Source organism: Scomber japonicus, chromosome 10 (assembly GCF_027409825.1).
Source record: "Scomber japonicus isolate fScoJap1 chromosome 10, fScoJap1.pri, whole genome shotgun sequence".
Lineage (NCBI taxonomy): Eukaryota > Metazoa > Chordata > Actinopteri > Scombriformes > Scombridae > Scomber > Scomber japonicus.
In genome coordinates, this window is record NC_070587.1 from 6294219 (window position 1) to 6582576 (window position 288358).

Consider the following 288358-nt stretch of genomic DNA (forward strand, 5'->3'; position numbering starts at 1 on the left):
TATCTGCTGAACAGAGCGCCATGAATGAGATGGACCTGCACTGTACAATATTTTATTCAAATATTTTACTCCCTTTAGACTATTGTAATGAAATTCACACAAAAAAACATAAAACTTTTAGTCTCCTGGCTATTTGACTTGCATTTACCAAAGAAAAAAAAAAGTAGGATTTTTTTTCCAGTTTTTTTCTGCTATACCTATTTGAACAGAATCCAGAAAAATCCCAAATGAAGGCTTGAATTCGGTATGGGTTATGGAATTCGCTGTCTGTCCACACAAATGTGAGTGCAAGGAGATCTGGTATTCATGTGCTTGCTCACCTCGAGGCTAGTTCTTCACTTATATATGACTGTGTATAGTATCCATTCCACAGCTCGCCATGCGAATCTCTGTCTCTCCCTCGCTCATCCAGGCAGGTCATAGGGGCTGCCAGATAAGCAGGGCTATATTGAAATATTCAACAGCAGTCAGAGACCAGACCAGGGTGTTAATGCTCGGTGTCTTGGTGTGCAGGATGGAGAGGAGGATGAGGATGAGGATGAGGGTGAAGGAAGAGGAGGATGAGGGAAGAAGAAAATGAAGAAAACTAGGGGTGGAGGGTGGGGTGGGGGGGGTGTGATGGCAAGCCCGACTAATCATCTCTCTGAAGCCTAACATTTTCCACTATGCATCCTTGTTAGTTTCCTGACATCCAGAGCCCTCTCCTGGCCAGATGGATTCCCTGTTTGCTGTTTTACTGCCCTCACCACTCATTCATCAGATCTGCTCCAGCAGACCCCTATACCACTGCCCTGTCATTACAGATCAGTACAGCTGATTGTTATCACAGGGCTCCCTCAACACTATAAAGCAGTATTGTGGGAGCTAACGTGACTGAGTTGGTGAGAGTGTATTTTCCAGCCTTACATGATGATCTTTTTTTGGGGCTTTTAAGGTTAAGGAAAAATGGCAGGCATCCACTCAAACCACTGTAGACTAAAACATGATTTCTGTTAGACACAGGTGCGCTTTCTGTGAAAGAAATGAAAAATGTCACCAAAACACAAAATATGAAACTATAGAAAATATACAGTGATCAAATCATACCTCCAAATAAGTGTTTTCTTCATATGTGATTCATTTTGTAATCACCCTCAAAACATTTATTCAGGAAGAGCACATAATCACCCTGCTCTTTTACCAACTGGAACATGGTGTATGGCTTATCCGGTGAATAATGTCCTTACATCCGACAATCCATCGTCAAAGTCAGATAGTGAGGATGAAGGGGGACAAGAGGAAAGAGATGTTAAGGTTAGAACATTGGTGTTTTTGGACATCAGTGACTTTGCTTATTGCAATTGACCTCATGAAGTACACTTTTGCGATTAAAATCACTCGGAAAAACTATTTTGAGGTTGTATCCTGCAAGTTTTTTTCTCTCCACAGCCTGAAGACATTTACACAGCTCTATTAGGGAGTATTTCAGGGATTTTTTGCAGCAAAAATGCACCTTAATATCTTTGCTATTCAAAGAACAGGGCTTGTTTAGTCCCTTTGTGGAGAAAAGTCTTAATACTGTCATTTATTTTTTATTGAATTGGGATTTATGTTCCTTGGGTAGTACAGCCTGGCATGCATCACACACAATTTAAATATTATTTTGAGGAGTTTTGCTTATATGCCTAATATATGCAATCACATGTAATACGATTAATAATTTTACATCTGACCTAAAATACAAATCAGCAGGCACGAATGTGCTACGTTGTGTTCATCATGACTACACTAACCTCAAGTAGTATTAACTAGTATCATCAACTTGCATTTGCACTAGTTTTGATTTTGTCTTTTCTGTTTAAACATGTTTCATGAATTATTTCTTCACAGGTGGAAAATCTCTGAATATATGTTCCACAGCACCTATATAGTGCTTTTAACTTGAGGGCAGAACAAAGCCATTTACAATGCCTCTCACCCATGCACACACATATCCAGTGCATGCTGAGATAGACCCCAACACCCTGTGACACTCAACAGGATATGCGGGCATAGAAAATGGATGTAAGGATGAGTGCTTTTCCAGTACTACATGCCAATTTGTCAAATGAAAATATTCACTATTAATTTCAACAATATTGCAATGGAAACCAGCAACTATGATATTTAGATTTTCTGGTACTTTCACTCAAATTACATCATTTGCAACTCTCTCACTCAGGCAACACATCCCTCTTTCTAAAAGTATGGAACATTCCATGTTTGTTGCTTTTTTGAAGTCCTCCTTTCACCATCGACGTTGTCAGTGAGCCCAGCAGTGTGCATTAGACATTAAAAGCTCCCTATATCTAAAATAGGCCTCTGAGCATTAGAAGGAGCTGTGCTGCTTTTAACTTGCTCTGGAAAATGGGAGCTTATGCTCCCTGAGTCCTTTGTTTCCTGATGGTTCCAACCCTACACTGCATCAGCTCTGAGGAGCGCAGGACTTCAGAGGACCCTCTTGAAGCCATAACATCAACCATGCAGAGAGTAACACAGAAAGTGTTACAAAAGTGTCCTGGGAATTTGACTGTTTTCAGGATAATAAGTAGAAAGAGCTTGTGTTAACTTAGGAAAAAGTCACTTGAGAAACCCACCACATGTCACCTCTCCTGCCTGTTGTATAAGACCACTGAATGAAAATCTTAGATCAACTAGCTGTGGGGAGGGTCATGGACAGCCTAATTATGTTCAATGCCCTTTGATGCCCCTTTTTAAAGCATAATTTGTAACTGCTGTTATTTGGAGACAGGTTGAAGATGAACTGCAGAAGATGACTGACCCGTTGTGCAAAGAAAAGTCAGACGTGAGAAAAATAATTAGCTAAACAAATCTCAGTTGCGTCGCTGCTTCATATTGTGCTGTTGTTCCTATCAAAAACACGGGACAGAAATATATAAATATATCAAATTAACTTAAAGGGAAACTTCAATATTTTTCAACCTTTCAGCCCTATTTTCCCATCTTTTTGTGCCTAAATGACTAATGGGGGCAATAATTTTGGTAACTGGTCCAATATTGGGCAAGAGCACTGCAGCCTGCAGCTGCAAAATGGGCTGCAATGTAATCTGATGGGGCAATTGCACACTATCAATGTACGTCCACTAAACTTTTTTTTTTTTGCCACTTACAGGTTCAAATTGTTATTACTAGTTTCTGACAACATTATGGAAAAGACCATACAGATAAATAAAACATTTTTCTATACCTTTTGCTTGATCTGATCTGTTTGTTATTGTGTCTTAGTCTTGTTCAAGGAGAAGTCTTCCTCTGAGACACAAAAGTTGAGTTGTTGTCAAAATCAGCTGAATATTCAGCTGGAGAGAGGAGTGCCAGTTTGTTGTGTTAGAGTACAGTAAGTGTAGCCTAGTCTTATCTAAAAGGTTTTGGAAGTCATGGCTAAATATTTAGCTGAACAACTCAACTCTCGTGAGATTTCAGAGCAAGACTTCTCCTTGAGCAAGATTTGGTTATACACAATAAGAAACAGACTGGATCAAGCGAAGGGCAATGAAAACATTTTGTGTCTCTGTGGATGTCCGTTGCCCTGAAATCACCCCATCAAATTATATGGTAGCCCATTTTGCAGTTGCCAGCTGCCAACTACAGTTTCCCTTTAAGGTTGAGTGTCCATATAGCATTTCTTTCTAAGCGCCAGCATCTTTTTCTCAATTGTTCTCAATGAGAACATACTGTATTGCATGCAGCCACATGTGAATACAGAAAAAGCGCTGCACCCAGTGTCTTTTTTCAGAGTGATCTGCCTTTTTTGTGTGACTGTTTGTTGTTGAAAGGCTCAGAACTTTTCTGGTGTCTTCCCTGTTACTCATTTTCAGACAACCAATCACATATTGGATGGGGTGGGTCTTGTCACCCTGGTAACCAAGAAAATGAAGGAGAAGCTTGTTCTGGCCGTGTCTGTATCCTGAGCGTTATATGTTTGACAGAAACTATCATGACAAAGACAGAAAAGCCCATTTGTAGGAGCAGATTGGCCAGACACTTAATGTTTCAGGTGTGTTGTCATAGAAATTGTCAAGATATTGTTGTCATAGAAACAAAATCCACATGCAGTTTTTTTTTTCTCATACTATACAAAGGCTTCATCCCAGCGCTCCCCAGCACCCTTCCAGTGCTTTTCTGTGAGAGAAAAAATGCTACATGGACACACGCCCTAAGAAAACCCCACATATACTCCCTGGATGTGCCCACCTGGAAGATAAATTATGTATGCTGCTTGAGGAGGATGCTTCTCAGTCCCTCTTCTGGAGGTCTGCTGAGCCCACAACTCAAGGATACTCATAGTCTGGGAGAAAGATGTGACGGGGTCAAAGGGTTAGGAGCATGGGGGGACTATGATGACTGTCAAACTGAGGGGAAGACACACTAGGCCTAGCTCTGCACTCAGCTAGCAGCCATGGTCTGTTGACTGAAGTGTTTTGCTCCTTCTCCCGTGTCTACAGCAAAGTGCAAACAGGTCAGATTGACATTGACCATGCAACGTATTCTGGAGCAAATACCATAATATCACAGAGGATAATGTGTGAAGGCTTCTAAAACAGCAGTGACTTGTCTATCCTTACAGCTATGTTTCTGATTATCAATAATACTTAACATTATTTGAGATGTTTGGAGCAGGACTGATTAATGACTGGACGCCTGTTAATGACAGGGTTAATAGTGCATACAGAAGGAGACTTCAGGAAGTCTCACCCAGAGTGTGCACTGTGTGATTGTGTATGTGTGTGTACTTGAACACACTGTTGGTTTACCAGATATAAACTCAGTAGCCGTCCTTCTGTGAACAATAATGGACAGAAAGGCCACTGCACCAAATGGAGAGCAATAACGTAAGTGCATTCAGCTGTCCCCAGGTGCTCTGTGGACAACAGCACATGTGAACTACTCTTTCTGACTCAAATATCTAATCAGATGGTCAAGGACATTGCTGACACTGTTTCCCTGCATGTAACCATGAAAAGACTAGATGAAATACAAAAACTAGTATTATTTAATAATGTGTGCGATGCTACATAAAAATATTGTGTAAAGTGCGATATCTGTATCTGTTGTACCATATCTCTCTGGTTTACTATCTTGAAATGCTGTTGTTCTCTTTATAAGCATTGATTTATATGACATTTATCATTTTTGATAAGCAAAACTGTCTTCCTAGAAGCTGTGCAGGAGATGAAAAAAGAAACAAATAGTCAGAGATGAGCAATGCTTACAACAATCTGTTCAGATTGCATCAACTGTTATTATGTGATGACTGCATTCTTACTCTAACATGCTTATATTTGGTTAGTTCTATCTCTGACAAAGATCAGCTTAAGATTCAATTTACAAATAAAAATAACTCTACAATTAAGGTAGAAAGTAAAACATGCAAAAAGAAATTCATTGCATGATTGTTATGAGCCAGACAGCATCCATTGTACTGAAGATTCACAATACTGACTCATAGTTCTTGATTTTTAGTTAGAGGACAATATCAGCCAGACATTGTTTTGATTGTGCCATTTTAACCTGAGATTGTTCTCAGTTATAAAAAAAAACATTTCACACCAGAATAACTTTTGAAAATCTTTTGTCAATGTTTATCTGGGTTCATACATATGTGGCGTGTTAAGCTGGTAAGCTTTTGAAGGATTCATGCACTTAATGTACAAAGATTTTGCTTTTTCCTTTTCTTCACTTTCAAATACATCCATACACGTTTGAGCTTAAGCAGTGGATACAAACAACCAGTGGAACAACCTTAGCAACAAAGGCTATATACTGTAACAGTTAGCTGTTTGTGAGTATGTGCAAATGATCAGATACCAGTTTGATGGGGAAGTAGACGTAACATTGCAAATGGAGAATTCAAACCTGGGCTTTGAACTTGAAGGCGGCATTTTTACATACATTCACATCAAGTTTTGGAACTTTAACATGGACATCCCACATTATAAAAATGTATAAATGAAAAAAGAAATCACAAAAAACATGTTACATCCCCTTTATAGCTTACAGCAATCCAATCAAAAGAGTTTGCTTGACTTGAAGGCTTATCACATTTGCATGTATATATGTTGTTAATAAAAAAAAAGTTTCTATACCTTTTAAACATCTATTCAAGAAGCAATTTAAGAGGCAATTAAAGCTCACTACAGTTGACTAGATATGATTCTGTTTTTAAAAATAAAAGGAAGCAAATAAAGAATGAACAAACAAACATAACCTCTATTAACTTTTCATCAGCAGCAAATTGGTTGATTTGGTTCAAATAAAACAGTCATTTAGTTTGATTTAATCCATTCTATAAAAAAATCTTGAAAAGGTGCCTTTGCCATTTACTGTACTTTAATTATTATTATTATCATCTATTACTGTAAGGATATGAATCTCCAAAGCTGTGCATCATCATCAGGCCTTTCATAAACCGTAAAAATCTGTTTATTTTAATTATTTAATTATTTATTATTATTGAATCAGTACCTTTAATCAAGGAACATGTCAGGGACAGAACTCTCTATTATTATTAAAAATGTTACTGTATCTTTTTACCCAAATTATGTCTTTCTTATATCCTTTAAAAAAAACTAAGTGTAAACAAATGTAAAGTTAGCTGTTTGAAAATGTGAAAGACCAAAGATTTTTTTTAAATTAACAAATATACATTCTCCAACTCCAACGATTTATATTTAGCAACCAAACACAAATGCAAATCTTCAACCTTGTTTTGTCTAAGGACTCAGTGTCTAATTGATTGGATGCTTATGAACAGTTTGTACTCCTCTTCTTTTTTTAAAACTGATGGACACGTGTTCTTAAGAGAAAACTTTAAGGATGTGAAGGTGAAACTTTCCTTATTTCTGAATGGGAAACAGAGGTTGATATAAATTACCACAGCAACTGCTCATTAACACCATTGATGGGCTGATTAGCTGGTCATGAAGTCATTGTGCACATTGTGTGCATAGCAATCAGCTCCATATTTTTATCTGCAGCCGTCCTCATCCCACACGGATGCCAGGAAGGGGGAGAGGAGAGGAAGGAGGTTTGATCAACTTAATTAAAGCTTATTGTACATTCTGTGAGGTGGATTGGATCAGCACTGTATAGAATAGAAATTAATAGAAGACAATGATTAATGAAAGTGGGCCAACGTATAGCGTACAAACCAACCAAAAGTGTGTACAGGGCTATCAAACAGAGAAACAATCAAGTTTTCTCACTTCCAAGTTAAAAAATCGAAACATTAGTCGGGAAAGAATTGTCTGAATACACCCTGTTGGGTCAATGCAGCCATTAGCAGAGCTCACATTTCTACATAAAATCCCTGCTGTTCAGCCCATCAGCTTGTATATAACTATCATTAGTCTGTCAGTGGCAGCCTCAGAGCATGCAGCAATACTTGAAGCTATAAAGAGATTGAGAGGATTCGAATCCTTATTGACTCTATTATCTGCCTAATAAATGAGGTTATAAGCCAATATTTCCTTTGGGTATGAATGAAATCCTCTGGTTTTATATGCATAATGCTTTAGACTGCGACAGGCACCTGTGATAGGGGCCTTGGAAATCCAGGAAAATGACAACTGCAATTACTCTGTAAACCAAGAATTTACATCATTCAAAAGATGAAAAATGAGCAGGTTTAGGGAATGAAATAACGATTCATGTTCATATCCTCAAAGTGAGTATTCAAACAGAGGGAGGAATGACATTAGAGCAATGCCTCAGCATTGATAGGGGTGCTGAAACACCTTCAGACCTGTCATTACTGTTCCTCATGAAATGAGCATCAAAAGAACGGAAGATCCCCCACGGTGACATTTAGAAAGTTGCCATACCACAGCTTTGATATTTCAAACAGTTTGAGGTTTAAACATGCCGTCTTTGAAGATTCACAGTTTCTAGAGAATGTCAAAAATAATACAGGCACTTTGCAGAGGGGAGGATTTGCTTAAGTTTTATCAAACAGTTTTCTTGATGAATTCTGAAGCTGCCCAACATACAGTACAAGCTGCCACAAGCTGAAGGATAATGATTCAGTTTTCTTCTTGTAGCCTCTGTATGTATTTGTCAGACTATCACTGAAATACCAAACAGAGATGAAAATATGCACGCTGTAAGGTTGGCTGTCTTTTCTCATGCTGTAGATAAAATGCCTAACAGTGTAGTAGGAGATTCCTGAGATGACTGTGAGTAATTACAGTTTAAAATACAACAGTGAATGTGCTATTTTACATCAATGTTGCAATTTCATGTATATAGATTCCCTGCATAACACTTGTCAGAAATCTGTTGATGACATAAGGAAGTGTTGCATAAATATCTCTCCCAACATAGGCAGACTGACAGTTTCTAATTCTAAACATATTTTGTATTTTTGTCTAGGCCTTCTATGATTTTTACATATGTTGATTGGTGTAGAACTTTTACTCCCCTGTCAGAGCAAAGCATTTTTTGGTACTGTTGTGAGCAGCATGGAATGAGAGGCTGGAAGCAGCTCTCAACAGTGTCAAATCACTGTTGACATGCAATCAACTCAAAAGCAAAGGAGTAAAATACAGCTAGGGTCAAAAACAAGTTAACAGCAACCACACAGGTAAATAAATAAAAACTCAATAAATCATTAACATAGAGCTCTTTTACACATACAGATACTAACATATTCATTTTGAAACAGTTAGAAAACAGGAAACTTAAACTATTCAAACTACTCAATGCATCACTCGGCATGATGGGAAATGTGGGCCATCACTACAAAACATTAAAAATAACTGAAAGATTAATAGAAAGATTAATATGACAACAATGAAATTACAATACAATAATCAATCAATACAAACAATCAATACAAGACTGCCACAACCCATTCCCAGCAGACAATTAGATTGATTGTATTGTGATAAGAAACAAGACAATACAAAGTTAAGGATACCTTGTGAAGTTTCTGACCACTAGTAGCGCTATGGAGCAATGTTTTTTATGAAGTTCGTCTGTTCACGTGCACACAAGGATGCACGCCAGCAATGATTTACACACTCAAAGTAAAGCAGATAGCAACACTGCCGAACGTACACAGATGTAAACAGTGATTTAATTAATTCAACGAATCCACTTTGCATAGGTTTTATGAGGTTGGAAATGCAACATGGACCTGCAATGCCTTTAGGTGATAGATAGAGTAAAGAGTATAGAGTATAAGAAACAAGTTAAATGCTTAAAAAACATGTAAAAACACAACAAACAGAACAGACATACTGTATGATTGACAATTTACAGTAAAAAGTTCAAAATCCCTCTCAGTCTGCTGGAAAACTGCTTCAAAGAACTTTAGCGGTATAAAAAATGTACACTTGCTCAGAAGACTACTCTCTAAAAAGTTGAGCGCCTTTGCAAAATTTCTGCAAAAACTGCTAAGACTGAAGTAGTTGGTGAAGTAACTGGGAGCTTCAATTGAGCAGTGACTTACAACTTGATTATTCTTCTTTTTTTATTCCTTTTGTAAAATATTCTGTTTTAATACAAAGGGAGTTAGCCATCCTCGCTGTCCATGACAAGCGGCCCTGTTAAGATTGGTGCTCCTCCCCTCACCACCCCAAGCAGCCCAATAATGGTTTGTTATGGCCATGCCTGGAAAAGTGATGATACACCGCTTTGGCCATCCATGCTTACACACCGTTAAATAGGGATATCTCTTTTTTTTTCCTGAACACCTTGCACCACTGCTCTGTCCATCATAATAAGAGCTCTTGTATCACATCCCTGCCTGTGAGAGAGTAATCGGTGTGAAGCAGGGAATAACATATCACTTGGTATGCCTGGAAGCCCCTGCAAAGCCACAATCCTAATGAAATATTAATCTGCGGCTTCCCACTAATGATAATGCACTATCAAGCATGAGTTGGTCCAACTGAGGCAGGCAGCTCCCTGTCACACTTGTGTTATGACAGGATATCCCTGCTATTACAGCCCACAAATGAGATTTGAATCTGTGAATTACAAAATGGTTAAAGGGGTGGACCACTGCCTTTATTAATTCTTTACACCCCCTGATTTCCTCAGACAGTTGCACTATAGACCTTTCACCCAGTAGCTTGTTATATAGAGCATGTGCCAATTAAACTGAGAGGTTATACTGATGGCCTGTGGATTTCCTCTCTGTGTCTGTGCCTCTGACTTTTTTTTTTTTTTACATTTTAAATAAATCTACTTTTGAATGTCCACGTTTCCTATAAAGTATGCAGCTTCTGTGCAACACCACTGCCCCATCTAATGCTAATAATCACATTTCACATGTTTTAACCATATCCACCATCTTTCATGACTTTAAGGAAGTAGTCATGGTTCCTTAAAAAGTGCAAACTACAGAGCCCACATGGGGACATGGGGAGCAAAAACTTTTCTTTCCACAAGTTTCTGATGTGCAACTGTTCCCTGTCAACACAAGAGGGTCTCTGGTGCAGAAACTTAGGGGGAAACTTTTTTTTTAATGTAACCCTTACTGGTCATCGAGAAAATCCCAAACTTTTTGCATGTTGTTAGTCAGTTAGTAGAGTTCATTTCAGTGATCGGAGTACAACAGAAAACTACTGAGCATCCAAGATCACACATGTGATGTTGCTTAGCTGAATGAAATGTCCTTAAACAACAAACTAATGGCTTCAATATGATGAGATTACACAATTGCATTGGATGATGTTGATTTTGTGATATACATTTATTTTCAATGAATTCCGAAGAAATATTCCAACAATAGTGAAATACCACAAAAACATACTTCATCTGAATATTTGGTCATCACATACAGAAGCCTAAATATAACAGCTTTATGAAACCAGATTACCAACTTGCAGTAACACAGGTTTGTTCACATATTTGTTTTATTCAACAATATCCACACTATTTATGGAAACTATTTAGATGAGTGTCTTTATAGAAAGCAGAAGAATATTTAATACTCCATTGTCCTCAAAGCTCTTAAATTAACTGTACCATGCTGAAGTGACAATTCAGTACAGTACAGCACTGCACCTGTATCTTGATATTTTACACATGGAGCTAAACACAGAGGTATCAACCCACACAGCATGTGCTTTTGAAATGCAAGAGATCAAATCTACGGAGAAGTTATACTGATTGACATGCGAGTTCAAAAGAAGCATTTTATCACTTAGCTTCAAAAGGGAATGTGTGGCACTATCCTACATTGAGGCAACACATGTCTCTTTTAACTTAATTTCAGTCTGGTGAGGCAGGAAACATTTTAGTGTAAAATAATAAGCCACCTTCTATCAATTCTGTGGGAGATGCTATCAGGGCCATCGTAATGAAACTGGAGATCTAATCCAGGGAGAAACTCTGTTGTCAACAGTGATTTAAAACTCACAGCAGAGGCACCTCGCTGAGACAAATCCTCTTAGCCATTAAAGATGAGACTGAAACGCTGTTCCCTCCACAAGAGATGACAAACAGAGTTTCGCATGTCATCTTTGAATAGTCTCAACCTTGCTTGTGTGGGTGAATTAGTAGTGAGCACCATGGAAAAGCTGCATCAAAAGCAGATGGTTGTTTCCTTGTCTGTTGAAAGGCTGAATGTTGCCTCCAGTGCAGAGTCACTGCAGTACTGCTGGTGCTGAGGTCAGGAGGTCAAGGACGAGACGAAGATGGAGCCAGAGAAAAATGACTTCTTACATTCCCTGACAAGCCACATCCTAAGTGCAATTTTCAATTACAGCTGTAGAGTGTTTGTGTGTGTGCTGTGCATCTGTGTTTATGTTTGTTTGAGTCTCTGTCACTGTGTACAGCGTACGTGTATTAGTGTGCATTTCCAGTAGAGGCAACCAGCAGGATCCTGGCATGGGGACTCCTGCCCATCAGGACTTGACGAAGTGAACAGATGGACCTCTCTGAGGTGTGCTCTCAGCTCGGAGTCCCCTGCTTCAAGCCTGCCACTTCAACACCCCCTCACTCCCACCCTCACCCCTCTGTCCACTTCATCCACCAGTGCCAGCTGTGCACAACCTCCGCAATTTCATCAAAGCAAATGGTCATTCTTTTATGGTAAAGCCACAGTTTGTGATCTCTTGAGAATCTGCTTTTCTTCATACCCATGGCCTCCTGTTATGGTAATACAATATGCAGCAATAAATACTGAGTGGATCATCTGAGTAATATACAATATTGGTAGTCAGCCAGACACTGTCCCTATGGATACAGTTGCTCTAATTGTGCTTAATTAAATGAGAGTTGTTAAATGATACGTGTTATGTCCAGCCTTGAAATGAGTGAGTGCCAGTTTGACTCAGTATTGTTTCATGCTTGTTTTATTATCCACACAGTATTATTTATTCCACCATACATTCAATTATAAACATTTTAGATTCAGATTAATATGATTTTTAAGTGTTTTATGATATTATATGTAATATATTTTGCTTAAAGCTGATGATCAAATGACATCACATGTATAATCAACATTTTCATATTAACAATTGATCAAATATGATACTTATCAGCTGACTCTGCAGTTCCCCTCAGCTCTATGGAGAGTTTTAATATCTTTTAACTCTCTGAATTTACAGCCCACAACTTGTTTGGTTCTGTTTTCATTAGCCTCATTTCCAGCCGCAGCAGGTAGGCTTTTTTCAGTGAAAACACTTTAAAGTCCCGCAGCACATTACCTTGCCAGCACCAGGCAGCCAGGAGATGCTGGCCTCAAACAACATGGTGGATCTCAAACACAATTCTCAGCTTTCTAGGTGGAGTAACCTTCAACTATGGAGCAGAAGTCTTCTTTTTTCTTATATTTTCCCTCCAAATCTTGAAAAATGAAACTATAAAACTGTTTATAAGTTCTTTTTCAATTATTCTTTTAAATTCACACAAACCATTACACCATAGATACCACACAATGTTAGCTTTGTACTGTGTGGCTTCTTGTAACAAATAAATGGTGATGAACAGTTTGTATAATCTGTGAAAAAACCATATGCATTATTTCTCATTAGCTAATGATAGTTGATTGTTATGGAGCAAGTTGGTGGAAAGCCAAACAGAACTAAAAGGAAAGTGAATATTGGTTGTAGCCTATACAGCTATGGTTGTGCAGCTCCAACCTGACATGTTAGATGGTTTGTTACACAGAAACAAACAAGTCGTCCTTGGAAACTGTTTTGGGGCAAAAAGGTAGGCAATTTTCTGTCTATCATTGTCTTACTTTGTGTGGCAATCTTTATGAATTACCACACAATACAATCTACACATTTTGATTGACTTGTCTGAATATTGTTCCTTTTTTCAGTTCGGTTTGGGGGGTTTTGGGGCTGACAGGATGTTTTGACAATCAAATTGGTATGAGCAACATCACATTTTTGTCCAGCTCACACTGTGGTAAACAGAAAACATACATCCACTAATCGCTGGTGTATCCCAATCCACACCTTCCCTCAAAGCTGCTTCATGAGAATTAACTTCTTTTTTTGTTTTTCTAGCTATCTCTGTTTTCACTTGTTAAATAACTCTGTTTGTTGTTGTCAACACATGAGAATCTTCTAGAAAAGCATCCAGTGCCTGTTTGTTTTTCTCACAATATGCTGATCAATATGCTATGAAATTTTAATTAGACAGCAGACCGCTTCTGTATGTTTTCTTCAAGATAAAGAAAGAGTCCTTTGTGTTTATGATTGCATTTCTACAAACCAATGCTGGAGCATTTTTGACAAATTTTCAAATTTATCACATAAGAACTCAATAATATTGTGGGTGCTGTTATTTTCTTGAAATGTACTTACACATAAAAGCCTGCACACTGTTATACACACAATGCACACTTACACTTGGGAGAAGCTCCATACGGTGCACTGGAGCAGCTGGAGGTTGAGGACTTTGCTCAAGGGCACCTAATTAGTAGTTGGGGGCAGGAGATTATTTGCTCCCTTCCTGCACTCAGAGAAGTTCAATCCGGTGACCTTCGGCTCATAATCTTGCTTCGCTAGCCTTGAGGCTACAGCCACCCTCTATTGTATGAAAAGAGGCAGGGAACAACCTACAGCAAATGAAATCCAACATTACCACATTTAGGTGTTTTCCATGTCTCCCATTGTACTCCTGTGTGAATTTAAAGGATAAGGCCAATCTTTTTTTTCCACATCCTAATAACCTCTATAATCTTCCCAGTTGTTTCTCATTTATTATTCTTTATCGTTTTTCATCATCATTCCTAAACCTCCCTCCAGCCCTTTCCCCCAATGAATCATTCTCCTCTCCCTCTCTCTCCCTCTCTCGCTCTCTCTCTCTCTCTCTCTCTCTCTCTCTCTCTCTCTCTCTCTTTCTCACACACACACACACACACACACACGCACACACGCACACGCATACATGCACACATACTCCAGCTGATGTTGCAACTCCCAATCGATTCGGTGCCCCGAGCATGTGAAGTATGGCACTATTTTATTTTCAGTATAATACATTGCAATCATGCATGCTAATGGTTTATTGTTTGTGGACTGAGCTTATACAGAATGCATTGTTTGGAGCTTCATTGTCAAAACTATTAATTGCTGTTTGCTGTGCTGAGATAACTCACATTGGTTTGACAGCTACAGTAAACTAAGACAATATGGGAATAGAGAAAAAAAAAACATTTCATATATCTGGGCAAGCATGCTAATTTTACATAGATAGAAAGACATATACATTATATAACTGTCCCATAAGGTTTATAAATGTGTTTAAGACATAGAGATTAAACTTATTTTCATTCTATTTTGAATAATTATGGGGTCTATAAAATGTCAGAGCCCCAGGTGACACTTTAAAATATTGTATATGTCATGCCCCACCAACAGTAACACCAAAACCTAAAGATATTCATTTTATGTTGATAAAAAATAGAAGTTCAGTAAATCATCACATTTGAGAGACTGAGAAAAAAAAAGTATGACACATTTTTCCTTATTCAATGACTAAAAAACTGCATTCATTCATTTTTTATCCACTGAGCGACAGCACAACAAGCTATAAGTACAACAGTGACATACTTTCACTTTGTAAAGAATGCTCTACTATGTTCACCAGCTAATTGCTAACTTTGACTGTCTTCTTTTTCATACTAGACAGGTACTGTACAGTCGGTTTATCAGAGCTTTCTTTGCTGAAAATAGCTGCCTGCTGTTGCTGAGTGAACCAAAACAGTAAAATTGCAGCCGGTAAAAAAAATGAAACAATGAGGTGAAACATGATAAAACATGTTGTAGAGCTGAAGGGAATGATGTCTGTCATGGTTTTAAAAAACACACATCTGTCAGGTGAAACATACTGCAGTTATGTTATGAACTATCCAACCTGACATCTTTCAGACTTTGTGGCTCTAATAACCTCACAATACTTCCTCCTTTGCTCTTGGACATCATTTATTATACCTGTGGCCTTTGTTATTTGAACATATAAATAAATGTTGTTTAGGATAATTTGCTGAAATGACTGATGGTGTTGTCTTTCGTGGATGGACAGTCTCCAGTTCTTTCTTCAGTCAATCAAGTTAAGTATTGATCGACTAAACATTTCAGCTATATTCAGACAACCACTGTGTGATCTGAAGAAGAAGAAAAAAGCTTAAAAACCATAAAATGTTCTTTTCTTCAGTTGATTTTAAGCCAGTGTCACTACTTCTTTTATCCATGACACATATATACAGAAATATTTACTTTCAATGCTGATAAATAACACGTGTCACAGAATCTGACTTATCAGTTTTCATATAGCGGTGATCTTGCACCAATGGGTCAGATCCACTCACTGAACTTTCCACCACTGTGTCTTTTCTAATTTCCTTTGACCAGACTCTTGTGTCATCTTGATTTCTATCTGTGGAAACAATGCCTTAAGGGATTAATAACTTGGGAGATGGAGGTGGTGATAAATGATGCCTTGATGGTCCCCTGTCTGAGACTGTACAAATTAACTCCAGTTCACTTGCCATCATTTCTCTCGCCTCTCTACGCTGCACTTAGCTGCTCCATTATCTTACCGTACCCTCCGTTGTGTTTGATGTTCATTGTGAAAAATACACATTTTAAAACAGCACGTATCCTGAAACTCTAATTATGGTGCTGACTGACCTGCCAACAAAAAGAAAAGGAATTAAAGTTTCTTCGCTGCTGGGGTTTGCCGACAGCTGATGATCGCTATTGATGCTCCGAGGCACTCAAGAGTGAAGTATTTTAATATGATAATAGGAAGTTATGACTTGGAACAAATTCAGTGCTTTAAAATGCCTTTCACGGTTGTAGAAAAATGTGTGGGAAACAGTCTGTGTCTCTGCCAGAAACAATATCTTGATGGCATAGAAAGCCCTGGAACAATGAAGTTTTCTTAATGACATTCTCTTTGGTGTTGCTCCCCTGGGCAGGAAGGACTACCTGTTTGTGTTTCTCCAGTTGCACATATCCATTTCAATGGGTCATAGCCTACCTTGAGGTGATTTTATCATAGTGGCTGTCAGGCTGGGCCCATGATGTGAACCCTCACATTGTGTCTCAGGGTGAAAAGGGAGTTATACTGTATCTATCAGCTACTTTGTAAATTTTCCAGTTGGCAGAACTTTAATTCTCCTGTGCCTCGTGTTATTTATCTGTCATATACAGAAAGTATTCAGACCCCTTCATTTTTTCATACTTTATTATGTTGCAGCCTTATGCTAAAATCATTTAAATTATTTTTTTTCCTCATCAGTCTACACCTATAATGACAAAGCAGAATTTTGTAAATACTGTGTTTCAGAAGTTCTGACATACAGTACGTATTCAACCCTTTCATATGACACGTGAAATTTAGCTCAGATGCCTCACATTTCTCTTGATCATCTTTGAGAAGTGTCTATACTTTTATTGAAGTGCCAGCTGTAGTAAATTCAATTGATTGGACATGATTTGGAAAGGCACATACCTATCTGTATTAGGTCTCATGGCTGATAATGCATATCAAAGGGAAAACCAAGCCTCGAGGTCAAAGGAACTGCCTGCAGAGCTCAGAGACAGGATTGTGTCGAGGCACAGATGTGGTGAAGGCTACGAAAAAAAATTCTACTGCATTGAAGGTTCCCAAAAGCACAGTGGCCTCCATAATTCTTGAATGAAAGAAGGTTGGAACAACCAGGACTCTTTCTACAGCTGGGTGCCCAGAAAAACTTAGCAATTAGGAGAGAAGACGATTGGTGTCATTCTAATATAATCTGAAAATTTGTTTGTATTTTCATGAAGTGTTTTTTAAATTTTGTACTTTTAAGTCAGGAATAAAGGCTGTTAAAATGAGGACTGATGTGTTTGGCTGGGTTGCTAGAGTGTAAACCTCCCCGTGATACCTGCAGATATGGATTTTTCTGTGAATATCAGATTGTGCGAGTGGGGTTTTTTTTCTTTTGTCTTTTTAGACATGTGAGCATGCATCCCAGGATCAAGCCATAATGGACAGAGACTGTGTGGAAGAGAGACTGCAAAAGCAGGGGAAAGGTTCACCATACAAATTAGCCTGCATGTATGTTTCTACAATATAGTTGCCCTGACCCTTCTTACTATAGACATGTTTCAGGATGACTAAAGCACATAACAAACACATTGCTTTAGACTGAATATCTGTGGCAAAGAAAACAGGGCTTAATGCAGCCAAAACCAATTGCTGTATCTATAGCCTGATTAGATGACATATTACATTAAAGGTGTCCTGTGGAGCTTTTGTGAAACAAAAGTGATGTTTACATTCAGATTTCTAGCCAAAATTGACTGTGTGTGTGCCATCTATGAAGATATTATTTGCATTTCCTCCCTTATAAAATGTGTGAAAAGCTCATTTTTAAAATAATATTTAACCCTTCATTGTTTACCTCTGCAAGCTGGCAGTCTTCTTTTCTGTTTTTCTGATCTATGTTTCCTGGCAAGAGACTGATATCCACTGACTGTGTGGAATAATGTGAAACTGGCAGCAGGACATCACTGCATTGCTCAGGCATGTGTGTGTGACTCCTCATGTGTGTGCAATATACAAATAAAACTGAGACTCACTCATTGACATATTACTGCATATTGTTTAAAAGGGGTCCAAAACTACACAGGATAACATATATGAATCAGTGGAGGCCATGTCAGGAACTTTCTCATTTGAAATCCTTCTTTCTTGGTGTAATATTTACTTTAAACAATCATAATGTTCAATGCACATATTGTAGCCGCTCTGCTGTTCTTTGGATAGCATCCATTGTTAGACTTTAAATTTGTTGAGTTAGACTGTAAGCTCACTGAACCTTTCATGACTACCACTACACATATACATGATTTATCAGAAATCAAATAATGATATTTAACCAGGAGTAGTACGCAGGTTAGGTAGACTGAAAGTGTTGGAATGACTCATGATGGGTCTGTAAAACTGCAGCAGAGTACTTCCTCGCCACACAGGTTAGTGCATTAAGGAGGACCACACTCACACTGGCTTTGATGACTGTGTCAATGAGAAAAGTATCTCCCAAGTCATTGGCTCAATCAATGCACTACACGCTCTCTGAGATGCTTTAGAGGTTATGCAAATTAACAAGGCTGGTCTGTGACATTTTGAAAGCCCTAGATGGATCACCTCTATTAGCAAAGGCTTTGACAGATCTTAAAAAGTACTTCCTCCTCACATGATGGGGGAGGTTTACTCTACTCTCTCACTCCTCTGCCAACATGATTTGTGGTCAGCAGGATCAGTGGTGAGTTCATATAAAACAAACACAGCCCCGGCTGAACAGGAGCCCACCTGTGAAATAGAAGCACAGAGCAAAGAAACTGTCAGGATCCAGAGAGAACTGATTCTGTGTTGCATCAGGCTGAGTAAGTGTGGTAAAGATACCGGGGCTTACTAAAACTGCATTCTTGTCAGTCTGTTGTTGCACAGCAGCTATTCATGGAAGTGAAACCTGTAGCACAGCCTTGCTGTCCAGAACCACAGAGTTGATTGCGGAGCATTCCCACAACAGCGATTAGAGGCATAATCACTCCATTCAAAATGATCACAATGGAAACACGCATCGTAAAATGAAAACAAAATGTCATATTCACTGTCCCCATTAAAGAGTGAATATTGTTTGCACAGCACCCAAGTGACACGCTAACCTTCATATAAATTGGTTGCAGCACTTAACTGATGAAATGACAATACCCAGAAAAGCGCATTATTGTAGACGAGGCAGCAATTATCTGGTTAAAAGTCCTTAAAGGGAGTGATTGAGAGAAGAATAGGGAGGTTGATTAAATTCTGACGCACACCAGCACTCAATTAGGGGTGGACTGTAAAATCACTGATGTTACCTGGAATTACCACTTTGGATTCCTCCAATTTATATATTCATTTTTTTATTTATATGTTAAAAACAGACCACAGTGGCAGTTTATCACATGATAAGTCTGCTTTTGTTCACCATGAGATACTTGACTTCATTGGCAGTGTTATTGCACCAAACAGTAGCCAAGGCACAATTAGACAGGGGGAGAGTAACAATAGCAAATCCTTTACCGAAAACTGCATTACATATTAAGTCTGACTCCAGCTCTTATATTGCATGAAATGTTATATTTTTCCACCAGGCATCAGCTACTCTGACAACCTAAACCATTAAAGGAAAGTGAATCCAAATTAAAACTTTTCTATTATACAGGCAAGACACCAGTCCTTAAAGGATGGGTTCACAATTTGTCAAGTCGGTCTTAACACAACAGTCAAAAATAATACTTTTTAAAAGGTTTTATTTGCTGTTATAATTCTTCCTGTTTACACTGGCCATGTAAAGATCCCTTCCGAATGTGCTTTCACTATAAGTAATGTAGGACAAAATCCACAGCCTTCCGTCTGTTTAAAGATGTATTCAAGGGATGCCCTGATGGCCTAATGATTAAGGCACATACTAAATAATGACAATGTCTACAATTCGAATCCCAGGTGGGGGACTCATTTTTCATGTCATGCCTCTCTCTCCTTCTCGCCATGTTTAACTGTCTCACTACAAGGCCAAAAAATGTCAAATCAAGAGGATATCTTTACACTTTAAGTTACAGTATAAATCACTGTCTGTTCTTTCCCCGGACTATGTGTTCCTATTAGGCTGCAGTAGAAGAAAAGTAACTAAGATCCAGTGATGCCAATACTGAAGAAAACAAAAGTTTAAGTGTTTAGGTGGGCTTTAATTGCTGAATGAATAGCATGAATGGTCATCAACTCTGATAGCACGGTACAAACATGATTATTCCAACTGCAAAATGAACAGAGGCCCATGTAATGCATATTTATTTTTCACATGCCCTTTTTTTAATCATTATGAATACTTAATTAGCAATTAGAATAAAACTCAATTGCTAAACTTTAAATTGAGCCATTCACTAATTAATAATTAAATCTTTAAACCGTTATAACACATGAATAATTTCTTAATGTGTTTTTAATAATAAAGTAATGTACGTGATATCATCTGTCAGTAATACATAAATAATGTAGCCTATAACATGTAATTTCAGGCAAACACCTCACGTTCTGTGGCTCTGATTGCAACCACTGTTCTTACAATTACTGTATGTGTTGCTGCATTCCAGCATATAATCAGAGCTGAAGAGCAATGATAATAAATTATAAATGCTAAACAAGTCATTGTGCACTGGTGAAGACTTTCACAGATGCCCAAGCCTTCATTATGCTGTAGCTTCTGGTTTCAGTATGAAAGATGGGAAAATGATAGTACCAGGAGCAGAAAGATCAGCGTCAAAAACATGCAGTCATTCATAAATACCAAGGGACATGAATAGTCTCTGCACACAGAACAAAAACAGAGGAATCACTAGGGATTTCCTGATGTTTGTGACAAAGGACCAGAGTCATGAATATTTAAAGTAGTGCCACTAGATGAAAAGTTTAAAGGTGTGGCAGGAAACATCAAAGTTAGATGAGCAAAGTTTCTGTTAATTCTGGGGTACTGCTCTGTGTCTCTCACTCAGATGCCTGTGTACCTTCTTTTTCATTTAAAAGGCAAATCCCGGCATATCACAGGTGTCAAAATTCCCAGTGCAAGCTTCTCAACACCTATTTTTTGGATTTTAACATACTATATATACTGTAGGATCATACAGCAAATAAGGTACCAAAACTAACAGACTACAGTCATGTACTGTAGAAGTTCATTGAGACTGCACTTATTCTCACTGCTGTTTTAAACAAAATGATAAAAATCAGCATGCTAACATGCTCACAGTTTTAAACCATCTTAGTTTAGCATGTTAACATGCTAACACTTGTTTATTAGCACTAGCAGTTTATTAGCAGGTATTTAATCAATGCATTACACATAGTGAAATGTTGATCTGATGGTGGTGCCTGATGCAAAGTCAGAGGATCATCATTATTACAATTCAACCAGTGAATAATATGAACTAATTGTTGGTGGCTCTGGAGGAAGGGTTACAGTAGTAGGAATCATCATCATTACATTAATGACATTTGAATTCATCCTCTGAGGACCTTTAATACAGTATATGTGCCAACTGTTATGGAAACCCATCCAATAGTAATAATGTCACTCTTGGAACAAAATGTGATTGTTGAGGTGGAGAGAGAGACAGGGCATCATCAAAAGGAGATCACCAAATTTCCATGGCAGTCCAACACATGTTTACTGAGATATTTCAGTCTCAGCCATCATATTGTCATCCTGGAGCCCCTTCCCTAGCATGACTAAAACAATCTTTACTAACCAGCTTCACCTTTTGTTTATCTCTATAAGTTTGGCCACTTGTGCTGCTCCACAGTGAAGGTGATTAAAACTGTATAAACCATTATATGTGAAATCCAGCCTAATAGAACTTATACATTCTCATATGCAGGGAGTTAAGTTGAGGTAAAAGGTGAGTGAAAACATTACAGTCATAGTCCAACTTATTCAATCTAGCACCATGCACAGTACAACAAATTCAGCACAATGGATAGTATCACACTAAGTTACATCTCTGCTGGACTTTGTACATAGTTTTAGTTCAAAGTTGAGTTGTGTAGTGTTAATCCTGACCTAAATATCTACAACAGCAGATTCAGGTTGATTCAAGAGATTCAAGAGTTGCACTTTCACCTTACAGCTACCCAGTCAATTACAGTGTTGAATAATGGGAAAGCTCAAATGAAAGGACTATTTTTTGATCAAGGGCACTCAAGAGGCAGTTGTTGAATGAGCTGAGAACACGTTTTTCTTATACTCCCATAACCAGAATTTTTTTCAAACTTCAAACTAGTGACCTTTTCAAATGACCACTTTTATATCCATTAGGCTTTTGCTGTGCCAAAAAAAATTGATGACTACAACAACCACTCCACTTAGTATTTTTACATTATGTGCTTATGATATGAAAGACTGTATTTTGGTTTATCAGCAGCCATTCATAAATAGGTCCTTGTGTCCCCATTGCATATTTCACTCGAGGACAATGGAGTCATATTGAGGCATGTCACACAAATCTCCATTGGCAATGTCTGACATCTAATCTAATCTTTCCTCCCTCCATTTCTTTTCACCGCTAGTTTAACAGACTATTATGTTTTTAGCATTTGTGGCTTCCGGTCTAAGCTCTTCCCGCAACTCACTGAGTGACTTCTCATCTAGACAGTATAATTGGTTTGTCACGGCTATAGATGACAGGATGCCTCATAAACCTTCAATGAGTCATTTATTTTGTGGCACCAGCTTCTCCACCAGATCATGGCTCTCTAAGGGCTCCAGTGGGTCCAGTTGCAACAGGTTTTTGAATGCCATAAAAAAAAGATCAGAGAGAAGTCAAGGCAAATTTTCAATTAATTCATTATAGTTTAGAAACTGATATCTTATGACAAGAGTGTAACCATGCAGATAGCATATAAAGTAGATTTATCTGCATGTGAATGGTTCCCCTTTTTTCTATGTGGTTTATGTACCAGCCTTGAACCAAAAAAAAAAAAAAATGTTTTGAATCTTTTTTTCCGATATTCTCATCTCTTGCTTCAGGCGAAGACAGCAATACACCAAATGTACACCCACATGCAACATTTCAACAGCATCCCCTTTGGTGACAAGTCCATTCCCACTAGCATTATCCAACACAGCATCACACTCCTAAAAACGATAGAAGTAAAATAAAAATGTTAGAGGACAAATTTTAATTTCTCATTATCAGAATTTATTAATCACAGAATCTTCATATTTACAAATCACTTCCTCTTCTTTATTGCTTGTTCACACACAGCCTGTTTGAGAGTCTTTCGTTTTGTTTTTCATAAATGGCTTAATTATTAATATTACACAGCAATGTAGTCTATAATTTTAAGATTATTTATTGATTTCAGCCAAGGGCCTTTGGTTCTTGGTGACATATGAGTCAGAGCAACCTGCGCTACAATTCAATACCTGTAGTACACAGATGATGAAGTCATGCATTCAGAATCACATTAGCATGGCTCTGACCAGTTTTACATAACGTATCCCTGGATAGAGTAGATCCCACAGGGACGTGAATAAAGCATAAGGCCTTATGCAGTATCTTCCTGTGTTCTAAATATCCCCTCTCAACTTTTTATAAATGTGCAGTATTTATCATTTGGAATTCTACCACAAAAAGCCTCTGTGTATCACTGGGGAAGGAGAGGGAAATGGCAAAGGGAGTACTGGAATAAATTATTCGCAGACAAATCTTTTATTCCAACACAGAGCACAGAAAACAAGTGTGTCAGCTCCCCCAGTAATTCAAGAGGTACTTTTCTTTTGTTCTTCCCTTTGTTTTCAGTGCGAATGTGGAAATAGAAGTTGCTAAATAAGGCCCCTCCCATTTCCCAACTCCCTTACGCGCATCGTCTGTCTTTCTCTTTCACTTTGGCAGCCTCTATTAAGCAATAGATCATTACCTGTTGTCTGTTTTCAGTAACTTGTACTTCCAAGTCATGTCCATAATGTAAATTGCAAGTGACAAAGTCCACATACAGAGCTGGCAGGAGCATCCCCTCCAGTGTTTATTAAGTTTGCCAATTGAATAAATTACCTGTGGTGACCACATAATTGAGTTGACCTTATAAAATAACAAGAGGGGTGGCTCTGATGTGGCACACTGGGTGTCACACCTTCCTCTGCTTCACAATGACCCTCTCTTTCATTGTTTGGACTGGATCCTTCTTATTAAGACTTAATTACTGCCACGCTATCGATATTTCATCCTCATTCTCTCCAGCTGCTTTTGGTTGTGGCATGATGAGGAGGAAAGACTTGGTCAAAGGAATGAGATAGTGGAATAGAAGAAGGAGAGCTCTTTCATCAGACATCACTGAATGGACTTCTTGAAGCAAACATGGCTCCAGGATGAGGTAGCTGATGATGTGTGTATTCTCATTAGATCATATTTAAAGGTTTTGCATGATGAGGGGAGCTTCCAAACAAGACATTCTGCTTTCAAGCCCTTAGATGTATTGGAAGCCCAAAGGATCAAATTTACACCCTTGAACAGTCCACACATCACTTCATACTGTAGAAAACCTTTCATAGAGTGGATAACATCAGCTCACTGTGAAATGTGTTTTTCAGCTTGCTTTGTATTCATACTGCAATATACACAACTTTGTATTTGTTTGATACGTGGCTGTTAAGCATACTGTTAAAGAACACCCTCACAGTGTTAGGAAGTTAACAAACCAGTAGTCAAGAGATTGAAACTGAAGCCTTTCACTCACAAACCCTTGTCAAACCTTGTCCAACCTTTAGCTTGTTACCTCCCCTCCTGTGAATGCTAAGGCTCAAAATTATTGGTTTATTGCAATAGCAGAGGCTTGCGCTGTGAGCACGTTCTGGGTAAAGCTCTACATGTCTTAGAATAACATTCTGTTGTTCTTTAGTAAAGCGTGTTCGCTCTGCCAGCTCAGTCTCTTGATCATGTTGAGTGTTGTGTCAATCTTAGAAGTGCTGCAGTTTCTCCAGGAATGTTTCAAGGCCTACCTTGTTTTCTACACCTGGGGTTCAAGTACATACTTGAATTATTAATGCCCCACAGATGTGTACAGTCAGTAAATGATGCATAACCCACATCTACTCATCCATACTGAGTTAGAGACTGTATTTATGAAGTAATATTCACTGGTAGAACCTTTTAATAATTCTAAATGGCAACTGAATGTTGTAAATGACCACTATAGATTATTTAATCATAACATTAGTGGTAAAATAATCTGCCACTTTTGGTGTAAAAAGGGTGAAGAATTGCACCATTTCTCAGCTTCTACCAGCCAAAGTACTGCAATGATGCAGATATTTTATACAGCATCAAAATCTGTTTGGTTATGTGGTTGTATGTGTGCGTGTGTGTGTGTGTGTGCCTGTATTTTCCCTGTGCTGTACTGTGTGTGCTGTGTGTATCTCCCATACTGCTTGTATGTATTGCATATGTGTGTGTGAGAGAGAGCGAGAGAAAAAGAGAGAGAGATCTTGAGATACCTGGCATCGCTGCTGCCTCTGTTTGTTTGGCTCCAGGCTTTCAGACTGTCAGCGCGAGGGCTGTGTAGTGAAACAAAACATGCTGTCATCTCCGTAACAAGTCTAGCCGCCGGGACTCAACACACACACCTCAGTGAGACAAGATGCTGTGGCACAGCCTCTAACTCTCCACATTCTGACTCCAGCAATTGACACTTAGGACCACAGCCGCTGTGGGGATATGGGAAGGCACGGCATGTTTTATCTTGGTATTTCTGTTATTTTGGATAAGTACATTAGGTGAGGTAAATGTGACAAGATGTTCATGATGTATATCTACCTCCTCATTGGTGTGAGAGACAAGGCATTGTATATATTGATAAGTGGAAACAAATGTGATCATCTGAGAGGAGATTAAAATGCATTTTTTCTGTGAATAGTTTTTTTCTTCCTCCGCAATTCTGAGCCAACTTTCATGTTGTTTGTCTTTGCCCATCTGTTGTCTAAACGCCATGCTCCTAGAGGCACATCAGCCCTGGTCTGTAAGCTGTTACAGACGGGAAGTCAAGCGCCTCTTTCAATTACTCTCTTATTGGCTTAGACCTCCCTCTGGACAGGCCAGGCCCAGTGTCAATCCTGCTCGTAATGAGAGGAGATCTCTCCCCACGGAGGAAGCGTCTCTTTGGCTTTACGTTATGTGTCCTCCTGCTCTAACCCGACAAATAGCAAGTGTAGGGGGCGGGGGTTGTGTGTTTGGCCACACTGTATGTGTGAGTGTGGGTGCATTTTGTGTCTTCTTTACTCCACTTTTAACATTTTCTGTGGTTCAAATCACTACACACACATATAATCTTTACCAAACCCCCAGCATCTATCAGAATCAAATCTGTGACAGACTAAGAACCAATTTCTGGAGCCATTTTTGACATTTTTGGCACTTTTCCATTATACAGTTCTGGCACTACTCAGCTCGACTCGACTCAACTCAACTGTACTCAGTTTGGTACCAGGTGCGTCGTTTTCCATTACATCATAGTACCTCCTCAACATGGGCGGGGTCATCATAGCACGGCTCTCCTTGAATCCTCTTGTCTGCCACCACACACAGGAACGTCTACACCTCGTCAAAAGACCACGGTGTAGTTTAGCCGCATAGGAGCCATGTTAACTATTGTTGCTGGTATTTAAAAATGGTGGGGTTTGATTCTTGTGTTGGATGTCGCACTCATGACTCTTCCAGTGATGACACTCTCTGACCAATCAGTGGCCGGCAGTCTGTTGACGTCACATTTTATTATTGGCTCGGCTCGCTTGGAACCTCGCCAGAGCAGGTACTAAAAAAGTACCAGCAAGTAGAGTCGAGTCGAGCCGAGTAGTGCTAGAACTGTGTAATGGAAAAGCCCCATTTGTTCAACAGAGCACGCTGCTCTTTTGCCTACAAGCTAGTCTACTGTAGCCAGCCAGCGCTATAACACATAACACCAAAATCTCTCCCCCAACTAAACTTTTTGCTCTTCCCCGGGGATTGTAAGTGTGTGTGTGTATGTGTGTGCGTGTGCATGTGCGTGCATGTGCGTGTGCGTGTGTGTGTGTGTGTGCGTGTGCATGTGTGTGTGTTGGGGTGTATGTGTATGTTTCTGTCCCCAGCCAGACAGCTGTACACCAGCCCAGTGTGAAGGTCAGGGTACAGCCCGACTAGCAGCAGGAGATGTCACACCAGGACAGGCCATGGCAGCCATGCACAAAATTGCCTCAACAGATCACAGACCTCCACCCATCTGCTGTGACGCCAGATTGGGGGGTTGCAGAAGGTTGAATTCAGTGGTCGAGCTAATAGCCCTCAGTGAGATTCACCACAGTTGCATGGACCAATTTGTAAATTAAGTGTTTGATCCCTTAGAGATTTGAAAATTAATGAAATACTGATGAAATAATCTGTTGTGTTTTGTTTTTCATTGAGGTTGTACAACCAAATCAGAGTGACCTGAGCATAGTGGTGTGATCAGTAATAATCCTTCATTCAGTCTTAAATATTATTTTCTGTGTCTGCAAGTCTGCTGGGGCACACAAACACACCTTTAAAGCACAAGATGAACTCCACTCATGAAGTGTTACAATACTAGCAGCATGAAAATATAATTCAGTAGCACGTCATCTGCTTTCTAGGAACCTGACAGTCAGAAACGTGTAAACACCAACATTATCCAGCACATGCATCACAAAAATACTGAATACAAAGAGCGTAAGCTGACAAGTGCAGTGCAGGGACTAAGTTTCTGCGTCAAAGTTTAATTACATTCTCATAGTGTGGAAATTATTTTAAAAAGTGCTGACCTCTGGGAGAATTTGATGGCTTGCAGTCACACTGCATAGAATATGTATTATTATTATATACAGCTTTGAGATTGGTTGGGGGACTGAACAGAAAGTCTGTGAGCAAGCGCCTTTCTGTCGGCAGTTTCTATTTCTGTTTCCGTTCCTTGTGGCTGATGTGCCCCATCTTGGTGGAGTCAATCTTCCTCACAAAGGAGGAGCCTGCCTTCCCCGGAGACATCGTTTATTCATGTATCAAATTTATTTTTTGCTGCCATGGCCTCCCAGGATTCACACCGCATTTATTACAGGGGGGTAATGAAAATTGAATTCATATGGCGAAGCCCCACATGCATTGTGTGACTTGGGTGCAATGTGAAGGTCTCCTCCTTCCAGTATGGCCGGATGTAACCGCAGCGCCAGAGTTGAGATACGAATCTGCAGTTGAAATAAAAACAAAAAGTTTCAATTTGGAGTTAAAAAATAATAATTTTAAGGATGGAAAGTTTGTTTTCGTTTCTTTTCGTCTTTTTCCTGCAGTTGCAGATTGTTGAGGGGAGAAATTCAGCTGCTGGTAGAACTGAAGGAAAAATCTCAGATGTATAAATGGGGAACACATCAACATGAAACAATTGATTGTGGAGATGAGAAGTATAAAGCCCCACAACTTTATGTTATTACAAACAGCACAACAACAAGACTGTCCATCCTCTAAAAGAGAATAACATATATATATTTATAAATGAATTAACAAACTGTAAATTGAACAGTTTTCATTCACATGTCTTTACCTGGATCCCAATTCCATCCAACATTCTAATTCTTGAAGGATCTTGAGTTTGTACACAGTGATACTGGAAAAATGAAGTATACTTAAAGATGTCAATTCTTAATTTGGCTGATTTCCAAGTGTGCTCATGATGGACACATTGTTCCACAACACAATGCACAAAAGAAACAGGAGTTGCGCACAGCTGAAATAAAAAAACAAATTATCTAAAGTGAGGGAATGTGTCTAAAAGCAAATATAAATTATTACATGTGAGGAAAAATATTTAGCTCTGTCTTTGTTCATTTTAATTGGAGCTTTCTAAATCCACAGTTTGATTGATGTCTTTTAATGATTGTCCTTCTGTTAGTACAAAACAATGAACTACAATAATTTCCTGTAAACTAACTGGAGAAACAGAATACTATTATATGAAGATAGACAGCAAGAAAACTTATGTTGTATAACTATTCTGCCTTCATTATGCGAATGGGTGCACACACATAATGAACTAACACACTTCCAATAAATGTTGAAGATAAGGAGTTTTTACTGGAGGCAATTGTAAAATTGTAAATTGTGTTGCCAATACTGCTTACTGGTCAACACATTCAGTGATAGTGAACATACAGTAAATGATAAAATAATTCTAGCTATATTCTAAGACTGGATTAGTTGAGTAACAAAGAAACTGGATTCACAATAGTATAAACTAGCTAACTGTCAAATTAGTTCCATTGTGCTTCATCTCAGAAAGAAATAAAGTATCACCAGTGAAAGATCTACAGGATGTACAATGCAGTAATTGATCTATTAGGGCTTGTGTCCACATATTGTTTTGTTTTTTCTAATTACAACAGTCACTTCTACAAATCTACAAAGTTGTCATTTTCAGCCCTAACTGTCACTTTTAAAGATATATAGTTAAACACAGTGGTCTGACCTCTGTTGTTCTTGTCTGTTTTGCTTATTTTATGTGCTGTATTGCTTTGCTAGCATCTTTGATTAACCAAATGTACCCAACCTAACAACAGTCAGACTAACTGGTGGCTGCCTTCGTCATAGTGGGAAGCTGCCTTACAACTGCTTTACTCAATAACACTTAATAATGCTTACTTTTAATTACTTTTACAACTTACTGCTTATACTTATTTAGATATGTGTCTTCATTTACTTCTATATTTGCTTAGACTGACATTTATGTTTGCTCTGCACCATGCATGACAGTTTTCTACACGGAAATTATTTGCTGTATCCAAAATCACATAGCCAACTGTGTACTGCATACTGAATATGTGTACTGTTGTTTAACTTTTGTGTCATTACAGTTGTATGTATCTTTTCAGATGCACTGAACTGTAATTATTATGTCACTTCTTGAGACCCTTAGTGCTGAACTACTTTAAAAAAATATATTATACCAAGCAAAGTGAAACCGTACTTGAATTTAAGCATTGCTGACAATATGCCAGAGCTGCCTTGGTCGTTGTCCAACATTGTGCATTATGTTATCGTCACTACTGCATTGAATTGTGGGATATTTATGCCGGTGTAGTTTCCAGTGCTTGCTTATTGCAATATTGCAACCAATAGTACATCACACTAAGGTTTAAGACATACTAAAGAAATTTCACATACTGTTTTAGTGTGCTAAATAGCATGTTAGTATAATGTTTCGGATGCTGTCATTGTGATTGGTTAAAGGCATATTTGAATATCTTAGTATTGAATGCACAATAACATTTATACATTGCACTAGAGGACCAATTTAATATATAACACAATTTTATACAATATATATAAGTAGGGGGTCCCTGCTCCATCTCTCCATCAGTTTGGGGGTCCTTGGCCTGGAAAACGCTGAAGACCCCTGATTTAGTACATAGTATACTGGAGCAAGAGACTGAAAAGACTTAATTTGTTCATTCAACCGAGAATCGGTTTTGAGTCAAGAATAGTTTCTGACAGCCAAGGATTGTACAGTAGTTGAATCACATTGAGTTTCCCAAAGACTCACACCCCTATGGACCATGAAGATGAGGAGAACCAAAGAGCAGCACAGGTGGGATGCAAACTCTTATAACACTGAAAATGTCAGACAGCATACTGTTGGGAAACAAATCAGATAATTTCAGATGGCAATAAATAGAGTTATTCATATACCTTTGTTTGACTAGTTTATACAGAACCAACCCGTCACACATCACGTCGTCACACACTGCAGCACCCACCACCACAAGTAAATTCTCAACCTGTGGGAAACACTGTGATTATTTATAGTGACATTCCAGCACCATCAAATTCACAGAGGACTGGCATGCTCATCTTGAACCTTTTCAAATATAAAGTGGATGCATGCAGACTTGCTGATATGAAGTCAGCGGCATGCATAGATTAAATTAAACTGACTCAAAATATAGAGAGGCTTCACACTGGGACAGGGAGTCAGCAACCTTCAGTCTATTCCCTCCAATGAGTCTTCATCTCCTCCTGCTTCATCTTGGTCTTTTCCTGTTCAACTCACCCTGATCGTTTGTCTCCTTTACCTTGAGTATATTTTTCCTTCATCTGTCTCTGCAACGCCTTCTCCATGCTGTGTGCCTGACAGGTTGGCCTTTTTAAATGACCGTTTGTCATTGTGGGAGGCTTCGAGTTACTTTGGTGGGTTGTTTGCTCTCACGTATGAGGCAGAAAAAGGAAGGAGGAAGGAAATAGGGGAGTGGTAGAATGAATAGAGAGGAGGACATGAATGGATCAAGGAACAGGGTGAAGGACAGAGGGAGAAGGTGAGAAAGGAACAGTGATTTAAAGAGAAAATACATTTTTTGCACCTGATACAACACCAAATTATGAAAGGTAATCTCTAGTGTGAGTCTGTGACACAGTGATAACTTGGGCAGGTGGAGAGGAATCCTATATCCTTAAGACCAGGAGTAGAGCCAGTTGATGTTATCAAAAATGGCTGATGAGGCCTTTGCTGTCGGTGGTTTTCTCTGTCTCCCTCTGTCTGCTCCTCTCTCTATCATTCTCTCATTTCTGTCTTACAAGCTTACAAGCCTGTCTGTCTTACAAGCCTGCTGACACGCTTCAGCACGACCACTAAGCACATCCCCACTGTTGGGTCTAGAGTTCACACTGCTGACAGTGCCAATTCATTAGTGTCCACTGACGCACAGCCTAACTCTAAGTCATAATGCCACAAGGCATTACATTTAACTTTTTTCCCCCCAACATCCTTTCTCTTTTTTCCCCCCCGGTTAGGTCTGCAGGAAGGAGTGATTAAAAAACGATGTGTCCCATTCCTCAACACCAAGAACTTAAATCAATTAGGTGGAGAATGAATGAAAATGACAGGAAATGCGCACGAGCATCTGAAGCCACCACCAGGAAGAAAAAAAAAACAGGCTCAGTTATGTGTGGCTGGCTTCCACTGAGCCTTTTCAACACTTTAATTAAATTGGATCTGCCTCCTAATTATTCTAATTGATAAATTATAACTTGATTATGTCACATTATGGCTGTGTAAATCTAAAGTGCTCATTTGCTTGACAAATACAGCAACGACTACTGTGTATTTGAAGTGAACATGGGATGGCCTCCATCCTACCGAGGGGAATGCGCAGAGCATTGAAGATCCCCATTTATTTTCGGATACCGCTCAGGGTTGACTGATTATTTGTCTCCTCTAATCACAAGAAGCCCAGTCAATTAGAGCTCTTTTCATTTTATTTCAATAACTAATCTGGGAATTGGGGGTCCAGACTTTATAACGCACATTCTGTAATTATATCCAAACTATATTACTGCACTTATTTTCCTTTGTGTTCACTACTGGCAGGGAAATAACAGAACCCAAGGGCTATATTTCTGGAATGGCTCCTCTTTGAACCACATCCGCTGGAGCTTGATGATGTTAGATTTGCTGAATTGAAAACTCCTAGGCTCTTAGAGAGGAAAATGTTTAATGTGATGAAAATATCAGTACATGTGAGAATATAGCCATGTTAGGAGTGTCACTGCTCACCTACTACAGGAGTAAGCAAGCCAGGAGTAAACAGGACAATGATCGGCTGAACTGTGAGCCAGTCACCAGTTAAGCAAAAAACTGTGAGTGAGAGTCATCCACAAACAACACCAATTTAAAATAAGAACTGATGTCCCAAGATGCCTGCTCATCTTGCAGCCACCTTTGACCCACAACATGACCTACTGTATGACCTCTACTGCCTGCAGCCATCAGCAGCATACATAGAAAAAAGTGTGTGGGTAGCAAGTGTACATGTGGACCAGGTACTCCTCACATAGTGGGGATGCGTGTGTTCGTGTGTGTGTGTGTGTGTGTGTGTGTGTGTGTGTGTGTGTGTGTGTGTGTGTGTGTGTGTGTGCATGTGTCCTGTATGTGTGTGAGGGAAAACAACACAGAGAGACACACACAGAAGGAGGCAGTTTGGGGGTTATGAACCCGTTGAGACCTCATTAACAAGGGAGCTTTCACCACTTTATGTGGCAACATCTGCTGACTGATGCTCAGAGGCTAGTACAAGTGGATGACCACACTGTAATTTCAGCTATTTAACTTCATATTCTTGTCATATAGTGGTTGTAGCTGAATTTGGTGTACGAGCAAAAGCAAAACTCTCATGGGGAACAGAGCAAACGTTGCTCATATGCACATGATAACATTGCTGTAAGGCTAAAATAAATATTCTAATACCTTGTGTGTCTTAAATATACTAAAAGCCAAAAGGTTAGTTAATTAAACAGCATAAGTCAAACATGTTGGAGAAGGCTGGTGTTGTGAGGCTTGCTGTGTAGCTCCAGTAGGAGCAACAAATGTACTGTACAGAAGTAGTTACTGCATATAGGCTTCATTACTATATAAATGGGTGTGGTTGGAAAGATTAGCTCACATGGGTCACATGAATTACATCATGTTCCTGCCTGACCCAAGCTCCATTACCATAGACCTTTCAATAGGTCTTACTTGTTTTTCCAACAATAGCCAGGTTTTTATGTTAAGACAACTCAAAGTGTTTGGTTAAGGTTAAGGTTAGATTAGGAGTAACATTGTGGTCTTGGTAAAAGGATCATTTCCATTTATTACAACACGGGTGTAATTCTTTTTGTAATTTTGGCTTAAAATTACTTTTTATAACACAATAACTTGAATTTAATTCAGGTACTTGGATCTGGAAACACAGCAGGATTGCTAAAATTAAGTCAAGGAACAAGGTTGTAAATTTAGCCAGATTATTTTGACCACTTAAATGATAAGACTTTCTATATTTTATAATTGTCAACAAATTTCATGTGCAGAGCCAAACCATAATTCATTTATCCTCCTTACAAGTACAGTATGTGTATCTAAAACCTGATATTTCTTATTCCTCTGTGCCATACATGAAGTCTCTGTTGTCAGTGAGACACACTGTTGCACGGGGTGACATGTTCCTTCATCACAAATATTATGGTCATGTTAGTTTATTTAGAAATGGGTCCAGAGACAACAGTGATCATGCTTTCAGTCTCCAGAGAGCAGTTCTATGCAATGCAATGTGACACCACTGCACATGGGCAGGATTTACTAGTATACTAGGACTTAGTAGTTCAAATAAAACATTTAATAATCCCTTATTTAAAGCATTGTGCAACTGTGGTTAGTACAGTAAATTCAAGCAGGACTGGATGCTATTTTATTCATTTCCTGTGGGTTTCTTGTAAGTTTGTATGATTATTTGACAACTCGTGTTTCTTGCCCTGTCAGATTTCTATCAAGCAAGGTTGCCACGTTACCAGATCACACTTTGTCAAGAGGCTACGGAAACCGCACGCTTTAGTGTCAGTGGAATAACGACTAATAACTATTTGAAAAGGAGTCTGGGACATCTGAAGAGCTTTGACTTGTTGCACAAGGCTTGAATTAAGCAGCTGTTGAAAATCCTCCTCTGCGTTAGATTCATCTAAGACATGAAGCCCCATATCTTTGAACAAACAGTGGAAATGTGACTCCACTGTGTTTAACACACCACAGGCCTCCTAGTTGACTCGACCTTCTTAGCATTTAATCATGTGCCATTAGAAGTGGAACAAGAGGGACATTTATAATATAATAATTTAACAAGAATAGAAGGTTATTATTGTTACCAGAATCTACAAGAAAAGAGGTATTACATATCCTGTTCCTCTTATCATTGAGATTTTAAGTTACCGTGCCATTACAAAATGACGACTAATGGTACTGAGAATTTTCATCCGGCACTGAGAACCAAAGCAACTGAACATGTTGTGTGAGTCATCGCTGACTTCATCTATAGTTCTGTTTCATGTTCAGTCTCTGAGGAAATTGTGTTTTCTCTTTTTACTGAAAGCTGTGATTATCTCAAAGAGGAATGGTTTTCATGTTAATTATTCTTTTTTGTAGATTTACTGATCTGCCTATCGCCCTGATGATGGTGAACAAAGTGATTGCGCAGGATTTTTTGGGGTATGATGACATGATTTGTATTCAGCAGTGTGTCAAGCTCACGAATATGGAATTTCTCGTGAATGACTTTTGCAGAGAAATAGTAGAAAGCCGTCTGGATGCAAATACACCCCTACCCCCATCAGTGTAGTGATGAATTCAAATCAGGGAAATCAAATGCCTGCAAAGTACTTTGAGTCTTGATTTTGTCTGTTCTTCCCCAAGCTCGCATAGACAGCATAAATCTCACTTGGTGGAGTTTAAGGCCAAGGACAATATTGAATAACCAACCAAGGCAGAGTGACAGATTGATACCGTGAACATGATACAGATGTAACCACGCTATTCATCTTCTCACTCTGTCAGTGTATTAAGATGCAAGGTGTGTTTGCCATGCCCCGGTAAATAAGCTTTTGTTGCGTCGAAGCCTCAGGGACTCATCTGAATATTTAAAATCTTTGGATGAATACACTGATTTAGTAGCTTTGAACATCCCCCTCGGGGTGCTGACAAGAATTTATGAAAGTCAGCTTCAGTTGATCATCATTAATCTTTGAGATGACAGAAAAGAGATGCTGATGAAAAAATGAAGAATGTCCATCTATTTAGGGTTAAATTGTAGAAGTAGTGTGGAGAGAAAGGTCACCTTATCAAGAGAAAATAGTGTTACTTTTTAATCTTCTTGCTCTAACCCAAATGCTAATGAGTGAGAAAAGCAAAAGATTTTTTTTAAAGCAAAGTTGATGTTATAAACTTGATGTTCTGCAAACTGGTGAAATATCAAAATGAATTTACCAGGCATGGTGGCTTCAAAGCAATATCAAAACCTCAATCCATCATCAGTACCATATATCTCTGAAAAACCCACATGAACTGCGGTGGATATTGATTATGATACCAGCTCGCACTGAAAATCTGTGTGAGGTCAAGAAAAAAAGATCCCTCCGAGGGACCTCCAATTCCCACAATCCCCAGTTAACCCGAACATCAGCACAAAGTAAAGCAGCTCTCAAGGTCAGAGGAGACACCTCTACCTACATAAATCATGAGAGGAGTCATCACAAGAAAAACTCGAATGCCCATAAGCGTCACTCAGCTTCAGTGTGTAAGCATTTTTTTTCTCTGTTTCCTCACAAAGGCATCCATCAGATGTTTTCGTCTAGTTTTCCATGATTCATCTCTTTTGTCTTCATGTTTGTTGCAGGCTATCTACTAAAAGTGGATCTACAGGCCTTTGTGTTATATCTTCTTATCATCTTTCTGTATTTGTACTGTATTAAAACCCTCTGAGTGAATATTCAACACCCCCATCAGCAGGCCTCTGCCAGCTGGTGGGGGTGGTGGGGGAAAACAAGCAAAATAATCCAAAATTACTGTATTTACTGCAAAATGCTGATGTTAAATGCAGTTTATGATGTATGGCTTCTTTCAGATCATTTTAATTTGTTTAAGTTCTTAAGTGCCAGTTTGAAATATAAACATTTATTGCTATCATTAGGAAATCTCACCCACTCAAGTCAGGGCTTTTATCTGGGTTGATCTTATCAGCTGCAATAGTCACCCTCAAGGACAGGATCACATCTTTTAGCAGAATAAAATTAAGACGTGTTAAAAGCCCATTTAGGATAGGATAAGGCTGGTGATATTATATAATTTTCTAATTGTCAACAAATCCCATAAAAAGAACAGAGAGGAGAATTAGAGATGACTTTACAACAATTTACAACATGACAGATAAACTCATACTTCTTCAGGCCTAAATAAGGTTGTTGGTCGAACATTTGACTTTCCGTGCATGGCTACTCTTCTCTGTCCTTCAACAAGCTTTCACTCATCTGCACGTTGTAGTCTAAGTTTCTCACAAAGGCCCATTAGCGTTTCTTTATAATGAGCTTTTGATTCACCTTTTGAGAGAAATGGCTAATTAAATAGTCAATACCCCTTGCAATTCCTGGAAATTTGCTTATTATTGATCCAGCCTCCATCTCTCCTGCTGTGAACCAGATGCATTTCTATATTGATCCCACATCAGACTGTGCAGTGTACCAGCACAGTATTTTTAAATCTCAGGCTATTACGTATTGATTTTGAAAAACTTTTCATTTTTGCTCCAAAATACATGCAAGTTTAGTTTTGAAGGGGAGTCGTTTTCAGCTTTAAAGCAATATCAGACTCACAGGGGCATTAATTGCTCAACTTGTAATGAAAAATGCATTTGTTTCCATTAATTTTCCCAAGTACTACCACAGTGTTCCTGTGCACCACCAGTACAAAGGGCATTCGTGACTTGCGTGACTCCTTTATTATAAATCCTTTCCACTGTCATCATTTTTCTGAAGGTGTTTGAAATGTTCCAAGTCAACAGCCACCTCAGTGTTAATCCATGCCTGATTTACATGATTTCTATATATGGCTCCTACTTCAAGGTACACCCATTGCGGTTTTGATACAGAGGTGCTTTGTTGTTAGGAAATGGAGAAAAAAAAAAAAGACCAAAAAACAAAAACAAAAGTCTATTTCTGTCGAGCAACAACTCTCTGCAGTCTCGTGGATGTCAGAAGTTGAATTTACAAGACAAAGGCGTTGAGTGCACTGCCGACATGTTGCAACTGTCTCCTGACAGATGGATGAGAAATAAACGGCAGCAGCTCAAAAGAAAATGCACTCCCTGTAAGTCAAAGTAAGATATCTGGCAAGATGTCCACTATTGCGAAATGACGATCGGGGGTCTGTCACATTATTCTATTATCTATTAGCCATGTGTTTATTGTATCTTTGGTCTCTATTTTGTTGTATTTTTGTTATTTCTGACACTCTACAGTGCACCAGTCTGTACCAGCATTTCTGTCAGTTCACATCCATCCTACTTCACTCTTCCCATACCAGCTTATCAGCCAAATAAATTACTACAGCAGTTGATCTTAGTAATAAGGTGTACGAAGATGTTACACATTTAAGCTTCCTTGAGGCTCAAATACATTTTCATAGCTTTACTGAGTGTTTAGCTCGTAATGTATCTTTTAAAAAAAACTTTTTGGAATGTACTGACGCTGAACCAGAACCATCTCCCATATTTTAAAAGTATTCAGTCCACATCATCCTTATTAACTTAGTACACTGTTGAACCATAAAGTTTACATAAAGTAGTTTTACTTGTGTATATAAGAAAAGTCCCTGTGTTTTGAATGTCTAATGAAGTTTTTACAGAGTCGCAACCATGATTATAGTTTATGAATATGCATACTTTAAATCTTGGAAACTTCCATTTTCCGGAAGGGTGTTGAGCATCACACTGTTAGTGCACCAGCGTAACTGATGGAGAGACACTCTTAATATTCAAAGGAAAACAAGCAAGACATTATCAGAGATGCTGCATGTGCACTCACTGCCTTGCTGGCATCAGCATCAGCAGGTGGTCACACAATGAGGCGGAAATTCACAGATATGACATTAATGATATGATATGCAGTCTTTTGCCATTGTTTATAACTATCATATTCCTATGCAGCTGTAGGAAGAGGACCAGTTCATATCCTCATCCTCCTCACAGGGCAGCATCAGGCTCCAAAAAGACAGACTTTGTTGGAACTGTAAGTCCATCTGTATGTTCATGTCTGATACATGTATCTTAATACAAACATACAAAGTAAATGAGGGATGCCATAGATGTGGAATGAGAGAGGCATTGTATGAAAAGTATTTATTTGTGGTTTGTAGCTGTCAGTCAGCTTTAAGGCCTTAATGGACTAAAACTCTTTAAAATGTATAATGTAGTATAAAGTTTCACAACAAGCTAGGGAAGGACTGTTAAGGTAAAAGCACTGTGACACGTGCGCAGTGCTGTATGCCTTACACTAGACTACTCTCTGGAGACTGAAAACATGACCCCTGTTTTTAGTCTTTGTAGCTATTTCTAAATAAACGAATACGCCCCAACTCTCTGATATGAGGAACATGACACCTCGAACCAGACATCTCGATAAATTCAGGACAGTCCCAAAAAAGGAGTGATCTGACATGCACATCACACAGACCACCACGTTGATGACATTAATAAATTAAAAAGAATTTTATGTAACGGATAATGATTTGCACACTGTTACATACAATACGGTCATTGTGATATGGTTCGACTGCAAATAGCACCATGAATTGCATCATTTGCACCCATTTGCTTCCCTGTCTGAGTGAGCAGAATGGTTTCCAGTGTTTCAGGCTTTTCTCAGCATTTCAGTACACAGATTGGGCCATAATGAAAACTGCAGAGAGCACAAAAGACTCAAATTGTGTGTCTTTAATTAGCAGAGGTGCACACACACAGAGCTATCCACAGTTACAAACCAACTTTCATGTATTTCATAGCTGACTGTGTGTCACAGCTGGCTGCAGCATCACACAGCAACTGAAACAATAAGTGCATCTCCAAACTAATAAAGAGGCTGTGCGCATTTACGCATGCATAACAGCATTGGTAACTTCATTAACACCAGATCAGTCAGGACCTAACGATAATTAATGTTCTGTGTTCAACCACACATCTACAGTGGTCAGCTGTTACACAGAGATTCAGGTTTATATGGTAGAAGTTTTTTTGTAATAAATCGGCCCTTATGGCTGAATCCTGAGCTCCATCACAGCTGTCAGGACATTTTTACTTAAGTAGCTGAAAGTCCGAGATAAGCCACCCCATACCCAATTGATCCCCCTAATGTCTGACTGAAGATTTCACCCTTGATATCATGCAGTATCAATTCAATATCATGCAATGCCTCACACGCTTGAAGATTTGAAGAGAAAAAGAAAGAGGAGTGAGCACACTTCACTTGCCATCAACTCTAGACACTAATAATTCCCTCTAACTGCGTATGGCTATTAGCACTGGTCTTTGTGAACTGGACTGTTTTTGCAATGAGGCTAATTTGCATAGAAAGGGGCCTGTTTCAACAGAAGTATGCACATTATCTAATTTACATATTTTAAATAGCAAAGAAGCACTGTAATTCTGTATGCTTGGCAGCGCAGTTTGAGGTGCATTTCATCTTTTGCGGGTCCTTTGTGAATTACAAGGTTTCTTTTTGTCTCATTTGCACAGGTCAAACCACTGCAAAAGTAATGCAGTCGTTTGGTGAATTCACATCTGAATTTAATGTATTGAAAGCCACACCCACCGTGGCCACATGACCACACCCAACCCCAACTCCCCTGTACCGAATTTCACCCACTCTCATCTGGTCACCCAACTGTGTGGCTCATTGACATGTTTTTAATAGATTTTGGACAACAACAGAGGTCTACGGTACGGAGGAATATGATACATCAAGCACAGTACTTGAAGGATCAATTCATTGTTGGTTTGGCTCTGCAAGCCATATGCTTTAATCACAGTGTAAATACATCGTGCAATTCACACATTTGCATCATTAATACTTAATCTGGAGGTTGGTTAATCCATATTTTAAGCAGTTCTCACATACCCTTAGTGTTGCCTGAAGAAAACTACCTATGAAAATTGTTGACATCATGGATTATCCTGAATAACATAGATTCTATTTCTGGGAGGGAATTTTCTGAATGTAATTATATTAATGCTGTGAGCACTACATAGGAAATGTTATTCTATCTATGAATTGTTATCTAAACTTTACCCACTCCACAGAAACACACCTTTTAACAGCAGGGCTTAAACCCTGCTTTGTTCTCTCTCTCTCTCTCTCTCTCTCTCTCTCTCTCTCTCTCTCTCTCTCTCTCTCTCTCTCTCTCTCTCCCGCTCTCTCCCGCTCTCTCCCGCTCTCTCTCTCTCTGCATATATGAGTGAGTGGCTGTGGCTGATACTGTGCCCAGGTGATGAATGACCAACAGTGGATAAAGTACACAGCAATAACCTCCAGGCAATGTGGAGCACACTCGGGTACGGACCAGCAAATTTATCATTCAATTGTCAAAGGATTTTATCAAGTGTGTTTTCTCCCGTGTCTTTTGATTTATTTTACAATTTGTAAAAGTCACTCTGAGTCAGCATTTGACAAGTGTCACTGCAGCCAGTATGCAGCAACCGTATGCAAGGTACAGGAAGCATCCAGGAATTTAGCAATTGCAGAATTTTCAAATCCATCCACAACAGAGGAGCATGAGTGGTGCTGAGGCCAACAGTATGCTACAAACTAAACAGATGACATTGCTCTCTCTCCTCTCTCTGCTCAGACGAGTGGAGTGTGTGGGTTTGGGCGGCATAGTGTAGGAGGCACAAACCCTGCTGAGCCCTGTGGGCTATGAACACTCATCAGCACATGGAGTGCACTTCACTATCTTGAACAGAATATACATGCAACCCCATTACACAAATGGGTCTACAGCAGTGGAAAAGTTGTCTCTGCAAACTGCTTGTTTATTTCTCTCTAGCAGGCTAATTGTTAATCATTTTCTTTTTAATTGTGGTGGTGGGCCTGGCCTCTCAATCTGCAGTGGCAGGCCTCCCAAGGCTCGCCATGGCGTTAATGTGGTGTTCAGTCTCATGCGTGTAGTCTTGCAGCAGCAGTCTGTCCCCCAGCAGTCACTGAGCACAGCATGAAGGCAGCCCTTGAGGGACATTACCAGGCCAGCCTCTCGGAGGGGTGATATGTAAGCTGCTTCTCTCTGGAGGCAGGGAGCCTGGTTCTCTGTCTTGCCCAGCTCTTGCATCTCTCTCTGGGGGCTTGGCAGTACCCATGTGGGGGTGGCAGTGATTGATGATGCCCACTCCGTTTAACACACGATGGAAACCCAGCGGCAGATGGGGATCTACAGATGCATGCTTCGCTGCAAAGCTACACAAACCCAGGTCTCGTGGAAGTTGCCACAGTATGTCAGTGTGCCATTTTACAAGTGCAGTAGATCATGTTGCCTTCTTTCTGCATATAGATCATCTCATTGAACATTCATTATCCAATATGGCACATGTCAGGAGAATGGTGACTAATTATTTAAACTATATTACCCTTAAAGGCATGTTCAGCAGTGTGATTTTTTTCACCCATTTTAAATGCATTGAGAAAGAAATTTAATGCATGATGAGCATTATACATGCATGAGTGTTCTTATTATGCCGTCATAGGACCATTATCACTCTGTGTTCATATTATGTCATGCATTTCCATGTCCAAAGAAATTGCATTCATGCAGAAGGAAATGGTGGGGGTTACAATGTTTTCATTCTGAAGAAATTTCAACCCCCCATCCCCTCCACCGCCAGTTTAATTTGACGTATTAATCTTATCAACTTTACAAGAGTGCAGATGTGAATAACTTAAACATTCTAAAGTTATTTTCATGCAAAGGGGAGAAGAGGGGAGGAGGAAGTTATTTGTCGGTCTGGTGAAGTGGGAGGAAGTTCCATTTAATTGGATTTTGATGTTCCCTGTTGTCATGGCACCCAGATCCCATCCTTACACATGAACTTATGTGCATGTGTGCATCTGTGTGTGCTTGTGTGGGTCTTTGTGTGAGTGTAAGACAGAAGAGCAGCAAGTGAGAGACAAGGTGGAAGAGACAGAAAGACAGACAATCATAAAAAAGGGGAAGAATTATCTGACACAGGCAATGAGGTTTTATGAAGAGCGTTTAGCGACAGAGTTAGCGCCAGTGATATTCACTGAGAGAAAAAAATGTATTTGACTATTATCACAGGGGCTCGGGCAACAGCTGGTTAAGTGGCCACAGACCCCTTCACCAGTGGCAAGTGAATCACAGCCAAGAGGTTTAGTGCATGTGTAATGAAGGGACACAAAGTCCATCTGCATCTCAGTCTGCTTTGATGCTTTGATGTGGCATGTGGGCTATCTTGATTTATCTCCAAAGGCGACATATAAAACCTCAGATTAGCAAGAGACACACATCATTTGTCTTTGCTGGATGTGAAGCGCAAACACAAAAATCCAGAGCAAAAAATGTTTAAACTCTTATATATAACTGCTGGAGAAATCTTTCTCATTACAGCAACAACTTGGAGTTGAAAGTAATGATTCATACATTTACACTGCCCAGAGAGTCTTCACCAACTTCACTACAAAGTTTTGGAGTTCAACTGCCTTGCACAGGGGCATCTGAGTGGTATGTAGCAAGTTCAACATTATTATTATTGTCATGCACTATGAACTGCATTCCTATGAAATGAACAGTTTAAGTTGTGGCTAGTGCTATAGAGTAGCTACACAAAAAGGAATTTAAAACATCAATCAAAGTAGCTGGTTGATTTTTTTGGTCCTCATGTGGGAAGCAGAAATATGTGAACACAACCTTTGACCTTTGACCTTTGATCACCTTATAAAGTAACTGTAATGTTAGCAAACAATTGCCTGTTAGCACAAACACAGAGCAACATTAGCACTCATTTGGAGTTATGTTTCTTGCAATCTGATTGAAGTCTGAAATATTCATTCTCCATTTAGCCTTTTTTGGTCTCCAGTCTTTTTTATTGAAAAAAGCTTCCTGCTCCTTGAAATGGTAAAAAGGATTGTGAGACTGAACCAAAACACTAAGGTTGCAGGAGGTAAAACCAAACGCATTAGGCTAAATGCTAATGACAAACCCCCTGTAAATATGAGGAATGAATTGGTGCAGCTTTGCAACAAGAAAACAACTATTAACAGAAAGGATTTAATACTGATCATTTCACCACATTGATTCTCCCAGCTAGTGCAGGGATTAAAATCATTAACTTACGTGTTATGAGCTTTCTTTTTGTTCAGACTTCATGCAAAAGTGCCATTTGGTGAAAAGGAAGTTGGACTTGTAATTTTGTCAGGGCATTTTTTTCACAAAAAGTGTCTTAAATGACATGTCATGCCTTTTGTGATTTTCTGTTTAATATACAGCAAACAATGTCGGATGTGAAAGTTCCAAAACTCAAGGTGAACGTGTGAAAATGCTGCCACCCGCATGCCCACAGACATGTGTCCGTTCTGCCAACGTTGTTCGACAGGTTGTTTGCATTGTTCACTCACATGCTCAAATCCTAGCTTGAACATGTCTGAATGTATTTAAGAGGTTTATTTGTTGAGTGAAGAATGATAAAAATGAAGCCAAATCTGACTACTATTGTTTATGTAATCAATCAGAATAGAGTGGGCTCGTCGGGAGGAAGTTTCAAATAGACAGAAGCTATAATGGCCTGTTTCAGACAGAGGCTGAACTGAGGTGGCAGCATAAAGGGCTGGCAGAAGATAAATAAAGGAGGTTTCTTCTAACTGTGAATCATGCAAAGATATTCAAGTAGAGCCCCAGAATAGATATAGAGACTGGAAATGAGCGTTATGTCTTCTATAACAATAAGCAAACAGACAATCATTAACTGGATTAAAGTAACAAAACCCACCAAGCCAGAACACAGAGAACCAAGTTAATGGAGCACAAGGTGAAGTAAATGGTATCATCACTGGGGGGAAATAAAATACCATAAGTCGCTGATTCACTCTACAAACACTGTGTTGAATTAATTGCTGCTCCCAGTCCACACAAACAGAGTCATTAGTCTATAAATCCGGCCAGTTGCCAAGGATGTTAAGAGCGACATAAGGCAAGATTAACCATCCATCCTCAGAAGTACCAAACTGAGTCACAGTTGAGTGTGAATGTAAACACTAATATTGACATGAGGAGCTCTTGTGGCTTAACTGTGCGCAGGGGAGCTCTAGCCAATCCAGTCAGTCACACACACACACACACACACACACACACACACACACATACACACACACATTTCTTTTGAGGACAACTTGCATTACAGAGAACAAGTACATCCTACTTTTGAATGTGATGTGTTTGATTTTGAGAGGCATCCCAAAGCAATCCCAAAATAATTTATGGTACTCATAATTCAGAGAAATTGAAAGAAATAGAAACTTACTGTTGTTTCTACATTGTAGGCAGGATTATTATTTCTCTCATATGAATTCAGCATTGGAAGAGGTTGTTAAGGAAACAAATTGAGTCTCAGTGCAATAAAAAATGGACTGTGACACTGCTCATGGTAATGGCTTACCATACACTTCACATGATTTTCATTTCTCGTGGTTGGCAGATTTTAAAAAATAGATAAGGAAGCACCTCAGTGTTGTGTGCGAGCACTTAGATCCCACAACAGTGCTGAGTAGAATCTGGAGCATCCAAATTTAGTAAATCGAAACCCAGGGTTAATCACCTAGGATGCAACACAGACACTCAAACATCTGTTAGAAAAGTTAGAGCAGGGTGGCTTGCATGGAAAATTCATTTGCTCCTCAAATAAACAGTTTGGAACAGTGAAATTACTTTCTAATCTCTGAGAGGAGAAGAATCATTAAATCATTTTTTGACCAAGATAAAAATAGTATTGAAGGGTGTGGGGAGGAGGGGCTTAATAGTGTTGTCCACAAGGCTGTCTGCCTTTAAACAGCAAGGAGTGTTTTATAGAATCTATTATTCAGTACTGGCTGGCTTCTCATTGCTCATTTGCTTCAGAGAAATCAATTAGTGTACATACAGAATCTTAATTGAGTTTGGTGCTGAAACAAATCCACTTTTAAATGTCGGCAGCTTGCGCACATAGGTTCAGCTAGGCTATATTAAGCTAGGTTGTGCAAATGTTGAGGATATCAACCCACATCAAATAAAGGCATACTGCTGGCCAAGTGAGTTTAAGTGGCTCATAAAAATCTCAAATATTTGGACTTCAAATCTATGAACTCTGGACATCAGATATGCTGATGGTCCTCTTTGCAAGGCTTCAGCTCTGTAGCAATGCTGCACTAAAATAAGTTTTGCACTGTCTCTGGAGAGCGGAGGCTTCCTATACGAGTGGGGGGTCAACCTCAGATTTTATTCTATTTCATTCTATTCAATTCTATTCCAGGCAAGCTGGAGCAGTGTTATGCAGTCACATGAAAGTGCAGTTCTTTAACAAGGAGTTTTCTTGGCTGTTAAATTGTGAGTAAAATGCTTTGGCTGGATGCCTATAAACTCTTGCTAATTGTTGGGGAGGAGGATTACCTTGAAAACAACTCCTCAACTCTCACTTCACATTAGTGCTAACCAATAGAGAAGTGAGGCAAGAATGAAACAGACTTCACTCCAACAAACTTAAGACAGGATCCTATGGGAAGATCCGTGCCAATTCATCTTTAATGTATCTCAACTTGTGCTCCGAGGCTCTGAGGACTGACAACGGAGAAGAGACAGAACGTAAGAAGAATGGGAAAGGGAAAGAGAGAATTTGGAAGGAGAAAAGAGAGGACAAGGGGGCAGCTTACTGGGGAATAGGGGTATACTGTGAATGATTGATGAGCAGACAGGGCTGTTGGGTGCGTTTGCCAAGCAATAAAAATAGACTAATCCATCCTTTTCACTCCCTAAGGATCATATCCCATAGCCATCTCTGAGCTACTGGAATTTCTGGAACTTTTAGCGTGTTCACTGATCAGTTTACAAGAAGCAAAAACACTAGAGGAGTTTGGTGCCAAATGGTATCCAGCCCACTGGAGTCTCTCATCTCCTCCCTTTTCCAATCTAATTTTTTTCCATTTCCTTCATCCATCCCCCTTGCCCTTGTTGTCTGTATGTCCATCTGTCTTTTTTCTCTTTCTATATACCTGTCCACCCGACTGGTGTTTGGCTAATTTGCCTGGATCAATCTGTTTGCCCCCAAAATGTCCACGCTCATCTTGTATGTCATTTCCCCCTTGACCACCCACTCTCACCAGTGTAATTTTTCCTCCAAACTCACCTTTAGTCATGCTGCATCCTGATTACCCTTTTCTCCCTCGTTACTATTTTTCCCAGCGGCTGCCAGTCGTTTTTACTAAACACAGAGTGACCCCTGTCGGTGGAGAATATTATGACAGGCAGCAATAGCACATCTTTCTCTTCTCTGGGGGACATCAACCGTGAAATCAGCCTGGCATTGGCTACACTGTGACAGACCCTCTGTCTCAGGGCCATATTTGCACCCTGCTCTCCCTCCTCACTTGGGAAGTAGCACCAGTCAGCAGGTGGGGTTAGTCTCCTTGCTTCATATGTCTCCACAGTGTTTCCTCTTTCTCTTTATACCTCCTGTACAGCTGGCCAAGTCATTAAAGGGCTCTAAATTGTGTAGCTGGCAATCAGAGCCTCCTACTGCCTTAACATACCATACAAAATGTAAAAGAGTGAAAGGAGTTTTTTCTTTTGTTCCAATACATGAAATAATCTGCATTTCTAAAGTACTGCAGTGGTGGAATCAGTACTCACATCTTAAATTTGAAAGGTTGTAAAAGGTGCAATATTACAATGTTAAAAATATTCCATTATAAGTAAAACCCTTCATTCACATAATGATCAAAATAGAATCAAAACGTATTTGTTATGCACAATTACATTTTTCAGGACATCATACATTGTCATATATACAATATAATAGTATTGGATTATTATTGTTATTGACCAATAACATGTAAGAAGCATTTTAATGTTAGAGCTATAAGGTAGCTCTAACATTTGATTTAAACTTCTTTTTATGCTGTTGGGTCATTAAATCTGTAACAGTGCATCACATTCTAATAATTCATCACATTTTGTGTCTACAATCGTATCCTCACAAGTGATTATAGCTCTCAAAGTAATGTAGTGACATAAAAGGTACAATATATAATGAAGTAGAAGTGTCGAGTAGCATAAAACTGAAATACTCAACGTATTTAGAGTAAATGTACCTAGTTGTATTTCACCACTGGATGCATGTGCTGATAAATGTCAAAATGTTAGCTGTTCCAATTTGAAGAGTGTCTTTACAAGTAAGGACTGGGTAACCCCCATCTGCCATCTCAGTAAATTACTCTGTAATTCAGTCACAGATTATTCCTTATACGCATACCTTAGGGGGAAAATTAAATTCATTTTCTTGTCCTTTTTTCCAGCAGAAGGTTGTATCTTTAAAGGTATTTTTTATGATCTGACAGATATCGTCCGTCTACCAAGAAAGATAAATCCTTTACCTGAGGAGAAACCAATATCTAAATCTAATATTTTCACAGGCTGTGCCAGCCACAGCCTGCACAGCAGACTTGTCATACAAAGAAGGCAAAGAGCAGGGCGGAGATTTCTGGGCAAAAAGTTGACATCTGTGAGATCACAAAAATACCTTTGAGGATGCAACCTGCTGCAGGGTAACTGGTTTGTATTGGGAATACAATGTGACAAAATCACAGAGTAAGGTAATGCTGAGGTCACAAATGGAGCTGGGATTGGGTATAAACATACATTTCATGCATTAATAAATATCTTATGAGTATGCTAGTTTACAAATGCTTTGACTTGCACTAGCATTTCTCCTGGGCCACCCTTATCTCTTAATTCAGTTCTGTACATTAAAAAGTACCTAACAGAAATAAATAAGTGATTCATTTCATTTTATAACAACCATTGACTTTAGCTTCAAGTAGAACACAAACAATTGATTAAAATTGTAGTAATGAGTCAACCTATATTCATCCATGCTTGCTTTGCTTAATAGGTATTTTACAGTATAAATAGATATGGCAATCTATTTGAATGCTTTTTATGCAAACCTTGATTTTTCTCCAAACAAATTTAAACAGATGACTTTGATTTTACTACTGAAACAAGCAATCCATTCTGTGATACAGTAGCTTCCTGTGAAATAAAGTTAATATAATTGTATTTATCTTCCGTTGCTGTTGGAAGTCAAAACAGAGAGAAGTGAATCATCTTAAATTTGCTAAAACACTTATGTTGTGACACAGCCAGCAGACATTTCCTTTGAAATGTGGAGTGCAGTGTGCCTAGCTGTCTACAGTAAGTGAAGTGTAATTGGGTTTCAGTGTAGAAAAAACATCCCGAGTTTGACTTAAGGTTTGCTTCAATTTACTCATGAGTGAAAAGAATGAATAAGACACATGCAGATGGGACTGTCAATATGAACTATGCTTTGGTTTTGCTTTCGTCGTTCACAAAAGCCATCATGACATTGCTGATTTTATTTTTTTTTTAGTGTTCAGTTTGAGGAGTGAAATGGATGTATTTCTTGAAACAGATGGTGAGGGTTTGTGAAAACCACAGCATTTTTTATGAAACTGTGTACAACAGTCGACAGTAATAAGGAGCGAATACTATTTCTCAACTAATTAAAAACACCACAGACCATGAACCAAATGGCTTTCAGCTGGCAGGTAATACCTGATTTTTCAGCAGCCAATCGGGAGACACATTTGGTCACCAAATGAGACTGGCCCCTCTGACACTCTCAATTACCTCACATGATTTATTTTGAATTTCATTTGATGAGACTGACCCTTTGCTCCAGCCACGGAGAAGACTGAGTTATAAACGTCAGCCATGAGAATTTGATTTAGGAAGATCCAAGTGATTAAAAGTTAATTGTTGAAATGTGTCAAGGTGGCTTGTTTAATTACGGCGAATGAGGCATTCATTTGGGCTTGACTTAAAATAGTGTGGCAGCTAAGTAACACCGCAAGGCTCGCCTCTGTGGATGCAGAGCTGCTTTATTTACTTTGCAGAAGTCACAGCGATGACCCCTGAGGAAGATAATTAAGGTGGAATCAACATTTCATGCTGTACGTGATGAGCATATCAAGACAATTATGCTCTTCAGAAAAGGGAAGGGAAGCTTGAAGCAGGAGAAAATGCTGATAACCAGTGTTACGCAGGTTTAAATTGTGAGGTATAACAGACAGTTTTGAGTATTCAGATGCGGCTTATCCCCAGGCTGCCGCTTACACAGGATAATTAGGTCCAATGTTGTAACTGGAGGAGGTAGCTAGTGGAGTGGGAGTGCACAGATTCAATCACCCTATATATATATATATATATATATATATATGTATATAAATATATGTATATATATATATATAGTTAAATATTTTTATTTTTTTATTTTTTAAGACTATTTACCGTATTGTTAAGAACTTGAGCTACTGTATTCCACAGTCTTGTCACAGGGGAACTAACAGAATGCTCTACCCATCTTTTTAGTTTGTCAGGCACATATTTATTGCCATTGATTTGTGTGTCAGGTCATAGTCTTTCATTGGCATTAATGTATTCCATCATTTCCATGTATTCGAGAAAAGGAGAAAGCATGAAGAGCTTTCTTGCCTCCTGCTAAGTTTGAACTGGGTCATGGTAAAGACCCCGCAGGCCATTTCTCTTTGCATAAGTGTTCCTTTCATGCAATGCCAGTTACACGGAAGATACTCAAGCAAAGTTCAATTTCATGTAAACTTGTGCCCCTCTTGTCTCCATGTGAATAGAGAAAGAGTACATTTGACTAGTCAACAAAAACGTAGTGTCATTGAAGCACTAGATATCATCCAATAGCAGAGACACAGGCATAGTTTACAGAAATACAGTTCTGACACTTCCACCACCTGCAGGCAGTAAGTAGTATATCAGGGTTTTTGTGATTTATATTTTAAATTTTGAACTTTGAAATGTAAAAAAGATTTCTGAATATTGGGAAGAGTTCACACTATGATTTGTGACATGACTTAATTTACCTTTTGCTCACTTTGACACATTTTGCTAATCGAGATTTATAGGTTGTTTTCAAGCAACAGTCATCTTTGAAACATGACACTGCCACAATTTTTCCATTTTTGTGAAATGGGGCCCTGTTTGAAGAAGAAAGGAAGGAGAGGGTCCAAACTACTTTTTTTGTTTTGTTTTTTGTTTTTGTTATAAAAGGAATTTTAAAAATTAGTTTTGAAGTTCTGTTTTTTATGTTAAACATCTGAACAACAAAAGTGAAATATGTTTACTGGTACAATAGTTAGCTCTAGACAAGTGAACATGTTTCCTGACAGCTAGCACTTAAGCTCATTTATCTGAGTCTTGAATGCTCAGAGTCTAATGCTCAGTTCAAAGTTATTAAGAAATGCCAATAAATTATAAATCATCATAAAAATAAAAGCAATCATAAAATTACTATATTGCGTGTTTCACTGGCATTAAAACACAAACACACACACACAAGTACACACTCAATAATTGCAAAACTAATTTATGGCAGCCATGGGGGAAATATGAATTATTTTATGTGTGCTGTACTCATTTCACGCCTGATGGATTCTCACCTTTAACCAGGAGATGCATGTCTTTCAATGCAGTTTCAGGCATGGGTATTCTAATAAAAGAATAATGAAAGCATTCTCTCTTTTTAATTGGACATTGTTAGAATGACATATCAATCGTGCTGCAGAGATGCCCTTTCCATGTATACTGTAATTGAAACGTTACTTATTTCCCCCACAGTCCCGCTTTACTAGAAACAGAGATTGCTTATGTGTTGCAGATCTGGACCGCCTGCATGGCTGCTTATTGCTGACTCTACTTTACTGAGCATCATATCATCACATTAGTTCATGTCTTATGTCGTCTTAGAAAAAAAATCTTGATCTTCATTTGATTTACGCCCTCTCTGTCTCATGGATCATAAATGCTTCCTGCTAGAATTTCCCTTTGTATTCTCATTACTGATATTAGCAATACTAATTCTACTGGTGATTCATCCACCTTCATAATATTTGTTTTCTGCAATTTTACAACCCAAAAGCTCTAATTTCCATTAGCATTTCTTACAATTATCCAAAAAATTCTGTTAATGTTCTTGGCAAGGGAATGAAAAGAAATCATACCCACTATGAAGCCCCAAAGCTAAAAAAACAACATAATGTGCATAGTACTGTATTGTAATAATTTCATTAGAAAAGAAAAAATAGTGAATTACGACCTGTGTTTAACCACTCAAAATTCCATTTCAGGTATTCATGGCATGAGGCTGACAAGCGAACTGAAGCTGAGCAAATAAAAACTGGCAGTCGCTGGATAAATGGCTGCATGTTTGGGTCATGATAAGGAAGAATTACATTTTTACACATCACTGAGGAGAGGAAAACAAAGCCTGGTGTGGGGTTAAAAGCTCTATAAACTGTTGGAAAGCAACCAAGCGCAAAAAAAAAGAAGAAGTATCATTCTCTCTTAGTGGTTTGAGTCTTTTCCTCAGTGGAAGATAAGTGATTTAGAGCTCGTCAAAATCACACAGTACAGCCCCCCAAAGCTCACATAATAAAAAGCATGATAGTGGTCCACAGGGTGGGTAAGGTACCATATCAATCTTTAGGGGAGGTTACGAATGGAGTGATCACAGAATCCGTTGTCATATCCAAAGACCTTCATTAATCATGACAAGGGGGATAATGCCTTTTCATTAAACTGTACAACTTCCACGTTTTCTGCATTGAATATGATCAACTTAAACACTTCGAGCTTTCTTGTATACTGATCCACACATCCATCTATGCATCCAGGAATTCTGACCCATGTCCATCCTTGAACTGCTCAATGTCAAACCTTTCTGAACACATGTATATTAAATGCATCTCTGGGAATCAAATTGGGAATTTATGAGCAAATCATAATGAAGAACTGCCAAAAAATGTAACTTCCTCAGACACTGTGGCAGCACTCAGACCAACTGCTTATATGGTAGTCGAGTACATTTTGTACAGCACATTTGCAGCCCAAAGTGCTTCATAATACAGGATGAAAAACAACATTTATGGTGCTGCAAGGATTGTTCTCCACCAACGGAAGAGTAAAAAAAACAGCCAGACTTTGCTGAATGGTTCAAATTAATAACAAGAAGTTATTTTTTATAAAGGAAGAATTGGAAGTAAATATTCTCATTATTTTTATTATGACAATGTGCTGCCCCATTTATGTTGTATTAATACTGCATGTAGTTGTACTTTGCCTTTTCTCCAATTACTTCTACTGTAAGATTTTGTCTTTCAATGCATCAGGTTATTCTCCAATGTGAGAATTTGCTTTTTTATTGTGAATTGAATGTATTTGGTCCTTGGACTGTTGGAATAATGTTTTATTGACCAATCAAGAAAATTATTGGCAGCTTAATAAATAATGTAAATAATTCTTAAACACAGCCCTACTGTACTTTATGTGTGTCACTGGTCAAAGATACAAATGCCTGAAAGACTAGATTTAGTCCAGCCACAGAGGACAAAGTCGGGGATCACGGCCTACTGTACATTATCTCAGCCAGTTGGCAGCGTGGCTCCTGAGAGTTTGCTCCCACTGGGTGTGAATAAGAAATCTAACAGCTAATGGCAACAGCCGCCCCATGGTATACTACTGACAGCAAACTAATGCCCACAAATACAGAGTGGAGCACAAGAACTGTCAACACCCCCACAAAGGCCCTGTGGGTATAAACTGGCAAAAAAAAGAAAGAAAGAAAGAAAGAAAGAAAGAAATAAAAATCACCCCCAGCTGGATTGATGGCTCTTATTTCGTTTTCCAGCACTTCTTAAACACACTTGAACCCTTTAGCACAAAGTTTGGATTTTCCTCTTCAGTGTTTCTCCCACGATAACTAAAATCATATTTATCACTGGTCAAGAGAAGCATATATATGGTGAGGGTATACACTGTTGAACATGCTGGTCACAACTCTCCCGAAGGAGATTATTTTTTATCATTCATCAAACCATTCAAGTGACCCCTCACTCCCTGTATGGAAGTGTCTTCGTTTTGTTTCTCCACTCATTTTACACTTCATTTGCCATCCCTCTATCTTTTTGAAAAGAAATATGTACTACAAAGTTAAAATGTTTGTATTTAAGTATTTGAAATCTTGAATCCTTCTGTGTGTACAGCATCTTTAAATTTATCATGGTGTAGACAAAAGTGCCCACGTCTGTGTTTTCCTTGTTTGACCACTAGAGGGCAAGCCACACCAATAGATTTTGGAAATACTGTAAATTGTAAATACAGTGATGGTAATTAATACATTTCCTACAATTACATGATTATTTGGTGATGATAAATGTTGGAGTGTTTTATCTGATCAAATTTTGAATTGTGTTAATTCTACTTTTCTAATACATTCAGGAAATTCCAACTAACAATTGTGCTTTTTATACAGAAGAAATCTGAAGTGACTAGAATCTATTAAACTATTATTTAACTAACAGCAAAGCTACAAAGACTACAAAGACCCAAACCCTGCAGGCACTGATGAGACAAGAAAGCTCTGAATAACTTTATTCACAGAGATGAGCAGTATCTCCAGCGTTCAGCACCCCCACTGTGCCGAATGAAGTTTGTCTCATCAGTATACAGGTTAAAAACCAACACTGAACACCTCAGCAAGGAACAGGAGCCCCGAGGGGGACAAATGTCAAAGTAAAAACAGAATACCTGTCAAACCATGAAACTATATTACATTTTTTACTTTGCAGTAAGGAAGTTCCTATCAATTAATCTTCTTTCAAACACTTTTTAAGATGCCATAAACCATAATTTACCACCATTATATACCAATACCAGTGACACAATATGATTTCCTTATGCTTTACTCTTACAAACTTCTTTGACTGATAAAGACTGCCACACGTTGAAAAACTTTTGGGAAAAAAATGGTAGCTAACATTGAGAAAGAGCAGCACATTCAAGACAATACTCAGAGCAAACAGGCATCGGCTTAATCTGTCTCCAGCAGCACAGTGGCACACATGGCAGAATGCGAGACCGTTATGATTTTCAATTTTGATGCAGTTATTTTTCAGCGTTGCTCTGCAGCACAGTTATTGTGTGACTGAATCACCACAATGTGAGCGAAGCACTTCAGCAGAAACTCCAGGTTCTTTCCCCGAGATCCCAGCAGAGGTGCATTAATCATCACAGTCTCCCCTCCTAAGTGAAGACAGAGCAACAGCTGGGGGAGAGGAGCTCGGCTTTAAACAGTACAGACTGCAGGAGGTTCAGCCATCACTTCTTGTTGTGCATTCTGACATCAATAGTAATGAGCACCTTGAAGCGTTGCCTGACTGCCTGAGCATGAATTGCTATCACACATGAGGCCAGGCACTGGAAAGGGGTTTTGTTTGTGTGTTGTTGTGTGTGCTAGTGACCATATGGGTGTGAGTGGGACCATGTACTCATAATGTACATCCTCATGCACTGCTGTGAATGTGCACCTTGGTTAGAACAGATATGAGTAATATGCAGAATAACAGGTAAGCCTAAATGACCTGGGCTGACAGGAACAATTAATCAGAACATTGTTGGTGCTCTTGGACGAAGCCGAGGCTCCATGCTGAGGTTACAGCTGCAAGGGCTGGGATCCAGTACACCTATACACAATGATCTTTAAATGATCTATGGCTGGCTGAACCACATTTATTTCCAGTGAAGAAGTGAGCGTCTGCATGAATTTTGGACAGTTAAAGGCTCAGTTCACCCATATTCTAAAAATACAGTTGAGGGCAGCAGGGCAGAAAGAACAAGCTATAAACAGTGACATGTTTATATGAATGCCTTTTAAGTTGATAAAACAATGTTTCTAGCAAGCAGTTACTTATTTGCATATACTGCAGAGACAGAGCAGCATTAGCATTCATTTAGAGTTGTGTTTGTCACTTTAATAACAATGTTTGTGAGTTCTTAGTGAACCAAAACAGTACAGTTGGAGACCCTAAAACCAACACAATAAGTTAAAATAAGTTTAAAACTCCATAGAGCTATAGGGAACTGCAGCTGTTTGATCTATTGTTGAAATAAAACAAATTATTCTCATTAAGTCTCTTTTGTATGTACAGTAAAACAAATTTAAACCACACCCTGTTAATTGCTGACCAATAAAAGGTTAACAAACAACTCCAATTAAGAGAAACTAGAATAAAACAGGGTAAATGATGTCTACTTAAACACAATGCTTCCAATGTATATCTCAGAGGGTAAATGTCCATGACCAGCAGACTAATGTAGCTGCTACACTGCAATTCTCTTCTCACATCCTGTTCAGGCAATTCAGTCATCACTAATCAAAGCAAATCTAATTAAACACAGACTCAAAACCGGGGACCTTTCCATTCTCCTCCATTCTCTTGCTCTTTTATACAATATTCTATCAGTGCTACCCACCTAGCCAGCTTTAATGCCTTACCTCCTCTACACTCACACACAATGCCAGGAGGTCTTTGCTTGCTGATCTGTGTAGGACAAGCAGAGGGGTGTCTGAAGTAATAAATGAACAAGATGAATGTGCGGGATATGTTCATTTGAGAGCTCTTGTCACTGAGGGTTTGTCGTCCGGCTGCACAAAGGGTGGAGCCGTCCTGCCTGATTTACTTTAGATTCAAACCGTGGCTAAATTGGAAATCGTGAATCACTCTGACACCATTGGCGCAAGATGGATTACTCCAGTTAAAGGCTGCCTTTTCTTTACTTTGGTTCTTTTTAAAGAAATCATACAAAAATTAATTTTTCTGACAGACGGCTGACCCGGGCAGTCAATGAAAGGAATAGCAAAGGGAAGCTAGCACTGAGGCACTACAAAGCTGGCTTTATCAGCACCGCACTATCCCAACCACATCCAAAAGCTCTCAGCAGCACAATGAGCCTGGCTGAATGTTTGATCAACTGTCTCAGGTTTAACAAGCCTTGCCAAACTGCACCTGCCTGGAGGAAAAAGATATGCCTTTGAGCAGGGCAATGCCTCCCTCAAGATGTTAAGGAAATAAGCGTTTGATGTTCACAATATCCAATCTGCACTAATCTCATCCAATCGTGGGCACTTGGATTCTCAGCAAGATTCGAGATTTGCATTACTTAACAATAGCTTTCTGGATGACAATAACGCCTTCCAAAGTAATCTAGTCATAAATTACAAAACAATACACTCAACCGCAATCTCCTATAGGCTAAATGGAGCTTATAAAGATTGAATTCAATAAAATACCATATAAGTATCCTCCATGCCAAGGGTGATACAACTTTTTCATAATGCACTTGGAATCTCTCCCATATATAAAGTCATGGAGAGCTCACGTGTACCAAGGTGTGAATTCATGTCTGTGTGCTGCTGTATCTTTCTGTCTTTTAGTCTGAGCTTGAATGTGTGTGTGTGTGTGTGTGTGTGTGTGTGTGTGTGTGTGTGTGTGTGTGTGTGTGTGTGTGTGTGTGTGTGTGTGTGTGTGTGTGTGTGTGTGTGTGTGTGTGTGTGTGTGTGTGTGTGTGCGTGCGTGTGTGTGTGTGTGCGTGCGTGGGTGGTTGGGTGTGTGGGTGGGGTTGTGTGTGTATGTGTGTGTTTGTAAACAACCCTTTGTGTACGGGGTTAATGGCACGGTCGAGTTGGGATCACACTGTGTGGAGCTGTTTAATGGCATATACAGAGTTGAGTTCCAGAGAGTGGAGAAAGTAATCAGGGCCAGTTGCCAAGCGGTTGCCTCCTTCGAGGGCCCACACCACTGGTCCCAGGTGTCTGCAAGGCCTGATATTACTGCAGGGCAATGAGCTGCAGCCAGCAACGATGAGTTGGAGGCAAACACGCACACAAACACACACATTACACACACATATACACACGCACACACACACACACACACACACACTACATAGGACTTCACAGCTTAACCACCGTCCTATTCAAGTTATAGTCATCTGCAGACCAACATCTTCCATAATCTTCCTTATGAGAGCAGCGTTCATTGAGTCGGATAAAATGAAGCAAGGATGACATCTAGTGGCCGAATAATAGGACAAACAGATTTGAGCTGCTGTTAACATTATGTGGGGAATATACAGACTACTACTACTATTTACTGAGAAAAAAACAGTACAGTATGATCTTGCACAAACCAACCCGATTTTAAAAAGTAATGTAAAGTATAATAAATAATAGAATAAAGAATTTACATGAATTGTATATATTGTACATTTATGCATTTGATTATTTAAATGATGAAATACTATTTAAGTTTTTGCTTATTAAGTCTCAAATTACCACCACTGTACACATTTTATGTATCATATTTTCACTTTATTTTATCTTATGTTTAGTAATTATCTATTATCAAGTCGTTTTTATGTTCCATGTTATGTAGATGTACATGTGTTACATGTTCATTTCATATCTTTTTCTTTTTGAAGCACTTGGTGCATGTAGTTAGTTCTGTTGTAAAGCACTTTGACATACAGTTATTATTTTTTTGTATGAATGATGCTTTACAAATAAATTATTAGAGAATGCTCTCAAATAAAGCATTTCATTTGTTGTGTTCCCTGAGTACAACTGAATGTTTTAAAAGGCGAAGTTGTGGTTGTATTGCTGTACAGATTGTAAACCTCTCTGAGGCAAATTTGTGATTTGTGATATTGGGCTATACAAAAAAATAAGTAGAATGTGTGTGACTAAATGATGGTTTATTCTTCAATATTATATATATATATTTAATATGTATTATCTAGATGCTAATTGTGGTTAGCAGTTAGTTTGCTCTATCAAACATCATGAAGACATTGTATTAGGTCAAAACAAATCTGACTAAATAGAAAAATAAGTGAAAGATTGGAGCGTTTTACTCCAAACAACTAGAGGGCGTCTTATCCCAGAAAATTCTATTAGTACAATGATAGTATATTATAATAATATAAAATAATATATAATAATATAGTAGGCTATTTATCTCTGAACTAATGAATGATTCCTCACGTCAGTCTCCTCGTTGGATTATAAAAATATATAACCTTTGTTAACAACCTTAAAACAACAACAACAACAAAGATAAAATAGATGGCTTAAAATTCTGTTGTACAAAAATCCAAAACATAGGTTAGTAAAAGGGACAAATGCCAGCCTGAACAGTATAAAGGCCACAAAGTGAAAAGACAGCTTTGTTACTACATGTTGAGCACGTGCTGAGTTATGGGTGGGCGTCTTTTGACCTTGGGGGACACTTTCCTTTATCTTAATGTAGCCTACCTAATGTTAGGCTATATGATTTTAATACACTTTTCTGTCACTTTGTTTTCATGTAAATAATCTAATTTAGTTCTAATTTAGTAATTTCCTTGAAGCACTTTAAGGTCAACATTTCTGACAACAAAAGTGTCATTGCTTTAATTGCCTTTGTAATTATTAACATCAAACAACCCCAATAAAGAATGTGTTTGTTTTTTTTTCCTTTACTACATGTGACTGTCTGACAGGCAGAGGAAAATGAACACCTTATCTTATCTCGCATATATGCAAATGTTTCATGGCTCTGCATGCCTCTGTCTGGAGGAAGAGAAAAGGGAAGAAATCATTTGTCAAGAGGGAGGCGCTATGAAGTCGAAACTGTGTCAAAGTTACTGTACTTGGAAACATTAACAGGAGTGAAGTGACTGCTGACATATGGAACAAGAGTGGAAAGAGACTCACAGTGAAGGTAAGTTCTCCTCTGTAGTGAGATTTGTCGACGAGAAATGGGCTGTAACTTAACCTGGCCGCCGGTTTGTAGTAGAAACTAGTTTGTCACCAGCACCAGGTAGCTGTAATCACTCGGTGTGTTTTCGGAAATAAATTAAATCTTATCATAAGCATACAGTCAGTCTATTGTGTGCATACACCGCGCTATTTGTGCGTAAAGCAGCTTAGCGGTTCTTCCTGTTATGTTCAGCTTGCTTTATTTAACTAACAGAGGCTGTCAGAAAAGCTGACTAGGCGATCAGACTCATGTATATCTGGAGGACAGGCCAGTGGCTACTAAGCGTGGTGGGCGAGTTATTTGCATTTGATTTTGACCGCAGATGATTAAACACGTTTGACAGACCAGCATCAGGCAGTTACAACTATTACTCACAATGAAACTAAAGTTAATGGATGGATTTGTAGATTTAACAGATCCATAAAATAATAAAATATACCCCAAAACATGGAAAATGGCAACTGACAATTCTGACAAGCGTGTTAAGAGGGAATAAAAAGTATATAATGTATTCAAGAGCTTAAAGTTAATTAAATTCGACTCTGTACTATGTACTGTATGATAATCCTTTAACCTGTTTACAACCATTGAATGGAATAGTAATTTTTATTCTTACCACTAAGTGTTAAATAAGTTTATTGGCTAAATAATGCAGAAATGTGTAAAACAAAATTATATGCAAATATGTAAAAGACATCTAGAATCTTTATATATTTGAACAAAACATCTTGGATTTGAATATTTAGCTTCAATGATCAGTTGGAACAAGTCAGGTCATAATAAACACTGTGTGATTCAGTTGGAAGTGAATAAGTACATTATTTAAGCTATTTAAGAGGATGAAAAAAACATTAGACATTATAGTGAATAAACATGTTTTTCTAATTAAATATGATTTTCCTTCAGTCACTCCATGAATATCATCCAGAGGCAGATGTAATATATGCTGCTGAAAAGAGGCCCAGATGCTCAAGGATGGATCAGGCACTCTCCGACCAGAGCTCAACTTCAGACCAGCTGGAACCAGACAGTGAGGAGTTCCAGCAAAGAGTGGACTTCTTCAGGAAGCTGGGTTACACCACCACAGAGGTGAAGGCTGCTCTGAGGAAATTAGGCCTGAGCACAGACACCAACTCGATGCTTGGAGAGCTGGTAAGGAGCAGGACCATCACAGCACCTTTCATATCCAACACTGACAATAATGAGAGAAGCGCAGGCCCAAAAGACTCTCTACTGCCTGCAAGTTGGGCCACTGGACCTCTCAGAATCATCACACCACATCTTGGGGACAAGAAGAATACAGAGACAGAGTTGAGGCCTGTTGTTATTGATGGTAGCAATGTTGCCATGAGGTGAGCATTAATGACACATATATTGTGAACTTGTGTAATGGTCTTAATCATTTTTACAGCTGCTATGCTTTAATAATGTCCATCTGTGTGATCCAGTGAGCTATTCCAACGCCTGTAAAGAAAATCTATTGCATGCAGAGACATGGCAATGAAACCTTGTGTTGTCTAACAGGAGAGAGCAAACAGCTGTAAAATAACATGTTTTAAGACAACATCACTCATTGCAATGTAGGCTTGACCCTGACGTTTTTATTTTCCTACACTTGATTTGTCTGAGAGGCGTTCACCACCCTGCCTGTGCATGTTTTTGTAAAGGTCACTGCTACAATATGCAAATTCTAGACACATACTACAAAAATCTCCGCCTCTCAATGGATATGAAGTTGACTTCCTGAAGCACACACAAAGTAATAGCTAGAGGTAAAGATCACACAGAGATATCAGGCATGTGTTTACACAGATCAGGTAACTTTTGTCTACACCTCTCTGTCAAATTATTTATTGTCATTTATACTCATATTCCCTCACCTGTTTGTTTTTATAGCCACGGCAATAAGGAAGTATTCTCATGCCGAGGCATCCAGCTGGCAGTGAACTTCTTCCTGGACAGAGGTCATAAAGCCATAACTGTGTTTGTTCCTAAATGGCGCACGGAGCAGCCCAGACCTGATGCCCCTATAACAGGTGAGAGTACAAGAATTGTACAACCAAAGCAGATGAGGCAGAGAAGTCAAACAGCTGGCATTGTTTAATATAGAATTGAAATAAACTACTAACAACACTGCTCTGGACATCATAGTAGCATTAATAGTTTAACAAAAGAAGGAATGTCTTTATACTTTCAAAGAATTCAGTCAATCCCTTAACTACGCAACTAGCATTGGGGAGGTGAATGCCAGCATAGCTAACATGACATCAGTGATTTGTGGTTCAGCTTCAATGAAATATGCTTCTCACAGAGAAAAGATATTGACGTGCCTGACGCTCACGGTGTTTCCCAGTCAATATGGAAGCACTGAAATCTGTCTTGGATTTTTCATGACTTGGTAAAATTACTCAGAAATGTTTTTACTTCTATTTTTGTCTGATTTTAGCATTTGTCACTGTTGCACTTAGTTGGATAGTTTGGGGAAATCCACTTATTTGCTTTCTGAGCGGAGAGTTAGATAAGAATCAATAATACTCTCACATGTGGCTGATAAATATTCCACCAGCTGGTTAGCTTGGCTCAGCACAAAGACAGGAAACAGGGGGAGGCTACTGGCCTAGTCATGTCAAAAGTAACAAAATTCACCTACCAGCTCCTCTAAAGCTCACAAAATATTATTTTATACCACATTTATTCTCATTCTTCTTTCAGTTTCTTGGCTGGATTAAACAAATGAGATTTAATATGTTGTGGTAGTAAGGTGGCAGATGGATTTTGTTACCATTAAACAGAGTCTATCAAACTTTTCAGCTAATTCTTTGCCAGAAGGCAAATAAGCATGTTTGCCAAATGTTAAACTAATCCTTTAATTATTCCTTTAATTGTGTTGCCCTCTGAAGTTCCTTTTACCAAGAAATGTGAACATGATTACCACTTAAATCTCCTCCAACACTGCAGCTGTATGCATATTCCTGTACCTGTGATTCATTTCCACAGAAACCATGAGATAATGTTTCAGTGTTGTCGGAGGTCAAACTGCTGAACTCTTGCCAAAGATATGAGGCAACGCATTTAAGATTGTGAAATCGAGGTTTATCCAAGTGGTAGTTTTTGTATGAGGCCAAGACAACATCAAGTGTGATCATATGAGATGAAATTAGTGCATTTTCTAGTGGTGGTACACAGCTGAGCAGCTGAGTCACTATTATCTCTGATAATTCCAATAATAACTATGTAATGATGGGTGGACTGCCCTTTTTAAACTGATTCATCATCATCTATGGCTCTATTGATTTAGTAACTCCCTAGTCTGGGTGGAGTAATCCAAACGTCTATTTTTAATCTGTGAACAAGGAAGTAAAAATCAGCCTGTAGTCAATCCTGGGAAAGCCCCATCAGGAAGTAGAGCTGTGTTTTTTTAAGCGCACGGTAGTTTACTAAATTCAGTCAGTTGTCGACAACCAGCGAAGAGGTTAAGTCACCCTGAAAAAAAGGAAGCACTTAGTTTGAAAAGAGCGCAAAGTGTTTGACTGTGTTATCTGTAAATCAGTAGTTCAGCATGTCTGGCTTTCATGTAACGTGGCCTCTTGTTCACAGATTTCTTGCTTCATTTTGTTTTACTTCTAATTTGTGTAAAAAACATACATGTTCTATGTGTGTGTACTGTTTTCTCTCATTCTTTTTGTTGGTGGAGTAATATGATATCATGCACATAGAAAGGATGTTTCTACTGTACAGGTTATGCAATCCCTTGTATGTATGTCATCTTTTGTTATGATTTATTACTGGGGCTTTGTAAAATACTGTAAAATGCATTTTTATTAATTTTGTGAGGTTTGTAACTTGAACATGCCGATGACCGATGTATGTAATGTTACATAACAAAGCTACTCACTTTGTATACAATTTTTAATTTGACATGCAACAGTTAAATACTTTGAAAAAGTTTTAAATACAGTGTAAGAGGGTAATAAAGTATCTCCTTTGCAGTATCTTTCCATTATCTCCTCACAGCATCCTGACTCATGATTGTTTGCACTTTCAGATCAACACATCTTAACTGAGCTTGAGAAAAGGAAAATAGTGGTCTTCACTCCATCACGCCGTGTTGGGGGGAAGCGAGTGGTTTGCTATGATGACCGTTTTATCGTCAAGTGGGCATATGAGTCAGAAGGTGTGATTGTATCAAACGACACCTACCGTGACCTGCAAGGAGAAAGGCCTGAGTGGAAGAAATGCATCGAAGAGAGGCTCCTCATGTACTCCTTTGTGAATGACAAGTAAGCAATTAGCCTCTTTCTCTGCCTGAGTCTGTGTGGTTTCACATTTTTCTTCCGTGAATGCTGCTTAATGCAGTTCCAGAGAGCATATTGCTGTAGCGTCTTCAGAGAAGCATAGTTCAGCCCCCAGCTGATTTGTCACACTTAAATGACGGTGTCAACCGTAAGTCATTTCTTTTCTTTTTTTTATTATTTGACCAGATTCATGCCCCCTGATGATCCTCTGGGACGTCATGGACCCAGTCTTGACAACTTCCTTAGGAAAAAGCCTCTGCCTACAGAGCAAAAGAGACAGCTCTGTCCATATGGTAAGATATGATTAGCACAGGGCTCAAGAAGAGGATCTCTTCTACTACATATTTTATACTGCAGATGCAAAACCAGGCTTTTCACACTTTTTAGGTTTTGACATGGAAGGAATGCAGTTCCCAAATAAGATGACCTATGATATTATTGTGTTTCTCCATTTTTGTTTTCCTCAGACAAAAAGTGCACTTATGGCATCAAGTGTAAGTTCTACCATCCAGAGCGGGCAAACCAGTCCTACCTGTCCTTGGCTGATGAATTGAGAGAGAAAGCTCAGATTTCTACTATAAATGATGAAATATTATCACCCAAACAGCTTCAGTCTGATTCTGGGCCTGGTTACACCTGTCCCTATCCTCAAGAATCTAACATGGAGCACATAAAAGACCAACATATTTCTTCACATCCCAATCAGGTTAGTGAAAATAAACTGCTGTACTGGGATGATCCTAGAAACAGTCCAAATCATATACGGTGCTCTGTAATAGGAGGCCAGTGTCAGAAAGAGTGGCCCCAGCTGCACTCAGTGCCCAATCATTACTATGCCAACATCTCTCACGAGTACTTGGATTCTGGCCTTGGCTCTTATGAGAGCCAGTACTCTGATGTTCCGCATTGCCTCAGCAACTCCCACAGGCTCAGGCCCCAGCAGCAAAGTGCCCTCGCTGGATCCAGACATGCCTCAGTGCATTTAGAGAAAAATAACACCAGCCAGTCCTGCAGGTGTTGCTCCCAGGTAGCACCCCCAACAGCTCACCAGCACGATCGTAGAAGCATGGACTCCAAGGGCCAGCTCAAATACGACACCTACCCTCCTCACATGCTCCCACCTGGTGTACCACATCAACACAGCCTTCCCAGTAATTTTCAGTATAATGGAGGTCCTCATCATCAGCAAAATTACTGGTCTGATCCCTTTCAGGGGCTGCACCATGCCAGGCCATGTAGTCTCCCCACAGTCCATTCCTCAAACCCCAACAACTCTGGCTGTTCATATAAGGGCCAGCAGTACCATTCCTGGGGCCAAAAACAGCCGCCTAATGTGGCATTTAACCAACAAAGGTTGGAACTCCGCAAGAAACTGCAAGCCATCTTCAACCCACATGAGGTGGATACAGTTATGGAAATGTTCCCACATCTGATGGACGCTGAGAAACTGGCTGCTGAGATCTTAAACCTGAAGGTTCATAGAGGGATATTCTGATCTTCTTTAGTCATATTTAACATGATATTGGTGTTTATCTCATTTACATGTTGAGCCTTTCCGGCAAAGAGAGAATATCTTGGGAAGTGTCTATAGTGTCTATAGTTTAGTGATTTCAAAGTTAATTGCAAAGATGTTGTGTTTTGTGAAATGTGTCATTATGGAAGTGTAATTTGCCTTCCCTGTAAAGAACAGTTTAGTTCATCGGTTCTGACTTTAATGCATTTCTATGACATTGTAGTCAAATGTAACCTTGTCATCCACATTTTGGATGAAAAGTGCCTCTAGACCAATAATACTATAGCTATGATTGAGTTTCTAGAGTTTTGACTGTTGATACATATTGTGTCTGTATTCATTTTTATATCCAGAAATAAGTTCTCATGCAACCAGCAATTGTTGTACAAAGTATTACTTTTTCTTTTACTTTCACTGTAGTTCTCCAGAACAGCCCATTGTTCGAGTTCATCTCGAAGGTGAAAAAAACAGCATATATTTCTACATACTGAAGCTATCCAGTGCATTCAGTTGGTGTAATCAAGCAGAGGATCCCGTCCTCCTCTTGGTATTTACTGTAAATTCTTATTTAACAAGGAAACTGAATTTGCTCGTGTGTCATCATATTTTCCCCATAAATCAGTATCAGTTTCGGAATAAGTGTTGCTGTAACTTTACACATGTATTTGGTTTACTATGTGATTGAAAATGCTGTAAAAATGTGAAATTTAGTTCTCATGAAAATGCAGATTTATGTTCTCTACCATACCACTTACAGTACAAGATCAACTTTTATTGTGGACATGTCAATAACAAATGTAAATAAAATCCTCCAGAATGTAACTTACAGCATGCACAGATCTATTTACTGCCAAAAAACCCCAAGGGAACGTTCTACTCTGCAGCTCATGTTGCAGGTAAATAAACCAGAGTCTCATTTTGTTTTTGCAGTGTGTGAGAGAAAAGGTCAACCTGGGTGTGATTTGTATGCATGTGTGTGCATGTAATATGTCTGTATGTGTGACTGCATGAATGCTCAAGTGACATTTGAACATTTAATGGAGTGACAGTTTGATAACAAAACCTAATTTCCAAAACAATGTTTAAATTAACCACATATTTTAGTACATTGATGGAAAGGAAAACAACATAACTTCCTTCTACAACCCTCTTCCTGGAATTAAACCACCAACATCAATCCTGGACTGAACTGAGACTACTATGAAACCCGACACATATTCGACCACTGCTGGCTCTACTTCCCTCACCCTATGACAATGCTGTGATCTGTACTTTTAGCCATTACTTACTGACTGTACAGTATAATGCAAGTTGAGTTGCAGATAATATCGAACACGTTTCTTCTTTGTCGTATCTAAGGTGTTATGTCTACTTTTCACTTACCTGTTTTGAGTATTTCAGAAATGTGATCTATGCATACACAACAATGCACACTAGAGGAAGCCGGATTAGCAGTTGTGTAATCGAGACACACATTCACACAGTCATTACCTGCAGGAGTGAGTAACTAACTCAGGCTGAATAATTAGGGATTACAATTTCCTGACATTAGAATACCTTGGAATTTAAAACAATTGGTGAGATGAAAGGAGGTGTAAGGAGTAAGTAAATTAAAGGTTTATGGTTTTGCTAAATGTATCACTGGTCACAGCACTTCCGCATTTGGACAGCATTTTAGGAACTATGAGGCTACTGTGGCTCTTCATGATAATTTGTCGACCACAGCTGGTAATACTGCTGTTGATTTACGATTGCAAAGACATTTTGTCAGGGAAAGGGCAAGACAGAGCCCATCATAACTTGACATTTGGCTCATGACATGTTTGACAGATGTAAAACATGAGGATGTCTTAAAATCAGTTCGACACACTTTATTTTTGCTGGACGCAAAAACCCTTCAGGCAAAGATAATTCTGTCACTCAAGGCAAAGAAAAATGTTCTGAGTGCTCAACAGGTTTTTTTAGTTTCTGCAAGTTTTTTTGCCATTATGGCTGTTTTGACCTTGTACCTAAAATGCCTTATACTTATTCTACTTTAAGACTTGTAAATCATCCAATTTAGAAAAAGAACATCACTTGAACAGCAACAATAAAATTGTCTCCACACATTGTCTTCTGCAATGTGAGAATGTAATCGAATTGGAGCTATGTTTGTTGAAATCATATTTTATTGTCAATAACACTTAGTTTTATGTCTCTGCACAGACAAGACACTCATGACATACTTTTTAATCATTTTTATGTATGTACTTTGACACAAAGTGATGAAGATCACTGTAAAAGGTATCCGATCTATGACTATAGTACTGATTTGCAGTCAGCTGGTCCTCTGTTCAGTGCATCCAATCGAGCAGCTCTACATGATCTGGTCTGTATTTTTGTCATTCCCAGGCCATCAGTAGTTTGTTGAATGGTACAAAGGCACCATAGCCAGGCTTGCTGCACAGAAGAGAAACAGACATGACAAGAAATTAAAATCAATTCCTCCTAAAAAAAAAAGTGTACATGATTACAAATGCTGGTTGGTTCATGTTCCTTTTGTACTTCCCTGCTTGAAGAAAAGACTACACTGAAGCTCTGTTTCCTACAATTTGTCATGGGTGCAGATACAAGAGTTAACATTTCATGCCTTAGGTGTATGGCCTCAGCCTGAGATTTGCATAGTATGCTCAGCCACGAAGTGCACAGGGTTCACTGGAGCATGTCTGGAGGCTGTCAAATACATAGAGACCACAGTTTGATGCCTTCATTCAGAAACTACAATGTCATTTTATGTGATTAACCCAAGCATTGGGAATCATACAGATTGATTGGAGAGACCATACATAGCTGCAGTAAGATTAAAAGTGAATGTGTTAATGTATTGTGTAAATCTGCAATGTGATATAGGATTGGAAGTAACTTGTGAAAAATGTGCTCTGAAAACACATTTTAAAAGTTCCTAAAAAAGTAACTGAATTGCATTTCAAAGAAGTGAGGTTATTGCATTAAAGCACCATTAAAGATTGTGTAAAGTGAATTCACTTTGAAGCCTAGTTTCATATATTTGGCGATTTTTTGAATCATTCAAATTTGGCAGGGTGGTTAACAACACACTTTTCTGTGGTATGTCAAACTCAGAACACATATATTATTTATTCTTACTTTACACTGACTTTAAGTGATTTACAGTGGATGCAATCCCAGTGCCACACCAAATGCCAAGTTATATACTGACCAATAAGAAGCAGTGGTGGAATGTAAATAAGTAGGCTACATTTACTCAAGTAGGCTACTGTACAAAAGCACAATTTTGAGGTATTGTTGACCTTACTTGAGTGTTTCTGTACTAGTATGAATTTAGATCTGTTTATCAGAGATCTGTTATCATGCTGACATTAAAACATATTTTTCTGTTGATAAATCCACATGAAATCCTCAAGCCAAGCCAACAAAACATGGCAAACACTTTTTACAGTGTACACAGTAGATATAGTAAATATAACACTGACTGGGTATATTTGACTATTACTTAGTAAAAGATCTCAGTACTTCTCCCCCCACTGTTAGGAAGCGTTATTCACACAATAAATAATGTGAGATCAGTTACCATTCAAAGTAGCTGTTTCCTCTGTAGCTGCCATTATGCAATCCATGATCAGGTGCCTGCAGCTCCACCCCAAGCTGGAGATCTGACTCCCCCTGCAGGTGGCCCAAGAAACGAATTGTTCCAGTGCTGATCCGTCCAGATGGCAGCATTATCCTAACCCTGTGACCCAGTTGCAGGTCCATGGGGGAGTGGGGGACAAAAACTCTGTGATGCCCTTGGGAGGTGGTCCTCCATGATCTCATACTGGGAGAAAAGAGGGTTCAGTCAGACAGTAATACCACTGGTGGAAGAAGTACTGAAATATTGCTGAAGTAAAAGTACTTAGCAATACCACAATGACAAAATACTCTATTACAAGTAAAATTTCATTTTTTCATTTTATTACATTTAAAATCAAACTTCAGTACATAGGTATTGCCAGCAAAATGTATTGAAAGTATCAAAGTTAGAGTGTGAATTATGCTTCTGCCAATTTAAAGTTTAAACTTAAATATTTGAATGAAATGGCAATAATGATTTATAGACATGTACATTTAAGCAGCATTTTAATGACAATATGGAGCTAATCTTATCAATTTATACTATTGGGTACTCTAATTTGATAATCATATGTTTCTGTACAAAATATTGATCTGGAAAGTGACTATAGCTGTGAGAGACAGGGAATGTTATTCCCTTTAGAACATAGAGGAGTATAAATAAAAAGTAGCTTTAAATGAAAATACTAAGTACCTCAATATTGTAAAGGTAAAGTTGACCCCAAAATCAAAAATACATAGTTTTCCTCTTACCTGTAGTGCTATTTATCCGTTGTTTTGGTATGAGTTGCAGAGTTTTGGAGATATCAGCAGTAGAAATGTCTGACTTCTCTCAAATATAGTGTAACTGGATGGCACTCGGCTTGTTGTGCTCAAAGCACCAAAAAACAATATTTGAAAAAAATCAACAGTAATGTCTCTTTCCAGAAATCATGACCCAGTTACTCAAAATAATCCACAGACTTCGATGTGACCAGTTTCATGTAGGAACTATTTTCTTTCTAATGAACTACATCCTCCAATCATGAGTAACACACTTCCTTCTGCTTGATGAGACGATTGGCAGGTGGCAATTTCTGGAAGGAGACATTGCTTTTGAGGTTTTTTTACCACTTCAAGCACCACAAGCCAAGTGCCATCCAGTCCCATTGCTCTCGTGAAAAGGCAGACATCTCTCCAGCTGATATCCCCCAAACTCCCACCACATAGATATAAAGCACTACAGGTAAGAGGTAAAATATGTATTTTTGATTTTGAGGTGAATTGTCCCTTTAAGTACAGTACTTGGGTAAATATTCTCAGTTGAGTAACACAACAAACATACTTCTGCTATTTTATGATACTTAAACAGGGAGCACTAGAAAGATCTGTGATATCAAATCATATATAGAGTGTTTTACATACTTTTACAAAAAACTTTAAATAAGAGCTGTTTACTAAATCTGTAAATCACCAGGAATTATGAGCTGCACCTTGTGGCTGAAGATGAGGAGGAGGAAGGTCTTGAGCTCAGTGCCGATGACAGGGATAATTGGCTGCCTGACAAACTGCTCGCATAAGTGTCCCCTCTCGACGACACAACAGACCCTCTGTGGTGGTACATCAGTCGTGAGAGACTGCGTGCTAATTTTAGCATAAAGATGGACATCATTATTCAATTCATTCAAAATTCATGTTTGTATTTCTTTTTAAGTATTGATAATATTTAAATGAGTGCGTGTGACATTTACTTGAGCACTCCTGATACACTTCTCCATTGTCCACTCCTGACTCTCCTTGGTCATTATAGCTGCCCACTTTCATTAATACTCCAGCCTCAGAGGCAATCTGATGGAAAAAGAAACAGGTTGTCATTATTGTGGTCATACACTCAACATCAAACACACCTACACACACTCACAAACACACCTGATTGCATAGCTCTTCCTGTTTTCTTTGCATCTCTGCAAACCTCCGTTCCCATGATGCTCTGTCACACGCAATCCTGGTCTTGAGCGACAGTATGTCTTTCTCAGTTTTGGTCAGTCTTTTATGAAGGGCGGTTGTACGGTCAGGGCTACCAGGTATGGCTGCAATCACTTTACTTTCAGTACCTGACACACAAAGTCAAATAAGGCCATTAGATCGTAACTGTAAAGTAGACTTAGACAGGTAAGGCCACATTAGCCTGTTGTTGATTTAATAATTACGGATAATAAAGATAATTTACTCAGCAATAGCAGTTGATTTGGAGGCATATTTTAAGGTCATTTGTAATTTCCACCCACAAAAAAAACCCCAAATGGTCAATGCCCAATAAAGGCCTGTGGAGCCAGAACACACCAGTCTCTCCCACTATATTAAAGCCAGATGAATATCCTATTATTTGTCAATGTTTGTAATTGATTAAATTAGTTCCTTACAAACTGGTTGTTTGAGAGGGCGGACTCTTTCCTCTGTAATGTGTCGTTCCCGTGGCAAGAATTTGATTGCATTGTATGGGCATATCTGCAATGCATAAAAAAGGAAAAAAATAAATAGCCATCAATATCATCCCTTATCAAAACACTGAAGATCCCAAATCCTGGTTTCAATACAGATTTCACAGATAACTGATCACACTCTCACCCAAAGGAACCTGCAGGTGCACAGTATCCCCTTGAACGTCCATGTAAACACAGTCCACAGGATGTATGTCGTCATGTTGAAGCATGTTCACCTCACACTGTGGTATTCTGACTGGGGAAATAATGAGTTGCATAGTGTTACAGTGACTGATTCTTATACTGAAAGAACTGTGGAGGGCTTTCAGGTCATGACAGAAATACACACACACACACAAAACATATAAGTTTACTGGTTGAAACAGCACAGACAGAGCTGGAAACTGACCTTTGCCAGAAGCTCGGCTGAAGGATGGGAAGAAACAATCCCAGAAGAGGTCATAAGGAAACTGTAGCTCCCATTTCGACTAAATGGGCCTCTGTCCTAGTCCACTGTGAATGCTAACATAGCGCACAAGGCTCAGTGACCTGTTGCTATGCACCAAGTGTGTGTGAGCAGTGCTGCTGACGACTGCTGGGTAGGTAAATCTTGTCTAATCTTCTTAGTCATGCAGTCACACAGTCCAGTTGCATCCAGGCTGCTTAATTTGGTCTACTGAGCCTCACCTATGGACAATGTGAATAAGCCTCCACATGAAATGCAAGTGTTGGAGGAAGGAGGCTTCGGTGCCAGCATGTTTGTTGTTTTGTTTGTTTTTTTAGAGCACATAAAAAAAGGAATTGATTTGAAATGAAACAACTAAATTCAAATACTGTCTTTGAGCTGGACATTTAAATTAATGATTTCTTACCCCTAAAATGTATTTCATATTTTATTTAAATTCACATCATGTGGTACTACAAAATCACATATTTTCTATTTGCTTGCTCCAACTCTTCAGTAATGTTAGGGAAATATTGCAACACAGGGGACTTCAGACTTTTTTGATTTTCCATGATGACACCTCAGCGATTTATAAGAACACTTGTCACACAGTAACGGCCAAATACAACAAAACAAAGAAGAAAATGATAACATGATTTATTGAACATGAAGACTGAGGTAGTGGTGGTGTACATAGCAGAATCAAAGAGGTTACGTGTGTTGAAGGGTGTTTACAACTTTAATGCATGAACCGTGTAGAAACTGCAGTCCTTTTAATGCAAAGTTCCCCAATTTTCTGGACAATATTTCTAGACATACAGACAAGGAAAGCAAGGAGTTTTAAGGCCTGGCAGAGCATCACAAGTGAAGAAGTGTGTACTGATGTCTCTAGGTTGTAGACTTCAGTCTGACTGAATTTGCCACAAATTGAAATAAAAAAAACTTCTTGAATTTGTCCAACAAAATCAGGGTACTTTATAAACACAAAAGGAGCTAGTTTGTATTAGTCCTTATCTGATGTACTGTATGTCGTTGTAAATGGTGACAATGCCAATAAAGATCTATTCTATTCTATTCTATTCTATTCTATTCTATTCAGTGTCAATCATCAAATAGGGAAGTTGGAAGTTGAATATCATACTGAAACATACAATGAGTGACTGTCTTTCCACATTCAACTCATGATATATTTAGACTGAAGAGCCCTTGTTATGCATTGTTAATTGTGTATTGACCTTTGTTGAATATTTTATATTAAGAGAAACCAACCAGGCAATGCAAATCTTCATTCATAGTCCCATCCATCCATCACAGGATGGACGGATGCTGGATTAGTTTCCTGAAAATGTTTTGAATATCTACAGAACAAAACAGTGGCATTGGTTGATGATTTACATCGTTTTTGTACATTTGTAGTTTATATTTCATAAGTAAAATTTGAAAAGTGAGATTACCCCTTTCATGCGTGAAGGGGGAACCTATGGTGGCTGCAGAAAATGTGAAAGGCCCTATTTAGAGCCAGTGTTTGGTTTGGCTGTTCTGGGCTATTGTACAAACATGGCAAAGCAACATGGTGGGCTCTGTGGAAGGGGGACCCGCTCTGTGGAAGGTGATTATACACTAATTAAAACATACTTATGAATATTATGTTCCATTTCTGCCAGGACTGTTCCACTATATTCCACAAAATCTTACATACTGATCTTTTAACATTGAAACACTCCCTGCAAGTGAAAAACTTTAACATGCTCTGAACACTTCATCTGCAGGGTGGGCTCGAAGACACAGGAGCTAATACCACCTGTTTTGGACAGTGGGTAAACTGAGGGGCTGTGTAAAGGGTCAATATATGTGAAATACGTTTTTTGTACTGCAAAACTGTTAAACTGTTAAAATACTCCAGCTGAACCACAGATTAAACATATATACCTGTAAATATGCCTAATGTGGTCCCTTTAAATAGCTACATTTTGATAAAGCGACCTTCGTCCAGCAATTTCACTTGTTTCAGAAATATATGATCAAAAAAGTTATCTTATTAACAGCTCAGAACTTCTCAACTTTTAATAACTTTTTTTCATATACAGAAACAACTGTATATTACCCACTATTCATCTCTGGTGGGTGCTGGGCTGAGACAGAAATATATTAGGACATTTTTTGATTTTTGTTTTTTTTTTTTTTTTTTTTTTGTCAGTTAAAACAACTACATCATTTATCTCATTCTCAGAAATCAAGTGTGAAAGAAGGCAGGACATTTTTTCCCAGTTAATTATCCTATTGATTATATAGTAGAAGAGTCTTTGGTTACAAAGTAGAGCTGGGAATTCAGGTGAAATGTGAGCCAGAAAGAGCCAGAAGAATGCCAGAACAATGACAATATCTACATTGTTATTTGTTGGGTATCAATAGGTATGTTTTGGGGTTATATAAATGAAGATTGATTGATTGATTGAATGATTGATTGATATAAATGTATCTCTTATATGGTCACTTTCCATTTAGATGTGCTACGTCAGTCTGCCTCTTTTCTTGTGTCATGTCGTCAAACACAGTGTACAACACACATATTCATGAACAAATAACCAAATATTAATACTTAAGTCCCAAATTTGGATCATAACAATGCTGCCTCAGTCATGTCAGCTACTTGCAGTCATTAATTTGACTAACACTGTGGCACATCTCAGCTGTCAGGTGACATTATATTTGACATACAAGATGTTTTTTATAGATGGAATGCAAATGATGAGTTGGTACATGCAATAGACCACATACTCTCTTTATCTTTTTTCAGTAAACAAATAGAGGCTTTAAATATATTTGGGGGGGGGGGGGAATCCAGGATGACCAGCACAGGCATAGCTTGGATATCTCAATGAATTTTGCTTGCCATCCTTGTTTGCTGCCTGTTTTATATTTAACCCCACAGTCTTTGCTTCAATTATCACATTTAAGTGATAATAACAGTCCATATAATCCCTTTAGAAAGTTCCATAGATTATAATAATATGATAATACAAATAAAATTCAAATACAGATTAGATTTTTAACGGCCACAGACTTTTAGAAATAAGTCTTAAACTCCTGTGTATTTTTTAGTAATGATGACTGAAAGTAAACGATACATTGCAGACAAAATTGTGTGTTTCATGCAGCTGCGATGAAAAAGGAAGGACTTCTGTCACCTGAATTGTGCAAGTGCCTTTTGTGTCATGCCCAAAGAATTCTACGTTCTTTAGGCCACAAAGAGGTAATTGTAGTCTGTGGGGGCTTCATGGCGGGCAGAGAGAGGGGGTCTGATTTCACATTGTGTTGAACAGAAACCAAGAGGTTCCATATACAATCTTCCCACCAGGCAGTGAAATTTCACCTGTACCCTTATACGCTAGAAAAGGCTTAATCCTGAGTTATTTCAGTAAATCTTTAATTACAGTGTGCACAGTTTTTGCTAACCTTCATAAAAGCAACATAGTGCTGTGACGTATTGTAATGTAATATATTTTTATATGGTCATTTGACACACAGAAGAAAAACTTCAAGATGTTTTGAAAGTTGAATGTTGTAAATGTAACTTAGGAGTTTATTTGCTTGGTAAATTGTTATTTATATATAATAAGAGATCACAATATACTCACATGAAACATAAACTAACATATGGTGCATTTTTCCTTAATGTGTGTATGTTCTATTTTTTATATTATTGCAATTGCACATCTCAGTGTTGATCTTTCTTAAGTTGACCATTTTCAAGTCAAGCTCAAAACTACTATATATACATCAAAACCTTCAGTTTATAATACTGTAATTTGATCTGTCCATTCTTAAAGTGCCTATGTTAGTTTGTTCTTGTAATCATTACAAATTTGCTTCTCAGGAATCAGACAACAACCGCAGTCTCCTCCTCTGACACTTGTATAGCTGTGCAGGTGAGAGTTTCCACTCATGCGTTTCCTCTACAGTGCTGTCAGCGAAGGGGGGAGGTGACAGAGACCAATTGAGAAAAGGAACGTTGGGGAAAGAGAGTTCATTCACTTCAACCACAGCTGACTAAAACCCTGCGAATCATACAACAGGTGAGCGGACATTAGTAGAAACAGTATTGCTTTGTAATGATGGATTTAATGATCAAGATTTAATTTTACCAATAGAGATCTTTGAAATGTGTGCACATGGAATTACAGGGGGATGTAGGTTAACAGTAGTGCCATTGTAGCCACCAAATGATACAGAAGGGGAATGGTGTGGTATCTGTTTGGCAGCTCTGTTGTAAAAGTTGGTCTATCTATGTGATATTATTATGTTAAATTTGGAAGTCAAACACTAACAATTATTTAAATTAATAAGAACAAATGTGTTTAATGATCTGACTAAATAATTTACATATAAAAATAAGAATGAATCTGAGAATGTTAATTGTTTAATGTGCAATTATCTTCGCATTTATCGCATTGTTTCTGTATACTATCAGCCACTCAAAAACTATTAGTTGAGTCATATTTCTCATTATAAATTACTTTGCAAAACACTCTTTATGGCATCTACTCATTACAAGAAACATACAAACACTATTAATCACATTACATTCATTAGAGTAGTCTCTAATGAATGTGTTGCCTTTTTTGAAGTGTTGTAATATTAACAAGCAACTGATGTTGAGAGTTGTTTCTGTTATCATATTACTATTCCCGTAATTAAATCATGGACACGATTCACCAGTACAAGATTACAAAAATGCACATAGTGAGTTTGTGCAGATCTATTATTTCCAACATGACAATTTAGCACCAAAACACATCCCTTAATGCAGCCTACATACAATATAATATAATTTAAGAAGTAGACACCTGCTTTTTTCCAATTGATTCTACATTTTGATGCCAACATGGCTACTGTTGTCACTCAGTTTCCAAGGCGTAGAGCCCATAGGAGGCTATGCTGGGATCCAGGGGAGATGGGAAAAAACAAGCTGTGCCACTTAACGGTTCTCCCAAGGGGACTGATTGCGGAACAAACACATTTTAATTGCGCTCACTGATAAACCTGTGCAAACATAGACACTTATGATATCACTGTGTGTTACTACACAGAACTAATCTTAGCAGGAATGACCTCTGGATGGGGTGACCATTGCTATAAATTGCTGATCATGTTTAAACTTGAAATGTTTTGGCCAAGGCCTTTGTTCTTGTGTAACAAATGAGAGAAACTCTTTGTAAAAATATGATGCAACAAAAAAGCTTGAAATTTCAAATTAATCAGTTTCTATTGTGACTCAACCAAACAATTATGAGATCAGTTTCGTCAGAGCAATTAGAGGATTGTAAAAAGAGAAGACCACAGATGACTTAGCTCTCACAGATCAAAAGAACAGCCCAGGTGGATTACAATGAATGAGCACAGCTGTATTTCAGAGAGCTACTGGCGTGGTTGAACAGTTTGAATTGTGCCCACATTACCATCCTTTATAAAGATCTTTTGTCAAAAATGTAAGTTAGTTCTAGCTCAGTATATTCTACAAGCAGAGATTTGTCAATATGTCTGTGGACATTAACAGAATGAATAAACATCTGGCAGATGCTTTATACTTCCCTTACCATGATTTTGACAGATATTGTGTCATTACAGGCTGGACAAACACTGCTTTTCTGTCAATGTGATAATGGCCTCCACCACCTTTACAAAAGACACAGGTATGAGTGTGTGTTTGACTATTTGAAAGAACTGTAACTGGTCACATATGTTCACTAAAGGCATGGTATAGCTACAGTACTTTTATCCACATCAGCCTAGTCTGTAAAACATTTACACAGTCATTGTTCTACACACTGTACTTGTGTGTAGAAAAACTTGCATGTACATTTCAAGAGGTTCATGGCTGGTGCCTCGTAAAAACACGCCTAGTGGTTAATGCTTTCTATCAAAAACATCTTACATATGTATTGTAAGATGAAAATTCCTAGTCACACACCAAGTGTTTGTCAAGGAATAAATGGTAGATTTACAGAACTCTGGGACTCCACTGTCCCTGTCCCAAAAGCAAAGACATTGAACCGTAGCTCTCTCATGGATAAAAATGATGACAAGCTTGTTGGTATGGTTACCATGCACCAGTGCCATACATGTGGCTACACACACACACACACACACACACACACACACACACACACACACACACAAACACACGTAAGCACCATCTGTTTGATCTGTTTCTTTGTTCTCTGTTTCATTTATTTGAATGTTTAACTAACAAACATTTGCCTTATTTTACATATTCCTAATGCTGATGCTTGTTAGGCTATACTTAGGCACAGTGAAAATTGTGGGCTTGGCATTGATTTTGCAGGTATTTGGTCATAAACAAGTGGTATTCAAATTCTGACCTGATGATGGTGCTAGATGAAAAGTTATGGCAACACTATAATTATTACAATTCTTCCTGAGGGAAACGTGGATATCTGTACCGTTTTATGGCAATTCATTCAATAGTTGTCATGAAAGCTTCATGGTTGTGCAAAGTCAGAGGATCATTAAAGTCATGATTCATCCTCTGGGATCCATAATTACATTTACAGTCCATATTTCATTGTGATATTTGACCTGCTAGTAGAGCATATGTCGCTGAGCAAATTTTATGACAATCAATTCAATAGTTTCTATAAAAATAAAAATGTCAATCAGTCACCTAAGTCAGTAGGCTTAATAGGATCATAAATGTCTTAATTGACTTTAATTTCACTTAATTCAATGTATTCACTGAAAAGGACAATGCAGATTAATCCACATTTTCCAGCTAGTGCATTTGCCACTGCAGTCCTCTGGTGACATGTTCTGAAACCATTGAAGTATTGTTAAAAATTACACATAAAAGACAACAACATGCCATAAAAACAACAAGAGCCGCATTCTCAAGACAATGCAAAAGCCACATAAAGCAACAGGAAACATTAGAACATTAGTACAATAATCCAATTCAATATCAACTATTTGATATATGTAACCATCCAAACAACACAAATCAACACAAACACAGTTAAGCAATACTGATTATAACCATTTTTGACACATGCAGACCAGCACATAAATAATAATCTTAACACAAAAATAGAACATGATAATCATAACATTGATCTTAATACAATATTAAGAGATGTGGCTACAAGTTGGTAATACTGTAATAATAAACAAATCACACATAAACCACAGAACAGAGTTACAAGACACAACCATAGAGGATCACATCACATTGTTAAAGTACATGCAAAGCTGACCATCTGGGAACAGGCAAAGGACATGAGTCAAGTTAGAAGTAAATTAGCCAGTGATGATAATAATAATAATCATGATAACAGTTATAATAATTATTATTTACTATTATCATTAGTAGTAGTAGTAGTAGTAGTATAATAACTATGTGTTTTATAGATTAAAAGTGTTCTTGGCGTTACAGTGGTGTGTATTGGTAGTAGTAGTATGTAGTAACTCCTGTCACCCTGCTCGCATAGCTAAAAGTTTAATATTAATAATAATATAATTTATGGTAACCCACGCAAGACACATGCACTTCCCCTGATATTATGAACAGTGCCAAGCTAAGTTACATAACTGAAATTCATTTCACATCTTCTGTTTTTCTGTTACCTTTCCCAAAATGCTAGGCTGCACAGGTATCCTCCGCCTCCTCCTATTAGGACTTCTTCTACCATCAGTATCAACTGTCACATCACCTGCTACTGCAACCTCTGGAGCCACAACAATGCCCAGCAGCACCACCCAGACCCCCATGACCATGACCTCTGGAGGCACAGCAACCAGCAGCACCACCCAGGCCTCCATGACCATGACCTCTGGAGGCACAGCAACCAGCAGCATCACCCAGCCCTCCATTTTTACCAGCCCACAGGCCACAACAACTTCAGCCCAAACCCAGTCCCCCACCACCACCATTGGAGGTACAGCAGTGACCCCCACCATGAAGTCCCAGTCCACTGCCACTTCTGGAGGTACAGTAACCACCACCCAGACCCCCACAACCACCTCCGGAGGCTCAGCTACCACCCAGCCCCCCACAGCCACTACCACCTCCGGGGGAATAGCACCCACTATCAGTCAATCATCCTCCACCACTTCTGGAGGCACAGTAACCACCACCCAGACCCCCACAACCACCTCCGGAGGCTCAGCTACCACTCAGTCCCCCACAGCCACTACCACCTCCGGGGGAATAGCATCCATTATCAGTGAATCATCCTCCACCACTTCTGGAGGCACAATAACCGCCACCCAGACCCCCACAACCATCTCCGGAGGCTCAGCTACCACCCAGTCCCCCACAGCCACTGCCACCTCTGGGGGAATAGCATCCACTATCAGTCAATCATCCTCCACCACATCTGGAGGCACAGTAACTGCCACCCAGACCCCCACAACCACCTCTGGAGGCTCAGCTACCACCCAATCCCCCACAGCCACTACCACTGCAGACACAGCAACCACCACCATCCAGTCACCCTCCACAACCACCTCCGGAGACTCAGCATTCACCACCACTACCCAGTCCCCTACAACCACTCCCACCTCCGGAGGCATGGGATCTATCACTACTACCCAGTCCTCCCCAATCACCACTACCTCTGGGGGCTCAGTATCCACCACCAATAATCAATCACCCTCCACCATCCCCTCTGGAGGCATAGCAACCACGACCATGACCCAATCCCCCACAACCACAATCACCACCCAATCCCCCACAACCACCACTATTTATGGGAGCTCAGTATCTACTACTACTACCCAGTCCCCTACAACCACTAGCACCTCTGGAGGCACAGCGACCCACACCACCCAGTTTCCCACAATCATAGCCACCACCACTATCCCCTCCGGAGGCATAGTATCCACCACCACCCAGTCCCCCACAACTACTACCACCTTTGCAGGCATAGTATCCACCACCACCCAGTCCCCCACAACTACTACCACCTCTGCAGGCATAGTATCCACCACCACTCAGTCCCCCACAATTACTACCACCTCCGGAGGCTCAGCATCCACCACCACCGTTGGAGGATTAGCAACAACCACTGCCCAGTCCTCCACAACCATAACCACCTCCAGAGGCTCAGCAGACACCACTACCACCCAGCCCACTACCACAACCACTACTACCTCTGCAGGCATAGCAACCATGACCCCCACCGCCTCCGGAGGCCCAGTATCAATCACCAGCATGCAGTCCCCCACAACCACATCCACCTCCGGAGGCATAGCATCCACCACACAGTTTGGCACCAGCACAACAACCACTGCCAATACTGCACCTTCAGCTTCTATCATCTACTCTAGTTCAATCAGTACTACTAATACAGGAATCACCTCTGCCTCCCCCACAGCTGGTTCAGCAACCGTGAAGAAGTCCAGTACCACCACGATGGCCTCAGGTTGGACCACTTCATCATCCTCCAAGACTTCAGGTTCTAGTTCCTTACGCCCACTGATGTCCAACAGTAATTCATCATACTCAGGAAACTCCACTGGTATGTTTTCTTAGAACCAAATAATGCAATGTTTCCATCAGTGTTCAGGCTGATTTATTTTCCCATGCATATATATTTTAAAAAAGCTAATGCTATTTCTTTGTCTTAATCTATCCTTGATGGTGACATCCCTCTTTTGTCTCAGGTGGCATGTGGAATTCTACCTCAATGACCATGGCAAGTCTTCTTTACCTGAGAGTTTGTTATATTCGTTGTCACTCCCTCCTCTTCATGCTTTCATCCTCATGTATTTATTGTGAATCTCTCATTTGTCTCAAACGCAGATATACTGCCCCTCATTCACCTGTAACTACTCAGACTGCTACACAATGTATACCAGTCAGAATTCCACCGCATGTGCTACTGATTCCTATTGTCAGGTGAGGCGGCAAATGACAAAAAACATTTGAGTCATCAAACAAAACTTTCTGACTTGTTACCCTGAACATATAAATTGACCTAATACGCATTACAACCTATGTATTTAGTCATATGCACACACAGCATAATATAAGGAGCACTACATTAGTAATCCATTGAAGAAACTGAGCATTTGATGCAGTGGTATCTGTGAGTAACTACTAGAAGTAAAGGATAATAATCATTTTTTCTAAATCAATTTTACACAATTTAACTGTTTACTAACTGTAAGTATAATGTTTCCTTCAACTGTAATAGTCAATGACCTTTACTAAAATAATGAAAAGCAGAGCCAATTAAACAAATGTCCTGTAATGTGTCATTCTGCAATGTACCAGCTGATTAGACAGATGGACATGTGCTACACTGTTAGCTGCAGTGCCTCATGTGCTGAAAGCTGCTTCAACACCTCTCAGACCAACTGCTCTGTGAACTGCTGCAATTCTACTGGCTGCCTAAATGGTAGTTTTGCATCCATGATGATGATGACAACAACAACAGGTAAACAGACCCATCCTTCACACCTTTAACATTTCCATTTCATGACTATAAAAATGTTCTTAATATTCTGCTGTTTTCTTTTTACATGCTAGTAACTACAACAAACAAAATGACAACCAGAACACCAACAACCCCATCGGTTGGCAGAACAACCGACCCACAAACAACAGCAGACAATGTAAGAACAGGAGGGTTTGTGTGTATTTGAGTTTATATATGAGGGGGTAGAAGGATAGAGGTTTGTGTGTATCATTAAATTCAGTTCAATCTGCACATTTTCTTTTTGGATTTGTTTATACTTATATATACAGTGAAGTCTTTTAATCACTTCCCTGTAATATTAAAGTTGGTGTTGTTGTATAGATCTATAAAACTGTTTACCAAATGTTGTAAGCAAGGCCTGGTGTGAGATTAGTGTAATCTTTTCTTCACTGTTGTTTTCTCAGAGAAACAAATGCCATATTGGTACATGTACTGGCAAAGATTGCTACACAAGTTTTTCAACAGCAGCAGCATGCTCCGCCTCACAACCACACTGCCAGGTGAGAACTGCCAAAAGTAACGATAAACAACTTAACACAAATGTCACCAGCATCTATATAATGTTGATGTATTATAAAAAATATATTCCTAAATATAAGACTAATTAAAATGTTTGAAGGACATTTAAATATATCATATTCAGACTCTTAACCACTTGTAGGGCCTGCACTGTCCTCTCTTACCCATTATATCTTTTACAGCTTAAAAAAGAGACCGTCAATTCTGATTTGAAGTGGACAGCAGGTTGCACCAACTGCTCTGACCATAAACCATGTAAATCCTCAACACAACCTCCATGTCATTTAGAATGCTGCAACGCCACAACAGTTTCCTGCCTATGGCTGAATGGCACATTGAACGTGCCCTCCTTTGCCACAAGAGGTCCTCATCTTCACACAGAATTGATTTCTTTCCTACTTTGCCTGTTTGCCATCAGTTTCCTGCTGAGAGACTGAGGAGGGGCTTCTAGCCTCCATGTGGGTCATTAGGACATCTGAACTTTGAGTAATTGCCAGTCCCTTCAGAAAAAAATGGGGGAAAAAGCTTAGCAATGAGAGGTTAACGTTACTTAATTAACAATCCTTTATCGTGCTGATATTCATATATAATTGTATATATGTATGGAATTATGTAAGGCCCCATTTACAATGTTAACATTGTTTCTACTTTTATTAAAACTTCCCAGTTTTATTTGTGGTTCAGGACCAATGCAAAATAGCCTTGAAAAGTATTTCCAAAAGAAAAAACAATCAGGACAAACATGCCATAAGCAATGCAGTCCTCACTTCACATTTAGATTGCAAATCACCATATTAATTTACAAAATGATACATAAAAGCAAATGGTGTTTGTGGTATTCTCTTTCCTGTTAAATTTTAAGAAATAATTTTGAATTACTTGATGTCTTGTATTTGGTTTTAGTCATGACCATTCCCATAACAGTGACTCAAATGAGCTTCTTAGAGAAACTCATTGTAGACTACTAAACTCAAAACAGCTACTTACTAACATGGTTGTAAATGTTTTATCGCCAAAGTCTTTTTCTAGATTTCCATCCCTTCAAGCCATTATGAGAATAACGCAGCTATGACTATACGCACTTTAAAAAACACTAATGTTTGAGCTGTTGCAGGGTGTTGTGAAGGTTTTGCTGAGGCATTTCTGTAGATGTGATCATGATGAAATGTGCAATTCAGTACTTTTGGCTACTTTTTGTCTAATATGTTTGTGAAGTTGTGATGTTGGATGTCAGTGCTGTGGTTTATAAAGTATATTTTATGGTATAATGGGGTCATGCACTGTAAATGTTTACTGTAATCAATTTATTCTAGTTTTGTGTATTGTACAAAATATAATGATCATAAAAAAAAATCTATCTAAGTGTATGCCTAATGGATTTTATTTGATTAACCCTCACATATTGCTCACACCAAATTGACAATTTCAGAATAAAGAGCAGGAAAAACACCCTAAACACCTAAACTTTTTGTTATGCAAAAATGGGAATAGTTAAACTTTTGGGCAGCTGATACATATTTCTGTAAATAGAGGGTGTTCCAGGTTAAATTAAATTGGCCCTCTTCACATTTGTCACATTCAAAAGCATTCACTGAATTCGAGATGGCTGTTATGTTCCCCTGATTTAGGTAACATAGGGTGATAATAATGTGACTGTAAATGTTTTGGGGTTTTTTTCCCCTATACAAACTCTGTGCTCTCTTAAAGCTTAAATATGGATTAATCATCCATTTATTAATGACAGATCAGGTCATAATGTGGTGATATGGTGATAAGGTATTTATAAATGAAAAAGTGATTTTGTGGCTCAGAAATTTGATATAGAGAAGCCAGTAGCCTAAGGGTTTAATTTTAAGTTTGAATGAAATCCAAGCCACAAAATGATTTCCTGGATCAAAACATTGTCCAGATTACATTTTGTGGTTTGGAATAAGTGTGCAGGCATTTGTCATTGATACTACTTTTTAATAGCCCTAAACCTATAATTTCTCTTCCACTCTTAATTATACATTTGCCACAGAATATACCAGAAAAAAGTGAAAGCAATCCAATGTTTCTACAGTAGTTCTGAAAAGCTACAAAGAGCCCCAAAACAAAAACAAAATTATAGAGTATTTATAAGGCTTGTAAATTGCTTTTCTGTGTAGATTTACCCCTCAAACTTCTACTAACCTGCTGACTTAATTAAGTGGTTGTCAGTGATTCCCCACATTTTCAAGAATGTCTTGAGCTTCCAGGGAACTGATGTGTGCAAGTCAAATACTCAAAATCAGTTGAGAAAAAAATAGCTGAAGACACTGTGGCTGCTGAAAATTTGGTGTTTTATTCCTTTTATAACACACATAATCACAGGCTGTTAAATGTCTCTAATTATTCTGAGTGGAGGTCCTTGTGCTTCAGACTGAAGCTGTTGTTCATGTTAGGTTTAGCCTAAAATATCTCAATATGATGTCAGTTCCTCCATTTATGGTGTGTTGCAATTACAAATGGTCACCACTGGACAACAAAATGGGCCTAACATGCACAATACAAATAATTATGGGTGGGTTTTCTTCTCATAATACTAATAATATTAATAATACTAATAATACTTATAATACTAATACTAATACTACTACTACTACAACTACTACTACTAATAATAATAGTAATAATAATAATAAAATACTATTATTATTAATAAAATACAAATTTAAAAAAAAAAGCAGTCCCCCTCTTGAAAGATCTGATATAACTTTGTAGAAGTAGGGATATGGGTCTAATTGTAGGACATAATCCTCTTTGGATCTGTCGCCTGAGGCCTAATCCGAACCAAACTGATTTGACAGCCCAGATGTGACGTCAGTCTGGGTGCAACGCAGAGGGACCTAGGATCTGTGCGTGGCAGTCAGCCTGGGTCGGACCAGCAGTTGAGGAAGGAGAAAACATCTGGATCGAGAAAAGAAATAATGTCGGTGTACGCTGCGCCCCTGTGGTGTCTCTCGTCCTGCTGCTGCTCTATACTCGGCTTTCACATCAGGGAGAAATAACTTCACAACTAGAAACGACTCGCGGTATTTTTGTGTGGGAAAGCAGCGTGGGAGTTGTCATCCAAGTTGACTTCATCATGGATCAGTCCGTCGCTATTCAGGAGTCTCTGGAAAGGGAAGAAAACTGCATAATAGTATCCTTTTTACGGACTTTAAATGCGTATTTATGGATTATTTGGCACGCTACTTCAAATTAAGGAGTGCCTGCTTCAAACTAACTTCAACTAACATGACTCAGCTGAAGGAGAGCCCCGTAGTGAGGCCTGTGTTAACTTGTACTATGCTTTATATGTCACTGAGAGTAGACAGAAAGCACAACCTTTAATCCAGGCAATGCTTCACAGCACACGTAGTCGGGTGTGACTTTTTTTGTTGTAGTTATAACTTCCATCCACAAGGTGGCAACTTTGTCTCATCAGCTGCGACTTTCTTCCATAGCTTTCTTCTTACAAGCAGTGGAGGGGAAAAAAAGATAAATCCAGGTCAAAGTTGCACCTTAATGTTAAAATACTCTGTTACAAGTAAGGCATTTAGTTACATAAGTCAATATAAGGTAGTATTGTCAGGAAAATATTCTAAAAGTATCAAAAGTATACTTATACAGCAGAATTACACCGGTCAGTGTTATGTTGTTAGTGGCTCTCAAATTGGGGTCCAGGGACCCCCAGGAGTCTTTAAAGGGGTTCCAGGGGATCACAAGCAAAGAGGGGAATCATTTATTTTCACTATAATTCCATCCATAAGTAATACAATGACAGAATGTATGTCTAATTTGGTCAGGGGTTTCATACAGTTCGCTTAATAAAACATCTGAAAGCAATAATCTTATCAGATGGGGGTCCATTGTCAACTATGTGCCAGTTTAGGGTCCTTGATGCTAAAAAAATACTGATGCCCTAATATGTAAGGAACATTTTAATGTTGCATTGAGATGGAACAAATTTCATTTAATTTACTGATACAGTAGGTAGTTCAATCTTTAAGAGTGTGTCACATTTTATAACATGATAATTAAATCTGTATGTAAAATATTAATTTGTAGCCTGACTGGTAACTGCAGCTGTCTATAAATGCAGTAGAGGAAAAAAGAAAAACAAGTACAGGTATAAAATAGCATAAGGGAAATACTCATGTAAATGTACATACACTGCAAGACTGTACTCAACTTAGTTGCAATCCACCACTTAATATAGATTGCAATAATATTCATGTAATTTTTTCCTGTTGCAGCAAAATAAAAAAGTGGTTGTAATGAGAGAAAGGTTAAAGGTGCTACTGAAGGAACACATGAATACAATATTTCCAGTATTTCCTTAACTAAACTGCAAACATGCTGTCCAATGTAATGTCTTCTTTGATAATGTTGCAGAAAGCAGACTGCTGGGATTGGTGGAGTCTGCAAAAGAACATGCGTGAGTTTGAACAGATAACATGGTTGTGTGTAATTGTATAATATACCTTTATTTATAAGGCAACAATACTACTTTGTAAGAACATGACAGGCCTTACATTATCACATAACAAACTGTCCAAGAACAGAGTTACATCATCGTGGCGCAACTCTGAAAGTTACAAAGTTACACCAAGTAGTGACGCAACACAGTAACCAAAATTATATTTAAACCTTGCAAAGGTAGTATTTACTGCAGGGCTACATTTTGTCCATTTATGATGTCTATATCATCTAAAGTATGTGTACAATTGATTGCCAACTAAATTGATTAAAATGTACTTTAAAACCATATCATTATAATGTTAGTCTTGTATTATTTTGTAGAATCTTTATTTATACCCATCGAAGGATGGCTATTACTGCTGATGATGTGTCACTGGAGGACATCATACCCATCTCCCTTGACTTTACTGTTGTGGAGGGTAAGCAGCTTTCATATATTTTCCTCTATCTCAAATAGATGAACAGTAACAAAAGACTCCTCACGATAGCTATTGTTTCTGTTGACATGATAATTACTCTGAAGTGATCTAACACATTTCTCATGCTGCCCTTTTTACAGTCTCCTCACCAGAGGAACTTGCGGTTGTGGGTGAGTTTTATGTAGATCACAAAATAATCGTGCTATGCCACACAACTGATCCACTGCATGAAACTGATGAACACAATTGTGTCGGTTTACTCTGTGTTTTTCTAGGGGCTGATACCAGAGTGCGACTAAGCTACCAGGAAGAGGGGTTAGATCTCAGACTTCCTTTTGGGTCACACTCGCGGCTCTTCCTCAGTGAGGTCAACAGGGCCTGGAGTGGTAAGTAAGGCCTTAGATTCATATATGATCTCTTTACATGACATCCAGTATTAAATGGTAAATGGGCTTCATTTATATTGCACTGGTGTAGTCATCTGATCATTCAAAGTGCTTTACACACATGCATGTTCACACATTCATACACTGATGGCAGAGGCAGCTATGTAGGGTGCCAACCTGCTCATCAGGAGGAGTGCTAATGATAACACACACACTCACACAGTGATGGCACAGCCTTTGGGAGATATTTGACATCCAATATCTTGTCCAAGGACTTTTCAAAATGTGGACTGGAGGAGCTAGGGATTGAACTGCTGATCTTCTGATTAGTGGACAACCTGCTTATTCACTTTTTAAAATTTCTTCTACTCAGGCCCAGGGTCCTCATAGCCTTTTAAAACTCCAAGAGTGTTTGTGAAAATTTTGATAAAAAATACGATATTTTGAAAATGAATGAGTCACCATGCATGCACTGACATGACAGGGGCAATGAAAAGCCTTTGCATTCAATATCTTGCTAAGTGTCAAACTATTAATTTAAACAGAAAAATAGCACAAACGCTGACACACCTCTGCAGCAAACTGATTCTTTTTATCATTGTAGCAGGCACCTTCTGTAAGTATTGTGAAAAAGCACACATTATCTGCTCTAACTATCTATGTGGAGGAAACCTGCTCAGCCAGTCAACGCTTCAATTGCCTTGAGGTGAAATGATGTGTCAGACCATAAAATATATATTTACTCTTTAAATTAGGCATTAGTTCATTGGAAACCTATATGTTTTTAAAGGAATAAAGACACACATACGCAACTTACATTGCATTTAAAATACAAACTGGTGTTGTCACTTCATTCATTAGCTATTGGGGCATGCGTGACGCACAACTGACACAAAAAGAAAGCGACACAGACAGATGTAGAGAGAAGGGGTGGAGTTTGGAAGGTGAATTCTTTGTAATTTCTATCTTTCGCAACACACTTTCGGAGAGGGGACAAGATGGAAACAATTTAAAAAGGATATGTTACTTCATCTTCGATACTTCAATACTCCTGAACTTTGTTTTTCACGCTGCATGCTGTTCATCTGAATAGAGTGAGCTACTGAACGGTTGACAGACGGTCCGCTTTCCTAGGAATGTGTCACTCTAGTCACTGGCTAACTATTTTAAACAGTGGAAACCCCACGTGAGAATGGATGAAGACTGATATGTTTTTTTGTATTACACTTTTTTTTGTGGTATTCTAAAATGAGCCACAACGTCTGTTAATCCTGTGAGGGACACCAGTGATGGAAAGTGTTAATAACCCATCACCTGTTGTTAAAAGGAAGAATGTGAAAAATGGTAAAGGTAAGCATAATGAAAGGGAGATTCCTTAATGCACTGTAGTACCTGTAACTTTTACCTGTATTTGCTGTTAAAGTGTGGAGGTGGTGTACAAGACCCATATGTAAGAACAAGAAATAGAAAGTTGTTGGCTAAAAATGCTTTTTAAAATACAGTTCTTCTATTTCTTAAACATTAGTGGGGCTGATAAGTAAGCATTTTCTTTATAACATGCAGTTTACTAGTTCACTTTTTCCTGAAAACAAATATGAAAATGGTCAGATCAGGCTATTACTTTGTTCTTTCTTCACTGTCATGTCATTTTGCAATCATCCTAAATTATTCTAATTCTCTGGCTCTCTCCTCTGTGTGCTGTTCTTCAGATGTTTGCAAGTCTCCCTCACAGGTACGCACATTTGAGTGGATCAGCAAGTACCGCAAAGCCACCAGAGGCCAGGGAGTTGCCAAACAGGCCCTTGCACCCCTCGGCACGACACTCACTAAAATCAACCAGCCCCAGAAAACAGGTTTGTCATTCCTATTTCAATTTGTTGACATTCACAGCAAACGTATCTGAGTCCAGTAAAGGATAGCACTCGCTCAGTGGGTGAGGTGGCGTGTTTTATCTTTTATCTATTTTGTGTTTGCTCTTTTTTTTTGCCAGAGTAAGCCTAACATAGATAAAGATCTACATCAAAGGGTTTCATCATAAAACTGGGTCGTTTTGCAATTTCCACTTCCTTTGAATACAATCCAGTCCAACCTGCACACGAGTTGCACTGAATTTGCTCGTAACTCAAAGAGAGGGCCATGTGTGGAAGGACACCAGTCACACAACAGGCCTCCTTTTTCATGACAGATTCTTTCATGTGTCCATACCAGACACCACACAGGGGTAATTAATGATGTTAATTATGGCTACGTTCCATTTAAGGTTCCCAGTCAGCTGTAGCAACCAGCCAGCATGCACAACAGCTGGGTAATAGAAATAGAATGCAGCTTTTATTAAAGGTAATTAATAATACCCTGTTGTTTTCCTGCTGTGACATGTTAAAATGCCAGTCAACCTTTTTTCTTTAGTATCATTTGTTAAAAGGTGATTCACAGGTGCACATAAAAATACAATAGTATGGAAAAACTACAATCATTTTAGGGAATGGTAAAACAAAACAAATTGGGCAAACATGAAGTCATTTGAGTAAGAAGGTTTTTCTTAAATGTATGTACGTCTAAAAGTGGCACAGACTCGGCTGATCTTTTGTTTTTTAACACATATCTTTATTAATTTCCGAGCTTGCTTTGTACATAATTCATTCAGGATAGTTTGTTACATCTTTCAAGTCTTCAAACAACTTCCCTCCCCCCTCCCACCCTGAACCCCAGACTCAGCTGATCTGATATAAAGTGGTTTTGCTAAAACAACAAAAGCATGATAACCGTTATCGACATTTGGCTGACAAACCTTTTATGGAGTTAAAAGATGAAATAAAACATAAATAAAAATACATAACTGAGTATAGAACCAAACCAAACCATGGAGAGCTTTAAAAGTACCTACTATTACTATGAATAAAACAATATAGGGAGTATACTACCACACAGTCCATATTAGGTTTATTAGAATGATGCTGTAAACTGTGTATGTAAGCGTACAAGTTTGTGCAATTTGTCTTACATAATTATTATGACACATCCATGCAGATTTCATACAACATTATGTTTTGCATGCTAGATAAGATCCATGCTTTTAATGACATGTTATAGCAGGCACGTCATATACAAATCATATATTATAATACAGCAAGTAGGTTTATTCATGTAAAACAAAACAAACACAAACCAATTGTGTATTCACAAAGCACACAGTCTTTATTGACTATGGGGTGACCATATTTTTAAATGCCAGAGTTATATAAACAAAAGAGCTATCATCTTAAACTATATGAGCTTAAAGAATGGGTTCACAGTTTCTCTTTAAACATAGTCAGGAGCCCAAATGGACATTGAAATAGGTTTTTTTTGCCATAATCATTTCTCCTTTTCATACTTGCCATTAGAAGATCCCTGCATAATGTGTTTATAATGTAGTCTAAATGACAGGGGCCAAAATCCACAAGCCTCCTTCTGTTCAAAAATGTATTTAAAGGTTTACCTGAAGTTAATATGAGGCCTCAGTCATCCAAATCAGTAAAATAAAGTAGATATGTTTTAACATTACATTCTTTTTAGTACCAAACACCCCTTTTCCAATGCAGCTCAACGGGGAACACTGTCTGAGGAAACTCAAAGAGGGAAAATTAGGCTTAGGTTTAAACTTGTGCACAAAATGACTGCATTGACACACTGGATTTTGACCCCTGCATCACTTACATTAAAAAGCACATTTTAAGGTGATCTTTTAATAACCAGTATTCACATGGGCACCTGACTTAAAACAGACTCCAAAAAATCCTGAACTCTGTCGTATTTTTACGCCCTCATCATGCAATACTTCATGCAATGTTACATTTTCCGGTTGCATCTTCTGCACAGTGGATTGCTGTTATAGTTGAACCTCCTGTTGTCTGCAACCACAGGGGAAGGGAAACTCCTCCTTCATTATCGTTAGCATGGGCAGGTCTGACTCTGAAGCACACTGGACATTGCACCTCTGCATATAATGCTTGGGAGCGGTGCAGAGAGATGTCTGCAGTGATGAGAGACTCTGGTATGACAAAAAATATCCCTTAACATGTTGTTTTTAAAGCGGTGGATGTGGTAGCATCACTCCGTGGCAGTCAGTCTACACTGATTAGCTCTCTGCCGAGCTAATGCTAGCGCGTAGTGGCTACTACTTGTTATCTCTTTCAAGGAAGCTAACTTTAGCCAGTTTAGCTGAGAGGCTAGAGTTTGTCAAGCGGAAATGATTATATATATATACCTTAAACATTCGCAGTATTACAGCACTAGTTTCGTCAGCTGCTGCCATAATATCAAGCTCTTGTAAGTGTTAATTCAGGTTCATTTTTTCATATAGTACAGCAGTAAATGCTAACGCCGCTCTTCGCTAAATTACTATGATATTAGTGGTCGCTGTGTGACAGATAAATGACACCTGTTGTGGTGTTTGGTGTCCCAATAACGTGTTTAGTTGCTCATGATTTTGTCATTCACTGAGTCACTTTTTGTCTTACTTACTTAGCTTTCATTTTATTTGACTTGCTAACTTAGCCTGTTAGCTTTGAATCAGTTGGCTTGTAAACTTTATCCTGACTGTCTCTCTCTCTCTCCCACCCAGTAAAGGTGTTTCACTGTCTCTTGTCTGACATGTGAGAAACAACCTGTATGTGATTTATTATCAGTATGATTGTCAATTGTTGTAGTAAGGAAAGAGGAACTGTTTTCTTGGCTTGTTTGTTTTTGTTTCATACTGTATATCTACAACTGTGTGGCTAAAATCACAAAAAGTGTGTTCCTCTGCAGTTTATTAGCTTCAATATAGTTCAGGAGATCATGGAGGGAAGTTGTGTAATGTTGAACTTTGTGCTGTAGTTTGTTAAACACCTATGAACGACTTTAGTTGTATTAATAGGGTAGAGGCTTGATAAAACAGCTTGACATTTATGCTGACTTATGATCTACCACAGATAGTGAGGCATTTGATGTCTGTGACATTGCATTTAGTCAGACCTCATGCAACTGCCTCCTCGGTGGTTAAAACTTTAGTTAAGCTCATTAAAGTTGGTTGAGAATACTAAAGCATGTGCAGGAATGTAAAATATGTCATATAATAACACAGAGGAGGGGTTAGTGCCTGATACATGCGCTACATGAAAATATGTGTCTGCTGTAATAGATAGTTGTGGTTCACTTGTTTAATATGTTAAAAAAATAGTAAAGTTAAATAGGCAGCTTTAAGGTGAAAGATGCAATGCAAAAAACAAACTGCTGCATTTCACAGCAAAAAACCTAAAGATAGTGCATAAGACTGTGTTCAGCAGCATGTAAAGAGAAGGCAGTGGTGTGTTAAATGACAGCTGGTGCATGGTGATATAATATTGTGTGTGTGTATATATGTATGTGTGCATATTAATCAAGCCGCAAGGATTTTCTAAAAACCTTTTTTTGTTGCACATTGATCTCTTATATTGACAACTAAAAGCTTGTACTCTTCTGTACATTACAGTCTTTAAACAAACTTTTTTCCTGATACAGTGTTGTTAACATTTTTGTTTGAGTTTCATGTGGGTTCACTTCAGATGATACCAGTCCTTAACACACACACTTTAAAACATACATTTTAAAAAGCATTTCACAGTTTGCTGACAGTTTTCTCAGTCAAACATAAGTGCAATCTTCTTCTTTTTCCTTTTCCTGTTTACACAAACAACACAGTTGCAGGGTTTGACTTAAAATGTCATTGCTACTTCTGTGAATTTTAAAATGGTTCTTTTACGGTGACTCTGCCTTGTCTAACCTCTTTCTTATACGAAATGTTCAAAATGAAAGAAGCAGTGCAATCATTTGTGTCACGTTGACGTCTTCTGACAGGATATGAGGATAGTGTTAGACGGGTCACAGCTTATTTCCTTTCTTCTTAGTAAAGTAGTAAAAATGTAGTGATGAGAATGTTTCCGCGAAATGGTGACAGAACAGTTATCTCCACCAACTGTGGTAATATTTACTTGATAAAAGAAGTAGCCTTTTTTTGTCATTTATAAGTTAAGTTTTAGTGCTGCTTTAGATTTTTTTTAAAAAGTCAGTTCACTTATTGGCTTTAATTTGCATTGTTTTTTTAATCCTACTTTTATCTTCATAGGTTTATTACCTCTGTGCTCTGTGACCTGTTTTTCAAAATGATTACATAATATTAGTAGAAGAACTGTTGATGTCCATGTCTATCATTGAATGTCAGTGCATCACCGATTGTAATCCTATTTTAAGAGAGATATTTGCCTCCCATTTGTCAGGCAGTTGTCATGTTAATGAAAAAGTTGTCTTGTAGAATAAATTTCATCCACTGAGTAACTAAATAATGTCTTTGGTCAGGTGCGCTCTTCTCATAGTCTGCCTAAATTTGTAGAGTTCAGTTTCCTGCACAAAGAACCTGGCTTTTCCTTTCAGAAGAGCCAGCTGTGATCTCTGCCAAGCTGCAGGAGACAGGGGCCATGCTGTCTCATACTTCACACTCGGCCATTAAATCGAGCTACTTAGGATGCAATGACTGTAACCAAGTGCAAAAGACAGTCTCAGTGGTTTAAACCCCAAACCTCTGAGCACTGACGTGGCACTTTTGTGATCGACTTGCTTGTCACTGAGCATGTTTGTTTTTATTCTTAACCATAATTTGCTTCAATTTATTCCCCATATTAATTACTTAAGGTTTGATGTATGGGTTTGCTCAGGGATGGGCTCTGTTTCATTCAAATGAGCCGATTAGGATAATATAGACTGAAAGTTGTCCCAGCAGCCTGCGGGTCACAGTGACACATGCTGTGTGAAATACTGGCAATCTGTAAACAGGATATTATTCATTTTTGATAAAAATCTTTTAGATGCTGGCAGTTCTGATGATTATCATGTAAAACTGTGATGCATTGCCTCAGTTTATCTTTATATGTGTGTTAAATCATTATAAATAAATAAACACTGTTAATCCCTCTCGTTTTCTGCTGCTTTTTCCAAACAGAGAAATCATTGGACAAGAAGGGATCTTTAGACGGGGAGAAAGGTGATAACAGTGGCAAACAGACGTCCAGAGCATCTTCCTTTACAGAAAGGTGACGCTTTTTTTTTAAAATTCACAGCTGTTAAAGCTAATACACTTTATATGAGTGTGTTTTTACATGTATACTAGTAAAAAAAGTAAACAGAAATGCTGTGTACATCCATCTCACCACAATGTGTCGTTTGTATCGTTGAGGGGTAATAAACATGTTGAATGCATTTCCATCCTCGTAAAACATTTGCAACAGTTTTTTTTTTTATTTCTTGCTAGAAGTCTTTTTCTTTCTCGGTTTTCTTCGAGCTTTGCTGCATTGTTTAGCGTGTTACTGCCACTTGGAAATCAGTAGAATAGTGTGAAATCATTGGCGGTAGTGTGTCACCTGCACATGTGTAGAACAAACTAAACGGATAAACCACAGTATATGGTGTATCGTCACTGTGTGAAACTGTGGCCTATTTGTTAGCTAGTGTCTATTAGGTGAATGTCTAGATATTAAATGTTCATCTGTAATTTTCTGTATTGTTCCCAATAATATTGTTGGTAATGTGCACCGAAGCAGCATTTCACATGACATGATTAAGCAACGTTTTAGTAAAAGAAAAAAAAAAGGTTATAAATGCAGTTTGATTTGAAAGAGAACTTATTTTAATTATAACTCTTCCAGTTGCCTGTCTATTAATTCTTTCTTCTGTTTCACTCTGCGGGTGTACTTTGTTTTTCAGTCTGTTCTGAGTGTTGTGGCAGAGTGATTGCTGTTTGGAGTTTTGTTTTTCACCCTGTATTTAGTGTTTTGTCAGAGTCGTTATCTGGGCGCTGTCCCTCATGTCTCTATGATTTGTTTTGAAATGTTTTTTTCCTCTTTCTCAGTCGATCACGGAGGGTGGGGTAGAAATTGTAAATGAAAGTTTTGACAGCAATTTAGGTGCAAATTTGGTAGGCTTATCTCCGCCCAGTTACCACAGTTACAGTCAAATCAAGTTGAAGCCACTCCACACTAAACTGATGACTCTGTGAAACTCGTGTTTTAGTCTTTTGTGATGTGAAAGCGTCAGAGAAATAAAAAGAGTGTGTGCTGGTATTAGTTCAGTTATAAAAATCCAAGCGTCCCTCCTGACGGCTGCTGTCAGCTGAAGAGTTGATCACACTGGACAGTAGATGCTGCTGGTATGTGTCTGTTTAACAGTGTTTAGCTGATTTCACTGCATTTTACAGTGAAGCACAGGTGCTCTGTGTCACACTGCTTTCCTCTACTTCATCATCTCACAACAACAACATCTCAGTCACTCCCTTACTCACGGACAACTGTGGTCACAGGGCTGATTTGTGGCTGATCCAGCCAAAAAACATTACACCATAGCATTAATAGGGGTCAGAACCTCCATGGAGATATCTTTTAATTCTTTAAAAAAAATGTATTTCAGAGATTTGTTTTTTGCCTTTATTTGATAGTACATGACATAGAGGCCAACAGGAAACAAGGAGCAAGAGAGGGGAATGACCTGCAGTAAAGGTCCCTTGCTGGAATCGAATTAGGGACGCTGCCATTATGTGGCATGTGCAGTAACCACTGCCAAGTCACTCGGTCTTTAACGTTTTAAATATAGTATAATTAGTATAAAGTATAGAAGTAGCTATTTTGAAGAGTAAAGCTTAAAATAAACAATGTGCAGTTACAAAAACACCAGTGATAATTGTTGACTCATGCATGTCAAACAAATAGCGCTGTTATCAAATCTCTATGGATTTTTTACTTCCTGAATCATCTGAGTGCTAAAAGGAGATGCACAGTAAGAGACTTCAAGGAAACAGCACATCCATTACAGTAAATAGGTCGGAGGAGAGGAATAGATATATCAGGCTTTGAATACGCACACACAACTTGTAAGTAGGTTCTACACATGAGATTTGTTGACAATAAAAAAAAATATATAGAAAATCACTAGCCAAACCCTTATATGTGACCATTTAATATGAATACATTGTACTAAAATGTTCACTCTATGTTAATGTTTCACAAAGTGGACCATGCTTACTTGATCAGAAATCTTTCAAAAAAATAATTTAATTGAAAGTTAATAGATTTGATGATATCTTAAGTTTAGTGTGTATAATACTCCACAGTTGCAGCAGATACTGTGTATGCTCATGGCAGCAGCTTGGAGATGGGTGTTTAAAGTTGTTTTGAAATGCAAATGTGGTGTTTAACCTACAGACCACTGCTGCCTACTGTAAGATGGAGTTTAGTTACAGCATATTCCTGGAAGAATACATGGTCCCGCCATATTATTTTCCCTCCTCTCCTCTCACCTTCATTCCTTAATGACGACATGGAAATAGAGCTGGTCTACATAACCGGGGTTCCTGTTGTCGCTGCAGTGATCCACTGCGCATAAAGTGCTGTTACACTAGAGCGGAGTGTGATGTGTTTCTCATGCCATAATTTTATTTCTAGCTTCTAGGAGAGGAAAGGCTTGAAAAGGCACTTAAGTCAAAGAGGATCAAAGTGGCAACTGAACTTAAGCACTGGAATAGGAGAATCTCCACAAACAGACTCTTTATGATACTCTCTGCCCCTCTGAAATCTCACCAGTATGTCAAAATGATCCCGTTTCTATCTTGGTCTGTCTCCACTCACCCCCGACACCTAACTGTTATTTTTCCTCCTCTGGTGTGCAGTCAGGGCATCTCCAGCCGTGAGGAACGGGATGACCTGGTACGTTCCTCCAGCCACACCCCGTCTAACAAAGCTCAGATATTGGCCATGCCTCAGTTCGGCCTACGAGACAACCTTATCAGGTGTGAGCTGCTGAAGAATGAAGACCTTTACACTTATAGAGAGCACTTCAGGTATGTAGCTCTTTACTGTTTGTTGAGTGTGTTTTTGATCATATATTTGGTGCATTTTCATGCTTGTGATTGTGGTATAATGACACATCGCAACACTATCACTAACTTTGTCCTATCAAATATACATTTTTTTTTACATATTTCATATATTTTTAATATCAATAGTATCAATAATGTGTTCATACTTTGGGTGGGGCTTCATACACAGTTTAATCTACAGAAGGATGATTAATGTCTCTCTGGTCATTTTGCTCAGACAGAACAGACAGCTTTATTGCATGTAATGTAGCATTTAGAACCAGGAAAACACATTACACAATTTAAACTAAATCCACAGGATTTTTTTTAAAGCCTCATATAATTTCAGTGCAAGGAGACATTACAAGAATAGTGTGTAGACATAACACCCTGTTTCTATATCCAGAATTGATATTCTTAAGCTTCAAAGTCTGCGATATGTCCAAATATTGTACACTATACATTTATGTTGAGCTGATCTCTGCTGGCCAGTTATAAATATAAAATAGTCTTTAAAACTTTGGATGGACAGTTTTGGGCAGGAACAGTGTGAGCCCTCAGTGTGTAGCTATAAGCACAGCTTGGATCCAAGAAGTGTTATGTAAAAAGAATGAGTCAACATCTGTGGGTTTGTATTTCTGTGTGCTTAGCGCTTTGCTAAATTAAGCACCACTGTCTAGAAATGCACCAACCTAGTGTGTTAACATATTGTATCTCTACTTATAGCGCTTCATCTCATTTATTATTTGCTGTACAGATTTATCATTTTGTAGTGGCACAGACATTTGTTAAGGAGGATCAGATTTGGACAGGAAGAATTCAGTGTCATGTTTCAGTTGTCAACCACATTGCCTCCTGCTGGTGGACCTGTGCCCTAATGTTTACACTCATAGAAAGATCTAGCAAAGAATGAAAAGAAATATAAATATAATGGGTGTTTTAAATGGAGCAGCAGTTGTGACATATTTTTTAATTTTATTTAACCAGGTTTTAGCCCATTGAGATCGAGAATCCTTTCACAAGGGAGACTGGGCCAGAGGCAGCAACACATCATAATATAAATGACTAAGATTAAAAAACAGCAAATGTAAAAGAACAAAGCAGCAAAAAAATATCACAACATATAAAGTGCAGATGTTACATAGTAGATCCTTCAAGACTGAACCAAAGTCATACATAATTTTACACTTAAAGACATGAAAACAAAAATATTCTACGTTATGTATAAAAGCATGCAAAAAAAGAAATCAGTGTATACAGTGAAGCCCTATAGCATTGGCAGCATGTTGGGTCAGTGGATGGCACTCTTTCCTCCGACCTAGAAAGACCTGTGTTGGGTCTAATTTCCATATTGTCTGTGTGAAATTTGTATGTTGTTTCATGGGGGGCTTTGATTTTCTCCCATACACCAGGCTTCTCAGGATCTAAGGTTAATTGAGGTCTCTAAATCGTCTGTAGATGTAAGCGTGTGTATGTTTACCTAGTTTTGGCTCAAGGGTTTTTGAGATTTTTTTTTCTGCCCCTGTGTCAGGATACAAAGGGAGGACCCATTGGTTTCAGTTCATTTCACTGTGCTGTCAAAATCAACACACAGAGACCTGAAACGTTCTCAAGATAGCTAATGCATCATAATGAAACACAGGCCTGCACTGGTTTCTGTCAGTCACTGGATTTTAGAGTTTAAACTTTAAAAGTTCAAATGGCAGAATGATTTTCATTTCATTCAGCTGCCACATAACATTTTATGCATGCTTTGTGTTCTAATGCAACAGTATTTTCACTATGCATTATACAGTATACAGTATGCAGATGGGTTTACATGTCGTTACCATTGTCAAAAACACTAGATAATACAATGGTATTCTGACATTAATTGTTTGGAGTCATTCTTTAAGAAAAATTATTTCATTCCAACTTCTCCAATATCAATATTTTCTGGCTTTTTAGTTTTATATTATAGTAAACTGAATGGTTGAGTTGTGGACTGTTGATTGGGGTAAAAGAAGACATTCGAAAATGTTTTCTTGGGCTTCGGAAAAACAGCGATTGTCATTTTTCACCATCTTCTTACATTTTATAGACCAAACAGAGCGTAGCCTGCTCTCATCTCATGTTACGGTACATCCTGAAAATGTACTGAATATCCATGTTGATTTGCAGATCAGGCAAAAAGTTTGGAAAAGCAGCAGCACAAGATTTATGTATAAGGATGGCTTCAGCATTTTTCCGGTTAGCTGAGGCTAGTGCCATTAGGTCAGAAAGTGTTCAGCATGAAGACAGTCAGCAGAAAATGAAGAGATCTGTGCTGCTCCTGTGCAGCAGATGCTTGAAGGTCAGATAAGCGAGCTGGTTTTAAATCTCAATTGGCAGAGTAGATGGGGACGTTAATGACAATTGCTTGGCGCTCTAACTGAGGTACTCAAGTTCCACTGGAGCTGCTCAGTGGTTAACAGAGTGTCACTGTTTACCAAGCAGCTCCTAGTTGTAACTGTGTAAACCAACATCAAATAAAGTTTTAGACTAAAGGAGTGCTGCAGTAAAACAAAGCATCAGATTAATACAGATTGTGGTCACCATTAAGCAGTTTTAATCTGCCTTTGATATAAACTGGAAATCATTCACCATAAGCAGGAGCAACTCATAGTAGATGTCACTTGTTCAAACACTCTGTGAATCTGTATTCCTCTCCTTTGTGCCCACTCCTCATCTCTCCCTCCTCTGTCTCAGCTTTTTCCTTGGCACCTACAATGTGAACGGACAGACACCAAAGGAAAGCCTCGGTCCTTGGTTGAGCTGCACCCTGAACCCCCCTGACATGTACTGCGTGGGGTAAGTCACATCAACCCTGCTGCAAAATAGCTTTAATCCCATTACACAGACAGACATATACTCCTCAAACCTCTGACAGATGTAAGCGGCCATTGATTCAGTTTGAAGTAGGAGAGCATGCCCACACACAGCTTTCAGCACTACGTATCCACAAATCCAGCCTACGTTTCAGTTTACGACTTTGGTGTTGAGGAGTGGACAAGTTTTTAGAAAGCCTTGAAAGTTGAGGCTCAGAGTCAACGGGAGTTAGACTCTGAAGTGATTTCTTTGTGTCCTTCCTAACAGTTTCCAGGAGCTTGACCTCAGCAAAGAGGCTTTCTTTTTCAATGACACCCCCAAGGAGCTGGAGTGGACAAAGGCTGTGTCGGAGTCCTTGCATCCAGATGCCAAGTACGCTTTAGTAAGGAAGTCTTTTTTTTCTTTTTTCTTTGCTTTAGTCTTGTTTTTCTGGGCTTGAGAATGTTATTGGCCAATATAATATATTGTCTGCTGAGGACTTGTTTTTTTAATTATATTTTCATGCTACTTTAATTAAGTATGAAACTTTCTGTGTCACAGCAAAGTGTCAAATCCTTATGCAGTTCCTATTTGTGGCCGTAGTAATTTCATCCAGCCATAAATTATGCAGTATATTGCTAACAATTGTTATGTAAGTCTGATAGTTTGATGGGCTTAGTCAGTTTTAGTTTTGGTCTCTCTCTTTTTCGTCTTCTTCTTATTCGCTTTCATCTACTTCCCTTTTCTCAGAGTGCTGACTTTAGCTTATTAACTTCTTCTTTTCGTGGCTGGGCTGTTTTTCTTCTTGTTATCTTGGGGCTTACAAGATGTCTCTATGTCACGCCGCCAGTACAATGACACGTCATTTCTTCATCCTCTGTCAGTTCTCAGACTAAAAGCACAGTTGGCTGCTCTGTAGTTGACACTGTGTTGCTTCACAATCTGAAAAATGTGTTTTTTTACTTAAATGTCTAAAATGTTTCATGTGAGGTTGACAGGGAGGTTAACTTAAGAAGCTGTATTGCTTCCTTTCATGGACAACTGCTGTGATGAAGTTTTCTGCATCCATTCGTCCTTGTGAATAAAACGCAGGACAATGACACTTAGTTTCTTCAACTTTAGGATTTATAGTAGTTGCAGTCTAAAATTGTTAAAATGCTGCAGTATAAGCACTGCGGCCAGTATCATGTGTCTACACCATCACGTCTTGGACCACACTTCAATGAAGGTGTTAAGCAAATAGCACGTGTTACTCATGTCATGTTACTCTGTGGGTTGGTGTGCGTCTTTCTCTTTTACTCTATGAACTCATGTTTTTAAATCTACTCATCTCTTGCTACAGGTGAAGTTGGTGCGTCTGGTGGGCATCATGCTGCTCTTCTATGTGAAAAAGGAGCATGCAGAGTTCATCTCTGACGTGGAGACTGAAACCGTGGGCACTGGCATCATGGGAAGGATGGTGAGCACTGATTCTTAAGGGTCTCGCTCTTTTGTGCACAGGTCCTCATGCAGGTTTACTGATAATGTGTAAAGAGCGTGTTACAAGGAAAGCGCAAGCTGCTGAGAACAGCTGGGATCAGAGCCCATGCTTCAAGCAGGCTGTAGCAGCACAGGAATATAAGGGAAAGGGTGTCACTTGTCTTTATCGTCATCCTCACAAACCAAAACCAAGCAGCTACACAATTCTTGTTTGATAAATAACATCAATCCTCTTTGTTTTGCTATTCCCTCACATTTTTCTTGCTTTGTCATAAATTTTTGAACAATATTTCAAACCGACTTTCAGGCATCAAGTGCCAAAAATGTCTGAATTGATTTTTAGATCGACTGGAGTTTTATTAACTTAGTCAACATCACTTGCATTGTTGCCATCATATTAAAACACATTTATCAAAAGGAACAAACGGAAAGTGTTGAGTTAGTATCAATGGTAGCTTGAAACATGACAAAAACAAATCCGGCTCCTGTGTTCAATGTCAGTGCCATTTAAACTAACGAAACAGCTGCAGTCCAATAACCATAAACAAGGAAATATTATGCTCAAAGGTTTTGCTGTGATGCAATTCACACATGATGGACCTCCACCCATAAATGAATGAAACAGAAGCAATGAAATACATTGGAAATGTGTAAACAAACTGAACCCAGTGTTGTGCCTCCAAGCCTTGTCTAGTTCCCCCTTTGAACCGATTCTCTTTAATGCTCATTCTCCCATGATGCATTAAGACCAGTAGCTCAAACTTTATTCTTCATGCTGTGTTGCAGTATAGTTTATTCTTGTCTTGTATGCACTTGTGCTTACTTAGCAGTCCCTTCAGTGCAGAGCAGAGCTGGCTGGTGATGATTGGGAGCCTTTCCTCCATCCTTTACTGCTCTAATGAGACACTAGTTCATGTCCTTGCAGAAGGACCCATCTGAAAAATAGTTAGCATAACATTGGATTAGTGTCAAGTGAAAGAGCATGTATAACTCCATGATTTCCAAAGCATTTTAACTTTCCCAAATCTTTTTGCAGGAGAATTTAGTGTTCAACATTATTGAGACTGAATTTGCCCCCCCGTTTCTCTCTCTCTCTCCCTCCCTCTCTTTTTCTGTTAATCATTCAATCAATTTGCAGGGCAACAAGGGAGCTGTGGCTGTCCGTTTTCGCTTCCACAATTCTGATGTCTGCTTGGTCAACTCTCACTTGGCTGCCCACATTGAAGAATATGAGAGACGTAATCAAGACTATAAAGACATTTGCAGCCGTCTCCAGTTTCGCCAGCTTGACCCCACCCAGCCACCACTCACTATCATGAAGCACGAGTATGAAACCATTTAATACATTGTAGAGTGTGTAGATTTAAAGATTTCTGATTTCGTCAAGTCCAGTGTTTAGAATTAATATTTTATATAGTCTCACTCTTTATCAAGCTGTGATGACATCTGATCCATATTATTTCCTCCACCTCCTTCACCAGTGTGGTTTTATGGATTGGGGACCTCAACTACAGGATCAGTGACCTCGACGTCGACAATGTGAAGGACCTAATCAGCAAGAAGGAATTTGAAAAGCTGCACTCTTATGATCAGGTAATCTCAATGATGTCCTCGTCTTTATGCTTTTCAAATTTCTTATTACTGTTTATGAGTGGTGAGACTTAAAGGGAAAATCCGTTTTATTTGAACCTGATGTATTTCCCATAAATGTGGCAGTTGTGACTCTTGTTTCTTTCTCTGCTTCTTCATTATTACGATTCCCGAGATACAGATGAAGAACTGCTACAGCCTGCTAGTTCCTGTGTTTACATTTGTTCAGACTCACAAACAAACTTTTGATGTGATTCATGTTTATTTGTAAAGCAGTAACAGGCTGGCAGAGGTTGCCCTGATTAACCGTCATTATACATGAGGCCTCTTTCCTCCGGAAGTTCAGTAATGGAGCTGCAGAGAGAAAGTTAGAAGGACAAATAGAGTCACAACTGCCACGTTTGTGGGGAAATACATCAGGTTCAAATAAACCGGAATTTTCCTTTAAGAGCTGCATATGGTCCTCAGCTCAAGAGGCAGATCGATGAGGAGGCAGTGTTTGTCGGCTTTGTGGAAGGAGAGATTGATTTCCAGCCCACCTACAAATATGACACCGGCTCTGACCAGTGGGATACAAGGTAATCTCAAATGAAGTCCTGTCTGCACTGACCTAAAGGCAAACATTTTTAGTCATCTTTTAACAATGCACACGTGTTCATAGTTAATGTGAGCATCATTTTAGGAAGATATGTGAAATACTCCTGTTCAGTCCAGTTGCACATTGCAGAGCTTTTCAGCCTTGTACACCAGCAGAGAAACTTGTGTTGTCATCATATTTTGCAAAACGCAAAACAATCCAACTGCTCGATGCTTCATCAGAGAAATGTGAAAGTGTGAAGACACCTCATTTTATTTCTTCTGCTGTTTGATGATTAATGGAACCACTTTTTAAGTCAAGTCAGTTTTATTTGAATAGCCCAATGCCACAAATCACAAATTTACCTCGGGGGACTTGAAAATCTATACGGCAATATGACATCCTCTGTCCATAGACCCTTGATTTGAATAAGGAAAAACACCCTAAAAATTAAAAAAGAAAAGAAAAAATGGAAGAAACTTCAGTAAGAGCAGTTTCAGATGTGCGATCTCTCTCTCACGATGTAAAGACATGCAACAGATACAGAATAGAACAATAAAGTCAAATTACAGAAATACAGCATGGAAGACAGGATAACAAAATTAAAATGGATTTATAATATAAATCTAAATTTAAAAAGATACTTGGAGAACAGTTTTATTTAAGTACTAGACATATCTGTTCAAGGAGGAAAACTGATACTGTAATGTAATGCAAAGTGGACGTCATCAGCCATTAATCAGACTCTGCTGCTTTAAACAGTTTGCCTTACAAGTTTCACCTGGTAAATGTGTAAAGGATACTTGCATTCCATCAGAGGTATTTCAATCAGAAAACTGAAACAACCTTGTAGCTTTTGAATCCAGTTTTTGTGCTCTGAAGTAATGTCATCGGTAGACATGCTACTGAATTAATGTGGCTATAAAGTGCAAGGCAGTGTTATGTGGTATTTTCTGTTCTCACTTCCTGATAAAAGAATTCAGGCTAACAACAGTATACCCTTATTAACTTATAAAATACACATGCATAATTATTTCTGTTATGTCATTGTTGTTTCTTCTGCATTCAGTGAAAAATGTCGTGTTCCTGCATGGTGTGATCGCATCCTATGGAGAGGGAAGAACATCAAGCAACAGCATTACCAGAGTCACATGGACCTGAAAACCAGTGACCACAAACCAGTCAGTTCCCTGCTCACCATTGGGGTAAATAATTCAGTCTTCTTCTAAATGTTTTCATCTTGAATTTCAAAATGAGTTTCTTTTTTGTTTGGAAAAAAAAGATGCAGTAGTCTTCCTTTTTGAAAGTGAAATTCATACATAGTTCCAAAAAATACTGCAATAAGATTAACACACTTAAATGCTTCATTATTTCTGTTCCTTTTTGTTTTGTCTGTTCCTACAGATTAAGAGAGTAAATAGTGAGGCCTATAAGAAGACTTTTGAAGAGATTGTTCGCAATATAGACAAAATGGAGAATGAGTGTATTCCATCTGTAACCTTGATGAAGCGAGAGGTAAAGTTTCCTATTACTTTCAGCCCTAATATAGTGTAATGGGAGCATTAATGGCTTTCTGATATGCCTTCTCATTGTATTTTTTATAAACTCTTCACTAATGAAGCTTTGTATTGATCTTGAGCTTTCAGCCTAATGTAGATAGTGAAAGGATACATTTCCATGACACATTGTCTTATGAATCCTTCCTTATGAATCCTTTCTTTCAGTTCCACTTTAAGGACGTGAAGTTCATGCAGCACCAGGCGGAGACGCTGAGGCTCTTCAATGACGGGCAGGTCCCATGTCAGTTTGAGTTTATCCAGAAGCCAAATGAGTCCACGTATTGCAAGCCCTGGCTCACAGCCAACCCGCCCAAAGGCTTCATCGCTCAGGGTGAATAGCACATACAATAACTGACTTAATTTTGATAAAGCATCAATGTTCTGCCTGTAGGTCGTACAAATTGTTAAGTAATTGTGAGCTATGAGGTTGAATAGCTTAGACACATACACTTGATTTTGACAGTTATTTTGGCAGTGAGGGAGCAAATCATTATGTTTAAAGGTAGGGTTGCAAAATTCCGGGAATTTTCAAACTTGGAAAGTTTCCATGGGAATTAACGGGAATAAAGCGGGAATTTACTAAACTGAAGGTATGTTCTTATTAGGGAACTTAAATATAGTTGTGTAAAATAATATTTTAGCATAATCCTGACTAAAACAACCAGATATCATGCAGTACAGTTGAATATCTATGCTATCACATGCTCACATAGCACACTGTTTACTGCAGGGCTACTGAGACCACGCCCCCTATATGCACTGTGCATTCCTCCATCACATGCACAGATGATTTCTACAATTCTGGACCACACTTTTGAGCCCAGAGCACACAACTTGAAGCCAGACTTTTGAGCCTGTGGTTTTGATGACATTATATGGTAATATATTTAGGGATATTCTTATGTGTAAGTGCTATATTAGCCTTATGGTGGAAAAATAAAACTGGTCAAAACCAAATAAACCACAATTTATACAGTAAATATCACTTTAACAGACAGGAGTGGAACTTTGATGTTACTAGATATCATTTTCACCTAAGTAAATAACAATAACAAATAGTTTTAAAAACATCTTGTATATTTTGGATCTCCACCAGGATACATTGGACACATCCCCCTCATGGATGTGTAGCTTCACAGACACATTGTTGTATTTTTTCAGAGTTGTGTGTGAAACCATTAAGAATAACATTTAGTTGTTTTTTTAATATTAAATTATAAATAATTTTATAATTTAATGTAACTTCAACAGCTCAGGGACATCAAGCGACATTGTGCACCTTTTTTCATCGTCAACTTATAATAATGTTCTGTTTTTTTAATGAAGGGGTGGACTTTTTTATCCAATTAATCAATCAAATGATGATACCTTTCCACTAAATTACCCTCAGTTGCCATAAATTCCCATTAAATTCCCATAATTCCCATGGAAAGTTTCCAATTTGGAATATTTCCAAAATTCCCCGGCTTAACTTCCCATTGAAATTTACCGGAAACTTTCCGGAAATTTACCGGAAATTTTCCACCCCTTTGCAACCCTATTTAAAGGTAGTGAGGCAAATGTGTCGTTCTTTAAATAATTGAGTGATCTCAAGTCTCAAGAGAAAGAAATATGATAGGAGTATGGATATTTTTGGATAATTTTTGTCATCACAGACTACCTCTGTGACTGCTTTTTAGTGACCTCAGCACAATATAACACTCATTCCGGCAGGAGGCATCATTTCCTGAGTGGGACAGTTTTGTCACCTTCTCTTACTTTATGTGTCCAATTTCCTTCAACATCTAGGTGGTTCTGTGGATATTGAGCTTGAGGTTTTTGTGAACCGCTCAACAGCGCCTGAACTTAACTCTGGCCAAGAGCAGATTGAAGACATCCTGGTGCTCCACCTAGAGCGTGGCAAGGATTACTTCATCTCTGTGACAGGGAACTACCTGCCCAGCTGCTACGGCACATCCATCCATTCACTGTGTCAGCTGAGGGAACCCATCCAGGACATGCCCCAAAAGACCCTCAGTGATCTGGCAAGTGTGCTTAAAGTACCTCTCCTCCAGTCCGGTTTTGTCTCATGATGATATTTTAATAACTTAGCATATGTTCAGTGAAACACATTTGAGTCCATTTTTACTTAACTGCTTATTTTGTGCTCTGTTTGTTAACAACAGATGTCTGGAAAAGAGAATGCAGCAATCACTGAAAAGCCTTTAGACATTCCTAAAGAACTGTGGATGATGGTGGATCACTTGTTTCGCAATGCAATCAAACAGGTCAGAAAATATAATGTTTAAGCCTCTGCTTTGATGCTACATTAAAAAGAACACTTAACTCCTGTTAAGTTACTGTACCATACAGCAATTGGGCAACCAAAAAAAAACCTTTAAATGTTTAGCTTCTTGAGGCTGCAAAAACACTGGATTAACTTCATAGCTGTGCATGTCAGCTAGATAGAATTGCAGAGCCTCTGCTGTGATTTGGGGAAGGGATTTTGCTTTTGGTTTTAATGGAGTCCATTGCAACTTCATAAATGCTTCAAATGCATTTTCCAACCCCAGTGAATTGTCCTCAGTGCCACTCTCCTCTGTTTGCAGGAAGACATATTTCAGCAACCTGGGCTGCGCAGTGAATTTTCAGAAATAAGGGATTGCCTTGATACGGGCATGCCAGATTCTCTACGTATCCTTCACAAGTATTCCAGTTTAAGCTTTTGTGTAAAATTGTGTTCAATAAGCAAGTTCAAAAACTCTCATATTGTAAAGTGAAAGTATTTGAACTGTGACACATTTTCTATGGTGCAAGAATCACATTGTTTAGGGTTTTGAATTCAAGTTGCATGAACAGTAAATCTTTTTTATATTTAATCGTCTCAATTTTGAACTGTGAAATATGACAGAGATAAAACTGCTGTCCAAACACCCTCAAACTGAAATTGAAAGTCAGTACTTTTCCATCATAGCTTACTTTCATTTCATCCAGTGTGTTGGATTTCAAAGGCGATGCAACAGCAAATGTCACTACTTTAATACTTCTAGACTGTCCTGTATTTCTGTCCAAATAAAGTGGATGTTTAACTTGCTGCTTTGAATGAATACTGCTACATAACATGTTTAATTGTTATGTAACAGCTGCTACAAGAATTGTCCTTGACTTTATCTTGACCTGTAGCGGGCAGTAACCACTCAGTCGCCGAGGCCTTGCTTCTCTTCCTAGACGCCCTCCCAGAACCTGTGGTCCCCTTCTCCTTTTACCAGCAGTGCCTCGAATACTGCTCCAACGCCAGTCAGTGTGAGAAGGTAAAACAGGGAGTGTGCAGTAAATGAAATAACAGCATTCATTTTTTCAACATGTTCTAAATCATAAAAGTGAATCTGATGTAATGTTGTTGTTTTTTTAAGGTTATTTCCATGCTACCTCAGTGCCATCAAAATGTGTTCAACTATTTAGCTGCCTTTCTTCGTGAGCTGTTGAAGAATTCTGCAAGCAATCGATTAGATGTGAACATCTTGGGTAAGAAAAGGAAGCAGGTTGCTGTTAAAGTCTCTTTCATTTGTGAACGTCATTATTAGCTGCTGCGTTATGCTTATGTCAGTATTTTGAGTAAGTGAAGAGAAACTTGCAAAAATAAAGCAATCTGAGAGGGCAGTCTATTTCTCTGTTCTATTTATGAATCTGTTTGCTCACATTGTTTCTTTCATTTCTTAATATAAAACCAGCTTTGTGTAAAAGCATTGTGATTTTTATTTTATTTTTATATTGAACTTCTGCTCATATTCCTGGCTTAAAACATGCAAGAATGAGGCTCTACTAATTGGAGTATAATAACATTTGGGCCAAAAGGGGGGGGGGGGGGTTGGTACTGTGTAGTAGGAATAATCTATTTTCTTTCTTCATAGCCACCATTTTTGCCTCCTTGCTCCTGAGGTCACCTAAGAAGCAGGACCTTGCAGAAAAGAGAAAGACTCAGGAGTTCTTTCAGCACTTCCTGACCCAAGGCTCCTCCTAGATGGAGGACTTGTCCCCCTACCCCCCTTGTCCTTTGTGCTGAAGCTGAACACTAAAAACTGTATAGTCCAGTATTTGAAATACATTGTTAATGATTTCTTATATTCATAGAATGCTCTTTGTATAGATATATAGTATAATTATTATAAGTGACAGTTCTTATCTGATAATAGTTTGTTTCATGTCAATGTTAATATGTCGAGTCACAGTTTATTGTGCATCATTCAGCATCTATAGAGACCTAACAATTTTTAATGTATGTATATTTTATTTAAGAAATAATTTGTACTTTATTGTTTCTGATCTCAGCATCATATTACTTTTTATACATATAAACTGTTGGCAAAAAAGCTGTGTGTCTCTGGTGATTTTTAAATCAAATTGCATTCATCTTATCAGTCATAATCACATGTGTGGAAGATAATCTTCCCTATGTACATCGTGTTGAATCACATGTTCTGCTTTAACAGCCACGATTTTAAAAGGAGATATATGTTTAGGGGAAAAAGTATTTTTAAATTTAAATTAGTTAGTTATTATACTTCATTTCCCAGAATTCATTAGTGAGAGCTGTGACGTATGGTGTACCAGGGAGGGGATAGGAAGAAAGTGCTTCAGAGAGAGATAGGACTAAACATTTTTACACAGGTAAATATATTTTAATGTCATCTGCTTTTAGTTGATTCACTTTAGAGTTAGCATGCCAGTTCATCACCAGGTTAGAAGAAACTTGTTGTCGTTCTTGCACTGAAGATGTGTAATGTCAGCTGTCGACAGTAAACTGGCTGCGTTACCAGCTAGCAACCCCGAGCTAAGCTATGAGCTAAACTATGCTATATATGCATGTGCAGAGAAATAAGTGGTAATTCACTTAGCTGTAGCCACCTAGCTATAAAGACAAAAGGGTTACTGCGATGTTGAATTCACAGCCAAGCCACACAGCTGTTAACAAATGAGAATAGCGATGTATTTTTTATTTTTTTAAAGCATTCATCACCGCTTTATATATGTGTGTTTGTAGCAGCTAGCTAGCGATATCTCTTTGAGGCTTTACGTTACCTCTTTGAGATAACATGGCAGTGATTTTATCTACAGAGCCAGCTATCATGACATTAGTGTAGAGTTATTGCATTGTCAGTGTGATGGGGGAGTCAATCCCAGCGTGTGTGCCAGGCCAACCTGTGTTTGTAAACGCTAGCTAACCAGCCGTGTCGAGTATCCCCAAAAAAAATTAAAAAGTTAACTGAGGCTATGGTGTGAATGTGACATCTTTCATGTGTCACTCATAACGTTTCAGAAAGCTTGATATATATTGTTTTTATGTAGTTGGTTGGAAATCATTATATATATGTGTTTATTGAGTTTTAGCCTCAGCTGTCTCGTGACTTATGTCATCGAAATCAGACCTTATTTCCCCATCAAAGCAGAGCTATTTAGTCCTATTCATCGGCGACTTTCTGGTGCTAATATGTAAGCCTTCTTGTTGTCATACGCGCGTTTGCTCTATGGGTAAGCTACTGCATTTAATATTGAATAAGAGCCTCTTTTTTAAGACGTAGCCAGTCGTGAGTACTTTGATGTCTGTCAGAACAGGCCTGTAAGATGACAATGGTAATTTCTAGAAACATTAAATGTCTCTTACCCTCCATGCTGTGCTCGCTTTTAACTAGGCAATATGGCTTTATTTTGTCTTGAGGGCAAATTACTTACTCACTCACTCACTCACTCACTTACTGTCCATGTCATGTGAGGTTATGTCTTAAATCAGTCATTCACTCAGTGTAATTGTAGCGACATTTAAGTTGTTCATTCTTATAAAAACTGAGAATTTGGTTGAGTAGCAGTCTTATGTTTTTAATCGTGTGGAAAAGCTGGTACAATAAGTAAAGATAAGCATTGGTTTCTTCAAATAAAGCATGTTTCACTGTTGGCAACATGACATCCATTGTGCAATCAACAGTCATGTCTGTGATTGATTTTGAGATATTCTTTATTTCTGTGCTGCTTATTCTACTAATTTTGATGCATTTCATTACAGGATATAAATATTATACTCATCATTGCTTTATATTGGATGTATCCTCACAAGAGATATTACAGCTACACCACTATTTTTTTTAATCAGATCTCAGGGCTGGCTGACTCTTGATAACCCATTGGTAAATACTGAACTTGGGAAGACTGCCACCCAGTACTTTCCACTATGTAAGAAGAATGTGCTTTTTATTTTTCAGGTTGTATTGTTAACAGTGTGAGTGTGCAGTCCTCCTTGTGAAGGAAGGAGAGGCACCAGGGACCATGAGCGAGAATGGCCCTCGTACGGAGGCGTCCATGTACTTTGAGGTAGAGGTGGATCCCCTGGGGCGGGACGATGAGGAGGAAGAAGACAAGATCCACTTTGACAAAGACGACCGCCTGATCGCTGAGCCTGCATCGTCTTCCGGTCGGGTGTATGACCGCACCACAGTCCTCATTGAGCGGGACCCCATTCGGTTGGATGAGGAGGGCGAGGAGGAGGGTCACTGCGGAGGGGACGAAGATGGAGTTACCTTCCTAACTGAAGGGGAAGGAGATGGAGATGAGGAGGAGGGCTCTCTGGTCTTTATGTCCGACCCTGATGGCATGTCACAGGGTTATGTTCACCACACGATTTCTCCAGATCAGATCCAGTTCACAATTAATCCAGGCTCTACCCCAATGCCGCGCAACATTGAGGGTGCCACCCTCACCCTGCACTCTGAGTGTCCAGAGACCAAGCAGAGAGAGGTAAGCGTAAATAAAAGCATCTCCTCCAAACGTAAAGGATACACAGCAGCCACATACTTGCCATCTTTCTTTCCTACCTCTAAAAAATGACCATATATTTCAAAAGTTCTGCATGAATACAGGTCCACAGTGATTTCAGTTCTCTTTTGCATCTCGGCTTTGTGGTTTTACCCAGTTGAACATAATGTGTTACGATCATTACACATACCAGTTACTGCAGATGGGCGTCATTTCAGTAGAATGTGGTGAACTATTGTTATGGAAGTAATTGATTTAGTTTGTCTTTGTCATCCCGGCTAATTGCTCATCAACAGCACATCAGAAATACGCATATCTTACATATGTACAGCTCTCAAACAGTTTTAACAAGTGTAATATGACTGCAGTTATGTTTACATGCTGGAAGGTCTTTGGAGGCAAGCTGTCCTTCCTGCTTGGCTCTGGTCATTTCGCCTGGAGCTGAACTATTTGCAGTGAAGTTCCCACCTCACTGCAAATAGTTCAGCTCATGTCTGTTGCTAATGTCAACGTGCTTTCACAACTTTTTCACTCAGTGCTTTACAAAAGCCCTGTTTTGACCAAAAGTTACAAGTACTTTGGACCCAGAGGAACTAATCTCAGGAACTAAACTTGGAACTTTAAGTCTCTGTTGTCCCGTCCTGTTTGTGTTTCCACCACCTCTGAGGAACCAGGTAGAAAAAGGTGCAAATGTAAACCCAGGAGGAATTACAAAAATACTGCCATGCTTGAAACAGCACAGCATTTGTCTAGCTGTTCTTTGTATTAACTGTTGCATTAGTTGGATGTAATGAGTGAACGAAAAGCAGAAATGCAGTGGAGGAAAATTAAACAAAGCGTCTGTCTCCACAGTAAATCATCTGTTGAGTGTTTGATGGTTATTTATTTGTGATTAAGAACTTAACTGCTGTGAAACGATCAGAAAATAATATTTAATTTCTCTTATTCACTGGATATGTTCTCTCCATCTTCGACCCTTTGGTGGAAAACGCAAGTAGAGAAACAGAGTCCCTCAAAAGGTTCTTAAAGCTGTGTTTCCACTACATGGCACTGACTCTACTCACTTTACTTTTCTGGATTTCATTTCCTACAGCAGATATTACCTCCTCAAGGGGGACGGGCTTTGCAGGGATGATCGTATGTGATTGGTCAGACACACCTAGCACGACTGCTTTAACCTATGTACCGCTTCATTCATAATAAAATGCAGTACTGTCGCATCAATTTAAGATAAGGGGCGACATTTATCCTCATTTGATAAAGTGAAGTTAGGCTTTGTTTTTGCTTCCCTAATTTTAAAAAACCCTGACTGCAGTGACTAAAAAAGTACCAGGCAGGTACTATCCACAACTTTTGCCCATTGGGAAACCAAAAAAAGGAGAGTAGTGTCGAGTACCATTCAGTGGAATTAAGGCCCATACACCTCTTTCACTACTCAGAACCCCCTCCTATATTTGACATCTTTCCCAGCCTAAATTTTACTTTTAACAAACACCTGGTCCTACTGAGTAAAAATACATTGATCTTATATCTCTAATAACTTTTTTTAAATTGTGGACCCAACAGACACAAACAAGAAAAACAAGAACTATGTAAAAATGAAGAAGATTGTTTTAGTTGTGCATAAATACATACTGGACAGTAAAAGAGACATACTGGATTTCTTTTTATTATGAAATTGTAGTGGGTTCCATCTTTTAATACCTTGTACTTTTTTCTTGTCTGTAAGTAATAACAAACTGGACAAAATAGTTAAAATTTTCAAAAAGACTGCAACAGCATTTCGCAACACTGTTCCTATGAGTCACAAGGAAAGGGCCAGTCAATTGTTGGTGATGTATAACATCCGCTTCTTAGTAAGAATTAATTTTTAACCCAAGCTTGAGAGTAAAAGGCAAAGAATGAATTTCCAAGAGGACAATAAACTAAACAGCTCACTTACATTACACTAAACAGAAGTTCACACATTAGAAAATGAGAGACATTGTGGAAAATCTGTGGAACCTTTAAATGAAATCACAGCATGTTGAGTAGATTGTGGCAGTGAATAGGAATGCAATGAGGTTGTGAACATCCAAAACAGCCAGATAAACTCAAATAGAAAAAAAAGAGCAACCCTGCATTTGAAAAGTGAATAACAGAGAACAACCAAGAGAGGCTACTTCCTGTGATCAAGACAGAAAATTCCTCCCGTTCAACAAGTGTCAGGAAAAATCACAGACGAGCAGCATCGAGAACTCGCTGTAAATACTCTTGCATAAATATTTATTTTGTAACGCAGCAGTCTTTTTCCACTATGCGTGTGGGAGACCGAAGCATACAATGCCCTCTCACAATGATCGAACTGATGGCGGAGAAGAGTCACGAGGGTGTGGGAGATGAATAACGTACTGAGCTACAAGCTTTAGCAGGCTTCCCGTGCGGGGTGGGGTGGGTGCATGGATGTTTGCTTAACAAATGAGCTCTCCCACACGCTTAAAATCAAAAGGAATGGCTTCAGACTACCCATCACTCAAATTAGTGTTTGCCAGCTAGAGTGAAAGGAAGTGTAATCAGCTTTATATCAGCTGTCATTTTCACGGTGTAATTGAAAACGTTATGAGAGCGTGTCGAGAGCATCTGTTCTAAAATGAAGCATGGAGACTGCAGCGTTACGTGAAACATTTTAGTGTTTTTACTGAGACATCAGTTGTTTTCCCAACGGACAAAGTGTTAATGTCATGTTGAAACTTGAGGTTTTTTTACCATTAACTTTCAGCAGTTTTTTTTTTTTTTGACTCTCGTGTTGTCTTCATATCCACCGACAATGCAACGTTTGTCCCCCTGGTTTGACTGTTGATAAAGCATAAGGCATATATTATCACCCAATTCTGTGTTAGATCTTTCCAACTTATTACCAATTATAATGGCAATTATAGTCAATACACCTCATTCAAATTAAATTATTTCTCATTTTTGAGTTAACGCTCGTTGTCCTCCCAGGTCAAAATTGACTTCAATTTTTAAAAGTCGGGCTATTTTGCCATTTATTAAAACTGTTAGCTTTATGCAAATTGTGCTGCCGTTTTGGCCAAAATTCTCAAAACTGATTTTTCTGACCTTTAAAAGTCTTGGAAAATTCGAGGTTAGTTTATTACTTTTTGTAAAATGATAATTACAAGACAACATTCTGTCATTACTGCACCTAATTGGTCAGAATTAAACATTAATTTATTCATTTTCTTTACCTCTTATCCTCCAGAGGGTCGTGGGGGTGCTGGAGCCAAACTCAGCTGACATTGGGTGAGAGGCAGAAAGGTCACCCTGGACAGGTCACCAGTCAATCACATGTAGTATACAGACAGCCAACCATTCACACTCACATTCCCACCTTCAGGCAATAAAGAGTCACCAATTAGCTGAACCTGCATGTTTCTGGTTTGTGGGAGGAAGCTGGAGTACGCAAAGAGAGGGTTAAACATGCACTTTTTTATATTAATAGTCACCAGTATGGGAATGTCATGATGGGAAATTAGTACTTACTACATCTCTAAGAGGACACTCAGAGTGCAGGGTGGGCTGTAACTTAAAGGAATAATGTAAGCTGACGGAGGAGATTCTCATGTCGAGGGGTCGACCACAAGCTTCTTCATCTTGGCTTTGTGTTCAAAGACAAGATGGAGAGCATTTTTCTAAAAAGAGAAAGGACTGCTTTTATTCACATCGCCCTGCGGCTTTTGTGTGAGAAGAGAGCAGGAGGCTGCCAGTCTGCAATGGAGATCGCTGCTGTGAAATGGAATAGGATGGGATGTATTGCATTAGTCATCCTCGTTGTCCTTTGTGCTCACCCGTTTCATGTGCTGACGGGTGGCTGAGTCATTGAGTTCAAGTCCCCCTCTGAAAGGTCACACTTTCTAAGTCACTACATTATATGGCAGCACTGGTTATTGCTGAGCTGAATTAAATCAAATTATTCCCTCCCTTGTTTTTGAAATACTCAGTAAAGACTTTGATTAATTGATCGTTACACAAGGTGATTATATCTTTTCCGTAGCCTCAGGATGATTTTTTTTTCACTACAGATGAATCCAATCTTCGCATCTTCCAGACACTCACTTTTTACCCCCTTTTCTCTCCCCTCTTCTTCTTAATGTTCCTCTATCAGGTGAAGCGCTACCAGTGCATGTTCGAAGGCTGCACAAGGACGTACAGCACGGCGGGAAACCTGCGAACACACCAGAAGACCCACCGGGGTGAATACACATTTGTGTGTAATCAGCAGGGCTGCGGAAAGGCCTTCCTCACCTCTTACAGCCTCAAGATCCACGTCCGTGTACACACCAAGGAGAAGCCGTTTGAGTGTGACGTGCAAGGCTGTGAGAAGGCCTTTAACACCCTGTACAGGTGGGCCTGCACACAGTTTTGTTGTATTTGTGCTTAATTTCTCCTCATTGTGCTGTTGTTCCAAAGCTGTGGGCACTATAACGCAAGTTCAGGTCATTTCTCATCAATGTAGGTTCTGTTTATTTAGCAGGGTCCAGTTTGTCGTCCTTGAGATTGGGAAATGTGGTCACTTAAAAAGGAGACTAGAAACGGTTTAGAAGCTGTAGTATAAGTAAATAAGATTAGATAGTGTCATTATATAACGTCAGTTATTTGGCAGATCCAGCCAGAGCGAGTGGCCCAACTGACTTTGACTTTGATCCAATGCAATAAAGAGAACACCCACAAATTAATTGTTTAAGTAGAATTAAAATACAACATTTTGCTTTTTATAGAGGTTTACTGTGTGTTGGGTGTAAATGTTTCTCTGACTGAAGTTAGTATTTCTGAGTATTTTGTCCTTGTAGCCTATAAATCTGCTGTCTGAGATCAAAACTGCAGAACAACATGTGCATTTGTACAGTTTTATATTTCCCTAGTTTTTAGAGAAGGCAAGAAGTGACACAATGGATGTTTTGATAAAGTGTGTCAGCTGTGACAAATAACCGTGAAACCACTCTGCTGGCTCTCTGGGAGCTGTTAAAATATACTACAGTTACACATGCCAAAAAATACCAACTAGACTCTGAAACTTCATACGTGGTTTTGCTTTGTAGTGCTTTCACTATTTAGATTTTTTTGGGATCCCATGAAGTCCACTTCAGATGTGGACTATATTGGTCCAGTTCAGGGCTCAAAATTAGCATCAGCCACCAGCCAAATGCAGGTAAAATGTGCAAGTTTCAGGTAGATTTGCTTCACTAACTTGCCAAAAAATAAAAGTAGTCTATTGAGTGATGGGTACAATTTGAACATTTAGTAGCCATTTGGTGGTTGGACTAAAAAGTTAACCTTCAACTCCCTGTCAGATGCTGTTAGTCAAGGCAGCCAGCTGATGCCACACACGGGTGAATTCAATTTTTAATAAGATGAATTTTCTTTTACATATTCAGTGCCACCCAAACTACTGGATCTTATAAGACCACCCCTGAGACTTGCTGTATGTGTGCTGTCTTCATTGTTTTTTTTCTGTGATTATTGTTGTCGTTTACTAGATTCTAGTAAACTAGAGTCTTTCGCATGCTTTCCAGGCATTCTTATTAAGTGTAACAGGAATCAACATATGACATTTTAGTGTGGCTGTTTGCTTAGTTTGTTTCTTTCCTGTTGTGGTTTAATGAAACACGCTTGACTGCCTCCGCAGACTAAAAGCACACCAGAGACTTCACACAGGCAAGACGTTCAACTGTGAATCGGAGGGATGCACAAAGTACTTTACCACTCTCAGCGACCTGAGGAAGCACATTCGCACACACACTGGGGAGAAGCCATTCCGGTGAGCGTTCATTATCATACCAGGCTTAATCCACTCCTAGCAGAAAATGAAGAAACAATGATACTAGTTGGTACTTACAGGCAGCTATTTAAGACAGTTTCAATGTTTGTCAGTCCACTCAAATACTGGAGGAATATACAAGTTAGCAATTTTCTTTTTTCTTTTTTAAAATTATGACATTATTTATTTGTACATGTTTTTTGTGAGCTCCATATTTGTCAGACTGAAGGCCAAACTAGTAGTGAGTTGTGTCGTGGAAATTGTCTGAAAACACTAAACACAAGCATGAAATAATACACAAAACACAGCTGGGTTGAAGATTAAATAGTTATTATTGTACAGTAAGAAGACAGCATACACACATGTCAATGAGCAAAGAGCAAGCCTAAACTATTATAGTTTGGAAATCATCTGTGATTGGTCAAACATGGCCTATATCACATTCAACATGCAGTTACAAGGCAAAAGCAGTGAGCTTAGATCTACAATTTTGGATTAAAAGGAGCAAACCAAACATTTTTTAACTGTACTGTATGTATATGATGAGTCAAATGTGCTTACTCTTCCTACAAAAGCATGACTTTATTGTCTTGAAAATGCATCAGTGTCTTTTTGCTTCTAGAAATTCATATCTGACATAATTTTTCTGTCTTTTGTCCCAAGGTGTGACCACGATGGCTGCGGCAAAGCTTTTGCTGCGAGTCATCACCTGAAAACCCATGTACGGACACATACAGGTACATAGTTTTTGTTTCTGTTCTGTGACCTTGATTTATCACGGCTGTACGTAGGCCTGATTTGCATCTTTACACTGATTGCATTGATAACCGGTGCCTCCCACATATGCAGAGTTCATTTGAATGACCCAAACAAATAGATTTGTGGTTTGTATTCACTGTGTCTTCCTTTCAAAAAGTCATGCATAAATATAGTTAGAACAGCTGTAATTGAAAATCTAACAGAACACTCTGTTCATGTGCACTCATTGATTGGACAAATAACTTCACTAATTGGAAGTTTCCAGTCGGACAGCTGGAGCCAGAAATCTTTGCTCAAGGGCAACTTGAGTGCTTCATTCAGAGAGATTCAGAGAGATTGTCTCAACGGAGCTATGGCTGCTGAATAGATAGCACGCTACTCACTCCTTTTCATGTGGTTTTTAATATGTGGTTCTTTAATGGATTTTCTTTTTTAATTGGACGATTCTCCTTTTATTGTATATTTGAAGAATGTAGTTAAGTATCAGACAGAGACATCAATCTCTACAACTTATTCCTGTGGCAGTGGAGGAGAAAGGAGCTTTTTTAAAATAAATGATATTCAGTAGAAGCTCCTGTTAGATGAAAACAAATGTGAAATTTAATATTCTGGGGTTAAGCTGATTGTTTCTGTTTCAAGTGTGTGCACGCTGTAAATCAATCAAATAAAAGTGCACGGTCCACTTTAAATTGTCATTTTAATTGTCCCATGATGGCAGAAGCAAGTGGATAGCAAAAATAGAAGAGCATCAATAAAAAAGAATGAAGTACAATAAATAATAAATAAGTACACAAGCAATAAAAACAATTGGAAATAAAAAAATAATAGTAACATTATGTACAAGAGCAATATTTGTGTTTTAATGAGTAAGAACATGAACTCACTTTATGCATATCAGCAATACTGTTGCTTTGTTTGTTTCCTCAAAGGTTTAAATAACACAGAAACTCTTGTCTTGGGTGTCTTTTTTTTCTCGATTAGCTCTTACCTTTGTCCTGTTTCTGTATACTTCCCTCTCTGTCTCTAATCGTATTGTAGGGGAGAAGCCATTCAACTGTCCCAGTGATGGCTGTGAGAAGACCTTTAGCAGCCAGTACAGTCTGAAGAGTCACATCCGGGGCCACGACAAAGGACAGCCCTTCAGCGTCACCCTCACCCACCCGCTCTCTGAAGTGAGTCACAGTTCAGCAATTTGCAGCAAAGTGTTGGACACACATTGTTGGCAAAGTGGTCATGTTCCTGTTCCTGTTCATAGCTTGGGAGCAATATGATACCACGGTCACATTGTTTACTGGAATTATTTGACACGTTCACTTTCAGTTCACTTTGTGTGTCATGGCACACTGTAGCCACTAGAAGTCTTAATACTAGATGAGAGGCTTTCTAGAGAGCATGTTAGCCCAAAAAGTTCCATGATGGCACGTTCACTTTCAGTTCACTTTGTTTGGTGGTCACATGACCAGTGTTGGTGACACATTTTCACATCTCATACGTGTGTCATGGCACACAGACACCACTAGAAGTCTTAATATTAGATGAGAGGCTTTCTAGAGAGCATATTAGCCCAAAAAAAGAGCTGCACACCTCCATGATGGGAACATTTGCTAAATGTATTTATTTAAAAGAAGTGGATTTGGATCAAAGTGCCAAACAAAATAAATGTTTTGCATGTATTATTCTAAGGGACAGTCCAAACTTATATGAAAACTATGTAATTATCTGCCAATTGACTCTTTGAAGTCAGCTGCTCTTTTATGTAAAGCATGAATTGTCGCATTTACAGTACGTGTCGCATTATTTCCCATTTTGGCTTATCTGACTTCTTTACATGACTCCGCACCTGATCCCATAGCAGTGGCAAGTTTAATTAAGTCCAATTCATCTCTTAATTATAGGATGCAAATCACTCGCTGTGCCTCAGTGACTTAAGCCTCATCTCTACAGACTCAGATCTACGCGAGAACATCCATAACGTAAGTCTGGCCTTTGCTTCATATTTGTTAAACAGGAGTTGGCTAGAACATGTAAAAGATTTCCCAAGATAGTCAGTAAAGACGTCAGCTAACAGGAAACTGTTATACTTAAAGTTATACTTAAAGCTCCACTGTATTAACATTTTGTAGCCAAACAAGAGTGTCTTGATGTCACTTATTGTATCCCTAAATTTTGTGTTTATTTTACAATTATTCCAGGCACAGAATTTGGACCTCAACAATGTGACCCCTGTGAAAATATTTGAACTCATGTTCCAGAGTCCAGAAAATAGTATCAGCCAAGATGATGCCCATCCCAATGGTAAGAGTGTTTCAAAGTCTGCGATCTTAAATTATATTTCATGTTTCTGTCCATTAAGAGTTTTATTTCCCTCTTCAGAGAGCCTTGCTGAAGCCTTCAGCCTAGAGACCTCTACCCAGCCAGGAATGACTGATGCCTCGTCTCTTATCACTTTCTCTCTCAATCCTACCTCCTCATCTTGCTGTTCCCACACAACTTCAGTCATGGAGGCTCCTTCCCAGCTCAGTCAGAGCTCTTCCTCTCAGGCCTCCACACCTGCCTCGGTCACTGCTACGGTCACCTCCACACAGCCACCCCCTTTCATGCAACTAGCAGGGCCCCAGCAGATCTCCGATGTGCCTGCCCAGGCTTCTGTCCAAGCGCCAAACCATGCCAACACCCAGCACTATGTGGCACTGCCATCCGCATCATTCTTGCAGCCGGATAATGCCACTCAGAGCAATCCTCTACCACCACCTATCGCCGGTACTCCTCCAGTGGCTCCAGCACTGACCACCGCAGCGACAGGCACTCCTGCTGTGCCTGTTGTTGCAGCCACCACAACAGAAGCTCTGGCAGCTGTAGCTCAATCTGTGCCTTTGGCCAATAACCCTGTTCCCAATTCTGGCCCTGGTCTGGCTCCCGCCCCTGCCACCATCACTATAGCACCAACCCAGAACCTGCTGCAGCCCAGCCTGGTCATGTCTGACCAGAACCTACAGTGGATCCTGAGCAGCGCTGCCAACAGCCAGCAAAATCCAGAGCAAGCAGTGAGTAGTGGTCCCACAGCTTAATTATCTGGAGTCTGATGACCTGTACAGATAGTGTACTAGTCTTGACTTTGAGATGTTTGTGAAGAGATTTAATGCATTCCTACATACATGAAACTAAGGATTTCATTATTTTTGTCACCTCTTTTTAAGTTTGTTTATATCAGAGGATTAGCCAACAACAGCTTGCTACTAACTATTCATGCAAGACAACTTTTTTATTTTGCAGTAAGCAAAGGAATGTTTTATTTTATCAATATTACTCCACACACACCAACCATATGATTTTATCTTGGTTGATTTATGATGGTCTATGTTTGTACACAGCAACATCAAGGGGCTCCAAAAGTGGAAAAGGTTTTCTTCACCACAGCCATACCAGTGGGAGGAAACGCTGGTAAGTTAATGTTTAGAGAATATTATCATATTGTAGACATAGGCCAAAAGGGTGTAAATCACATATTTGTCTTATTAAAAAGTCAAGTTTTCATTATATAAATACCGCTGTAGCTTTTTAAATTGTATCACATTATATTGTTTAATAATTAATTGACAATTAATAACATAAAAGCAGTAACTTTTAAAACATTCAGGAGCTATAGAGGAGAACAAGTATTGTTGGGCTGACATCAAAATGACTTAGAGGTGACCAGCCTAAACTTATCAAGTGCTGCACAGCATGACTGTCACTGTAGGCCACTTTAGTCTGTTTGTTTTAGGGTTTTTTCAGTGAATTCGAAAACTTGATTAAATTCTGTTTTCAGGCAACTCGGTCCAACAGATCGGCCTCAGCCTGCCAGTCATCATCATCAAACAGGAGGAATCCTGCCAGTGCCAGTGTGCCTGCAGGGACTCTGCTAAAGACAAGAGTTCAAAGAGTGCCTCCTCCATCGTTTCAGCCTCATTACAGCAGCAACCTTCAGAGGTCCCCCCTCCCCCCCAGAGGCCGCAGCCCCCAGAGCCTCCACACAATCCCTCATCACCCTCATGCTGTCTCCCCGAGTCTTCCTCCAAGGTGGGTGAAGTGAGGCAGGAGGCCGCTCCATCTTCTTCCTCCTCCTCCTCCTCCTCCTCAGTTCAGACTTTCTCCACAATAGTGAGCAGCACTGCCACAAATCCCCCCTCGTCTGACGGGTTAGCCAATATGGACGTCTCGGACTTTCTCTCCCTGCAGAGCCCTGAGACAGCTGCGAACATCGAAGCTCTGCTGCTTGTTGCTGATGACTTCAACATGGCCACTGATGGCAACCCTTAGAAGAGCTGCCTTCTGAGCTGCCAGTCTGGCACACTGTCAGTCTGTTGCACCCACTCATCCACAGGCATCGATTCCACCCACATCTCGAGTCATTCTCCACGGTGACGCCTCTTCTTTTTCCCTATATAGTGTGTGCATCGAACCCCCCCGTACCTGCAGTGCATTCTGTTCTGTATGGCATTGTGCAACCTATATATACAAACTATGAATACTTTTGCTGTAGAGTCTCTTTGCAGTAGTTGAAGTTTTTAGAGGCAGCATTAGTTTGCTGATTGAGGTTTAGCGAGGTTAATGCTAATTAACGCAGGGAAAAGGCAGTGGAACCTTTGTTAAAACATAATCAAACTGTATATAAAAACCCATAATATCCAGTCTGAATTGATCGAATGAAACAAGTGAGTGTTGTCCAAGCACTGAAAACTTAAAAAGGTTAATTTTCCTGGCTTGAAGGTCACACACCTGAGCAGGAAAACAAAGTGTGTCTGTATATCTTTGTACTGTACTACAGGTCCTAACAAATGCTTAAAGCTGGTATGCAACTGACCAGAATGCACTGTATATGAGAGGAATTTGCTATAGCTTTAAAGTATAGCTCCAAAGTATAGCTCCCAGCAGAAATTTGAAAGGGGTCGCACACCCAGACCCTCATATGGCTGTCAAATAATATGACTTGATTTCCTCAATATTTTGTTTTTTTCTAGGAAGACTAGTTTAGTCGAGAAAATGTGATGTGATGATTATTTTCTGCTTCTTTTTGACAGTTATTTACTAATTGAAAAAAGAACGTGATCAGATCTGCCTGTGAAATTAAGTCAATATCATCAAATAACTTGCCTATAACTTAAAGCTAATTTAAAATTGTACGTGTTAATTTATTTAAATGCTTGATCCTTTCATTATACTGGTAATGCTATTATCTTCAAGATAGCGGTAAAAGAAAAATCTTTTATTAATTTATTCCAATCACTTGTATTTTTAGTTGAGCTGTTTTTATGTTACTGAATTGCGTTCCCTTTTTTAAGAACGTAGTGGGTTTTGCTCAAGTTTGAGAAAAGAGGCACCTATAGAAGACTGCACAGTTTAGCAAATTATCCTCTAGGATCTGCTTGTTTGCAAAAATTGTCCACAATGAAACAGTAATGAACTACTGTCAACATCCCATGTTTTATAGGGTTGTGACCCTCTCAGGGATGCATCAAGTCATAACTGGTCCTGGTTCCCTTAATTTGTTACTCAGACATGCGTTTCCTTGCCAGATGCCCCACACTTGCAGTAGCCCTACGTTTTGCTGCACTCTTCCCAGTTTATTGCACACTAACTTGTAAAGTGAGTAATATTTGACAGCTTGTTAGCTGAGGTGCAGCACCACTACAGACTTTTTTTGTATACAACTGCTGTAAAGTAGCATTTAAAAGATGGTGTCCTGGCGACAGTGTAAATAGAGTACATTTTAGTGTAAACATCTTTGAGAAACTTGTAGATTATTCTAGAATTTGTATTTTTGTATAGACTATTGAATTACTAACTTGCAGAGTTTGGAGTGAATGCACCTATCCCTTGCATTTCTTCCCGCAGTCACATTTATGCAGGAGAGTTTTGAGTTTTTGCCGTGTTTTAGTTGAATAGTTCTACAAGCAGCTGGGCTTCTGTACAGTCCCCGTAATAACAAAATATATGTAACACATAGCCTCCTGCTCAGAGTATAATTTAACAGTATTGTTTCACATGGGACACAATGCAATGACAATAGCGCAATGGCATTAGCCCTGTATACTAGAGTGTAGAGCTACTTGGCCTTATGACATACCTGTTTTATGAGCCTCCTTGCCTTGACAGTCTCTCCTTCAGATGTGCCGTTGACATGCCCACACACTCATCTTCATTGAGTCTCAGGCAATCACTTCCAGCAGCAGATCACATTGAGGCAAAAGCATTGACACAATATTATTTTTCCTAGATGTGTTTTTGTTTTGCAGCTGTAGCGTTTGGAAAGTTGTTAATGGATATGCACCACTGCTAGAAAATATAATCAGCTACATAACTGATGCAGGTGATGTGATTTTACATAGTAGTTCTAGTGTGTAGGATCAAGCCAAACCAACATGCATGTCAATTGTAACTTAAGTTGTTTGTTTCTTTTGCCATAATTTGCTAAAGAGGAGCCCCCCCCCCCCCCTCCCCTTAATTCACAGGTGCCATATGGGCAGTGATTTATGTTGTGAAAGGCTCCAGTCACACATTATGTGCTCAAAACCATTCCAGATATGCAGAGTCAGATATCAGGAGTGTCTCCAGATCTGAAATTGGCTCTATTGAATAGCAACATTTTTTATTTGTAATAATTTCCCTGTTAAGGTACTTTAGGTGGAATTACTGCCAGGAGTCACGCTCATACAACATTAACATACATCTTCGTACATGCATACTGTCAGTGAACACAACTATGCAATTTTTAAGTGTGGCATTCACGAGAAAACATACGGACTCCAGAATTAAAAGATTTACTCCTCCCTCTGACATGATTTTCTGCTACAACCTTATATACAGAACTCCAGTGGCAAACGTTGCCTTTCCAATGCATCCACATTAAGCATTCTCCATAATATTCAATATTTTACATTTGGAGTGGTGTTAACGCGGGCTGTTATGTGTTCAAGTATTTTTTCCCCATGAATGTTGCACCACAGCTTTCCTTTTACATGCTGTTTTTTGCCTCTGAGGTAACTGGTTTAAAACCAACTGGATTTTGTTTTGAAGGAGTATTTTGTTAATGATTCTGTTTTAAGAATTATTTTTGGTCAAACGTACGCAGCTTTTCCTTTGTTTTTACACTTTATTAGTAAAATGTTTCATTTGGGCTTTGCTACATTTATGTTATCATCTCAGACTTTTACATTCATATTTGACATGTGGATAATTTGTTGGCTCATCTTCACCAATGAAAGTCAATCTTAACAGCTGCTGATATTTGTTGTAATCAGTTAGCGGAGAAATGTGTTGGTTTTTTTTGGACTTTTGTTCCTGGGTTGTTTTTCCTGAAGTTTTACCAGAGCCGGTAGCGTCAGCAAATCAACGATGGTGACATTTGTTTGGAAGCAGATCGTTTGAATGAAATGAGTAGGTTGAGTGGTTTTTGGAAATTGAGATCCAGAATTTCTGCAATCTCCAACTTTTTTCCAAATGGACAATATTTAAAGAAAAAATGGAAACTATATGCTTCCAAAGGGATGTCTTGACACCCAAAGAGCAAGGAATTAAGGATTTGTATTTTTTAAAAGAATGTATAATGTGAAAATGTTTGCTTATGCTTGTTTCGTATAAAGTAATATGATAAATAACTTTCTGAAATGAGAGCAATATAATACTAATAAAACCTTATCCTTGTCACTGAAAATGTTTCATCTGCTCAATTTAGTCTTGTCACAGAAAAAAAAAAGAAGAGTGAGTCTTACATTTATTTAACATTTAAAATGAAAATAAAAACTGTTCCACTTCTGGTCACTTCTGCTGTGGTAAGGGCACATCCTGGAAAGATTTCCTCTGTGGGACAAAAACAGCCAAGGTGGATTTACACAATCTGTAGCAAATCACATGTCTGAGGAAGGGAACAGCAGCTCACCACTAGATTACCCAGATCCTTCAAGTCCTCCAGGACCCTGTCACACATGGTTATCTTCTCAGACAGGGTCACCAGTCTGCCATCAACCTCCTCAAGGAGCTGCAGAGGACAGAGCATGTTGGTCACCAGATAGTTTGAGCAGAGAGACATCAGCAGTGTTGTCTGCAGATAGTGTCTGACCTGTTTAACTGGAGGAATACCCTCTTCTTTTTGCTGGACCACTGTTTCTGTTGGGCAATCTGTAACATATAGGGGCCATAAGAAAGACTGAAAATGTAGTTATGCAGAAAATATGCACGCGTTTTGTTACCTATGTCTGAGGCCATGACTACAGATATGCTTGTCTTGTAAACTGCATGTTAGTTATGTGCCTTTGTGTTTTTAATCATGTGCAAACAGGTGATTCAGATTTTGCTAATGAGCAGGTGATTAAGAGGGAAGGCAGGTAACATTCAATAACAGCATTTGTGTTAGTGAGTTCACATGTGTTGGATAGTTTGAAGAAATGTCAGAAGATACTTTTCCAGATACTATAATAGCCCTTGAGGAGGATTATTAATTATTATTATTATTATTATTATTGAACAACTATAGTAATATTAACCAACAAAAGAAATGAACTCTCCTATATTATAAGGTTAATGGGTAAAAAAGAAACAGAGAAAAACAAAAGCTAAATTAGAATATAACAGTTAAACAGTTAAGATAATGTACAATTCAAATTTTGTTAGAAGATAGGCGAGAGCATTTCATTTTTGACAATCTGAAATAGTGGTCATTTTATTATGACATTTAGACAAATTGATACAAATAGTGCGTGTGTATATATAAGCTATAATTAAAGTATTTGAACAGCTGATCCAAAAACAGTAATGGTACATCTCTACATAGAAAAATCAAGAAGGATTATACTAGAAATAAACTATGAGACATTTCTGCAGTTATTTGTAATGAAGTATAATAAAGCAGGACTCGTTTCTCTTGACACGTGAAACAAACGTGCTGTTGGCCCTTTAAGACGTCGGCGTCATTGTTTTGGGGCGTAACCCGGAAGTCTTCTGTTATTTCTATCCGGCTACAACATGCTGCTTTGACTGAGAGACGCAAAATCCGCAGTTTATAGTGACACTGTTGTATGAAGTCCGTGTGTAGCCTCGCTGTTGAGTTACTAAAGTCCAGAGGAGCTCACAGTTCAGCCGCGGCTCGTCGACACGGAGCAGAAATGTGTAAAGAGCTCAAAACCAAAGTGCTGCGTTTGGTGCAGCCGGCCTCCAATGGACCGTCTCTGCGGGAAGAGGACCACACAGGTCAGCTGCCAGTCACTACACAACACCCCTATTTCCTTTCATTCATTGTGAGCTTTGAAAATATGTGCTTACTGAAGCCGCTCAGGATAGACTCATTGAAGATATTTGTCGGGAACGTCACGTGAACATTGCGGAGTGTTACATCAGCCATGACTTTGTCCACATGTCGCTTTACAGGTGTGTTTATTAAATGAAAGCCTCTCAAGTTCAGGAATGATAGTGAACAGTACAAATCATGTAGAGAGTCTTAAACATTTCAATTAAACCCAGAAAGTATTGACAAGGTGTGTAAAATATGAGAGAAATATCCTATGATTTGACAGATTTTGAAGACCAGTGTGATTTAAAAAGTATTTCAATTAACAGAGTGAATGTATTGAACAGCTGTAATGAGGAATTGTCAACATGAAGCAGACTTAACAAGTTTTCTGAATACATTTGAAAATGTGTGATTAGAAAGGCTCATTAGTATGATAGGATACAGCTTGTATCAAACTTACAATCTCCTGTATCATACAGGAGATTGTAAGTTTGATATAGTTTGATGTCAGATGGGATTTTTGCTGCAGCTTCAGCCTACTTCATATCATCATTTTAGTTTCTTGCCTCATTGATTGCAGACAGATATATATTTCACATTTCAAAGATGAAATCCATACAAATGCAGAATTTACATAACAGTAAATTGTAAAGTAAGTTAATGTACTTCACATTCAGGCAGCTGTTTAACCAAAGAGGATGGAAATGAGGTCATGATGATGTTACTACATAAGACTTTTTGGGCTGTGACATTAGGTGGTTTGATGGGTTCAAATGGGAAGAAATATTTTGAGACTGCAAATGAAGACAAGTGATAAACCATAAGCAGTGGCTTCCTACGGCAGTGGTTCTCAAACTTTTTCTCATCAATGACCCCGAAACTGAGTGTCCTCCATCTGATAAAAATATAGCTTTGGAGATGTTTGTAATAAAGTGTATAAAACCCGTCACCAGAATAGTTTTATAGTCTGTTACTTATGAATGGAATTATAGGGAAAATAAATCATTTCACTTTTTGCTGGGGACCCCATGGATCACCCTCAAGGACCCCCAGGGGTCGCCAGACCCCAATTTGAGAACCACTGCCCTGCAGATTGTCACATCATTGATACATTAATATGTAAGCATCATTTTATTAGTTTATTTTTCAGGGACAGCGTTTATAAATAAGCATTTCTGTAAATATGCCAGAATCTATCCAAAGGCTAGTTTTCATCTGGCCAGATGTGAGTTGGCAGCTTAAACATTCATTTCACATTCTCTTTGTAATCTGTAGATTACAGTAGTTAATGTCTAGTTTAGGCACAAAACCCACTTGATTAAAACTATGAAAATATCATAGTTTGGTTTAAAATGATCACTGGAGACAAGTTTTCAAATTCCTTAAAGATATGTAACCTTTACTGTCATGTAATTAGTAGTTTCTAAATGTTGGTTTTGATTATTTTTCGATTAATTGCCCAGACCTACGATGAAGTACCAATAATGAAAGTATGGTTTTGATGTATTTGTGGTCAGCTTTAATGCTTTGCTATGCTCCTAGTCTGAGGCTATTCTTTCAGGTTCATCGTTAAAACTGGGTGGTTTAAAGAAAAAAGAAAAGGAAAAAAAGCTGCATTGCATGCAGAACCAGTCCAAAGTCTTTAGGGTGGCCCTTCATATTGAGACAGTGACCTGCAGTTCACTGCAGAGGAGAAAGGCAGGGAGAGCATCATTTTCAGTAAGATGTGTCCTTGACAAACTGTAAGGAACGTAGGTTTTTTAGTGGCCATTCTTCATCACCTTAGGTTCACTTAGAAATCTCCACACTTCAGTACACAAGATTACCAACTGTCTGATATCACAAGACTAAATATGCTCTGACCTTTAGTCTTGTATGGGTCAATCTCCAAAGACATTGGATCTCATTGGAACTCAGTAGCTGTGTTTAACTTGGACACCCCAGGCCTTGTAAATACACACATCATCTTGTTACTTTCCACCTCTGCTGGTTTATCTCTGCAGCCTTTCAATACCCCAAAAATCCATCCACCATTCACGACTCAGCTGTAACAATATTACAAAATAGCACACACATGTTTTTACCCTCAGTATTTAGGCATCATGTACTTGTGTGGATAAACCCCTCTTGGAACATCCCTGTTTTGGAACTGCAGATGCTGCTGAAATCCTGAGTTGCACCGTGAAGGCTCTGAAGGAGGGCCATGTTGTTGCCGTGCCCACAGACACCATCTACGGTCTGGCATGTCTGGCCCAGAACTCTGACGCCATCAGAAAGACGTACAACATCAAAGGGCGAAATGGGCAGAAACCGCTGGCCATCTGTGTGGGAGAAATTCAGGATATCTATAAGTAAGTATGTGGTTCTTTGTGTTTTTGCCACTAGAATTAGAGGATAACCTTTGATCTTAAGTTAAGAGGAATATTCCACCATTGATCACTTCAACAGTGTAGAAGTAAGCAACGTGCTTTGAACACGATCGGGCTGTTTTTATCTACTGGAGCCACATTTTGGATGCTGATTGTTTTATAATTTAAACTATCAGTGGTAAATGTGTTTTTGGAGTCAGTCCCCTTTTTGAAATAAGTGTTTTTAATTTCTTTCTGAACTTTCTGATGTGAACAGTCATACCGTGGAGTCCCATATAAAAGAGATTGTCTGGGTTAAACCTGTACCTGGTGTCATAGAAATGCCTCGGTGATCATTAATTTGCTAAATAACATCATGTATTTCTGTATGTTTCTGCAGCCATGTTTGAATATAAATGACTGACTTAAAAAGAGGAGTAAATGCAGACTGATGGACGGTGGTTGCATCAAAAACACAGCTCAGTGGCGGTGTTGAGCTCAGTGGGTAGAGCACCTGCCCCATGTCCTCACTGCAGGCGACCCCGGTTCAAATCCAGTACCGAGCGGTCCTATCCTGCGTGTCATTGCCCCCTCTCTGCCTCCTGTTTCCTGTCTCTCTCTCTCTACTAAACATTAAAGGCAAAAGGCCCCCAAAAAATATACTTAAAAAAAAAAAAACACACAGCTCAACTTGTCTTTGTTTCCATGTACAGGTATTGTAAGGTGATGGTGAAGAAGGAGCTGCTGTGTGACCTGCTGCCTGGTCCCGTCACACTGGTGTTTGAAAGGTCCGAAGTACTGAACGTAGATTTCAACCCCTTTACTTCAGTAAGTCCATTCTTTGAACTGAATACTACTAAAATGACACACCAATGAATAAACAGCAGACTTGTCCACTGAAGACTCACTGAGCATAATAAGATGGGTTATTTTGTGTTGTTGTTTTTTTCTTAATGAGTCATAAATGAACATTGAACATCTGTTGTTTACATGGCTTTGTGCCCCTCAGCTTGTAGGCGTCCGTATCCCAGATCATGCCTTCATGAGGCGTCTCTGCCAGATGTGCGGGGAACCTCTTGCACTTACCAGCGCTAACATCAGCTCGCACGGTAGCACTGTGGCTGTAAATGTAAGTGTACACGCGCGAAGAAGGAAGTAATATAGGACATGCTGAGAGATTTTGGAAGATTCACAACACAGGAAATGTACTTTTTCCTCATTTTTAAATTACTTGTGTCCGAATCTAAAATCAAGAGTAGGGGAATATTTTTCTCCTTTTCAATATTTATATATTAAATTTGTACCTGATGATAACGCTGCTGTGTTTTTCCTCCTGAAGGAGTTTAAAGATCTTTGGCCCAAAGTATCAGTGGTAGTGGACGGTGGGCCTATCGGAGACCAGAGCCGCCTTGGGTCAACAGTGGTCGACCTATCAGTACACAACAAATATCGCATCATCAGACCTGGCTGGTAAGTGTTTCTACTGGAAGACCTTTACATTGACTTTATGTTTAGCTTTCAATGAAATCAAACTAATAATGGTCACAAAAGTGTTTTTATATGAGCTCTCAACTTTAGCGTAGGAAAAGTTAGTTTGAGCACAGAACAGAAAGATGGTCTAATATGGAGTCAGCTGTTTTTTATTTTACATTGAACAATTTAAATATATATTTTTAGCTGCTACACTATTTATATCCCATACAGGTTAATGTCTGAAAAAGATCAGCCTACATCAAGAACCTGCAAGTGTTGTTGGTTCAGTGCTGCACCTTCTACTGAAAGAAGAGCATTAGAGCTTCAATAGTTTAATTAATCAATTAGTAACTATTTTATTCATCAATTAATAGTTTTGAGTCATTTCTAAGAAAAGAAAATGCTATTTTTTTGTATCCTGTGCTTCTTAAATGTGAATACTTTTTCTTTATTATAAACACTGATCAACATTTTTCATTATTTTCTGACATTTTAGACATTAAATGATATTTTGAGAAAATTACCAACAGATTAAGATGAGTATGCTTACATTAAAACAGATGAGGATGAGTAACCTGCAGCCCCTCTGTGATTATGAATATTAAACCAGTGAATAAAATGTAGATATCCTTCACACACAACCACAAAAAATGACTACACATAGTACTTGAGTGTGAGTCTGCCACGATCGGGTGCCAATGGTGATTAAAAAATACCATATGGTGAAGGTTTACTGCTTTTTGTGTTTGTACTTTCTGACTCTCACCCCCTCCCACACTTTGGTCTGAAGATGACTCTGTACATTAGAGGAGAAATGAGAATGAATTCTGTTTTTCAGTGCCCTTTCGTCTACGGTTGATGTGCTGCAACACAAATATGGACTGTCAGAGGACTCGGGGAAAGAATGACCTTCGAACTTGCCACACTCCGTAACACACGCTGAGACGCACAACCAGCTTTGACCCGGGGCTCCTTCGGGGGGGAAAGAAATTAACTCTTTTCATGTTCCAGTGGAAAAATTAGTTTTCCATGAAATGCTGAAAATTCAAGATGGTTTTATCTTGAACTCAGGAATGACTTGACTCTTACCACTCATGGCTGCGGTGAGGTCTTGAACCCTTCTTATTTTTATTTTTTTCCTGTTATTTTCTGCCTTACTGTAATTGTTATCATGGGTTTTTTTTGTGGGATTTCTTACGAGGCCACATCTTATTTTTATTTCAGTAACATGGAACAAGGTCAGCAGGATTTTTTTCTTTTTTTTTTCACATAAAAATATAACTATATACTTTTCTCGTTGTCATACCAATGTGGCTTGACTGGGAATTCAATGGTTTGACTTTTTTATTTGAACTTATTTCTATAACGGTCATGATGTCCAACAGAGTGAATATGTTGTTTAATCTTTAAAAGGATTTGTTTTGTGAATTTTTATTGGATTGGAAAATAAATGAATTCCCTTTTATTTATCTAAACTGCATATCTATTAGGCAAACAGCATGCATCTTATACGTTAGTTGGGCATCAGCTACATGTAATTCATTGTATTGGTTAATATTGTAGCTTAAACATTTACAAGTTGAGAAATACTTTGACACTTCAGTTGTGTTGGTTTGCACAGTGGGCCGGTAGATGTACTGAGTAAATGTCATCTGCCCACTTGCATGTTAAAAACTGGAGCATCTTGTTTTTTCTCATGATGTCAACTTGACTTGAAAGACTGTACATCCTGTGCGCAGCCAAATTAAAGCCTCAAACTTCTTCATGCAGAAATAATTTGAGATGCCCCCCTCCGCTCCCCACTGTGTGTCTGGATTTCACTTATCATTGATTCTTAATGGAGTGTGAAATCAAGAGTCAGAATAAGATTAAGAAGTGCCTTTCACATGGAAATCAACCAAAGACATACCAGGAAACATACTTTGGTCCTTTTTAAAAAAAAAAAAAAAAAGGACTTACTTAAAGTAGCTTTTATTTGAACAGATTTAATTAAATTAAGTACACACACATCTGTAGAGCAGAGTGTTCTGTCAGTGGTACATTTTTATTCACAAATCCAAAACAAATGCTAACCATTTCCTTAAAAACACTTAACGTCTAATCAGGTTGTTTTTACATCAGTGAAAGATGGTAATATGTGAGTGGAGCAGTGCTATCCTGCATGCTATAAGCATAGAAATACTTACCAGCTAATTCCTCTGATTTCTTCAAGAGGATGTTATCTGTGGCAGTCTTTGCGAGGGGATTGAAAAAATCTATCAAATGACATTAAATCCACTTGAAATATTTTGTATTTGAGATGAAGCTCTTGAACAAATAGTTCAAACATTTTGGGAACTAGTAGATATATTCTGTGTCATTGGCCTGAGCCTTTCTGCTAAGCTAACCAACTGCTGGCATCATATTTAATAGACCAACATGATAGTGGTATGGATCCATTCATCCATCTACTGGCAAGAAATGTAAGTATTTCACAAAATGCTGAACTATTCCTTTAATCATCTCGATGATATGGGATTTTTTTTTTTTTTTTGCATGCCAGCAGCAACAAAACCTCTTCACTTGCTTGCTTAACCTCCACCTACAGTTTTTAAACACCTCCCTGTCATTTAATAGAGCCCTCCGAACTTTAATCAACATTAGTGCCTCATTCTCTTCAAGAGCCTGTTGTAGATGAAAACCAAACCACAGCAACCAATCCCATTATTTAACTGCAGAAAGGGAAATGAGACCATTGAGTTGATGACACATAGTATTTATGGAAACATCAGGCAGTAGTTTCTCAGATGGTGGGAGTGTTTGAGCTAATTGTCCATTAATTTTCACTGGGTGACCAAGGAGCAGAAACAGGCCAACAGATCATTGTAGAAGTCTGGGCTATGATTGCAGTTGAAAATTCCCCAGCTTAACAACTGAATGCTGCTTTCACCTGAAGCAGGACAAACATATCATATCTGTGTCCTTACAGTTCAGAGGGTGTGCACATTACAAATACACACACCTGCAGTAACTGACACATCAAGTCAAGTTAAAAGTCAATGCATCATCTTTTATGCTCACATCTATACTGATCAGTCTCTACATTCACTTCTTGTCTCTTTTGTTCTTTGTCTTTCATGTGTACACACAAACACACACACATATCCACCACAGCTGTTTTAAGTCTGCTCACTGAAAGCTCACATGAGCCATTGCTCCTTCTCTTTGTTGAACTGCTCTGCCCAGCGCCGGGTCAGCTCCAGGTAGTGATCAGGTCCATGTGGCTGATAGTCCAAGTACACACGGGTGACAGTTTTTTTAGGCATCGCCCTCTCTATCTGCGTCCCCTCGTGCCATTCATTAAACGATGTTATGGTGACAATCTCTGGCCGCACGTTCAGCGCTGCCTGCAGGGCCGTCTCATAGTAACGGCCATTGACCCGGTTGCGGGTGTTGTGGTTGTTCCACGGCCGGATGCTGGTGTCAATGTAGCCGGGTCCCACACTGGGGATGAAGATGAGATTGTTGCCATCGCAGAAGGCCTTGATGGCCTTCCAGTTCTGGTGAGAGGAGCCAAACGAGAAGCCGTTGGATGCAAAATAAGTGTACATGCCATCAAAGCCACCTGCAAGGATGTCATGCTTGTGGCGCTCCTCCACAATCAGGGCAATGAAGATGGAGTCATAGTCTGAGCCGCGCACACTGTGGGAGCCAGTGGTAGACAGAAATTCAGACCAGGACTCTGGAGGGGTCAGGTAGGCGTCGTAGATGTAAAATAGAGGAAGACTCTTCCCTGTGCTGGTGGTGAACTTGTAGAAGGCTCCATGGTCACCATACCTTAAAACAGAAACACAGTTAAATGATGACACAGTAAGTTAGTGCTGAAACAATTAGTCAACTCATGTTTTTTTGTAGGAACATACAGTAAACTGATCATTTTCTAAGTGGATCTGTAAACTTTCTCCTGAGGCTGGTGCTAAAATACAATGGGGGTCCAAAGTTCAAAAAGGAGCATTAATGTGGCTATCGAGTATCATTGCAATCTGCCTGAAACTGGTTTAATTGTACTCAGCTTTTTTGGAAATCACTGATATTTCTTGAGTGCCTGATGGCACTAATAACCATAAAATTCATTCTTTGGTGACCATGAATGTCAAAAGAAAATTCACTGGAAATACATCTAGTCATTTTTTGAGACGTTGCCAAACTTCTCTTGGTCATGGTCAAGTTTTTACCATGTGGTGGTTTTTGAGAAAAGTATAACCACATCATGAACTATAACACAAGATATACAGTATAACTCAAACAATTAGTCGGCTCCTGTTATAAAATGCTTTTTTTGTCACACACGACAGTAAATTTACCATTTGTCAGACAAAATAAGACATTTCAAGACAAAGCATTTGACTCTGGGAAGTTATAAAAGGCATATTTCAATATTTTCTGACATTCATATGGACAAATGAGTAATAGATTAATCAAGAAAATAATCATTAGAATTAGCATTATTGGAAATTGAATACTTTACAGCGGTTTGACAGGTGCTCCTTTTATTTTTAAAAGCAACCCCAATACTAAAGGTTAGAAAGTAACTTTGGCTTCAGAGACTCATTTATAAATCATGAAACTGGTCTTATATAATCAGATATGCTTTCTAAAGGTATTTTAGTTTCGTAACAACTGTTCTTTAAACTATGCATGAAGTCTTAATGCGTTTCTATTTAAATTGACCTGTGATGATGGACATGTGCAGTCACAGTTAATACCTGTCAATTATATACTTGATGTTGTCGTGCACACTCTGGTCATTTCGTCCTCTGTATGGTTGGATGTGAAATGCAACCTAGGAAGACATGCAGAGAGAGAGAGAGAGACAGACACACACACACACACACACACACACACAGACACACACACACACACACCTTGTTGGTTATCATTCATCATATTACTGTCATTAAAGTAAGATGCCACAGTCAGCACTTACAGATGACCTGAGCATGTATTGACTTAAAAGCAACAATCAGTTCCTCAGGGAGAGTACTTATGGAGGGCTGGCAAGTGCAACATGATCTTCTGGTCTCCAGCTAATTAAAGTTTGATAAGTTGCCAGGAAGAAATGGGTCAATATAGTGCATATCATATTATAGTCAATGGTTATTTCAGCTGATTGGACTCAAAATACCTCTTTCTGCAAATTCTGCAAAAGAGGTTAGTCATGCACTATTTTGACCTTTTGAGGCCCTTAAGCATGGCAGGTTTGGTTTCTCAACCCTAGTACCATGTGACAGGTGTGTGTCTGTTTACAACCTACAAATAAAAGAGTGGCACTTAGCCACTTAAGGGCACGATTTAACTGTACCAACCCCTATGTTTTCTTTTCATGACAAATTCTGTCACACTATGAAGCAGGAGTTGTTTTTCACCCTTCGTGGTGCCGCTGTGGAGACTTTTTGTAATGCTCAGTTAATGGCTCTGTTCAAAACATCAATTTGCAATTATAGAACAAAAGCTGTAGTGGAACAAGGGACCTCAAGTGACACATACAGAAAAAGTGCTTAAGTTGAATATTTTAAGGCACGGCCAGAGAATTCAGTGACTTTAAATTATGCATGCTCAAAGTGAAACAGCAGTGGACACCCAAGGGGAACAATGTGAAGGAAAATGGCATTTTAAGATGATGGAGGCCAACAGTACCTAAATGGATATAAGACGTCATCGGTTAAACTGACAGAAGGCCCGCTTAGTCTTTGCTGGATGATTCCTGTCTTATCCTTGTGTGAGTCTTCATTTAACCCCATATTTGGACAAGACTTAGATTTTACAGCCCTGCCAGCAGCTCTGTGTGCTGCACGCAGGCACAGCAGGGCTTTGAGCTGAATGCTAATGTCAACATGTTAAAATGCTCAGTGACGATGCGAACATGCTGATGTTTAGCCAGTTTAATGTTCATCATGTTCACCATCTTAATTAGACTGCCATGCTATCACGTGATAGCATAGTTTAGCTATCACACAACAACATTCTCTAACACAAAGTAGGCCTACAGCTGAGGCTGATGGGAATGTCTTTTTCAAGTAGTTAGCCATAAATCAAGGTACAGATTGAAATGTTGGGGTGGTGAATGCAGTGCTATGTGAGACCATTCATCCTGAAGGGGAACATCCAAGTCATTAGGATTTATCCTCTGGGCACAATGAATGTACATATGTTTCAGTCTTGACAAGAGTAGTCAGTCTACTAGTGTGACTAAAAAGCAAAATACTGAAAGAAGATCCACAGGATTAAAAAGTATGTACCATTATCTAGTAAGTTTTTTGTGTGTGTCTCTCTCTCTCTCTTTTGATGCTGCTATGATAGAAAATTGCATTCCAGACAAATGATTCACACTGGAATATTCGGTGGAAGCAGTATAGTTGGCAGCACTAAGTGTCACTTTGACATTGAGCGTAAGTGTACTAATGGATTAAAGTGAAGTTTTGAATAGGCTATATCTGAGCAAACTGTTTTAATCTGCAGATGTGTATAGATAAACTGTCAGTTGGAGGCAAGAAAAGCGGAATCACTTGTGCCTCTAATGGAGATGGTAAGTGCTTTTATGCGCAAAAAAAAAACCCATACATTTTGAAGGTGTCAGATGCACTTTGCTTGCAAAATATCAAGCTGAAGAAAAAGAGGTGCAGTGGATAGAAAAAGTTCCTGACCAGCTGAGTAAATCATAGCCAGGAGGTGTTTATGAAGCTATAACTTTTTTTTTTTAATGTTGAGGTATTTGAGGTTTCGAAGCCATATAATTATTATTCACAGTGACATAAAAAGCTGTTATAGCCTCATCACTGCAGCAAAGCGGAGGCCCCTAGAAAACTCCTTCAGCTCACACTTCAGAAACACACTGGCCCATTACTCTGTGGTAAATTAGAAGTAAATGAGAGTCAACGCATTTTCAATACCCCATAAACATTGACAGCATGAGCCTCAAACACCCCCAGCATGATTTATGCTGAGCAGAGTCAAATTTAGATTTAGACAGCACAAAGGGAGGAACGTGAGCCAACACAAAGACCTTTAAAACAATTAGATCAATTTCAACAAAGTAGGGCACATTTCTGTATCCAAGACTGCCCGTTTCCATCTGTCCAGTGGACCCACACAATATTGGAGGATCATGTAAGACTAAATCTATCTACTCAATGTATCTGGAACCAAGAAAGTGTGACTGATGCCATTATTGGGCACCCATGTGTCATATTCCCCTGTGTACATGTAGCTACATGGCCTACTTACAGGATAGAACTTTTATAGCCCCTCAGGGTTCAGATTGTTCACAGAGGCAAACTGAGTCATGGCACCCATGATGCACATTTCCCCTCTGCTCCTTCCCTCCTGCACCCAGCTTCCAGTGCCCTCCACCCTGTCCCTACCAAAACGCCCCCACCCTCCCCTGGGCAGGAGGACTATTTCGGTTTCTGTTCAAGCTGAGGTCGAGCAGCAACACTGCTGTGATCTGCTCTCCAACTCCACTGCACGATGCATGAGCTGTGCGTGGGTGCTGCTAAAATACGGCTCAACTTATATAATAAAAAAAAGTACATAGCTTTCTCTTGAAGCGTTACCCAAAGAGGGGTCAGTGTGTTTTTAGATGTGTGGCGTGGGATTGCCTGGAAGATGGAGGTAGGATTTGCTTTTTTAGTACGTTCACTCTGCTCAAAAGAGGCAAATCCCATTTTCATTCACCTCTGAATGTTCTTGTGAATACGAACTTATGCCATTATGCTAAAATGTCATTTATTTCATGCGTGTTCTTTAAAACTCCCTACACCAGATGCAGATGGATAATGTTCCTGATCTTGGCATGGCTGCATTACCAACCAGCAAAAAATGTTCACAAGGTGACTGTGTTGGTCATTTCTTAAGGTATCAAAATCTAGTTTTAAGTCTATATTAGCAGTGAAACAATGACTTTATAAATCAATTAGTCGACTGACAGGAAATTAATCTGCAAGTACTTAAATGGTTTTACCTTTTCCAGCTTTTTAAATGTAAAAAGAACTGTTGAATAAAACAAGCAACTTTCTTTGGCTGTTGGGGATTATAACAAACATTTTTCTTATAATGAAACAAAAATAATTAGTTGCATCTCTGGTTTAGTTATTTTTCACAATCTGATGGTGCATATTCTTAAATTCATTTGTGGTGGTGGAGGTCAACAGCAAGGTTTTTCCCAGGGGAGCCCTAATAGCTTCATCCGGTCATGAATCTTGGAAAAGGTTAATGTTATATTCATGCCCCATTGAGCTACATGAAACCACAAAGACTCACATACAGTCTTAAATTGCTCTGTCAAGCAGTAAATGAACACAAGACTGGACAGAACAAGACAGGACAAAGATATCGGATGAAACACAGTGTGCATATGAGCAGGTGGTGAGTTTGGGCAGGTCAGTATAAAGTGTAATATGAACATAGGGAGTGTCTGGTCTTTTCTTTCCTCATCTTATCTCTGTTGTGTTCACTCATCTTTTACAATAACCTAACAAAGTTTCTCTTAAATTATACACTAGGCTCTCAAAAGGCCTGATGATTTCACTTCCAAACTGCACTTCTCAGATTAGCTGATAGCCATGTTGCTACTAAAAGCAGATTGCAGACATGTCGGTTTTTCTCTGATACATTTTTGGCTGTTGCCACTGCTCCTGTGGGACCATCTGTCCTCCCCACTCAGGCTTCCCTCTCTCATTTTAGCCGGCCTTTCAGTTGAAAAGAGCAAAGAATTTATTTGAGGTTTGTTCTTTCAGAAAATGTGCATTAGACTTCCAAATGATGAGAGCCAAAGTTCTTTACCTTGTCAGCGTTTTGCTGAAATTATGCAAGAAGAAGCACTCCAAAGATAGATGTCCTTCCGTGCAGAGAGAGATGAAGGAGTTAATCAAAAAACAAGGAGAACTGGAAAGGATGCTTAGAAATACAAGCTGTACACAGAATAATTGTCCTCTAAAGCTATTCTGCTGTCTGATTGTGATCCTCTGGGTGCTTTCATTAACGATAAGTAGCTCCTTCTTATTTCAGTGAGATACTGAAATGTTCAGTTGATTTGTTGGAAACATGTCACAATCTGTTTTTCCACACACGCTTCCTCTGCACTTTTCTTTACGAAAATGTCACGCTTGGTGGGTCACTGATGACAACAAAGTGTGGCATCAAATTCAATCTATTAGCTTTTCTCCTGACAGCATTATGTGTAAAACCTCATCAGTCCAGCGTTGCATGTCTAATCCCACTGTGCTCATCTTGCCCTCTCAGAGATACATTATTTCTTTGCCTGCAGCCAAACAGCAGAAGAAACAAATGCAATATCAAATCTGACAGGCGGCCCTGACAAACCCACTGCCATCTTGTCAAAGCTGTTTATGGGGAGGACGAGGCCAGGATGTGTCACATGGCTGCTGGAAAATAAATGCTCTTTATCTTCACATCAGCATTCACAAACACTGGCATGATCATTTAATTGTGTCACAATGATAAAAAATTTGCTTTGTGTTTCACCTTGAGTAGCATATTGTAAGGGGACTGACTGATCATATTTTTGGTGCCACATATGTTAAAATATACAAACATACCTCAATATGCTCATATAAGTACATTTTAACATGTTAACTTCAAAGCTTAATCTGGAAGAACAGTGTTTTTCTTCTTGACACAATTTTATCATCTGTCAAATTTAAGGCTGGCTTGCTTCCTCTAAGAGAACTGGATGGTCTGCTAAGATGACATCAATTTATGAACTTGGACAGCAGTGCTCCAAAAACATAAAGATATCTTAATACAACAGCTTCAGTTTGCCGATTTATTTCCTGTGAATATCACAATAACCCAATGAAACATCACAGGAATGCATACACTGTTTTTAAGCATCAAAAGGATTTATGTGGTTCTTGCCCCCCTTTGCATGTCAGCTGGCTGATTTTTTTTCACTTAAGCATGTATCATGTTGAGCAAATGCTGTTGATGCATTATTAAATATAACCTGCTTTGACACAGGAAAACTCTTACAAGTCTGCCTCTCTTATACGTCTTTTCAAATTCAGTCATACAGAATGAAGGATTACTATGGACCTTGAGTGGCTTTTAAAATGCACACAAACACATCCATACATGATGTATGCCTCTTGCACATTCATTTCAGAGAAAAGAAGTGAAGAGAAGAAGAAAAGTCTAAAAAAAAACTTTGTGGAGCTGAAAACTGATTACTCTGTCAACAAAGACAGTATCTCTTTCTTGTCCTCCCTAGTTTTCCTGCACGGGGAGAGTGTCTGACATGAGCTGTATCACATTACAAACGACTGCTCCCTGTAAAACTTTAATAGGCCTTCGGTACTGTGACAGGAGGCAGTGAGACCGACATGGACAGCAGTTAATTCCTCCAACAAGCCATTTTCCAACCTAATTGCCAGTTGGTCATGTGGTTTTGCTGCCTCCATCACCACCTCTCCACTTATGCTTATGTACTCCCGGGCTCTTTCAGTCCCCACTGAACAACTAACTGATTCCAGCAGCAGCAGCAGCAGAAGCTCTTTGACCCGTTTTTCGCTCTAATGCCGGAGATGTCACTGCAGCTGCAAACATCCAGAGTCAAATCCCTGAGTAGCAGAGGCAGCTTTATAGGAAGCACAGCAGAGCAAGTTGAGCTTCAATACCTCTCAATCTTACTCTCCTGTAACAAAAGCAAATTGACACTTCTGTGTGTTAAACACCACAGCCTAACACCCAGTTTGAGATGACTGACCTGAGCGGCGTTAAACTTTCTGCTTACCTCTGTGAACCATCAATAATGCTTCTCTCACTCCTGTGTCACTGTGCTCTTATTGGGATGAATGGGTGGGGAGATAATGGAAATACAATCATATTTGTCTCTGCCTCATTTAGAATCTGGCAACCATTCAGAAATAAAACAATACATATCCCTCAAAACATCAATTTAGGCTTTTATTCTTAAACCTTGAGGAGTTCTGCAGGCTGGAAGTCAGTAATAGCCTTTCTGTAGCTTTGTGTAGCAGAGCAAAAGCCTATTTACAGCATTATTGGTGGAAAAGCAACTCCTCAATCAATATTTGTCAACTTAAATTGAATGAATCATGGAGAAATCAACACTAATTTCCCCCTAACAACTTTCTATAATGTAAAAACTGAGCTTGCCTCAGAATAGATTTGATTCATTGCTCTTTTGTAGCTTTGGACTCTTTCCCCCTTTCTGATTCAAGTCTCACACACACACACACACACACACACACACACACACACACACACACACACACACACACACACACACACACAGAGTCCAAAAGTGCTGATGCCTTTGTACCTTGAGGTTGTGTCTATAGGCAGCATCCAGTACAGCTGGTACCAAATCCTCAGCAGGTTCCCCGTTGTCGTCAGCCAGGCCAGGAGGATACCAGGACAACACCAGAACCCCTGGAGACACACGAGAACACACAAGCCTGATGATCCAACCTCGACCAAAGATACTGATTAATACCTCCGAGAGCATCTGCTGAGAGCAAACGTCCAAAACACATAAACTGTTATCCTGTGCATTGTTAAAATGATGTATGATTTTCATGATGCTTGTAAGAAATGCTGACAATCCTTGTGGGAGAAACGGGGGCAGAAAAAAACTTCTGCTTTCATTAATCTACGCTGGAGGTTTTTCACACAGTTTTATAGACCCATTTGAGACCGCTGAAGGAACACAGTCAGTTGCACTTTTATTGAATAAGTTGTACAATGTATGCCCTGGTAATCCATTACGGTAATGTAAAGGGCAGATATGTGTGTATCATAAGTGAAATGTGAAAACAACAAGAAAAGGTGAAAGGTTAGTTTGGGGATGTCGCAACAGGCCTTATAGGGAGTTGTTTTTAGCATGTTGATTTCACCAACTCCTTGTAAGGAGTTGTTTTGACCATGTTTAATATTTCCAAAGAAGATCAGGTCGCCAACACTTATGAGTAGAATTCCAGGAAACCGAATCTAGCTGACCTGATGCGCACACAATGACGTATGCTAATTACCATGCTTGTTTTTCAGGGCTAAGACAGATGCTGGCAAGGTTTGTGGCTTGTAGACACTGTATGGAGGAGGGTTGCTTGTTTTATCTAAACTCTCCACCCTGCCTATCACACATATCCTGCACCTGATTGATGAATATGCACTTGTCATCTTAAGACTATTTATTATGTCTTGTTTTAGTAGCAATCTCTCTGTGCAGCTCGAATGCGTGACAGCTCGTAAATTCCAAGGGGATAAATGTTTGTTCATGCTCTGATGCTGGCTGAGAAATGGCTTCATATCAGCCACGGTGATGCCTGGCACCAGAGATGATCTGGCACATCTAATATGCACTCAGAGTTAATTCATTAAAGTCATGTCCACTTGCTGTGAAGATGTGGGGACAATTAGATTACAATACCCAACTATGCCTGTATGCATATTAAGAATATGGCCGTCACTGTTTTGTTTTATTTACGTGCCTCTGTGAAGTGGCGGGGAATCAGTCATCCTAGTTAGAGTTTGGCTGGCTGTGGTGTCTAATTAAATGGATTGTTTTAACTAAGCGTCATGAGCCAGACCCTCCATCATCCATCTGTCAAGGCGGGGCAGTTTCAGAGGGATGGACCGACGGTCTGATCATCATTCTAGATGGTGTACAATATCCTCCTGAGCCGCAGGATAGAAACATCAGGGCCTATCATGTGTAGGCTGCTGATGGCTGGACGCACAGAGCTGTAACTCGACACCAAGCTGTGGAAGGCATCTGCTTCTTTTAGGGAAGCTATACAAGTTTTAGAAAAGACGAAACAACACAGCTGTAAATATTTCATGAGACATCAAAAAAACTGACCTCAAAAAGATCTCAGAATGCAGAGCTGGGTGATAATTTAATACCTCACATGTCCTCTTTCATTTTTAGTCTTGCAACTACAGTGCACCATCCAACTTAACTCTAGATATCCCATAATCATGCACTTCTTTTTTTAAATCAATGAACTGCAAACAAGCCCCCAAGTGAGACCATTTCATTTAGCTTGAAGATTTCAAAAGTCTGTAAAAATAGTTAGTCATGACTTTTTCATATTTCCATTTTTTACACTTGATTGTTGGTTTGTTGGTTTTCTGGTTCTATACTGTACATGTGATTTCTTGTATGCTGGTTATGTGGTTGTGTGTCAGTTCACAGGACTGTTGGAAAAGAGATCTTGATCCCAATGGGACCACCTGAATAAGTAAAGTTACAAAAATATCACCATTTATTGACTTCATGGCCATATTGTGTTTTTAACCTATTTTAGTTATGATTTCAAGCAAGGGGTGATGGAAAAACTTCCTTAATTAGCTAATGAAGTTTTTGTTTTACATTTGTTGACAGTTTTTTCTAACAGTTGTTAGCACTGAATTTCATTTTTCATTTGTGTGGCACAATACAATATATTCAAGACATTGGAAGCCACATGCAATGGACCAGACTCAAAGATTTCCTGCCTCACTTTTATAGTTGTAACTGTCAGGAAATAAGTCTGCTTATAATTTAAGAAGTTTCCCCTCTTGATAACTGTTGTTTTCAGTCTGAAATTGTGTCTGCAGCAGAAAGGCTCAGCAGCAGATATTTGGGGACTTTCAGCTGAGCGTGTAGGGAGCTGTCCACTGAATCGGTGGTGCTGAAAATGTTTTCTGCCCCTGAAGCGAAAAGGAAGCAGCTTTTTATCTTAGCTATAAAAGTCAAATTTTTGCACAGCTGCTGAGCACGAAAGAAAAACAATATTCAGCTCTTTTTGTCCGTCTCTGTCCAAGAAAACCACATTTGTAAACTGTACCTGCCGCAGATGCACCGATCTGCTCCATGTGGGACTCCAACACGTCCGGGTCCCTCGAGCTGTACGGGTTAAGTTCTGGGTAGAAACTGGCGCCGATGTCTTCAGGCGGCATGTGTCTCCCTCTCGGGTAGCTGGATGCGATTTTAGGGTCCCAGTGTGGAACCAAGATGTGGTCCCAGTGGATGTATTTACCGTCCATATGTGGGCTCCCGTACCACACGTAATAAAAAATATGAACATCATAAAATATTGTCCCCTCAGGACCAGAGTTTGATAAAACTGCTTTGGTGTTGCTGCCAGCCAGTTGGGCTTGACCCTGAGACACGGTGGTGTCGCGGGACACGGAGCGCCGGTCCATCTTCCCCCCTATCATCGGCAGTAGCTCCAAGCCCGGGGCCAGATCCGAGAACCCGTCACTGGGCTTTAGTGTCCTCAGTCCCATCATAGTGCCGAAGATGAACAGCGAAAAGAGAAACAGAGCTATGCAAGCTTTCCTCCGCAGTCTTGCCATGTTTGGCTGGAGTGGCAGCTCCTCCAGGAACGACGAGACCAAGAGCGCGAATAAACCTCTATCTGTCCTGCTTCTGCCTTGTCCCCACCCAGAGTTCACCTCAGTCTAAAAACTACTCTCCAAACTGTCCTGCATGGCATCTACATCTACACACCTTTCTGAATTCATCACAATAAAGTGGCTACATGATTGCAGTTCCAGTCGCAGCAGACTACCTGGCGCAGCTGGATGTGGGAATTTTAACTTTCTTCAGCAGCAGCCTCATGTTTTGTATTCTTCTGAGCTGCGATGTGAGCTATAACCGGATGTTCTTCTCAAGACCCTTCACTCCGCAGTGATGTCCGAGGGATTTTCTAGTCTCCTTGGTGGGTGGGTTGGTTGCTTGCTTCTTTACACAGTCCGTTTCGGATGTCAGAGAGGCGGGACTCATCCCTGTGTTGCCCTTGTGCGCGCGGCAGCAGTGCCTTGTGCATTTTTTTTATAAATGTTCTCACCAAATCAGCAACAAAACCAAGTTAACCTGATCGATGAGTCTATAAATCTAACATATTTAGCTCAAAACATAATAACAGTTTTCAGGATTCGTTTTTTTTTTTAAAGTTAGGTCTCCAGTATGTGTCTGACTTGTCCTGAGCTGCGAGTTAAAAGTTATACTGACATCATGTGGACACCTCATATAACACAGGCCACTTCAACACGCTGCCTTCAGGTACTGCCGGAAATTATGTCACCTGAGAAGTTTTGATGTGCTGTTCCATGGGTGGAGCCCAGAGAGGTTGATATTAACTATTATTATTATCAATATAACATATACCAGACAAAAACTGCAAACCTAATTTTCTCGTTGTCTTCCTGATTTTTAATAGGGGTATTTTCGTTCATAAGAAAACCCTGATGACTTCTGACTTTGGACCAACGGCTTTGGTTTGCTATAGGACACAGGACTCAGAGAAAGAGAAAATGTGTCCTATTCTTTTCTGTCACCAAGCCTAGGCGACAGAGCACCACGCAGCCATCTCTGCATCTCTGTCCGTTATGTTGTTGCAGGTTGGCTTGAATCCAGCAGTGAGATTCAAACACCTTGGCTTCCGGCCAAGAAAATGTGAGCCAGCATTGAGAGGCCCTGACCTCTCCACTGGAAGTGAAGTCACTTGCTGACTCTTCATTACATTGTTTTCATACTCAGTTTAATCTGAGACTGATAGGTATGCCTCACGCAGCCTGGGCTTTAAATTAGTTGACGCTTTGTATAACATCCGGTCTAAAATAAACTTTTTCAGGTCGGCCATTACTATAAGATTGGCAGTCAGGGATTACTGTCCAAGGTGCTGAAAGAAAAGTCAAATATAGTGAGAAGCACATAAACTATATTACCCTTTTTTTAAGAAGTTGCCAAGATTGTGCTCTGAAAATCTGTGCCGAGTTTATGAACGCGACACAAATTAAAGGAGTCAGGGTAGATAAAATGTTTGTAGCTGCTTTAAAAAAAAAACAAATAAAACTTTCAAATACCAGTTTAAAGCTGATGGTTTTGGTTCATCGTGGTTAAAAACTAATGAAACATGAGTTATCGTGGGATGTAAGTACTGATCCAGCACATATATTATCACTGGAAAACATGCTGATGACTTATTATGCCATCACTGCTCTAACTCTTCAAAAATACATCCAATTCAAACTTTCCAAAAAAAGCTGAATAAAGAACCAGCTGTCATCTGCCAAAAATGTCAAAACCTCACGAATCAAAATCATTTTCTAGAAATAAATGAACGAATAAATACAATAATGATCGCAAAGGCGTTAGGTGGTAAATACAACTGACAAAAAAGAAAAGCACCGAAATGAATGAATAAAATCTTCCCGGTGTGTTATGGCTTTAAAACAAGATATGAATGGTTCTTAGAGGCAAAAATGCTTACCTGAATTATCCTTAGTATATTCTATTTCGCAGATATAGAGTTGTCAGATTAAGTCTACTATTTCATATTAATATTCTACAGTATATTTATAAGCAACTTCTAACACGTGCAATCCCACGATATATCATTTCAACACATAGTTTGGGACTTCAGCATTTCCTGCTTTTTAAGTTCCTTCAATTATGTACTTAAGGGTAAAAAACCGCGTGTTTTGTGGGTCCACCAGGGGTCGTTGTGGTAGTTGTGGTGAAGTCAACTCTGAAGCCTCCATCAGATAGTCAGAGATGGGACTTGTGCGGTCTTTCATTCACAGAAAAAACGACGTAAAAACTAAAGTACATATCAGATAGTCTAACTAAACTTTAATAGAAAAAAAAATCTAACCCTAACCCTAACCCTTCCTCTCTCACAAAGGGGAGACCGACCATTAAGATGACCCGAGTCTTAATTTATCAAACACACACACATACACATCCAATAATTCATTGCATTTATCCCGCTGAAATTTATTGGTAAAAATAATCTAAATATTTTCCAGACATATTTTTCTTTATTTTAGGATGACTAAATTTAACAGTAGCTCGTTTTCATGCTACTTAATAAATTGTTTCAGTTCATTAGTGGTTCTCTAACTTTTTCACATCAAGAAACCCTTAACTGACACAAATTACACCACAGACCCCTTTCTGATCATATTTTTTTAATTTTTAGATGTTTTATTGTGCAGAGAATGAATTAAACCTTTGACCAAAACACACATCTTGTTACTTATGGATGAGATTATAGTGAAAATAAATGACTGTTGTTTTTGCTGCTGAGCAAAGCTGCAAATCAATCACGTAATCTTTTTCGTTATTTAGGATTTGGTTTTGTGTTTTAGTGCTTAGTTAAAAGATCACTTTCCCTGTCTTTGATTCATCCATCCATCATTCCACAAGGACAAGAGTCAACATCCTAACATGATGTGATCAATCACTATTGATCCGTTTGACCAGCTTGGCTTGTTTTCTTTGGCTGTTTTTTTGTTTTGTTTTTTTAACTGATTTTTCTTTTTTATCCTTTTGTTTAGTTCAAGTCCGTTTCTTCTACACTCTTACCTCGTTGTTACACTCAGTTGAGCTGTTTCACCTCTGCACAGAGACACCATCCCCCCCTCCATGTTAATCACAAACCGCTCTTTGGCATGTCAGGACAGCAGCTAACCAAGGAAACCAATGTGCACATTACTGACCATTTATGAGATGCAGTGGACTACAATAAAGTAAATGTTACTTCCTAATATCTCATTCAAGTATACTCTTGATTACACTTTCTTAATTATAAAAACACTTAAAAATTAACCGAAATTAACATTAGATATCGTCCAATTGGATGTTTTTAAAGATTTAACTACCTATTTTGTTTCCTGGGTGAAAATATGATATTTTAAAAAGGTTCTTCAGAAATCGAATTATATTTAATTGGGCCTTTGTTGTGGTTTCAAAAGTCAAACATCTTTTTTGGATACTGGTTATATACGAGTAGCTGAAAATCACAGGTTTAAGCCACAAGTTTGGTCATTTTTAAATTAACACTGCAAATAAAATAACCTGCTTCATCATTGGAGGACACATTCATTGAAAAGCAGTAACTGTAAGGTCGTAAAGGTTCTGAACTCTTAAATACCAACTATACAGTCCTGGTTGAAATATAATAATATTAGGGAGATTTTGGTTAAGAGTGATTGGTCACTTGCCACATTTGGGCCTTTCCATCACAAAAATATGCAATCTATCCTTGGGGACTATAATTGTGAATCACGTGGACATGACCGAGAGTGTGCGTGGGGGGTTTGTTGGATGAGAAATGGTCATTTGTATTGACCAACTGACCACTGCAGGAGAGAGAGGGGGAAAACACGTCCACAGAAAGAAAGACACAGCAGCAGTGAACACTGGCGCACAAACATGGCAGAAGGTAAGTTTGGGTGCTTTTCTTGGAGGGGGGGGGGGGTTATAAAAGTAGTTTCTGAAGGGGTTGGGTTTCCTTGCATTGTCTTTGAAAATTTTAAAGGGGGGGGATTCTTCAGCAAATTCTGGCCCCCCCACCCCTCATTGTTTAGGGGGAATAGGTTGCCAGCCCCCCTTTGTTTACCTCCCTCTCCCGCTTTCCCTCTCGCTGCGCAGCTTCTGCTTTTCACAGCATTTTGCATGAAAGTGGCAATCTGTGAGGATTACCCAGTTTGAGGGCTAAAAAAAGGATACTGTAGCTTGGGTGCTAATTTTGACTCAAGGCAGAACTGAAAACATGGGCTCCGTTTCTAACCAGGAATTCCCAGGTTGAGTAACTAAATAATAAGTCGCATTTTTATTTATTTATTTAGCTTTCTCTCTCTCTCCCTCTCTCTATCTCTCTCTCGAGTTGATTGAGTCGTTTTGTGGAGAACTGTCTGTTTGATTGCGGTGGAACATTTTAAGGCATTGTTCACACATGTGATGTGCGATTCGTGTATCTAAGTGCATTACACTCTCTTTAGAAATTCTGACATCATGCAGCCTACAACACCGCTTCATTTTGCACAAACTCGTGTCTTAATTCAGTGAGAGTGGAAGTCCGATACTGCTCTGCTTTAATGCCTCATGTTGTTGTTCGATTAATTGATTGGTATTGATTAATGATGCAGCAAAGCAGAAGAGAAAGAAGTTTTCGGGGTTTTAAAACATTTATTGGGGTGATATAGTATGTGCGGTTTTTTTTAAATAAAAAACTACTTTTCTCTGTCACAGTATGAGTTTGAACTTTTTTCTAAGATCGGACTTTTCATTGCAGGAGTGTGTAAGACTGAGGAGGATGAAGGACCGAGCACCGAGGAGGATTCACAGTCTTATAACGGGCTCGGCATGTGCAAATGGTTCAACGTCCGCATGGGCTTCGGGTTCTTGTCCATGACCAACCGAGAGGGAGTGCCACTGGACGAGCCGGTTGATGTGTTTGTCCATCAGGTAGGACGACTATCTCCTAATAACTCCGTGGCTGAAACTATTATCAGCGTCAAAAAAAAAAAAAACCCCGAGAAACTTGGATGAACCATGTGCACATCTGCACTACAAAAACTATCTAGGTATTTGGTTCAAATATCTAATGAAAGTGAAATATCTTACCAGCAGGAGTGAGATCATCCCACCTGTTTTCAATGCAGTTTAATTAATTCTCCCTCCAAACTAGTCTGCCTCTTAAAAACAGTGACTCATCAAATAAAGAGTCAAAAATAGTGATAAAAAAACACACACAAGTGCATCACAAGTAATCAAACTAATATTACATTAGCACGTGTGAGTGAGAAATACATGGTTTTTTAACTGCTTTGCATAGATGCTTGTTTTTTTTTTTAGCATTGTGGTGGGTGTTTCTCTCAGGGGAACACGTGTTGCAGAGGAGAGCTGCGGGGCCTCCCTCGTGGTAGGGGGTTAATATGATGCGATCAAGGAGTAACTGTAGTTTTTAATGCTTAAAAAGAACTTTCAAGTTGGCAGCAATGCACACAAGATTGGTTGATCAGAGCGACATGTGAGCTGCATGAAAACAGCTCCTGGAAAAAGGATAAAGCATGTGATTGATCCTCTTCTGAAGCCTTTGAAAAGTCGATATTTGGTCACGTTTAGGTTTGTTTGGAATATGATGAGCGGATGTGATATTTTGCCATTCATCGTGGTCTCTGTTAACTAAAAGTAAGCTGTTGGAACTACAGATTGATCAAGAAGAAACGGACAAATGATCTAAATAAACAGCTTAATCATGGAGTCAAAATATGCATTTTACACAAACCCATTTTAGGAAGTTATACTCTCTCTTCTGGTCCCATTTTAAACTGATGTTACTTAAATAATATATTTATGTGTCACTCTTAAGTATTTTTCTCTGACGGCTGTTTAAAATTGTCACACTTGTTGAATAAATGTAACCAGTTTGGATTCATCTCATCTTTTCCCCCTTGTATTAGACACTTTTTCCATTCTTCTTTCCATTCTACATAGTAGCCCAGCCAGGTTCAACCAAAACCCTTCATTCACCTTTTTTAAATACAAGTGTTAAAGTGGGAGGAATGCAGAGGAGGGGTGCATTTCCCTCCCAGTTCTCGTGAGTGTGTGCCTCCATTGCTGTCTGATAAGATAAAGGGTTAGCATGTGAATGAGAGGAGTCCCCTCTAGCTGCTCATTCACCTCAAGGTTCCTGTCATAAAGTGATTAAAGGCTCTTTTCTGTCTGCTCAACCCCCCATGTGTTTGTGTGTTACACTAGCTTTAAAAAAAAAAGGACAGGAGATCCCAGCCGTGGAGACATTTATCTACCAAAGAACAATTCATTTTACCCTATTTTATTGCTACTGCACCCACACATTTAGACATATCATCCACAATGTTGTACTTTAATTCTGTTCAGCTTGCATGTTGGCACACACAGTTGTCAGACTCAAGCAGCTCTCTTCCTACTATATGGTTTATGATGATGCATATAGAGACATTTAAATGTTCTGTGGAGCAGTTGTAACTGAAATGTTGTTTGACTGTTTGCACAGGAAGTTGGGTTTTGATTACTCATATTGCAAACCAAAACACAATTTACAGTTAGCTACACCACTAGTTGGAGTTTTAAAAGAAATTAAAAAGAAGTTGGTTCCCCTTTTCATCATGAAAGCAAGTTGATTGTTGCTTCAGATTACGGCTGCAACTAACGATTATTTTAATTATACATTCATCTGGCAATTATTTTCTCAATTAGTTATTTGTTAGGATTAGAGTTAGTCAGGAAATGGTGATGAATGTTGATCACTGTTTCCCAAAGCCTGAGGTGCAACCTCAAATGTGCTGTTTTGTCCCAACCAACAGTCTCAAAACCTAAAGACAACCCGTCTACAGCCACAGAAGACCAAAGAAACCAGAAAATGTCCACATTTAAGAAGCTTCAGCCACATAATTTGATGACTCAATAATTAATTGGTAGCTACTTTGTCTGTTGACTGAATAATTGATTAATCCTCTAATCTTTGCAGCTCAATTTAAGATTCTTTAAAGAAAGCTCAAGTTTAGACAGCAAAGTTGTGATGATCTTTAACTCAGACCTCAGAATTAAACACCAACACCCGCTGTCTTATTTTACCAACACTTACACTCGGATTTATCATGTTATATTCACAAGAAATGCGTAACGCATGACTGGCTTGCGCCTCTGTCACCAAAAAAAAAAGGTAGACGCACACGTGTCAATGATGGATGTAAGGGGGTTATGGCAATGTAAAAGGCCTCAACCCTAAAATTAGCGGCCGCGTGTCAAGGAAAATTAACTCCCAGGATCCACTGGCCTTTGTGCAGGTGGACAATGGAGCCTTGCATCTGAATGAAGCACCCCTCGGCCGTGACCGAGCCCCTCTCTCAGCAGCAGTCCTGCTTTTGTCCCTCACAGCTCTGATGTCTTTCTCTGTCTCACTTGGCTTCCAGACACATTCTGGACAGAGTTTACAGTAGACCCCACTAATAATGCCTCAGCATCAAATCCTTCAAGTTAAAGGCCCCACTCTGATCCCATACCTGCCTGTGGGTGATTCTGTTAAACCTGATGTGGGCATGTGGCTGCTGAGGGTACATTATGGGGGTGGGGAAGGTCACACATGGGGGACGAAGTGGGTTAACGGTCACCAGAAAAGAATGGCCTGATGGGATTGGGGCTCAGCATACGTCCATGTTACCACTCAAATGTCATGGCTCACCAATCGCGTTTCCTCACTGCGTAGGACTCTGCAGCAGATGCTCAACTGTTAGTGAATGTCACGGGATTAGAGAAGATGATGCTGTTGTTTGTTTTTGTTTTTTTCAAATGTTTTTTTAATCAAGCGTTATTATGGGTTGATTATTCTGATGGTATATGTTGGAGATTTAGATTTTGTAAAGGAACAGACAGTCTGAAAGGATTGTCTTGTAATGTTGGATTTGATTTAAACACTCAGACTTTACTCACAATAAACCCTGTGTTCTGAGTTTGTCAGTTTGATTGCTTGTGGTTTTGGTAACGGTAAAACACAGCCTTGTAATTACTGTTAAAGATGGATGTGAATTCAACCAAAAATTAAAGAATCAAAATGGGATTCAATGTCTGCCAAAACAAACTTGATACATCCTTGATCTTTGTCAACAGTGCGCGATAGTTTTGACAATGTAATCTCAGGATCCCACCAAGGGAATTTTAAAGGGCTTTAGGCATTTCACATGTTGTGTTAGAAAGGTGATGGGGTTTTATCTTCAAAACCACACCACACCTTCCTTCATCTCTTTTTTTTTTTCTCTTGAGAATCGGAAATGCTTCTGGCAACACACCACTACAGAGAATGGTGTCTTCTGAAAGGTCATTTCAGGTGAACATAGTTTAAAGGTGTATTTAGATATGTAGGAGGCTAGGTTATTGTTTATTCTCTACATATTCAAACCTCCAATTTCATTGTCATCCCATTGTTCAATAATTAAGCAAGTCAGCCTCTGCGATTCTGCTCTTCATCAAAAAATGCTACAAAATTAAATCTCGATGTGGTTTCACTAAAAAGGTGTCACCTATTGACTCAGTGGTATCAAACAGAGATATCAGTCATTTAGATTAACAGTGCTTCCCCTCAACTTTTATCTTACATGTCTTTCTGCCAAACAACTATCCAAAGAATGTCACCCTGATCCACAACCTCCCAAGGAAGCCACGCTGCCTTCTCACCCCACCCCCAACCCCTGCACTAACCACTGCATCCTGCAGTTTAGGGTTAGTGATGGTGGTCAGTGTGTTAGTGGAGCTTTGTGATGTGGGTGGGAAGAGGGATGGGGGTGGGGGCGGCAGTGTGGAATGCTGTTCCTCCGGAGGGGGGATGGGTTGAAGGTTATCCTCATCAGGTTTACCACTCAAACGCAGCAAAAAAGACAAAGCAGGGTTAAGCAACAGTGTCTTTAAATGGCTGGGTTGAGTGGGAACAGTGAGCTTTGTCATGTTGGTTTATTTGTCAAGTGAGACATCATGATCACCTTAATACCAAAATACGTGATAAGCCATATCAGGTTCTGATGGTATCACACAGTAAGGAATGGGTGGGGGTTGTTCTCAAGGGTCAAAGTCTCCACAGGCTCACTGTGGAGTTGATATGGTCATTGATGGTGTAAAGATCAAAGTATCACTTTATGTGTCACAATTATTTTCATCTGTATGTCGTGATAAAAAAAAAAACATTTGTTCATCCCTGGTGATTTGACTCTTGCTATCCTGAAGCAAAAGGAGTTCCTAAACACCAAAGCAATAATTTTGATGATTTATACCTCTCCCTGTCTGCCCTTCAGAGCAAGTTGCACATGGAAGGCTTCCGCAGCCTGAAGGAAGGTGAAGCGGTGGAGTTTAGCTTCAAGAAGTCATCGAAGGGCCTGGAGTCGCAGCGAGTTACAGGTCCAGGTGGCATCCACTGTGTGGGCAGCGAGCGGAGACCAAAAGGCAAGAAGGTCCAGAAGCGACGTTCGAAAGGAGATCGGTAAGCAGGGACGAACTGGGAGAGAACAAGAAAGACATTTACATTTTTGCTCCATTCTATAAGTAAACTAAATTAGTGTTCTGAAATATATCAATTTCACATAAACTGCAAAAACGAGTATAGTGTATAATTTCATGGCCTCAATGAGATACTGCATAGCACCTCATTATGTGCGCTCTTTGCTGCATTGAGTGCATAACTAATCAATATCAGAAGACATTTTACAGAAAATCTAGCTGGAGAACTCCCAATAATCATAGATAGTTCTATGACAGCCATTAATTCACACTAGCATTACCAGAAAAGTCATTTAATTACAATGTTCAGATTAGGTCTTGAATTCAGATGAAAAAAAACAACAGTATACAGTAACTACAGGTTCTTTTCATGTTAGGTACCATTGGAAGCTCAACAGCTCAGCAGTCCACAAACAGTCACTGTTTTTTGGATCAGATATACAATAGTATTTTTAGTTTCTCCCTATTTTCCTTCCTCTTCTCAACCCCAACCCCCACCTCTAGCCCTAGCAAGGGTCACACCAGCAGGCTTGACGTGTGACCTGGATCAATAACTGTTTAAATCTGCTGCCCCTAGTGAATTCACACCCACTGACTCTCTCTCTTCCTAAACCTCTTCTACCAATGAGATGTGAAGCTCCAAACCAAACCAATAACCCAAATCAAAATTTAAATGCAATTAATCTAGAAACGTTAACAGTTTGTTGGTAATTCCAGGACTTCTTCCTTATAGAGGAACAGATGCATGACTGCTGTAGTCATCTCGTCATGATTCAAGTAGCCGTAAGAATGTCTTTGATGCTGTAGGAAAAACTGAACAGTATATTCCTTTGAACTGAACATATACATGATCCCTGAAAAGAGCAAATTAAAGTCACAAAAGGCTAAAAACTTAATGCTGCTATTCCTAAGAACAATGTATCTTTGTTCCTGAAATATTTCTATATTTCTATATCACAGGGTTTCATGCCAAGGCAACAATGCTAAGGGGGCCTTGATTTTTGGGCCATTCTTTGAATATCAGTATAGTGCGGGGTTAGAGGTATATCAGCTTCACCCCATTGTCAGTTGTGATTAGAGACAGAGTGTAGTCAGTGTGAGAACAGAGATCATTACCGCCTCAAAGAGTCCTGGGAGGCCCGCTGTGGTTCAATAACTCTCCCTAGACCACACTGATCCATGGATAAGATATCGTTCCTGGTAAACGTATTTGAATATGCAACATTGGATGATGTTTCAAGGTTTTATTTTCTGATTGATAGATCATAAACATATATATATCTCTGTATAACAGATCATCAGATGTATTTTGGACAATTTTAGACCAGTTTTGGTTGAGTTCAAGATTAGTCACCAAAGCAAACCCCTGTTTTTCACTCCACATTTCATAGACCACCTTTGTGAGTGTATATATGACTGAGAGAGGGGAAAAAGCTCCTGTCCATTTAATTGATAACAGATGCAAGAGCCCGGGCAAGGGGGTGAAAGGTCACAGTTGTCATGGCAACGGTGTATGAGTAAATGCAAGAGGACTGGGGGCTGGGATGGGTTTGGGGGTAAGAGAACTGAGGGGAAGGTTGCGCGGGTCAGGGTTCAGAGGTCATTACTGCAGCTTTTTGAGACAAAGGACCACTTCCCCTTCCCTCCACTTGCCTCCTGATCGATGCTGATGTAGGGAAGTTCTGTGATGTGACGGTATAGACCTTGACACCACCCCAACGCCACTGCTACAAAGCCATACTGACCCCTCGGCAGCCGCCCTGTCCAAACCTCATCTGCTGCTACAATGGCGGCAGGGGGCCCGCAGTGGCACAAACTGTTCTTCCCACTCTCACTACCCATCTGTCTACCGCCCCTGCACACGTGGCCATTCTATAGATTATGTCCAAACAGAGGAGGCTGATGGTACCCTTATGGCTCGAGCTGACCCCTCATGGTGTTCAGTTCTCTAGTTCAACTGATGAAACGGGTGTCTTACTTTGATACAATAGAGTCCAACGGGAAGCCTGTTTTCAGCAATGACAAACTGATAAATAGGGCAAGCTGTTCATGATGCCATCAGATGTGAGGCTGCATTGTACTCATAGTAGGTTAACCCCAAAATAGGAGCCCTCCCACAAAATTGTTGTAATTCTGTAGTCATTCCATCTCATATGAATTTCTAGATGCTAAAAACACTCCTGCTCGCCTAAAATGTTGCTAATTAGATGATTTCATAGCTTTTGAGTGGAATCTTTGACAATCCAAGAAAAGTTGAGACATGTTTTGAAGTGGTTCAACTTTTTATGTTCCCCACAGAGCAGTGTGGTGTGACCTGGAATGCCCTTGCAAGATTTATGAGCAAATGTAAACTCAAGTCATTCCAGTTGAAATATTGCCATCTAGTGGCAAACAGGTGCAACATAAATTCCCCTTGCACTTAAAAGTGTGCTCTGCTTATTGTCATTTCATTTGGACGTTTGAGCCTCAATGTGCAAAATGATGTATGTGGAGAGAAAGTTTTCACATCCATCTGCTGAAAGGGGGGAGTTTTATCCTGTGGAGGGACTGTATAAAAGTAGTTTGGGTGGGCAAAGTTGCTGATTTTTTATATTTATTTAAATTGTCACAAATAGAGTAGTTGCTAAAAACAAAAGGGCTTATTACAGCCGCTGAATGAGGGAACCAGGCCAAAGTTTCAGCTTTGTGCATACCAACAGCATTGAAAAGCGTGGACATATTAAACATAATTAGTTACTTCTGTTTTTTGTTAGGGTGTAGACATTAAATAAAGAGAACATGTATTGTTACATCACATGCTCTCTCGTGAGAAAATGTTCAATCAGTAACAACTGTGAACTTAACATCTCATTCTGTTCACGTGATGAGAATACGAGAACTAATTAACTCCCTGATCACAAAGCTAAAACTGTTGTGCATCCTCCTTTGACCTGTTTAGCAAACAAGTCATACAATACATCTGAATAGGTTATAAGGTCCTCTCTTGCTCCTCCAAAACTGTTACTAGAAGAAGAAATACACAACCCACCCCCCATTTTATACTTTAAATTTGAGTTTAGAGTGTGTGGATACATGCACGGTTTTATGAGATCACAACTAGTTTGGAAGCCATGGTTCAATATATAATTGTAATATGGAAACACTTGAAGCCTCCAGTAAACATGCACAGAGTGGACTCTTAGTTCAATTAATTTTTTTTAATGATACATATTTGAATATTCATAGATTTGGGAGAGAGAGGGAGAAAATGTGCTTTTAACAAATTGTAACTAGTTCATTGAATTTGAATTGTTATTGAAAAATCAAGCATTTTTGTGATGTGTCTTTAAACACATACTCTGTTCTGACAGGTGCTACAACTGCGGAGGCCTGGACCACCACGCCAAAGAGTGCAAGTTACCACCCCAGCCCAAGAAGTGCCATTTCTGCCAGAGCATCGACCACATGGTTGCCAACTGTCCAATCAAAGCACAACAGTCCTCACCGGGTTCTCAGGGAAAACCATCCTCCTTGAAAGGGGATGAGGAGGAGCACAGCCACTCGGCACCACCTCCCGAGACCTCTGATTAAACGAGGAATCGGGCAACACTGAAGCCGGGGGGAAGCACAGAGGCCAATCAAACTGCTTTGATGGAGAGATGGGATGCCAGATCCCCTTCCACCTGTTGAAGCTGCTTTTGGAACTACCTCAGGTTAAAAAGATTTCTCATGAAGAATGTTGCTGAAATTTTCTTTTGTCATTGTTTTTCATTTGGTGTAACACTCAGGAATACTGCTGTATTATTGCACTCAGGACGCTTTCTAAATGTATGAATCACTGCTGTTCTTTGGGGATTTGAGATTGTAGTGAGCAATGCCATATAACAGATTATCTTGATGAGTTCTTGTAGGTTTTCTTTTATGTTATACTTTGCCTCTCCTGTAGGCATTATAACTCTTCTGTTTTTGCGCAATAGTCAGTCAGTGTGTTTAGTATAGACCTACACTTTTGCTGCCTTACCATTTTGTCTCCTTCCTGACTGTTACACCTCAGTGACAGTTGGTACCTCTGTAATGAATGTTAGTTTGCATATCGCATGGGGAATGGGAGGGTTCGTGAAAACACAGGGGACGGGATTTAGGGTATAGCTTTAGGCAATGTATTGGCACCTGCCAATATTGCAATTGACCATCCAGTTTTCCTGGGGCCAAATGAATGTCAGACCAGAAGTGTTTTCCAGCTTTTGGTCAGAGTTGGTTTCTTTGTTGTTGTTTTCTTAAAATCATTTCATTCTCTTCATCCAGCGTTTTGTTGGCTGTTTAAAGGTGCACAGTCTACCTCATTTGTGCAAGTTTGGTCTGCTACTAAAACTGTCATCCTAACCACAGATAGTAAACCAAATATTCTCTGCTCGGAATACAGTTTTGGAGATTGTGATTTGAATTGGGATTAAATCAAATCCTTTTTGCACTACAATGTTAATGCAGGATTGCCATTTAGCAGCAATAACTTCCTCCTTGTTTCTGGGAACCAGAAGCATTTATAGTATATCCTCATGTTATTGGCTGCTGTGTGAAATACTGCTGCTTCATAATGACCTCAATTTGGATTTGATAGAATTCCAACAAACTACACTCGACATCATCACTTCTAATAAGATACTTGACCTGGACTTAGTTACTGAGGGGTCCAGCTAGCTCTCCTCTTGATACTTGAAAAAAAATTAGGCAGAATCAGACATGATGTTGGAAGGCTGGTGTTTCTGTTTATATCCAGAGTGATCCATTTCTAGGTAGTTATTTAAGACATTACCTCCCTATAACCCTTAGCAGGGTGATAGTTCAGGAACACCAAGCCTGCACGGAGGAGCATATAGAACTAGCTAGCTAATCAGCATTTTACTCCCATTTTACAGGAGAAGCTGACAAGACTTTTACACCCAATTAATATATATGTAAAATTATTCTAAAGCGTTTAAAAAAAAAAAAAAACATACTACGTATTTATTTTCATCCATGAGCGCTGCAGCTTCTCCTTAATGCTCCTTTTGAAGCCTCTCGGCAATGAATGTTCGGCCAGATATCAGAAAACTGCCAAATGTCATTCAAAGCTACATATGAGTTGAGAATATATATGGGTAACACGTTTTTAACATCCAGGTACTCGTATTACTTTGTACATATGTGCGTAATAACAACTTGTCCTTAACAATAATTCAGTGTAGTATGAAAACAGTGTAACAATAATATATTGTTACACAGGAGTAACATTATACAGTACACACTGTGCAGGTACATAGTATTATGAGGACTGACGTAACTGTGATTTTGTTTGATTTAATTTGCCTTGTATGATTTTTCTTTTGTTTTTTTGTGCACAATGAGCTTCTCAGAAAAGAGGCCCTTTGTGATACCTATCTATCTATGCCAAAACCAATGCAATGTTACTCTGCACTAATCATGTGTAAGATGCATTAATTTCTTTTTATATTTAGTTTAATCTCTTTTGAATATATGTTCCATAATTTATATATATATTTTTCTCAGATTTTCAAAAACCACATACAGTCAGCTGCTTTTTTTGGGGGGGAGGGGGATAAATACCTCCACTCTTAGGCTCATCTCAGGAATTGCCAATCTGAAAACTCAGGGAATATTTCAGATTGATTGGAAGGAGTCGAGGAGTGTTTATTCATAACAAAGTAGGGATGAGATGTTCATCCTCATGATGTGAAGCGTAAAGGACAAGGGAGCCAAAGTAAAATGAGCTTGCTAGTGTCTGCCTTTGAATGTCTTGGTACAACAGTTTCTCTTTTTTTTACTCATTAAGAAAACCAATTTGGTCCAAAAAAAGCAATGATTACAAATGATGTGAAACTTTCCATTGCACCCAGTGTGATCATGATCTTTATATTTTCTCCTCTTTGACATAACATGCCATGATATATGATATGATATGAAGAAAATGTTCCACTATTATTGTATTTTCCTCTATAATCGTTGTAGATGGGGATGTAGTAGAATATTGTAAAGGGATTGGGGCTAGTAGTATAATATAATCCGGGTTTGTCTCATCTCAACACATGGCCGTTAACTTGGTGTTTCAGACTATCAATGCTTATGACAAAAAGAATGTGACTTTCAGATCTTGTTTCATACTCATTCAAACTTGCCGTTAAGTAGTACGTTTACTGGCTTTTCATAATTTCAAGCAAACACCACTTGTGATGTAAAAAGACGGAAAGAAATGTTGAAGTGCTGTAATTAGGTTTACTCTTTGCATTTTTTGATTGATGATGATTACAGTGCCAGTATATCCTCTAACTTGAACTCAAATTGGCTCGCATCGATTCTGACGCCCACTTTATTCAGATAAAGGTTGAATGACAGTGTTGTATTGTAATGTTTGCAATATGCTGCTGTACTTTAGTGATGTTTTCAAAGTATCATTTGAAAACCAAAAGTCCTCGACAGACATTCTGATTTCAACAAACCTGTTTGACCCCTCAGTGGTGTGTTATTGTGATTTGATTGTCAGGTGTTAGATGGGTTAGATATACCTTGAAAATCCAAGGCCCTGTAAGATTTTGTGCTCAGGGTAACATTTGAAGCACAATAAAAGCATTCGGTCTTTGCTTTTCATGTTACATTGTGTTTTTGACCATCAGCCATTTTAAATTTGCAATGTTGTATCTTGTCAGGTAAATGGCTTGAGCTACTTCCCAAAAAAAATGTGCATTTATTACTGATGAATGTATCAATGTTTACTGCCATTAAACTACAATGATCTTGATCTCAGGTGATTTAATGGCTAGTTTGTCAATGATGAGCAGCATGTAGGCTTTTCAAAATATTACTGTGATTATGTTTCTATATGTAAAGATCTGCTCCGTTTCCTAATAAATATGTCAATATTCAGTGTGTGTTCTTTCATGTCTTCCTACTCTTATTACTCTTATACAATAAACAGTTCATAAAAATGATCTGTAGGGCCAATTACACCAGACAGTTTATAACCAGTCATAGAAGAAGTACTCATATCAGATATAATCCTCATAGTCATGTACATATATCCTGTATTCAGTAAAAGTAGCAACACCAGATGGGAAAAATACATTACAACCAAAAAATCTTAGTGAAGTCTTTTTTTTCAGATGTATTATCAACTAAATATACTGAAAACAGATTTTAGTGCTGTAATAAGTACAATAAGTACAATATTTAAATGATAGTTGATTAGTTCATCAATTAAAACTAGAGGCTAAAACTGGTTCACCAACAATGTTAATAAATTACCTAAATTATTAATTTATTATGCAACAAATTACAATCTGTTTCTCAAATGTAAGGATTTGTGGCTTTTTTCTGCCAACATGTCCAAAAATGTCTCTTAGAATATGGCTGAAATGTTGTGGAAGTAACGGTGGTGATTTTGGTTCCCATCATTCACACTGAAAGCACATTTGAAGAGGATAATTTAATAGCTAGTATGACAGCAGTAAAGTATAACTAGTAGCCAGTATAATTGAGATAAACCTGCGTCACTGTTCACATGAGAACAAGTGTGTTTTTCAGACACACACACACACACTTGACAGATTGTGATCATTATAGCCTATTAGTCCTCTGTATTTATATATCGTGAGAACGTGTCATTTACGGTCTGCACGCTCAGTCGTGTATGAAGTGAAATACCAACTTAAACTTTCGTTTCCTCTTGTCTTTTGCCTGGTAACCCCCTGAGAACAAAAGCTATACTTAAGCTGTGAATTACCGCATCTGTCCACCAGGGGCGCTGCTCTCTGTTTATATTCTCAATGACACAACTTTATGGGTAAAAATCCAACATGGCCGTACAGTGTGGATAATGCTAGCAAGATTCACTCTTTAAATGATACATGTTATTGAATAGTGGTGCTGGGCTATTTCTTTTTTTTTTTAACTGAGGTCCAGTGTCGCAATGTGGCTACCGCTTTACACAGTCTGCACAAGAAGCCATACGACCTGCAGAAGACGCTTCGCCGCGGCTCTTTTAAAGCTGTCAAGGCACAGACATCATGCTAAGGTTTCTTACCTCAGTCATTCAGCTGGACTTTCTGCACAGACATGCAAGGCTCTTCAGTACCGAAAACACGGAGACCCCTCTCAAGTCGTGCAGTAAGAGAGTCCGTCCACACAGATTTTCTTCTTCATTCCTCTGGTGTGCTAACAGCTGCTAACATTAGCTCCAACCTGGTCTGATGACAGGTAGCTCAGTGTTAAAGGACAGGTTCACCTTTTTTTAAGGTGCAGGAGCCTCAGCTTTGTGTGAGTCAGAGTCAAGGATCTGTGGCTTTAAGGGACAATCATGGACACAACAGACCTATGAATCAATTTAACCCATTTTCCTTTAATTTTCTGCCTTTTACATCATTCCACAAACTATTTTACTTTGTCTAGGGTGGCTCTGCCTGCTGTCATTTAATCTGTTTGTTCTGGTTAAGTATAAAACACCCCTAAAAACAACAGTCAGGTGCTCATATGTACACCAAAGGATTTCCTCTCTTTAATCATTCCTCCTGTTCATACATACATTTCTTATATATAGTCTATGGTTCATACTAGCTGTTATAAGATCCCCTTTAAATGTGCTTTTAATGTAAGTAATGAGGGCCATAATCTGTTCAAAAAGGTTATTGTGTCAAAAACACATTTAACAGTTTATCTGAAGCTTATAATATGAGGCTTCAGACAGAGTTTGCTCCATCAAGTGTGGAAAGAAGTATTCAGATACTTTTAGTAAGTAAGTAACAATACAGCAATTTAAAAATACTCCATAACAAATAAGTCCTGAATGAAAATTGAAGTAGTAATAAGTAAAAATACATTAACAGCAAAGTTTATTAAATTAAAAGTAGTCATTTCGTCCCTCTGACTGATACATTATTGATATGACAACATTAGATTATTAATACTGAAGCATCAAGCAATCAATCAAACTTTATTTGTATAGCACTTTTCATACTTCGCAATGCAACACAAAGTGCTTCACATATTCAGAACAAACAAACAAACAAAAATCATTAAACATATTGGAACAGGAACACATTAGAAATAGGAACTCAGGAAACACTATCATAACTCAAGTCAGTGTTAGAACAGCATGTTACTGTTGTAGCTGTTGGAGGTGGAGCTAGTTTACATTACTTTATTTACAGTTAGCTAGTTTAGTCCAGTGGGTCCCAACCTAGGGTCACCAGATAAATCTGAAGGATAATGAGATGATTAACGATAGAGGAAAGAAGAAAAAACAAAGTTCTGATAAACAAATCCGTTTTCAGTTTTTTTACTTTTTATCTAATAGATTTTTGGGGAATATTTAAACATTTATTGAAATGAAACTATGTTAGAAGTTTAGAGGGGAAATCACCATTTGGTGGAGCTATTAACAACTCATAGACATCTGAAATGAGACCCTGACTACACACTGCTTTTTGTAAGATGTTGAAAACCACTAGTTTCCACTGGTCATCTTCACCAGTGTGTTGTATTTTTAAAGCTTGTTATATTATCCATTGTGTAAAATCTTCATCTGAAAAGTAACTGAAGTTGTCAAATATATGTTGTGGAGTAAGAGAAGTATAACATTTCCCTCTGAGATGTAGTAGAATGGAAATATAACATAGCATAAAAGCAAGTTGTACAAATTTTACTTGAGTATAGCACAGTAAATCTACTTTGTTACTTTCCACCACTGGTCATATCAAGTGCATAACTACCACATTTAAAGTATTTTAGCATTAAATTCCCTCTTTGTGTTTCCTTGGACAGCGTTGAGCTCCAATGGAAGAATAGCAACCAAAACAGGGACATTGTTACTAAAAACTGTAACGTTGAAAGATATCTACTTGATGTGACTCATTTCATATTAGCTTCAGACACATGTTTAAATACATTTCTCAGAAGGAGAAATGTGGATGTAGGTTAAAAATGGTGTGATGTGCACAATTTGATGTATCTTTTGATTGCCAGGTTGGAGGATGTGGATTTGCCCCCTATAGGTGCAAAGGATGTCCTAGTTAAAATGCTAGCAGCTCCAATCAACCCGTCTGACATCAACATGATTCAAGGTATTTCATTTGTTAGTGGCATTCAAATTAGACAGCAGAGTATAATCTATTTCAATAATGAATCAGCTGTACCAACAAGAAAAAGACTGCAAAAAAGTAGTAGTAAATTATGAACATCTTTTTTTTTTTTTCAGGGACTTATGCTATCCTGCCTGACCTCCCAGCTGTTGGGGGCAATGAGGGAGTGGGCCAGGTCTTAGAGGTGGGCAGCCAAGTGAAGTCCCTCAAAACAGGAGACTGGGTCATCCCAAGAGATGCTGGTCTAGGTAAATTACTGCTTGATGAGTCAGTCTACAGGGTCATGTCTTTCTGCATGAGATCCTTGAGGGTTTTTTGGTGTATGTGAGCAGGGACGTGGAGGACTGCAGCCGTGCTACCTGAGGAAGGTGTCATCTCACTGCCCAATGACATTCCCATGTTGTCTGCTGCCACGCTGGGAGTGAACCCCTGCACTGCTTTCAGGATGCTCTCTGATTTTGAAAACCTCAAGCAAGGTAGATTTTTAAAAAAGACTTGTAAGCTTAAAACACTGCACCTGAATGTATTACATAGTTCCCCCTCACAGGAATTCAAACATATAAACTAAATACACAGGTGTGGACATCCTTTCATTTTATTCAACATACCACTTCCAAAAGGAAATGTTTGTTCAATTAGGTGTTCAGAAACCTACTGAGACAATGTCCCAAATATTCTTTAAATTGTGCACCCTGCTCGAAATGTAATACTACCTAACTTACAGAAACTGTTCATACCAATACAAAATAAATTAATAAATGCAGGGGGTGCTGATATTTGCAGGGTGAACTTACATAGGAAGGAATCCTGCACCTTCAAACCTCCTTAAGTGTTAATTATGCAACAGACAAGCTGATAAAAACAGGATGTCTAATTAAAGTGCTGATAAATTAAACATTTAAATGGAGATTTGAGGGTGCAGTATTCTTAAAGTTATCCCTGAAAATATGAAAAGTGGCACAGCCTTCGTGACTCTAAGTGATAGACTCTATCTCCTGTCCTTCCAGGTGATTCTGTGATCCAGAATGCAGCAAACAGTGGAGTTGGACAGGCTGTGATCCAGATTGCTGCTGCGAGGGGAATAAACACAATAAATGTTGTCAGAGACAGGTATATCCAGTCATACTAGATTAACTCTTAAATGACTGTTTTTAAGTATTGTGCGTAAATAAATAACCATACTTACATTAGTAAGTGAAGTGCCCGTGACTGCTGCAGCTGTATAAACATGTGTGTTTCTTGATTGACTATGAAATATATAAGGTCTTCCCAGTTGTTCTAAATGCAGCTTTTGGTGCTTTATTGGTATTTATTATTATTGGGTCATGTTGCTGAGGTTGACCTAACTGTGAGACAGTGAGGTCTTTTTGTCCAAGGGTGTCAGAAAGAGAGCCAGAATGTATAACTGTAATAAACTTTTTCACTGTGTCTTCCTTTTGAAAGGCCGGATTTCTCACAACTCAGTAATAGGCTCAAGGCCATCGGAGCCAGTCATGTTATCAAAGAAGAGACACTCAGGCGGCCTGAGATGAAGGAACTGTTCAAGGTCTGTGTGTCTGAAGATAGTTTAAAGATATGATCATGTGGTTTTTCTTATCTATGAATAAACATAGTCCTGATGTAGTAATGTTTTTTTTTTCCTTTTAAGACTTGTCCAAAGCCTAAACTGGCATTAAATGGAGTTGGAGGCAAGAGTGCAACAGAACTGCTCCGTCATCTACAGTGAGGATGCTGAATAATCTGTTTTGACAGGATATGATGCAATGATGAAAACAGCTGATCATTATATGTCACATTTCTGATTTATTCCAGGGTTGGAGGATCCATGGTGACATATGGAGGGATGGCCAAACAGCCTGTTACTGTCCCTGTGGTAAGTTGAATCATGCTATGGCCTCCCAGATTTAAAATTACATTTCACAGAGGCAACTCTTTTTTCTCAGTACTTTTTTCTTACTTCATCACCTGCTCTTTCCAGAGCGCTCTAATTTTCAAGGATGTGAATGTTCGAGGATTTTGGGTCACACAGTGGAAGAGAGATCACTCACATGGTGAGTAGGCCTAGAATTACCTGACTCATAATATAACGCCCCGCATGTGTCTTTTTTAATTTAACTCATGAGACATTCGACTGACTTCCTCCTTAGATGACACAGCGTTTAGAGCCATGCTGGATGAACTGTGCTCCCTCATCCGACAGGGAAAGCTGACTGCTCCAGCCTGCACCGAGGTGGGACTCCAACAGTACCACAAAGCTCTGGACACAGCTATGCAGCCTTTCACCTCAGCTAAACAGATCCTAATAATGTGAACTGGCTGGTCCTATCTACTACTGAGTGCAGTCCTAAGACTGTTGCATTGTTGTTCATGTGTCACTCAGATATGTTGCTCAACCGTATACTCATTAAATGTTTTCACACCAGGCTCAAAGTGCAGCATCATTATGTTCTTCAGTGACAGTGTGAGTGTTTATTAGCAGTAATTAATAACTTGTGAAGTCCTTACAGGGATGAGGGGTGACATAAATCATTTAAAACACAGATAACCCAGCTTTATCTGTTACCTTTTGTAACAGATTGCATTTCTTCCAAGTTAAATAGACTTGAAGCAAGAGTCAAATAATGTTTATCAACAAATGTATGTTGTGATATGGCTGATATTCATTGTATTTTTTATTGAAATATAATAAACACAATCTTTATTAAATTTGAGCCATATCTTTATCTTTACATAATCTTTAGACGCTTCAACAAAGGAATTTCTGTATACTGGAATTTAAACATTCAGTCAGTACCAATAAAGCTGTGTAGAAAGGCTACATTGAAGATTAAAGGTTGCTTTTTCCTTGCTTAATCATATCTAGTTAATGACTTATTTAAGTGATAGATAAACATGCTGTGATGTTGAATGTTACATATTGTCTTACAAGGCCTCAGTATTCAAAGCTCTTAACTGTTTTTTCTATTAAATGATTCCTTGAAGCTTCAGTAATATATTTTACACATCATCTTTGATGTAGATGATTACCTGTTGGCCAACACCAGACTTACAGCCACAGACAACACTGGCAACAACCCGCCATAGATTGCTGAAGCAGACCCTTCTGTCTTTAGACAGGAGTCATACTTTTTGAAGTCTACCTCCCTGGCTGAACATACATGGTCAACACGACAGTCACTGTCACACTCTTTCAGGTCATAGCTGACCGAGTTGAACTCATAGTACTTCTGTAGGTAGCAGCGGTCTTTAGCCATAAGCTCCAGAACGTGGTGCATGGAGGCTGGGGAGGCATCTGGTACTCTGAAGCTCTCTGTGAGCCTGTATTCCTTCTCCCAGCGTTCCTTGGCTGCATTAGCGTGAGTCAGGTTCAGATAGTAGGTCACCACATCCTGAGTTTGTTCATACAAGTGGTTTAAAAAATAACAAAGAAATGAACATGCATTAAAAAAAGGTTTCATCGAAATGACTAATCTATGAATGTAAGTAAAACAAATAGACTGTGTGTTGCAGGTGTGAAGGGCTCAAAATCAGATATATTTGAATCTAAATTATACACATATATAGCCTGCCGATGTCCTTGACTTACTTTAACCAGGAGTGTTTGGGTGTCGTATTCAAAGACACGAATTCCAGGGTTGTTGGCTCCGTCCACAACACCAGGCAGTGATGTTTTCCATGGTGTGACCCCTGGGCTGAGGAACATTGTACTGATTGGAGTGTCTGTAGAAAGAGAGACTTTTTACACCAATTTTACCACTATCTGTAGGACACAAGATCATGTAACATCTGGACACTTTGAAGCAAACTATACATGCATATCAAGTCAGTAAAAAAACTGAATAAAACAATAAAATCACAGCTGATGCAAAACCAGGTAAAAAAAAAAGACGACAAGTAACAGTTTGACCTTACCGTCTGAGTTATAGAACATGCGGAAGGCATCAGTGTGATGATGGCCAAAGAACTGTCCGAGTATGACAGAATGATGTTTCTGAACTAACTCCAAGTATTTCTCGTTGAACTTTGACGTGAACCACGGTTTACTTCTCTTCTTCTCAAAGAAACCTGGAGGAACGTGGCCAATGATGTACACCTGGTAGACAAACCAGTGTACAGTTAGCAAAAATCATATATTTTCATTGATAGAAGCCTGAATTTTACTATCTTAACTTGTTTATCTCTTTGCCAGGCAGGATTGGAATTGGGGCAGTGCACCCTGCTGGCATCTTGGAGTTTCGCTTTGAATGTTGACTCATACATTACTCATACAAGGGAAGGAAGGTCAAAGCATTCTTCCTTTTTAGTTTTAGTAACCAGCATAGAAAAGAGGAATGGGATATTCATTATGTAATAAATGTATGTAAAAAATTTGCTCACTACGAATCAATAATGAATCAGTGACAACTGTCAGCTAATTAAAAGTAGTGGACATTGCCACTGACACCAAACTTCCAAGTATAAGGATGTTCCTTCAGTTAAATCAATTATTCCTGGTACAAGGTACAGATAGACAAGATACTTTGCCTTCTCTTTGTTGTTGGCCGCCTCTGTAAGAACCTGATCCGCCCAGCTAAACTGGCCCGCTGGGTCATCGATGTCCTGGGTCTGCTTATTCTGGTCATAGTAGAGATTAGTGTTGAGGACCAGCATCCGAAAACCTGTTTGATTCAGCAGCTTTTCTGTGTAATATCCACCTGAGCAAGAGGCAGAACATTGCAGAAAATGAATGACACAATTGTGCTTTCAAATGTGTAAATTGTGTTCTATGCACAGTGTGTGCCATGTGTCATACATATCCACCTTTTTTAAAGGTTATTTGGGACTCTGGATCCAGCCAATGTTGCCACATATCCGCTATTTGGTCATACATGTAGTTCGGTCCTCCTGGAAACTGGCTTTTAGGGTGGTAGTCATGGTTTCCCAGAGCAGAGTATACTTTACTGTCTAAGCAAGGCAATAATGGAGAACATTCATCACCAGTTAAAAGGAAATCAATATTAAAACACTCGTTAATGTTGATCTACAATATTTTGTCCTTAACATAATGTCTCTTAACTTCACACATACTTGGAAAGACTTGAGTTATGATGTCAGTGAGGTTTCTGACAATGTCTAGCACTTTTTCTTCTCCGAGCTGCTCATTTGGTACATGTGGTGTGTCATCTCTGAGAAACAAAACACAGGCTGTTAAAAATGGGTTTTTTTGCGGGTGTGTGTGTGTTTGTTTGAGTGTGTGTTGCGTGTGTGGTGGTGTCATGGCTGAGGTAATCATGAGTTTTTAGTTCTCCACTATTGCAGAGGCTCACAGCCTTATACTTTCAGTTTGTCTGTGTTTACAAGCAGTGCCTCAAGAGGACGACATCTCATAAAAGGCATAAACAGGATCTTTATTAACTGCACAAAACAGGGTTTGTCTCCAAAGAGATGGACTTGGGACTCAACACAATTGTAGGCCTACCAGAATTCATAAAAATGTTCTTATAAGCGTAGAGCAAACAGGCTACATACCCTGTCCATACAATGAAATCTGGATCTGGCAATATATCCTTCATGGCATACACAGAAGAGTTGATAAGGTGCCATGGTGAGTCACAAGCGTAGTCTCCATATATCCCGGCATTGGCTGCAGGTCGATAACCGCTGGAGTTACACACCTGCTCAGGGTTATCGGTCAGTTTGTATGATGGGTCCAAGTGCAGATCCGTAATGTGCCAGAAGTTTCCTGTTTAAAGACGATGCACAATTACGCACATGAAGTTGTCCCTGCCCTGTGACAGGCACATTTACAAGAAACATTGTTTTTCTGCAAGATATAGAAAAGGCCTGGTTAGGCTCTTTTAGCTACTTACCTGACAAGGCAACAACCCCTTTGAAAAGCAGACAAGAGAGGAGCAGCTTCACTGTGGACATGTTGAACTCTGAGGAAAGCAGACACCCGGACGATGTCACTTATCCATGTGCAATGTGTCTATAAAGGGCAAAACAAGATAAGATACAGCTATTGATGACGGGTCTTTGGGAGGTGGCCAGTACCTCTTAGATGAGACAGATATATTGTTAACATCAACGTCATATAGAATACCAAAGATTTAATTAATACATTAATAACAGCCACAATAGGGTCTCCAATACATGAACTCTTATTATGTAGGCTAAAGATAGACTCATTGAGTAACATTAAAAAAAACATTTAAAGTTTACAGTTACAGTAGAGCTATGATTAACAGCAAATGCATGTTTTTCTTTCGTCTGTGGGTTAAAATTTCCTTCCTTGTTTCTGTAAATGAACATTATCAGTCATTATAGGTTACATATGATTCCTTAGCCTATAAAATAGCAGAAGTCTTGAAGTAGCCTACGCATGCTTCCTTCTGGTAATGCTGTAATTTCCTACTTCAACAGAAGTCGTGACCTAGACTTGTAATCTCTGCGTTATCTCCTTGTGTTATTATAGGAAACAAATAGCAATATAATTTTGACGTATGTTTTTTTCCAGCAGTAGGCAAGGCAAGGCAAGGCAAGGCCAGGCAGTTTTATTTATATAGCGCATTCTATACACAATGGCAACTCAATGTGCTTTACATAAAACAGAAAAACATGCAATTTGAGAAACATTAAAACATACAATAAACCCCCCCCCCCCATAATAAAAACAAAGTACAGAAAAATAGAAAGACATAAATAAAATGCTAGAATAGAGCATTAAATATAAGATTGCAGCATAAAATAATAATTAGCTTTAAAATCATTAAAAGGACATAGAGTGCAAATGAAAGATTAAAATGTAAAGTGCTTTAAAAGAGCTCAATCATAAGCACAGGAGAAGAGAAATGTTTTTAACCTGGATTTAAAAGTGTTCACAGTTGGGGCCCATTATGCGTGTCGCTATTTTATAAATATAGGCTGAACATATAATATCAGAAACAGGTTTACTGCCAAGTAGGTTTGTCTTGGTGTTGTGGTGCATAACAGTCAAAATATTGACTACAAAAAAAAAACTAATCCCAAATAATTAAAAAACAACAACAAAGAATGTAAATAACATAATAATAAATATAAATTCAAAGTGATTTAAATTTTAAATTGAAGGGAATGAAATATACAAAATATTGACCAGCAATGTGCAAATGTCCATAGTGTTAACAGTATATACAGTGTGCAATTAATAATAATAGCCCACACCTTGTACAATAATACAATTTGCATTAATGTAATATGTACTGCAATATGCCACCAAAGGGTAACTAATAGAGAAAATAAATATTTATTCATTGAAATTCTAAAATGGCCATGTACCAAACAGGGGCGGATTCAGGAGCTGATAAGATCCAGGGCGCCCAGAGCCAGGACCCTTTTTTTCTTTTCTTTTTTTACATGCACAGAATTTAATTTTACTGCATTAGTAGTAGTAGTTGTGATATATTTTGGTCCTTGTTCTTCCAAAAACAATGCACATAGAAATGAATAGGCTAAATAATAAGGAATAAGATCAGAAGGACAAAACATTTTACATTTATCACTATTATTATAAACTCACTCAAACTCAATCAGCAGCTGGTTGAAGTCACTGTTCAGAAAAAGTTACCTCAACCAGATTTTTAAAAAATAATACATTTGGAAGAAAGCATTCAGGGCTGCCGCCCCAAAAACCACCCCTTAAATCCGCCCCTGGTACCAAAACAGTGGCATGCATAATAATTGTGGGTTCCTACCACAGTATTTTTTTTGACAGCCGTGAAGGCAGCAGGCATGTCCATGCATGTAAGCAGGAAAGTATGACACCCAAATACCCCGATCTTTGTCTGTCAGGCAGTCCTTTGACCCTGGTTCTGTACTGCCCCAAAACTAGTCGTATGAAACTAATTTTCAGACAAAAAGACGCTAGAGGTGTTTTCAGGACCATAGCTGAACGTTTGGCACATCGATCTCGGAGACGGAGGGTGAACTAGTTCTTTCCCAGAGAGAGGGGACTGTCTGTCAGGCATAACTCGGGGCCAAAAATCCCTATAGCCGCCATGTGGCTGTTTCGCGGGAGTTCTGGTCCACGCATGCGCCATAGGTTCAGTTTAGCGCGCCAGACTCCATAGCAAAGTAGTCTGCAGAGCTGTGTGTGCCTGTTGTCCTGCTGTCTCTGCTCCACAGTGCCAATAATAACACTGAAAACGCGATTTTATTAACCTAAATACAAGGTGTCAACATGTGGAACCAGGGTGAGTTGAACATCCGACCTGTTTCTTTTCTACAGAAGTTATTTCGGCTTGTTGACGTTGTCAAACGGTGGCTAACAAGAACAGTACTAAGTTAGCTCTTTGTTTACTGTTGTCTTCTGTTTAAAGTGGGGGTATATATCTAAGTTGTCATTGTCTCTTGGTATTTTCAGGAGGATACAGTGAGTCGGCCAGTATGGGTGGAGGTTACACTCAGTCCCCAGGAGGCTTTGCATCACCGTCCTTATCCCAGGGAGGAGAGAAGAAAGGGGTCTGTAGTGAAGTCAACTCAACAGCTTCATCACAATCCGCTGGACACTTAATAAAAACTGTGCTGCACAACACCATAATAACTCGTCCTTTAAGTTGCAAAAGGGAGAGTCACAATTTGACGAGTCTGTCTTAAAACAACAGTCAGGTGCCCATATGAAACATTAGAGGTTTTCCTTTGCTGTAATCATTCTTTTGTTCATACTGGTTATTAGAAGATCCTCTTCAAGTGTGCTTTCAATGTAAGTGAAGGGGGGGGGGTCATTTTGTGCAAAAATGCATTTAATAGTTTATCTGAAGCTTATATGAGGTTTCAGCTGTCCGAGTTAGTCATATCAAGTGGATATCTGCCACATTTGTAACCTTTTTAGCATCATATTGCCTTTGTGTTTTTCTCTGTTAAGCTGTAGTGTAATTCTAGTAACAAAAGGAATGGCCTTGACACTAAAAAGACTGTTATCGTGAAAGATATCTACTTGATTTTATTCACTTGGACAGCTGAGGCCTAAATAGCCTCAGATAAACTTTTAAATACATTTGAGTGTGGAAGGATGCTTGGGGATTCTGTACTCCATCACTTTGATTGTAAGTGCATTATAAAGGGATCTTCTAATGGTCAGTATGAAAAGGAGGAATGATCATGGCAAGAAAAAAAATATTCAATGTCCATCTGGGCGCGTGTCTATTGTTTTAACGCAGTCATTTTGAACCCATCCTTTTTTATTTCAAATACATACAGTGTTAAATTAACCTGTCATAAGCCATAAGTATTTCTCTGTAGTGATGTAAACACTGATGACTGGTGACTGATGGATGATGAGGCACAGCAGTAAATCTGTGTGTATGTTTTGCAGAGAGCCCGTGCCACACAGATCATACCCTGCACGGTGTCTCAGCTGATGACTGCTTCCCAAGCTGATGAGTCCTTCAAAGTCGGCGATGTTGAAGTTGCTCAGGTAAAATGAAGCAGAGTGGTGACTAGGGCTGCAACTAACCATTATTTTCATTATTGATTGATTGATATTGATAAGTTGTTTTGGTCTATAAAAGGTAATAAAATACTGAAAATGTCAATAACTGTTTCCCAAAGCCCAAGATGACGTCCTCAAATATCCACAACAGTCCACCACCCACAGATATTCAGTTTACTGTCATAGAAAACTAAATAAATCAGGAAGTATTCAATTGATGCAACTGGAACCAGAGAATTTTAGTATTTAAAGTTTAAAGTTACTTTAAAACAATCGATTATCAAAATACTGATAATGATAATTAATTTTCTGTTGATTATTTAATCAACTATGGTTGCAACTCTCGTGGTGACTGTAAGGTGGAAGATTATGCAGTTTAAAATAACTTGGTAGTCCAATTGTGTAGGAGCCAAGGTTATTATAGTTTTGAAATTTTCTTTAGTTTTTATTTTTATTTAGTTTTGCAGTTTGCTTTTTTATTTCAGTTTAGTTTTAGTTAGTTCATCAAGTGATTTAGTAGTTTTAGTTTAGTTTTTATTTTGAGGAATTGACTAGTGTCAGTTGAGTTTTTATTTAGTTTTAGTTTTTCAGGTATTAAGAGAAAGCCTGGACTTGTAGAAGCTGGAAAGGATGAAAGGATGTGTGACACCAAATATGGTTTATCATCAAGTCCTTTTTAATTTCATTCTTTAACCACGAAGCATAGCGGCTGCTGCAGGACAGGAAGTAATGAAGGGAGAAAACAAAATGAAGCTGAATTTATCTGCAGTTTAGTTTTAGTTAGTTTTACATTGTTCATTGTAGTTTTTAATTTAGTTTTTGTTTTTTATTAATTGTAGTTTTTATTGTAATTTCAGTTAACTAAATTATTTTTTCATTGTTAGTCTTAGTTTTCGTTAACTATAATAACCCTGGTAGGAGCACTATGGCTGAAATCAATGATTATAATTATCATTATCTGTTGATCTCTTTATTATGTTTGTCAGAAAATGGCGAAGCATGTTTTTGACAGTAAGTGATAGAAAATTATAAAATGGATTTTAAACTTACAATTATATAAACATACTCCTTGTTTGAGAAGCCAGAACCAACATATGTTTGGCATTTTTATTTGAGAACTGACTCAATTGAACCATCTGTTCATTTTTGGGGCCCATTCTTGCGTGACGCACGTGTCTGTTAGTTTCCCCGAATGCACTTTTACCGGTATGTGCCCCCATAGGCGAGGTGTGTTGTGGGGCATTGGTGTGGCATTGCTATTTTGAAACAGAGAAAAACAATTGCGCCACTGACAAAAATAAACCCAGTCTGAAGTCACTGGCGCATATTTATTTTAAGGGTGCATTAGATAGATAGCCAGCCGGGTGCACAATGTGTGTACACTCTGAATGTGGGCGATTCTTACAGTGTCTGTTATCTGCAGCTGTTTACCCCGTAGGACTGATATGTTGATAATAGTACCTCTGAGATGCTGCACAAAGCTCACAGCCACTCACTGTTCATTAAATCAGCTGATGACACCAGGTTGCTGCAGTATAACCACACACACCTCCACACTCGTCAGACTGGTCAGTTATAACTTTCTTTTCAGTCAAAGTAACTCATGTTTTATTCTTGAAACACACCGCTTGACAAATGCGCCGTTATAACAGCAATCTGCCAAAGTGAAAAAAAAAGCCCTCCTGGCTTTTAAAGGGAATGGGAGATGACACTGATTGGTTTTTAGTACGTGTTATGCCCAAAACACACCTATGATCAATGAGGGGACTTAGTCCAACCCTTTTGGACCATGCACCTGGCGCATTCATCATTTTTCCACCATTAAAATAGCAAAAGTGGATTGTAGATCGTTAAAATGAGGCCTTCAGGGTCAAGCATGGACCTTGATGTCACATTAATGGCCACACTATCATCTTGGCAGAGACACATATTGTTTCTCTCCTCGAGACAGTGAAGGCAGCTGGAAAGCAGGAATCACTTTGATAGTTGGTCCAGCATTACTGTGACACTCAAACTCAGAGGATATGACTGACACTCTGGGGGTTCCCAGTTGACTAACTCTCTGTCATTGGTTGTAGAATAATGAACCAATAGGCTAAATCCATTACTGTAGATGCACTGAGTATGGGCATAGAGTGTCCATGGTACTATCTGTGAATGCGTGCAGGCTTAAAGACTATTCATAGAGGACAGTTTCCTCAGAATCGTGGTGGCACCATGCATCGGACGGGTGTATTGATAATACTTTGATTCTCCTTGGCCATGTTTCAATAATCATTTTCAGCGTAAGACATCCTGGACTCCTGGACACTTTCTCCATTACTGAGGTTAACCATTGACAAACAGATTCTCCATAACACCAGCCATTAACAAAATAGTTGTCTGTTTTCTGTTAATAGGCTAATTGATTAATTGAATGCTCATTTTAGTACTTAAATGGCACATGATCTGTAAAGTTCTTTTGTTAAAGCAAACCATGCAGAATCTTACTTAATGATCTATGGCTCAAATGTTGAGCTATACAACTCCTGGTCAAGTTCCTCTCTGTTAAGTCAAAATAGTAGTAGATGTGTCATTTTCTTCTTCCCCTATGAAACAGTAGGAGAACTAATATTAGTAGTGTAGGAGGAATTGAGTGTTGCAACAGTTAACATGCCACATGTATTAACACGAGGCGGTGCAGTATACCATATTCTTACATCCCTCAAATAAGCATGTAATTGCCCACCCATTAAGACTGTGTGTTCTTTTTTCATAGGTGACCATAGTCGGTATCATCAGGAGCACAGACAAGTCCATGACCAACATCCAGTACAAGGTCGATGACATGACGGGCGCTCCTATGGATGTAAAGCAGTGGGTTGACACAGAGGTCAGTGGGGGTCATCACACACACACACACACACACACACACACACAGAGAGAGAGAGTGGGTCAGAAAGTGTTAAGTGTCAGATGCTTTCAATAGATGCGTTAACCATTTGGTCTGTGAAATGTAAACGTGATGAAGACAAACCCAGTAATTAGATGGCTTCATTGTAGGCAGTTTCCTGTGTAACTGGGCTTCATTAACCATTTAAGAAGATGCATTATTTTTGGCTTTAAGAATACTTAATTTTAAAGTCATAGTTATGAGAATAATCATCACTGACCATTTGTGGTGAAGAATTACATTCAGTTCACATGCAGGTTATTTGGCTTCCGTGAAATGAGTCCGGATCTTACGACATTTTAAAGAATTACAACAGTGATGACAAAACATAAGCGTTACACAAATGTGGGATATATGCATTAAATAAACCCATAAAATTAGCAGGTTAAACAATGATGGAGAGATGGACAAAGGATTCCATGTTTAATAGCTGTAGCAGATTTATTGTTTGAGACTTTCCAGAACTCAGGCACCTTAGCAGCTTTTTGGTTTTGATTTCTTTTAGGACCCCGGTGTGGACAGTACTGTCCTGCCTCCAGGCACGTATGTCAAAGTCTCTGGCAACCTACGCTCCTTTCAGGTGAGTTCACTGTCCTATAATAGAAACAAATAAGGCTATATCTATATGCTGGGTCACGTGGGTTTGTCAAATATAAGTTACTGCTAGATATTTGTGTGTGAAGTGTTATTCTCACTTGTTGCATCTACGTGTTTTGTTTTTTTGTGTGCCGCACGTGCATCTGCAAATGTTGTTTGAATGCTGTTTCGAGGTAAACTGTGTTTTTGTCTTCCTGTCATAGAACCACAGGTCTGTTGTGGCGTTCAGCGTCCGGACCCTGGAGGACTTAAATGAAATAACATCACATATGCTTGAGGTCGTCCATGCACATATGGCGCTTAGCAAACCTCAGACGACGGTGAGAGTCTGAGAAATCAGGAGTTTAAAATGCAGTAGTCTTTATTGTTGGCTGGAAAAACACAAAGTGAGGAACTTGGGTTAGTTATCAGTTCCTATAAATTATACCATATTAAAGGCCTTGTTTAAGTTAGTATTGAGAAACCTAACCCTGTGTGAATGCATGCAGTCTTTCAGTCAGCAGTGGTGACAGGATGTCTAGCCTGTTAAAACTGCACTGTCTATTTTTGCTTACAATCCAGATTTGTACATACACATACTATCACTTCAATACAGAAGAGCTGACAATAATATATGTGACTTGTAAGCAATGGCGGTTTTAAGATTGTGTCTTTTAGGCAACTTTTACCTGAGGACTGTGTACTATACCAGATTTCAGCATGTGCCATGGTGTGATGATGCAGTAAAAGTAAAGGAAGTTGCTCATTCACAACATGACGCACTAATTTAATACGTAATTTACTTCATTGGCTCCAAGTGCAATCAGAATGCTACTCAGGCCTCTTAGGTCATCAGGTGGTGCTTTTCTATTTGTACCTAGAATAAGATCCAGATATGGGGAAAGCATTTTAGTCATAGTGCCTTGCCCAAGTATTCACCGCTCTCAGACTTTTCCACATTTTTGCACCACCTGCAATTACAGTCTGCAGTTCACATAGATTTTTGGGGGGCTTCTTACCATTTGATTAAAACAGCATGACACAAACAATAATTAATACCAAAAAGTAGACATGTGTTGGATGCCCTGACCCTCCATTTTCTAGTGATGGAATTAATGATACTCAAAGCTTGGGGTGTTTTTTATGACCTAACCCTGCTTTGTACTTTATCCCTGACTTGTTTGGTGAGCTTCTTAGTCAACATGATTCTGTTTTAGAAATGTTCTCTATTAAACTCTGAGCCCCCCACACTACCCCAACACACATGTCAAAGTTATAGACTTTTTTGTGTTGGTCCATATTAATAGAAAACTTTTTTTTTTTTTTTTAATTTGCGGTTGTAACCTGACAAAATGTGGAAAAGTCCGGGTTGCTGGTTGTGGTGACGGCGAATACCTTTCTACTGTACTTTGTTCCTGTTTTCTGGAGCAAAGTGTCTGATGACAGGATTTCTCACTGCTATGTCCACATGCAAAGTGAAACGAAAGCTTTTGTGTGTCTGTGGTTTGTGCCTGTGGTTCCTTCAAGGTAAAGCACATTGACTTAACTTGGGGGGAAAAAGTGTGTCTGAAGTATTTATGACATAATGTGCTTTTAATGGAAATAAATAAAGAAAGTTTGGTTTCATTTCTCTTTCAGCCGGGTGCTGCAGGAGGAATGAGCAGTAGCGTCACATCCATGTCACGGTCGGGAAAGGAGAGCATGGGAGGGGCCTATGCAGGAGCTAACGACATGGTCAACAATGGGTTAAGCGCAAATCAGAATCAGGTGAGCCTAAGTGATATTGATGTTAGACTTGTAGATGAGAACATTAACTTAGTGACATATTCCCACCATACATGTTCAAATTCTCTGTTTCACACTGAAGACACTCCTCCCCCCCTCTTGCTTTAAATGTCAGCGATATCAAAATAACTTCTTCATAGCGTCTCGTCTCAGAAAAGTAAGTAGTGCTTCCACGAACACACAAAGAGAAGTTGATATTTCTCACAGTTTCACATCCTTCCTCCTTTCTTATATGATATGATTTTTTTTTATATATATAAAAATGAAGTCTACTGCTTGAGAAAAGTAAGCAATGGTTCAACAAAGCAATAGAGAGTAGTTGCTAGATTTGTAGGGTGCTTCTGTATTTGCAGTGCATATGTTTCTAACCTGCCGTCGTTCCCTCTCATAAGGTGCTGAGTTTGATAAGAGGCTGCCCGGACCCGCAAGGCATCAGCATTCAGGACCTAAAGCAGAGACTGAGTGGCATCAGTCTGTCTGTCATCAAGTAAGAACAATTCTGCTTTGAGTTTTAAAGCGATAACCCACTGTAAAATATTAACTGGGGCCATAAAGTCAATTATTTAAAATCTTAGAAAACTTTGAATGAAGGGTGTAGTGAAGTGTTGGTCATGGCCCATTGACTTTGAATTTGTGACTTTGTCCTCGTTAAGACTTTCTGTCAGTTCAACTTAAGAAGGGGACTCGTTCACAAATCCTCAAATTTAAAACTGGGCTGTACCATCTTGAACACATTTAAATTTAGAGTTGATAATAACTACTGATGATGTATTAGGGAGGTTTATCCAAGGCACAAACTATATTTTAACTTGAGTAACCTTGTAGCTGTTCCATTGACATACATTTTTGCTTCAAGTTTGTATTAAAAGTGCTTTAAAAAAAAAACCTATTGATATTTCTCTTTGTTCTTCAATAGGCAAGCAGTGGAGTTCCTAAGCAACGAAGGTCACATCTTTTCCACCATCGACGAAGACCACTACAAATCAACCGACAATGACGACTAGACACCTTCAACATGTTTTTGTTAACACAGTGGGGGGGGGTTTTTCTTTTGAATTGAAGCTGACGTAGTCACTGTTGTATGGGTTATAACTGTAAACTATCATGTATATCACCACATGTCTGGCCTGTTTAATACAATAGGGACCCAGTGAAGTTCCTGGAGTCCTTTTGGGTAAAGGCACAGCGTTTGATGTTAGTTGAAGAGCACGTGGTTTAGGTTCGCTAAGATATTTGGGGCTTCTACACATCCTGTATTCCTGAGGTTGCTTCTGCTATTTTGCAAGTCCCAAAGGTGTTGCTGTTGAAGAAGATGCTGTTGGCAGTTATTCTGTTCCCCCCTCTCTCCACTGGCAAACATAATTAAGCATTTTGTAATTTTAAAGATGTTCCAACATAAGTACTCCAATTTATTTTTGTCTATGTAACTTACTTTTGTCAAAATTTAAAGATTATACAAAATACAGTTGTCTTTTACTCTTTATTTCACAATTCATCACATTTTTAATGAACAGTTCTCAAACACAATAATATCTTAATAATATACTGTATGTACACCACATTTAGAAACACTTGAAACACTTTTCCACAATTTGTTTTGTGCAATAAACCTGAAATTTAGATAAGATAATACTTATGCACAATCCCATCATAAGACATTTTTAAGAAATACTTAATCTACATATTTAATCAAATTTTTTGGCATGACATTCAAAACTGGATCATATCCTAAACGTGTGTCTTCACTTGGTCCATGTGGCAAATTCAGTTGATTGGTCTTGATGCAGAAATACATGCCAGTACATGTAAGTATAACATGGTTCATATAGTAAAGATTTAACAAAACGTGACAACACCAAGTAAGTTTGAGTGCTTTCTTAAGCTACGTTTTATGGTATTGCCTTTTTAGTACAAAATGAAACAGCAGACACATTAATCTACAAAATAGCTGTTACTGAAGTCATGGAGATGATACACAAAATTAAGTTTTACATTATTTCATAAACACTTATTCAGTGAGTATTTTGTGGCCCATTACTCAACAAGGTTGCAAAACTTTCAGAACACACTATGTGATTAAAAGTCTGCCACCAAAAACAAAAAACAGGATTCAATACATTCTGCATCTATTGTACAATCAGATCATTATATATATATAGAGAGATAGAGAGAGAGCGAGTTTGGAGGGAGATTCTGCTGTCAACCACAGCACAGGATGTCCAAGTTAAAAGCTACAGTTGCCATTTTGTCATCTGTGGTTAATACTGTCACCTCACAGCAAAGACTGATTAGAGCCCATTCTGTTTAGAGTTTGAGTATACAGCATATGGTAGTAATAGCATGCAGTAAATGAAATATAAAGCAACCCATTACTACCTCTGGGAAGCTCATACATTTAGATTTTTTTATTTATTTTTTTACCCCTGGCAGTTTGTTACAGCTTTTTTTGTTGGTGTATTGGACTGTATTTTACTGTAAAGCTTTGCTATTGTTTCTATAGCTATGTACTATTGCACAGTATAATAGATTATACACAAATCTACAGCTGCAGTAATTAGCATATGGTTAAACACTTTCCCTGACTAGTTTGAATGAAACGCGTAGTAGCCTACAATGGTGCTGAGGAATGAAAATTTGCTCTGACCACATGAAAAGCAAAAGTTTCATGTCTTGTCTTACACAGGATGCTGTCTCAACATCGCACATACATTACTTTCTCTGAAGTGTACTTATATAGTGCCACATTCATGTGTGCATCACATATGCATCCTTTTAGAATAACAGGTCAATCAAAAAGAAAAGAAAGGATGACTTACTTATCAAAACGGCTTTGCACCTAGTTACCACAATTGTCACTATCTTTAAACGTTGCAAATGATCCCATGGACATTTCCAAATGTAGTATACCATCATGATAGTTAAACACTAAAACTGAAATATCAAAAATGTTAAACCAACTATTTTCAGAAATAAATACATTTCATCAGAACATTGTGGATTTTAAGGAGAGGTCGCTTAGTTTGACTGTATATCGCACAACACATTATACCTTGGTGCATTTGGCATAATCTTTTTGAAGACACTCAGGACAATTTAAAAACTACTGTATGACAGTATATGCATAGTCACCCATTTAGCTTTCACAGCCTGAACGTGATCCTTTTAGTAGAACAAAACATTTTCTTGTGCTTTCTTCATCATCGCCGACAAAGTTTCATCCACAATCTCATAGTCATGGTCGCTGTCCACATCTGCTGCCACATCACTCAGCGATCCTGGGGGGGGGGCAGACAGTTAATCAAATAGCCTAGTAGGTCCCCATTCACTTCCAGTAGGCTACTTAAGATAACATAAGAGTAGCGATAGCGATATTCTACGACGGTGTATTAAGGCCATGTAAAAAAAAAAAAAAAAAAAAGTACTGACTTGAAGGGGTCAGGAAATTTGGGAGGCAATCATCTCATTATGCAACACTAGAGAGAAGTCATTTTTGCATTATGCTGCCGTGGAAGAACTGATCTAATTGTACTTTTCAGTTGGGTTTAACAATAAGGACCTGCTTGAACAGGACGGCCACACGTCAATTGCTGTGCATCCACTCGCAAATGTGTGAGTTTAATATCACACATTTTTTACCTCCCCCTCTTCCGGTCAGTTTTATTTAAAAAATATATAGGCTATGGCCCTAATACGCCGTCGTAATATTGTCTGCTTTCTTGTAATCAACACATCCCAAGAAAAGATCAAAACCAACAATAAATTGATCCTGCTAACAAGTAAATTATGTGTGCAAACAAAGCTTTATATAGCTGGGCACTATTTTGACTTAATCCCGCATTATGCCGTCCTGTGGCTAGGACGGCCTATATACTCAGTGTCAATTGTGTATTAATTCACAGATGAATTTCCCCCAAGGAAAAAAATCTAATTATGTTTTTGTGATCTGTTTTACCGTCAATGGGAGCAAACAGACTAGGACTGCGGATGTCTCAGACAGAATAGGGAAATTAAGACAGATTGCTAGTTTCGCTCTTATTTGTCGACAGTCAAATTTTAGAAAACTGTCAGTCTTATTCAGTTGGCCTGCGTGGCTATAACGTGTGTGTGTGTGTGTGTGTGTGTGTGTATGCGTGCAGTCTACAGAAAGAGCTTCACCTGTTTTCTTAGAGTCTTCCATGCTCACGTAGGTGTTGGGTTTAGCCTTGCCAGATGTCACTTCAGCCCCTGAGTGCTTTCGGGGTATAAGTGGTGGTGCTTCACCTAACATACCCTGCAATGAGGAGAACATTTTAAGAAAAGATTAAACACTTCACTTTTTTTGCATGCTTGACTTTTTACCACAGCATTAAGTGGAAGCATCTTGTATTTGAGATTTCTTAAAATAAAATGAGAATACGTGTCTGTGGTGTGTTTTTCACAGTAACATAAAGTACATAACAAGACAACATAAAAAATGACCACAGTATATTTGAAATAGCTTTTGGACATATATATTACATGCATGAGAAGCCACACTTACTGGAGGTGGGGGTGCTGGAGGTCTTTTTTTGCTATTTAAATTCAAATCGCTCATTTCTTTGGTTGGGGTGCTTTTGTCTGCTCGCTGTTTTTGCTTGTCTGCCTTCTGACCTTTCTTTGAGGCTTTTGATGTTTTTTTGGCAAGATTTGACGATGATAGATTTCGCTTTGGTGGTCGAGGCGGAGGAGCTTCATCTGAGTTGCCCTTTTTTCGAAATTCATATATGAACGTGTCTGTCACCTCAGTAACTGTATCCAAGTGGCATGTAGGGGGTTCTCCAGTAGGCCATGGCAGGGGGTCCTTGGTTAAACAGACAGACATAGAGAGCCACTGGGTGGGGATCTCGAAACAGTGGTCTGGCTTGTGTACAAAGCTTGCCTGGATGGTGGGCTCCATCATAGCCCCCTCTATTCTGAGACATGGAAACCCCACTAGTGGATCAGGCTCGAGTTCAGTATCACGGCCAACCACTTTAACATCCAGTGGCAATTTAAACTGTTTGCCCAAGTCCCTGAGTTTGTACTTCTTGTTATCAGTGAGTACCTCCACAAAGTGACCCTGCATGTACAAAGGAAGGAAAATCTCCTCTTTGTGATTTTCCCGCTTGAAATCTGCCTCCTCCTCCTCATCATCATCATCATCATCATCATCCATGTCTTGTAGGCGGTGACAAAAGAGAGCCTCGACAGACTGCTTCTGTCCCTCACTGCCTCCACAAGGCAACTCTACCCTTTTGCAGCTAATGACCTCTAGCTGGTCCCCAACACTGAGGGCAGGCAGGCCTTCCTCCTCAACTTCATCACAGTTCCTTGTTACACTGACCCTCAGACCTGGTGCCTGGGTTAAAGCAACATGCAGCTCGTACACTGAATTAAACTCTCTTGGCCGCCTCCGAAATCGTCCACCATAATGCTGAGATACTAGGAAGTACTGCTGTGCCTTGCGGCCTTTCAAGCTGGATACCAGAACCAAGGGTGTGTTTCCTTTTTTATGGAAAATCAGTTGCTGACTTTTGCAAATTTCTGGCACCCAGTTGCACTTGAACAGAGACCGGCTTCCTGGGCCTTCCAGTATCTCCACTACTGAAGGGAAGGATTCATCTGGCTGGGAAAGGACCTCTGTCAGACTGAGTGGTGTCACAAAGTTCACATCCGTGCACACATCAGTCACATCGACCACATCCACCTCTAAGCTGGATGGGAACTTCAATATATTCTTCCTCACTGTATAAAAAAAAAATTGGAGAAACAGCATTAGAAAATTGAGAAAGAGTGAGATTGTATGAAGTGAAACCAGACGACCGTATGTTTTACCACTCATGAAAGAAGAATTTGGATAATCTAATTATATAGCTTATTAAGTAGCAATACAACAGTGAAAAATATTCCTGTATTTAAAATCATGCCTCAGTAAAAATACATACATTTTATCAATAAATTGTACTTGAAGTCTCAGTAGTGTATACTGAAGTTATCATATTTTGTGTGTACAATCTTAATCTTCAATATATCTAAATCTTAATAGGAGATAAGAGAAATAAATAAATTCAGGTTAAAGTAGAATATTTACCTTTCATATGTAGTGAGTTATAAAGTAGCATACAATGAAAACACCCAAGTAAAGCCTCAAAATATTAATGATAATATTTAAATACGGTACTTGCATAAATGTAAGAGTAAATTCCACTGCAAATTCAAGTGTAATTTACAAATAAACAAAAGATTGAATGAAGATGCAGATAACTTTAAAGTTAGAAAGAGTAGGTTATTCTCACAGTTCATGATGGCTTGGACCTGGTATATTGGACTGAAGACAAGTGGTCGGTCACCCTTGGTGGTGTTGGAGAAGCGAAACTTTCGACAGCGCAGGCAGGGTGAGGACATGATCTCCTGCAGAGTAAAGTGCTCCTGGTTCTCACATTCATAAAACTCCCCCCGGTAATTAAGAGGGATGCACACTTCAGCGGAGGCTCCCTGTTCACCTCGTACATTGCAGCGCACCTGACCATCTTCACCTTCAGACGACTTAATGGAGAGCACAGTCAAAGTTTTCCCAGCCGCCAGAGTGTAATTATCCAAGGTCATCTTGGAGCGGTTGGTAAAATTGAAGGGAAGGCAGGATTCAAGACCTACAGGCCTCAGGCTCATCATCTCCTCTATCGTACTGTATGGCATCTCTTCTGGTACAACTTTGAACGAGCCTGAGAAACAGCAACAAGTGTAAGCAATCAACTACAGAACACATTTATCTGCTGTTAATAAGAATGTTGTTCACAGCTCAGACAAACCTGTGTGGTTGATAGGCAGTTCAAATTTGTCATTGTTGCTGATGTCTTCACAAGATACTGACTGGAGTTCAATGGCAATGACTTTTACAAGATCTCCAGTGGAAAAGCATACTTCACTCCCAGAAATTTCATAAATAGAACCTGAAACAGAAAGTGAAAATTCAACATAAAGAGGAAGAAGAAAACTCAAAACTAATTTTTTGTATCAGTTTGGACATAATCTTACAAACTATCATGTATTTTTCATTATTAAGCATTTTCCTCACTATCAACGTTTTTTGGAGTGCCTGGATATATCTCTTTCTTGTCATAGACGGTTCCCCCTTATCCAAGAGCACCCGATTACCGTGTATATATACGTCTACAACTAGAGCTACCAGCCATCTGTTCTTCATGTTCTTCTGTGTTTATTTATGTAACAAATAAAAAGCAAAACAAGAATAACATGAAATGAACAGTAAACATATACAGAAAACGTTCAATAAACCAAGTGTCATGCATATAACTTAACATCAATACATATTACATCTTTGAAAAAGGGGAAGGAAGAAGAATACGCTTATGTGGCCTTACCCCTTCTCAATCTCCAGGCTGACTAATGTTTTTTTTTAAAAAACAACCCAAATCATGTATACAGTAAGTCGATACATTAATGTATCATTATCATAGTTCATGATGTTGTGGACCTGGTATAATGGACTGAGTATAAGTGGCTGATCACACTTGATGGTGTTAATGAATCGTACGTTAACTGTGTTAAACTGTATTATAATACAATTAAATAATAATAAAACACTCACAGGTACCATTTTTCTTGCATAATGAGTACTACCAAGATTTTTATGTACATTTTATTGATAATATTTCTGTATTTCTACTTAAGCAAGATTTTGAGTGCAGGAGTATTTTGCATTGTTGTGTGCTACTTTTACTTAATAATATCAATAATAATATTTAAGTACAGTACTTGTGTAAATGTAAAAACTCCACTGTAAATAAATAGTTATTTATACTTTATATTTAATACTAGACTACAAACACATAATGATTAGAAGCAATCTAATTTTCTCAGCAATCTAAGACTTTGATCTCGTCTACATTCACTGTTTCAATCCACAATTAATATATTAAAAACTCACCTTGAAAGTAAACCCCAGAGCAAACTTGTAGAATTTTTGGCAGACAGGTATTGTCCAAGGATGCAATCAATTCTTGAAGTGGCAAAGCAGTCGTGCCTGCCATTGCTGCTGCTGTCAAAGTGTGCTGCTATCAAAAATGAAGGCAAATGACAAGTGCAGCATATCAGGGGATGCTTTCTCAGTCAAAAACCACAAAACTGAATGAGGAAGTTACAGGAGCTTTTTGCACAATGCGTGCATTCACAGAAGCAACGTGATGTCACATAAACTTTGTCACACTATTGTAAAGCCGTGAAGAAAAAGTGGTTTGCAATCTTGTTATTTTTTGAATTTATTGCACTGGACTTCGTATAACCAAATGCATTTTACACAAGGAAACTCATAAATGAACAGCATTGCTTTATAGAAAAGGGAAGTTTTCATACGTATGTGAGTGTGGGAACTGCAAAAACTGCAATGTTCATTGAGTGTGTTACAGGGTCACTTTGTGAAACGTGTTCCTGCATCTTAAGTACTATTACATTACTACTGTGGACAGATCAGATTGCTGATGCCAAAATACAACAATGATTATTAATATAGAGAGGACAGAAGGACTGGCATGATTCACCCACCTAAGCCAGGAATTGGTTTATGTAATTTTTGTCACTCTACTAACCTTCTCTCCCAGTATCTCCTGGTTTTAGTATCTATTAAAATTCATGAAACATCTGCCATGCAGGGAATTTGCCCTTTTTCTACCCAAACTATCTCACACAATTGGTAAAGACAACACCCTCACTTCCTTCTGCTGAGCTACACTGTAGAAGAAACTAACCATCCTCCCACCTCTGACATTACTAGGAAGCCCCTCACAGCCTCTGTCTAACCCACAACATTTTCCAAAGTCACCCTACAACAACTTCACTAAGATTGCTGTGCTCTGTTGGTTTAATCACTTATGAGGTTTTCCCCCTTTCTCACGATCCAGACTGATAGTTCCATTGTTTATCATATGCTACCTTGTTTGACAGCGCACTCTGACTCAAACCTGGTCTTTTCAGTGCCCAGAGTCAGGAAGTCACAGCATTTTATCAGCTGCAAGGCCCTTGCACAAAATGTAAACCTCTAAAAGACCTGTGACGTTCAGGCTCTCAAACCACTTACTCTCCACAACAGCACATACAGATTCAAAACCATGTTTCTGCCATAGGTTTCTGCACATATTTGACATCAGAAACCTTGGGTCTGAGGCCCCCTAGTGGTTGTCTGTCAGTTTGTGCTGCAGCTGTAAGAAAGTGGTTCAACTTTGTCATCAGGCTGTGGCTTGTGGTGCTGTTGTATTTTACTGCTTTCAATGTACAGCATCAGTCAAAAGTTTGGACACACTTTCTCATTGAAGTGAATGGGAAAGTGTGACCTAACAGTCATTTTGTGCAAAACTACACTTAAAAGTTGAAGCTGAAGCTTATATGATGCCTCATCAGTCTGAGTTGGTCATATCAAGTGGATATCCACCACCTTTACAGTCATTTTGGTTTAAAGGTCCCCCTTTGTGTTTCCTCGGACGGAAAGATTTTCTTCAGATGTGCTTTTAATGTAAGTGATGGAGGCCACAGTCCACAATGTGTTAGACAGTCATTTCATGCAAAAATGCATTTAATAGTTTATCGGAAGCTTATATGAGTTTTCAGCAGTCTGAGTGAGTCATATCAAGTGGATATCTGGTATATTTATTGTCTTTTAGCATAAAATCCCCTTTGGGTGTTTCTCTGTTAGGCTGTGGTGTAACTATAGTAACAAAAGGAGGGAATCTGGCACTAAAAAGACAGTAATCACGAAAGACATCGACTTGATTTTACTCATTTGGGCAGTCTAAGCCTAAATAAAAATGGGGTTTAATTTTGAGCCTAATGTGATTTGTAGGATTAAAAAACTACAACTCCCGGTGAAACCCAAACTGGCGTCTTTACCCAACATGCACCTCGGCCTTGAAAACCTTGAGCAAGATGGCGACTAAAACAAGCAAAGAGAGTGCTCCTCCTTTTGATTGTCCAACATGGTGAGAAAATGCACATGCTAAAGTCATTGCGGCTTGTTTGTACTTCTATATCAGATGCAGACTAACAAAACAACACTCGCTCATATGTGTAACTCGCCTTGAATTGGAGATATTGTAGCTTTAGTTAGTGCAGCTAATGTTAGCATCTAGCAGGCTACCTGGTTAACGTAGACATTCATTTAGACACAGCGTTGCGTCGCCTGTGCAGTAGGACGATTCATCCTTTCATTTTAGGGATGATAGGTAACATCAGTAGCATTTCTGTCATCTAAATGGGGCAATTTCATATTTCTTTGCGTTTGTCTTGGGGAAATCTTACTCTTTGGGAGGTTTCCAGGAGGTCGAGCCACTTTTTATAAATAAGTCTTTAACCATAAGAGGAGAAATAAAACCGAGAGAATTATTTATTGCTTGTATTAATCACCTTTACATGCATACTCGGAAGTCAGACTGTGTTGTTGTGTGTATTGACAGCAGGGTTGAGAAAGTTATTTTGGAAATGTAATGTTACAGATTACTAGTCACCCTATTTTAAATGTAACCAGTAATGTAACTATTTCAATTACTCAAAGTAATATAATTTAATTTAATTTATTACATTTGATTACTCTTCTAATTTTACAACGAATGTTTTCAACTGTTAGGGTAAATGAACCCATCAAGCACCAAAATCTAAGTTCAGGTGTTTTTCATGGACACTGACCTGATTTATAAGGGAGATCATTTCTTATAAAGCCATATTTATCTCTCATTTTAAAATGTATGCATTAGTTCATGTAGATTTTGGAATATAAAATAAATATATTTTATGAAAGAAGTCAAAAGTCTGGTATGGGCTCAATTGGTACTGTGACACCATTTAAGCCCTCGTCATGATTTATTTACAACATTTTTGCTTTTCAGGGCAGGCAAGCCACCCGTCGGGCTGCATCTAGATGTAATGAAGGGAGACAAACTGGTAGAGGTAAGAGGAAGCTTGTTGGCCTACTTGAGCATGTGTAAAGAATGTATCTGTGTATAAGCATGAAATAGCTAATATTGTGTGAGTTAAGTTAGTACAATCGCACCAGATACGAGCCTGACAGTCGCTTTGTCCCAGATGTCTTGCACACTGGGGTTTTCAATGGCTGCATGGCTTCCAACCGGTGCAAGAGCAGCATCCGCCCTGAGATTTAAGCTTTTCAGTGGGAAGCAACACTGTTGAGTTATGGCTCAGAGGCACAGAGATATTTGTAGACTGTTTACAGAAGTTTTTTGATGATAACACTGAAACTGTCTCTCCCTGTAGAAACTGATCATAGATGAAAAGAAGTACTACCTGTTTGGAAGGAACCCAGATTGGTGTGATTTCACCATCGACCATCAGTCATGTTCACGTGTCCATGCTGCCCTGGTTTACCACAAACACCTGAAAAGGGTCTTTCTCATAGACCTTAACAGCAGTAAGACATCAGAATCACAATTGTATTAAAGTCATTTTACGTTCAGAGCCTATGTCTGTAAAGTTAATACATACTGTCCAAGGACTGGGAGTGAAATACTAAAGATGTGCTTCTCTCATTGATTTCAGTGTAGTTTATTTTATACAAAGGTATGTACATTGTGAGCACTGCTAGAGGGTTTTAATTTAAAAGCTTTGACTAGACTGGCTTTATTTTAGTCATCAGTGGAAATTACATCAAGCATTCACTAACTTAAGGCTATCAAAGTTTGCATCATTGACTCATGGGGAGGGAGGCCACATCCGTCAGTGAATGCAGTCATATAACATGAAACATCTGAAAAAAGAATAAACTGTCCTAACATAGGTACTTCTGGTCATTTGATTGTCACCAATTTAGCACACGGTACTTACCTTGGACACATCCGCCTGGAACCACACAAGCCTCAGCAGGTTCCTATAGACTCTACAATATCTTTTGGGGCTTCAACTCGGACCTACACCATCAGAGAGAAACCCCAAACCCAAGGCAGCGCCGGCACAGGAGATAGCAAGACAGGAGAAGACGAGGAGCTGAAAGGACTGCTCGGGCTTCCAGAAGAAGAGACAGAGCTGGAGGTACATTTGCATAGTTTCTTGATAACAGTGTTTCAATTTTCATAAATTTAAATGTCCTCTGGTGTTCTAAGTGGCAGGCACGGTTATATTTATCATTTTAATTTCGTCCTTACAGATTGTAGATTATGTAAGTAGTAAGAATGCAAATTTCAGAAGCAAATTAATATAAACACTAAGCAGATCTGATTATAAGGTCTGTTTACACCTATTATCTATTAATTCACTTATGGTGTTTGCTATTCACAAAGGTTTATGTTATTACTTATTATCCTCCTCTGTCTGGTTCTATTATCGTGTGGTAAAGGTGTGATATCCTGATGTTGATTCTACCGCATAACACACATTTTTCTTTTGATGTCTGCACTCTGCCAGAACCTGACAGAGTTCAACACAGCTCACAACAAGCGCATCTCCCTCCTGACCATCGAGGAGGGCAACCTGGAAATCCAGAGGCCTAAGAGGAAACGGAGGAACTCCAGAGTTACCTTCAATGAGGAGGATTGCATCATTAACCCAGGTACAAATCAGAGTGAAGGTGGCATTAAAGAAACACTATACTACTATACTATAGAAGGCTAATGGAAAAACAATGCCAAACTAAATAATGGTGATTATGTTTAAGACCTTTTAGACATATTGATTAATTTAATTGGAAGGGTTTGCAGGCATGGGCTTCCTGTCATGAAGAAAATATATAACTGTATTTAATTTATATTATGTGACCAATCAGATATACGTGTATATCTATATTTCATGGGATGAGCCCGAAATGTATTTAACACTTGTAATTTACATACTTACAGAGGATATCGACCCCTCGGTAGGACGTTTTAGAAATATGGTGCAGACTGCTGTCATCCCCATCAAGGTAAGACTTGGTTTTGTAATTTTAAAAATGTCTGATTCAGTTGAGAGGCTTAAAAGTGTTGACACCAGTATTCCTAGAATGAGTGATTGTAATAAAAAATAATCAATGAGCTTACTTAAGTGTAAAACCTAACGTTAAAGTGAATATGTTACATTGGAGGCTTAATGTATGAGTTGCAAAGTTAATACTATGTTACCCCTGCTGCAGAAGCGGAGATCAGAGGGCCAAAACACTCTGGGTCTTGATGACATAACTTCAAAACGCATTCATGGCTACAGCTTAGGCGGTGGTCTCTATGGGGACTTGCCTCCCACCAGTCATGAGAACCAACCAACGGGAGCTCCAGGAGGTGCTGCTATGCAGGGAGGGCTTCCTCTGCCCTTCCCAAATCCAGCACCAGAAGTGGACCTGGCCCCAGATGCTCCCCAGCCCCCTGTCACCCTCAACCCCACCCCTGTCACAGCCCCCTACCTACCAGAGACCCACAACGAGCCACGCAAAAAGAAGTATGCCAAAGAAGCTTGGCCAGGCAAGAAACCCACCCCTTCACTACTCATCTAACCAGTTTCTCAAAGCTGCTGACTTTCAGGTTACCAGCAGATACATCAGGGACTGTGACCTGGAGGAGGTGGTGTCATACACTTTTTTTTTATTGGTTGTGTTACTTATTGTCATCACAAAAAAGGCACCACAGAATTTCGCTGTGGTCTGTCACATGGTATCATCCACATTACCAAATCAGCAGTTAATAAGTTGGCTATGAATCAGTTCAATATTTCTGACTGCAAACAAAGTTTAACTAATTCACAAAGCCTGTCAGTACATTTGAGCCTCCGAGTGGCGTTTAGGTATACTTGTCTGTGAATGACTGGCTACATAGCAGTGGGTCATTGAGTTATTGATGTGATGGATGTAAAGTTTTGTTTTCTACTTAATACGTTTCAACATTTTTTCACTCCTTAAATATTTTGATAATGCTACTAAACAAATGGCAGAAAGTACTTTTATATGAGATATTTTACTGTGAGAAGTCCGAAAAAGTCAGAGAATCCAGACATGAAGTCACATCTGGATTAAGTTTCTATCAAAAACACAGGGCTGTTTTTTTAACACTTGCAAAACCTACTTGTGGTAATGTGATCGAGTTTTTGTTTTACTCACCCAAACATTTCCTTTATACTTATTAGATCAACTGAAGTGCATTTGCCCCATAAGCCACTAGATGGTGACCTGTGCACAAATATCAGAGAGATTAAAAATGAGGGCTGTGGACTTGCAGGTTCCATTGTTTATCACTTGTTGAAGTAACTTTAACCCCAACTGTGTCCAAAATCTGCATATAGCATCTCATGAAAGTAGTGCTGCAAGCTTAAAATTATTAAATATCAGATTCTTTTGCGGATAAAAGCCATTTGCCCTGTTCAAACATTATGTGATCGCATTTGTCCCTTGACTTTTTCCAGTGTAATGGATGGGTTTGTTGCCCATTTTCCCAGCACCAGTATACTGTAACTACAAGGATTTTACAGTTTGTTTTATGTTTGGCAATTGATTGGACTGCTGTCACGTAGTAACATAATATAGTGGAATGGATTCTAGTACAGTAACATACCAAAATAAAATGTTAGTAAAAACAGAAACAGGTTTGGATTTAGGATGTTTTAATGGTTACGTAGCATGTTAACATCTTTGACATGCAACAGAGTAGAGTGCAGCTTATACAGTACATTGTTAATTTTTTTTTTTTTTTTTTGCCCAGAACTAACTTGACATAGGAACTGTGCCTTTTTATGCACAGTAGCAGGAAAAACATAGTTAGCCGTGTCATACATGTCAACATTAAACTGGTGGAACTTTACAGAGTGTACTCCAAGTTTAAAGGTCCCGTGAAATGGTGTCATTATTTTCACAATGTGATGTTCTGTATTTCCAATTTTTGAAGTATTTTTTATTTTATTTTTCATTTTTATTCAAGCAACAGTAAGGGATGACAGGAAATGAAAAGAAAGAAAGGTCAAATGATATACAACAACAACAATTGAACCATGACATTTTGGTCACAGTATATAGTACACAACCTCAACCACAAGACCACCACACTCCTCTGCATTTCCTTTTGAAACAGTTTGTTAAGATCGTAAGGTATCTATCTTAGTGTAAACCAATGGTTAACTGGTAGTTATGATAAAAATACAAGATAACCTTATTAAACTTTCCTCTGGTACAGCATGACGTCACCACTGAAGATTTTTAGGAAGTGATCATTTTATGGGACCTTTAAACTAGTGAAAAGTTGGACATCACAAGACAAGTGTTTCATTTTTACAAACTGTGCTGGTGACTTTCTGTCCTTGTGGGCATGTGGATTTTGTAATCATACGACTGTAAATAAAAAATGAATTACTTTTGACTCATAACTGCTGTATTTTCAGCTGTGATTAAATGTTGCACTGTTGCTTTGATATTAAATTCTCGTATTCCAAATTTATACCAAATGAAAAGTCATCTCAGTGAAAGTCCTTTGATGACTTATTTGTAGATAATATAGCAGCATAAGCCGAACATGTTACTGAGAGCACACTATATTACCTTTCTAAGACTTTGTTGTGGGGGTTAAACATTAACTGGATGTCTCAGTTGTACTTTGGACCTCGTTTAAACCAGTTCATGCGGCACAGATAAATCACTTTGACAGGTCAAACATTAATCTTCACACAGTGGCCGCATATTCTTAATTTTAGGTGTTGTTTTAAGAGATGAAATTTTAAAAATGCAGGCTAGAATAATTGTGCTCAGTTAAAACTTTTGTTGTGGCTCAGTCTTAAACCACTACTAGAGGTGATAACCACTAGAACACAAGTGTCAAGATGCTTTTGTGTTGCAAGATATAGTAGATAGGAAAGCTGGCAGAGAAGAGTCAATTATCATAACTGATCCTTTGTTATTTGTGTATGTGTTTTTTTTCCTATTCTGAAAATTTTTATCTTGGATAATTTACAAATGAAGAAAGGCAAATGTTATCTTTCACACGTTTAATATTTATTATAAACTGATTTGATGCAACACCTCAACAATATAAGTCATCTTATTTCACAAGTGCAATAAATGTGTGATAAAATGTGTTAAAATAGAAATACTACCTTTTTTCAGCAGCTAACATGACTACTCTATTACTGTGCAGTTCATCATCTATTAGATTCTATGTCAATTATAAGGCTTCCAGTACTTCCCTTTACATTTGAGGGTCTACAGGTTTGATCTTGATGTAGATGCCATTGAGTGAACGAAGCACCAGTCTAGGAATTATTTTGGGTTTCCTAGTGGGGTCCTCCATCAGGTGATATTTCTTTAGTGTGAGGGCTAGCACCACTTTCATCTCATTCATGGCAAAGTTCTGACCAATGCAGTTCCTAAAGATGACAACGTGAGACACAATACCAATATGAGGATAAATAAAATACTTTTGAGCAATAACAAAAGAGGACAGTTACGTGATTAGAGTGAGACATGCAGCAGATGGACATAGTTATATGGATCATTTTAATTCAGAGGTAAAAAGTAAGGTTGTTTTGAGATCAAAGACATCAAATCCACAGCATGATCAGAATTGCTCTTGCACACATCCATATTGTAGACGAACGTGAACAAAAAAACAACCCAAGAAACTAATGTCTTTGTCCAATGAGCAACTGATGAACAAGCAATAAGCTTCACCAAATTAGTCTTTACTGCACAGCTACTGTAGAGTATTTCCTATATGCTGTCCATAAACACCAGCATACAGTATTTTTTCTTACTATTAAACTTCATAGAAAATCATTAGGAGTAGTTTTAATACACTAATCCATCTCAGCCTCAACATGTTTGCATTGTAGCATGAATGAGACTGTCAATTAAAAGACCATACACATTAACAAGCTGATTCATGAAGAGATACACATTTATCACTTAGAACTAAGACCTGCTTATTAAAATCCTAAATCCAAAATTTAAGTCTGGTACTGTTTGTAGGTTGAATATTAGATGGAAATAAAACTAACTGAAATACTAACTAACTGAAATATAATTTGCATTAATACATGGGTTAATCCAGGGTCACACTGAGTTCATCCTGTCTCTTATTTACTCTAACCCTTCATAAAAACAGTTTTTTATTGTGTTGTTAAAAGAGGGCCAGTGCTAGGTTACACATCCACAAAGTGTAGACTTTTGTTAGATTAATGAGTAGGCAGGGAGTAGCTGTAAACGGAGAACTGTTCCAAGTGACAGTCACACGGTGTCAGGTGCGGACATACCTCGGCCCGGCAGAGAATGGCACAAATGCATGTGGTGACCTTGTGGAAGTATTCTCTGGTAGGAAACGAAGTGGGTCAAAGACCTATGATGACACAGGATGGAAAAAACAAAACATCAGTGTGGTGTACTTATCACACAGGTGTCTGTGTTGTAAAGCATCCAGACAGTCAAGACAGGAATCAGACAGTTTCTATATGTACACTAATTAATTATCTTGTCACTTCCATTATTTGACATATTTCATGTTGAAGCAGAACTCTGGTTTGGCATAGAATAAGGAGCAATACTTTGTTATTGATTTTAATATTGTGTTATATTCACCATGTAGTGAGTGGTCAGAATGAAATCAGCACCCTATAGTGACACGCTCCAATTTACCACCAGATAATAAACCTTCACTTACGTCAGGATTTTCCCAGACTGTTTCATTCCTGTGAAGTGCAAACACACTTGTTCCAACAAGAGAACCTGGGGAAAAAGGAAATAAAGTTTTGATGCAGGCTTGTGCTGGTACTATAAACATTAATATAATAAAGCTCTGGCTACCCTTTAACAAATAGCGGTGCACTGGTGGATGAGTCATTACAAAACCCTGCTTAGCAGCCAGACTTAGTTCAAACCCACAGAAGATCATCTTAAATCTGAACAGACATTACAACATTTCCTCTGATAAAAGAAATGCAAGGCTGAGTCTGGTCTAGTATGGTGCACATCAAGAATGTTTCTGATTGATGTTTCCATTTGACATAAAGTATAATGCTGTGGAATAAGATGATTTCAACATCTCGGAAACAAAGGGGATGATTTGCATGTTAACGGGTTAATGTGTGCTGCAAACTGGGTAAGGGTCATAGGTCCATTATGGAAAAACAACACCAACAGAAGATAGAAGTTAATTTTTTTTTCCCTAGTAGGGTAAAATGTATTATATAAGCAAAAGTGGGCTCTCTTATGAACTTCCCAAAACCTGAGACATCTTCACTCAATTCTTTTACAATTAGACACAAATACGTGACTGACCTTCCGGCAAAGTCCTTCCATCAAAAAAGGTTATGGGTTTGGTTATTTTTCTGGACATTCCTGGCACAGGAGGGTAAAGACGGAGGGATTCTTTTATGCACATTGTGGTGTAGGGAATCTTACTGAGATCCTCCCTAAAAAAGACACAATGTTAATCATCAGTATTTTAAACCATTGGGTGGAGGGCCTTAAAAGTCACACAAACCAGCTGCTGACTTGCTATTCTTTGTAAGGTGACCATGGGTGACTTGAAAGGCGCCATCAAATAAAATGTATTATTATTTTATTATTATATGGCGATGTAATCCAACCATTCCATAGTGTCCTTGCCATCCAGGGCTTGAATGATTTCCTCTCTACAAATCTTCTGGTGTTCAGGGTAGCAGGCCAGACAGTAGAGGATGAAAGAGATGCCACTGGCTGTGGTGTCGTGACCCTCAAACATGAATGTGTCCACCTCTGCTCGTATATCTTCATCTGATAGACCCTGCTGCTTCTCATCCTGACGTTAAAATAAAACGGCAAAAAATGATTTATTACTACTATTATAGACTATATTCCTAATAAAATAGATATAAAAATAGAATATACAATAAACACATGGCAGTCAGCTTTGTGTTAAGTATTGGAAGTCATGGAGGTAGCACGTGTGCGTTCCCTCAGAGGGTGGAGTTAGCAGTTACAAGGGAAGTGGACGTTCCAAACTGTGATATAACAGTGGACACTGGATGAGAGGGCAGCCGACAAGCCAACACAAACACAGTATATTTGGACAGCGGGGAGAACATAAACAGAGTTGAGGATGTAACACAACAAATAACCCCCCCCCCCCTCCCAGTCTGTGTTCTACATGCCAGAAGTCATTTTTTTCTGAAATTATAGCCTGAATGAAATCAACTACATGCAGCCTTGATATTATCCCCACTATGTGTCCTAAAGAAGTTACTGACACAGGTGAGCCCAGTGTTTTATTGAGTATTAATAGCTCCTTAGTAAAAGGTATTCTTCCAATATTTTTTAAACATGCTGTGGTCCAACCTCTTTTAAAGAAACCCAACCTCGATCCATCTGTTCTTAAAAATTTTAGGGCAATATCTAAACCTCCATTTTTATCAGAAAGTTTTAGAAAGACAACCAATGACCTCCTTTAAGCAGCCAACAGGGGGGCGAGTGCAGTTTTAATTTGTTTTAGATCTAAGTGTATCAAGTGTTCAAACTGGTCTTAACAGATGACTTCACATCACCCTGACAGTCCTGGCTTCCTTCCACTGTCTTCCTGTTCAATTTAGAATTGATTTTTAAGATTTTACTGATCACTTATAATAGCAATTTTGTCTGGCTCCAAGTTACATGATGGATATGTTGGCCCCATAGCAAGTATACAGCCTTTGATCCTCAGGTGGGACCCTGTCCTGAAGTCGAGGCATAAATCTATAGGTGACTGTGCTTTGTCCATCAGGGCCCCTTAGCTTTGGAACGACCTGCCTGAGAAGATAAGGCTCACAGAATCAATGACTTCTCTTAAATAACTTCTTAAAACCCATTTTTACAGACTTGCTTTTATGCAATGTCATCTTTATACCGTCTTGTCATCTTGTGTCTTTTTGTCTTGTCTTTACTGTGTTTTAGAGTCTTTTGCCTTAATGTTACCATCATTTTGTGGTGCATTTGCCTTACTGATTGGCTCTCTATTGATTTATAGCTTTCTGAGTACCCTGCTTTTATTTCATCTGCCAAAGCACATTGTCAACTCTGTTTTAAAAAGTGCTTTATGAATAAAGTAATTATTACAAATATTATTATTATGTCTCTCATGTGTGATTTATCAATGGTAAACCCCAGTGCACTTCAGTTAAAGAGGTGTTAGTTGCCCACTCTGTACTCTGTAATTATATTTATATTACAAATTGTTATTCAGCCCATACAGTGACTAGTGTTAAAGGTAAATAAATTTGAACATTGCCCTCATCCGCACACTTTTCTTTGATCTGAAGAGACTCAATCTCACACAAGAAATGATGTCTTGCTATGTTTACAATATTTATCAGACATTTTAAAGAAACAGCCTAATCTTTTGTGCTGTTGTCTGGTATGAAGACCTTAACATGACCAGGCTTACATAGGAATGTTTACAGCCAGCAGAAGCTTGCAGAAAGCCAACACTGTCCTAGATTTGAAGATTGTGCTTCAGGCTGCTGCTCAAGTATACTTTTTAAGAGGACAAAATGCACAAAAACCCTTTGTGCCAGTGGTCATTGATATGCTGAACATCGGATAGCTTATGCACATGAATAACAGACCTCTCTGCTTGTTTTTGCCACTTGCACGTTATTTGCACTTTATGCTACCTCATCTATCATATGATGTCAGGTTTTACACATTATTGTATTTAATTATTTATCTATCTCAAAGTTTGTCATTTTCTATTACTCTACATTTATGAGTAGCTGTCCCTTTTTGTTAGTGTAGTTTTAAACCCTGGTTACACATCAAACTTTTACCCTTTACAGGACAATAACCGATCACTGTGACCTTAAAATGCTGTGTGCCTTTGTGTTGGCTGCATATTTGTGTGCTTTCGTGAGTTTTTGGCTGTCTGCTATTTTACGGCTGTTATTGGGTGGTGTTCTTAATCATAGTTATTCTCATGAATCATCAGATTTGTGTAGTTTTGTGAATATTACATAACATACTCTTGCAACGAGAAGTATGTCCAGGAAGTCCAGATGTCTCTTGGCCTGTATGTGGTCCAGCTCCTTCTCTGCCTTTAGTGCTGCTTTTCTCTTTCTTATGACTTCCTCTTCAACAAACAAGATAATGGATGAGTTTTGTAGACTAACTCTTAAAATGCAACAATGTATAAAATGTTAGCCATTTATACTAGAAGCTCATTGTATGGGCACACTATATTGACATTTTGGTTCATCAGATTGTGTTACCTGTGTGGCTGTGAGCCACCTTGCATGCTTTCCTGTATCTGAATCCATGTGGGCTGAGGTAGAAAATCAGGTCATTGTGGTATGGAAATGTCCTGAACCGCAGGTTAATCAGATCACTGAGCTCATACACTGCTTTGATGTATGCATTTGTTCCGCTGCAATGAGAATGTAACATTTGTCCATTAAACAGATTTCTTCCACTCATAATTCTCAGCAAAGGAAGTAACTGGACATATGTGGTCGAACATTAAATCATCAGTGGTGGGAAGAAAGTTTCTATAAACTGACCTCTCGGTTTGACAGTGGCTGTCGTGGCTGAATGCACACTTCATGATGCTGTCCAGTGTCATGAGGCTCACGTGTTCAAACAATTCAAATGAGTTGCTGGTGTTTGAGTGACTTTCCCATTTGTCCTGGCAACAGTAAGAGAGCAGATGTGAAATGTGAAATCTGTACAAGAGATGGAAAAAACTCAACACAACACACCAATTACACCACCCAACTCTGAAAACAAATATGTAATCTGGACAGTCTCAGCCTATGTTTTTATCATTACTTAATCATTTCATTTTGTATTTGCTTATAATGAATTATGATTTAAACACCTATACATTTTCATTTACATACCAACATAGTTTTAGCAGAATCGGACATCAGTTTTACGTATGGTTTCAAGACATCATAATGGAAACCTGGAGTCAAAAGCCTTCTATGACGAAACCACTTCTGACCTTTTGACACCAATAAACCTTCCCCTGGAGACAGAAACAGACAGTGATTGTGCAGAGGAGGAAACTCTATAATAAGCGTTGCATAAACTGTAGGAGAAAGGCAAAAGGTGTCTTACCAATCCAAGATTCAATAAACTTATATGCAAAATCATCTTTTGGCTCTGTAAGGTAACAAACAAATAAAAAATAGTGATATATCGACTTTTGGTTGTAAAAGTGAGGCACAATGGCATTTTATGAAGCACTGAATTGGTTACACTGATATAAACGTGTATCATTAAAGATAAAAACAGTCACTCATATACACCTGTTGATGCCAGTATTGTCTTCACATAATCTGGATGGTGAATGTTGAGGAAACAAACAACGGGACCAAACATCAGTGGGAAGGCATAAGGATACTGCTTTCCCCATTTTACCAATTTGTCCAAGTCAGTCCCATCCTGTTTAAACTGAAAGGGAAATTTCAGCATTTGTAAGCTTGAGCAAACCTCTCAACCCTGCAGCCTGCATGCTTTGTAAATGAATCATTGGCATGGAGAAGCTGTTTGCTTAAATCATGTTTAACAACTGCGTGTCTCTATTGAGGAACAGTAATTTCTTTTTTTTAAAGTAGCAAAACCATGACATAAAAACACTCATGTCTTGCCTTAATTTTAGTCTTATAAGATTGTTGCATGTTTCATATGTAATAGCATTAGGCTATATTAATCTGTAAAGTAAAGAGGCCAGACAAATGTAGTTGAGTATAAAGTAACTTCAACTTCATAAATAACTTCAATTTCATAAATGAAAATACTCAAAGTATCTTAACTTAAGAGTAGTACTTGGACCAATTTACAACAAAGCCCCCACATAGATAGTGTTAGGGAGTAACTAGTTACATGTAACAGCATTATTTAATTACAAAATACATGTAACTGTAATCCGTTACAGTTATTGAGAAAAAAATGTGCATTTAAATTACAGTTACTTTGGAAAATGTTGATGATTACAAAGGGTGTTACATCTGAAGACAGACCTTTAAGAAGAGAATAAAAGAGAATAAAAATATTGTTACTGAATACTGATATTACTGTTTTTAGTTATTTGAAAGCAATTAAAAATATATATTTTTGTAAATAAATCATGACCTGGGCTTAAATGGTGTCACAGTACAAATTAAAGCCATGCCAGACTTTTTCCATAAAATATATCTATTTTATATTCCAAAATCTACATGAACTAATAAATACATTTTCAAATGAGAGATACATATTGCTTTATACATCATGCAAGTATCCATGAAAAACACCTGAAATTTGATGTTGGTGGGCTTATTGGGTATTCTTAATTTAACCTAACAGTTGAAAACATTCAAGTTCACAAATTACATAACTCTGGTTAAGTAATACACTACTTATATTACCTTTTAAATACGGTAACTAGTAATCTGTCTACAATATTTCCAAAGTAACCTTCCCAACCCTGCAGACTGCAGCATAACATAAACTGTGCACAAAGTGGTTGCTACGTTACTGCTGTGGTGCATGGCTCACATCCATAACATGTCCCAGGAGCCAGTGTCCCGGTGGTCCCGTGAAAGCTGCAAAATCTCGAATCGCATCTCTTCTTTGGCGGAGCGCAATGAACAACTTGTAGACAACGGCAACGAGACAAAGTAGACCAAACAAATGATGCACGTGAAGCCAGCCCGACCGAAATGGCACTAGCGCTTCAGCGAAAACCATCCCGGTGCTCTTTGTCTCGCGGGAGATATATGACAGTGGAGAAAGTGTCCCACCGGATGATGAACACGGAGGTGAAGGAAGCAATCGCACCACTAGTTGAGTATGACGTAATGGGCGCTGCCCCCGGCCTGCCTATCAAATGATGACTTCACGTGTTGACGGAAATATCGGATGTTTGAAAAGAACGTGGTAGGCTATGTTGGATTGAGAAAGTTCAGAGTCAGAATCAGGGACGGATCTAGGAGTTGGGTCAACATGGGGGGCTCAGCCTAGAGCACTCAGGGCCAGGGCCTTTTATTGTTGTATTTAGATGGTTCACAGGTGCAGAATTAATTTTTACTGCATTATACGACTACTGCAAACATCATTAGTAGTAGAAGTAGTAGTAGATTCCTGTCTCCACTAATATTATTTTCAATGTTGATTGATTGTCAAGGCAGATGGCTGCCCACCTAGAGCCCAGTCCTGCATGAGGTTTCTTCCTGTTTTGGGGAGTGTTTCCTTGCCGCTGTCGCCAAGTGCTTGCTCATGTAGGAATGTTGAATCTCTTTAAATTAAATTAAAGTGTACGGTCTGGATCTGCTCTATGTGAAAAGTGCCTTGAGATGACTTTTGTTGTGATTTGGTGCTATATAAATAAAGATTGATTGATTGATAGTAGTGATTATTTTGGTCCTTATGAACTATTTTCCAAAAATAATGCACATGAATAAAAATTCAATTTTTAACTAAAAAGTAAGTAAGTAAGATTGGGAGTAAGATTGGAATATACATTTACATACAGGAATCCTCCCCTTGAATCTTGAAGTCGGTAGATTTAAAAACTTTCTTGAAGATGAAAGGTTATGTGAATTATATAATAACTCAAAGAAGTTGAAAATGAATCACATTTTCTTTTATACTGTCCCTTGTATGATGAACTGAGAACTCTAATATTTACTGAAATGTCTGCTAAAAACCCAGAAATGTCCTGGTGCTCTGCTGATGATAGAATGGATTGGCTGTTTAACTTTAATGTCTTTCAGTTTGCTAAATATGTATCTGAAGCCTGGAAAAAGCGTCTGGATGGTTTATATGTTTATGTCTGTTATATGTCTAATGTCTGTTATCTGGTTTTCATTTGTTATTATTTGTCCCTTTGTTTGTTTTAGGGTCATGTAAGCCCATTTGGGCTGGACACTTCTGGTGCATGACACGTTAATAAACAAAAATCAATCAATCAATCAATCATAATAATAACCATTAAAATATATGTGATCAATAGTTTTGCATATTAACTATTGTAATGGGAATTCTTATTATTCATCTTGTCTGATGACCATGACATGAAATGCTGATTTAGTGAACATCATTGAACTTTTACTGAACATCATGTATGTTATAATCTATTGATTAACTATTGTCCTGATTGTATACATGTTATGCCTATCGTGCTAACATTGTTCTGATGATAGAACAAGATCATCCTTTCTGTGATAATGTATTGATCTGACTGTTTCCTCTGCTCCGGGCTCGCTGTGCCATCTCACGCTTGAGACAGCAAGGAGTCCGTCTGCAGACGACTGAATAAACTAGAGAAAGACAACGTACCGGCTTTGTGCTTCTTGATAATAAATATTGCCAGAACACTATTAACAATTTGTCTCAATTTGTGTCAATTTGTGTCAATTTGTCTCAACCCACACACACACACACACACACACACACACACACACACACACACATTACTCACTTTATTAAGTTTTAGTATTTTTTCAGGTGAGAAAGTAACCATTTCGATTCCCAATATGTGGTGAGTTTATCCAAATAATAACTAATGGAACATTTGGATCTCTATGATCTGATGAACTGATTAATTTATTCATGACTCCATAGCACTTTGATATCTTGATGATGCCATAGCACAGATTCACTGTAAACAGTTAGCTTTACATTACATTCATTGTGTGCTATTTCTATAAGTGTTGGGGTGATATGTTTGGGGGGAAGGTGTTGGATGAAGGGGGGACTATTGTTTTGTAACAGGTGGCCAAATCTGACATATTTCACATTTAAGGTACCCTAGTCAATCTAGAAATTGAAGAGACAAAAGCAAACAATATGTAGCCCTCATAGCACACTGACAACAGGAAGACAACTGATACATATCTAAATTAAAGTTCTGGTAGTCAAATATGAGTCATGCTGATTCATATTTTTCATGTCATGTGAATTTTTCCATTGTTGAACTTTCCACGAGTTGTTTGTCAGTTTCTGTTAACCTAAATAATCTTTGAATCTTCAGTGTAATCAGTTTTACATCTGAGCACATCAACATATCTTTCATCAATTAAAATAAGATCGTCATTGCAATAAATTTCAATTTAAGCTTGGTAGGTGAGAGATTAATTTATTTCTTTTTCTAGATGTGCTATAATGTGCTTATTATCTCATATATGTATAAACAGCATAGAGTATGCATAAACAGGAAGCAGAAACTGGTTGACACCTTTATGAAAGAAATAAGACTTTTGGCATACAGCAAGCACTGTCTCACGCCTTTGCAAATGTAATGATGATGTCACACCATCAGAAAAAGAGCGGGGGCAAAAGCCACGCTAAGTTTCCTCTGCACTGGCTGTTGGACCACTTCCGATGTTTCAACAATAGTTTAGTTGTGATGCTTTATCTAAAACCTTCTTATGTGATGTAGAGTCTCTGATTTGTGTTTTGATGAGCAGAAATAGTATGATAATAGAGGTGATGTTTCTGCTAGTTTCACTTTTGTCTTCATTTCTGCAGCGATAAAACTGTCTCTACCACAATGGAAAAAGGATTGATTTTTCTCTTGATTATTTGTAACTCACCCACGTTTACCTCAGGAAAAAGTAAGTACCTGACTAAATCACTGATATTTTAAGAAGATTGCTGTTGTTTGTGAATACATTATTCATATTTTTCATTTTTCAAGCCACTATAAGTGTGTAACGGAAACTGATATTTTAACAGACCTTCAGTTCACGCTGGGATGTTCAGCTGTGATACCTTGCCAACATAAGAGAGGAGATTCAGACGTTTTCAAATGGTTTTACCAGAAAGATAGGCAATCTAAACAAATCAAGATATTTATTGAAGGAAAGGGGGAGGCTCCACGCCACGACGACAGCTGGAAGAGCAAAATTACTGTTAGGTCCAACGGTTCCTTGGTCATTAATTCTTTTACAGAGGATAATCAAGGCCTGTACGGGTGTGATATTTGTCATCAAGACAACTGCGAGCCTAAAATGTCTACAGTGGATAAAGGTCAGAATTATTGTTATAGTCATGATTAGTTCTCTTAAAATGGAATCATTGATATTTTAATATCAACTTGCTCATCGTCTATTCAAATAAAGAATATATCATTTCTTCTTCAGAAATTATAAATGAAACTTCTGAGACAGTCTGCGTTACGGCAGGCGGCAGTTTCACACATGCATGTCATAGTGAATCTACAAAATGGACTTTTCAAAGAAGTAACACAACCACTCTCCAGAACTCAGTACAAGGACCTGAGACAAACTTTATAACATCCAATAAGTCTATACACATTGTAAATGTCAAAAGAGAAGATGCTGGGAAATATACCTGCTGGACGAGTAAATGTAACGGACACAAACAGAAGCTACTTACTATCAACTTGTGTGTTATCACAGGTGAGATATCAACAAACACATACATTGTTTTATGTCCATATTAAATTATTTAACTCACAATTGTTTTTTTGTTTTGTTTTGTTTTGACATTACAGTCCAGCAGAATGAGGATTCATTCGTTTCTTGTGATGTGATGTGTGACATGGAATTGAAAAACATCAAATCAAATGGCAGATTAAATGTGGAGACAGACACAGTAGATCCATGTGGATCTTTAAATTGCAGTGTAAAGCAGATGTTTGATGGATACAGTACAGTTAACAGCACCCATGAACCATCAATAAATTTAAACAAAACCACAGGTGGGTGTTTTACTGTATCTCTCTTAAAGGAGTTTGTGAATTGAATCAAAGGAATATCAATTCACATATTGTTGATTTTACAGGTCCTCATACAGTGCATCGAAATCTGACAGCAATCATTTGTGGAACATCAGCAGGGATTGCATGTCTCATCTTAGTGGCACTTTTAATTTACTGCTTAAAACTGCGATTACCGGCAGGTAGAGTATGCAGCTCTTTGTCTTATTGAAACTTCCTGTTTATTGCTTGTTCAGTGGTCTCCTGCCTTTGATCAGTGTCGCAGAAGTTGAAACACATTTCTGGGCTCGACTAGGCAAGTTCATGTGTTTGTTTCTCTTTCTATGTCTCTAAAGATTCTTGTGATGGTTCTCCGGGTTGTGGTGCAGGTGAAGAGGTAAGTGTTAGACAATCTACCATGCAGCAATGAACAACTGGCATGTGTGTTGTTTCTATCAAGTAATGTAAATTCATACCTGTGATTACAGGAGGAAGAGGACGCTTCAGTGGTTTATTCATCAATTATCATCAGAAGACCTGCAAAGACAACAAACTATCAAATGACTCTTAATGATTGTCTATACAGTGAAATAAATGTGTAAAAAAAGAGTTTGGCCTGATGATTAAGTAGTTAATCGCCAAAGAATAACCTGTGTTTTATGTTAAAAAGAAAAAAGTTTGTGATGTCACCTACATGGATCTGAAGGTAAGGTTTGGTTGTTTTATTGACTGAATGACCCATAAGTCATTATGTAATTTTTAAAGGGTTCTTATACTTACTTACACTTGATCTTTGCAATGCTGGTCTATTTTACATTAAAACTACATTTCAGAGGGGAACATATACTTTTTTACACCCCTGCATTTAGTCAGCTTGTTATTAGTTGTTTTTATTAGTTATTAAACATATTTTACACTACTCAACTCTTGTTAAAAAGTTAGAAATAAATGTACCTAAAGTAACAACAACATTAAAATGCTGCATATGGACAGTGGGGGAAAGTAATTAAGTACATTTTACTCAAGTCTTTTCTCACCTTTCCTCTTCACCCTGTATACAGCAGACTTCAGATACTCCACGGACAGTTGTCACCTCCAGAAGTTCTCTGCTGACACCGCCATTGTGGGTTGTGTGTCAGACGGGAACAACTGTGAGTACAGGAAAGTCATCATGGACTTTGTCGACTGGTGTGAGCAGAACCACCTAGTAAACGCCAGCAAGACAAGGGAGATGGTGGATGACTTCCGGTGAACAATCACGGACTTGACACTGAGAGAGTGAGGACATACAAGTACCTGGGTGTCCACCTTAACAATAATCTGGACTGGTCAAATAACACTGACTCTATTTACAAGAAGGATCAGTGTTGTTTACACCTGCTAAGGGGGCTTGCATCTTTTGGTGTGTGCAGGCTACTGCTGAGAACCTTCTTTGACTCTGTGGTGGCATCTGTGGTCTCTTAGTGGTCTCTTATGCAGTGGTGTGTTCGTTAGGGGCATGTTCTGAGTGGGATAAGAACAGACTCAACAGACTGATAAAAAGAGCTTGTTCAGTCTGTGGCTTCCCCCTGGACTCCATAGAGGTGGTGGTAGAGAGGAGGGTTTTGACCAAACTGTTCACCATAAATGGACAACACCTCCCACCCTGTGCATCAGACTGTGAGGGCCTTAAGCAGCTCCATCCACAAAAGACTCATACACCCTGTGTATGAAGAAGCACTTCCGCAGATCTTTCATTCCCACTGCAGTCAGACTGTACAATGCTGCACTGTAATTTGCATGTTTAGGTCCTTTTTTAGTTTTTAATTTTAAATTAAATGTTATTATTGTTGTATACATATTTTTTGTTTTTTTAATGTTTTTTTTGTCATATCCCTATGACCTTTTGAGCTGCTATAACGATTAATTTCCCACACTGTGGGATCAATAAATGTATTTTTAATACATTTAATAATCTAATGCAATGTAATAAAAATGTTACCCATTGCACCATCTAGTGGTGTCTCAGCTGCTATCTGTATGTGCATGTCTGTGTGAGTGTGTGTGCGTGTGTGTGTGTGCGTGCGTATGCGTGCGTGCGTGTGTGTGTGTGTGTGTGTGTGTGTGTGTGTGTGTGTGTGTGTGTGTGTGTGCGTGCATGTCTGTGTTTAACAGTTGGAAAGCACAACAGTGTTACCCCCTTGCCCCATTGCACCATCAAGTGGTGTCTCAACCGCTATGTATAGGTGCATGTCTGTGCATGTGCATGTGCATGTCTGTGTGTGTAAAATGTACCAATAATATGTTATAATGTTGTAATAATACGAATAATAATAACTATGAATAAGAATAGTAAGAATAATAATAAACTTTAATTATAGAACACTTTTCAAAGTCAAAAAAGGTTTCAAAAGGCAGCAAACTACACAAATCATGAAATAATTGCATTATAAAACAGAATAAATCAAAACAATTTGAACAGGAAACAACAATCTATACAGCACATTATAGTGTAGTATCCAAATGGTCTTTGTGAACATGATGATGTCACACCATCAGAAAAAGAGCGGGGGCAAAAGCCACACTAAGTTTCCTCTACACTGGCTGTTGGACCACTTCCGATGTTTCAACAATAGTTTAGTTGTGATGCTTTATCTAAAACCTTCTTATGTGATGTAGAGTCTCTGATCTGTGTTTTGAAGAGCAGAAATAGTGTGATAATAGAGGTGATCTGCCAGTTTCACTTTTGTCTTCATTTGTGCAGCGATAAAACTGTTTCTACCACAATGGAAAAAGGATTGATTTTTCTCTTGATTATTTGTAACTCACCCACGTTTACCTCAGGAAAAAGTAAGTAACTGACTAAATCACTGATATTGTAAAAAGGTTGCTGTTGTTTGTGAATACATTATTCATATTTTTCATTTTTCAAGCCACTATAAGTGTGTAACGGAAACTGATATTTTAACAGACCTTCAGTTCACGCTGGGATGTCCAGCTGTGATACCTTGCCAACATAAGAGAGGAGATTCAGACGTTTTCAGATGGTTTTACAAGAAAGATATAGGTTCTAAAAAAATCCAGATATGTGTTGAAGGAAAAGGGGGGACTCTACGCCACAACGCCAGTTGGAAGGACAAAATTACTGTTAGGTCCAACGGTTCCTTGGTCATTAAGTCTTTTACAGAGGATAATCAAGGCCTGTACTGGTGTGATATTTGTCATCAAGACAACTGCGAGCCTAAAATGTCTACAGTCACCATTATGGATAAAGGTCAGAATTATTGTTATAGTCATGATTAGTTCTCTTAAAATGGAATCATTAATATATATATATATATACTTGCTCATCATCTATTCAAATAAAGAATATATCTTTTCTTCTTCAGAAATTATAAATGAAACTTCTGAGACTGTCTACGTTACGGCAGGCAGCAGTTTCACACATGTATGTCATAGTAAATTTACAAAATGGACTTTTCAAGCAAGCAACAGAGTTCTCCAGAACTCAGTACAAGGACCTGAGACAAACTTTATAACATCCAATAAGTCTATACACATTGTGAATGCCAAAAGAGAAGATGCTGGGAAATATACCTGCTGGACGAGTAAATGTTACGGACACAAACAGAAGATACTTACTATCAACTTGTGTGTTATCACAGGTGAGAATACAACAAACACATACATTGTTTTATGTCAATATTAAATGATTTAACTCACAATTGTTTTTTTGTTTTGTTTTGTTTTGACATTACAGTCCAGCTGAATGAGGATTCATTCGTTTCTTGTGATATGATTTGTGACATGGAATTCAAAAACATCAAATCAAATGGCAGATTAAATGTGGAGACAGACACAGGGACTAAATCTGAGACTGTAGATCTATATGTGTCTTTAAATTGTGGTGTAAAGCAAAACAAAACCACAGGTGGGTGTTTTACTCTTAAAGGAGTTTGTGAATTGAATCAAAGGAATATCAGTTCACATATTGTTGATTTTACAGGTCCTCCTACAGTGCATAGAGATCTGACAGCAATCATTTGTGGAACATCAGCAGGGATGGCATGTCTCATCTTAGTGGCACTTTTAATTTACTGCTTAAGACTGCAATTACCGGCAGGTAGAGTATGCAACTCTTTGTCTTATTGAAACTTCCTGTTTATTGCTTGTTCAGTGGTCTCCTGCCTTTGATCAGTGTCGCAGAAGTTGAAACACATTTCTGGGCTCGACTAGGCAAGTTCATGTGTTTGTTTCTCTTTCTATGTCTCTAAAGATTTTTGGGATTGTTCTCTGCGTTGTGGTGCAGGTGAAGAGGTAATCTACCATGCAGCAATGAACAACTGGCATGTGTGTTGTTTCTATCAAGTAATGTAAATTCATACGTGTGATTACAGGAGGAAGAGGAGCCTTCAGTAGTTTATTCATCAATTATCATCAGAAGACCTGCAAAGACAACAAACTATCAAATGACTCTTAATGATTGTCTATACAGTGAAATAAATGTGTAAAAAAAGAGTTTGGCCTGATGATTAAGTAGTTAATTGCCAAAGAATAACCTGTGTTTTATGTTAAAAAGAAAAAAGTTTGTGATGTCACCTACATGGATCTGAAGGTAAGATTTGGTTGTTTTATTGACTGAATGACCCATAAGTCATTATGTAATTTTTAAAGGGTACTTACACTTGATCTTTGCAATGCTAGTCTATTTTACATTAAAACTACATTTCAGAGGGGAACATATACTTTTTTACACCCCTACATTTAGTCAGCTTGTTATTAGTAGTTTTTATTAGTTATTAAACATATTTTACACTACTCAACTCTTGTTAAAAAGTTAGAAATAAATGTACCTAAAGCAACTACAACATTAAAATGCTGCATATGGACAGTGGGGGAAAGTAATTAAGTACATTTTACTCAAGTCTTTTCTCACCTTTCCTCTTCACCCTGTATACAGCAGACTTCGGATACTCCACGGACAGTTGTCACCTCCAGAAGTTCTCTGATGACACCGCCATTGTGGGTTGTGTGTCAGACGGGAACAACTGTGAGTACAGGAAGGTCATCATGGACTTTGTCGACTGGTGTGAGCAGAACCACCTAGTAAACGCCAGCAAGACAAGGTAGATGGTTTATGACTTCCGGTGAACAATCACAGACTTGACACTGAGAGAGTGAGGACATACAAGTACCTGGGTGTCCACCTTAACAATAATCTGGACTGGTTAGATAACACTGACTCTATTTACAAGAAGGGTCAGTGTTGTTTACACCTGCTAAGGGGGCTTGCATCTTTTGGTGTGTGCAGGCCACTGCTGAGAACCTTCTTTGACTCTGTGGTGGCATCTGTGGTCTCTTAGTGGTCTCTTATGCAGTGGTGTGTTGGTTAGGGGCATGTTCTGAGTGGGATAAGAACAGACTCAACAGACTGATAAAAAGAGCTTGTTCAGTCTGTGGCTTCCCCCTGGACTCCATAGAGGTGGTGGTAGAGAGGAGGGTTTTGACCAAACTGTTCACCATAAATGGACAACACCTCCCACCCTCTGCATCAGACTGTGAGGGCCTTAAGCAGCTCCATCCACAAAAGACTCATACACCCTGTGTAAGAAGAAGAAGCACTTCCGCAGATCTTTCATTCCCACTGCAGTCAAACTGTACAATGCTGCACTGTAATTTGCATGTTTAGGTCCTTTTTTAGTTTTTAATTTTAAATTAAATGTTATTATTGTTGTATACATATGTTTTTTTAATGTTTTTTTGTCATATTCCTATGACCTTTTGAGCTGCTATAACGATTAATTTCCCCCACTGTGGGATCAATAAATGTATCTTTAATACATTTAATAATCTAATGCAATGTAATAAAAATGTTACCCATTGCACCATCTAGTGGTGTCTCAGCTGCTATCTGTATGTGCATGTCTGTGTGAGTGTGTGTGTGTGTGTGTGTGTGTGCGTGCATGTCTGTGTTTAACAGTTGGAAAGCACAACAGTGTTACCCCCTTGCCCCATTGCACCATCTAGTGGTGTCTCAACCGCTATGTACAGGTGCATGTCTGTGCATGTGCATGTGAATGTCTGTGTGTGTAAAATGTACCAATAATATGTTATAATGTTGTAATAATACGAATAATAATAACTATAAATAAGAATAGTAAGAATAATAATAAACTTTAATTATAGAACACTTTTCAAAGTCAAAAAAAGTTTCAAAAGGCAGCAAACTACACAAATCATGAAATAATTGCATTATAAAAGAGAATAAATCAATTTGAACAGGAAACAACAATCTATACAGCACATTATAGTGTAGCATCCAAATGGTCTTTGTGAACATGATGATGTCACACCATCAGAAAAAGAGCGGGGGCAAAAGCCACACTAAGTTTCCTCTACACTGGCTGTTGGACCACTTCCGATGTTTCAACAATAGTTTAGTTGTGATGCTTTATCTAAAACCTTCTTATGTGATGTAGAGTCTCTGATCTGTGTTTTGAAGAGCAGAAATAGTGTGATAATAGAGGTGATCTGCCAGCTTCACTTTTGTCTTCATTTGTGCAGCGATAAAACTGTCTCTACCACAATGGAAAAAGGATTGATTTTTCTCTTGATTATTTGTAACTCACCCACGTTTACCTCAGGAAAAAGTAAGTAACTGACTAAATCACTGATATTGTAAAAAGGTTGCTGTTGTTTGTGAATACATTATTCATATTTTTCATTTTTCAAGCCACTATAAGTGTGTAACGGAAACTGATATTTTAACAGAACTTCAGTTCACGCTGGGATGTTCAGCTGTGATACCTTGCCAACATAAGAGAGGAGATTCAGACATTTTCAAATGGTTTTACCAGAAAGATAGACGTTCTGAAAAAATCAAGATATTTATTGAAGGAAAGGGGGAGACTCCACGCTACGACGACAGCTGGAAGGACAAAATTACTGTTACGTCCAACGGTTCCTTGGTCATTAATTCTTTTACAGAGGATAATCAAGGCCTGTACTGGTGTGATATTTGTCATCAAGACAACTGCGAGCATAAAATGTCTACACTCACCAAAGTGGATAAAGGTCAGAATTATTATTATAGACATGATTAGTTCTCTTAAAATGGAATCATTAAAATATCAACTTATCATCTATTCAAATAAAGAATATATCTTTTCTTCTTCAGAAATTATAAATGAAACTTCTGAGACAGTCTGCGTTACGGCAGGCAGGAGTTTCACACATGTATGTCATAGTGAATCTACAAAATGGACTTTTCAAGCAAGTAACACAACCACTCTCCAGAACTCAGTACAAGGACCTGAGACAAACTTTATAACATCCAATAAGTCTATACACATTGTGAAAGTCAAAAGAGAAGATGCTGGGAAATATACCTGCTGGACGAGTAAATGTAACGGACACAGACAGAAGATACTGACTATCAACTTGTGTGTTATCACAGGTGAGAATACAACAAACACATACATTGTTTTATGTCCATATTAAATGATTTAACTCACAAATGTTTTTTTGTTTTGTTTTGTTTTGACATTACAGTCCAGCAGAATGAGGATTCATCCGTTTCTTGTGATATGATGTGTGACATGGAATTCAAAAACATCAAACCAAATGGCAGATTAAATGTGGAGACAGACACAGTAGATCCATATGGATCTTTAAATTGCAGTGAAAAGCAGATGTTTGATGGATACAGTACAGTTAACAGCACCCATGAACCATCAATTGTAAACAAAACCACAGGTGGGTGTTTTACTGTATCTGTCTTTAAGGAGTTTGTGAATTGAATCAAAAGGAATATCAATTCACATATTGTTGATTTTACAGGTCCTCCTACAGTACATGGAGATCTGACAGCAATCATTTGTGGAACATCAGCAGGGATTTCATGTCTCATCTTAGTGGCACTTTTAATTTACTGCTTAAGACTGCGATTACCGGCAGGTAGAGTATGCAACTCTTTGTCTTATTGAAACTTCCTGTTTATTGCTTGTTCAGTGGTCTGGGCTCAGCTAGGCAAGTTCATGTGTTTGTTTCTCTTTCTATGTCTCTAAAGATTTTTGTGATTGTTCTCCACGTTGTGGTGCAGGTGAAGAGGTAAGTGTTTGACAATCTACCATGCAGCAATGAACAATTGGCATGTGTGTTGTTTGTATCAAGTAATGTAAATTCATACGTGTGATTACAGGAGGAAGAGGAGGCTTCAGTGGTTTATTCACCAATTATCATCAGAAGACCTGCAAAGACAACAAACTATCAAATGACTCTTAATGATTGTCTATACAGTGAAATAAATGTGTAAAAAGAAAAAAAATGTTAAAAAGAAAAAGGTTTGTGATGTCACCTACATGGATCTGAAGGTAATGTTTGGTTGTTTTATTGACTGAATGACCCATAAGTCATTATGTAATTTTTAAAGGGTTCTTACATTTACTTGCACTTGATCTTTGCAATGCTAGCCTATTTTATATTTAATCTACATTTCAGAGGGAAAAAAAACTATTTTTTTACATTTTTTTTGTTATTTCAATTTATCTTGAATTGCTTTTATCTCTGTTAAATACAGTTTGTTTATTCTTTCTTTTTCTACATTGAAATGGTTTTTACTCATCAAATTGTCTTGATTTATTCTCTTTTATAATGCAATTATTTCATGATTTGTGTAGTTTGCTGCCTTTTGAAACTTTTTTTGACTTTGAAAAGTGTGCTATTATTAAAGTTTATTATTATTCTTACTATTCTTATTCATAGTTGTTCTTATTCGTATTATTACTACATTATAACATATTATTGGTAAATTTTACACACACACAGACATGCACATGCACAGACATGCACCTATACATAGCAGTTGAGACACCACTAGATGCCACTAGACTGCGATGGGGCAAGGGGGTAACATTGTTGTGCTTTCCAGCTGCTAAACACACACATGCACGCACGCACGCACGCACACACACACACACACACACACACACACACACACACACACACACACACACACACACACTATAATGTGCTGTATAGATTGTTGTTTCCTGTTCAAATTGTTTTGATTTATTCTCTTTTATAATGCAATTATTTCATGATTTGTGTAGTTTGCTGCCTTTGAAGCTTTTACTTTGAAAAGTGTTCTATAAATAAAGTTTATTATTATTCTTACTATTCTTATTCAGATTGTTATTCTTATTTGTATTAATACTACATTATAACATATTATTGGTCAATTTTACTCAAGTACTGTAGTTTTTGAGGTGCTTTACTTCAATATTTCCACTTTATGGTAATATACTTCTACCCCTCTAAATTTTATGAGGAAATATTAGGCTATACTTTGATGCCAGCACATTTACATGATGAAGCCAAGTTATAATAATATTACAAATAGCCTACAGATTAAAAAAAGTATATAAAATATGTCTGTCTTTATAGATTTAACCATGCAAGAGTGTCTGAAGTAGTTAAAACCAGCTCCACCTTAACCTCGCTTGCTATAGAAAAAATAATATAATTGATAAATGATATATTAATAAATGCATAATGAGAACTTTTACTTTCAATAGTACATGTAGCCAGCTACTTGAGGAAACTCTTGTATGCAGGACTTCTACTCTAAATGAGATATATCTTTTAAACTGTGGTATTACTTAACTGTCACTGTTTGTCCATGCAGTAGCTGTCTATGTAATGCTGAATTCTTTGAATCAAGCCAGAGAAAGCATGAATTGAACAAAACAGACTAAACACATTCCTACTCTGTAGTAATTTGGTTTCTGCACTGTCCAGTATTATGTCACGTGTGCAATTGCAACTCATTCAAGAATAATAAAACAAGGCACTGAGGTCACACTCATTTGGGTCTCTGGCTCAAATAGGCAAACTGGGTAAAACAATACATAATTAAAAAAAAAAAGTCATACAAGCAGCTAAAAAAGGAAACACTTTTTACATATTAAACTTTAAAAATCAAAGAGGAATGACATTGTGTGGATGCATATCAGTAAAGTGTGACAAGGGAGTGGGGTAGTGTGAGAAACAGAAGGAAACAGAAAAGAGGAACTCGATTAAGAACAGGAAACAACAATCTATACAGCACATTATAGTGTAGCATCCAAATGGTCTTTGTGAACATGATCATTTACCAGAAACTGTGGAACATAATTTGACATATATTTGCACATTTTTATAATATATTTCAGATAGAAAGGACACGATGGAGGAAATGGAAGATTAGGACTATTATCAGGGGCAGTACTGACAAACATACTGGACTGTGGTGTTAGGGGGCATAGATGCTGCTGTGGAGAACAGGACTAATGACCTCTTTTCTTTGGCTTTTGACATCATGTAGGGTGTTGATTTTATGATTTCATGTGTAGCCTATACATGCATATTATATCTTGTGCGGGCAGTCCATTTTATTTATTTTATCCTATTTATTGTGTTTTATCTTGTTTTGCAGTACTTTGGTCTTGTGTTTGTTAAAATCGTGCTATATCAATAAAGTGCATTTGACTGATGAAAAACGTGAGACAATCCTGAAACTGTAGGACCTACTAACTCCAGAAGATGGCAGTATTGCAAAACTATGAAAACTATCTGCTATTAAACATCAAAGAAGAAGAAGTAGCGCAAGAAAGGAGGAGGAGGGGGAAAAGAAGAAAACCTTCATTCATTATTATTTTTGATATATAGCAGAGTTGTGTGACTGTAGTCCGTTTTAAATCGCCTCTTTATGACAAGTTGAAACGCTTAGCACGGCAGCTTGAGTAACACACCTTACATTTCGGCTAATTGTTGATAGCTAGTTAGCCGAGTAGCTAACGTGACTAGCCATGTGTTGATTGAAGACATTAGTGAGGCCTGCAGGATCCTTCTTTATTGTGGAGGCTCCACTGAGGACGAGCACAACAACATTTACCTGCTTTTTCCTCAGCAAGTGGACAGCTGCCCTTTTGTGCTTCGTGGTTTCCTTCAGGTAACGCAGGATAGAGTTAGCCACGGCCACAGCTAACTTCCCCGGCTTTATTTACGCTACTAACTGTGACTGAAGTGGATAAACACACATTCAAATGATGACGGTTCATGCATACCACTAATAGTATATATTATTATATTTTCTTGTCCCCCCAGATTCAAAGACTGCAACTTTCCTGAGCAAAGATGGAGGCTCCTCCTGTAACTGTGATGCCTGTTACCGGGGGGACAATCAATATGATGGAGTACCTGTTGCAAGGTGAGCTAAGTCACAAATATCGACACCTGAGTATTGAAGAGGGAGCATTTAAACCTCACAGTATTATGGCCTACACGACTTAAAATAAGATGAGAAATAAGATGTATCTTTATTGATCCCCCTTGGGAGAAATTCAAATTGACACAGCAGTACAGTGGGGAAAAAGTAGCAGCATAGGGGTGAAAGTGATAAAATGAACTAAAGTACTAAATACAGTAAGCAATCTCTGTGGTAATAAATATGCAATATGCAGAAGTTCCTAAGTGCGCATCAGTCTTTTTTAGTGGGAGTGGGAGGTACTGGGAGCTGTGCTGTTGTGTAGTCTGATGGCTGATTGTATGAAAGAGCCCCCCAAGCGCTTTTAGGTGCGTGCCTGGATGAGTCTGTGGCTGAACGTGCTCCTGAGCTGCTTCAGGTCAACATAGAGAGGATAAGAGGGATTGTCCATGATAGCTTCTAACTTTCCTCTCATCCTTCACACTGTCCACTTCCATCCCCACTACAGAGCTGGCTTTCCTCACCAGCTTATTCAGTTTATTTACACCACAGCTCCTGATGCCTCCTCCCCAGTACACTGCAGCAAAGAAGGTGACACTGGCCACCACAGACTGGTAGACCATCTGTAGCAGCCTAGTGTACACATTAGAGTCAATGTTTCCGATACTGTTGTGGTGCAACACATGATTTGATATCTAAAAATTAAAACTCCAGGAGGACACGTATGTTGGTTGAAGATGCTGTAACATGCATCCAAAATCATTATTTTATTTCTAAGCTTTACAGTGTTTTGTATCATCATAATGCGTGAAGTCCCATAAGTGATTGAAGGGATGGCTTCCCACCTTTTCAAGTATGTCCTAAAATAAAAGACGGGCAGCCAAATGAATATTGAAATAGTTTTTTCTTGCTGTAATCATTCCTCCTGTTCATATTGGCCATTAGAAGATCATTTCATACTATATATACAATGTAAGTGATGGGGCTCCTTCTGTGCCACAAATGTATTTAAAAGTTTATATGAAGCTCATATGAAGCTTCATTCATCCAAGTGATTCAGTCTTTTTAGTGTCAAAGCTCCTCTTTTTGTTACGATACTTGCTTCCTACTTTGACTGCCATCACTTACATTGAGAGGGATCTTTTAATAGCCAGTATAAACTGGAGGAAGACCAGTTTCAGTGTTCATTTGGGTACCTGACTGCTCGTAAGACACCACAAGCTGCCAGAACAACTTCAGGCATACTGAGTCTTTTGGAGGAATAAACACCATTCTTTCAAAACTTGCCTCACATATTGTTTTGATGATGTACCATCCAACATGTGACTCCAAAATGTTCCAAATAATCTACACAATAATCTACACTTAATCTACACATAATCTACACACTCTACAAGTCAGTAAAATTCAACACCACAAATTACATCCTGACCACAAGGTTGAACCACTTTATAACAGCCTCAGCACAAACTGACAGACAGTCAGAGGCAACAGACTGTAAGCTTCCCAGTGCTGGCACTGGTGAGAACCGATCATTCACCGTAACAGACAAACCAGAAGAACATCTGCTGTGTGTGTGACAAATGTCTGTTTCTCTTTTGTCTAATCTTTCTTACTACAAGAACCTCATTGTTTATAGTGTAGCAGTTCTGATTGTGGAATAATAAGTACAATATACTGTGCAATCATGTCACCACATTGTTTATATTTATAAAGCTGTTTACGCTTTATCACTTCAGGCAGCGTGTTAGACCAGGCCCTGGAAAGCCTTTTGCATCGACTCCGAGGTCTATGTGACAACATGGAACCTGAGACCTTTACTGATCATGAGCTGGTTTATCTTCTGAAAGGCCAACAAGGCAACCCTTTCATTCTGCGTGCCCGCCGCTCCCTCTCCCATCCCACGGCTCCATGGCATCTACGCTACCTCGGGCAACCTGAAGTAGGGGACAAGAGCCGTCATGCCCTGGTGCGCAACTGTGTTGATGTGGCTGCCTCTCACAGCCTGCCAGAATTCCTCAATGAGATGGGCTTCCGCATGGACCATGAGTTTGTGTCCAATGGACATATATTTCGCAAAGGTGTGATGAAAATTGTGGTAAGCAAACTGTCACGGATCCTGGTACCGGGGAACACGGACAACATAGAACGTCTATCACTTTCATACTTAGTGGAACTGAGTGTGTTGGCTCCCGCTGGCCAGGACACTGTTTCAGAGGACATGCGCAGCTTTGCTGAGCAACTTAAACCCCTGGTTCACCTGGAGAAGATTGACCCCAGCAAACAAAGACACTGAATGAGATAATTACTACCCTGGACACATTCGAACTCTTGTTTGTTTTGTATGGTTTTTTTTTGGTGTTTTTTTTTACAATATTCTCATGTTATCTAAAATGAAATACAGCACAACTTTGACTTAAGAGTTACACGCCTTGTATGTTTGTTTTCTGAGTTCTCTACAATGACTGTAAGACACTTCATTCCTTAGTTTCCACCAAATATAGGTGATGGAAGTTTGTATGTAAGCCGCTTATTACTGTGTTATAAATTTAACCCATAAAGTAGTGGTTCAACATATACCTAGGTTCTTTTAAGTTTTTACAATTGCAGAGTTATTCTGATAGGTTTTCACATGTTAAAACCAGTGCCTGAATTGGGTGCAAAGAAGTAAAAGAATAATATATGAAAGATTATCATGTAGATAGCAAATGATTAGTTGTCATATTAACATTAATAGGTTTTACAGCAGGTTTTTACAGTGGTTCCTGGAATTTAAAACATTTTTGATTATTTTTTGATAGATTACACAGATTTGTTTAACTCTATACTGATCAGCCACAACATTAAAAAACACTTACATGTGAAGTTAATAACACTGATTATCTAGTTAAAATGGCACCTGTCAAGGGGTGGTGCATATTAGAGAGCAAGTGAACATGTGTTGCAAGCAGGAAAAATTGGCAAGTCTTGGCAACTCTTGTGACGACTGGGTCAGAGCATCTCCAAAATAGCAGGTCTTGTGGCGTGTTCCTGGTATGCAGTGGTCAGTACCTACCAAAGGTGGTCCAAGGAAGGACAACCGGTGAACTGATGACATTGTCATGGCTCACTGAGGGGCATAGGGAGCAATGGCTAGCCCATCTGGTCCGATCCCACATAAGGTCGACTGTAGCCTAAGTTGCTGGCAAAGTTCATGCTGGCTATGAAAGACGGGTGTGAGAACCTGCAATGCATCACAGCAGCGTACTGCATATGGGGCTGCGTAAGTGCAGACCAGTCAGATTTCTCATGCTGACCCATGTCCACTGCCAAAAGCTCCTAAAATGGGCATGTGAACTGAGGTGGTGCAGTGGAAGAAGATGGCCAAGTGCATGTGCATCATTTACCTACCTGCACTATGGGAGGAATGCAAGCCGGTGGAGGCCGTGTGATGCTTTGAGTGATTTCTGCTGGGAAACCTTGGGTTCTGGCATTCATGTGGATGTTACTTTGACATGTGCCACCTACCTAAACATTCTTGTAGCCTTTCAAAGCAATGGTATTCCCTGATGGCAGTGGCCTCTTTCAGCAGGATAATGCACTCTGCAACACTGCAAAAAATGTTCAGAGATAGTTTAAGGAACATGACAAAGGATTGAAGGTGCTGCCTTTGCCTCCAGATTCCCCAGATCTCGGTCCAATCAGAACTCTGTGGCATATGCTGAAACAAGTCCGATCCATGGAGGTCCCACCTTGCAATATAAAGGACATAAATGTTGCTCATGTCTTGGTGCAAAATACTAGAGGGTACTTCAATGTTCTTGTGGAGTCATGTCTTGATGGGTCAGAGCTGTTTTGGTCACAAAGGGGATTTAGACAATTTTAGGCAGCTGTTTTTAATGTGACTGATCGTGTATGAGGCACACAGGTGTGAAGGAACAGTTACGAGTCATAATGTTGATTTAGGATTAACACTTAATCAACAAAGATGAGACAACTGTGGCAACTTTTCCTAAAGTATAATGTGTGATGCACAAAGGCCTGTTTGTTTTGTTCATTTTTAAAATATATGAAACTTGTTCTATGTTTAAGTTCTTCCTCAACGATCAGTTGCCTTGTGTAGCCTCTCATGAACATGTTCATTTTATCCCACTAGGGGTCTCTCTTGCTCTTCATGTGACTGGCTGTCTAATTGGAGCTGGCTGAATCGGTACCTCAGATCATCCACAGGAGCTGTGGTTGCCATGGAAATAATTAGCGGTGAGATCTGCACATCTTTTCCCCCCACTCTAATTAGCTTTCTCAATTGCTTAATGATACATAGACCTGTGAAAGCCTTTCTTTCTTCCCCCCAACAAAAGCATTGATTTTCCCTCTCTTCCCCTCTCATTTCTACTGTTAACCCATTAGTGCCTCTTTCATGGGAACTTGAGCTGGGACTATTACACATGAAAGCTCTACAGCTGCCTCAGGTTCTTCACTCTACATGCTGAATTAAAAAATGGCCTTTATACCAGTGTGTCAACATTATGGCTAATCTGACGCAGAGACTGAAGTAACTAATGCACATCCTGTCAGTTATGATAATAATGTGGGCAATAAGACATGAGTGCTTCTAATAATACCCCCACAGGAAGACGCATTTGCTGGGGTTGTGATGTAAAGTGACCGTGTGCATGTCTGAAGGGAGGGCTTGAGGGCAGATGGCTGTCTCTACATGTTGACCTACCTGCAAATCATGGCTGATGAGGACAAGCTCGCTGAGGTGGAAAGGTGAGATGACAGTGCTTCCACATACATTTGGTGCACCCTGAAAGTCATGCTTTAAGCATTGTAACATATTACTATGTTTGAGAAGTTTTAAAGCAAATATGGTCTGCTCAATTTTAAGTTAATTTTTTAGTTCCCTGTCTGGTACACTAAGTTGATCGTCAGTGAGACCGAATTATCTGATGGAGACAGTTTCATGTTCCAACAACCAGAAGCATGATGTTTCAGCTCTGAGTGAATTATGTATTAAAGAGGCAGATGCCTCCTTGCCCAAGGCTTTATATGTCCAGCATGGATACTCTACAGTCTGCTGGCTTTCTTCCACTTAAACTTGTGTTTAGCACAGTGCTCTTTGGTGATGAGCTGGACTCCCACCGCACCTCCACTCCACACTGCCTGGAGAACAGAGGCAGAGCTAGGCTAATCAGTGTCTTGGCATCAGGCCTACTCGGCTATTGTGGATGTAGCCAACCACTGACTTGCACAAGTGAGGGATTTAACACATTGCTGGAGGCAATATGATATGCTGCATGGTTTATTTAATGAAACTGAGACTAGAGTGACACCCTCTCCCAACGCATACATGCAGAAATCTTAATAATTCTATGAATGTGGTTTCATTGGGGGTTAGGGTTACAGTGTGTGAGTGATCATCAAAATTCCCATTGTATTATTTGGAACAAATTGTGGGGCATGTAGGACGCTGCTATTTTTAATGCAAGTATTGTTATCATTGTTAGATTTTTTTTTTTCTTCTTCACATTAGTCTAAATACCAGTTGCACATAGAGCCCTCTTCAAATTGTCAGTCCAAAAATTATAGGTCTTCAGTTAACAATATTATAAAAGATTGTGATAATTGGCTTGAATGATTATTCTGTACACACCTGTTGAAGTAGTTAAAACATATTACAAACATGTGCCAGTTTGTACCATGTCATCTACCCGCCTTGATATGGAGTGCTACAGCATAGTGTTGTTGTCCACTTGTCCTTACGGTCTTCAAAAAGTCTCTGACATCATTAGTTTATTGTATTATAATACAATTATGCTTGCTGTACATGTGGGTATGATAGCAGTGCACATTTATTTCCCTCTTTGGGCCATTTGGTAGTTATGGGTCTTTAACTGTTAAATATAATTAATTGGCTAAGGCAGATAGTGTTAGTTAATCATATTTTGTTAGACCTCTGAAATGAGGAGAGAAGCCATTACCTCCACATGCCTTTACTCTCCATTCCACAACACAGTCTTAATTAAAACTCTTGGCACCAATTGTCTTTGCTGCCTCTGAACATAATGTTCATAGTTGGCAGTGCAGATGCTAAGATGCCACTAAAAAGCTGGCTTTTGCTCGGGGCAGGAAGTCTTTAAGTCAGCCTACTTTGGGCCAATGCCATGAAGGGGTGAAATCCAGATTTGCCTACTCCAGAATGCTCCCGATACTTGGATTTGAGCCCTCTCCTTCCTGTGTCATTGGGAGCCCATATGCTCGTTGGAGAGTACGGGTTGTTTGCTGAGAGGGAAGGACAATAAGGGAGGTGTTTTCCCACACAAGCATCGATCTCCCAGGGGTGTTCTTGTGGCTTCTCTGTCTTCCTCTCGTCCTTATTCCACCGGGCTGAATGGGGCGTAGGGATAAATTGCACAACATCATGAGGTTGCGAGGGATGGCTGAAGTGTCAGGGACAAGGAAATGAGGACAGGCCTTGCAGAAATGGGCGAAAAATGTGTCCTCTTCGTACGTGAATGAAATTCCAAAGCACTTTTTTATGGGTGCAAATTGACAGGCACAAAGCTCTGCCTTGTTGTTGCCGTGGTGCTCTACCTTGCTTGTGGCTGACAGAGGTGATTACTGCTGTGCAGAACATGCTGTTCCAGGATCAGCCACACAGAGCCTGAAGCCAGCCACGCTACCTCTGGAATGTCTGGTATGCGTACAGCGTAGCAGCCAGCCTGGAAGCGACTGATCACATACGTAGTTTTTAAACTTGCGCTGCCTGGGTCTTCTTCCTCTCTCTGTGTCTAACTCCGCTCCCTCCAACTCTTGTCTCTGTTGAGATGCAGACCTGCTGTGAGCCTCTGGGTCTGGCCATTCGTCTTCTTGACGTTCACAACTACTTTTCTTTCACTTAATGTGTAATCAAGACACATTATGTAATCCGTTCAGTCTGAACGAGCATCACAAGCAGCACCTTGTGTTAGAGAAAAGAGGCAATGTAAGGCGTGTCTGTGTACAGCATTGGTTTTACTCTTTGGACATATTGAAGTGACCACGTAATTATGAAAACAATTGCTGTAAATCAAAGGAACAATAGTGCTTTGGAAACAAACAGGCTTTTTGCACAAATGGAAAAATTAACAACATGGCATTTTAAATATTTGATCCCACTGTTGTCCAGCATGAAGTCATTCTATGACACATCCTCCCGCACTTAAAGCTGGCTATTTTTGACTCAAATTTCTCAACATCAGTCATGTCTGAGTGCACACAATTTAGTCATGTTGTGCAACTTTTAAGTACAGCTTCAGTCCGTGCATACTTCGTATGAGGAGGGTGGGGTCCTCCCGACAGTTTCAGCCACTGTGTGCTGTGCAGGAGCTTGTTTTGATGGTGGTCATGAGCCGTGCATGTGTCACTCAATTATGTCAAGATGTTAGCAGAATTCTCACTTATGAAGTTAGAAAATATGCAGACAGTGTACGCCTCTGGGTTGAGTGACATTGTATCATTCAGTTGTTGAATATTTTGACTGCAATGCCCCCATAGGTCACACTAATCACACATGGGCACTAAAAATGCTCATATGGAACGGTTGCCTAACTAACAAACATTATCAGAAATTGTAACTGCATGAGAGGCTGACTGTAAAAGTCCATGAATAAGTAATATTCTCCCCATAGCAATCATCAACATAACAGGTGTGAGTGTGCATAAAAATGTGAAGCAGACAGTAAAATAGCCTGTGAGCTCAGCAAATCTTTTGTGGTTGAATAAAGATAGTGATGTACATTGTAGGGCCTTCAACCCATCTATGTATGTGTAAGGGAAATAGACAACCAATGAGATTTGAGCACCTGTGACTATGTGCCCGCCCAGCTGTCAGATTTTAGGAGGGTGGGTTGGAGGGGAGGAATCCCCCTTGGTCAGTGTAGCAGAATTACGCACAGGGGTCTGAGGACTGTATCTGTCAGAGCAGATTCTCTGGGGTTTTTTTGCGCTGAGGCTTTGCCAATGCAATTGAAGAGGATAATGTGCAACTGTTTTATTTTTCTTCACATTAGTTGGAGTGCGGAGTAGAGATGATTTTTTTTAATATTCTGCCCTCTGAAAAGCCCCATTTCACCTCACTCCTCTCGGATTAAAATCTAGGGTTACTCCTAATCTGAGCTAAATCTGTCTAATCGGCATAGAAAATTACACTCACTGGAGTAGAGCTGCAAATAATCAGCAGAGGTGAAACCTCCTGCGCACCGTGAGTTCCCCCGGAGGGCATTTGGACTGCACATGGTGCCTCGGACAATCTGTTACGCACAAAGGCAATTATCAGTCACTGTATTTTTTATTTTTTTGAAGACAAAACCCTTGTCGAAATTCTCCCTTGTGGTTTTCACAATGTTTTGTTTTATCACGGCTGGACACAGAAACTGGCACACATTGCGCGGTGTGACTCTCCACCAGAAATATCATTGTGCAGAGTTTTGATTAAGAATGTGGCTTTTGCGCCCTCCGTTCATAACAGAGAAGGTGGAGAGAGAGAGAGAGAGAGAGAGAGAGAGAGAGAGAGAGAGAGAGAGAGAGAGAGAGAGTTCGGGATTTCTCAGTAATCATGTTCGCAGAGTATTGATTTCGTGAGCGCACTCCAATTGGCAGCATCTCCACTACAGCGCCGGCGCGTCATCCTCGGTTCACATCGACGGAACGAGTTGTAAGCAAATGCGAACATGTGTGGGATCTGAGAGTGAGAAAAGGCAAGGGGGGGTAGAGGGGAGCAAGAGGAGGTGTGATAAAAGCCAATTTTATCATCCTGACAAGTGGATACGAGATTTGATTGCTGGACTATTTTTTTCTTCATATATTTTTTCTCCAGACTGGGAATTTATCGATTCGTCACATGCGCACGCCTCTTCATTATAATTGCAGACAGTTTTGTGCTGTTCAGGCTGAATGGACTTGAATGTGCCGCTGCCAGCTTAATCCGTGCAGACTGGAAGATTTAATAATTCACGGTAATCACGCATTATCGCCCTGGTGATTTTCCCTCTCTTTTCCCATTCTTCCCGTTGTCTTCTGGAGGATTTATCGACGATGCTTTCCAAACGTGCTCCTTATCTTAAATATCATCTGTTGCTGCAACTGGATTGAAAAGCGCCCTGTGACTGGCTCTGACACGCGTTTGAGACTGACTGTCTTGGGAGTGATGTGGACTGTTAAATGAGAAGCATTTTAATCACCATTTGATATTTTACTCCAGGTAAAATGGACGAAAAATTACTCTTACTTTTATTACTTCTCTTATCTTTACACGCGATGCTGTGATTTTTGCTCGTGTTCATCATGATCATTCTACTCCGCTCAATTCCCTCTTATTGATTCAGACTGTAAGCTTAATAGCCGTGTTACAAGGCGAATTTCAACGTGAAGTGATATTGAAGACAGTGGGATACGGGAATCGTGGAGGTATTTCCCTCCCCTTGCTCTTCATTTGATTTATTCCGTTTCAACTGAAGGGTAAATGTTGATGATGGAGGACGACGAATTAGACGCTCATCAGGTTGATTCGGATTTCGAGCCGCAAAGCCGGCCTCGCTCATGCACCTGGCCGCTACCTTGCCCGGAGGATTTCCCCGGTGGACACGAGGTCAGCGGGGGTCTTCCACTGGCCAACATCAAGGTGGAACCGGAGGACGTCCCAGCTTGCAGAGCGGGGCTCGTGGGCGGAACGCCGGGAGAACTGAAGCATCCAGCCGGCGCCCCGGCACCCACAGGCGCGACGCACCCATGCCTGGCTGGCGCGGCTCTCGATGTGACCGGACCGCTGCGCAAAGCCAAATCCTCGCGGCGGAACGCGTGGGGGAACCAGTCCTACGCGGATCTCATTACCCGCGCCATTGAGAGCACCCCTGAAAAGAGACTCACGCTGTCACAGATATACGACTGGATGGTCCGTTTTGTGCCCTATTTCAAGGATAAGGGCGACAGTAATAGCTCAGCTGGCTGGAAGGTAAGGAATAGAACATACATGCCAGCTTGATGGGGTTTGACGTGTTAATCACAGAGTGTCTGGTGATAATATTGAGTATTATTCCTATTCACTAAGCCATTATGATTCTTTCACCCCTTGTGCCATACACATGTCACCCTGGGACTCCGTGTCGGTTACGCATGAATGGTGCCATGCGTTATCTTGTCTTAGTTCATTACTGCCGTCAGTCATTCTAATAGATCATTGATGGCAGAATATAATAGACTGTAGTGGAGTCCCTTGCTGTGTGTGTAACAAGGCTTTGCTCATCCCAGCTGCAGAGAGCAGCTCATGATGGGCAGCAGCGTCCGTAGTAGTGCATGAAATCCTTTCACCAGGAGCAGAAACACAGTGGTTAATGATTTATGTCCTTATCTGCTGCGAATAAATGTGGCAGATAAATAGAAGAAAGTGTCCCGTGTGTTTTCATGAAGGTGGCGGGGACTACATATTGTCCTCCACTTATCTTTAAAAAATCTATCAACAGAGACACTTGTATGAGATCACAGATCAGCTGTCTACAATGTAAATATTCAAGAGGGTGCTCACAACTAACCACAGTCCACCACTGCTGCCTGTCTGGCTGGGAGCCTAGAGTAACCTCCTGGACATCTGCCCATGTTATCAGCCTCTGGTCCCAGCCTCATCTTGTTGCTATTCATTATGGCCATCTGAGGACAGGGAGAAGGGGCTGGGAGATCAGCAGGGCAGCAGTGCTTGTCCTGTTCGTTCACCTTTCTGAGCTCAGACCTCAAGACTAGATGTTAAGTTTTGCATCTGAATATAGTCCATTTCCCTGGCAATGTGTGAGAAGGTAGAGGGTGTACAGTATAATACTTCTTTGTGGGTGCATTGTCAGTGTTCATTGCCAGAGTCTCTTAGGGTTCCTGTGAAATACATTATATTTGGGTTTGTAAGATTTTTTTTTACTACTACTGTTACTGAGCAGGATTTAGAGATGATTTCACATTGGCTAGTCGTATCTCTTCCTCAGTGTAAGCTCATTATTGAACATTTATTTAAATGCTTACTGCTAAATTTATCCTATTAAATACTTACAGGAAGAAATACTGGCTTGGCATTGTCATATGATTCCTACTTATCCAGGCGTGTCATTCACATCATCAAATGCAATCAAAGACTTAAAATATTGACTAGTGTCCAACAGCATACATTCATATGTGCATAGCCTGTTGTCAAAACTTGTGTTGCTGTTGCATAACATAAACTCTGTCACCACATAGAAATGTGTCTCCTCTGTTGGCCTCAGGCTTAAACACAAGCATCTGACTGACACTTTAAGCCTGCCCCATTAAAGTGAACTGTGCTAAGGTGTGTCTCTAGGTAGACTTCCATTAGGCGCTGAACTCGCACCAAGAGGTAACTTCTTAAACCACAGGGCCACTTTATCTTGAGCGCCAAAGTCTCAGTCTGCTATTTATGAAACTGCAAATTAGGGGGTTTGACAGTGGCAGTCTGAGGTCCTGGGCTATTTCAGGCCACAGGCGAGACATGGGGCCCATTCCAGGTAATGACGGGGGATTAGGTAAGTCGTTTAAAGCAGGCAGCCATAATGTCAGTAAGAAGTCTGACCTGGTTTTGGTCAGAGACAGTGTGGTAATGTAAACACACTTGGGACTCATGTGTAGCTTATACACAGATATCAAACAAACAGCAGATGTAAATATTATTACTCCCAGCTGCATACGTGCATGTACAGTAGAAGTCTAATATATGATGCAACTGCCTAACTTGGCCCTTGCAATAACTGTTTTTTTTTACTTTTGAAGTAAACTTGGATCATTAAATAAGAATCTCATTTGAATTAGCAGGGTTTTGAGTACATAATGAAGCCTTATATAATTTTTTTTTAAATTTAGGAGTGTGATCATTAATTTTTATTTTGGCATACTGTAAGCTTTTTTTTTCAGTGCATGAAAAGACATTTACATGCATATTATTTGATTAGATAGTTATGGAATGAAAAGGGTGTGGACACATGAAAACATCTGTTTCAGAAGCGATTAATTGTAGGATCGCTTTGTAAACTCGGCTTCTAAGAGCAAGTTTGTCAAGGTTTAGCATAAAGATGCAGACCACAAACCCGGATCCACCCCCTCCTCCCCTCACTATAGCACACAAAACAGGTGCACTTTCATATGTATAATTTCACAAATCATATCAGGCAATTATATTTGACAGAAGCATTTGCAAGTTGGAAAACACTACTTGTATCATCCGCTACATTTTCATCTCAATCAACAATATCATCCATGAGCAAAGCATTTGATGCAAAGCAGTCTGCTTTTTTTCTGCCATGCAAGGAAATAAAAAAATATATGAAAGAATTGTTGGTAAGCTGCTGATGAAATGAAATGAAATTAAGTGGTATAGGTTGGCTGTCTGCGTAGGAGGCAGGCAGGCTGGGGGGGTTATGTGGGGGGGGGGGGGGGTTGGTGGTGGTGGGCGGGGGCTGACCAACTAAAAGCAAAGGAACCTCTTTAGACAGTTTATCGAACCTGCACTATACGTAGCGGCTTTAAGTAAAAATCATCTTCAAATGCAGATTGTGTGTTGCAATTCATCCTGCTGTGACTAGTATGGGAAACGATGTGAAGCTGGCTCGATCATGAGTATTAGACAGCCAGTACACCTAGACAGTACCATTAAGCTCCTATAAATACCTAATGGCTTCTGACTTCTAGGAAGGCTGCAGCAGTCTGAGGTCATGGCTTCCTAATCATCTCCTTACTGGAGGGAGGTTACAGAGAATTGTGCACTTGCAAAACCCTCTTACACTTTCCACGAGGGTGCGAATCACTACTACAGATTAGTGATAACTTCATTGGCCTTTATTTTCCGACCTTGAAATTTGCAGGATTCTTAACTCAAGTTAGAGACTGATTATGAAGCCCTGAGTGCCCGGTTACGTTTTATGCCTCTATGGCTGATTATATCTGAGTGCGAGCATCCACGAACGCATGTGGATGCAGTGCAAGGGAGAAGCACATGTCAATTGCAACAAAGCGTCAGGGTTGGTTGTGTTGTGTGTGTGTGTCTATTTGTGTGCGTCTTTGTGGGGGCATGAGCAGGGGGAGGGGCTGTCTACTTCTATAGGCGTGTGTGTTTGGGGCTGCTGATTGGTCTGACAGCGTGTCACTGCGGAGAATGGTGCGTAGTCTAGCTCCTGACTTCCTAATGCCTCTAATGGTGGGTTTTACAGGGAACTTGGCATGGGGATTGCCCTGTAGGCACCTAGAAGTTCATTAACTTCAAGGGTGTCAGAAGATAATGGCATTGTTATGCTGTGGGGGGAAGGGTTTGCTTTTCTGTATATGCCAGCGTGGGTGAAAAAATACTTAATCATATAAATAAATAGAAAAGTGATTAATAAGATAGCCTCACATTATAGTTTGGATGCAGTTGCTTTTACAGTGCATCTATATTTTGTATGTTTCAGCCTGTGTTGATGTACCACATGTAGTTTTCCCTGTTTATGTTTGCAGTGCAGGGCTTTTTGCAGTGAGATGCCAGGGGATTGCGCAGCGGGGCGGTCAGGGTGCCAGGCAGTCACCCAGACACTGTAATCCATAGCTAGACTGTTATTTTTTAAAGTCTTTAGGTAGATGTCCGGGCAGGTGCCAGCAGGGTAAGAGGTCACAGGGTTTCCTTTACTGGTGAAAATCAGATAAATGACAGGCTCAAAAAGAGAGAGTAACATGACAGCAACAGAGATTGTGACAGTCACTACAGGGGTGGTGAAAAGGAAAGACCACCTGTATGTGAAAAAATGAAGAGAGAGATATTTCCGTAGGTATATGTGTTGTAGTCTTATCTTATGTAAAGGCACATAACCCCTGTCTCCACATGCAGTAGTATTTATAACTGGCCTGGATCATATCACTTTATCTAATTGATTTATAGGTAAAGAGACAGACAGACTCTCGTAATCCTGTCACCATGCACAGGCAGCTGCAGTAGAGAGACACTTGGCAAATATGAGGGATATGAATGTCAAATGTGCAGCGGAGAGTGTGTTTGACAGGAGCTTAGCATGAAGTGGAGAGACTTGAAACTTTCAGAGTGTGTAGAGTTGCGTGCATGTGTCTGCTGTGCGGGTGCAGGAATGCGTACGTGCATGCTTGTGTCGTTTGATGATGGTCGGGGAGTCTGGAGAGACTGGAAACTATCCTAGGCTTCAGCTGATTCATATTTTATCCTCCGTCTTGGCTCAGGGGAGCAGAGTAATTTGAGAGTGCGACAGACAGACACACACACAGACACACACACACACACACACACACACACACACACATTCGCAAAATGAGAGCATATGATGCATGCTGGACAGATTTATGGTGTAGGATTATGAGCACCTTACATCTCCCCTTGGCTCTTGCAGCCGGAGCCAGGTTGGGTTCAGGCAGTATATTCAGGTTGAGCCGGGTGTCTGATGCCAAGAAGCCCGTCCTCACTGCCTTTTCCCCCTGCAGCCTTCAGGCAGCCGTGGCAGTTCATTTCTCACTGAAAATGATTAATGTACATGCAAATTACCAAAGCATGGGCACGCATTCAAATATGGGAGACAGCAATCAGTAGACAGTAATATGAAAAACAATATAATTTTGCCTTTGATATTACTTCACTCTCTCTTATCACTCCATCTAGCAGACATCCATGTTATCTCCTCTTTCATCTCTCTTCTTTTCTGTTTTGCTCCCTCCATCTATCTATCCATTAGACATTTTATACATTCTTTCTGTCTTAGTGGTTTTTGGCATGAGGGCCAATTGAGGTGAGGAGTATTTCTCATGGGGACTATGGCATCAGGATTTTGAGCTTTAACAGTCTCTTGCCAGTGATCTAGACTGCCTTAAGCATCGTGCCTCCTCTTATCTAAGGGAAATCTCATATCTCACATTATCTCAGAGATAATAGGATAACAATGCTGGATTTTCCCCAGCTCGACGACTCTCAGCTAGTGGGTCTTTTGGAGCAGAATACAAGAGGATGAGATTGTCAAGTTCCCAATTCGACAGGGTTGAACTAATTTGGATGTTCTTCTCAGCTGAACTGAACTTCAGCTGTTGAAGCATTTCTTACCAAGCTTATTACCCATTGCTCTGCATTTTTTTTTTCTTTTTTACAGCAGTTTGGTGACATTTCTCAGGATATTAAATACACTTCTCAGTTCATTTTTCTCCCAAACTGAAGCAGCATAGTGAAGCATAGATAAATTGTCATTCTTTTCCCATTGCACTATTTAGGGTGATGGTTTCCACTATTCCCTCTAGCTCAGGCACACACATTTGCACGAAACACACAACACACTTGTGCCTCTTCAAACCACCCATGGAGGAACACTCTGTTCTTGGGTGGGGTGAACCAATTTTTTTTTTTTTCTTGGGAGAGGAGGGGGCTGACAGAGCGGAAGCGACTTTCTGTGGTGCTGTTTTGCTGTCTGATTTGTTTTGAAACCTGTCTGACTCGCGGCGATTGGCTCATATGGAAGGCGTGGCTCTGTTTGGTAAGCGCCCGCGGATTTTTTGGCAAAACCATTCACAGCTGCAGGGACAGAATGTGGTGTGTGTTTCTCTCTGAGGCTGTGTGAGTTTTATGTCATGGAGATTTGATGGGAGGAGGTTGGGGAGGTGTGTGTGGGGGGGGGGGGCAGCCTTGAGTGTTACACCAGTGCTGGATGATTAGAACACATCTCTGTTTATTTCCAGGGAGCGGGTTATGAAATTGGGGAGGAGGAAGGGAACAGAGAGAGGTCTTCTTCTGTTGGGGGGTCTATATGCCATGCTAGTGCTGCTGGACACACTCTGGGCATACACTCACAACATCCACATTTCAATGAAATAGGAATAAAAGTCACTGTGTTCCTGCTCTGTTACCCTCCAGCAACACTACTGACACCAGTAAAAATAGGTTCAGCTTGTCCCTGTGACTTGGAGTGAGACTAATAAAAATGCTTATATTCTGCTAGTTTATAGGGTTTATTGAAACAGAATAAATGGAGGACCCACAGGTCTTTGTCAGTGAATAGTAGTATTACTCCTAGAATAAAGAATTTTTTATTAATGACCATAAATACTTTCCAAAATGAGTAACTCGCACTAAATGACTCATCATCTAAGAACTGGTCTACATCTCAAAAATAAAATACCTCAGTATGTGCTTTCCTAATGTAATGTGGTTAAGATCATGCTCATTGTTATTACACAGGCTTGAACAGTGGAGTAAGTTGAATGGACAGTATCCATGCATCAAAAGGCATTTTTCATATTCAGTCAAATGATATATTGAAATAGCTTATTCAAAAAAAAAGAAAACTCTGTCAGGTCTAATCTGATGTTATTTCGTTCCAGAGAAATGTTGTTTGTATTAAACATATTGCAAATGGTTTTGGATATTCACTTCAGTGTGTGAATAATATGTGCTGGAAATTTCGGTCTCCATGTGTAGCGGCATGCTTGTTGCTCATCTGTGTCAATGTGCATAATGTGTGATTGTCAGTGTGTGTGTGTTTCTGAGTGCAATGCATGTATATCTCTCCCTTCGTCTTGTGTGAGTGAATGTGTGTGTAACTCTGTGTGTGTGTGTGCGCGCATTTGGGTGTGTTGGGGGGGTTGATGGGCTCAGTGGGAGCCTGGGTCCCAGGGGAACAGCTCTCGTTAATAATTCAGACGAGGCTCATTATCAAGGCAGCGCAGATTTCTCCCTGATTCCACCTTAATTGCAGGCAGGCTGCTCCACTCAGGCAGGCGGTAGTCATGCTGGGTCGACTCTCTCTGTCTCTTTCTTTACCACTACAGGGCCTGCTCTGCTCCACTACGCTCTGCTTCGTCTCCCGTCCTCACCCCTATCACAGAGAGATGGCCTCAGGCTAGCCTACTTCATATTAGCATACACCTTAATAGCTGTAATGTACTATGAATATGCTATTTTTATTTGTACTTAAAGATGTGCACTGTTTGGTCATTGCTATGGAATGTTTTCCTTTGTTGGCCAACAAAGATACAATCTGGAGGATGTTTTAGTAGGTTGTAGAGCTGAAACAAGAAGTTGATTAACAGCAGATAATGGATCATCAATGATTCTGATTATCATTAAATGTTTTCAGTCGTTTATCAGTGATGAATGCCAAACCTTTGTTGTTTCCAGCAATATGACATTTTGCTGCTTTTCTCTGTTTATATTATTATATCATCATGAATTATAGATGTCTTTGCATTTTGGACTGTTGGTCAAACAAAATAAGCAATTTCAAGATGTCATTTTTGGCTCCTTCAAAGACATTTTATAGATTAAACAAAACAATATAGATTAAATGTACATAAGTGACAGATGAATTGATAAAGAAAATAATCATTTGTTGCAGCCCTAGTAGGCTGTGTGATTTATGGTTCATTATGATTGAAGTGCCATTTGTTTACTCACAGTTTCATCTAAAACACAAGACATATAATGCCTCATGGTGCACGCTACACAAACCCTAATGTGTTTTCCTTTGGCTATATGCTTTATGAAGTATTATAATGGTAGGTTTATCCTTGAAATAGCCTATAGCATATTATCATACTGATGACACTATAGAACGTGTGTTGCCATGACTGATATCAGGCTACAATAATACTCCTCTTCATGCCCATCTATAGGCTTATGAAATGTATCTTGTCTTCATAATTTACTCTGACTGATGGGTTTCCATTCAGACCATTCAGTGAAGCCCCGCCGAGAGAGCAACATAATGGGCCTGATCTTGTCATACATGTATATGAATATTTCAAATCAAGCCATTGTAACTAGATGGGGGCTTTAGATAAACAACACAGATGCTTCTTCCTCTTTGCTCTCACTGTAAGATGAAGTGTGCTCCAAGCTGTATTTCTCTCCCGGCCACAAAACTGGCTTCCCACAAATCATGGTGCCCATATTTCCTAATTCAATTTTTCTCTGCGTTGGATATCTCTTCTTGTATGCAAGCGATTGATGGTCGTGTGCATGTGTGTAAATGTGTGTGTTCTTGTGCACGCATATTGCCGTGTCTGTCCCTGAGAAAGAAATGATGTATGCCGAGCTAAACGGTGTATTTCACAATGCTCCATCTCCGGACCTTTTCCTGGCAGCCACGTGCTGGGTCTCTTGCACCTCTCTGCCTGTCCATCAAGGCCCTGTCACGAGCTAGAGGATTGTGGGAGGGGAAAGGAGAGCGTATAAGGGCCGTCGATCAGTTTACCTGAGCTTGGCGGTCCCGGCGAGTGATGGAGGGAGCCACCTCACAAAGGGAAATGTAGTTAACGTTGACTGATCTGAGCAGGTGGGCAGAAAAAGGAGGGCAGAGGAGAGGAAGAGTAGCAAGAGTTATGTTCAAGAAAGATGCTTGTTATGCTAATGGCTGGTGGATATGCTGCGGCTGAGCCATGCATCCACGGCTGATAGATGGAGCTACAGAGGTCACCTCGGGTAGTGGTTGGTCAGGAACCAGCGTTGCACCCCAGTTGTAAGGTTGGCTCACCTGAGCTGAAAAGCGTTTGAAATAAATCGCTTAATGTGTAGGTGTGTCTGGGTGTGTATATTGTAAGGCAACCCATGTGTGAGCAAATCAGCGTGGGAGCCAACACGTGTGTGGGGAGGTTGTTAGGCGAGGTTGCTGGGTTATGAGGTGACTGTGAGACCAGCTGGGATCGAGGGGTATGTCTGTGTGTATGTGTGGGGAGGGGGTGTTGAGGGGAGGTATGGTCAGGCATTGAGTATGAGGGTGAAATCCCCCCCCCCCCCCTATTGGATTTGTATGTCAGTGGCATGAATCTGGGTCAGGACACTGGGTCCGGTGTTTAGTATGCTGACCGTGTGAGGTCTGAACGCCAATTCTGCTCATAGCCCTGAATGAACCCAGCACGTCTGCCTCGCTCTGTCTCTGACTGTTTCCTCTCTCCTTTTCTGTCTTTCTTTTAGAGCCTCTTTTCATCTCTGCCTCTTCCCTCTCTTTCTCTTTCTCTCTGTGCAGTGAGCATTTTTCTATCCCCTCTCCTCTGTCTCTCTGCCTTTTTTCTTTCCGTACCCCAGGCTTTTTTTTTCTTCTCCTACCCTTCTTTCTCGTGCTCTCTTTTTCACTGTCAGTCACTCACGGCCTTCTCTCCTCTCCTCACTTGTTCTATTTCACACTCTCAGTCCTCCCCACAAAGTAGCCTTTTTATCACTCATTTCCCTCTTCCCTCGCTCATTTCTCCTGCTCCTTTCATGTGCTTTTGAAATCCCCTTTTCATCTTTAGCTCTCTCTCTCTCTCGCCTGCTCTCTCCCTCACACACATACACACACACTGGCTCATTCAGTCATTCTTTTATTATCCCAAAACTAAAGTGATAAATGGCTCTCTTTCTTCTCCGTAAATGTCACTCTGGGAATTGTCTCTGCTCATTGATTGACTGGAGTAGAAGGACGGCCACACATGCACATGCACCAGTTGTGCACACGGGCAAAAAAAAGCGAAAGAAAGAAGAACAGAGAGGCAGGGAAATGATCTATCATTAGAAGCACAGCTTGGCTGGGACTGCAGCCGTCAGGGTTAACATCTGGCCCACAGGTCCAGCTTTCTCTTAGAGACTGATGCATCATTTGAAGAACCTGTGTGGTTGCTTTATAATGAAGCATCAATTCTCAACAGGACTTGGCATTCGCAGGAGTGCTGGGAAGCTGGAGCTCGACAAGGGATCAATCACAGTTAAACAATCTGAGCTGGCAGGCCGGGCCGTCTTCCCATTCTTTTCTTTCTTAAGTGACGTGACACAGAATGCATAAATGTTATTCCCTGTTTGATCATTTGGCTTTAGCTTATCCTTAACTGTCAGAGAAGTGCAGTCCAAGGAGAAAGGCATCAGAGCCATTGTTCAGACCAGATAGTGTGCTAAATATCTGTGTGTGTGTGTGTGTGTAAGTAAGTAGGGGTTAATAATGCTCAGTCATTTTCTTAATGTCTCATTCACCCTGCCTCAGGCACTGGAGCTTGATAAAGGTCAAGACTACTGGTGGTTGCATGTCGTCTTTCCTTATTTCATTCTCTCCACTGCACAGCAGGGAGAGGGGCACCAAGAAGAAAGGAAAGTCCGCAGCCAGTCAGTGACGACGCTGATCCGCATGTCTTCATTCTCTGAAACCAGGATAAAGAGATTTAATAAGGAGAGAGTGGGGAGACGGGGGCAGGCTGGCTCAGTCAATGAAGAGGGGATGAAAATATTAAATTGATAGAGAGACAGAGATAGAAAGACACACAGAGGGAAGTGAGGAAAATGGAGAGCAAGAGAAAGAGAGCTAGAATAGTAGAGAGTAGATTATAGGGCTTCCAAGCAGGACTGGAAGCCAGACTTGGCTGCACTTCAGCTACACTCTGCACACTTCAGCTCAAGTGTGCGTCCATTAGTGCACTCCCATTGCACTCAGAAAGCCATGCACTCTGGGATGCAACACACACACACACACACATGCACACACAATTTCTTATATACTGTTCATACATGCAAAGCCCCACAGACACAGAGTACAGTTAGCTCAGTAGCTCTGCCCTCACACACATTTACCCAAAAAAGCTACACTGACCTAGTCTCACTCTGTCTCTCCCTCCCTCCTGTCCTCCCTCCCTCTCACTTTCTCACTCACACACACATTCACGATCTCTTCACTCGCCACCAGATTGCTTCCTGTCAAAATAAATAATTAAATGCATGCAATAACAGCTTCCGAAAAAAGATCCCTCAATTAGTGCAAAATGGGTAAATGGTGTGGGGTAGGGGCTGCGGGGGGAGTGGTATTTCGGGAACACACACACACACACACACACACTTACGCACACACACTTACGCACACACACAAAATCTATTACATAAGGCAAATCATGACCCAAGAAGGTTTTTACGCAGTTGTGCAACGGTAATTTGCCCCCTCCCCTTTAGCAATCAGCTTAGTGAAGTCTTTTCTCAAATCCTTACAAGTGATCCATGCCCAAAGACTGGCCAGGGAGAGATCTAGATGAGTGGCAAGGAGGTGCAAGAGTGTAGCCGAAGGGATGCTGCCAGGGTCAAGGCTGTGTCTGTGTGTGTCTGTGAGAGAGAGAAAGTGTGTGTTTGTGCATTTCTGGGGCTGTGTGTATGTGTCTGGAATAGTGATTAGGAAAAAGTTGTAATAATGCAACAGAGTTTGTGTGCGTGAGAGAGTAAGAGAGATGCAGAGCTAAATGTTAATGTTTGCCATGAGAAAGGTGTCTTTGTGTGAGCGTGAGAGGAATGACGGAGGGCAGACAGAGATGAGATTGTGACATTACCTGGTACTGATGAGAGTAGCAACTGTTGAATGGATATGCATGACGGATTTTCATGGTTGTCCTGTTTGCTTATAAAGACTGTTAATTACATTAAAATAGCCCAATCCCCTCATAGAAATACATTTAAGACTTAATTTTATTGTTATCAATCTTTTTAGTAACAATTATAAATTAACTGTTTTGTCTGTTCAGTGTTTAAATGTCCATTGTAAGCTTACAAATACAAAAGTGTCTTTATAAATGGGTTATTTACTCTAAATGTATTTTGCCTTATTTTAATTGAACAAGACTTAGTCTCCAGAAAAGCTTACCACTCTATAAGACTATACTTAGGCCTATGGTGCTTTGAGCTAAAACTAATGACATATGTCTAATGTCAGTGTACTAACATGCTCACATTGGCAATGCTAAAATGCTGATGTTTAGGAGGTATAATGTCTTAGTTTGGCATGTAAGCATGCTAACAGTATTAAGCAGTAACTAGTATTAAGCACACAATATAGCTGAGGCTTATGGGAATGTCATTAAATGTCTAGGTATTTGATCATAAACCCAGTATTTGTCAAATTGAAGAAAAGTTAAAGGATCACCAAAGTCAGTAGGGTTCATCCTCTGGGGACCATGAGCACCAATACAAAATTTCATCGTAACCCCTCTAATAGTTTAATAAAAATATTTCGGATTGGACCAAAGTGGTCCAACATTACCATTGAGCCATGCTGGTAGTATGCCTAAAACTTGATTTATAATTATATGACATAAATTAGAGTTGGCATTTTAAAATAATCAATTGTTAAAATTGTTTTCAACTAATTTTCTCTTGATCAACTAATTGACTTATCAATTAATTACCTTGCAGCTGTAACACTGTCCTCTATTGTTCCTGGCTGCTCACATCCCTGTGCAAATGCTCACATGCCAGTTTTATTTCTGACTTCATGCCTTCCAAAACCTTCAATCTTTCAACAGAACAGGTATCTGGCCAAACTGCATGATATCACTTCACTGTTGATCATCGGCATGCCATAATGTTAAACTGCATTCACAGCAGGTGCCTGAGCCAAGCTCACAAATGTTTCACTGGGACAAATGTATTACAGTCTAGGCCTAATCTGTGTATAATAAATGCTATGACAGTAAAGCAAACAGATGGATCCTGAACCTGGAAACCCACTAAGTAAGCAAACTAGGGGAGAATTAGCACTTGTGCTAACACAGCTAGCTTTGTAGAAGCCGTTCTGTTTGTTAAATGTCAGGCATGTTGATTCTGGTATTCAGCAGAGGGCATCTCAGCTCAGGTCACAGACCTGGAGGGATAGAGGGAGATCAGAGGGATCGCTCTGACTAAAGGGAGTGAGTGAGTGATAGAGAGAGAGGTGGATGAACAACTGTGGACATGAAGCATGCAGATACCAAAGTGTCAGATTAATGGATGGACAGCAAATGCACAAATGAATAACCTGACGGGTGAAGGAGTGAAAGTATGAACAACTACAGGGGATGTAGTGCTGAGACAGAGTGAGAAGTGAAGGAAAAAGAAGTGCAAAGAGCTTATGTCTCACATGTGTAGAACAGTTGTTTCACCTTGCTGCGGTTAAGAGTAGGTCAAGTGGCAATGATGCTTAGTGCAAGGAGAAGATCGCCTGTGTGATGCAGAGTTGAGGAAAATGGAAGCAATGGGCTGAAATGGAAAGATGTAAGCGAGGAAAGGAAGTAGGATGGATAAATCTGGAGCTGGGGAAATGAAAAGCTGTAACGCACCGTGCTTAAGTGAGGGCACGGCTTGAGAGATATGGGGAGGGACAGAGAGGGTCAATCAGAAATGCAGGGTGAAAGGGGGTAAGATGGATGGAGGGAGGGAGAGTGACAGAGGGGAGAAAATGACAGAGGAGGGGGCCACGCTGGGGTCTTTGCGGTGGGGCGATTGCGTGACTGAGAGGAAAGTGCACTGCCGTGTGTGTAATGCTCTCAAGACGGATATTAAGACGCACTGCCCAACTCACACAGTCACTGCCCCTCTCTCCCCTTTTCTCCTTTACTCTCCTCCATTCTGCTCCCTCTCTCGCTCTCTCCGTCTCCACTAATGATCCCCGCGTCCTGCCACACTGCCGGGCTGAGTGATGCCCACTGACAGTCGCACTCAGGCGGAAACACTGCAGCCCCCATCCAGGAGTGCTGTGACACACACACACACACACACAAACACACACACACACACACACACACACACACACACAGAGGTGTAGCACTTTCTTACATACATGTATCAGCGCATGCATAGCTGCTGACAGATGTGTATTTGTGTGAGACCATCACACTATCTGCTCACACAAAACCCCTCAGTGGTGCTCACAGTCACGCACTTACTGTAAATATGCCTCCATCCAGCGGCATCTGTCTTCAGGAATTTTCATGTGATGGAAAGACAGACACCATCTAGCTGATCACAGGTTACAGCTTGCTTGTTAATGATGCTAACAGTCTCTCTATTACCCAGCGCGCATGATGAAAAACAATATATGTAAAAGCGGATGTAAAGTAAAGTATTGTTTACTATTTCAACAAAATGGCTTGTACAGAAATAGTGGGCTACCACTTTAGTCCACAGTGATAAATTAATTGTAGTACTGCTGTTGGTAGCAGCGGGATAGTGTAGATTTAGCTTGAACCCCTTCAAGTTCATTGAGCATCAAAGATGAATCATCGCAGGGCATTTTTTAAAGTTGCTGTCTAATGTTGTGGCACAAATGCATGGAAGCATCTTATTGGCGTGGCATTTGTAGTTGAAAATGAGGATTTTTTGGGGACTTTTTCTGGCAAACGTATTGCCTTTGGCTGATCTTCATTACAGTTGTCCTATAGGCAAACTAAGAAGATGATGAATCAGATTTGTCCAGAAGCTGATGGTGGATGTATAAAGCTACAGCAAGCAGCAGGTAAGCGTAGCTTAGTATAATGATTGGGGACAGGAGGGAAAAGCTAACCTGGCTCTGTCCAAAGGTGACAGAATCCACTTACCATCACTTCTAAAGCTCAGTAATTAACATACTGTATCTTGTTTGTTCAAGCAGTACACAAGCCTAAGTGTAAAAACAAACAAATTGTGGATTCATAGGGTCTTAGATACTTCAGAAAGCTGAGTCTCCACGGTAAAAATATTCAGGTACATAACTTGTTTCCAGTCTTTCTGCTAAGCTAAGCTAACCAGATGCTGGCTGTAGTCTTATAAAGGTATATAAGTATAGAGTGAGTGGTACCTATCTTTTCATAACTCTTGTAATGGGTCAAATTTAACTTTTTAACAGCAAACAAGTAAACAAAGCTAGTTTCATTATTTAGATTAATTTGCTGTGCAAAAATATCTCACTACAATTTCTACACATTTCATACACAATTAACATGGCCATTTATATTTAGTATGAACATTTTTAGGTTTTGTCTGACATGTTGATTTAAAATGGAAGCATACTATTCTCTGAACAAACAGGAGAAAAGGTCTGCTACCCACAGTCCAGCATGGTATGTTATTAGGAAGCCGTCTGTTTAGGGTAGGTAGATATTAATTTGAAATATGGCATTGTGGTGGCATCCATACATCATCATTTTTCATACCAAAAATAACCCCCCTTCCCATCACTACCCACTTTCCAATCCTTTTCCATTCCCATACTATGAGCTACCTTCCATTTTCCCGCCTTAATCCAACCGATCCAAGCCGAGGCCCCCGATCCTAACAGCAGAGGAGAGGTTAGGAATTAGGTCACACCATCTCATTCCTCTAATTAGATGCTGAGAGTGTATGCATGTCGGTGTGTGTGTGTGTGTGTCTTTGTATGCGTCCGCACGCTGGGTGCACTTAATCCGTAGGTGGCCTCTATAGTAATAGAGAGTCCTGAGAAGACGCGTTAACCTGCATTTCTGTTACTCTCCACATGTTATCTCAATAATGTTTCTGACGTCAGTGAGTACACAAGCCAACTTAAAATGATGATGAGGGGAACAGTCAATGGAGGTTTTCTGGAGCAAAAATGCATCCCGGGGGTGAAAGAACAGGTTAGATTCGGCCATAAACTATGCATGTAAAGCTTTAACATTCCTAAAGAACAAGCTCCCTCTGGAGAGGGTGCAAAGGAAGTTAGGATTCACTCCATCAGTGAGATGTAATGGTTAAACTTCTCTGAGGAAGTTAATGGCATTTAAGGTGAAAGAGGTCTTCACCTTGCTCTTCAGAGCCCTGTCGTTTTGTTCCACCTTCTCTCTGAGATGTATCCATGTAGGGGGCAAGGAAAGACATACCTGCTTCTGCAGTTTTAATGTCTACTCATGTTTTTGTTTATCTCAGGATGCATATGTGTGTTAACACGACCAAGAAATTGGCATGCTCATAAAAAGCCTGCGTGAGTCATTTTGAAGTTTTATCCCCTGAAATCTTTTGTACATCAGCTCAGCGGGGTGTGTGTGCAAAGGGCAAAGGGGTAAATAATCGGCATGCACTCAGAGGAGAGAGGAGGGATCATAGAGAATTTTTTTTAATGTGTGTGTGTGTGTGTGTGTGTGTGTGTGTGTGTGTGTGTGTGTGTGTCTGTGTGTCTGTGTGTCTGTGTGTGTGTGTCTGTGTGTGTGTATGTGGGCGAGAGAGTAAGAGGGAGAAAAGAAAGAAAGAGTATCGCAGGGTTAGTCTTAATTAAGTTTTCAGGAGGCTCTTAAAAGGTCATGGCATGCCTCTGCACCCCCCCACAACCACCCCCGCCACTAGCACCACGCCCCACCGAAATTTCACTTTCCCCCTTCCCTACATCCCTCCCTCCCTCACCTCCCCGTTGCGATCTATCCAGTCATCAGCCCCCCATCTGTGCACATTAGCCATTCATGAACACACTCATTAGGGTGGGAGTTTGAAGCGATTGTGTTCACTAGTCTGCGGCTGGAGCGTGGCGATTAATATTTCAGCATCTCCCGTCGAGGAGCTGAGAGCAAGTTTGGCCCTGTTAGGCTAGAGAGAGAGAGGGAGAGAGAGAGAGAGAGAGAGGGAGAGCAACGAGAGGGAGAGCCCCCCCACCCCACCCCCACCCAACAAACCTTTCTCCTCCTCCTCCCCCTGCCCCTCTCAGACAGTCTTCACAACTTAAAGTATGTTTCCCTCTATTTCCATTTATTGCATAGGCATTAATACATATTTTTGCCTCCACAACCCCCTCACATACACACATACACACACAGACACACACATGACCTTAACTCAAACTGACTTAATTGGGCTTTTTTTGTTTCAGGAAATGGAGAGAAGAGAGAAGGAGAAGGAGGGGTAAATCCTGCCTTTTCTTGTCCACAATCTCTTCATTCCTCAGTTAGACAAGGAGTGTATTGCTCTCTGTATTCTTCTCTTTCTTACATTGTCCCTCTTACAAGCTTGGATTGAATTGGTCAAGTTTGGGTCATGGGGTAGAGAGGCGTAGTGGGTGTGGGGTGTCTTTCTTCACTGTATAAACCACATAGAGTTCATTCAGACCAAATCGTCTTCGTTCAAACTGTATACCGGCACTTAAAATATGAGAATTTGAGGCAGCCAGGGGTATCATGAGTTATCGGGCTATGAATATCTGTAGCACTGCTCCTGAATACAGAAATCACTTTGTCCTGACTGTTGAACTCTCCTCACCTTGATTTTCTTGTTTCGGAGGCTGACCACAGGATGTCCACACTAACCTAAATTAATCTTCCTCACCATTTGGTTGTCTATCTACACTAAGGCTTTGAGCAAAAAAAAAGCTATGCAAAGTAGATGTATGTAATGTACAGGTCTTGCAGTATAGATAAAGCCTTTAAAAATTCTTATCATTGTCATGTATTCTCTTTGCATGTTATTGTTATTGGTCATGTACACATTAATATGGGGTTAGCAATATGCATTTAAAACCATTGTTTCTTTGATTTACCCTTCCATCTACACTTTTGGATTTCTAAATCTGAAAATTGTGATTGATGGTCATAAATGCCACCTGCAAGATCAATGGTACTTACAGGGATGCTGAAATGAGCTGAAACCGACCATATTGTGCGATTAGTTACATGTATATCAATTCAGTGCTGAAAAACTGTCAGTCATAAACCAAGTTACCCCTAATAACAGTTTTCCTTTTGCTTTGACATTTCAGTGTAGATGGTAAACTTAAAGAAAACAATCGGGAAATGCAAATTGAGTAACATTTAACAAAATTGACAGAATTGTTTCAAATTTGTGCGCATGGCATAAGAGGAAAAAAAATGTATTCACAAATGGTAAAACAGCTTGTGGCATATTCTAAAATAACCCTATACAGAGGAATGGTTGCTGTAGTGCATTATGATGTATAATTGCATTGAGTATAGAAAATGCATATATACAATATACTATAAGTACTTGGCTGTACAGTGATATTCTTTGGTTTGAAGGATAAAGGCTGTAGCTGAAGGTCAAGGTTGGTTAGGGGGAGCCATGGTTACAGAGACAATTGCCTCCCTCCATACAACCTTATACCTAAGCTTCTGTGATTCAGATCCCTACCACTCTTCCAAGCGGGCCCCCACATTCAAGACTCTCTTTAGACTCTCCTTTGTTCCCCCATCTTCTTTTAGTTCTTTGCCCACCTCTACCCTCTCAACCCCTCCCCTTGCAGATATATTCGACCCCCCCCCCACACACACACACACACACACACACACACACACATCTCCCCCCAACTCAGTGCTTTTCATTTTAAGCATGCCACTCTCAATCGTTTTCTCCATATAGGTGTGCGAACAAGTGGGGGTGTATGGGCTGTGCGTGAGTAAGTGGAAGTCTGCAGGTTGAAGTGTAGCATGTGGGTAGGCATTGATGGGGACCAGTGGTTGATGCGGCACACACCGATGGCTAATGAAGTTCCTCTGCACCTCATAGCCCTGTTAAACCGCTGCCCCCTACCTCTACCCACTTCACCCCCCACCTCTTGCCTTGTTTCTCCCTGAGGGAGAGAGTTGGCAGGGAGCAAGCTGGCTGCTATGGCAACAACAAGGAACCCTCCCTCTCCCACAGGTCTCCTTAGCAACTGGTAGCTTGGCATTGCGGTAATGAGTGTGCCCGGTGTGCCAGGCTTTGTGTCATGTTGGCATGTGTGTTCAATTTAGGTGTGTGAGTGAGTGTGTGTGTTTTTCTGTTTGAGCATGTATGTGTGTTTGTTTGGTACAGTTTTCCAATTTAGGTGAGAGTTAAAATGTGTGATGACAAAAGAAATGTGGAGGCACTACTTGGTGCTGGTCCAGAAGAAATTGTGAGGCTTATTATTATTAAAATGTAACAAAAACTGGCACTTGACTGTCTGTACTTATCTTCTCTCTCTCTCTCTCTCTCTCTCTCTCTCTCTCTTTCTCTCTCTCTCTCTCTCTCTCTCTCTCTCTCTGTCTCTTCTGTGTATATGTGTGTGTGTGTATTCGTTAGTGTGTGTGTGTGTGTGTGTGTGTGTGTGTGTGTGTTGTCTGCAGATGTGTACCTGTGTTTTAGTGTATTTGTGCATTATTTTTCTCTCCAGAGTGATTGCGGTCATTCTTCTCTGTACTGTGAAATTGAAGCAATTAAAGGGACGATCCAATGAATTTTGCATGGCATGTGCATGGCTGCCTATGAGTTTCCTGCTCTGCTGAAATTAAATTAAACGCTGAGAATGATGTTTATTAAAGTGTGATCAGAGGTGTGCACTGACCTTTAGAATGTGGGAAATGAGATTCTCATTGTTATGAATGAGATTATGTGGAGGCAGAGTGTGAAAAAAGCCTGGGCCTGCATTGATTCCATTGTTGGCCGACAGTTTCTTTGTATACGGCAGAGGGAGGTTTCAATATAATCAAAACCACACTGTGCCTGTTGGCTATTAAATGGACTGATACACAAATATAGACACACAGGCGCTCACATAAATGCAGATTGACTTGCGCACATGCAAATCTTGCCGATCTTGTAAAAAGAGTCATAAAAGCCTCTCCAGAAACGTGTTGGTCTTTAACAAAAGCATGGCAAGCCCAGTGGAAAATGTTAGTTTGCTCCCTAGACGAGGTGTGAAGTGCGAGCAGGCGGCCGGCCCCACAGGTGGCCAAGCCCAAGCACCTGTTGTGTGAATCCTCTGTGGGAGGGTGTGAGGTCTGCCTACCTTGCAGGTCCCAGTGGAAAAACCACACCCATACTATTCTGTGGCACGTGCTTATTCATGTGCCTACACCCACTCTGAGGCTCCATTTTGTGTGCGTGGGTGTCAGACGTGATGCCCAGATTGTGTCCCCTTTGCGCCCACCGGAAACACTCAGCTGTCCCTGGCATCAGGTGAGCGGATTTTCCGATCCCCTATACGGGTCTCAGATGCTCTACTAATCTGTCAGCATCTATTTTTACCCACCAAAGCTGTGGCAGCCCTTCTCTATCCCACAACCTGCCACCCCAATGCCAACCATTCCTTTGGCGCCAGGGTGTGGGCATGGCTGATGAGTCGCCAGCCATTGGCTGCAATTAGTGCACAGTCAGGCAGGAATCCCCCACCAACTCCATTACACCCCTCTCCACAGCCACTTCCTGATCTGAGGCTACCAGACACACTACCACACACTTGCTTTCCATTTTAAGCCTTTTCATAAATGGCACTCCTGCAGTGTTGTAGAATAATGGGGTCGAATACAGCGCACCTTTCACAGTGCTTGAATCACTCTACTGTGCAAACTCAGTCTATTCAAGTACAATGGGAGCCTAGGGAATACGCATTTGAATCGTACCTGTTCAGATTTGGTGTTGAGATTAAGTGAAAGTTCTGTCTGTAATAACTACAACTATTTGCAAAAAGTCCTTGAGTTACTCGGGCTTGCTTTAGCTTTTCAGTAATTATCCATAAGAAATGAAAGGCTGGGGTTTTTGACTTTTTCCTGTTTTTTCAACAAGAAATTATAAATGCTGCCAATCGTCAGGGACCCCACAGTGATACTAAAATAGATACAATTCCTAATCTCAGGTTATTTTCTCTCTCAACAAGGGCTGAATGTGCCTTGCATGCCAATGCAGCCGTGACCACTGCTGTGGAGGCAATGATGGCATGTGGCAGAGAAGTAACTGTTTCTCACCTCCTAATAAAAGAGACTCCTTTTTAATCTTTTCAATTTGATTGCATTCCAAAAACAGGCCTGTCTGCCCATCTGTCTCTCTTAAAGAAGCCTCCTAAAGGGATTTTAATCATCTGACTCTGAGCTTCTCAGGCAAATAGCTAGGCCTACATCTCTCTCTTTCTCTCTCTCACACTCACTCTCTCTCACTCTCTATCTCACACACACACATACACACACAAACAATTTCCAATTTTCTTTCTTGTACTCACTGTCATAGTCTCACTTGTCTTCTCTCACTCTCTGATACACCCTATCGGCTCAGCTCCATTGTGCCATATCTGTGCAGCCATTAGGCCCTTTAGTCCCTGTTCAAGTCCCCCTCAGACACATAAAATTCCCCCAACCCTGTCCCTATTAATCCACATGGTTCTAAATTCTTTATTTCCCTTCAAAGGGACAACGCGAGCCGTGACATCAATCACGGAAAGCGAATATTTAGCCGGCGCTAATTTCCACCAATAGCCTGGAGACAGGCTTAGCTGACAAAACTCATTCCTGTGCTGAACAAAACTGCTTGTGTTGAAATCTCCCCTCCCCCTGATCCCTCCTGCCTTCTGCACAGGCAAAAACAGCATCACAATAAACACAGTTAGCGCTTCTGTTACTCCCCCTTGATTTAGGCTTATCAAATGAATGTGCACCATAGAGGGATACCCTTTGACAATACATAATGGCTCTATTCTGCATGAAATGGTTTGGTAATACCAGTCGAGTGTGGCAAACGGCTTTACCCGGTGCCACTACAAGAACAGCTGCTGTGTTCTTAGCTGGGCAAGCGCACCACGCTGCTTCACCCTTGAGGTTGTTTGAATCGGGTGAGTGGTTTCTTTTTGCCGCTTCCCAGACCCCACTCACAGTCCTTAGTTCCTCACTCAGTTCTGTTTGAATGAGTGCACATTTGCCACAAGATGGGTCCTATAAACCGTTTGACCTGTTTCCTCGCCCCTGTGTGTGTGAGCATGTGTGTGGGTGTGTGAGCGGGAACAACCATGAGTGGGATCTGATGGAGGGTTGAGGGAGGGGGAAGGGGTGAGTGGGGGGCATTTTCAGGGCACCCCTTTGTGTGGCTTGGAGGGGCCCCTAGCTGTACCTCTATATTCCCACCACTCATCTCCAGGTCCCTCCACCTCTTGTACCCCGTAGCACAGCTGCCCCATGCCAGTCAGGTTATCCCAGACAAACCATTGGGCCTAACATAATAACCCCTAACCCCATAATACATCTACTCCCAACGCTATTGCCTGACTGAAATCTTAGGAGTATCAAAGGATGTGTTGGGAACCAAGCCAATTTGGGCAAGTGAGCACAATTACTTAACTCACAAGTCTGTGGCGGTTAGACATTATTCTGCTAACAGTGAGGATATGGCATATTGAGCACCCATATTGGCCTCATACTGCAGGTGGATTGTGTAGTTAGTCAGGGTTTGATGTGTGCTAAGCCTCAGCACTGATAGCCATTAAATTTCATTGATTCCCAGCACTAAATACGCCTCTGCAGTCCTTGACTCAAACTGAGTTTGCATGAATGAAGGAAGGGGGGATAGTAGAGCAATTGATTAGTATTGTAAAATTTCCAAAAGCTGAATGAATGGATCTGAAGGAGATTATTATGGATGAATACCAGGAACCTGTTTCGGTTTATCAACAAGCATTAAGAAATAATCTGTTGGAACAGAATCACGAGTTGTTTGAATACCTGGCTTCCTTCCTTCTTTCCTTGAACCAATGAAAAACCCTCTTAGTACTTAGGCCACCTGTGTTTTGGAAAATGAAGTGTCATCATGTCAGAATTGTTCAGAAAGAGCCTAAGCTTTTAATCTGAGGACAAAGAAGCCTGTCCTATGGCTTGGTATCTGTTGTCTTAATATCTAAATCAGCTATCAGGACTTTTAGACCTTAATGAGAGTTGAACCCAAGCTGATTACTTTTTTGCAACCAAGAAAGCCTTGTTCATCTTAATTGGCTTTGATAGCTCTGAAAACTGTTGGTGTTATCCTCTTTTAGTTTATGGCCAAATGAACCCCTTTCAACCTGATTTAGTTGTGTTTGGTTGGTGAGGGTCCCGAATAACAAAACAAAGAACTCACACCAATACTTATGATTCTGTCTGTTCTTTTCAGTATTATGGGACCAGGCAGTGCATCTCTCTGCATAAGCCCAGCCACTGGTTCATTCATTATTTAGAGACCTTTCCACAAGGCCCATTGTATTAAAGGGGTATGATTTGAATAGGAAGTAGCTTCCTGGACCCAGGCGTGTGATGTGTGTGTTCCTCTCTGTCATTGTATGTTTCTGTGGGCTTCATCCGTCTGCCTCAGCAAGCCAGGGGGCTGAAAGAGAATTTCCATTTTATGAATATTTAATACATAATAAAGTTTTCAATTTTATTCTATTCAACCCGTAGGGGTAAAAATGTGGCAAAGCCACCCCTCAAGGACGGAACACAGAGTAAAGGTAGCTGATTCGATGGAGGTATCAAAAATATGGTTAACATCAGCTCATTGCCTTAGAAATCACCTGTTAAAATACAAAGACAAACATTTGGAATAGTTTAGCACAACATCGTATAGAGCGTCATAGTGTCCCTATTTCCCACATCTCAAACTCCCTATATTCAGTATTACTATTGGATCATAGCATATCTGGGCTGCCCGCTGCGTCCATGGTGACCTGGCATGGCTCCATGTGAGACACCCAGCTGGGAGTGCCCCTGAATCAACTTGGGATTAGCCACGGATTGTTTGGGATTACTCGGGGATGGAGGGGGATTAGCAGTGACTGCCTGTTTCGGGGGCGTGAGGGCCATAGGCTGGCCAAATTGCCCCTGACTCAGACTCAGGGAACAGAAGGCGGATAGAACCACACCCACAGTGGAACCACCTACAACCTGCGCTATTCTTAGATTCTAAAACACACATACACACAAACAGGATGACAAAGAAAAACATGTGGTGGAAAACTGCACGACAGGAAGCCAGCAGCTAGTGATGATGATGATGCCACGGCTGGCCACCGTCCGAAATCTCTCAAATCTCTCTAGCAGGTGGATTCATCAGATAAAGAGGGTTTGGGATGATGACAAATCCCTCCAAGTTCAATGGGGCTGCTCTTCCCTCATACGGGGATAAATCGAGATTTGAATCAGACAAGTCACACAGAGTTGCAGCATGAAGTGGTTCAGCTCTGTGAAAGATGCCCCATTTACAATCAGCCGTGGTGGAATGGCATGAAAGCTTACATATGTTTTAATTCAGGCATGCACAGGACTTGATGGGGATGATTTGGAGTGGTATGATAGGTGGATGATCCAGCCAGGGTGAGACAGGGAGTTGGCGCGGCACGTTGAAAAGCCGTCAGAAGCAGGGAGCGGGCATCCCCTGCGGACCTGCACTGCCGAGATGAAAGGCTGTTTAGTGTTAGAGCAGCAGCATCAAACAACCGCCTCCTCTTGCATCCTTTCCCCCATCCCCCACTCTCCCTCCATCTCTCTCTCTCTCTCTTGACTCTCACCACAATATGATATAGTTCTGCCGTTGCACGTTTACCCGGTTGCCATGGTTACCCAATGCCGGAGGTGTCACAGCGAGATAACCCAAGGAGGCATTCACAGATCACCTGAATTCAGTTGCCTCCCTTTTATGTGTTCGCTGCCGCAATTTGATTTATTTGTTTACCTGCCGTGCAGTTCAGTGTGAATACAAATAATCCACAACATAATGGAGATGGTAGAAGTGTGAGTACCCCTCAATCTGAAACAATCTATTGTACCAGTATATTCCTAAACCACAGGAGGTGCCTTTGATTTGATATTTTCCTACTTGAGTGTCAAAATGCCTTGCATACAACAAAGAGCAGAATTGCAACGACAGACTCTGTTGCACATTAGGAACTTTCAGCATTTGGCAACCCTTGAGATGTAAATGATAGTAAAAAACAACAACTATATCCTATGAATTACTATTACTATTACAGAATCAGTGACTATACATGGGCGCCATGAAGGAATAATGGCAAAGTAATTGGTGACAAACAATAATTGAAGGCATAGAGATTGAAAGCAGGACTGGAAAATAACTGTGTTGTGAACACAGAAGTGTGTGAAATATGTCAGTCAGAAAAATGTAGCACTCAGTGACAAAAGAGAAGGAAGGATTGTGATAAAGACAGAAAAGGGGAGGGCAGTGGAGATAGGCAGTGAAGGTAGATGTTGGAGGGTGGGATACATCCATTAGCCTTCTTGCTCCTGGCTCAATCTTGTGATACACCCCCCCCCCCCCCCCCCCCCCATTCAAGCTACGAGAGTGAAAGAGACAGGGCTGGCACTAAGCCAGACTGGCACCGACTTCAAACATACAGTAAGCCCAACCACAGCAGCTTACATCAGCCCGGCTGAAAGGAGAAGTAGAGGAGGACAGATGGATTGATGAAAATGAAAGTGGGAGAATTGATGTCCAAAGGAGAGTGTCTCAAGATAGAGTTTCAGGTCATTTCAGGTTGGTTGAGGCTGACCGGGTCTTTCTCCATTCCAGCTGTAGCTGTCCTTTAAACATGTTTGTGTTTGTAAATGCACTCTCTCTTTTCTGACTCTGTGACTTTGGTTAACACTGATTGCATAGAGAGTTGAGTATCTACCTCTGTGTGTTTTGTGTATCTGATAAAAGACATGGAAGCTACCTGATAATTTGACACAATTTGTCTATGACTCAGCATGTATAGACTGAATGATTTATAAGCAGTGTTGACAGCTGTTGCTGTGATACGGTTTGTTTGAATTGCTGATTTTTATATCTGAAATCAAATTATTAATAAACATTTGATATTATATCTTATGCTAATTTTTTAAAGTGTCATTATAAATGTTCACCTATTAGAGGCATTTAATGTACAAATAATAAGTGGTGTGATATGTAGTGCAATTTCATTTAATTTATCACACTGTCTCTTTTGTCTCTCTGCAGAACTCCATCCGTCACAACTTGTCCCTCCACACGCGTTTCATTCGGGTGCAGAATGAAGGGACAGGGAAGAGCTCCTGGTGGATGCTGAACCCAGATGGAGGGAAGATGGGCAAGGCCCCACGCCGACGAGCAGTCTCCATGGACAACAGCACTAAATATCTAAAGAGCAAAGGCCGCATTAGGGGCAAGAGGGTTGGACGTCCTGGGGTAGGAGCTGGGTCTGCTGTTGTGGGGCTCCAGGGTTCCCCTGACCATGGCAGCCCACCACGTAAAGGCCTCCCAGTTGCTGGAGGTACATCCGGGACAGATGGAGAGTTTGATGCCTGGACAGAACTTCACTCGAGGGCCAGTTCATCAGCCTCCACCCTGAGTGGGCGTCTGTCACCCATCCTCGCTGAGGGAGAACCAGAGGAACCAGAGGAGGGAGGCCTGTCTTGTTCCGCCTCACCCCATCTCTACCCCTCACCGACCAGTGCCCGGTCTCCATCCATGGGGGCAGGGAATCGTTGTCCTCCCCTTGAGCAGTTGCCTCAGCTGGCTAACCTGACAGGTGCCATCAGTCTTGATGAACAGCTGATGGAGGATGGTTATCATCACCATCACCCACAGCAACAACACCAACAGCATCCTGCTGTTGGGAGACATAAGCACCAAACCCCTGTCTACCATTACAGCTCTGGAGTGAAGGGGCAGAACTCCTATGGCGTAAGTGTGTATGGTGCAGCAGGAATGGGGATGCTGCGCCACCACTCACCCATGCAGACCATTCAGGAGAACAAGCCAGCCAGTTTTTCCGGAACCATGCGGGCATACTCCAGCACCAATGCCCTGCAGAGTCTGCTAACAGGGGGGTCAGCTGGGCAGCAATACTGTGCCAAGGACATGATGCTGGGACAGGAGCGAGAGAGCCATCCCATGATGGGCCAAGCTTGTAATGGAGTAAGCTCCAACCATCACACCCACCACCCTGGACACCACAATGGTCACAGCCACAGCCACAATGGACCTCTTAGTCACAGCTCAACCCATAACCATAACAGAACTCACAACCATACTCCTACTCATAATCACAACAATGTAACCAACCACAACTCACCTCACAGCCTCACTCGCAACGGTCACAACCTCAGCCAGAGCCATAACCACACACCACCCGGGGCACCAGCCCTGACCCCACGTGGCAACAGCAACCAGCTGCAGACCTACAACCACAAAGCTCCCTACCTGTACAGTCCCCCATCACATGCCCACCTCCCTGCCTCCACCACCCTGCCCCCAAACCCAGCAGGTATGCTTGGCATGCCCCAGGACTCATGTCATGTAGCCACTGCTCCACACCCACACCCCCGTCACAATCATTACCCTGACCCACAACACCAAGGCATGGCAAATGGACTGTTCCACCATGGCCAGGGGATGGGGGGCAGTACTGGAAATAACAATTACCATGGCTATCATCAACAGCACCCCCATGAGAGACTACCAGCTGACCTGGACATTGACATGTTCCATGGCAGCTTGGACTGTGATATGGAGTCCATCCTCCTCCATGACATTTTGGACTCTGGGGAGGAGATGGACTTTAACTTTGACTGCTCCCTAGCTCAGGGTGTGGGCATTGGAATGGGGATGGGCATGGGCGTGACTGTGGGCATGGGAATGGGGATGAGCGGACTTGCTGGTCCACAGCAAGCTCATAGCAACCAGAGCTGGGTTCCTGGCTGACGTCCAGGACAACACACCCTGCCCTCAGAAAGAACTACCCTACCCATAAAGCACTGTGCTCAACTGTGACATTCCTTGACACAGAGACTATAGGACCAACACTCCTGTCTTTCTTTGTTGTCTTGACAATTCTTCTTTCACCTCCTCCTCTTTTGATCCCCTCCCCTCCCCGAGAGATCTAGTTCATGTCACATTAGGTTTTTCCTCATATCAGCTATACTGTGATGACAATCTCTCAGCTGTGCTTGCCCAACATCGCTTCTCATCTAACATGAGAACTGAACTCTCAATGCACTTTATTGCAAGTGGGTCACATCTCGCAGTGCAATGCATTCACTGAGCAGCTCAGGCAGAGCTTGGCATGTTTTGTAACAGTAGGTGGCTACAGGAAAAAATGAGGAAATCGCAAGTTCATAAAGTAATCTTGGCATTGAATTACATTGGACTCCTTTTCTCAAAGACTGTCATTGTCAGCAGTAGGGACTTTTTTTTCCTACAAAAATAGATTTCTGATCTGAAAGCAGTTTAACGATAATGACATTCGCATGCTCATCAGATCGAATTAATTATCTTCAGATCAGATCAGCAGTCCTGTTATTTACAGCTTCACGCATTCAGACCTTGGCACTTTGACTTTTCTATTGGTTGTAAAATTTTGTTAATGCCCTTTTGACATTGTTTAGAGAATATTGTCACTACATCATTAAATGGATTTTATCATCACTGGCTAGCATGCAATTCATTGAATTAAAATGTTGCATCACTTTGTCTCACCTGGGCTTCTCATGCGAGTTTCTCTCTCTCTCTATCCCTCTCCCTCTCTCTCTCTCTGCCTGCCAGTGGAGACAAAGTGACCATTCTTCACACCGAGCCATTAACGTAGCTTGATTGAAATTCAGCATCTTGCTTTTAATCTTCAAAGTGATGCGGCAGCGATGCGTCATTATTGAGAATCTAACGTGTTGTCCTCCCATCTCTCACCCCGGCCGCCCGGGCAGCCGCTTGCCTCTCCAGCTTAATGTGCCAAGAAAGTGAGACAAAACTGTGATTAACGCCAAGTCACTCTGCCTGCTGTCCTGCTCTGAGGAGGCCAATGTCACTGACCGCTTGCCTGCTCACAGAGGGTACAAATGGAAAAGATGGAGACAAGGATAGAACAAAAGTCTGTTGTTACAGTGGGATCAATCACCAGCCTCAGTTTTCATGCTGTTTGGGTGTGTGTGTCTGAAAACAGGTAGTGTATCTGTATTGTAAATCATGCTCATTGTCTGTATTTTGTGTTTCCTTGTTCCCATGTTTTCAGTGCTTATACCCTGAGCTTCTAACACTTCAAGCAGTGCAAAGAGAGAGATTTAAGGAGAAAACAATCAGCCAATCTGAGTGGCATAAGTCTATGTCAAACAGGGTTGCAAAGCCCCACAGCCATCCACATCCCCTTTTTGTATGTTTATTCTGTTGTCTTGTAGTTGTTGTTGTATTGTTGAAATTTTAAGGGCCAACAAGGACAGCACTGAAATATCCATGGTTTACGGATGGAATTCAATGGTGAAATGATGTTGGTAGTGCAGTATGACCTTCCTATGCTCCAATACTGTGCACCCTCCCACATGTGCTCCGCTCAGTTGTCTCTGTGTTTGTGAGTGGGGGGAGTCTGAAGCTTGTTTCTCACTGGCCTTGGGAGAGAAAAAAAGAGGACACCCCTATTCTTTAAATCCCCCTAGGAGACTCACTGCATTTGGTCTGTACCAAGTACGGCACACAAAGGAAAAGAAGAGGGTTAAGGGTGGGGTGGGGGTTATTGTTACAGCCAAAGGTCAAGCACGGCACAGACTATCAGACCCATTACTGAGGTAAATACCTTTATTTCAGGGCTTTTAGCCGCACTGGTTCCAGTTAATCTCTGGGTGGAAAATGTGTGGAATTTTCTAAGCAAATGGGCCTCACAGAGCAGTTATGTTAAAGACCTGTGCTACAGACATTAGCAATGCCCTGCTATTGGAAAGAGAGCTATATATGATGTCTAATTTTCCTATATTTATTTATGAAAGAGATTGGTCTTTGTCACTCCTAAATGTGGTAGTTGTTTAAGTCAACTCCTATCCCTTCCTCTTTTTTTCTCTGTTTTTTAAGATGTCACTCTCCCTTTTCCCCTTTTACTTTTATTTTGTACAAAATCTATATATTAAGAATATTGTATAATAGTTTTTAAAATCTCAAAAGAATATCAGTTTTGTTGTCTATTTCTTTTTTAAGAGAATGTATCTCATCATCTGGTGACTGTTAAATAAATGAAATTAAAAGAAAGACTTCCTTGTCTTGTCTCATTTGTGTGACTATGACCATAAAGATACATTTGTTATTCATGAAAACACAACAAAGTGACCTTTTCCTTATAATTCAGAGACTCGGAAGTGGGTTTTCCTAAGCTTACTTGTGCTTGTCAAATTCTGTTTCTCTCATGTGCTTGTACACAGTAGCTGCCAAGATGAATGAATTTATGCTGCTTGTGAATTTATTTCTTTATTGTCCAGCTTGTATCATTTTAAAAACATAAGTCCTTTTCACACAAGCAGACAACCCCTCTTGGCAGTCGTGTTTGACCAGGACACCGAGTCTCTGCGTGGGAGGCAGGAGGAGTGGGCTGTATGAATGAAAAATAGGGGGAAAAAAGTGCCTTCACATATGTCTGGAAGCATCACTTGTGTTTCAGACTCTGCTTGAGAAAGAAAGAGAGAAATGTATTGGTGTGTGCATGCGTGCATGTGTGTGCAAGAGAAAAATAGTTCATGACAGACAGACAAAACAAGGAGGCACCCAGACAGCCAGACAGAGTTGGCAGGATTGGATTAATAGGTGTGTATATATGTGTGTGTGTGTGTATGTCTGTGTGTCATAAGGCTTGTTATGGCCTATGAAGCGGTATAGGTTGGTCACAGCTGTCCCAGTCCCATTGGAGGCGTTTTCACAGGAGGAGTGTGCAGCGCTACAGCGCCATACTGCCAGGCCCCAGGGGAGTCCCCGCCACTACACTCATGCAGACATGTACACACACACACACAGACAGACATCACACATGCACATTCACACACATACATTTTAAAATACCACAAATTCACACATTCACACAAAGAGGCACAGTTATGAAACCAAATGCACCAACACCCACACGCTCAAACAATCATTTCTCACTTAGATGTACAGTTTTAATTGACTCCACTTGGCAAAGCCTCTCTGCAGGGAGAGAAGTGAGAAGTGGAGGGAAAGGTGTGGAGGGAGGAAAGCAGGCAGCGTATATTAAAAGCTAAAGTGCCTGACACAAAAACACACAATTAAAATGTGTTTTTGTAAGCATTTTTGGGGGTCTGATGAGCTCAAACACGGTCCAGTAACTTTATAAGATGTTTCATAATTTCACAATTAGACCAAACTGAGTGTGATTGAGTGTAAGTGAGACTAGGAGTCTGGCGTATGGCCAAAGTCTCACTCTTCCCTGCCTTTCTCCTGAGAGAGATAGAGGTTGAGGTAGACAGGAAGGCAGTCCAGTCCAGGTGCTGTGCCTCGGGGAGGGTCTGCTCTTCTGTTCCTCATTATCAGCGAGTGAGAGAAGCTGTGTTACAGTGTCATTATTCATCCACTCAAGCATCTGGGAGCAGGTCCTTCTTTGCTTGGCCCAGTGATATCACTGTAGAGACCGCCCTTGGAGCTAAAGGCTGACTGGGGACACTGCTAACTGCTAACAGACAGAACCACCCAGGCAAGGCTCCAGGGTACAGATGTCCTTGAGTGCTTATGAGGATTCAGCAGTTCTCACTTTCCAGCCGAACTGCAAAGTGAAAAAATGGTATACTTCCAAAATTCAATTGTTCATAAAAAGTATTAACTCACCAATATACAGAAGGGGGGAGTTTGATGTACTACCTCCAGAATTAATGCTAAGACTTATTCTCAGCTACTGCAGCCACTGTGAAAATAAGCTTTAATAATCATCTTTATAATCTTTGCTATCTTTATTAGTAAATAACTTTCCAAAGCATTGTTTCAAAGGCATTTGAAAAAATAGAGAAGAATAATGTAGAAGAAAACAATCATTCCATAAATTCAAAGCTATAACTTTTAAGATGTAACTAAGCTCCAAAGATGCTTAAACAGATGTTTAAAATCAATCGATGAAAAGTAAATCCCAAATGGTATCTTTTAATGGAAAAACAGATTACACACCTCTTTTAACTTGTCTGAATTACTCTAAGAATGCCAAAAGAGTTCATGGGGGATACCAATAGACCACCAAACGAGGACTCCATACTGTCTAAGCTGGGGATGACAGTTTGAAGTTTAGAAGCTAAAGCCAGCAAGTTGGATTGAAGGCCACAGTGAGATTTAAAAGAGTATAAATTTGAGCACTGCACTTGTGCTTTTGCTAAAATAGGGCCAAGAGTAGTTTTACTGCTCTGCATGGATTTTGAAGTTGTAAAGTTATCAGAACTATAAGCCTGGTTACAAAGGACAGTTTTAGAGACAGGTACAGTTACCGGGATCCGGGGATTGAGACAGCATTTCTTAGTGCGGTATTAAACCATCAAAGATTCAATGAGAATGAAAAATACAGACAGCAAAGAAAATGGACAAAATTATGTCATTGACTAAAATGAGTAGACTGCTGAAAAACTTTGTGGAGCCCATGTCTGGAACATTACAGCAACATTCATACTGGGGGCAGACAGGTGTCTATGGGAGAGATTATAATCTGGAGACATCAAGTAATCATTCATGACATACAGGGCATTAGCTATTGATGGTAGAATTGTTGTTTCTGTCTTTTTTTAAAGCTGTGACACTCAATTGGCCTCATGGACAGATACAAACATTTCTGTGAATCACCTAATTTAGATTACAAGTAATGAATGTGTCTTCTACAACTAAGAACCAAATGTTAAGACTTAATGGCTCTAAATGAAACTAGTATCACATTTTCATATATTATTCCAGTAACTCAAGTCATGAAAGGCATGAGAGGCTCTATAAACTATACCGCAGAGGAGTCTTTGCATCACTTCAGATGGCTTAAATTTCATCACATAGATGTAAACAAACCTTAACCGCATCAGCAAACATTAATAACTTGGATTCAGTTGTTGTCTGCTGTTAGTCTATGTATTAAAAGACCTGTCAATCAATTTGGGATAGCAAGTTTCCAGTCCTGTGCTTCGAATTTTGGTTGTCGGACTACTCTTCTGTTTGTATTTGAATCACAGACTGTGTCTTCAAATAAATAAATACATTTTAAAAAATCCCATATTTTATCAGTTCAGAAAGTTTAAGACTGATGTGATTCTTGAAATAAAAAAACATGTAGCTTTCTTATAATTGATGTTTTGGGATATCACCGCATCAACCATGCAATTTCTTGTGGGCTGTTGCTGAAAAATAGATTGAATATCTTACCAAGATAAAGATAAGCTTGATGACGTTATCTGTCCTTAATGAGAAAAAAAATTGATTTTATCATTCTAAAAAAGAGATCTTGTTACTTGCTGCTAAATTCATGTTTTTTCAATGCAATGATATCTTTATGCTTCATAGTTGCTTGAAGGCTTATAGGGCAATTCTCTGTCATTTGGATCCAATAAAAGCTATGATGCACTGAAGCAATGTAGTGGGAGTGCAGAAAAATGAATACTGGACACAAAATACACATTGTCCCTGTGAAAGTGTGAGGTGTAGCCTAGAGAGCAGAAAACTGATTTAAACCAGAAGGCAAATGTTCAAGGCCTGAGCATTCACACAGGAAATCCCAACATACTCCAGGTTACCTACCAGCTCTGTGGTGTGGGGGATGGATGGGCTTTCTGTGCAGTGACCAATGGAGAATACATAGAAAAAGAATATACAGTCACAAGAGATGCCCAACAGTCACGTTCAGGTTGAGATGTACATATCTGATTTATCTAACCAAACAAATGTTATTAGATCATTTAGTCTATAACATTATAGACATAACACGTTGTAATTTGAAGTATGTTACATATTTTGTGGAATATAATCAACAGATCTCAAAAGTAATGACATGGGCAACTGTAAACTTTGACTCAAATCTCTTTCAAAGCCCATGTTATCGTTAGTTATTTTTTCAGAAAAAGAAAAAATGAACTATAAAATCATCTCATCTGAAAATGTTTATAAAAATAATACGGATTACATGATAAAGTTGAACGTCCCGTGGGTACTCTGGGCTACCGACTTGATCCTGATTAGAAGAAAAATGACCTACCAGGAAATCCTCCAATATAGCTCTCCTTGTGAAGGGTCTATCTGCAGTCTTTCAGGCCTATATGATGCCCCCCCCTTTACTCCCAACCCTAACCATCTCACTGTTCATAACTTCACCTAATCAAATGGGTATGCTGTGTAGATAATGTGAGTCCGCAGGTAGACCTACCCTACTCTTCTTTGCATGTTATTACACCAATCACTGTCCTTAATGAATCCAACTGTTCACCCTCCCACCTCCCTCCTCCTGTCCCTGTTTCACCCTCCTCCAGTGCTAACAGACAAGACAGATGTAATCAGATCTTTTCTCTTCTCCACCACTGATCCACTCATCAGGAGTGGGAGAATAGAAGAGGTAGATGTGTGTGCGGGGGGGGGGGGGTGACGACCTAAAGCGGTGATGACACAATTAATGTCAAATTAATGCTCATCCTGAGTGTCTACATCACCTCATCTCCCTGTGTCTCTCCCCGCCCTCACCTTGCTGCCTCTGTCTTTCCCTCCTCGCTCCCTCCTTTATTTTTCTCCCAACACACATCCAGCCAGCCTCACCCATCCCTCCCTCCTCTCTCGCTCCTATCTAAACGCACGTGGCCTAATCTCATACATGGGGGTGGGAGCTCATCTCAGTGTTGTTCTGGTGCATCTAGCTTAGCTCACTAGCACACAGAGTACGGTGTGGAGTGCTAATAGGGGCTGGAGGGGTGGGTGTGGAGTGGTGGTGGAGCGGGAGTCCTGATTGGTGTCTCTAATTACGGCTTGATACTAAAGAGTAATTAATGAGTTTGGGGCTGATGGCAGCAGCTTTGGAGCGCCAGACTCGATCGCAGGAGATAAGAGCTGTTTGTTCCGAGGCCATGAAGGATCCCATGGGGCACAGATACATTCTTATTCTTTATTTGGATCCCCATTAGCTGCCGACAAGGTAGCAGCTCTACTCTTCCTGGGGTCCACACACACAACAAGAACATAACAAATATAACAAGACATATAACACATGTAACAAATATCAATAAAAACATGCTCTAGACAAGCAAAAGTCGAGTAAAAAACTAAAAATCACAACACATAAATAAAATGAATGCACTTATAGTATCTTCATTTACTAACAAACACGAGTAACCATGCAGACATGCAGTTTACATTGTCATTATGTCCATCTTGTGCTCTACTGCTTAGATAGATTATTTGCCTTATAACAAATCACCCAAACCTTAGTCTGACATGGTTTATCTAGCCTATGAAAATACGTAGACCATACCAGATGTGTAAGTTTTTATTCAGTGCACTGACAGTTAGAGGGCAGACAATAGACTCCTGAGACTCCAAAGGCTGGTCTAACATTCATTCATATTTTTGGTATGATTTCTTTAATGCATTTTTTTTGTTTTGCAAAGGTTGACAGTTTTTTGGGTGAAAAGTATGTAATAAATTAAAGCCTTTTGGTCAGAGGTCTTGTGCCTGTATGAGCCACAGACAGAAAGAAAGAGATATAATGATGCAAAGTGGACAAAGGGAAAAACAAAGCTTGAAGGACAATATATGTGTGCTTTTGTCTGTGTGTGTGATACAGAGAGAAAGCTTAAATGTGAGTATGTGTGGCTGTGAGAGAGACAGCGTGCTGAGGAGTGTCTCTAAAACAGGGGCAGCTGTAGTGTAGTTAATGAGGCCTGCAGTCGAAAGCCCAGTGTGTGAGCACATCGTGTATGTGTGTCTAAGAGGGAGATAGAGAGACAGTAAATGTGTGTGTTTTCGTGCGAGCGAGGTGAGTTACCCAGTGTGCAGTCTTGCTTGACCCTCAGTAAGCCTGTCACCTGGAACCAACGGGGCTCAGAGAGGAGAGAGCAGGAGGGAGGGCGTGGGGATGAAACAGAGACAGTGAGGAAGACTTAGGAAAAAAAAGGCGGTGCCTCTCACTCAACCGAATAACTGGAGCAGACTTTCAGCATGGCCGCTAACAAGCTCTCTGTCTCTCTTTCTCTCTCTCTCTCTGCTTCCTTTCATTTGTCTCTCTCTCGTTACCCCTCCATTTCTTTGCCCTCCACTGAATTGCACTTTAATGAACAGTGTGTGTGTGTGTGCGTGTGCGTGTGTGTGTGTGCGTGCGTGTGTGTGTGTGCGTGTGTGTGTGTGCGTGTGTTTTGTGTGCAGCGACCAGGTTACCATAAGAGATGCCTCACAAGAGCTTCTGATTATAAAACCCATGTAAAGAGACAAAGAGAGAGAGAGAGAGAGAGAGAGAGAGAGAGAGAGACATGCTCCAGCTTTTCACAGTTCTCCCCCAGCGGGAACTGAGCTGACAAACGATATGATGTTGACTGCCTTCATAGTAGCATGCTAGGCTAACCTGCTAACAGATGCCCCTTCAATGGCTCCTTAATGGACTTTTTATTAGGGATGATTGTCTCTTTTTCTCTCTCCTAGAGTTAGATGAGAAGATCAATATCAATTTCTGTGTCTCTCTCGTGTGAAGGAACCAAAACTGTTCTGAATTTGGCAGAATTTTTTATTTTCAAGCAGGACTCAAGTGGCAACTACCCCGACCTGAGGCTGATGCCAATGTGGAAGTACCTCAGTACCTGACAATGCAATGATACTGACAGCCACTAGATGCTGGCTACAAGAAATCCCTGGCTCCAGTTAATGCCTATACAAAAAGCGTCAACTTATCCGTAGAAATACTAATTAAATAATTCAACAAGTCATTATGGTGCCAATCACTACATTTGAGCCCTCTAATAAATGTGCTTGCGGTCATTTGCTCCATTAATAAGATTTGAAGGCTTATAGCCAGAGTAGGAAATTAGCACCAGCCACCATATAAAAGTGGCTGGTAGATTTCAGACTCCAAATAATGATTTACTATTGAGTGGCTGGTGAATTTGAATGTTCATCTGGTTTATCTAGGTTTAATATTATTTGACGATTATACCTGCCCTGTTAGTGCAAATAGTAGCAAATGTTAGTCCAAATGAGCAGTTTCAGTGTTCACAGTAAACTACTAGTCTGAGGTAGCAGACTGTGTTTAATTTTCAAAGTCTGCACTGTTGAAGCTGGATTTGATAGCCTAGTTTAGCATTGAGACTGGAAACAAGCAGAAACAGCTAGCCTGGCTCTGTCTACCATTCAACACCTTCACAGTTTTTTGACTAACATGTTGTTTTCCTTGTTTAATACATAAACAAGAATGTAAAACCCACAATAGTTTCAGGGGGAGTTCATGCTGGAACTAGTGATTTGCAAACAACAACTGGGTGTGCAGCTTCCCAAAGTCTTGTCGTAACCATGAAGTGATCATGTGTGATAAAATTATGCCTGGATAGAGACTATAATTAAAACCTGTGCTAATGGCAATAATAGCTCCACCATATACGGTAACACTCCTGAAAACCAAATTTTTTTTTAACATTTCTGTTATTCACAGGTTAAATAAATGAGACCTGTCGATTAGTGAGCTTTCAACATGTTGAGTGATGCATTTTTGGACACAGATTAAGTGCTTTCCCCTGTTTACAGTATTCATGCTAAGCTATAGGCTAAACACGCCCTGAATCCACTTCCATACTTAACACGCTGACATGAGATTATTATGGATTTTCTCATTTAACTCTCAGATATTCCTGCATTTCTGTAAATGGAAGTCAGTCCATGTTAAACAGTTTCATTAAAATGAGGGAAAATTTGTACCAGTGCAGTAAAAATATCCCAACCTGTCTCTAATGCAAATCAACACTCAGTTTCCAGTTATTCTAGTCTCAACCGGTCTTATCGTTGCAGATTTCTTTTGAAAACTGGTTAAAAATGTGGTTAAAATATTCTTATTGCATTGGTGGTTTCTTAGACTTTTTAAAAGGAAAATAAGGTTTTCAGGACTCTGTTATAGAAAAAAAAAGATTTCATAAAGGTGGAAAACTGTGGATTATAACAAAAGAATTGACATGCAGTAGGTATCTATTATGTTACTTTGGTGGATTTGGCACCAGTACTGTATGTTTATATGAAATATGAAGGCAGCTTAGTGGCTAATGGAAAGAAAAGTGAAGATGGATGCTGGGAAACATGCATAACTGTGTACATCTGGTGACTTTGCCGGTGGAGAGGTCCCAGCAGAACAACAGAGGTCCCCCTGGTGTTGGTAGAGGTCCCTGTGTTGGAGCTCCGCCATGGGCCTGCCTATCAGAAAATAGAAAGGAGCCCCTGCAAACAGAGTGTGTATGATGGTGGGATTGGAGGGCAGATTTTTTTTTTTTTTTTTCGTGAGCCTGTGTGAGTAGAGCCCTAACAGGCAATCACAGTGAAGGAGGGTGTGTGTGTGTGTGTGTGTGTGTGTGTGTGTGTGAGGGCATCCATCATAATATTGTCTGCCTAGGGGCCAGTTTCTCACACACTCGAATTATAGATATAGCACTGACAGTAGCACACACTGTCACTCAGAAATGTCTGCACACAGTATATACACAAACAAGAGTGAACACACAGTCATTCCCAACAAAATCCAGCTCTGCCAGTGTACCCGACACACACTCACACATGCACACACATACACACACGCGCGCATTGCCCATGCAATTCACTTTAAAGGGAAACATACTGCTTTTACACACCTCCTAGACACACACCCTTCAGACATGTACACATACACAGACATACAAACACACAAGTTTACTTACATCACTTTTGGGTACATTACATAGACTGACATTCATTTTCTGCAGACTTATCCTAGCCAGAACCATAACCACTACTTGCCTAACCTTAACCCTTACCCTAACCTTAACCTAACCCCAACTTTAACCACTGACCCAAAGATGAGTTTTTTTCAATCCCCGAAAGTATATGACAGTCAGACACACACACACACACACACACAAACCTTGCTATTCTCTTGCTATTCCAGCATCAGCAGCAGTCAGCATGCAGACAGGGGTACAGTGTGTAGTACAGTGCAGTGTGGTGGTGGTGGTGGTGATGCTTCTGTGCTGAGAGGAGCAGTCCAGTCTAGACGGAGGCGATAGACATCTCATTAGGCTCTTGCCTGCTTTCCCTTCTCTACAGCACCCGCTGGCTAGCAGCCTGTCCTCACTCTGAGGGCCAGGATAGAGAAGAAAGAAGGGAAAAAGATGAAGAAAGGTGGGAGAGAGCGAGGAGAGGGAATGAACAGCAAATGAGAAATATGGGGGGAGGAGGGGATAGTGAAGGAGGGAAAATTAGACAATGATAATAGCAATAATAGTCTTGATCCTCCAGGAGGCCCACTCCCAGAGGCTCCTTATTTCGCTCTCTCTCTCTCTCATGCTCCTTCCCTCCTTCAGTCCCTCTGCTGCCCTCCCTCCTATCTTCCCTCCTGCTGCTGTTTCACTCTTAATTAATTTCTCACTACTCACCAGAGCCCAGAGCTGCAGCTCTCCTCAGCTGGCCTCTGAGACTACTCTCAGATCAGTGTTCCCATTGCCTCACAGCCACAGCGGCTCATCTCTGCCTGTGCCGCGTTTGGCTTCAAATCAGTGCTGAAGGTAGGCCCACACCGTGACATTGCCATGAGGGATGGATCTGCACTTAGATCAGTTTCACTTGCATGAGTCACTGTTAGGCTATCTGCTCTGTCAGTCCATTAGGCTTTACGGGGGTCAGCTGATGTGCTCTTCGGTGTGCGGCAAAGTCAAATGGCCTTCACTCAAATTGGATTATTTTCTTCCATAACCGCAAACCACAGTGTGACTTTTTGAACTATACATGTCATCTGCATGGCCATGTTGGTGCTTGTGTAGAGAAGTACAAAGAAAGTGAACTTGAAGACACAAACATTTCACAAGATGTTTTTTTGTACTGACTTGGTTACACTTAAAACATCATGGAGCTTATTTTCATAGTTTTTCTATCTTTCTGATCAGTATATTACAATTTAATACAATAAGTCAAAAGAAAAACACAGTGACAATGCTATAAAATAGTCAGACATGGCAAGAAACGAAACCTCAAGTGTTTTCACAAACCCCTGAGGTTAGGCAAACTTGTTTGGAAGAGACCATGGAGGTAAACAGTACATTTTTACCCAAATTGTCCATTTTAGTGGTTCCCAACATTTTTGACCTCTAATAAAGAAATGTTTACTGATGACCCCAAATGGTAGCATATATTGCCTTTGTGTGGACATGGTGAGTAACTTTCTCCTTCCCAGATTTCATTTCAATGAAAGGGACCCTGAAGAGGTTAAAATATAATATATTCTACAAGAAAAGGGAAAATATTAAAACATTCAAAAGGAATTAATTTAATTTACTGAAAGAGTCATAAATATTAAATTAGTCTTTAATTGCAGGGTTGTTGGTTTGATCCATGTGTCCAAGTATCTTTGGGCAAGACACTGAACCCCAAATTGCTCCCAATGGGTCAGATGAAATGCCTGGCTGTCACTAAGGTGAATAGGAGGCAAACTGTACAGTGCTTTGTTCTACTATGAGTGTTTTTCTTTTTTATGCCATTAATGACCTTGTGACCCCTTAGTTTTATCTTGTGTTGCCTTGGGGGTTCCCAACTTCAGACTAGCAACATCCATCACAGTTTAAAAACTGGCTCCCTGGTTCAAATGTACCTGCCTTACTTGTTGTAGTTGTCCGTGAACACAGTTTTCCTGTGTAGTGAAATATTGTGTCCAACATTTTGAGTGTGCTCTCTTTGGTTTTTCTTTGTTTACTTAAATTTTTATATGAAGCTAAACTGTTGGTCTGTTTACAACCCATCTGATTGTCTGAGTGTTGACTTCTTCCCCAGACAAAGCTAGTCTGAGGTAACAAGCTGAATCATACATCAAAAACGAATTGTTGAGCCTATTCAATATACATTTACCTGACCAAATAAATACATTTTATATTTGCTTTCATCAGCAGCATCTAAACACACACATACCCATCCCTATACATAGCCCTCTGACCTTTGCCTTCCTCCCTTATTCCCAGGCCATTGTAGTCTTTGCCAAGGGCATACCCTAAAATGCTCACTGAAGCTCTTTCTGCTAGCCACCTAGTGCATCAAGAAAAAGAGGAAGGGGCCCTGAACTAAGATTTAACACCACCCACACACATATATTGTATATACCCCCGAGCAGCCAGCCTCTTCCCTTATCAGAAGTTGAGATTCCTTTATTCCTGAGATTCCTATTGCAGTAATTGTTCAGTGAGTTGCAAAGATGGTAGGACAAAAAAAAGAAAGAAATTCAGCAGACATTCTCAAGGTCGCCCTGCAGTGTGTATAAAGCAAGAGATAGAGAAAAGAGAAAGAAAATGCATGGATGAGCTCTAGGGCCAGATGTGTATGTGACCTTCCTCAGGGGAACCAATCACTATTGGCCTTTAGGTTTGACCTTTAACCCCCAGGGCCACCAATTGGGCCACAGACTAAATCCTCTCACAAACATGGTCAACAAAGCTCATTTGCTGCTGAAGAAAGCTGATTTCTTGCCCATGCATATGCTCAACTGGGTTTTGAACAGTGATTTTTCCATCTGTGCAAGTTTATAACAGACAGGCAGAGCATCTTTGTGCAGCAGTTCAGTGGGATAAAAGGAAACATCATTACTCATAGCGATGTGTCCTTGGATTCAAAGTGATTAAGTCTAAAGTCTGACTAAACCTGAACAGTTAAAAAAGTCTGTTTACATCGCTCAAGCTGAAAAACTTGATTTCTCTCAACAATCCTGTTTTTTTTTTGTTCATGTAAATGTAGCCATCGTCTCCACCCTCTGTTCTGGCTTGCTTTTTCACTTCTTTTTTGTCCACTCGTTTCAATATTACACTCAGTTATGCTTCCCTTTGGCTGCTTGGAGTTTTCTGTCCTGTTGATAAATCCTCATTTACTCCTCTCCTCTCCTCTGCTGCCTTCTCGGGTTAAATGAGCCACAGGGGAGCATCGGACAAGCTATAACCTAGCAGCAGGAGCTTCCAGCTGGGTTAAGAAGGGGAAAGAGGGGGTGAGGCATAGAGACAGTGGCTTCTCCTCATATAGATGGCAAAAAGCTGGGCTTACAGTGATAGAACCTGATGCTTAAAGTCAAATGTGTTGTTTGCTTGACTACACTCTAACTGAAAATGTACTCTTCTCCTACTTTCTATGCTCTTTTTTCATTTTCTTCTCTTCCAATATTTTCCACATAACTCGCACACTCAAATTTCAGTAATGTAAACATCATATCCTGGTTTTAGAAACCTGGGTAAAATCTTTTCCAAGCTTTTAGAGATCCAAATATGCAAACTGGATTATTCAAGATACCATGAAATATAAAAACCTCATCCAAATTTCTGATCATCGCTTGTTGAGTGAGTAATCAACTGGATATGATGATATATGATATGTGATGATATCATATATAATGATGACAGCTGGATACTGAAAAGTTGGAGGGTAAGCTGAGTATCACTTGGAGCTCTCCTTTTCCTTAAGAGGAGCAAAATCCAGCAGACAGTGCAAAATGCTGCGGAGTCCACCTGTTTATACAATTATTCAGAGAACTCAGTCTCTACTGACATTACTCTTACAAGTATGGTTTGAGGTCAAGGGGACTGACAGCAGACAGAAATATAGATGATGATAGTCACATACAGGGAAACCAATAATACTCTGTGCTCCAAAACATTCATAAACATACCAATTAGTCACATTTCTGAATATCTGTTTTTTGTCCTTGTTCAAATCTTTAGCCTTTCAGACCACAAACTAGCCACCTGATGCCCCATGCCCCATTTCAATGGGAAGAAACTACTGGGATGACTATAATGAAAATCCCATGACCAACGGCAACCATACTTTTGGGTCCTTACACTAACCTGAACTACACTGAGCCCAAAATTCTGAACTGGAGCCTGCAGTTACCACTTCAATCCAAAAAATACCTAGACATTGTATTTGTACAAAATACTATTAATTTAAGTATTATTGTACTTGCTGGCATGAGACTATAGCCTACGCTGTGACTTTTAATGTATAATCCTTTGTCAGTCGGTATAAATCAGGCAACCAGTAGAATAATATAAAATGTTCTAATAGAAGCTAATGGGATTGAGGCAGTCATTGAGCCCATGAGCTGAGCTGTCTGGCTCCTGTAGTGAAATTACACTATCTTCATAGGCCTATATATCTCCTGTGTTGACACATAGGATATGTACTGGGCAGGGGGTACAAATCCATATAATTTGGACAATTCTCTATCACCTAAAAATGTGAAGCTGTGTGAATTTACACATCACTCAGGTCTTAAGATAATGACATTTGAAATTAATATATATAAAAAAGTAGAGTTGCTAATCTGGGATCATTATGTTTGATGCAGTTTTACACGTACAGTATTTGCTACCATTTAATGTTTTATGACAAGCCTACCTTGCCATCTGTGCATCATGAAAACCATGATAAATGTTAACATCTGACTTGAGTGTGGTATCCCGTGGGATTTTTATTTATTCTCCACGTTCTCACATTTAGAATAACACCATTATCACATTTATGAAATCACATCAGATCAAACTGCTGTCGAGAATACCCTATGGCATCACGTTAATTATGGTATGAAAAGCTCCGAAGTGAACCTAAATCAGCCCTCCTATTGTGCATTGGGAAGAAGGGGGAGGAGGGGGAGGGGAAAGGTAAGGGGGTCGATGGTACAGGCCAAGCATGAGCAGACGAGCAGGCCAAGTAGACAGGGACTGCTCCCCAACCTCCCACCCGTGAACACTGACACTAATTGAGAGGTCTATGAAATATAGATGATCTCTGCGGTGGACCCCCCCCCCCCCCCACACACACACACACACGCACACACACGCACACACACACACACGCACACACACGCACACACACGCACACACACACACACACACACACACACACACACACACACACACACACACACACACACACACAGACTCTCCCTCTCCTCTCCACTGTTCCTCACGTCCTCTGTCTGCCTGCTTCAGTGACTCGAGATCAAGATTGCATGCAGACGCAGTGTTGGCATGCGCATGCCCCGCTGCACCCTAGGTATATCAGAGATGGTCCAATGGACACAATCGGTCAGCCCAGTCGGTCAGTGTGTGTTCGTGTGTGTGTGAGACTGAGAGAGAGAGTACACAGAAGGATGATGCTCAACTGAATATGTAGGATTGTAATACAGAAATGAGCACAGGGAAAAGCAGCTTAAAGTGTATCATGAGTGTCTGCGTATAATATGTTAACCTCAGAAAGGGCATCGTGGTGGTGAAGGGTTGTGGTGGGCAAGAATTTGGTGGAATAAAAAGTAAACCTGATACATATGACCCAAAGGATGAACTCAGATGTTGATCAATTTAGAAGACTAATGGGTGGCAGACCAGGCTGTGTGAAAATGTGTCATTTTGAATGAGCAAAATTGATTTCCATTGAAGTGTTCTTTATGTAGGATGGAGGGAAGAAGAAATGGAGGTGGAGGTCAGGGCAGTGGATAGTCTGACTTTCAAGAGAGTATGTCCTATAACAGACTAACATGAGACAGTTCATATTAATAAACATTAGTGTAAATATGCCAGAATTAGACCAAAGGCTAGTTTTCATTTGTTGTCCCTGGCCAGGTGTTAGTTAGCCTAAAATCAAGAAACAAATTTAACTTGTCAATTACAATTAATACACAACACAAATAAGCATAAAACAATAAAAGAGAGACACAGAGAAAATTATAGATGAACAAAGCAACAAACAAAGAGCAGACATAAGCAATGACAGATGTGAGCTGTAACTGTAACCATCCCTGATTTCCCTAACCTTAATAATAAATTAACCTCACTGCTGTGACTGGAAATTGGCCATTATAATAAATTAAATTATCTTTTTGGAAGATTAGCATTAAAAGATGTCAGTGTCAATTTGGTGATAGTCTGGATAGCTAACTAGCTTGCTACAATGTTCAAACTGACTTCAACCCCTCATGAAAAATGGCAACGTTGTCTCACTGTAACTGACTTTTTGTCTATGACATGCAGTTTTGGCCTTTTTAGCACAATATCATATATATATATAGTCATATCTTGGACCCTTTTACTAAGTTTCTGGTTTGTAAACAAGTCAACTGGTCACATTTCAGCTGCAGAGGTTGATTTCAACCAACTCATGAAGATGAGCTCAGCTGAAAGATCACCAACATTTTTTAAGGCATAGGAAAATATTCTGCATTGAATTGTAATGTTTTCCTGATGTGTATTTTTGAAAACGTTTAATTACCTTGTCAAAAATGATTCTTGAACTACGACATTACATTAACTTGAACAAACAAGAAGAAGAAAACACATTTTTGAGTGGAACTGCCATTCAGACATAACATAATATCTGATATTTTTCTTCATTTTTCTTCATTTAATCACATATGAAAAAGATCATGATGGATGACAATCAGATCTTTCCAAACAAGGTCAGGAGCATAGTATAGCACTTAAGTGGAATCACCCTACAATAAGGTGAGCAATGAGGTTCCACAATAGCTCCATGTGTGAATTCATAAAATCTGTTCGGAGTCAGTCGTCTAGCGGGTGCTTGGCCTTATAGTTCTTTGTGCAGTGTAGTGGGTGGAGGTTAGGGTTAGAGGTTAGTCTATGAAGGTCTTCACAACTTTAATTATACAAACATGTTTTCATGTGTGCGTTTTTCTTTAGAGAGAGCACAAGAAGATGGAGAGGTCACTGACTTGCCCCGCAGTTGCAGAGGAAATGTTCAAAGGCCAAGGGTAGAGGACAGATGAAGGCTTGAAGTGGTCACTTTAAGGGTATTCACAGCAAGACCACATTCAATGGGAATTATAACCTTAATATCAACTCCTTTTCTTTCTATTGAATTCCCAGTGTTTCTCCATTCTCTCTTTTGTCTTTAGTCATGCTGTAGTCTCATTTGCATTATATGTTTCCTCTTAATTTCCCTTGAGTCAACTTAAATTCAGATTAAATAAATTCTGTTCAGTTAATTGATTTAATTCAACTAAAGCAGCCATTTTGATATTATTTTATATGGACATTACAGATTGATTTTAAGTACCCTCCACTCAAGTATGTGTTTTGTTTATTTAACATCAGTTGAATTTTCAAGCGTCACTGTGAAGAATGATCTATGTGGAGAGTTTGACGCTCGAAAGCTGTTTTCATGTCCACCTCCTGATGGGGGGAAAGTTTCTCTGTACTCATGTGAGCCCCTCGACAGCTCTAACAACCATGCAAGATTATTGTTTATGGACTTTTCATCAAGCATCAACACCATACAACCACATCTGCTCATCCAGAAGCTCACAGGCAGGTTTGGCTTGGACAGTGATGTAGTTGGCTGGATTCTACACTTCTTCACATGCAAAAAGAGTGAGAGTAAATGGTCAATTTTCTTAGCTGTCCGTGAAATCCATTGTCTCTCCCCATGTGTCCCCGTCTCCTTTACTGTATATATTGCACACTAATGACTGCTGTAGCATGTATGAAAACTATCACACCTTGACGTTTGCTGATAGTGGGTAAACAGTGAGGGAATTTCCCATGGTTCTGTTGTTGACTATTTTTCATTGGTGTCATGTATCATTTCTGGTACTAAATGCATCTAATACATTCTCAGCCCTCTCCTGTCAGTGCACTGATTGATGGCAAGAATATAGAAATAGTGGAGTCCTACAAGTATTTGGGAGTTACTAGACATATTAGATAATAAAATTACATTTGAGAGTAACACTGACATGCTGTACAAGAAAAGCCAGCACTATCTCTTTTGTCTCGGGAAAGTTCCAGGTTGACGGGACCCTGATGACAATGTTTTTTTATCAATCTTTTATTGAATCTGTGTTCTCTTTCTCCTTTATCTGCTGGTGTCAATCTCTCAAGGTAAAATGCAGAAATGTACTCAATAAGGTGGTTAATGTCTGCAGCAAAATAACTGGCACTACACAGGAATCTCTGCAGGATCTTCACAACACACAGTTATATAAGAAAGCAGAATCCACCCTGTGTGATTGTTTCCATCCTTTACATCAACAGTTTCAGTTTCTGCCATCTGGTACCCTCCTCAGACTTCCGCTAGCTGAAACCAACAGATACAAACACGCCTTTATACCCTCTGCCATCTCCCTCCTAAAATCTCAGGAGGAAAAGGTATTCATTTGCATAATGTTTTAACTTATTGGGTTTTTATCTTTTTAATTGGCTTAGTATTTTACTATGTATTTCTGTTTCTTGGTCTTAGTGTTTTATTTATGTGTCCTGTGTTTTATGTGTGCTAAATGTATGTGTCCCTCCGCTGCATAACCCATTGCCCCAATGGGGACACATAAAGTTCTTGATTGATTCATGACTATGAACATAACTCGTGATATCACAACTTGCTTGCCAAACGGCTCCTGTGGGCAACTTACACAAGTGTGATGTGGAAACTTGATGCCTTCAGTGCACAAACACTGGTAACAGACTTTTCAGTTAAGTAGGAGACTTGTATCCTGCAGTTAAACTTTTGAAATGAAAAATCTTTGCATATTCATAGATATAAGTAAGAGAGGTCATTGAAAGGATTTTAACAAGGTAACTGAACTTTTCTTTGATGGAAAAAAACACATTTTCGACACAAATTTTTATTCAAAGCAGAATATTTTTGTATGTTGTAAAACATGTCTGGAGGGGATCTTTAAACATTTATCTGAAAGGAGTAAAATTAATTATTAGAATTCTAAAACTCTGTATTTATCTGGCAAAATGTACACACACACACACACACACACACACACACGCACGAACGCACACAAACACACTGTACATTCCCTCCTGTCCCAGCTTTCCAGAGTTCTTGGAGAATGTTGCTTACTATCAGCACTTTGCCTCAGTTGTCAGTTGTCTCCCTGCTCTCTCCAATGGCTGGCTCACACACAAGTGGGAAATTTTGTCTCTGTGTGAGTGTGTGTGAGTGCATGTTTTGTGTGTGTGTGTGTATGTGTGTTTGTGTGTGTGTGTGTGCGTGCGTGCGTGCGCTCTCCTGCGCAGATGCACTTGACTGTTACAGTACATGTGTGTTTGTGCATGATCAGCTGAAAAGCCTGGCGTCACTCCAAGGAACAATAGTGGGTGTAGCTCAGAGAAGGAGCTCATTCTGTGTGGAAATGGGATATCTCAGTTTCGATGGAATACCCATGCTCAGTTTGCCCTTTTTGAGATAATAAGTGACATAAGCTGACATCGGGGTCAGCCGCACAGTCAATTGTAGAGCGATGGAAAGCCATTCTGGCCTACTCCAGCGGTGTTAAACCCCTTTAAATCTCATTATCTCCTTCATCGACATCTGCAATGTATTTTCCACCGAAATGTCACATTATAATTTGTGAGAATCCAAATCAGCCATACTTTTCTTTACAGGTGAGTATGAGAAAATCAATGAAGTGAGCTACAGAATAAAGTCAGGGCATGGGAGAAAGAGTGATAGAGCAAGTACTTGCTGGGAATGTACTTTCTTAGTGTCCATTAACTTTTATTTACTCTTCTTTGTCTCTGTATCTATTTAGACTAATGTACATTCAAATATTCCAGTGCTCTATTCCCTTTTCCCTTATTGCCCAAAGTATATATATTTGCCTGTTTATATATTGTATCAAATCAGGTGAATAGCTTTTATTAACCCTCCCTACATATTTATTTTGAAAATGTATTTATTATAATTATTATTATTTATAAAAATGTATTACTCAGGGTGGACTGCACCTAGAATATATTGTACTTATAAAATTTGCTCTAACACAGTAGCAGAGTATCTCTTATCTTGGAAGTGATTCCATCTGCCAATCTACCATACAGTTACTTGGCTAGTTAATTAACCTTATTCTCCTCTGGATACTTGAGATCTGGATATACTGTTGGTTCAAATACATTATCAGTGGGTAAACACGGCATATTAAGTGTTGGTGGTGTTGTCATATTTTCCATTAATACTGTCTTGGTTTAAAAAATTAAATTACATTCAAAAGCTGTCACTCACTTGTTTGAACAGTAGTGCATGTTGGAGCTTAATGCAGGCCAAACAACTGCACACAAAAAGAAATTGTCAATTATTTTAGTGTGTCATTGTAAAAACAGTGCTAATACTAACTGTAACTCACCGTGGCTACAAATCATTTTGCTTTGCTTCAGTTTCTGATTTGGGCCACTTTCACATGTGGTGCTAAATCAGATAGAGGTCTGATTTTTTGCAATGTGAAATCAGTCTGAACAGTATACATTGGAATTTATGCAACTTTTACGTCGCTCTAGATCGACATTCTTCACAATTCTGCACTGGTGGGAGTCACTCAGTGAATATGTAAAACAGCTACGATGGAGGCAGTCAGTGGAGGGAGAGTAATTATTTGAGGTGACACTTCTACTCACAAATTTGCTGGCTTCCATTATGCATCAATATATAAAGGAAACTGTAAATGCTGACTTCAGCAGTCTCCATGTTTACATCTGTACAACAGCGTGGTGCATGTGATGTTTTATATCTGATACTGGTATGATCTGGGGAGGTGCAGCACCCCTGCCTCCAGGTGGCTGGCAGCCTATAGGCCCATTTGTGTTGTTTCAATCATTTTTCAACTTTTCTGTCATGTTTCTAACAAAAATAGATCCTAGTGAAGTGCAACACGGCCTAGTTGACACATGACAGCTAGAATTGTCTTCGGCAGTCCGACAGAAGCAGAATTCAAAGCAGTAGCTGTGGACATTACACTCCACTTCTACTGTTCCTGTAGGCTATATTGCTATTTAAATTATGTTGAGCAGTGCAAGCTTTCCAGGTGATTTCTTAATTTCTTGTTGTATTGATGCGTGAGTGTTTTCTTTAACGATTTACTTTAAAGATTAGAGAGGCTGCTTTCAGTAATTGTAGCCTAAACGTAATGGCACTGCAGCAAATATCATGGGACAGTTTAACAGCAAAACTAAAAAGTGTAGTTATAAACTTAACAAGACACAGGAAACTCCCCAGGATGAAACAAAATTAAACTTTTTTGCTTCTGAAATGAAATTATTTTGACAGCTCTGATGAAGCTCTTATCAAGAAGACAGCTGCTTTACTCCAAACAATTATGAACTTAGACTGTGTGTGTGTGTAACAGCTGACCTTTTGCATGTGTAGAAAAATGCAGCACATTAATTACCATGTCTTGAGATTTAAATAATCAATGAAATTTCACCGCTGTGCCTCATGCATAAATACGCACAGCAACTCTCTTATAATGGGGAGAAGAACATATCGGTTCTGCTGCGGGGGAATCACTGCAGGTATTTAATAAACTCAAAAAAAAAAAAGAAAAAATTTAAATGGGTTGGGGGTGTGCACTCATATCTGAAATAATGTGAACAGCCAATCAAATAAATTGAACCTGAGCATTAAATCTGAATTGAGCACTAAGGCTTACAGTGTGAATGTAGCCTTAAATAGAACAAAGCCATTAGTGACACCTGCGCTTTTCCTACTATGACAAGTCAAAATGTCTGCAGTGAAAAAAGCCTATTTGACACTATCAAGGTCCCGTAGAAAATGGAACCCAGCCTTTATTCATGTTATTATTTACACCATGGATTGACAAGTTAGTGAGTGGAAATGTTCCTGGCTGTAGAAGGGCTCAAACAGCCAACATATACTAGTAGCCTCATTGCTGAGGTGTTGCATGCACATAGCTTCATGCTGCCCTCCCCACAGATTCCCGCCCTTTTTCTGCCATTGCCACTGCAATTACTTCTCTCTACAGTAAGTTCATTTCTTAAGCATCATTTAATAAGAAACCTGTTTTTCAGAATCAGTGTAGTGGATAAGAGAAACGTAATTTTCCTTGCTAAATTTCCCCTGAAGAATGACAAGTTCTCAGTCATGCATACAGGTAACCCAGTTTTCTGGACTTAAGACTGGGAGAGAAACAGCAAATGAAAGAGATCATTTCAAGTAGCAGAAATAGAAAAAAGTAGAAATAAGTCAATTTGACACTTGACTATGTATGGACTGACCAGACAACCTTGGGACAACCTAAAAAATATTAGAGAAGGACATAATTTCTTATCACCCAAGTTATGTACTGTATACTTCCCAAAAGCCATTACAGGAATCCTCCACTTTCCTTCGCTCTTTAGACCCCAGACTCCTCCTCCCACTTCCCTTGTGTCTTCTTTCATGTGGACCACAGTCTCTTCCTCCATCTCTCACATTTTCTTTCTTTACTGGTCCTCCCTTCTTCCTCTCTTCCTCCCTCTCCTGTCCCCCTTTCTGCTTCTACCTCCTCACTCAGGTTTGTCGTCTGCCACTGTGGCATGCTAACACTCTGACAATGCAGGGTGCTGAATAATTGATGTGTGGATGTGAAAGTTTGATGCTTGACTTGCGGGCAGATTGAACCTGCAGGCAGCATGCCTTTGCCCATCAGCCAACTCCCCTCTCTCTCTCTCTGCATCTCTCAACACTCACACACACACACACACACACACACACACACACACCCACACACACACACACACACTCCTTAGCATACAGTACACACCTCCAAACAGAGTCCTCTACTCCCTTTCTCAAATTCATTGTAAAATCTCTCTGATATTTGCTGCAAAACTTTTACTAATGCAAATTGAACTACAACGTTTTACTTTTACACATACTAATACTGATGGAATAAACATCATTTTCTAAATAAAGACAATATAAAGCTCAGGTTGGAACCAATGGTGTGAGCAAACAAATGAATGAATGAAAGTTACCTAAGATTGAATAACGAATAGCAACAAAATGCCAGAGTTACAGAAGAGTTCAGATAATCATCGTATCAGACACCTCATACAAAGGTAGTATGAAGTGAACTTTACACAACACATTTGTTTTGTCAAACTAGACCCACAAGCCCTGCACTGGGATGCACAGCAAATTCATAATTGTCTAAAAACCCTTCTTTTCCTGTAAAAATCTACCAAATTTTGGACAAGATTTGATTAATTTAGGGTAATACAATTTCAATCTCCACATCTACTACATCTTAAAAGTGTTTAGTGTAGTTGAGGAATGCATTTCTTTTCTCTTTCAACAGCGTTCATATTCAGCACCTTCTTAAATTAAAGATGTAATCAGAACTATATTAGGAACAAGTCGTGGGTTTCTTGTGCAGCTAAAAATAATTTGGTCATGCCTTTTTAATTTTTTTTACATCACACCCCATGTCATACGGTGTAGCTATTCAACAATATATGCATACAAACAAACAAACAATCAATTTCTTTGTATTTTTATGTCAAAACCTAATCATATTGTCTCCTCTGTGCTCATGTAAGCTTGAACCAACCAGTTTCTACCAATAATATCATGACTTCCACGCATTGATCAAGCTTCAACTTTTAATGGTCAAGATAATAATTATGATACATCATATCCTGTTTCACTCAGATATGTGCCACTACTTGGAGGTTTGTTACTCTCAAAAAACTGCTTCATCTGGACTTTAACACCTAAGCTGTATATAAGAGTTGCAAAGTGTCTCGGTATGACTTGCATATTACAATATAAGCAAGCTTTGATTCAAATGTGTAAATAGAAACATTTTACTGTCTCTGTGAACAAAGTAACCATGATACAGTATATCAGTGGAGGTTTGCAGATGTTGCTGATCAATGCCCGTCACTAGTCTGTTATATTGATGGCTGCAGATTAGACTGCAACTGACAATTATTTTCTTTATTGATGGTAAATGGACTGTACTTATATAGTGCTTTTCAGGTATTCCAACCACTGAAAGTGCTTTTAGACTACATGTCACATTCACGCACACATTCATACACTGATGGCAGGTGCTGCCATGCAGGGTGTCAACCTGCTCATCAAGGGGAAGCTAACACTCACACACCGTTGGTGCAGCACTTTCCTCTGGGGCTAAATATCTTGCCCAAGGACACATCAACATGCGAACTGGAGGAGCCGCAAATCTTCCAATTATTGGATGACCCGCTCTACCTCCTGAGCCACAGCTGCCTCTGATGCTGAATATTTTCTTGTTTGATATATAAAATGTCAGAAAATATTGAAAATGCCCATCATAATTTCTTCAAGTTCTTCATGTCTGACATAAAGTCCAAAAGCCAAAGATACACAGTTTGTGATCACTTACAACAAAGAACATCAGGAAGTGTTCATGAAGCTGAACTATTGGGAATGTTTGGCATTTGTGTTTGAAAAATTTTAAATAGTTTCTCTCAACAGACTAATTGCTGGGAACACTCCACACTTGCAGGCCCCCCTGAACTACCTACGATGTGTTGTGCAATTGGTTTGCTTTGTCCGAAAACCAAGTCACCTTTTGGGCAACAGTAGGCGGAGGCAGCTTAAGACTCTGAAAAACTTGAACATGGATCCAAAGTTGACATGATTAACTAGCCAACATTACAACTTCACATTCATTAAAACTTAACAAACATCCAACACTACTCTCATTACCATTTTACTTGTATTTTAAAGAGAGTACAAAATATAATAAGCTCACTGTTGCTTTAACTCTTAATGTGAGGCATGCTAGTTGGCCTCTAGCATGCTAGCAAATTGCTCATGGTGTCACCCCATCAGATCAGATTATAATCAGTGAAGACATGGATACATGCAAGCCTAAAATTGTATAAAACTGAGTATGTACTTAACATTTCTATGATGCTTCTGCAGTTTTATACAACTGCTGCTAGATGTTAAGAGAAAAAAACATTTAACCATTAAAGTCAGTACTTTTTGTATATGCTCAGATTTAAAATTCTTCAATTTAAGCATGCTTTTTTAATCTACAAGGTCTCCTACATGTTTGTGCCCCTTTAAATATACTGTGGAAATTACTGTTTGTAGCCTCAGGATTTGTGTCTCATATTTCACCCTCCGGTTAGAACTGAAATATGCCAAACGTGCTTTCATGAACTCTGCTTCATCCTGGCTAATGGTTTAAAGCAGCAGGAGGTGGTCTCCAGGTGAGTTTAACATGAGTTAAAGGCATAACCTCTTATGTCTTATGGCAGGCTTGACAAAGAGCTGGCCTTCCATTGTTCAATAAAGATTTAAATAGGCTTGCTTCATATGAACCTATTTCAATACTGGATTACTGCCGAGTGGAACAAGTATATAATATTTTATGTTGCTCTCTTTTATGCAGCTTAAATTGCATTTTTTTGTCCTTTTGTGTATTGTTGTATGCGTATTTGAAGTCTGTGTTTTTGCCTTGAAAAATAAATGATTAGTCTCAGTGGGTATACCTGTTTAAATGACAGTTACATTAGTCACATTTCAAATGAAATCTGTCAATAAAACGGTAATGTGTCACATTTCCCTGACATTAGTCAAAATTCAAGAAAATTGTTGAATGTACAGTAGGAAATAAGTAAGTAATTTAAGTTGAATTTTAAACTATATTACTGCAAATGTTTGATGGGAAAATTCAAAAGAATGTGCTTTTACAAACTAACACAGAAATACAGTATGGGCACTTTTCATGCATACGTTTTGTGTAGGGGTGCATGCATACATGCTCAGTGTGTTTATTGTGCGAGTTCATTCAGTGTGTGTGTCTGTGTGAGCTCTACGTGATGGCATCTTTGTCCCTCCCTCTCTCTTGCCCTCTCCCTCAACTGTCTACTGTGTGAATGTGTCATAGAGGAGACGTTAGGACCCTGCCTGCTGATTTATTCATGATATGACTTTTAATATCATTTACTGGGACATGGGAGTCTGCATCTCAAATAGGCCTGCAGGCACCTTTGTGTGGCAGCTTGCATGTGTGTGACAGAGAAAGAAAGACACAGAATGCTCTTAAATATGCACAGTTGTGTATCGGTGAGTGTATTTGTGGGCTCATGCAGGTGTATGGGTGTGTATTGGCATGTGCATGTTGCAATTTAATTTGTGTGCGAGGACATACAGGATTTATTTTTCACCAGGGATGAAATCGTGACAAATTGTGTTTGTGACAAAATATGTTTGGGCCAGTGAAGAGGTGGACCTCATGATGATTGCCTATAATAGGGTTGTGATTGAGTTATCGGACAACAGTAGGAAGTCATTGTGTAATGGGCAATAGCTAGAGATGGGGGCCGATACCAATCTGTTTAGCAGCATAGGGTGTGGAGAGGAATGTAGGAGGAGGTGTCTAGTTTCTTTTGTGGGTGAGTGTTTTGTCAGCCAGTGTGCATTGCCTTCTTGTCTTTGTGTGTGTGTGTTTTCATTTGATTTATTGCTATGTGTTTGTATGTTTGACAGTTAAAGTAGCAAAGCCACAACATGCTGTCAAGACCAATGTAAAACTGCAGCCAATGTAAAGTTAGTTTAACCTACAGTAAAGTAGTAAAGTTTAAATCCAGTTTCCATGTTCACTCTTACTAAACTGATGGATAACATTTTACGACCACAAAAACACACTCAGCATATATTTTTTTGACAATTAGCTCCATATCTGTGCAGAGGTTGTTTTTTTCTTGTCTAACCATACTTATTAGTGACTATAATTAAATGATGAGGAATAGGTGGGTGGATGGAACAGGAGGCAGACAGAGAACGGGGCGGCTGGAAAGCATGATTTAATTTGGTTATGATCTAATTTGCTTTGATTAAAAATGTATGCAAATCCCTCTTAGCATAAGGGATCAGTGAGAAGAGGCGACACCTCTCTTGCGCTTTCTCTCTCTCCCCCCTCTCTCTTTCTCTCTCACTGCTGCTGTCACCCCCTCCTCCTCCTTTTTCTCCTTCCAGTCCTCCTCCTCCCTCTGTCTGTGGCCACTAAAGTGAGATGTGTGAATTAGATGGTGCAATGTGTACATGTGTGCATGTGTTGTTGGAGGTGTGTTCTCTTTTTAAAACCATGAGAGGAGCCCACTCACATTGAGTGTTATTGCACCTCATATCTATTGGCTGAGTGTCTGCTACAGGCTGGCTCTGGGTGTGAGCTGTTCCTGTGAGTGTCTGCTTGTTTGGCCTGACCCCGTCTGCCAGTGAACCCTGTGTAGGAGTGACTTTGCCAAGCCGCCCATGTCTCCCTGAGGTTGATCCTCCCCACAGCCCGACACTGAAGGTCACTCTGCTGAACACCAACTCTGCTTTTCATTTTCCTCCATTTCTTCTGGATCTTTCTGTCTTCTCCGTCCCTTATACAAACACATACACACATGCGCACTGTCATGGCCTTCACCTCTGTCCAGTCTGTCCTTTGTGCTTCCGGCTACTGACAACCTTCAGCTGGAGAAACAAGCCTCACGCACTGTGTAGATGTGCACCTGTACTATGAATGTCTTTGTATGTGTTTAACAGCTACTCTCCATTGTATATGTGTTTGTGATTTGATTCCATTGTGTCTATATAAGGAGCGGGCCATCTAGGTAACTGCATCTATTTGCATGAGGGCTCAGAGTATTCATGTCACTCTCAATTTCTTCCCGTCTCTGCACTCTCTCTCAGCCTGTCACCACTGCCTCTCCAAGTTTACTGTAATGAACTCTAGTTTGCCTCTGTGCTCCTCTCCTCGCTTATCTCTCTCTCTCTCTGTCTCTCTCTCTTTCTCTCTCAGACTCTTGCTCATCTGACTCCAGCCAACCAGGCAGCAAGCCAATCAGACGTTTAATCAGACATCCAGCTTTTCCGTCAGGCATACCTATCAGTCACCTAACCTGCTCCAGTTTGACTCCAGCTTCAGTCAGCCTGCCAGTTAGTCAGGTGAGTCAGTTAGCCAGCTATCATATCAGGAGAATGACTAACTAGATGGTCAGCAAGTCATAAAACCAGTGAGTTAGCTAGATATTCAGTAAAGGCCGGGACACTCATTATAGTTGTGGAGCTGAATATACTAGTTGTACCAAGTTGGTCCATTCTAGTCTGATGCCAGTTCAGGTTGACAGTTATATATAATAAAATTACTACAGTGTGGCATTTAAGGACTTTCATCATTTGAATTTTGATCCACTGCCTGCCTGTTGTTTTCATTAAGATTATTTTAAACATTTTTATTTCAAGACCAGATGTGAGACATGACGCAATAATAAACATTTTTTAAGTTCAGATTTTTAAAAAACTGGCCAGAAGCAAATTGTAAAATAATACTGTGTCTGCCATGAGTCAGATGGTTTTCCAGATCATTGAGTTTCAGTGCAGTGTCACTTAAAGTTCACCTGCAGCAGTTTGTGAAGTCCTCCTCCAGCTCTCTCTGCATAGTTTTATTCTCTATGTCTTGGCCAGTGCAAATTTCAGTATTGTTTGTGCGACAAATCCAGCTGTTCATGATGGATTTTAGACCTGTGTTGTTAAGTCTGGCTGTATTGGACTCTAGTTTGGTAGAATTCTTTTGGCAAATCTGAACATAGTAATTGTACTTGGTTGTCTGGGCAGATTGGGCCTTCTTCAAGACCACCCTCATGTGGTTATATGATCAGTCATTCTTGTTCTCATTTTCTAAAGTATGAAAGAAGCTGAACCAGTGATTCAGATGAAAGCTAATGAACTATAGATTTGAGAACACCCTAAGTTAACTTGTTTTCAACTGTTTACTTTATATCATTGATATCACTGATATCATTTCTGCCTTTAAAGAAAAAAAAATCTGTATTTTGGTTGAAGGTTGGTTGGAAGTCAGTTGTTAGAAGTGGTTAGGTAGACCAGTAATCAGTCAGTCCAATCAGCCAGTTTGTTAAGTCAGTCTATCAGTTAGTAAATCAGGTAGTTTGTTTATTGAGTCATTGAGTCAGTCAGTCAGTCAGTCAGTAACTCAGCCATTCATTGAGTCAGTCAGTCAGCCATCCAGGCTGTGTCTGCTCTCTTACATAAGCAGGGTGACAGATGCTGAATCATCAGCTGCCCGCTGGAATGCTCTCTCTACCCAGAGGGTGCCAGGAGGAAAGACAACACACACACACACACACACACACACACACACACACACACACACACACACACACACACACACACACACACTCATGCAACCCCTCAAACATATACACATGTACACAAACTCAGCTAACTGTATGCATTCATGCAAACATAGTGCACACACTGGCATGCACGCACAGACATACATGCACACGTTGCACGTTACGCACTATTTCACATGAGACTCACTCCTCATGATTGAACTCCAGAGGGGAGATAGTAGGAGAGACAGAGAAGAAGAAGAGAAATAAACGCAGGGGCGAGGGAGAGAGCAGGAGCTTGAGTGTGAGACAAAAAGAGGGAGAGAGAAAGCAAGAGGGCGGCAGATAGACTGACAGAGAGTTCAAGAGAAAGAGAGAGAAGAGAGGAGAGTGAGATCTTCCCTCAGCTGTCTGTGAGGGTTTTGATGTGGTTTAAAAGGTTTTTCATGTTACGCAACTTTGAAGATGAAGTGTTTGATGTTTAGTTTGCTAGTTTGTTAGCTATTGGATTAATCGCTCTACCTTCTACTTCTTTCCCACTGCAATTTATCTGATTAGTGCTAGGAGCTTGCGTCACCCTCCTTTGCCTTTGTCTAGAACTAGAAGGGTGTTTTTCAGAAACTTGGCACCTATCATCTATTTATGGGAGAAGCAATTGAAACTGGAATAACGGTACTATTTGCCTGCCTGTCTAGCCTTTCAAAAACACGACTGAAATGCTGATGGAACAATGACAACTATTTCTCCCTTTTTTTCCCCCTCTCATCTACCCATTTCTCTCACTACCTCTTCCAATCTCGCCCCCTCCACGTCCCCCCAGCATGGGTGATTCATTTGTCTCCAACACAATATAGCACAACATGGGCACGCCACCGTCCATATTGCCACAATGCTTATTTGTCGAACGCCGGGGATTTCATAAATGCATTTCCACACTCTCTCCTTCGAGCATTTTCCTTCTCTGCCCTTCGTCTTTTTCCCTCTTTCACTTATTCCCTTTCCTCTGCTGCAGCAACACACACTTTTCCATTTTCTCCCCCTATCTCTCTCTCTCTCTCTTTCTCTCTCTCTCTCTCTCTGTTTTCCATCTCTCTCTCTTTCTCTCTCTCTCCCTCATCAGACGAATGTAAGAATAGAACAGGGGAAGCCCTCTCACCTCTCCCTGCACGCCGGCTAATTAGCATATTCATGA

The 288358-nt window shown here is 39.6% G+C and overlaps 15 protein-coding genes across 18 annotated transcripts; 11 read left to right on the forward strand and 4 right to left on the reverse strand.

The window, feature by feature from the left end:
• The first annotated feature begins 2421 nt into the window (after positions 1-2421).
• On the forward strand, positions 2422-65679 carry LOC128366227 (endoribonuclease ZC3H12A). The gene is made up of 10 exons (XM_053326910.1): positions 2422-2508; positions 2771-2824; positions 3855-3938; positions 27158-27321; positions 59213-59309; positions 60255-60700; positions 61245-61384; positions 63394-63628; positions 63830-63936; positions 64111-65679. The coding sequence occupies exons 1-10, from the start codon at positions 2422-2424 to the stop codon at positions 65136-65138; spliced, it is 2442 nt and encodes an 813-aa protein (XP_053182885.1). The 3' UTR covers positions 65139-65679.
• A 19891-nt stretch (positions 65680-85570) lies between these two features.
• On the forward strand, positions 85571-110270 carry inpp5b (inositol polyphosphate-5-phosphatase B). 4 transcript variants are annotated; one of them, XM_053327943.1, is made up of 23 exons: positions 85571-85870; positions 87069-87149; positions 87515-87612; positions 87753-87782; positions 87888-87998; positions 89708-89851; positions 94993-95083; positions 97708-97878; positions 100624-100725; positions 101011-101125; positions 102065-102181; positions 103340-103527; positions 103683-103794; positions 104260-104369; positions 105438-105573; positions 105773-105883; positions 106093-106258; positions 107716-107951; positions 108093-108194; positions 108516-108600; positions 109090-109217; positions 109320-109431; positions 109818-110270. In XM_053327943.1, the coding sequence occupies exons 1-23, from the start codon at positions 85815-85817 to the stop codon at positions 109925-109927; spliced, it is 2712 nt and encodes a 903-aa protein (XP_053183918.1). In that variant the 5' UTR covers positions 85571-85814; the 3' UTR covers positions 109928-110270. The 4 variants fall into 4 exon arrangements, with proteins under 4 accessions (XP_053183918.1, XP_053183916.1, XP_053183915.1 ...); XM_053327941.1 differs by lacking the exon at positions 85571-85870 and having other exon boundaries at positions 87034-87149; XM_053327940.1 differs by lacking the exon at positions 85571-85870 and having other exon boundaries at positions 87034-87149; positions 87753-87998.
• A 188-nt stretch (positions 110271-110458) lies between these two features.
• mtf1 (metal-regulatory transcription factor 1) lies at positions 110459-126952 on the forward strand. The gene is made up of 11 exons (XM_053327946.1): positions 110459-110574; positions 112161-112692; positions 116855-117093; positions 118376-118507; positions 119171-119244; positions 120305-120438; positions 121162-121239; positions 121459-121561; positions 121640-122310; positions 122638-122707; positions 123075-126952. Exons 2-11 carry the CDS (start codon positions 112225-112227, stop codon positions 123563-123565), a joined length of 2460 nt encoding a protein of 819 aa, XP_053183921.1. The 5' UTR covers positions 110459-110574; positions 112161-112224; the 3' UTR covers positions 123566-126952.
• A 1337-nt stretch (positions 126953-128289) lies between these two features.
• Positions 128290-133657, forward strand: yrdc (yrdC N(6)-threonylcarbamoyltransferase domain containing). The gene is made up of 6 exons (XM_053327961.1): positions 128290-128491; positions 130687-130882; positions 131593-131707; positions 131889-132008; positions 132219-132349; positions 133191-133657. Exons 1-6 carry the CDS (start codon positions 128320-128322, stop codon positions 133258-133260), a joined length of 804 nt encoding a protein of 267 aa, XP_053183936.1. The 5' UTR covers positions 128290-128319; the 3' UTR covers positions 133261-133657.
• Positions 133658-135531: 1874 nt separating this feature from the next.
• On the reverse strand, positions 135532-146710 carry LOC128367134 (glycoprotein endo-alpha-1,2-mannosidase-like protein). Its single transcript, XM_053327956.1, has 4 exons — positions 146200-146710; positions 143691-143800; positions 137098-137174; positions 135532-136168 (listed from the first exon to the last, which is right to left on the reverse strand). The coding sequence occupies exons 1-4, from the start codon at positions 146708-146710 to the stop codon at positions 135532-135534; spliced, it is 1335 nt and encodes a 444-aa protein (XP_053183931.1).
• Positions 146711-150575: 3865 nt separating this feature from the next.
• lin28aa (lin-28 homolog Aa) lies at positions 150576-159743 on the forward strand. Its single transcript, XM_053327967.1, has 4 exons — positions 150576-150585; positions 151438-151610; positions 155972-156156; positions 159524-159743. Exons 1-4 carry the CDS (start codon positions 150576-150578, stop codon positions 159741-159743), a joined length of 588 nt encoding a protein of 195 aa, XP_053183942.1.
• Positions 159744-164001: 4258 nt separating this feature from the next.
• Positions 164002-168703, forward strand: mecr (mitochondrial trans-2-enoyl-CoA reductase). The gene is made up of 10 exons (XM_053327957.1): positions 164002-164309; positions 166164-166261; positions 166396-166527; positions 166612-166755; positions 167287-167389; positions 167723-167825; positions 167928-168001; positions 168092-168152; positions 168258-168330; positions 168427-168703. Exons 1-10 carry the CDS (start codon positions 164113-164115, stop codon positions 168588-168590), a joined length of 1149 nt encoding a protein of 382 aa, XP_053183932.1. The 5' UTR covers positions 164002-164112; the 3' UTR covers positions 168591-168703.
• Positions 168704-169302: 599 nt separating this feature from the next.
• On the reverse strand, positions 169303-172189 carry smpdl3b (sphingomyelin phosphodiesterase acid like 3B). Its single transcript, XM_053326913.1, has 8 exons — positions 172129-172189; positions 171788-172001; positions 171347-171444; positions 171080-171223; positions 170804-170973; positions 170192-170372; positions 169866-169999; positions 169303-169668 (listed from the first exon to the last, which is right to left on the reverse strand). Exons 1-8 carry the CDS (start codon positions 172187-172189, stop codon positions 169303-169305), a joined length of 1368 nt encoding a protein of 455 aa, XP_053182888.1.
• Positions 172190-174351: 2162 nt separating this feature from the next.
• On the forward strand, positions 174352-182483 carry rpa2 (replication protein A2). Its single transcript, XM_053327960.1, has 9 exons — positions 174352-174489; positions 174660-174757; positions 175611-175712; positions 178486-178599; positions 179165-179239; positions 179460-179576; positions 180874-181002; positions 181413-181507; positions 181937-182483. Exons 1-9 carry the CDS (start codon positions 174477-174479, stop codon positions 182022-182024), a joined length of 831 nt encoding a protein of 276 aa, XP_053183935.1. The 5' UTR covers positions 174352-174476; the 3' UTR covers positions 182025-182483.
• Positions 182484-184112: 1629 nt separating this feature from the next.
• themis2 (thymocyte selection associated family member 2) lies at positions 184113-189068 on the reverse strand. The gene is made up of 6 exons (XM_053327971.1): positions 188966-189068; positions 187827-187967; positions 187314-187739; positions 185540-186762; positions 185176-185290; positions 184113-184295 (listed from the first exon to the last, which is right to left on the reverse strand). The coding sequence occupies exons 1-6, from the start codon at positions 189066-189068 to the stop codon at positions 184183-184185; spliced, it is 2121 nt and encodes a 706-aa protein (XP_053183946.1). The 3' UTR covers positions 184113-184182.
• Positions 189069-190953: 1885 nt separating this feature from the next.
• On the forward strand, positions 190954-196017 carry ppp1r8b (protein phosphatase 1, regulatory subunit 8b). Its single transcript, XM_053327958.1, has 7 exons — positions 190954-191006; positions 191910-191970; positions 192295-192448; positions 192848-193065; positions 193438-193582; positions 193869-193933; positions 194141-196017. Exons 1-7 carry the CDS (start codon positions 190954-190956, stop codon positions 194492-194494), a joined length of 1050 nt encoding a protein of 349 aa, XP_053183933.1. The 3' UTR covers positions 194495-196017.
• Positions 196018-196147: 130 nt separating this feature from the next.
• LOC128367132 (cytochrome P450 4B1) lies at positions 196148-204719 on the reverse strand. The gene is made up of 12 exons (XM_053327949.1): positions 204458-204719; positions 203227-203371; positions 203036-203080; positions 202816-202943; positions 202477-202601; positions 202189-202343; positions 201943-202049; positions 199561-199751; positions 199250-199383; positions 198633-198697; positions 198229-198311; positions 196148-197343 (listed from the first exon to the last, which is right to left on the reverse strand). The coding sequence occupies exons 1-12, from the start codon at positions 204647-204649 to the stop codon at positions 197166-197168; spliced, it is 1548 nt and encodes a 515-aa protein (XP_053183924.1). The 5' UTR covers positions 204650-204719; the 3' UTR covers positions 196148-197165.
• A 14560-nt stretch (positions 204720-219279) lies between these two features.
• med18 (mediator of RNA polymerase II transcription, subunit 18 homolog (yeast)) lies at positions 219280-222240 on the forward strand. The gene is made up of 3 exons (XM_053327966.1): positions 219280-219591; positions 219747-219849; positions 221586-222240. Exons 2-3 carry the CDS (start codon positions 219777-219779, stop codon positions 222140-222142), a joined length of 630 nt encoding a protein of 209 aa, XP_053183941.1. The 5' UTR covers positions 219280-219591; positions 219747-219776; the 3' UTR covers positions 222143-222240.
• Positions 222241-227934: 5694 nt separating this feature from the next.
• On the forward strand, positions 227935-229880 carry LOC128367145 (forkhead box protein O6-like). The gene has a single exon (XM_053327968.1). It carries the CDS (start codon positions 229331-229333, stop codon positions 229847-229849), a length of 519 nt encoding a protein of 172 aa, XP_053183943.1. The 5' UTR covers positions 227935-229330; the 3' UTR covers positions 229850-229880.
• A 24871-nt stretch (positions 229881-254751) lies between these two features.
• Positions 254752-261258, forward strand: LOC128366233 (forkhead box protein O3-like). The gene is made up of 2 exons (XM_053326917.1): positions 254752-254815; positions 255234-261258. The coding sequence occupies exons 1-2, from the start codon at positions 254752-254754 to the stop codon at positions 257003-257005; spliced, it is 1836 nt and encodes a 611-aa protein (XP_053182892.1). The 3' UTR covers positions 257006-261258.
• The last annotated feature ends 27100 nt before the right edge of the window (positions 261259-288358 follow it).

Bases quoted from the DNA above. Each gene is read 5' to 3' on its own strand.
- LOC128366227 (XM_053326910.1), top strand. From the start codon at position 2,422: ATGGTTCCAACCCTACACTGCATCAGCTCTGAGGAGCGCAGGACTTCA. The intron at 2,509-2,770 runs GTAACACAGAAA...ATTTGGAGACAG, and splicing joins TAACATCAACCATGCAGAGA to GTTGAAGATGAACTGCAGAA. The intron at 3,939-27,157 runs GTATCCTGAGCG...TTCTGTCCCCAG, and splicing joins AGCTTGTTCTGGCCGTGTCT to CCAGACAGCTGTACACCAGC.
- inpp5b (XM_053327943.1), top strand. From the start codon at position 85,815: ATGGATCAGTCCGTCGCTATTCAGGAGTCTCTGGAAAGGGAAGAAAAC. The intron at 89,852-94,992 runs GTTTGTCATTCC...TTTTCCAAACAG, and splicing joins CAACCAGCCCCAGAAAACAG to AGAAATCATTGGACAAGAAG. The intron at 101,126-102,064 runs GTAAGGAAGTCT...CTCTTGCTACAG, and splicing joins CAGATGCCAAGTACGCTTTA to GTGAAGTTGGTGCGTCTGGT.
- mtf1 (XM_053327946.1), top strand. From the start codon at position 112,225: ATGAGCGAGAATGGCCCTCGTACGGAGGCGTCCATGTACTTTGAGGTA. The intron at 119,245-120,304 runs GTACATAGTTTT...ATCGTATTGTAG, and splicing joins CCATGTACGGACACATACAG to GGGAGAAGCCATTCAACTGT. The intron at 121,562-121,639 runs GTAAGAGTGTTT...TTCCCTCTTCAG, and splicing joins AGATGATGCCCATCCCAATG to AGAGCCTTGCTGAAGCCTTC.
- yrdc (XM_053327961.1), top strand. From the start codon at position 128,320: ATGAAGTCCGTGTGTAGCCTCGCTGTTGAGTTACTAAAGTCCAGAGGA. The intron at 130,883-131,592 runs GTAAGTATGTGG...TTCCATGTACAG, and splicing joins GAAATTCAGGATATCTATAA to GTATTGTAAGGTGATGGTGA. The intron at 131,708-131,888 runs GTAAGTCCATTC...TGTGCCCCTCAG, and splicing joins ATTTCAACCCCTTTACTTCA to CTTGTAGGCGTCCGTATCCC.
- LOC128367134 (XM_053327956.1), bottom strand. From the start codon at position 146,710: ATGGCAAGACTGCGGAGGAAAGCTTGCATAGCTCTGTTTCTCTTTTCG. The intron at 143,801-146,199 runs GTACAGTTTACA...GTGTGTCTCCAG, and splicing joins GATCGGTGCATCTGCGGCAG to GGGTTCTGGTGTTGTCCTGG. The intron at 136,169-137,097 runs GTATTAACTGTG...TTCTGTTTTAAG, and splicing joins ATCAAGTATATAATTGACAG to GTATGGTGACCATGGAGCCT.
- lin28aa (XM_053327967.1), top strand. The intron at 151,611-155,971 runs GTAGGACGACTA...TCTGCCCTTCAG, and splicing joins TTGATGTGTTTGTCCATCAG to AGCAAGTTGCACATGGAAGG. The intron at 156,157-159,523 runs GTAAGCAGGGAC...CTGTTCTGACAG, and splicing joins CGACGTTCGAAAGGAGATCG to GTGCTACAACTGCGGAGGCC.
- mecr (XM_053327957.1), top strand. From the start codon at position 164,113: ATGTGGCTACCGCTTTACACAGTCTGCACAAGAAGCCATACGACCTGC. The intron at 167,826-167,927 runs GTCTGTGTGTCT...TTTCCTTTTAAG, and splicing joins AGATGAAGGAACTGTTCAAG to ACTTGTCCAAAGCCTAAACT. The intron at 168,153-168,257 runs GTAAGTTGAATC...TGCTCTTTCCAG, and splicing joins AGCCTGTTACTGTCCCTGTG to AGCGCTCTAATTTTCAAGGA.
- smpdl3b (XM_053326913.1), bottom strand. From the start codon at position 172,189: ATGTCCACAGTGAAGCTGCTCCTCTCTTGTCTGCTTTTCAAAGGGGTT. The intron at 170,373-170,803 runs GCAAAGTATCTT...TTTGTCTACCAG, and splicing joins CGGCCAACAACAAAGAGAAG to GTGTACATCATTGGCCACGT. The intron at 169,669-169,865 runs GTAAGTCAAGGA...GAACAAACTCAG, and splicing joins CCCAAACACTCCTGGTTAAA to GATGTGGTGACCTACTATCT.
- rpa2 (XM_053327960.1), top strand. The intron at 178,600-179,164 runs GTCAGTGGGGGT...GATTTCTTTTAG, and splicing joins AGCAGTGGGTTGACACAGAG to GACCCCGGTGTGGACAGTAC. The intron at 181,003-181,412 runs GTGAGCCTAAGT...CCCTCTCATAAG, and splicing joins TAAGCGCAAATCAGAATCAG to GTGCTGAGTTTGATAAGAGG.
- themis2 (XM_053327971.1), bottom strand. From the start codon at position 189,068: ATGGCAGGCACGACTGCTTTGCCACTTCAAGAATTGATTGCATCCTTG. The intron at 187,968-188,965 runs GTGAGTTTTTAA...TTTCTGTTTCAG, and splicing joins CTCTGGGGTTTACTTTCAAG to GTTCTATTTATGAAATTTCT. The intron at 185,291-185,539 runs GTAAGTGTGGCT...TCCTCATTGCAG, and splicing joins CTCCAGCACCCCCACCTCCA to GGTATGTTAGGTGAAGCACC.
- ppp1r8b (XM_053327958.1), top strand. From the start codon at position 190,954: ATGGCGACTAAAACAAGCAAAGAGAGTGCTCCTCCTTTTGATTGTCCA. The intron at 191,007-191,909 runs GTGAGAAAATGC...TTTGCTTTTCAG, and splicing joins CCTTTTGATTGTCCAACATG to GGCAGGCAAGCCACCCGTCG. The intron at 193,934-194,140 runs GTAAGACTTGGT...CCCCTGCTGCAG, and splicing joins CTGCTGTCATCCCCATCAAG to AAGCGGAGATCAGAGGGCCA.
- LOC128367132 (XM_053327949.1), bottom strand. From the start codon at position 204,649: ATGGTTTTCGCTGAAGCGCTAGTGCCATTTCGGTCGGGCTGGCTTCAC. The intron at 202,344-202,476 runs GTCAGTTTATAG...TTCTCATTGCAG, and splicing joins AGCCACTGTCAAACCGAGAG to CGGAACAAATGCATACATCA. The intron at 202,050-202,188 runs GTAACACAATCT...TGTTTGTTGAAG, and splicing joins GGTGGCTCACAGCCACACAG to AGGAAGTCATAAGAAAGAGA.
- med18 (XM_053327966.1), top strand. From the start codon at position 219,777: ATGGAGGCTCCTCCTGTAACTGTGATGCCTGTTACCGGGGGGACAATC. The intron at 219,850-221,585 runs GTGAGCTAAGTC...TTATCACTTCAG, and splicing joins GATGGAGTACCTGTTGCAAG to GCAGCGTGTTAGACCAGGCC.
- LOC128367145 (XM_053327968.1), top strand. From the start codon at position 229,331: ATGTTGATGATGGAGGACGACGAATTAGACGCTCATCAGGTTGATTCG.
- LOC128366233 (XM_053326917.1), top strand. From the start codon at position 254,752: ATGAAAGTGGGAGAATTGATGTCCAAAGGAGAGTGTCTCAAGATAGAG. The intron at 254,816-255,233 runs GTTGGTTGAGGC...TGTGATATGTAG, and splicing joins AGAGTTTCAGGTCATTTCAG to TGCAATTTCATTTAATTTAT.